Below are 288358 nucleotides of genomic sequence, written 5' to 3'. Positions count from 1 at the left end.
CCAAAATTCAGAATTTTTGGAGCACATTTGTATTTTCCATGAATATTTTATGAATTTTCATAAAAAAATATTTCTGAGAGAAAATGAGAGAATTTTTTGGATTTTCTTACTTTTTGGGAAATCTCTTAGAATTATACATGGGATTTGTTCTTTGTGATTTTAATTTTGATGCAAAATATTTCCTAAAAAATTGGATTTTTAAAAATTAGAGTTTTTCATTATTTTGATCAAATCTCACAAAAGGCTTTAATTTTTGGCATAAAATTATTTTGGTAGGTCAAGAAAATTATCAGAGGTGCTCAATAAAAATATCATATTTTTTGGAGCATATTTGAATTTTCTATGAATTTTTTATGCATTTTTATTAAAAAATTATTTTGAGAGAAGATGAGTGTATTTTTTGGATTTTATTACATTTTTGGAAAAATCTCAAAATTATACATAGGATCTGTTCTTTGTGATGTTAATTTTGAAGCAAAATAATTCCTATAGAATCGGTTCTTTAAAAATTAGGGTTTTGCATTATTTTGATCATATTGCACAAACTGCTTGGAATTTTTGTAGGAATTTTTTTATGCAAGTTTGGAAGGCTATCAGGAGTGTCCAGTAAAAAGTTCAGATTTTTTGGATCAATTGTGCATTTTATATGAATTCTTTTATGATTTTTCATTAAAAACTAATTTTTGGAGCAAATTAGCAAATTTTTTGGATTTTCTTACATTTCTGAAAATCTCTTGAAATTTTATAGGTTCTCTATTTTTTTATGATGCAAAATAACTCATGAAAAATTAGATCTTTGAATTTGTCAAAAAACGCATTGTTGAAGGCCCCCTATTTCACAAAGTATTTTGGATCTAAAATTTACCTAACTTGTGTGCTTGCAGGAGGGGTATTATTGAAAAACTACTAACAAAACTTTGTTGCAGAATTTTGGCAAGGGTTTTTGAACTTTATTGTGTGCCTTGTTTTCATAGATTACCAAACACTTCAATTGGTGCACTAAAATTGAACTAGTGTCTTTTGTGTCTTGGGCAATAAGCTCTTTTTGTTTAATCTCTAGAGGGCCTGTCTCCCTGTGTGGTTATTAGGACTACTAGTGAGGAGAGAATGACCCAAGTGGTAGTGAGGAAAACCCACCTCTTATGAACCACTATAAATAATTGTATCCATGGTGAAAGCCATGGGTAACGTGTGCTGAATAGTTCATACCAACACTTTCTCCCCATAAACCCATTTGATCAAATTATTTGATCAGTAGTAGGACGTAACCCCTACCGGCTGGGAGCCTTCTATATTTACAGAGCTTAAAGTGCCGCATGTATGGCCACACGAGCGGATGCCCTTACTAGCACCTTTTTGTTTTAGAAAGCCAAAAATCCTTCTAGTTGTTGGGGCAGGAGGTCGGACCTTTGGAGCAGCCCACACACATACAGTTCTTAGTAGAGATACAAAGTTTGCCACAGGGAGTTATCATGGGGAGTGATGCTTGGCTGCCCTGGAGAAGTGAGTGCTGAGGGTGGAGCCAGTGGGGTCAAGCATTTAAGTATCCACTCTTAATAGCGTAGCCTCGACGGAAACCCCATGTGGGATAAAAAACTATTGTCCTAGCCAACCATAAGAATTGTGCTTGTCTTCTTTTAAACAATCGAACATTCAAGATCAAACATCAAAACATTGTGTCTTTTTTGTCTTCAAGTGTATGTAAAACATTTTTACATCAAAACAACACACTTTTCTTTGAGTCATTTTGAGTCCAAACACTTTCAAACATTGAGTCGTCATCAACATTGTGTCCTCTTGTCACGAAAAACAGTCAAAAATTTAGATTTGATCACAACAAACAACTTTACAAATTGGAGAAATTGCACTCAGATTCTGGAAACGTGCTTGTGTTTGACAGAAATGCATCTGTGTAGGACAGAAATGCGTCTATGTTATCATAAGCAAATTGCATTCACAAAATCTCAGAAATGCATCTGTGCAGTGTCTAGTCATGTATGTGTTGGGAAATTGCATCTGTGAAATATACAGGCACATCTCTGTTCAGTATTAGAAAAAACTTACAGTCCAACAAACAAGAGCAATCAGTTTCAGACTCATTGAGCTTCCTACGTTATTTCTTCGGGTTTTCATCTAGCATTCAACCTATTTCTAGGTCTCACAAAATCCATAATTGCTTTACACCTTGCATTACATTTACATTTGTCTAAACTTGACTCAAAAGGTCACTTGCTTGTCCTCATCTTACTTTTTCAACACACTACATACAACAACATTTTGCTAAGTGGTCCCTCATCAAGGTTTATCACCTTTGGGTATCATTTGGTCTTACTTAGAGTCAAGGTCAACTTACCTCATCAAGAGAAACTATCATCTCTTTGGAAGCCACACCCACTCTACTACATACATACTTGGTCTTACACTTTGGACATTGCAAGTATACCTCAGATTCATTTACATTCCATCCAAACTCTTGGTCTTCCATACTATTTCCATTTTCATCTAGTCTCACACATCTTGGTCAAGATCTAGTTCATGGTTGAAACTCATTCCCAAAAATATAGTAGAGAAGATAAAGAGGCTCAAGAGTCCGCAAACATGAGTAGCTATGAGTACGACAATGATATCTTTTTCAATTCTGATCATATCACATTACTTGATATGGACATCTATAGAAACATTCAGAATGTTAAGAACATGGATAATACAAACAACAATGATACACACAATGACAATGTGGACAACATTTCAGTACATTCAATAGAAGTGGAAGACTCTATTATGGATCCCCATTTTAATAGATTGGTTGAGGAAATCATGAGAAGAGATAGACAATATTTTCTACAAGTAATGGCACAAAGTAGAGCTAAGATACCTCATGATTTTGACATGTCTCAAATAGTGGAAAATCGACCTATGCAAGAAACTCAACTCAACATGGATCAAAGGAGACCTAATAGTGCAGGTACTAGAGGACCACATTTCATGCATGAGTCTCCATCATCTTTGTTTCAAAAACCTGAGGTCCCAAATACATATGGTCAAGCTTATGATAGTCACCTTCGCAGACCATTATGGAAGTCTTATGCAGAAAATATACTCAATCACATGCCAATGCTAAGGATCAACCATCAAAGAGATTGGATATCCAAAGGCATGTTCAAAATTTGGACACAAGGAAACCCTGCATCAAATTTGGGGGCAACACATTAGAACAAACTCATGACATGCCTGTAGAGTATGGTATACATGGACAAAACAGATATTCCATTCCTCATCATGACTCTATACCAAGTGGTCCTTATACGCAACATCATTATAGACCTCCTCCATATGAACATGTGTATGATCAATACCATCCATATATGCAACATGCTCCTCCTCCACTTGGTGGTTCAGGCATGGGGTATCGTCCAAGAAGTTGGTCTCTGCCTAAGAACAATTTAAAGCAGCAAATGAAGGACTCACAAAAGAAAATGAAGGGCATAAATACACCGAAGCCAACTTACACAATGAGAGACATATGTCCCTATCCATTTGACAAAAGCATTCCAATGCCTCCTTTTCCTACACATTTCGTGACACCTAAGTTTGATAAGTATAGAGGCAAAGGAGATCCTAAGGCACATATAAGACATTTTTTCACAGCTTGCATTGAGGTAGCAGCAGAAGAGACATATTTGATGAGATTATTCCCACAAAGCTTAGGTGATCAAGTTATGGAATGGTTCTCCCCACTCCCACCTGGAATTAAGTCTTGGGGTGATCTAGCAAAGGCTTTTATCCAACATTTCTCATACAACATAGAGACAGACATATCAGTCACCACTCTGTGCAACACCAAACAAAAGGATGGAGAATCTTTTTCATCATTTTTACAAAGATGGAGAAATCTAGCCAGCAGATGCTCTTTTGAAATTCCACAAAAACAAATGGTAGAGATGTTCACCCAGAATGTCCATAGAGAAATTGGTTATGATCTAAGAAAAGCTTGTTTGTCCACCTTCAAGGACGTCATTGAAAAAGGCTTAGCAACAGAGAAGGTCCTAATTGAACAAGGAGTAATTAAGATATTCAAAGAAAACAAAGAGGACTTTAAAGGAAAAGATAAGCCAAGATTTTGGAATAAGAACAAGAACACAGTCAATCAGAGATTACTTTAGTGGCGAATATTCGCCAATGGTGAATTTTTCACGTCGGTGACCTGGGAAATGATGAATATTTTATACCATCTAGGGGTGGCCATGTTGCCAAAACATTATCAATTTCCGTCAAAGTCACGGCCCGATCGCCATATGTTTTATGCAATTAAATGTTTCTATGCGATGATTTCGCCAATACAATATATGGCGGATACATGGTAAATTTAATTTTTTTGCCTACACTCTTCGAGGTTGCCTTAATAGACTACCGTAATTCACCTATAGGCATGTGAAGATTTGTTAGCTAGGAGGACCCAATTCACCTGACATTTTGCTGACACGTGTCTCCATTCACCCCAACTTTCGCCAACTATATTGTATTTGCCAATTATTTGGATGACCTATAATCACCTCAAAAATTGCATGTCATATTTGGACGACCTATAATTGCCTCGAAAATTACATAAGTCATGTTATAGTTATGTGGGATTCGCCAAATATTTGTATACCATATAAAATTCCTACGGAATTCACCATAAAAGGATTGGTATAAATACATGCAAAGATCAGATTTATCTCAACACAATCTAGTGGGTTTTAGGGTTTGAATTCTGATCAATAGCAAAGTTTCAAACCAAGGAAAATCATTGTTGTTGACTACATTGGCGACTGCTAGTGACCTAAAGGTGAGCGATCATATTTTTGAAGTGTTATAATATTATTCTAAATTTATCTATATTTTTTTGCATTGTTGAGTTCATTTTTATTTAGTGGTGACCCGTTAGTCCCAAGTAGTCAGGACTCAGGGGGGACATTTAGACCTCAGACATCTAGATTGTAGGTCGTAGGGCCAATGAAACATATATTATACAATATAGTCTATTATTGCTTCTTCAACAAATTGATATTTTTTTGGCAGCCTTTATTTTGTTGGAGATGTTGAATAGGAAGAGGGGTAGGAAACCTGAATGTGGCGAAGGCCATGAGAGGCCAACAAAAAGAAGAACATTGTCTTTGTACTTTAGCATTGGAAAAGATTGTGGTGAAAATAAGGAAGGTACATCATCACAAGTACAAGTACAAAATTCACCACTGCGGTGGCATGTTGAAGACGACGGCGAACCTGATATCTCATATCAGGATGATCTTGAAGAAGATTATCTAGTAGATGCCCAAGTTAGCCAGAATGATATAACCGACTTGGGTAATAATGTCATTGATGATAATGCACGAAATGGGAAAAGAAAAGCCATATGAAAAAAGGGTGAACCACAATCAAAAAGGATCAGGAGTGGGATATGTCAGTGAGGAATTTTCAAATTAATTGGGCATCAAAGTATCCATTCATTGAACCAATGGAGAATCCAATTGCAGGAGAACCTCCAATAGAATGCAGGTGTAAGATTTGCACTTGGAAACATAACAAGGAAATTAGGTTGCAGCTAAAATTTGACACCATAGAAAAGCATATGGGTAAAGTTTATGAAAAACAAATGATAGATGGGGTTGAAAAATCAGTGATAAGATGGAAAACAAAGGAGGAATGTAAGCATGTGAGGAATGTTGAATACTATTATTTTCATGAGAAAATACAAACGAAGCCTGCTGAAGTTAAAGGTTCTATTGAAGCTAGTTTTGGAAAAGCAATGCAAATAGAACAACTAGGAAAAGTTGTTCAGTTAAGTGTTGTTTTTTATATTTTGAGCAAAGGGCGTGCTATGAAATATTTCCCATCAATTAGTGGTTTATTACACTTTTTGAAAGTTCCTAACTATCCTAATAGACACTAGTCAGTAAAAAGTGGATGGGAATGGGCAAGTTGTCTTGTTGAGGTTGAAAAAGAAGATGTAAAGGAAAAAATAAGAGAGTCAAACTTTATTGCATCTTCTTTAGACAAAGTTATGGCATTAGACAATACTTCATGGGTATGCATGCATGTTTATACTATAGAGAATCATACCTGCCAACATCATCTACTATCTATTGCTAAAATGAAGGAGAGTGCGACAACGGAAAATTTATTTCAACTAGTAAAGAGAAGTTTAATTGAATATGGAGGTATGGATGACATGACGGTAGCCAGAAAATTGGTTTGTGTTGGAACAGATGGAGCTTCAGTAATGCAAGGTCACAGGAACGGTCTTTGTACAAAGATTGAAACTTCATTTGCACCGTACATTACTACAATTCACTACATGGCTCACAGAATGAATCTAGCTTTTGAAATTGTGAGCAAGTTTGCTTCGGTTAAAAAAATTGAAATTTTAATCAGAGAGCTCTACTCACACTTTTGTCAAAGTCCCAAGCGATTTATGGAATTTCAACACTTTGTTGATTGAAAAACTGATGGGAACAAGCTTCTCAAGGATAATGATACCAGATGGATCTCTTTGGATGGTCTAGCGTATCGAGTGTTTTCATAATATCCATCCTTGATTGGACTATTTCACACAACTCGCGACGAATCAGATCAACCAAAATTTCTTGACCTTCTTCGGAGGTTAAGTAATTTAGAGACACTCTTAACTTTAGCAGCTCTTATGCCCATGCTAGAGGAAATGAGGAATATTATGAAGGCTGCCCAAAAAAGAGCTCTGTATATTGCAGACTATGCTACGCTGTGTAAGATGACATGCATGGCCCTTGACAATCTCTATCGAAATCAACCAACACTATCTGATGAAAAAATTGTTAAGTGGTGGACACTCATAGATTTGAAAAATCCTGATAACTTTTTCAAATCGGTGCAGACGGGGAGGTATGTGCCAATGTATGGGGAGTTGAGATACCAATGCACTTCTATGCCATGGTCGACCCCGAGGAACCAGGAAAGCACCCCAGGAAGCAACTGGCAAGAGTTGCAAGGGAAGATTTCAACAAGATTGTTGAAACTGTAACTACTTCTGTGAAGAAAATTGCGTATGATCTTTCCTCACAAATTAGAAGTAGATTCCCTCCTGACAACCTACTCGAAGCCATGTCTATTGTGTTTCCTCATTATTGGATCCTCAACATTGCATCTGATATTTGAAGTAAGCTACTATTTTGATAAAATAATTTTGCATATCTAGAGAATTGAATGGAGTAACTATAAATGGAATATTAGACGAAACTCGTCTTCGAGAGCAATCATCTCATTTTGCATACACTATGAGAGAACAATATGGAAAAATGGAGAACCCCCGCGAAGAGGGATCAGTAGCAAGGCTTTGGAAAATTATAGCTAAGAACGCAGCGTTGCGTGATTCAACGCTAAAATATTTGAAGCTTGTCTTACCATGATATTGGGTTTGGTGGAAGATGAGAGAGTTTCCAGTGCTTTGGGGTTTCTAAAATCAAAGCTAAGAAACAAAATAGACAAAAATTTGGAAAATTGCTTGAGGCTCTATACATCTTGTGGTCACACAAATCTGTCTAGTTTAATTAAATGAATATTTTCTATTTATTTAATTAAAAATCCACTAGCCATCAGTTAATTAAATTAATATTTAATTAATTCATCTCCAAACATTCTCCTATTAATTAAATAAATTATTCAATTTATTTTAAATAATTCATTAAACCAAATTCCAATCAATTAAATGAATACAATCTATTTATTTAATTAAATCCCCCTTTTCCTCTTTTAAATAAAACATTTATTTAAATCATTATCCCCCCCACTTGCATTTTCCTACAAAAGCAACTTGCACACATTTATTGAAATAAATGAATTTTTATTTTAATAAAATCCTATTTTCCCTCACCCACCAAATCCAATTGCATTCCTAAATCCCCTTCTAGATTCTTCTAAACCCTTCCTAATTAGCCTAATCCACTCCCTAATTATTGTCACATTCCTAAGCAAAATGGAGTCACTTCTTAAAGACTTCAAAAGTCTTTGAAAAACATTTAATGCTTTGTGTGTTCAACAAATTAACCCCCAAAGTCTTCCAAGACCACTAATGGCTCTTACATGACCATTTATGGCTCTTACATAACCATTTATGGTTATTTCAAACTTGTCTCCACAAACATTTATTGCTTTGACCATGTTTATCCCTTTTTACATTTGCACAAGAGTTTATCCATTGGATAAAAGCTTTATTCTTTGAATAAAGAGTTTATTCATTCAACTAACCTTGACTTTAACTCCCAAGGTCATATCAAGCATTTAATGCTTATTCCCTCTCCTCTCAACCTATCTCACATTGACACTTGTCATCCTGGGATTGGGTTGAAAGCCCTCACATGGATTTGAAATCATTCAATCCTGACCCTTGTTGAGATTGCTCAATCTCAACCATCCATTGCTCCATTTTTCCTATAAATAGAGCCCATTTCTTCATAATCCAGATCCTGAAAACTTGTATGCATTTAACCTATAGGCATTTTAAAGAGCATTTAGTATAGCAAACTAAAATCTTATTATTTTGGTTAAAATCAATCATTTTAATAGCATCTAGTATTTTAACTTTTCATTTTACATTTGGAGCAAAATACCCAAATCTCAATCCTCCATAAGCATCCATAGTGCAAAAAGTTGCTGAGAGCTACACTATTTTGGAACTTGGAGAGGAGAGGAACAAGGGAGAAGGAGCTAAGAGCATGCTAAGAGGCATTTGGAGATGCCTTATTATCTTTGTTTCATTTGTTAGATATATTAGCATGATTTTAGTATCTCTTTTGATATGCATGTTTAGATTAGTTTTTGATTGACTAACACTAACGATTTCTTGTGTCTTGTGTTGTTTGTCATTTGCTAACCTTGTCCATTTAGCAGCGCATCACATCTAGGTATGATGTCCAAACTTTTCCTTACGATAAGGCAATGCAAATCTGGAGGTCCAAATGTGAAAGAAGAGGTTTGGGAAACACTTCAAACCAAAGTGCCAGTGGGACTATTGACTCATGTACTGGACCTACTGTAGCATTGAAATGCAGTTCAACGAAGGTATGTAGATTCAGAGTGAAAAAACCACAGACAAGAATCAAGAAAGCTCTTAATTTGATGAGAATGAATGGCAACTGTAAGAGATTGGTATTTATTAATCTTATTATTGTATCTCATCATTCATATTACAAAAGCATATTACTTTTTGCAATTAGAATTTAATATTGATTTGTAATTGTATTTTTCAACTTTCTATTTCCAGATTTAAAATAGCATAATAAAAGATCATAATGTGTTTATTGATACATAGATGTTTATTGTTTATTTAGACATGTTTGAGTCTCAAATCTGTGTGATACATTTTAGAACCATATGATACAATTCATTCAATAGTAATACAGTATACACATGTCGAGAACTTAGATTTTCATTAATTCTTTCAAAATATAGCCATATGAAACAATTCATTCAATAGTAATACACCAATCTATGTGATTCTCCATGCAAATTGCAAAAGTGAATACAAAGTTTCAGAACCCTTTGCAAATGACCCTGAATTCCCTTTTATAGAAACAAGAGAGCAACAACAGCTCCTGTGTGATTCTCCAATGTCCATGAAAAAGTGAATACAAAGTTTCAGAACCCTTTGCATATGACCCTGCATTCCCTTTTATAGAAACAAGGGAGCAACAACAACTTTAGGTCGAATTGCAAGTTTGCAACATGTGAAAACTCAACATCAAAATCACAAACTCAGCACATATTTATATGGCCATCACATGCCGTATTAGCAATTTAACATCTGCTACATGTCTGGTGTCTCCTGGTCAAAAAATAGAGTTCAAAATTAAATATTAATTCATGCCATGACAAATTAAATATAGATAATAGCAGTGCCTAAAACCTAGTAATCAGAAATAGAGAAATGCATAAATGTTAAAGCAAGGGAGAATTTGAGAATACAAATTTACTGGCTGAAGTTTTGCACTGTGCATCATAGATTCATAGGCTGGATTAGCAAAATAGCAATAGCGAGTGCCAGTTTTTTCCTATTCACGAAACAGAGTTATTTCAAATGATGCCAAATTCCAAATAGAAAAAACATAAAACCTTGAAATTAAGAGTAAAAGAAGAAAATTATGCAATACATACTATGATTCTTAAGATTTTTGCACCAATTTTTGTAGGGTGCTCCACTCTTCATCTGATGGTTTGTAAACTATGGAAAGTCAACTACAACTTCGTCAACATTCCATATTTAGAAGATTGACTTGACATCACTACTTCATCCAATACCGAATTTAGAGTTGAAAATGGTTGGATGAGTTCCAGAAAGCTTTGGGGAGTTGTGTCCTTAGGAAGAAAGTCTAAATCAGACTTCATTTTTATCTCCATGCTTTTTTTGTAAGCTTCTTTTCCAATGAATTTATTTGATGGGTCAACGGTCTTAGGCAAACCAAGTTTAATCAAATTATTTTTCTTTTCTTGTAGCTTCAATATCTTTTTTCCATAATTTTCCATAACTTCTTATGTTTCCCTTAGTTTTTGGCATTGTTGAATGATAGATGATGTCTTAGCTGTGGCATCAATGTGGCTCTTAATTCCCTTGGATGCCAAGTAGCTGTCACTGGTACTGTAGACTACTTGCAAAATCTTTTTTACCATATCCTCTTTTGAATAAACATGTATGCTCTTCTCAAAGTGCCCTTTGATTTTCATATAAATTACTCTCAGATTTTCATTTAATTCAAACCATTCACACAACTTGTCACTCCTCTGCATTATTTTCTGCCAAATATTTTCTTGTATATACTTCGTTGTATTTTTAATATTATCTTTCAATCTATCCTCCAAAGTTTTTATTTTATCATTTGCATTGTGCGGGTCTTCTTTCATTTATGCACATTTTTTTCTTTCTTCAATTACTTCTTCTTGCAAATGTTTTTCTTTTTCCTTCCCACGATCCAATAGGTCCTGTATTTTTCTTATTTCAGTAGCAGCAGACTCATAACTTTTGTATAATTTTTAAAAATTGGCTCTTTCCTCATCAATTTTTTAACTGATTTTAGCCAGTTTTTTTGTCAGGTCCTTCAATTTTGCATCCATCTTCTCTTGCTCTGCAATTTCTACTGCAGAGCCTGAATTTTTTATCCTTTTTTATAAATCATTGCACTTGTTATCTATTGTTTTCCTCCTTGATTTTTCATTTGCCAGGTCTACCTGTAACTTTTCTATTTATTTCTCCAGTTAATTTTTTTCTCTCTCCACCTTTAGCAATGAAGTGTAGACCACTTCGTTAGTCCTTTTTGACACACTAATTTTGTGCACATTATGTACTTTTGAAAAATCCATTTGGAGAGTGCTAACTTGAAATTCAAAGGGATCTATCTGACTGTGTGGTGGATTTTTATCTTTAGTTGGGGTTGGGGGCATAACAACCATGAACTCCATCATATATTTTTGTGGGTCATATGTTGGAAATACCTTGTTCCATGCAGCCTGTTTGTCTAAAACTTCAGTTAGGGCAACCCTATGAAATGCTTTCTTTTTTTCTTTATTTGCTTTTGTTGTATGTTCATATTTTTCATAGTAATCACAAAATTGAAAATCTGGGCTTGTTTGCTGAAGCAATTGAATGTTTGAAAGGTGACATAGGAATACCAGAGGTTGTAGTTCCCCTTATTCCTGTGGTTTTAACTAATGCTTTACTAGGATTACCAACAACAATTCCTGATCTTGTCCCACTCCCACTGACACTTTCATGTGTAGTTTTCATATCTTTTTAGGTGTGTGATATGAAGCTGCAAATGATTGTTTTATAGTGTTAGTGGCACTTGATATAGGATTCTGAATAGTATGAGTATATACCACTAGTGGCCTCTTGTAAGAGATATTTTGTTGTAGCCCTTGTCCAACACCAAGACAACTAGTATCAGTAGTAGTACCCATGCCAACCCCACCAATCATAGTGTCACTTGACTGAACAATAATGGGAATACTACCCCCATATTCTCCACCTGTGGCAGTGGCACTTGATTCACCACCAATGGGAATACCATGATGTGGTGGTGGTTGTGGATTTGAACCTGAAACAAATGTAGGTGGACTCTAAGGGTAATGAATAGTACCTATTCGTGATGAATCTAAAGAATCAAGTCCAATGACTGGTTTAACATGAGCTTTTGATTTTGAATTTGATGGAAGTTGTACCTGAAGTGGATACCAAATGCCCTCTCCTTTGGGACCTAGACCACCACCTTCAAAACCCATTTTTCCGCAATGCTTGCCCCTTCATTGTATTTTTCTTTCATGGACTCATTGACTCCACCTAATATTTTAGGGACTGTAGTAGTTGTTGGAGTGGGCTCAACCTCATACTCATCATCATCTTCACTCTTGTCATATGCTATTGTGGCATGCTCCATATTCCACAATTCTATAAACTCTCCATCCTCGTCGATGGTCTCAAATTCTGCACTGAACTTTGGTTCACCGAGATTCTTCCTCATAGTCCAAAAATCATTTATTTTGGTTTCAGTCCAAAAATTATCTTTACATTCTTGCAAAATTGATTTGAGAATAGATTTGTTAGATTCATTAGCAAATTTTTGATAGAGATTATAGAAACTCCTATTTTGGATGCCCTGGCCCTCCTTTGTTGTCCTTTGTGTGTGTAATGCCATAATTTGTGATGAAATTTCTTTTGTTGAAATGTTATTGTCAGCTGCAATTTTCTCCCTCTTTTTTAACCTCATCCCAGGAGTCCATGTTTCTAAGAAATGGTTTACTTTCATGTTGACATAACGCTGAAGAGTTCCCATTTTTCTTAAGCCTTGCTTGAACTACACCAATTGGATCATACTACTAGAGACCCTCATCACCAAAGTTAAAAATTGTCAAAACATCATGTGCCACATTGAATTCTTTTCTCTCAAACGTGAACCATCCACATGAGAAAGGAAAAGAAGGAAATATGCCTTCTTTTGCTGACTATGGAAGTGCCTATCTGTGCTCTCCAATTGTCATACATAATCCAATGCAAATACCCTCTCTGTCACATGTATTGGAAGTCTATATGGTTTTACTGCCGATCTGTAAAACCTTAACACAGTGAATTCTTCCATGAAGAACCAATCAGCCAATTCTATTTGACTTCCCAGTTGAATGCAATCTCTACAAGACACAGGCAACCTAGGTATTGGAGTGCTTGTAATTTCATTATACATAGGTGCCAAAAAGAAGTCTACAAAATGGTTGTAGTTCTTTCTATTATCATGCATCCTTATCTTTGGTGTCCATTCATATATTGGACACTCTATTTTGTTTCGAGTCTTCTCATCAATCTTATAGTTCACAATTTGAAGATTGTTGGTCTTGAATATTGCACGATACTTGGATAGAAGATAGCACAAGTAGGATGAGAACCTAAATGTCTTACATGAACCTTTTTTGATCATTAGTAATTGTTTTTGCATTGATTGAACAGTGTGCTCAATAAAGTTATATCTTACTGGCTGACCTACACAATGGATATTATAAATCATTTCAAGAAGGCTTGCACCCACTTCCCTATCATTTTCCAATCCCAGGCAAAACGACAGCAAGGAAATAGTATCCCCAACCCATGGAACAAAAATGTTAGAATCATAAGGAGGCTTGTGATTCTGATCCAACATAATACGAGTACCACTCTTTATTAGAGCTTTGATAAATGAATCTCTCTGACTTGGATCGAGACTCTCATAATTCCCTGCCAGTTTTCCAAGGTCAATTTGGACGTTTGAGTTTTGGTCTTCAAATCCTAGGTTCAACAAACGAGAAAATTATCCCTCGTTTATGGATAGAATTTCCTCTTTTGTATTTTATTAACAATTGCTTTTTTATCTTCAACATAATTTTCAGCGCAAACCATGACAAAATCAGGGCAAGGGAATACTTCAGGTAACACCATGCTTCCCAATCCAGCATCCCACGATGCGATTTTATTTGTTCTTCGTTTTAACATTGGGTTGAAAATAGTAAATTTTTCCCTAGATGCATCTACTGCCTTACTAGACAATGCATATGTAATATCTATGATACACTTTTCACCATGGATAGCAGGGTCATAAATATCATGGTATTCATCAGTGAAACCTAGTGTTTTAACCAGTTCGGTTAGGTACATTTTATTTTTCACTTGGCTTCCTATTGAACTACTGCTTCCCGTTTTCCCCATCGTTGTTATTGTTAATAATTCAAAATAATGCTAGATAAAAACTTGAAAATGCTAACCCTCAAATTGGACCACGAGATTAAAAAAAGAAAAAAAGGCGGGATGTAGGTGTTCTAGATTTTACCCGAAATTTCTATTTCACTAGATTGGCGCAAACATTCTCTGTTGCAACTTGCATTCCTCAATCTAGTAGTTGTTTCTAAATCTCCCTCGATTTACTGGTTTGTCCATGAAATGAAATACGATTATGATTTACGAGTCTCTTATTTTGAAAACTCTGAAAAGTACAAAAGTAATACCTAAAGGGCAAAATATCTAGAATGATGCTGTAATTTTATTAATTATTAATAATAATAATAACTATTCGATGTCGAAGGACAAAACATTTATTACTTCAGTATAAATTCTGAGGACATTAAATGTAAAACGTTCAATTCCGAGCGAAGTTCTCACAAATATTTTCACTTCCCGCATTCAGGCCGAAATCCAACCTAAGTCGATGATCTTTGCTCATCCAATGGATGATGGTACCTGTTGTCAAATGTCGTGGGTCCCATGACTTCTGCCATTTTTTGGGCACGTCACCATACTCATGTGACTTTACAGGTTTGTTTTTTAATTCTGTTTAATCATTTTAAAGTTCCACTCGAAAAAGAGCTTTATAGACTTAATTATATTTAATTAAATTTAAAACGTTCAATTCCAGGCGAAGTTCTCACAAATGTGTTCACTTCCCACATTCGGGCCGAAATCCAACCTAAGTAGTTGATCTTTGCTCATCCAACGGATGATGGTACCTGTTATCAAATGTCGTGGGTCCCATGACTTCTGCCATTTTTTGGGCACGTCACCATACTCGTGTGACTTTACGGGTTTGTTTTTTAAGTCTGTTTAATCATTTTTAAACTTTCGCTTGAAAAAGAGCTTTATAGACTTAATTATATTTAATTAAATTTAAAACGTTCAATTCTGGGCGAAGTTCTCACAAATGTGTTCACTTCCCACATTCGGGCCGAAATCCACCCTAAGTCGTTGATCTTTGCTCATCCAACGAATGATGGTACATGTTGTCAGTTGTCGTGGGTCCCATGACTTATGCCAGTTTTTGGGCACGTCACCATACTCATGTCACTTTTCGGGTATGTTTTTTAAGTTTGTTTAATCATTTTAAACTTCCACCCGAAAAAGACCTTTATAGGCTTAATTATATTTAATTATATTTAATTAAATTTAAAACATTCTATTCTGTGCAAAGTTCTCACAAATGTGTTCACTTCCCACATTCGGGCCGAAATCCACCCTAAGTCGTTGATCTTTGCTCATCCAACGGACGATGGTACCTATTGTCAGTTGTCGTGGGCCCCATGACTTCTGCCATTTTTCGAGCATGTCACCATACTCGTGTCACATTTCGAGTCTTTTTAATGATTTTAAACTTTCACCCGAAAAAGAGCTAATTATATTTAATTAAATTTAAAATGTTCAATTCCGGGCGAAGTTCTCACAAATGTGTTCACTTCCCACATTCGGGTTGTCCACCCTAAGCCATTGATCTTTTCTCATCCAATGGACAATGGTACCTATTGTCAGATGTCATGGATCCCATGACTTCTGTCATTTTTCAGACACGTCACCATACTCATGTCACTTTTCGGGTCTGTTTTTTAAGTCTGTTTAATCATTTTAAACTTCCGCTCAAAAAAGAGTTTTATAAACTTAATTATATTTAATTAAATTTAAAATGTTCAATTCCGGGCGAAGTTCTCACAAATGTGTTCACTTCCCACATTTGGGCCGAAATCCACCCTAAGTTGCTGATGTTTGCTCATCCAACAGACGATGGTACCTGTTGTCAGATGTCGTTGGTCCCATAATAAGAGACATTTAAAGATGTGCAATAGTTTGAGATAACTATTAAATATAATGTTAATATTATTTGTAAAAATATAAAATTCAAAAATAGTATAAAACATGAAACTTAGTTTCTAGAATAAAACCAATAGCTAAATAAAAATATAAATTTTGATATACAATTTGAAAGGTAAAAGTTAAATATAAAAAAAGAAAACAGTCAATATTAAATCTAAAATATTAATTTAAAGTTTAACAAAATTCTTTAAACATATGTTTACGATATATAATTTTAAAAAATAGTTTAAAAATATATATAAAAGTTCAACATAAATTTAATGTAATATAAATTTTAATTTAATAAATAAATAAAGACTAAAAATATATATAAAAGTTCAACATAAATTTAGTTTAATATAAATTTAATTTAATATAATTTTATTGATAAATAATGTGGTGAATCTTATTGATAAAACTGCACCTCCTAAGGACCTATGCAAAATGCATTACCTTTGATCCTAGTGAGACTATTGGAAATTGAAATTTGAAACACCTGATGGCCCAGTATAAGTCTATATATCACCTGCAAAGATCAAAGACATACTCTCATGAGGGGTTCTCATTGATGATTGATCCAACATGTATGGTGAATGTGTGAGAGTTGAGAAATACAACACCACAGGAGCCCAAATGATCTATGCAAGCTAAATAACATATTACAAGGAGAAGCAAGGAAGCAAATAACAGAAAAACCAATACACAAAAAATATGCTCAAAAATATGAGAGCTCAATATTCACAAAATGTGTAATGCGATAATAATACAAAGAAAAGAAAATTAACCTCTAATAGGTCAAGAAACCCTAAAAGGGAAAACCTAGGCTTGCACATAATAATTAATAAAATTATTATGCACCTAATGTTAGCTTAAGTATAAAAAGAGATAATAGGAAACTTACAGAATTAAACCAATGTTATTTAATTAATCAAGTAAAGACCTGATTACTCTAACACCCCCCCTTAAAGAATCTAAAACCTAGAACAACTACTAAAAGCACGAAAGATGGGTCCCAGCAACAAGGTCTGATCAGGTACCCAAATACAATGAAATCTCTATGAAATGGAGAAAAAAGGAGAAAACCTAGTGGGGAAAAAATCCTCTCCAAAAAGAGATAAAAGAACACATTGAAAGAAGAAGAAGGAAAGAAGGCCTCATAAAGACCCCCTAAGGACAACTTCCTTCACCCCAAGCATAGAGCACAACAAAAGATAGTGCGGCGATGCAAAAGGTTTCGTGAAGATGTTTGCAACCTGCTCGACAGTGGGAATGTACTCTAGAATGAGAGAACCATCATGAATCAACTGGTGGATAAAATGCATGTAAAGCTTAATGTGCTTCATCCGTTGATGCTCTACCGGGTTGTGGGAAATATGAATAGCACTCTGATTGTCACACCAAAGAACAGTGGGACTATCAGGAGGAAAACCAAACTCAGTCATCAACTATCAAAGCCATAAGATCTCCTGACTGGTGAGCACAATAGCTCGGTACTTAGCCTCTGTAGATGATAATGCATGAGTAGTCTGCTTCTTACAAGACCATGTGATAGGACTAGAGCCAAGGTAGAAAACAAAGCCAAAAGTAGACTTCCAATCAATGACATCACCAGCCCAATTTGAGTCAGTGTAGCCAATAATGTGAGGTTCCCCTGATGTGTAGTGAATGCCATGAGAAATAGAGCCCTGAATGTACCGCAAAATATGTTTGTCAGCTTGTCAATGACTCTCATGAGGATCATGGGAGAATCGAGAGACAAGGCCAACCGCAAAGGAAAGATCGGGACGAGTGTGAGTCAGGTACAACAAACTACCAACCAACTGCTTGTCAAGTGTAGAATCTACTGAAGGAGTGGGACAAGTAGTAATCAAAACAACGCTTGACTGAAAAGGAGTGGGAGCAGGCTTGCAATCAAGCATGTCAAAGCGTTGAAGCATGTCAAGAGCATACTTCTGCTGGTAAATGTAGATCCCATCAGAAGACTGAATTACCTGAAGACCAAGATTTGTCATCTCAAATTGGTCCATCAAAGCTTGCTGAATATGCTGAATCATAGTGGATGAGCTACTTGTGATGAGGAGATCATCAACATAGAGCACAAGAATCAAGATCTCACCCTCAAGAAGCTAAATGTACACTATGTGATCGAAATGACTATGGGTGAAGCTAGTGGAGAGAAAGAAAGAATCCATCTTCTCATACCAAGCCTGAGGGGCTTGTTTGAGACCATATAATGAACGTCAAAGTCTGCAAACCAAAGAACTATCCTACACAAATCCCTGAGGCTGCTCCATATAGATTTCCTCTTGTAGGTCCCCATGCAAGAAGGCACTCTTCACATCCATCCAAAAAAAGGGCCATCCTCGAGAAGCTGCAAGAGACAGTACAAAGTGAATAGAGTTCATCTTGGCGACAGGGGCAAATGTCTCAAAGTAATCAATACCCTCAACCTGCGAGAAACCCTTCGCAACAAGACGTGCTTTGTACTTATCAATCGAACCATCAACAACATACTTAGTGCGATACAACCAGCGACACCTGGCCATCTTTCTGCCCTTAGGAAAAGGACAAAGATCCCAAGTATGATTCCTCCTCAAAGAAGAATACTCCTCCATAGCATGATCCCACTCAAGGTGTCATGTAGCCTTTGAAAACTTCTGAGGATCATCTAAAATCACATGACTCAAAAGACTAGAACCCACAGTATGAGAATGGGTGCGATGAGTATCTAAAGGATCACTAGCCATAGAACCTGTCCCCTCAATAGTAAAGTGAGCCCACTTGGGCATCTGAGGTGGAGCAGGTGGAGGTGGGGATGGTGGATGGTGGATCATCAGCACCATCATCAGAATCATCCTCAAAATAATCCTGAAGAGATGTAGTGGGAAGAGTAGGAAGAGGAATAGACACTAGAAGCAGGGTATCCACTATGGGAAGGCGCTCATCAAACTAAACATCCCGTCAAAACAGGACCTCTCTCGAATCAGGATCAAACAACCTGTACGCCTTAACATCCTCACAGTAGCCAACAAAAATGAGGGGTCGACTCTTCCACTCCATTACTTTCCTCTGAGCATCAGAAATAAAAGTCCATGCCTCACTGCCAAACACTCAGAAAAAAGAAACATCAAGCTTGTCATGAGACCAAGCCTCCTTAGGCATCATATGTCGAATCGCCTTGTGAGGCATCCGATTCTAAATATTGTTGGTACAATTGATTGCCTCAGCCCAAAAAGATGAATCCATGGACCTGGGCTAAATCATACAATTCACCATCTCCCATAAAGTTTTGTTCTTGCGCTTAGTGACACCATTCTGCTGAGGGGTGTAGGGAACAGTAAATTGATGCTACAAACCATGCTCAGTGCAAAAATATCTGAAAGCCTGATTCACATACTCCCCCCCATTATCTATACATATCTGCCGAATAGAACAACCAGATTGTTTCTCTATAAATGTCTTGAAGATTCAAAATGAATCAAAGACATCGGACTTGTACTTAAGAAAGTACACCCATGTGCGTCTGGAGAAGTCATCAATAAAAGTGAGTACATACTTGGCCCCAGAAAAAGAAGGGGTAAGAAATGACATGAGATCACTGTGAATCAACTCCAAGGGTGCCAAAGCATGAGGGGCTCTTGCCTTCGGAAAGGGATCTCTGTGATGCTTGCTAAGCACACAACCATGATAAACATCGTCAGTGTAGGAAATCTGTGGGAGCCCAAGAACAAGTGCCTGTGTACTCATCTATTGAAGATATTTGTAATTGACATGGCCCAACCACTCATGCCAAAGCTTACTCACTAAATCTGCATGTGCTATTAGAGACAAACCTGCACCCGCAGAGGGCTCAAATCCATCAAATCTTTATAGACGAGATGCAGTATCAACACTCCTAGTAGCCACAACCAAATCAGAGTCATGGAGGTCCTGAATAACCACATCATGTGGTGAGAACTCAATTGTCTTACCAGAGCCAGAATGGAAAATCTGATAAATGGACAGGAGGTTCGTCGAGATGTTAGGGACAACCAGAAAATCCTACAAAGTACCCCCATCCAAAGAGATAGAACCTAAACTCAAGACTGAAAGTTGAACTGAGTCACCCACTGCAATCTGTGAAGTACCACAAGAGGCAAGAGAAGTAACCAATTGCTGAATGTGAGTCATATGGTGAGTACCACCAGATTCTAATATCCAAGTGGACCCATAGGTCAAAGCTCGAGTAGTGAGAGCATTACCTTTCCCTGTGGAAGGAGAAGGCGCCTAAGGTGAGGAGATGTGATGCTACTCCATGGCTTCCTCTAAAGCCTCTAAGTGTTTCCAACATCTGGAAACTGGATGTCCTTCCTTGCCACAAAAACTGCAAGTGTCTCTTGATTTCTTCTTAGTCTTGGAGGAAGACTCACCAAACTATGAAGATTTTCCATGTTTCAGATGAAATGATGGTTTAGAATCAGACTTAGGAGGTGGCTTGGAGGAATGCTCACTGCCTACAGAATTCTTCTTTCGCTTTGGTTTATGCTTTTGCTTCTCCTTAGAGGACTGAGCAACCAATGCTTTGTTCTTGGACCCTGAGAGCATGTCCAGCTGAGAAAGATGAGACTGCTCACGAGACAAATGCTCACAAAATACATCAAAGGTAGGCATGGTGAAATGAGCACCCAATCCATCCATGGTGGAGTAGAAAGGAAAGGCAAAAAATTGAAAAATGGCCCCAAAGCTTCGAAAGAATCAAGTGAATGCACTATGTGTCTATCTTGAACTTTCCACATCCTTGGAGAATAGATCTGGTAGTATTGAACTTGATCAAAAAATACTCAATGGTGAGAAAGGAATCAAGTGACAAGGAAACCAATTCTGCCTCAATCTGTAATGCCTGAATCTCATTAACCCTCCCGAAGAGAGATGCAAACTTCAACCACATAGCGCGAGGAGTGAGCAACTCATCAAGGTGAAACAGAAGACTGTCGGAGACATGCAAAGAGAGCAAACCCATGGCCTCATCCATCTTGTTTATGTGCTGAAGAAGCTCATAAGGACGCTACAATAAAGGTTGAACCTCATCCAAACAAGACCACAACCATCATGCCCGGAGAAGCCTCGTGATGCAAGGCTTCTAGGTGTGATAGTTGTGTGATGTCAACAACTCAACTAAAGGATCTGCCATGAAAACTCTGCACTTGCATCTGCTTGTTGGTTTTTTTATTATGTGATCTTTCAGAATAGATAGAAGATGTAGAAGGGTTTGTTTGTTTTGAAAGTTTTGGTGTTCTAGATTTCTGATATAAATGACAGAAAGCGAGAAAAAAACACCCCCCACAATAGATAAACCCAAACCCTAGTGCATACTGATGAGAAGGAAGTAGTGCATAAGCAAAAAAACTTCAAACTAAAATCTCATGTACCTGATGAAAAATATGAGAAACAAGATCACATATTTGAATAGAGCATGCTGAGAGATTTTCAACCTCTATTCATTTTCAAAAAACGGAGTCTGTTTTCCCATTCTACGGCCCCGAAAGTGCAGAAAAGAGACCCGATTTTGACTGGAAAAAAGTACAGTCAAACAGCAAAATCAAGCAAAAAATCAACACCATGAGGTCTGACTTGGTACTAGCTTTCCGACACCTATTGGTTTTCAAAGAAATGACTCTGTATGCTCAAGATATGGCCGAAAAATGAACCCCCCCGTAAAGAGACAAGAGGGTGGAGGTTTGATGGCAGGGCCTGGCAGCGGTGGCGCTTCGGGGAGGAGTGACAGAGTGGCAAAGAGGGAGCGGTGGTGGTAGGGAGAGCCAAGGAAACCGGCGGCAGGGAGGTGGGCTCCAGCGGGCGGAGCGGTGGGCGGTGGTGGTAGGGAGGCAGGAGCAGGAGCTGATGAGAGCAGGAGCAGGCGGCGAGAGAAGGAGTCGATGGCGGGAGCAAGAGTCGGTGGGGGTCGAGGCTGGCGGGAGAAGGAGCTGACGATGGGAGCAGGAGTCAGCGGGGGCCGAGGTTGGTGGGGGATGACAGGGGGCCGGAGGCCGCTGGTGGGGAGGGGCCTGCGCTGACAGGTTCGGTTGACCGGACTGACAGCCGACGGCCGAACTGTCAGGGCTACGGGGTACCCTCTAGAACCCCAAAACTTGACCTTTTTTTTTTTTAAATCAAAAAATTGGCCTAAATGCCATAAAAGGGCAAAAATAAATTTTTTTTGAAAAACAAATTCTCGAGCTGCGTCCCAGGGTCATACGGCCTGGTACTGAAGAAAAATTACCCCCAGATGCTCAAGAGTCAAAACTAGGCAAGTTTTAGATTACTATAGGGGTTTTTGGGCCTCCTAAGCACGATGGTGGGGTCCGTTTAGGCCCAAAGTGCTCAGAAAAAAGGCCTATCCCTAGGTGCATAAAAAACTTCCTGAAACCCCAGATCTGCTTCCAATGCAAAAATTCTCAAAACAAGAAAAAATAGCTGCAGATCTGAAGCTCTAATACCATGTGAGAGTTGAGAAATACAACACCACAAGAGCCCAAATGATCACTGCAAGCTGAATAACCTGTTACAAGGAGAAGTAAGGAAGCAAATAATAGAAAAACCAATACACAGAAAATATGCTCAAAAAGATGAGAGCTCAATATTCACAAAATGTGTAATGTGATAATAATACAAAGAAAAGAAAATTAACCTCTAATAGGTCAAGAAACCCTAAAAGGGAAAACCTCGACTTGAACATAATAAATAATAAAAGAATTAATTATTATGCACCTAATGTTAGCTTAAGTGTAAAAAGAGATAATAGGGAACTTAAAGAATTAAACAAATGTTTAATTAATCAAGTAAAGACCCGATTACTCTAACAGAATGTAATAAGTTAAGAATATCCTTATACTTTACAATTGCATGAAGTAACATATTGATATGATAAATTTGATTTAGTAGTTAAGATCTTAGATGGTTTCTCTTGTCCTATTATAGGTTATATTACTCTTCCAGTTCACGTTAAGGTTGGTACTAAGTGCTTAGATGCCATTTTTTCTATCATTCCTAAATCCTACTTCAGATCAATTTTGTGTGAAGTTGGGACATCCTTGTCATTTGTTCTCTTCCATGGAAGCGATCCCATCTATCGGGAACCCTTCATAAATGTCTCAAATTTCTTCATTATGACAAAATCTGATAAAATCTTAACTATAAGTCATAGCATGTACCCAGTACCAACCCACGCATGCACTAGTCTAAAACTTCAAGTTCAACAACAAGTAAGTTGGAGTTTTAGTTCAAATCTTAACTATATATTTATAAAATTATAATCAACCATAATCAATGTACAAATAATTAATAATGAACTAATTTTTTTTATATATAGATTAAATATAGAGGAAGAAGCATTACATAAAAAAGATCATAGTATTAAATTTATTTCCATTGTTTAACAAATTATTGAAATAACGTAGCTCATATACAAAAAGCATTTGAAAAACTTTAATTAATAAAAATGAAATAGAATTATAGAAAGCATTTTTATATCCATAAGACTGTAAGAGGCAAACTAAAACAAACTGGAATTTGAAAAATTATCATTAATATTTCTGCTTTGGAAATTTACAATTTTTACGTCTGAGACTTGAGTCCCTCAAAAACTTAAAATCCAAAATGAGTGAGCCACTGAGCCTGTTAGGTTTCGAGGACATAGGAAAAAAAAACTACTAGGGGCCTAGGGGGCGGAGCTAGGGCACAGGTAGTGGATGGTTTACAACTTTTCCCTAAGAATCTAGCCCTCCTTCCATGTAGAATTCTTTAAACAGCATAAGATGAGAGAATTATTCAAGCCACATGTAGTTTGGAAAGTCATCCAGGAGCAACCATTTCTAGAGGAAGTCCATGCCAATCCGAGCCATTTCCTATGACGCATCAAGTGCTCCGCATTCAGGTTAAGGAGAAATGATTGTTTGGCCACGGGCACTATTTGGTCAGGGAGGAGAAGCTTGGATAATTCACTCACCCAAGGGATCCCCACCCCTACTTCTGCAAGGATGACAACAGTAATGTCGTCTCCAAGGAAGTCTTCCTTAAAAACCTTCCTCAACAACATCAGCATATCCACCTTGTCTCCTCCCAGGTCTAGAAGAGACGCCAAGAGACGGGATGCAATGTCCATGTTAACACGGTATCTATTTTCATTGTGCAGAAACTCTCTGCCCAACGCCATCCGCACAGCCTCATTGGTGAACGACCCAACCTCCTTGCAGACTGATTGGAGGGTTGGGTCTCTCATGGAGCCCAGAAAGGCCCTCTGGTCCTCTGCAGAAATGCTTCTCAAGCAGATGGGAGTGTCCATCTTGATAAATAAGATTAACAAATTAAACAACTTGAGCATATAAACCTAAACCAGAGGAAGAATTTAAATACCGCGAGCTCTGACGATTTATCTAGCAAATGGCAAAGGCTAATTGAAGATGAAAGAAGCAGAGATCGTATATAAATAATTGAAGCTCTTCATTTTAATAATTACTTCTCTAACCATATTAATTGCTTTAAATTTTTTTAAGTCTTTCGTATCTCTGCAAATCTTTCCCATAAATGCACGAGTGCGCGAAATTGGAAACAACTATAAACTAGTACCAATTTGGCAAGTACCACATTGGAAGTCATGGGGACAGAGTGGATTGCAGTAAGTGAATAGATATATATTAAATGACTGAAATTATCGATCGTGATTCATGACATTTGAAACATGTTTATTGAATCCAATTCCATTCCGGGCACTTTCTGGTGAGCTATGTTCTCTTCATAAAATTGGGCCGAAATAAAACTTCAGCCATTGATCTACGATCATCGAATGATTTAAAATCATTGATGGATTTTAGGTATGTGTCACCCTTCACATGTCAAAGAGGCCACACTTATTGATACATTGTGTAGAGTCAAGACTCAATGTGATGTACTGATGTGATGTGATGTGCCTTGTCTATTAATGGCAATGAATTCATGAAATCGCCAATAAATTATATATTTTTCCATAAATAACAAAATATTCGCCAAAACAAAGTAAATAATTTTCAAGTGGTGGATAAAAATCACCAATACATTTAAATAATTTTTCCTTCAGAGTAAAAATTTTTGCCCATACAATTATATATTTGTTCCTTTTAACAAAAATTATTCGCCTCCTAAAATATATATTTTCCTCATAGAACAAGGTATAATTCGCCATAAATTTATGGAATTTTCGTACCCTAGAAAAAAATCGCCAATACAAAATAATTTTTGGCCCTATTTTGAAAAAAAATTTCGCCATCATTATGAAAATTTCCCCCTGAAAATAATGTCTGATTCGCTAGGATTTTACACAGTTGCCCGAGGGGTGGTTTCTTAAAGTTATCCCTGTAGTCAATTATGGTGTTGTTGATGCTAATACAATAAGACCCAAAATTATTTTTTCTGGATCAAGTTCTACAAATAACCAAGTGAATACTCAAACAACTTCCAAACCACAAAGGAAATACACTCCATTGGGAGAACCACTTGAATCATCTTTCAGGAAGCTAGTGGCAAACAAGATAATAACAATTCCTAACAATCCTCCATACGAACCAAAGGTCAAACCAAATTGGTGGAATGGTGATGAGTATTGTGAATTTCACAAGAGCAAAGGACATAAAATAGGAAATTGTCATCGGCTGAAGAACATTATACAAGATCTTATTGATAGAGGTGACATTGAGATTGAAGGGCATTCATCCAATCAATAACATGAGATGTTTAAGGAACCATTCCCAAAACATGACAAGGGAAAAGCTAAAGCCATAGATGACCAAACCAACTATACCAGAGCATCCTATAACTATGATTCAACTATCAATCACATTTCGATGGACAATTATGTCTCTACCATTATCATAAAGGACAAAACGCCTCAAAATTCTACCCATAGACCTAAAATTGTCCTAAAAGGAATTGGATCTTCTTCTGAACCTACCTCTAAATGTAATGTCACAACTCATCGAGGTAAGGTCACTTTTCAAGGTTCTCTAGCTAAAACAACTACTTCCTCATTGGCCAAACCTAAGTACGACCTAGTAGAACAGTTAGGGAAGACACCCGTGCTTATCTCCATCCTTGATATTTTACGCATATCCCCCGCACATAAAACCATCCTTGATAAAACTTTGAGAGAAACTTTTGTCCCCACTGATCTAAATGTGGACCAATTTCAAGCCATGGTGGGATACCTTTCCATTCCACAGTCTCTTATATTCAACAAAGCTGACGACGACTCTGTAAGCCAACCGCATAATGCACCTTTACATATTGAAGCCTTCTTACATTAACATTGAATAAAGTGAGTCTTGATAGATGGAGGAGCTAGTCTTAATATATGTACATTGAATACTCTTAAGAAATTGGGATATTCTGAAAAAGCTATGAATGCTACAAACAAAATTACCATCAAGGCATATGATGACGAAGAGCGCTCATCCAAAGGCACAGTAACTTTACCTCTCAGATTTGGACCGGTAATGAAGGATGTGGTTTGTCAAGTCCTTGATCTAGATCTCACATACAACATACTCTTGGGATGCCCATGGATTCATGAAATGAGAGTTGTTCCCTCAACATATCATCGATGTGTCAAGTTCCCACATAAAGGAGTTGAAGTGACCGTCAAAGTTGATCCAAACCCATTCATATATTGCAACAATCTGTGACCTAGATCATAAATAACAATCCCAGTCAACAAAGAGGCTATTCCTTCATCAATGTTGCCCCCCTTTTTATTTTTCCACTTATATCCCATCCAAAATAAGGGTCATCATTTTCACAGAGCTTAAGTCTTCATCAATCGAGTTTCGTACTCATCTGTTGAACCTTTTATAAAGTTCAAAATTCGGGTTCAAAGGAAATGCGATCCATTAAGTTCTAAGTCTTCATCAGCATAGTCATTGAACTTGAACTTTGAACCTTTCCAGTTCAAGGTTCAAGGTTCAATCGGTCTTTTGTCTTGTGTTTTGCGGCTGTCTCTTTAGTACTAGTCTTGTGGTCACTTTGAACTTGAACCATTGAACCTTTTTTTGAAATGGTTCAAGGTTCAAGGTTCATTCCCGTGTCATTGAATGTTCCTTTTGTCTCTTTCTACTTGTTTGCAAATGTTGACCTTTTGTCATTGAACTTTCAACCAATGAAATTCTTTTAAAATAGTTCAAGGTTCAAAGCGGTGTTTTCAAATCAGCCCGATGGTGTTTAGGAAGAAAAGGTGGTGCGATCGAAATAGAATTTTCCTTGGTTTTCATGCTTTCAAATTGCAATTATGGAAACAATCATGAGAAGGCATGTCGACTGTTTGGAGTTGATTTCTAATTAATAAGCATGTCAGAACTATATCAAATCACAAGTGATTTTACACGGATGAATGAGCTGGGACGAAGCGTGTGTTGGTTCTTTTCAGTATTTTCCGTCCTTAAATATGATGCTTCTTAGGTAAGACAATTATTGTTGCCATTGTCGAAGAGTGGAGACGCGGAAGGTAATTTAGCTCAGTTATTCTAAGGGTTTCACAGTTTGATGTTGAAGACAGGTGAGTTCAATTGCTTATTTTCCCCTGCTCTGTTTTAGTTCTGAAATTGGAAAAGTGTAATTCTTTGCCTCGGAGTTGAATGTTGTCTAGTTGATGCAATTTGAAGCAAAAATGAGACCGACTCTTCCAAAATTGGGCCGAACATCATGCTTGATTAGTACCCTCCCAGAGTTAGATGATACAGCCTTCATCCAAGATGAGTTAGATAATTTTCTAGAGAGGGCTAAGAACCCAACAGCTAATTCCATGATGGGAAAGATAGTTCACAGTGGTCTTGTTGAGGCCGCCGCATTCCCAATTGCTGCTCCTTGCCCAGAATTAGTATATGCATGCATGAACAGATATGACGCTAGTAATAGGTGTATTAGAGCCAATAGTGGAGACATGCTAGTGCGGATTGACAAAGAAACAGTAATGGCCACAATTGGAATTCCTCACAAAGAGCCGTATGAAGATTGGTCCATAGGAACCTCATACGCACTTTTTCTCTGAGAAGAAAAGTGTTTATTGGAGCGTCATTGCTAGAAACTGGCTCCTTAAAATACAAAAGGGAGGTTCTAGGTTGCCTAAACCCTTGACAAGAGAGCATTTCATTACAGAAGTTAGGGATATCGTGATTTTGTTGAGTAGGCTTAAGGGGAATTCACATGCCTTCTATTGGGAGGACTGGATGTATTTTTACATTCAGGTATTATTAGCTGGTGAAAAATACCTTGACTGGGTGCAAGTAATTGTTGAGAGATCGCACGAAGGTTTGAGTAATTTTGTTGGAACAGCTAATTTTCATATGACTTCATACCCGTTTTATATTTTAGCCTGTATCAGAGAATGGCCAGGATTATATCAAGAACCTTGGGTTAATGGAATGAAGGTCTATGAGTGCTATCCACATTTGCAGATACAGAGGTACACAAAAAACTTCTTGAGATGGAATGATGTTTTTGTGGGAAGATTAACTTTTGAACTGCAGGAGAATTTGAATAATAGAATATCACTTGAGGCATTAAAGTTGGTCAGCACATATGGGAGTTGTTTTATTAAATTTTCCAGATTTACTTATATTAGAATTGGTGGCTTTGAAGATGAACCTTTTAAATTGCCCAGATATGCTCTTGATAGTTATGTACTCTTGGAAGTTTGTAGACAGCTAGCTCATGTTGATAAGAAATTAGGGATGAAAAGTGAGTCTAAAATAATTTTCCCAGTTGAACTCGGATATTATAGTTGCAAAACTATTTCTGATGCATTGAACTTAGAAGTGGAGCTCAAGAAGATGATTTTGCCGCCATATGTTGCTCGGCAAGGGTTTGACAGCAAAGAATATGCAATGAAGCACCTGAATGTTGATGTGAACTTTTCACATATACCCCAGTTAGAAGACTACTGGGAGGATTGTTGTGATGAATTTGAAGTCCAGAGAAGATTATGGTCAAGGTTCACTTTATGGAAAATCATTACTTTGAAATTGCCAATGAACATAGCAGAAATACAAGAAGAGGAAGGTGAAGATGTATTGGACCCGGAGTTCAATGAAAGAGTTCATGAGCAACCTATTCCTGAAATTGACTGGGATAGGAAAGAAGAAGAAAATATTCAATCTAAAACCTTTAATGTTATAAGGAGAACAGAAAAATGGTTAAGAGACCGTAGATCTGAAATAAGACTGACCACTACCTCAGCCGAGAAATCAGTTGAGCAATCTCATGCTGCTATACCAATTTCTTCTTCTAACATTATTGTTGATATTGCAGGTATCACTAATACTCAAGGTGAGAAGGTTCAAACTAGAAGATTTAAAGAACCACTATTTGGCCCCTCAACAGTTCGAGTCACCCGTTCCAGAAGTAAAAAGAAAGGTGCAGAAATTTCAAGAAAAGACACTATCATAGTTCTTGATAGTGAGGAGGCGCAAGTGATTATGGGTGAACTGGAAGCAAACATCCCTGCAACTCAAGATGCAGGTAAAGAAAAGGAGCAAGCTGAGGAAAGCCCCAATCAAGTGACTACTTTGGCTACCATGGATTCATCTGAGTATCAGATGCCGCCAGCAAAAGTATCTCCAAATGTTTCAAGGTGGTTGGGAGCGTCAATTAGTAAGAAACGTAATGTAGTCCCTATCAGTGTACCCATGGAGGATATGGTGAGTAAATGCCTTGGGAAAACACCTAAGTCTAAGAATCTAAAAGCAAAAGCTATGCTGGAAGTGGATGAGAATACAGGGCATTGGGTAGTTGAAGTGGCTAGGCCGATTTCAGACAAAGACCTAGAGAATGCTACTGAGCAGGATTTTGTTGTTGAAAACACTGATTTAGGAACTGCTTCAAGGGCTGCTGATGCAAAACACCTAGAGTCCTCCACTAAAAGAATGTTGTCCAGAACATGGAAGGATGAGAAGGATAAACGAGAGTTGAAACAGATTGTTAAGCAGATGGCAGAGTACATCAATGCCATACATCATCCCAGTCCATAGCCCCTATCATAGATTTCTCAGAGTTTTGATCCTAAATCACCCATGAACCAAAATTTGTTGGATAAGGTTCAGAGAAATCATGTGTTGGCGGAAACCTTCAAGGAGTGGCTTGAATCCATAATTCAGCAAGGAACAGAGTATATCGCCAATCTGATCAGAGTGTATGAGGATGTTGTTACTGTAACTCAAGAGCTTGAAACGGAGGTGTCGGCGTGGGAAAAGGAAAGGAAGAAATGGGCTGCAGTATTGATTCAGATGAAAGATGTGCAAAACTATGGTGTCATGAACTTCCTCACAAAAAAGGTAGTAAATGATTTGGATGACAAGGTACTACATGTGGCCAAGGAAAATATTGAATGGAGAAATTCAATCATAAAGCAAGGTCACGAAGAGTCCAATAAGCTGTTGAAAGAATTGAAAGAAATCATTGTTGTGATGCAGAAAGACTTAAAGTGCATTGATGTACAACTTCTTAAGGAAGATGGACAGACTATTGAGTAGGCAGTAGATATGGTGCAGAGTTTCAAAGGAAAAATAAACTCGGTTAAAGAATCAAAGTCTTTTACCAGAGATGACTTTACTAGGGTAGCTCGAATTGAATCTATGTTAGTTGTCTGTTCAGATCACTTAGAAGTGCACAAAATTAAAGTTATGCAAGTGGGTATGCACAAAGAAGTTTGGAAGCAATGCATCCTGCACATTGGGCTCCCACATTACCAGGTTGTTCACAACTTCTCTGCGGCTCATATGGAGTGGTGAAATATACATGGCACCACGCACACCTCAGAGACAATTTAAGCCATTTTTTGTTCTTATCGTTATAGCTCTATTTACGGCTTGTGGCCATTTAGTTAATTACAGTTATGGACGGTTGTTTATTGAATTTTAGTTTCATTTGTTAAAAAAGACAATTTTAGCCCGGCGGCTATATATATTAGTAATGGATGTTTTGGCGCGAGATATATATAAAAATTTTGTAAAATTTGGAGGAACAGACTAGTCTTACTTGTAATTTCAATGAAATACCCATCTTTGAATGGAATGGAATATATGATACAACTTTAGAAAACCTGTGTGTTTTGAATCTGTAAAAGTTTCTATTGGAATGATTATGTGTTCATGTATCTGATTCCTTTCTCTGATTTTTCATTTGAAGTCTATGAATCAATTTGATAAATGAAATTAGCTGAAAGCATTTGAATATTTCGATTCCCCTTGTCCAGTGAGTCATGAGTGAGTATCAATCAGAGTTCAAATATTTTTGATCATCCTATGAGTTAATCTTCATTTGGAACCTAATGCCTTACTATGAATTTCATTATCTATCATTAAACATTCACGTTGTGTTGACAAGTGAATGTTGAAGCCTTTTGTTTTCTTTCTGGTTAAAAGTGAATTACATGATAAAATTTATTCAAAATTCATTGAATATCATATAGGGAGTTGTGCCTTTATACAGAGGGTAAAATAATAATTATTTACCCAACCGTTAGTTCTCATTGGTTTTCTATTGGGCAACATGAGTATTTATTTATAAATTTTGAGAGATTCAATCTGTTAACCAACAATCAGCATATGTTGACCTGGAATCCTTGAAAGCTTCTACATTCAAACAAGCAGAGATCAAAAAAAACTTCAAGGTTAAGGACATGGGATGTGGTCAGTATATCTTTCATGTTGATCAACTCCCACTATCTCCTAAGATATTTAGTTGACAAGAACAACCTAAAAACAATTTGCAATGCCAATGAATTGGGTGTGAACCACCTAGAGTTATGGCTACTAAGTCTGAATACAAATCTCCTCTAGTGGTGCAAGCATCTCTTGATATCAATAGTCCTAAGAGTGGTTCCAACGAAGAATCTATTGAGCATATTGTCAGCCCTCTTGAGAACTCACATAGCTTTACCATTTCATCTATTTATTTTATTTCCACTCCTCTCCCAGACTTGGATCAACAAGAATTACAAAAGCCCTTACTCATTGGGGATCATAAATCAAACTATAAAAAGAATAATCCAAAAGTCAAAAATAAAGAAAAGTCCTTTAGTAAAAATCAAAATCAAAACCTATTGGACTCTGAAAAAATAAAAGTCAAGGATAAAAATCCTATGAAAGGAAAAGAGAAAGAGATGATCTCCCCTAATATCAAAATAACTAGGGGCAAAAGTTCTACAATTTTAAGTCAAAAGGCATACTTGTTAATCCTAAGTCTCCATCATTTCATGATACTTTCACTTCTTTTCACAATCATAAGCCTTCATAACTCATCCACTTGTTCCACACATCCATTCCCTTTTGGTGATACATCATATCATTGGACCTTTAATGGGGCTTCCTCAAGGGACTTTGTTATCAGGGATGCCCAAACTTCTTTAGGTGACATGCATATGGGCCTACGTAGTCCACACATTAGTAATTATATCTCAGTTCCTTTATAAAGGAAGACAATCACTTGAGCTACACATCATTCAATCAAGGAAAGACGCAACTACAATAATAAGGTCAAGCCTCGCACATTTGAGGTGGGTGACTTAGTTCTCTAAGAAAATCCTAAAAATCAGCAAGATAGAGAGAAGAAGGGCAAGTTCGAACCGAATTGGCTTGGTCCTTACATCATCACAACAGTCTATGGATCCGGTGCATATCCTCTTTTGAAATTAGAGGAAGAACCTTTGGAGGATCCTATCAACAACATGCACCTTTGCAGGTTTTACACATAAATTTCAAAAAATACAAAAAATTCAAAAATACAAAAAAAAATCATAAAAAATAAAAAATCGTTACTTGGTGAAAACCTAGCAAACGGGCGCCTTGTGACACAAAAAATTTGAAAAAAGAAGAGAAATAAATTTGTCCAAAGGTGAAAACCACTTCGGTGGCGCCCTGGGTAAGTACCATGGTGAAAACCGGGTTACCGGCGCCATGTGTAGAGACATTACTCCTCCCTCCTTCAAGATTCAATCTCATCCTTCACTTTGCACACACTCACAGCCTATCCATCCATAATAAAATTACCCATTCCCATCATGGCTTGTTATTGATCTACCCAAGATTGGTTAGCCATTCATAATAAACCTTCCTTTTCACCCCTTTCCATCCATAATAAACTTACCCATTCCCATCATGGCTTGTTATTGATCTACCCAAGATTGGTTAGCCATTCATAATAAAGCTTCCTTTTCACCCCTTTCCATCCATAATAAATCAGCTCCTATTTGTGGCTAAGGCAAATCCTACGTCTAGTGATGGGTGTGGAACTAAGAGCATCACACGTTTCGAGGAGTACAATTTCTTCCATTTTTCTTCAGTCTATCCGTGCACAATCCACAATAAAGCAGCACTTGCATTGCAGATCCGCAATAAAGTTTTGTCTTCTCCGCAATAAAGTATCAGTTTCATGGATTCAGTCAGTTTCAGATGAGACACAACAGCAACAACAGGCTTCAACAAATCAAATCTTTCAACAAACTCAGACAACATTATGGTTCAGTGTTATCTATCCTTTTGTGAATGAAAACATTATGACCACAATCAAATAGACATACAAGTGACAAGAGACACTAAACTTGAGGACTACAGTGGATGTTGATGTCGAGTCTTGGTTTTCTTTTTATTTTATCTTTTTGGTGACATGTCTTTTAGCTTTTTTGGGATGTCTCTGACTAGAGATTTTATCTCCAGGATGTCTTTGAATAGAAAGGCGAGGATGGGGTATCATCACCTATTTTTCTTTGTTGTCTGTGGATTGTCTCTTAGTAATGCTATGACTTGTCCAAGGATATGAGGACATTGTGAGTCTAGTATGAACTGGGGCATTCCTTGTTTGTAACTATCTGATCTCCATGCAAACAGGTACAATAACTTTCTGGGTCGAACATATGCCTCGATTGTCATAACCTATTTTGCCATAATAAATCTCAATGATGATAATATCACAAGAAGCTATTTCACTTCCATATCTTATATCTTCAATCCCCCTTTCTTGATTGACCTCCATCGTCCTTGAGTTTGTGTAGCCTGCTATCACATGACTGAGTATAATGACATGCCAAAAATATTTGCATTTCATGTAGTTTGCACCTGCATTATCACATATTAACATTTCATACATACATATAGATATCACAATTGTATCACATCTTGCAAAAAACTCATGTTAGCACATTTTACATTCTCATCATGTAAATAGTTATTTGCATTATCATGTTCATCTGCATTTCATACATTCCCATTTGCATCATGCATAACATTTTAAAATATAAAAGAACAAAAATATATTGCATTCCATCATGTACATATTTGCATCCATATCATAAGCATCACATAGAAACATGCATCACATAGAAGCAACATCACATAGGTACACATGCATATAACTGTTGCAAGGATGAATCATCTCATATATATATATATCAAAATCATAAGTGTCATGATACAATGATGTCAAAATACATATGGCTACACAATCACTTGAAGGTGTCTACATCGTCATACAAACATGGTACAAAACCTGATACATAGGGAGCCCTCTAAGGCTATGATGAACTCCCTCCTTTGGATCTGGCTAGCCTCGATGGAGTTTGATCTCTGGAAGGACCCGCCTCAAGATCATCTCTCCTGCCCCCTCTATTTGATGGTGGTGGAGGACCCATGACCCCACCACTAGACGTTTGTCTCCTATCTCTCCCTCCAATGGTTGTCGCAGTTCGTGATGGTCTCTAGAAGCTCCTCGCCCGCTAATCTAGTGGCACCACTCCATAGTACAGGTCTCGCTAGTAGGCTATCTCCTCCCCTGCCCGCAGAACATAGGCGTATCCAACTCCTGTGTCCTCTGCCACTTGCCTCCCTGGCCTCAGTGTTGTCTCAGCCTCTATATAGCACTAAATAGCCTAATCCCTCTCCTGCTCAGTGTCCCTCAACTGTCTCCAGTGTCCTTTCCCATCCCATAGCCAACCCTCGTGTCTCCCTATTGGGATAGAGGAACCCACTGATAACTCCTGCCAACACCGCCGGTAGCGCCAATCCTGTAGCTGTCATAGTATCCCAAGCCACATGTCCTACCCTCATCTCTAGTCCTGGATCCTGGAACACTCATCTCAGTGCATCCCTGTCTCCCTCTCGATCATAAGGAACTAACTCCCCAATGATCGGTATCCTTAGTATCCTATACACATCCTCTAAGGTGACTATCATCTCATCCATCGATCAATGAAAAGTGCATGTCTCTGAGTGCCATCTCTCAGCTAATGCAGTCAGCAATCCCATGTTTGCCTGAAACTTAGGCACATACATAATATATCACAAGCCCATAGCCTCCACTACTTCTCTATCCTTGAATGTCAGCTCTGCTCGCAAACTCTGAGTCGAAGGGAATCTCTCCCGTGACTCCAGCATAGGTAGGTCCTCTTGCAGTCAAGAAAATCAACTGTGTCAATCCTAGTGGAATTCCCTGTTCATCACAAAGTGATGCTTTTTATCCTAGTGCTTATATCTATTATATGGCACTCTATCCTAGTGCTACTCCTTGTTCATCACAAAGTGTTGTTTTTTATCCTAGTAGTACTCCTTGTTCATCACAAAGTGCTGCTCTGTTATCCTAGTGGTACTCCTTGTTCATCACAAAGTGCTTCTTTTATCCTATCTTTTAGGGCACCTACTTGAGTGTATCCTCTTGAGTAGCTTATCCAATTGACAACGTATGTTCTATCATAGAATTGTCAATTTTAGCCTAATCCAATCGAAAACGTATGTTCTATCACAAAATTGTCAATCTCTATGGTACTCCCTGTTCATCACAAAGTGCCTCGATCTATCCTATCCTAGGGCCTCTTCTTGAGTGTATCCTCTTGAGTAGTTTCCTGATTGGCACCGTATGTTCTATCACAAAATTGTAAATCCTAGCCCTATCTGCTATCCTAGTCTTCCCTAGAGGACCTTCTTGAGTGTATCCTCTCAGTAGCTTATCCAATCGACAGCGTATGTTTATCACAGAACTGTCAATTCGATCTCGAAATACATAGACACACTCGCATCTGACAGAGACGCTATTACAATCATAGACGTGCCTGGCACCAATGCAAATGCACCTAGCCTACCCAGACGCACCTGGCACCAACGCAAACACGTCTTAACATTTTTCCACCCACTTGACATTTTTTTTAAACATACCTAAAGTGCATTTATTACCCTACCTAACATGCATTTATGACAATAATTAATGCAACAAGGTACAAGGAGGTTTTGTGGTACTCACCGACTCTCCTGCATCTGCTGGCCTCTGATATCGGCGAACGCAATCAAATCTGTGCACCAATGCCACCGCTGCTGACTACTAACTGCTCTCTACTCTATCTTCACTCTAATATCTTAGGTGTGTGGATGACAGTGAGGATGTTTTCCCTCGTATTCTATCTTATAGACTGCCCTAGCCCTAGTCTCCCAAGTCAGTCTTCTTTATCTCGTGACTCTGTCACTCTAGCCTATCTTGTCAATCATTTCTAGCCTTTCTTTCTTATCGAGAGATTGTCTATGATCTTTTCAGACATATTCATCCAATCTCTCGAGGGGGCATATCATTCCCATCTTGGGGCAACTTTGTATCAGTTCATCTTATCTTCTTTGAAACAACGCGACAATTTGCATTGTCTCAAAGAGGGGCAAAATGTAGACACCTAAAATTGTCATGTCTAATTAAATAAATATCTTTATTTATTTAATTATTTAAGCCTAATTCTTCTATTAATTAAATAAATCTTTATTTATTTAATTAATTAATTTATCCTCTTCTAAGCCTTTTCTCATTTAAATAAATACTTTTATTTATTTAAATTGTCATTTTCCTAAATTAAATAATTATCTTATTTATTTAATTGATCCCACTTCCTCTATTAATTAAATATATCTTTATTTATTTAATTAATTCATTATCCTTTTCTACCCATGACACATGTCATTCATCTCTTAATTCCTACACTACCTACCCTCTCATTATTTTCTTATTTCCTCTACCTACCCTCTAATCCTACCCGACCATTTATCTTTTAAACCTCTCAATCTTATCCCTCCATTTCTTATAGTGTATTCTATATAAGGAGATGATTCCTTCATTATCAACCCTAATTAGCTACTCAATCCTTCAAGCATTCTACCTTTTAAATTTTCATATGCGATCAAGCCTACTTGCAACAACATTTCCGTTCTTTATTGAGCTCTTGTGCACACAGAAAATCTGAGAGCAAATATATCAAGCAAGATCAATGGAGATAGGAAGAATGGAGATTCAAACTCTATTGGACATGTGATGGTATAATCTTTGTGATTTTATTTGATTTTCATTGTCTTAGGTAATCTTCATATGTTATGGTGGATCTTTGTTGTTGTTAGGTTAGGGTTTTGTGGTTGAATTCATTTAGTCTTTCAATATTGGTGTTTCCATTTTTACCATAAACATATATATATATATGTGTGTGTGTGAGGGAGGGGGGGGGGGGCATCGATTTTCTCTGATCTACATGTGATGTGTTATTGATGATGATTGATTTATGATGCGCATTTATTTGATATGATGATACTTATGAGGATGATTAGATGATACTATTAGATACTTAGATAATAATGATGATTTAGATGATACTATGAGGATGATTAGATGTTTGTGATATGCATTGTGTTTACTTTGATATGAGATGTGATGTTATCTAAATGATGTGAGATGTATCTTGAAAATGAGATGTAAATGATAATGATATGATACTAATGCAAGATTAAAATGATATGCAACCTACTGCAATAGTATGCAACTAAATAATCACTTTAATTATGTCATTGTCATTCCTATTAGTCACTTTGTTTGTGCTCCTTTTGTCATAATTGAGCTTTTGATATGTTGAAAGTTAATACAAGCATCATGGTTTAATTGAACCATAACGACCTGAGTATAACTTACATGGATTTTTGATATTACAAGATGATACAAGCGTCGAGGTATAATTGAACCAAGATGACCTGAGTGTTGCTTGCATAAAATAGACAAGAGTTAACCATTTTTATGTGCAAAATGGAAAATGTCTTCAATGATATGTTTCCAATCATGTCTCGAGACAATTTTGCACCATACGAATGATCGCCTCACAAACAATTTGTAGAAGTGAGGCGATAGTGGCCATTGCATCGACAACTCTATTTTCCAATCTTGGAATATGCTCAAAGGTGATGTGCACAAAGTACTTTTTGAAATTATCCACCATTCTCTTGTAAGGCATTAGCTTATCATCTTTCATCTAATAGTCATCGTTGATCTGATTGATAACTAATTGAGAATCCCCATAGACTCTTAATTATGTGATTCTCCATTCTACAACTACCTTGATTTTTGTCACCAGGGCTTCGTATTCAACAATGTTGTTGGTGCATGGAAAAATAAGTCTGTAAGATCTCAGAATTGTGTGCCCCTCTGGAGTGACGAATGGGATGCTGACATCTGATCCATGTTGTGTATAGGATCCATCAAAGTATAGGGCCCATTGCTTGGGGGTGATAGTGAGTACATCCATATCTGGAAATTCCACCTGTAATGGGTGTTGGTCTGGTAGTGGTGCTTCTGCCAGTTGATCTGCAATTACTTGTCCTTTGATAGCTTGTCGTTCTATGTACTGAATATCAAACTCACTTAGGATCATGACCCATTTAGCTAATCTTCCTATGAGAGCGGCCTTGCTGAGTAGATAGTTGAGAGGATCGATCTTTGCTACTAGCTTGATTGTGTGGGATAACATATAGTGGCAAAACTTTTGAGAAGCAAACACCACTGCTAAGCAATCCTTCTTGATGAATGTATAATTGAGTTCATATCTATTCAAAGTCCTGTTGATGTAATAGGTAGCCATTTCTTTGCCTGTTGGATCTTCTTATGCTAGCAGTGCCCCCAATGATACTTATGTTGTTAATATATAGAGGATGAGTGGCTTGCTTGCTATTGGTGGTACCAAAATGGGTGGATTCATTAGATATTGTTTGAGCTGGTGGAATGAGTCTGCACATTTGTTTTCCCATCTAAAAGGTATATTCTTATGAAGCAGATGATTGAATGGAAGATATTTATCTACTAACTAAGCAATGAATCGTTTGATGGATTGTATCTTTCCCTGCAGAGATCGTAGCTAGCTAATGTTTTTAGGAGGTGGCATCTCCATGAAAGCCTGAACCTTTGCTAGATCCACTTCGATGCCTTTTTCTAATACAATGTAGCCTAAAAGTTTGTTGGATGTGACCCTAAAGAGACATCTTAGGGTTTAATCTGACATTGAATTGCTCCAATCGTTGAAAGATTTTATCCAGGATGTCTAGGTGTTCAGCTCTTATGAATGATTTAGCTAGCAAATCATCCACATAATCCTCCATGAAAGTATGCATCATATCATGGAAAATTGTTGTGATGGCTCTTTGATAAGTTGCACCAGCATTTTTCAAGCCAAAATACATGATGTTCTAGCAATATGTTCCCCATGGACATGTGAATGTAGTTTTAATCCTCTAGAGCTATCTTGATTTGGTTATAGCCAGAGAAGCCATCCATGCGAGATAGCATTGTGCACACCCTTTTGTTAGATCGACAATGGTGTCGATGCTTGGCAAAGGAAAGTCATCTTTCAGACATGCCTTATTGAGGTCTCTAAAGTCTTTACAAATCCTTATGCTTTTATCCGGTTTAGAAACTAGTACAATGTTTGAGATCCATTCAGCATAGTCTATAGGTCAGATGAATCTGACATCTAATAACTTCTTCAGTTCTGCTTTGACTAATAATGCCACATGTGGATTCATCTTTCTTAATTTTTGTTTGACATGTGGACAAGTGATGCTTGATTAGATTTGGATCTACCCCTGGCATGTCAGCATAAGACCAAGCAAAATTGATTTGCTTCTCCATGAAGAATTTAACAAAATCTGGTTTTTTTCTTTTTCTATGAGTGATTATGCTACATGTATGGTTTTAGTTGTCACTTCAATGCCAATATTTATTGATTGAGTTGGCTCAATCAAGATTGTTGATCTCTCTTGGTAATGTTCAGGAAGAGTGTCAAGTCTCCCATCTTCAGGTGCCTCAAAAAGGTTTTCACCTTCAAATACATCCTTTATTTTTGCTTTTTTGTTTTTGCGATCTAACACTGCCATTAAATGGTTTTCACCATTAGATCCATTTTTATTTCATTTTTGCGACTAAGAGACTTGGTACTCCCCTGATTATAGATATCGTTATGCGGTTCACTAGTGGAGCATGTTTCCAGGTTGACTAAGCATAGGTATTGGATAGTTGATTCATCGTTTGGGAATATTGGTATATCATGATGTCTAGGTTCTTCCCAGTCTATGAGGTCAGGATATATGAGCGGTAAGGAGTCATTTGGCGGGTTAAGATCATCTGTTGTAAGTGTCATGATGGAGACATCATCATAGTTGTTTGGAATATCGGTGAGGTCTATGATATTCTCGAGGTCTTCGATGGTACTCTCCTCGACATTGCCTTGTTCGTATTGTCGTTGCTCGTTCTCACTAGCCTCACAGATAAAAATGTTGTCCAAATTCAAATGATCGAGATCTTGAGCCTTGTCCCTCATGAAAAATGGGTGTGTATGCATGGATTGTATCCACCTCAATATCTTCAGTAACATCAGAACAATTATCCCAGTCTTACTCATTGGAATCGATTTTAGAATCACTGTCCCAGGTTACCTCACTAAATCTGACAGGTATGTTGTATGGTGAGAAAAGATCACTGATAATTGACACAAGTTTAGTAGCTTGTTCTGATTCGGGATTGACGCTTGCTTGTACTCTTTGAATTTGTTCATATACCATTTCCTTTCTTTGAGTAGAAATTTCCTTAGGTTGTGGCTCATCCTTGGTTTGATCAGGTTCTTGTACATGATGTACTTTCTTATAAGAAGCTTCCTCCCTTTGGATAGCGATTTCTTCTTGTCGCCTTTCATTTTCTTCATGTTTTTTCTCCTTTCTTGTCTTTTATGTTGCTTGGTTCAGTGCTTCTTTCCATGACTATCCATTGTGTTTTTTCTTTTCTTTCCATTGAGGTTTTTGATGGTGATTTTGCTTTTGTATAGGCAAAACATGTTGTCCATACCCAAGTCATGTTTTGTCTTTTACAAATTGTGAACGGGTTTGTATGGGTTCTATGATGCCCTCTTGATGCTTTCTAATAGGTCCTATTCCTTTGTATCCCATTTGTTGCATGATCCAGAACCCATTTCCATATTGTTTTGTTGGTACGACTATTTCTAGGGTAGCAGCTCTGATTTCTTCCTCATCCTTGTATAGCTAGCTAAGGATGTCTTTATCTTCTGATTCTTCAGCCAGTGTGCCCATTTGGATAAATTTCACATCAAACTTTGTGATGGGTTGTGCTTCCTGATGCCTTGATGTGGAAGGTTGTCCATAAGACTTTGGTGAAGTTGGCAACTTAGATAGACACAATGGTTCAAAAGAGTCCTCCCCCATGCCTTGGTCCTTTATTTTCATCTTTTGTTTGAATTTCATGGATAGGGACTTGAGTTATTCTTGATGGTTGGATGATGAGGAAGCTTGGGCCTCCCTGTTGTGTGGAACAAGGCTATCTTGAGCTGCCCCCATAGCATTGCAATACTAAAAAGGGTTAGTATTTGCAGATATTGAAATTTCCTGTCCAATGTAGGGTAACTTGAGACATTGATGGTACATGGAAGGTACTGCTTGCATTTCATGATCCATGGACGACCTAATAGTATATTGTATGTCAAGTTTGTATCCAAGACTTGCACATGGTGTCTCTTTGTATAGAACCTACTTGAATGGGTAGTATCATTGTTCCTTTGGATGATCTTTCTTCATCATCATAGGCTTTGATAGTGATTTTCTTTTTTGGGATCAATAGCTTGCTCAAAGAATCCCAATGCATGGATAAGATTTAGAGTACATATATTGAGACCAACTCCTCCATCTATTAATACTCTTTTTACCCAATGTTTATAGACTAAGAATTTGATATGGAGTGGGGTGTTATGCAGATGATTCAAAGAGACACCATCATGTTTAGAAAAATATATGTTGTGTGGCACCATCATATGGGCCACCATGGCTTGGAATCGATCAATATCCATATCATTTGGAACTATTGTTTTGACAAGAGCTTGCTCCAAGATATCATTGTGTTTTGGTGAAATTTTGAGCAACTCAAGTATAGATATCTAAGCGGGTGTTCTCTATAGTTGATCGACCAAGTTATATTGAGTTTTTGGGGAGAGTTGTTGATGTTGATGCATTCCCCTTCAAAACATATTTCCGAGCTCTTGTTGTCACATTTATTGATGCATGTTCTTGTTTGTCTTTGATTTTTATGATATTCACTTGATTGTCACATGCCGATATGTGATTGATGGTGTTTTCGTATATGTGATTGATACGTGCTCCTTTGGTAATGTTTGACATTGACACTCCTCCCTTGTTGTAATTAGGAAGAGGATTTTTGAAAGATTCATGGTCACCATTGGTTTTATGACCATCGACTATTAAGTCTCCCTTGTCTAGATCATATATTGAACTAGGTTCTTCAACCTCATGCAATCATTTGTACTATGCCCCTTGTTTCGATGATAATCACAATAATGTGAGTCATTCCACCATGGTGGTTTGACTTGGGGTTCAAAGTTGCTTGTGGCTGACAATGTGATGATCTTATTTGTCAATAGTTCTCAAAATGTTGAATCCAAGGTTTTTCCTAATGGTATGTATATTCATCTTGTAAAGCAGAAAAATATCGAACCCTAGTTGTCCTCCCCTCCCCAACTCCAAGGAGAGAAAAGGGAGAGTCACTAGGGTTGATGGTTTTCACTTAGGGGAGACTTTACATTCAAAAGAGGGGTTGAAACCCACAAGATCCAATCCCACGCAATGTAAGATTGGATTCTATATGAGTTTCAAGGGTTGTGATAGCAAGGATACCCTCTTTTGTAAAGAATGTAGATAGAAAGATTGAACTAGGAATGCATAGAAAGTGAGAAAGATTCGCTTATAAACTGAGATAGGGATATAGGATGAAGCTGCGGACCTGGAATTAGCAGTAAAATGTCGAGACGGTGCTGTCCTCCAAATTTGAGCAAAAGTTGACAGGACGATGGCGCCCGGCGTGCACACGGTCCTCCGAAAAATCTGCGAAACGAAGGGGGATCTATTCGTCTCTGCACAAGGATTCCAGATCTTCAATTTCAGCCGCGTCCCTGCAACCTACACACAGAAAAGCGAAGACGATTGGGGGGTTAGGGATTAGGGGTTTGCCCTTAGGTCAAACCCCAGTTTTGGAATTAACCAAGAAACGAGAAATGTTGTAAATGTAAATGTTTGTAATGTAAAACAAGTACTAGTACCTTGTTGTAAGAATGTTTGTATTCTTACATGCGAAGGTGTAGATGTTGTTGTATGTTGTATGTTGTATGTGATATGTGATCTCCTCTTCAATGGTTGAATCCTTGTCTTGAATGCAACACTTAGCCTTGAATGGAGACTTAGAATGATCAATTGCTTGAAGGAAATGCTTGAATGCTTGAATGCTTGAATGCTTGAATATCGTTTCCACGTCTTGTACACATATGTCCTTCCTCCTCAAAATGGGAGAGGAAATGTAGTTTATATACTTGTCAATTAGGGTTAAAAGACTGATTTTTCTGACCTTGGGCCAACCAAGAAGTACTATTTTCCAAATTGCAAACATAAAGACCCGAAGCCCCATAGGAGACCGGGCCCAAAATAGGGCCAAGGACCAGGGCGCTGGGCGCCATGGTCCTGAAGGACCATGGCGCCCAGCGCCCTGGTCCCACCTCCCGGGGCGCTGGGCACCATGGTCCTGGGGGACCAGGGCACTGGGCGCTCTGGTCCCACCTCCCGGGACAGCAGGGTGCAAGGAGGATCAGGCCAGGGTGCGGAAAAATGCAGTTTTTGATGTTGTGGACAAGTTTCGGGGTCTCCATTTAGGTTCAGTGTTGCGCCGCCATCGTGAAGACCCAAATGCGATCGAAATTGCAAGTGTCACAATTTTAGGACGCTACATTTAGCCCCCACTTTAGTGAGAGTATAAGCGTACGCTCATACTTCCGGTAAAGTACAAGGAAACAACATTGAAAAACTTTCACCACGTCAAGGAGGCAAGATACACCAAGCCCCCAGTGGACTAAGGATCTTACAACTTCGATTGACAAAGTAAAAGGGAAGAACACGAGGGAGAACCATGACTGTCAGTAGTAAGGTTCCCTCACTATGAGTCATGCAAGAGAGATATCAAAAAATTTCAAGCCAAAGCTAAATTTGTCAAGAAATTTTCAAGTATCTTGAAAAGATATGAACGGGATGTATGCCCCCCTACGTTAAAGCGATCGCACACGCCTCACCGGGGGTGATTGCTTTAAGGTAGTGATACATATAAGAAATGAGAAAGGAGCACGTTATCACAAGGATTTAGCCCCCAAGTGTGAGATAAACCCAAGGATAATAGACACAAAACACAAAACACAAGGTGACTTCGCTTTCCTCGGGGTCAGTATGTTGTATGATAATTCATGTATATCATATGTATGTATGCATAATTGTTCTTCATTCCCCAATCAAGGAAGGTCACCTAGAAGAAGGGAACACATGTGTCTTTTGAGTCAACATGAGAGAGACCAAAAGAGATCTCAATGTTTTGCATCGTCCTCAAGTAGACAACACTAAGGACAACAAATAGAAGAATGAGAATAACACATAGAAGAAGTAACAAAAGAGAGGAGGAGAGAGTCTGCTATGCTAATGAACTAGTCTAGCACGTCATCTACCCCCCGATCTTGCTGATCAACATTTCGGGAAGGCAGGGAACACGCTAGAGGAGGAACATTCAACACAGCAGATGGAGCTATCACAAGATCCAAACAAGGGCTATGTTCATGTTCCAAGCCACGTTGTTCTTGTCTAGGAGCTAGGATAAGTGCTTTAGAAATTTCATTAGATAAATGGTTATCAATATCAACAAGTTCATATTCACTATCAGAAGCAAGAGAAGTAACATTTTCATCATGAATAACATTTTCATCTATATCATCATCAAGATTTATAAAAATAGGATCTTTAACTCGCACATGATCAAGACCATCATGCATCTTATGTTTAGGAGATTTCGGCTCAATCATCGGCTGAGGAGAAAATGGAATAATATTAGTTGAAGGTGTTTTTGGGGATTGCAAAGTTTGAGAAGCAGCTGCCTAAGCTCTAAGACGACGCTTTCGTCGGCGTTCACGTGCAGAGCGATTTCGTCTAGTCTTAGTAGGAAGTTGCGAAGATTGAGGAGGAGGAATGTTCTCATCCTTAGCACTTGGGTGTTTAGGTTGTGGTCTCTTAGGTTGAAAAATAGGAGAAGAGGAAGGTCTCTTCTCTCCATAAGAGGAAGGAGGAGGAACTGCTCCATATAAAGGAGGAATATTTGGTTTAGGAAGGAGACCAAGTCCATCATGACGAGGAGGGATAGGTCTACTTTTAGGAAGTTTATTAGATATAAGCATAGTCACATCCATAGGAATGGGTTGGGAATCTTCTTGAGGAAAGACATTAGTTTTATCTTTCAAAGGAAGAACTTCCTTCTCAAGAACGATAGGGATGTCAAGTTTGGGTGTTCTAGGTTCACTTAGAGATAGGATCATGTCTTTTTTCCACTTTTGATAAGATTTGAAAAGATGATCACTTTGCGGAGGAAGAGATTGGAATTGTTTAGGCCAAAAATAATCAATAGGAACGCTAGAAGTTCTTTCAACTGGTTTAAAAAGACTATGATTGACAGTAACAACTTCACCATTATGGGGAAATTTCAAACACTTGTGAATAGGAGAAGCAATAGCTTTCATGGAAGATAGCCAAGGATAGCCTAGCTTCACACGAAATTGTTCGGATGATGGAATAATAGCAAAGTCCACATCAAGGGATTTGTTATGGACCTCAATAGGTAATGTAATAGAACCAATTGCAAGAGAAGAAAATGCATCAAATAGTTTCACAACCACATTTGTTTCATCATAGATCACTTGATTCAATTGCAAAGTAAAAAGGAATTCTTCAGTAATGACATTAACCATGCAAGAAGGATCAATAAGCACTCCACGGCAAGGTGTATTCTTAATTTTTGCAACTATATATAAAGGACCATCAGGTGCCTTGATAGTTTCACTGGAATCAAATGTGATGGAAGGTTCTTTAGGGATTTTTTGCTGCTCTACAAAGTTAATCACATTCGGAGTCATGGACACAAGATCATCAGGTGAGACAGAGGAATCAGTAGTATCAATCGCATTAGAGGTATGAGAAGGCAATGGATTAGTAAAAATATGAAGATTTTGGTTAGGAGGAGCTACAGATGTGTTGCCTTTATCATTCACACCAAAAACAGAGATAGTATTATTATCAATCAAATCTTGAATTTTACCCTTTAAAGCAAAACATTTTTCAGTATCATGCCCAGGTTGACGATGAAATTGACAAAAAGATTTGTTATCAAAATAAGGTGAAGTAATCTTTGCAGGATCAATTTGCCTTATAGGAGGAAGAGTAAGCACATTTTGTTCCAATAACTTATTCATAATACTATGCAATGATTCATTCAAAGGAGTAAACTTTCTTTCTTTCTTGAAAAACTTAGAAATAGGAGGCACACCTGATGTTGCATTCACATTGTTGTTGATGATGTTTTCATTGAATTTAATGGACTCTCTATTCAGTTTAAACTTCCCAAATGGTTGTTGACTACTATCACCCTTATCACTCGGAGCCATAGGATGTGATTGTTCCATTTGACTCACAGTCAGTTGATAATTGTGAAGAGTTGCACACAACTGTTGGAAAGAAGTAAACTCAGAAAACAGAAGTTTATCTCGAATATCTTTTTGTAAATTAGAAATAAAGATTCTTTGAATATCATTGTCAGGCACTGGAAAGGAATTTTGAGCATACAAATGCTTATATCTACCAATGAAATCAGTCACTTTTTCTTTAACACCTTGTTTGCAATGCATTAAATCAATCAAAGTAACTTTGGGACTTATATTGTTTTGAAATTGTTGAATGAAAGCATTTGCAAGTTGTTCGAAAGAAGTAATAGAATAAGAAGGCAACGAGCAATACCATTGTAGGGCTTTATCTCTTAATGTTCTAGTAAACAGTTTTGCAAGCAACCTTTGGTCATAAGCAAAATCGGTACATATTGTTTGAAAGGTCTTAACATGTGTTAGAGGATCACCCTTACCATTATAGAGCTCCAAATGCGGAATTTCAACATGTTTAGGGGGAATAGCTCGAACAATGTCAAGAGAAAGTGGGCTCGCAACATCAAATGTGGGCACACTAAACTTAGATTGATTCATAGAGGCAATTTGTTGCTGTAAAGAAGAGACAGTTTGTGCAAGATTGTTAATGGTCGCTTCAGTCGAAGAGTTCATATTAGACGTGTTAGATTGTGATGGAGGTGTTATGTTATTGAAAGAAGGTAGAGAGTAAGGTGGTGGGACACTATGATAGTTAGTCATAGGAGATGATTGGACAGGAGGAACACTACAAGGAGGAATGGAATGATTAAATGAATTGCCCCCTTGTGTCATGTTCATTTGTGGAGATGTAATAGGGACACTCATTGAAGGAATGAATGAAGAAGTTGGATTGAATGAAGGAATAGGGTTAATTGAAGAAGAGGGATTGCCCCCATGACTGGTGATCATAGGAGGAATGTCTTGTATAGAAGTAGTTATTATGTTTGATGTAAAGGTAGGTATGCTAGCAGTAGAAGTTGTCAAAGGAATAGAATGATTGACTTGAGTAGGAGGTTGTGTATAACCCAAAGTTTCAGCACAACTCTTCATAGGCATCACATTCGAATCCACAATGTGTGCAATACCACGCAAAATATCAATTCCATTCTTATCACTTTGAAGCATACGTTTTAGACCCTCAATTAAAGGAAGAGCTTGACTGTCAGGGTAATCTTGAGACATCCACTGTCGAAAATCGTCAAATTGGTTATCCAATTTCGAAATTTGTTCTACAGAAACCTCATGGAGAGCTTCTTCATCATTAAGAGGATTAGAGGAATTACCCATATCCTCGTTAAAAAGGCCATTCAAATTAGGTTCCATCTCCTCGGTAATTACACCTTGGAAAGACTTAATTCTAAGGCTTCGTCTAACGGGAATAGTGTAAGTAGGACTTATTGTTGTAAAACTCATGCACTAAAGAAAGAGAGAAGATTTTGAATTTTAGAGGTAGAAAATTTCAATAAAATCATCCAATCTCCTAGATTTAAGCTGTTAAATGCAATCAGGACAATCTCCCGAAATTTCAGAAAAAATGTCCGGGACCGTGGCGCTCGGGGTGCACGCGGTCCTCGCAACTTTTTTCGAAATTTTCAGGGATGAAAGTTATGATGATTTTAAAGCTAATCTGAAAAAATTGAGTGATTTTATGATCTGTACATAGGCCAAATTAAAGTTGCAATCTCAAAATTGAACCCTACCAAGATTGTTGAAAAATGTAAAATTTTGAATTTTGAAAAAGAGAGGGAAACTGAAATTTTGAATTTTATGATTTTAGAGGGAATACCAAAAGCAATGCAAGTTTAGAATTTTAAAAAATGACTCGATTTCACGCAAGATTCAATTTTGAAAGCGGGAATCAAAGTTATTGTAATTAAGCACTTAATTTCAAAAGTCACAAATTGCAAGAATTTGAATAAAGCACTGAAATTTCGAATGAATGCCAACACACTTTTCAGATTTAGGATAGTAAGAAACACAATTTTGACATGAATTTCAATTTCAACAATTTTTGAATGATTAGAAGCCTCAATCCAAGCAATCGCTAGACCAACTTTGACCGTAATTTTGAAAGTGTTAGAATTGATGAAATCAGCTAAAATTCTGGATTTTAGCAGAAAAATACAGTAAGATCTAGCTCCCGAAATTTCGAAAAAAATGTCGGGGATGATGGCGCTCGGAGTGCACACGGTCCTCGCAACTTTTTTCCAAATTTTCAGGGATGAAAGATATTATGATTTTATTGCGGAATCTAAAGTTACAGCTGATTTGGAGATGTTTTGATCAGTGAAATTGTTGGACAAAGGTTGAATCAAGAGGGTTTCAAAAATTAGGGTTTTGACACTTAACCACTTAATTTTCAAAATTAAAGCACAAATATGAATTGATAATTTGTAATAGAAGGGCAGATCTGAAACAAGCATTAACAATTAAACATTTCACAAGCTCAATTACTAAAAAGAAAATTTAGGGTTTTTATGCAATTAACCTCTAAAATTTTGCAAAAGATCAAACATGGAAATGTAATCAAGGCATCCAATTTTCAGATCTAACCATGAATAATTAGAAAGGATGTTCACGTCGAGTTCACCAAAATGTAAAGCGGAAAAATATCGAACCCTAGTTGTCCTCCCCTCCCCAACTCCAAGGAGAGAGAAGGGAGAGTCACTAGGGTTGATGGTTTTCACTTAGGGGAGACTTTACATTCAAAAGAGGGGTTGAAACCCACAAGATCCAATCCCACGCAATGCAAGATTGGATTCTATATGAGTTTCAAGGGTTGTGATAGCAAGGATACCCTCTTTTGTAAAGAATGTAGATAGAAAGATTGAACTAGGAATGCATAGAAAGTGAGAAAGATTCGCTTATAAACTGAGATAGGGATATAGGATGAAGCTGCGGACCTGGAATTAGCAGTAAAATGTCGAGACGGTGATGTCCTGCAAATTTGAGCAAAAATTGACGGGATGATGGCGCCCGACGTGCACACGGTCCTCTGAAAAATCCGCGAAACGAAGGGGGATTTGTTCGTCTTTGCACAAGGATTCCAGATCTTCAATTTCAGCCGCATACCTGCAACCTACACATAGAAAAGAGAAGACGATTGGGGGGTTAGGGATTAGGGGTTTGCCCTTAGGTCAAACCCCGGTTTTGGAATTAACCAAGAAATGAGAAATGCTGTAAATGTAAATGTTTGTAATGTAAAACAAGTACTAGTACCTTGTTGTAAGAATGTTTGTATTCTTACATGCGAAGGTGTAGATGTTGTTGTATGTTGTATGTTGTATGTTGTATGTGATATGTGATCTCCTCTTCAATGGTTGAATCCTTGTCTTGAATGCAACACTTAGCCTTGAATGGAGACTTAGAATGATCAATTGCTTGAAGGAAATGCTTGAATGCTTGAATATCGTTTCCACGTCTTGTACACATATGTCCTTCCTCCTCAAAATGGGAGAGGAAATGTAGTTTATATACTTGTCAATTAGGGTTAAAAGACTGATTTTTCCGACCTTGGGCCGACCAAGAAGTACTATTTTCCAAATTGCAAACATAAAGGCCCGAAGCCCCATAGGAGACCGGGCCCAAAATAGGGCCAGGGACCAGGGCGCTGGGTGCCATGGTCCTGGGGGACCAGGGCACTGGGCGCTCTGGTCCCACCTCCCGGGATAGCAGGGTGCAAGGAGGATCAGGCCAGGGTGCGGAAAAATGCAGTTTTTGATGTTGTGGACAAGTTTCGAGGTCTCCATTCAGGTTCAGTGTTGCGCCGCCATCGTGAAGACCCAAATGCGGTCGAAATTGCAAGTGTCGCAATTTTAGGACGCTACACATCTATACAGGAAAGTATTAGCATTGCCTCTTTGGTTTGTGTTGTTCCCTAGGTTGTTGTTGTTGTTGCCTTGGTGATTGTTGTTGTTGTTGTTTCACTTTGAAGCTCCTTGGTTGGTATTTAGTTGATAAGTGTTAGTGCCTTGATTAGCACTTCTTTAATTATTATTGGATGGTGGGTTGCCTTAAATTCAAAATGGGTTGTTTAGACATTACATTGTTGGCATCGACTACCCCATCATTAACAAAGTTTTTGTTTCTTGTCCAAAATATAGACTTGTCTGAGTTGTTGTTATTGTTTTGATTGTTAAAGGTGTTATTGTTCAATGAATTAACACCTTCCTTAAAGAACTTCAAGGTTCCTTTCTTGATGGAAGCTTCCTCTACTTGGATACCATTTTCTATTAATTTTGCAAAAGATGGTATACACTATAGTTTAAGATGATAACTCATTTCACTATTCAGATTATCTATGAAGATTTCCATATTTTCCTTTTCAGGTACATCTCATGGGTACTTTGCGACCATGCATCTTCATATGTTGGATTCAGTACCGGTTCAGTTTTGATATGTCTTCACAAAACCTTCCTTATACCTTCAAATGATGTCTGTGTGTATAGCTTTGCTTATTCTCGCATATACCTTATTACAATCCTTTTCGCATTCACTTCTCTTCTTCTTTTTTTTGATCAAATAAGATCTTACATATATACCGAAGCCTAGGACCAAAATGTATAGGTTGACTTTACAAAAGATATTACAATAAAAACAATTTGCAAGTAAAACAATAAATGATGCAATATCTGATTCAACATGTCGGCTTAATGCATTTACAACAATAATAAATCATCTCCATAGCGTGTCGTGCTGATCTGGAATAGATAAGCCTGTTGGTGCTTATCCTAGACTTATTTGTCGATAACAACAAATATGCAAACACGAATATACCAATGAACAAATCTTCAAGACAAAGTGTCCAAATGATGTCTTCGACATAACCAAGTGTTTTCCATGTCATTCCAAGTGCCGATGAACAATATATCCTACAGGTGAACAAGATACCGGTGATTGTGCATAAGTCACTAGCTTGCTGGTGAACATTGCCAATTCTCCAAGTGCCAGATTTGATAAGTGTTGACATCAATGACAAAACCATATCAACATATCCAAAATACCAACAAGAACAGATAGTGGTGCATTGGTCATTCAATGGGGAATTTCCCTTCATTCATTAAGATTGTCCCAATTGTGGGTATTGTCTTGTTTGTGAGTGTTATCTTGTTCATGGGTGTGATCTCAGTTGCATATATTTTCTTGATCATGTGTTTCCTCTCCTCTTAGGTGTTCTTGATTGTAAGCATAGTTCCTTGCCCTTATTCATGAAATTCTCTCATCCGTATTCCTTAAGTATTTTGTGTCAAAATCTTCAGGAATATTGACTCCTTTACTATTTAGCATGAGGAGATATTTTTGTTTATTCATTTCTTTGAGTCTTTCTATGAGTTTTTGGAAAACGTCATTCTCTTGACATTCTTGGAGAAGCTCTTCGGTGATCATTGTTTCTTCCATATTTGCATATTCATCAAAAGGATTGTTCTCCCTATGACTCATGCTTGGTTCTGGTTGTGATTCCTTCTCTTTGTTTCTTTGAGATTGAGTGACAACGGGCATCAATATATCTCTATAGTAGTGAATTATTCTTCTTTTATTGGGTTCTTGGTGGAGTTGGTGGCTTAGGTCGAGCTTCATTGTAAGTAATAAGAAACTTTGGAAACAAGGTGGGATTAATCCTTCCTCCCTTATTAAGGCATTGGTTGAATGTTGCTTTCTGAACGTAAGCCCTACTTCTTAAAGGTTCTTTGTCAAATTTGTTGGTTTTTTCTTGGATATACAATCACATATGACGCAAGAATGCATGATGTGATTTAAATAGTTGACAGTTGATATAGAAAAATTTACTCCTCTTGATAAGTGCCTTAGAACTAGGTTGTCTCTTATTCAACTTAGTCTTTTGATGAAGACTTCTTCTTCTCAAAATATGGGGAGTGGTCATACACAAATGATCAATGTTGATTGTTGATGTTGGATATGGATACTTTGTTTTGGATACTCAAATCCACTTGTCAAGTAAAGGTTTAGTTTGATTCGCCCTTATGACAAAGTGTGCCAAATGATATGAATCAAGTTTCACGATGTAGAAACCTAATTTGACAACTTGAGATCTTAACTAGGTATTGTTTTGATAGAATTCGTTGGATGGTGGAACCTTTGATCACTATTCTAATACTCCTTAATCTTGTTGTATGAAATCTAATTTTCAAGATAGTTGAAGATTTGATATCTCTTTGTAAGGGTGCATAGTTGGATTTGGAAATTTATCACGTATGATCCTTTTTTTCAATTTTTTCCTTTTTGTGTTGGATTTGTTAGAGGACCTAAAAGGGTATTTGAAACTGTTGATGAAAATTTCACAAGGTGACTGGTTTCCTCTCTGTTTTTCGCTAATTTTGATCATGCGCTAAAACAAAGACCTGATGCACTAAAGGATGCCCCCAAAGCACTACAAAATGATCCAGATGCACTATGTTGCTTCTCAAATGCGCTATTTTCCACTTTTTGATAACACAATTGTTGAATTGGTTATGCGCTAATATGCCGCTTCGAGGTGCTAATCTTTGGTGCAAATGTGCTATAATATGTTCCAGATGCACTAGGCTAATGCTTCTATGCGCTACAAAGATGTTGTTAAGTTCTATCTAAATTTTCAGCAATATGATAGTGATCATGCACTAAGTTGAGTGATGGAAGTGCTAATTGTTGGTTGGAATGCGCTATCTGATGGTCTAGATGTGCTAGGATGTTTCTCCTAAGTGCTAACTATCCTGACAACTTTGTTTTGATGATTTTGCTAAGATGTTGAGAAATAAATTTTGTGCTTTGATGGATGATTTTCTAATAAATGATTTGAAAACATAGCAGATAGAAGTAATAACAGTTTTGTCTATGCTAAACAAATAGTGTATATATTTTTTAGGATGTTTTCGAATCTCTGATGTTTTCACTAGCTTGAATTACAAAGAAGATACATCAAGCAGACTCTTTATTCAAAGGTCATTAACAATATCATAGCCCACTAGTCTCGATACTTTGTCAGCTCAAACAACCTTCTCACCCCCTAGGGGGCGGCCATTTTTTTTTGTCTTTGTCCAAAACTTAACCCAAAGTGAATTGCTTCACAATTGAGTAGTTATCTTGGGAGATATATGGTGAGTGATCTTGGGGGTGGATTCTTCCCCACCCTTGCACTATTATATTGCCAATGTTTGGTAACTAACTCAACTCAAAGTTTTTAATGCTAAGTTTTGTAATCAGGCTTCCATTCGGTCTTCAGTGATAAACTCCCTCGGGAGGCTTCCCAACCTTTAGAACAAAGGCTTTACGTATCTTAAAGATACTGGGGGAAGGCTAATAATTGAGAAAAACCATTGGAGGGGATTTTCATTAGCCTCCACATTTGATTATAGTGGGTTGAAATACTTGGTGATAAAGTTGTTTCCCACTTAGGTCGTTCCCCTCTCACTGACCTTAATGGCGCCCTAAGGGAAACTCGAGAGGGCAGGCCTTCTAAAGGTGTTAATGCATGAAACTAAAAGAAAGCATAAAAGAGATGGTTCTGGCTTTTTGATCACCCTTTGAAGGTGAGAGAATATACCTATCACCTCGCAAACACAAAAGACAAGGATTCTTTTTAAACCTTCATTGCAAAATTGTCTAAGCTAGATGGAGATGTTGCTCCAAGATGACATGATGTTCTTTTTATCCGAATATAGCAATGTGTGAAGATAGAAAAATTTTTGAACTTAAAGAAATCCTGGTCAACCAATGTAAATTCGTCAAACGAATAACAAGGATTTTTGCAATCTTGAAAGCTCTTTTGAAATGAAGTGAAGTTTCTTTTTAAACTCCCAAATGAAAAATGAGGTTCATTTTAATCAACACCAAAAGAAAATGATCAATTTTAACCCTTTGCAGAAATGGGAAATTTTGTTTTGTTCTTTTTAGAGCCCAAAGAAAGATGATCCTATATTCCATAAAAGAAAAGATTTGATTTTGTTGTTCTTTTTAATCATGCAAGAAAGAAAGATGAAGTCTATTTTAGGCACCAAAAAGAAATGATGAAGTTATTTTTTAAGCATCCAAAAGAAAGGTGAAATTCATTTTAAGCCTTTGCAATAAAAAAGTGAGTTCTTTTTACCAATTTATAAAAGAAATTAAATAAAACTAATTAACACCTCCCTTTCCTGCACTGAAAAATTGAAAGAACCTGCACAGAGTTAGTCAAAAATTAAATCCTGATGGTGGGCTTCACAAGCCTAATTTTTTTTGACTCTATTACAATTTTTTCTCTTTGTCAGAGCCACGTGCTAAACTTTCGCATAGATGCACTAAAGTATGGTGTGGAAGCGCTAAAAGAGAGCACCTACGTGCTATTCTGTTGCCTGAATGCACTAAAACAATGCTCCTATGCATTTGAACAAGCAGAAAAGGGTATGTGCCAGAAAGATAACAAGATGCACTAAGTTATGGTCCTGATGCGCTAAATAGTGTCATGCATGCACTAAAGTTTGCCATAGATGTGCTAAAGAAAGTCCTGGACACGCTAGTTTACAATTCTAACATGATTGTTGTCTCCTACCTACACACAAAATGATGTTATTTTTGGGGACATGCCCTAGGGTGGCCGCCAGAAATGTACGCAGGAAAAGGTGGTGATCAAAATAAATAAATCGAGATCAGATGATCTACATACCAATGAGACTCTCAATGCAAGTATATAAACTAATTTGAACTAGTTTAACTTCCCAAGGGGTGTCCCATTGTTCTCTATCTCACATAATCCCTAAAGCCAATGTTTTGCTCTCAGATCATTGAGAAAATGACTTAGGAATGAAAACTCCAAGAACGCGTGATATTGTGATCTATATGCATGAATGCACTCTAAGATCTATATGATGTGTTAAAACTATGATGATTAAGCTAGTATGAAGATAGTGATATGATAAAGATATTGCTAAATTATCCTAATCATGATATACTAGTATGGATATACTATTGATATGAAAATGAAATGCTTCTAAATGTTGATGATGATATTTTAACAAAGAGAGGCTAAAATGCTTAGTAATTCAGACTATAATGTAGATGCATGAAACTTGGATCCTTTTTTTTTGAAGAATGAGAGCTCTATTTATAGGAAAAATAGGGCAATGGATGGTTAAGATTGAATAATATCAACAAGGGTTAGGATTGAAAGTTACTCAATCCATGTTTATAATTTTTACCAATGAAATGGTGACGATTGTCAACAATAGATTGCTTGAGAGGAGATGCAAGAGGCATTAATGCTTGAGGAGACATGAAGGTTACCTTATGAGGTAAGGTTAAGGTTAGGTTAGGGTCATCCATTGGATAAAGCTTTTACCCAAGGGGTAAACTCTTGTGCAAGGGTTAATAGGATAACTATGGTCAAAGCCATAAGTTCTTGATGAGACCCTTGGATCAAAAAGATGGTTAAGTTAGAGGAAAATCTAACCAAAGTTCAAAGGTGAGTTAACCATAAATGGTTATGTAAGAGCCTTTAATGGTTTGGAAGACTTTAGAGGTTAACCATTTGAAGACATAAAGCCTTTTATGGTTATTGAAGACTTTGGAGGCAATTTTGAGAAGTGACTCATCTTAAAGATTGTGCAAATGATTAGGATAGGATTAGGATAAATTTGAAGTGATTAGAAGAATCTAGAAGGGATTTAGGAGACAAGTGGGAGATGTAGGAAAATGCAAGTGGATGAGGGAAAATAATTTTAATTAAAATAAAATATTTTATTTCAACTAAAATAGATGCAACTTGCATAAATACAAGTGGGGGGATTTTTATAAATAAATTAGATTTATTTATATGCAAGGGTTAATTTAATTAAATGTAAATTTAATTAAAAGGAAGAAAGGGGAATTAATTAAATAAAGTGATTAATTTAATTAAAGGCTAGAAAAGGTTTAGGTGAATTTAATTAAATAAATTGAATAATTTTTTTAATCAAATAGATGTAAATGAAGAAATTAATTACATAAGATTTAATTAATAGGGGGATAGTGTTAAAATAAATATTAAATATTTATTTAAGAAAGTGGTCAGATCTATACATCTACAATAGGAAAAACATTTTCTTTCATTTTTTGTTCTCTCCATTATCCCTCGAGTCTTTTTTATCTTTATCATCATCCTACGGGGCCAAGGGGAAAGAATTTCCCTTATTTTCAACTTCCCCTCCATCCTACAACATCACATATCTTTTATTTTTCTTCATGGGGCCACAGAAAGATTGCTTCCTTTGTTACTTTGTTCTTTCCCCTCCATCCCGCAACATCTTTTGGACCATGTGGAAGACCACTCGAGGGTGAGGCGAACATTTTTATCATAATACAAAAGTATTTCTCCACTGCCCCTCGCGGTTTATTTCACCATTTAGATATCCCTACAGGGTAGAGGGGTGAACACATTTTGAATCGAACAAGCTTATCCCTCCTCCCTGCAACATTGTTCTTATCATTGAAATAATAGCACGTGAGTGAGGGGAATCATATAATACATAACCACAAACATTTCCCCTCTGCCTTGCAACATATTTTTGTTCTTAAATAGACCATGTGGGTGGAGGGAAAAATACAACTTAAGTATGATAATTTTTCACGTGGTTGCTTAGACTTGAGGGTCATGGGGCCATGGGGACTTTAAGCGCTAGGACATTTGAGACTTAGGATAAAATACTAGGCGACCTTTGAGCAAAATTTATTCAGTAAATATATTCAATTCCTAATGCGTGGTGTCGGTAAACAAAAGTTTTTAAACCCTTAATGCCATGATTAAAGATATCGTCAACTGATTTAACCAATCAACATTGAATTAGAAAAAGGAAGTCAATATTATGTATTTTTAAGTACAATTCTATTTATATGCGATTAAGTATTATTAAATTTAAAATTATTAATCAAATCACTACAATATTTTTCAAGCTTACAATTAATTCTAATATTATAAAAAAAAATTATAATATTGAAAATTCATAAAATATTTACTGTCCAATACAAATAAGTTAAATTAAATAATAAATCAACAATGACTAATAATAATTTTAGAATAAGTTAAATTGTTAAAGACAAAAATTATTATTTTTGTATGCAAATCATTTAAGCAAAAGGTCGAAGGTGTAATAGTATAAAGTTTTACATAATTTGCAAAATGGTCAAACTAGTCCCTGGCCATCTATCCATAGTAGTATAGTGCATTGATACCAAAATTGTCCTTATGGCATAACAACTGCCCATACCCAAAAACCTAGATAATTACACAAAATATTTTTGAACTAACTCCTAGACAACTTAGCAAAATTTCCATGGGGGTAAGACGACATGGAGACCAAACCAAACTATAAATAAGTGAAAAAGTGGAATAGTCGATGAGTCACTATGGTGTTGCTAGTTACCCAGAGATAATGTTTTTCCCTTTGACATCCAAGTTAGAAGGAGTTTGGCTCCTTCTACCTTGAGTGTTGGGACCTAGATCTCCTTCTTTCATAATGTCCTCCAGACCCTCTAGACTCATGGCTTCCATATCCTCTTCATCAATGGTGTTTGTTCCATCTGCCCGCATGTAACCACAGATCCATTCACCCCCTTGGTTTTGCATGATACATAAAAGTTTCAATAGGAAGCAAGCATTTAGCATAATACAAAATTTTCTAGTTTGGAATACCTTCACATCCTCAATAACCAGAACTAGAAGCCGAGGCACTGGTTTCCCATCCCTAATGATGATGTTGTAGTCTTCAGGGTATGGGATAGTGAGGTCCTCATAAATGTTTTCCATAACCTTTTCACGTTCCCTCAAAAAATCTTCCTTGAACAATTTCTGACACAACATCACAATGTTGTTCTCGAGGACATCTACATGTAGAAAGGTGACCATAAAAAACCGCTAATATCTCTGTATTCAATCTGTATATATTATTTGTGAAGATGAACTCCTCTATGAGTATCCTTCGTATTGCCCTAATGATTAGACAATGGGAATAATTTAGAACCTCTAAGGGCCTTCTATCCATAATTTCTCCTAAGAATGTCATATGCCTCTTGATGGCAATAAGGCGCATTGGGGACTCCATGCCAACCAACACCTGACTCCTATTCTTCTCAATTGATATAATTTCTCTTCACAAATGTTTTGTAAATCCCCTATCCGCCTTTTATAGAAGTTAATGTATCTTGTTCAATTTTTCAGATATACTATCACATGGGGTTGGTTGCCACAATGTTGTGACACACATAAGTCATTACTTGAGTGACTAAAAATCACCTCCAAGGAGTTGGCTCTACAAATATTTTGTAGACTATGAATCACGTCCACCATCACATCAACAAATATCAACAACGGAGGTTCAATTTTGAGCCTAATCTCTAATAGAACAAATTTTGTACAAAGAATGACCAAAATTGAAACAAGTGTCACTTTTCTATTGTATCACGAATGTCATAGAAATGAATTATTATGAGCTGAGCAAGGGTTTAATGCTAATAAACCAAACACTTATGGAAGTAAATGAATTCATTGTGTCACACATGCGACATGAGGGGAATGAGGTCGTTGATGCCCTGTCTAAGTGGCCATTGTCCTTTAATGATGACAATGAGTTACAGCTCAAGGTCCCAAGGATTTTTGTAATCTCCAGGTGGATTTTGATGAAACTTGGCATGCCGAAGTTGACGTCATGATGGATGCCATCGTATTTTTCTTTGCTTTATGGCATGGCAGATTGTTAATTGCAAGGGGAAAGGTGGCATATGCATTATGAGATGAGTTTAAAACATGAGTACTTCAACTTGGTGGATTTAGAATCAAGGATTTTGCATTAATGAATTTTACTTCAATTTGATGTGAGGTTAGGTGGAGAAGTTTAAATAGACCAAAAGGTAGCTCATTTGTTTCCTGAGGTGACTCATTTGTTTACCAAGGTGGCACTATGTATGGCAAATTTTAGACAATAAACAGTGATAGGGAGAAGTTTGTGGTGTGTATACCAAGCAGGGATGGAAGAAAATTTCTCACTCCATTCCATTAAATAACATCAAGCATTCTTCAGAAAGGTGTTCGAGAGGAGATTGGGTGACATCTTCAAGTTTGATTACCCTTACTTTTTTGCAAATAATGGAGGTGTTGTTGGGGGAGGACTATCTCCAATTTGAATTTCGTTATTGGACTAATGCAAACATTATCTCCATGGTGGTTTCTTGGGGTTTGACATTTGGAACAAAGGAGGAGTTCTCTAGGTGGCCAAAGCTTGTGTACCTAATTATTCCCTTTTTGGACTGACTTCCTTGTTGGCAAGAGTGGTGGCGGGCAAGGGTTTGAGACATCCCTTTGGTGAAGAGATCATGCCGAAAAGTGGAGATGTGGATGTGGAGGTGAAACCGTTTATTTTATGGAATGATGGGGTGGACTGAGTTGCAAGGACAGAGGAGGCGAGGCTCGAATGGGAAAATTTGAAGGATTATGTCAGAGAAAGAGAAGTGAAGATGTGGATGGCAAGGGCAAAAAAGAAGAAGGATGAATCAAAGAAGGCGGATTTTGACCATGAGGACTTCTAGGTGAACGGGTCGGTTAGAAAGAAAATGAAAATTTTAAAAAAATGAGTTTTTTTATGTTTGATGATAATTTTTGTACATTGAATGTTTATGTTGGTCATGTATATAGTACTAAATGGTAGATGCCAAATTTTGGGGTGGCGGGGTACTATAGTATTAGTTGTTAATGCATGATAGCTTTGGTAAGATAAATGATTGAATGAGAGATAAAATGAAGTCTCTCATTCAATCATTTATCATATTGAAAACTATGATAAAACCTTCAAGCAATTAATTCCTCTTTGATGGCCATTCTACATTTGCATATAAACAACATATTGATAATCATACTATGTATTTTGGTTATGTTCATTGATCTAATAAATCTTGTATTTAGATGTATATCGATTAACATAAATAATGATAAATAAATGATTAATGAAAACACCGATTAATATATATCAGGCTGCATATAATATATCGGGTTGCATATAATATATCGGGTTGCATATGATATATCGGGTGGCAATATAACAAAGATCACCGATAGTTATTGGTGTGTTAGTCTACACCGATAGTTATCGGTTGTTAAGGCTAACACACCGATAACTATCAGTTGTTAGCATTAAGCCAACACCGATAGACATCGATTGTAATACTACTCCCACACCGATTGGCATTAACATTGAACATGCATTTGTTTAGTATAAACAAAGAGGCACGATCAAGTAATGTCTTGATCGTTCATGACCGATTAAGGCATTGCTTGACCGTGCCCCATTTGTTACATACTTATATTGAGTGGCATTTGTGAGATAGGACATAGAAAATATTAATGCTCCTCTCACCTGCCACAAACAAGAAGATAGTCAGATATATACATTAAGGCAATATTAAAATTAGTTAATAGAATATAACTTGCATATTGAATGTAAATTGAACATCATTTATATTAGTAATAAGTATTTAGTCTTTCCTCTATGGGTGGTGTAATGTGGGTTTGGTGGAACTATGCGATAGGGACTGATTTAGGAGTACCTCTTTTTTTATTTATTGGAAATTCTTTTTGTATAAACTCTTTTAATATTAATATAAATATAGAAATTACTGATTAAAAAAACTAAAAAACTTCTTTAATTTTGAAGCAGATAAATAAGTATTAAAGATTTGAAAAACTAAATTAAATTAATATCACATACTTTGTTTCCTCATGAGTGCTTCTAAAGTTCTTTATTTTTTATTTGAATTTTATTTATGTATTTATAATTTTTTTTACTTGTTAATTATGAAAAGTGATTACTATTTAATATAACTAATCTAAAAATTGTTTAACATTCAACTAATTTTTTTTTTTACAATTTTTAATCTAAAAAGTGATTTATTACAATTTATGTTAAAAAAATTATTTGTTGCTAAATGATTTAAAAATTTCACACTATTAATATTTTATAAAGAATTCATGCAATCATGCAAAAAAAAATTCTAAAACTTCTATTTTTTTACATGCAAAACATTTCATATTCTAAATAGGACTAAATTATTTTAGCATTTTATATTATTTTTTATTATCAATAAACTATTACATGGAGAGATTATATATTATAGTATCAAACACAAAAATATTATATTTTATAATATAAAAAATGTATAGTAAGTAAAAAATTGCTCTTATTAGAGAATTGTAGCCATGACAAAGACTGCTATTGACCCAAACCAAAGATAGTCCCTATTTTACAATCCCACCAACCAAAAACCTTGTCACCAGACTACAAGTTATTGTTCATACAATAACAAAATAGACCAAGACATTACATAAAAATATTAGAAAAAACCCAAAAGCCTGACCATATATAACAGGCTACACATATATATAGCCAAGCCCAACCACAAAGGAGAGGGAGAAATCATACACCATCACCAAACCAAAAAAACTATGTCCCGTACAAGCTTTGAGAAACGAAAAAGCTAGTCGAAGTTGTCCACTACCTCCAGTGCTTTGATCCTCCGAAGAAAGTCATGTCCCGCCATTGCCCAGTGTCAATGACAACCCAGAGCCTTGTTATTAAGGCCCAAGATAAACAAATGACAAATTTTTGGCTCGAACCCCTCGTATAGCTTGTGAATGTTCATCGGCCCAGGGAATGCCAATTCCAATTTCTACCCACAACACAATATCCAAGTCATCAACCAGGAAGTCTTCGTTAAACACCTCTCGAAGCAGAAGAAGGATATAAAACTTCCTACCTCCCAAATCCAACGGGGAAGCCAAAAATCTAGATGAAATATCCATGTTGACACGGTAACAATTTCCATTAACCATAAAATCTCAACCGAGCACCATCTTGATGGCTTCTAATTTCAGTTGCTGGATAAATGGAAATCGATGGCCCTTGGTGATACATTTTCATCTAACGTCTAAATTCTTCCCAAGAAGGCCATTTTCCGCCTCTTGCATCACAATCTAATGGGGTTATCCATGACATGCATTCTCCAAATTCACATCGAGGCTAAAAACTCCATCGATAAGAATGAATTCAATGTCAACGTGCCATAGAATTTTAAAAAACTCCACACGAGTTGCCATCTCCCCAACATAATGACATCTAAGCTCAATATACAAAACCTCTGTTCTGTTAGAGTCACACCATCCTTACCATATTCCGCATTTATGATGCCTAGGCCAACTAACAATATGACACAAGAAAGCCAAGGCTTGAGTAATAAATACAGGTCTTCATAGTGCATTGTGTAGAATTAATGCACAACTTGTAAATGGTACTTGCAAAGCCATCTACCACCATTATTAATAATTTTTGGGCTTACTAATTTAATTCGCTAGTAAATTTTTATTTTATTTTTATCAAAGTTTAATTCACCAAGTTAAACTTTATAGTTTTATATATTTCAAAAATTTCTCCTGTAAAAATTATTTTTTGTTTTATATCAAATGTTTGATTCGCCAAAAAATTATTTCATATGAAAAAAAAGATAAATATTTGTCAACATTTTCTATTGATTTTTGCCAATTTCAAGAAATTTGCCAACCAAATTTATATTTTGTTCCAATGAAAATTGAAAAAATCACCAATAAAATTAAATTTTTCAAGCTCTGAGTAACAAAAATTTCACCAATATTTTACACCATTTCGAGAGGGGGATTTCTTAAAGCTTTCACTATCTCCATCTCCCCCACTCACATTATCTCCCTCTTTCTATCTCTATTTACCTGCATCCCTTTTACTATCCCCTTTAAACATCTCTCTATTTCTCTCTATCAACACTATTGGCATGAACTTGACACATAGTGTCCCTTGTTATATTTTTGATTCTATAATGTTTCTAAAATTTAATTAGTTATATAGATTATAATTATGTTAAAAGTATCTTTTCATATTTATAAATTATATATCAATATAGTAACAAAATATTTTTTTTTTTAATATCTATTTGTAGCCTTTACATTCAATTCTCAATTTTATAATATTTCTACAATTTAATTACTTAAAACAAATTCAGATTATTAACCAAATCAAAACCTAACCTAAACCAAATTGACCTCTACCCCTAACACTAAAATAAAATAAATCTTAACCAGAAACTAAATTGAACCCTATGAATAAATAAAAAAAGTAATTAATAAGAATAAAGATGTTTTTTTACTTTCAATTCTACAATGTTTCTAAAATTTAAGTACTTAAATAATTGAGACTATGTCAAAAGTATTTTTTCATATTTATAAATGTTAATATAGTAACAAAATTGTTATTTTTAAATATCTATTACTGGCTTTTACATTCAATTCTCAATTCCATGATGTTTCTATAATTTAATTAGTACAAATAAATTAAGATTATATTAAAATTATTTTTCCATATCTATAAATATTTATATAGTAAAAAATTTATTATTTTGAAAAAAAGTATAAAATATTTCTTTCTTCTTATCATATATAATCTTTTATGAGTTCTCTGAAAATGAACTAATATGATTAGCAAAGAAAGTGGACAAACATATCTATTTCTTTCCATAAACAATAAAAATAATACAATAGTGAGGCTTGGCATGTGATGAAGGATGGTGAAATTTCTCTATCTTTGCATATACATAATATAGTCTATCAATAAAAGAAAAATGTATCATGAAAATTTTAGATATATTAATTCATAAACTATCATGTAATTATTATAAAATTCTTTCAAATTTAATTAGGCATGATAGTTTATGAATTAATGTTTCAAATCACACTATAATCTGTAAGAAAGAGAAATAAAAATAGACCAAGAGGTCCCTTGAAGTATTACCCTAAATTAAATTGAACATAAATCGATACTTAACCGTAACACTAAACCAAATTGAACCCTAACCTTAAAACGAATTCAATTGTAATCCTAACCCTCAATTGAATTCTAACCCTAATCTTAATTCAATATGAAACGTAATTAAACTTTAACCCTAACCATCAATCGAAATCTACCATAAACCTAACACTAAACCAAATTGAATCCTAACCCTGAACCTAACTAAACAATAAATCAAATTTAACCCTAACCCTAACCCTAATCCTTATCAAACCAAATTGAACCCTAATACAAAACCACTTTGAACCTTAATCCTAAACCAAATTGAACCCTAACACTAAACAAAATTGAACCCTAACACTAAACAAAATTGAACCCTAAGCCAAATTCTATTTGAAATCAAATTCAAACTTAACTTATATGAAATTGAGCCCAAACCCTAAATCAAATTAAACCCAAATCTTTAAGTCATAGAGAATCATATTGAAGATATAGAAATAATCAACCTTGAAAGCCAAATTAAACATTAAACCAGATTGAACAAAATTAAACTAGATTAAACCAAATTTGGCTTTCAAGGTTGATTATTTTAAAACTAATAGAGTCTAATCCATCATAAATCCTAAACCAAATTAAACCTTAACTGTAACACCAAACCACTTGTCTTTAGACATGTAGTGTTGTAGTTAAAACACTTCATTGGTGAAGCAGCCACCAAGGTTCAAACTCTTGTTGGGCCATTGTGCTCGTAGGCCTTGTGCCTTCGTTGCGCTGTTGAGCTCATGGGTTTGAATAAGTGAAGTGTGGGATATGAGGTCCCCCATTTGTGGCCGCACCAATTCCCATCTCCAGGTCAAAAGCATTTCATGTGGAGTCAGAGGGTGTGTTGTGCCAATGTCACCAGTCATGTTAAAAAATGTTTACGAAGCATTTTAAAAAAATAAAAAATCCTAACACCAAACAAAATTGAACCTTAATGCGAAGCCAAATTGAAGCCTAAATCTAAACCCAAACCTAAATTGCACTCTTACATTTACAAAACCTTAACACAAATTAAACACTAACCTTGAACCCAATTGAACGTTAAGTTGAACTATAACGCTAAATCTTAAAGCCGTCATCATCAAGCTTATGTACTTTGAGGTCTAGAGTATTTGGCTTTCCAAAATCTACTCGCACGTTGGATGAATTTTTAAAGTCATAGTCAGATTCAATTAAGTATATTAAATAAAAAATACAATCATGTTATTGTGTGAGTGAAAAGTGGTAATTTGTAAGCTGTAAGACACAAACACTTCAATAAATCATTGCATGCATGGTTAGACAGATATAATCAATGAATGGAAAAACCATAACAAATCGACCTATTGCCTCCTAAAAGATGCGAGTATAGACTTGCTCTCATATCTGTCTAAGCAATACTAGTAAATAGACTACACCAAGCCAAAGGATTTAATCTATATGAGCACAAAATTAAGCTAAATGGATGCAAGATTAAGATAGATAGATGCAAGCAATCATGATTAAACTAGTATGCAAAAAGCTAAGATGCAATAATCTCAAAGCACAATATTCTCAATGACTCTAGAGCAAAAACAACATAATAACAATAAATCTCTAGGGTCTTTTTATTGAGAGATGAAAGACTGAATTTATAGAGAATCCAAAGAGAGACCAACGATCAAGATCGATTAATGATGAGCGGTTGAGATTCCTCAAGAGAAAGCACAGTCCAGGTGAATTGAAATGATTGGGTGCCTTAATTCAGTTTTAGAGGAGATTAAGATTGAGTTGATCTTGAGATAAATTCAATAAAGCCTGATTTAATGCATTTGGATTATAAGTTTGAGTTTGCATTAGAGATAAAATCAATTGAAGTCATGCACTTGAGATAAAATTAGTTAATTCCATGCATATTTCTTTTATGTGCTCAAGAATTTTATTAGAAAAAGTCATTTTAATGCAACTGAATCCTTTTCCTCTTCGAGTTTAAATTTAGAGAAATGATTTATTCAATTTAATTGCTTTTCTTGTTTTTCTAAGATTTCTCAAGTTATCTCAAATTTAGAAAAAGAAATATCTCAAGTTGATTTATTTTCTCAATTTAATTCCTTTTTGCAAATTAATTCCTTTATTTAAAATTAATTCCTTTTTGATGATTTAATGGAAAATTTATTTATTAATTAAATATGCTAGGATATTTAATTAAATAAATAGGATAATTGATTAAAATGATTTTTTTGGAATGATTAATTAATTAAATAAATATTTAATTAATATAAAATGATTTATTTGCCATGTGACATTGATGATCGAGGAAATAATTAATTAGGTGCTCAAGATTGATTTAATTGCCTTTGGTTAGGACCTTGGTGATGTAGTCGATATTAGGGGCCTATGGTTTAGATGACCATTTTTAGGGTATTACATTTGCCCCTCTTTGAATTGATGTGTGAGAAACGCATTAATTCAAATAATAGTTGGTGTCAAATAGATATCAGTTCTGAACTTGATGGATAAAAAATCGATGAAGAGTGAGATGTTCAGGTTGATTTGAAGTGATGAAACTGAATAGATTGATTAAAGAGATATTGATCCTGAACTTGATTGAACTAGGACCGATGAAGAGCGAGATATCGATCTTAAACTTGATGGATCAAGAAACATGTACCGATCTAGAACTTGATTGAACTAGAATCAATTGAGCAAAGAGATAATACCGATTCTGAACTTGATTGAATAAGAACTGATTAGCGAAACAAAATGTCCAGCTTGAGTTGATGTGATGATTACTGAACACCGATTTGAAGATTGATTTAGATGAGGACAAAAATTGATATGCCCCTAGAGATTGTTTTTATTTGACATCAAAGAATCTCAACTTGATATGATGTGATGTAGTTAAGATGCCCCTAGCAACAAGGTTTTATTTGAATTGATTGATATTCGATTAAAAATATTTTCCGCTCGACTTTAGATGAAGATTTGAAAAACAATTTGTCTTTTTGATGATGTAATCACTGATAATGTTGATATAATCGACTGTGTTTGTTTAGCATTTTGTAATACGCCAATTGAATTGGAGGTACAAAACATTTCATAGAGAAGCGGTCAATTGATCCTTAAGGTCCCTTGGAACATCCAAATTAACACACTTAGTGACTAGAATTTACAAATGGAAACGCAGAAAAATTCCTCATTGGTTCTTGAAACTTTGATCTTTTTTTTCCCCATGTGTGTGCAAATGAGTTAATTCCCGCTCTTGTGTTCACTAAGGATCCTTAGCATCCTATATGACTAGCTACGTGGATTATTCTAACTTCAAAAGAATCCCGAATAGAGCCTCACTACCAACAATCTTTTAGAACTTTGATGAGGTTATAGACTGTAATCTCTTGAATATTGTTCCATTGCCAGTAGGCGTTCATAGCCTTGATAGAGTTACTCGCATGTTCCCATAGTCAAGTTTTGTGTCGCATCTGCATGTGTGATATTTAAGTTATATATCATTGCCCTTTTGCCTTGAGATGAATATTTGGCATAACACTTTTTATTTTTTATTTTTCAGGCCTTGACTTGTAAGTAATGAAACCTACTTGGGTGTGACAATTACAGTGGCGCTGAAGTATAATTTTAGATTTTTCACTAGTCATATGATCAACTAGGTGTCTAGAATGAATTAGAAATTTTGTTAATGTGTTTGAGATATAGCAATTGATAGATTTTGGTTTAACAAGTCTCAAATAGTGAAATCACTACCCAATCATAAGTAAAGCGTTGTCACGGGGTGATGTTGAAAATGAATGACCTTAGGACCTCAAAGACTTCATGTCTGAATATATAAGAAATGATATGACCCTTATTTATCTTGAATGCAAACAAATGATAAACTTGAACAATTGCCTTGTTTTATTAATGTTGTTATATGAAAATGCATAAATTTTGTGAATGTGATGCATTTAAAAAAAAAGAAACTACATGTGATGCAGTGCTTTGAATAAAATGATATTCAATGCAAAAAGAAAAACCTAAACTAACCCAACCCTTAGATATAGTATTGTTTAAGGTGCATGTTATTCATAGGGTTAGGGAGTTTTATGTACATAGTTCATTGGTCTTTGTTTGAAGAGTCTGATAAAGATGTCTTTTCTAATAGGATATAAGGACTCAGCTAAGTGTACATGTTCAACATCTCCAATGTTGATTTCCTTACTTTTTGGATTTTGTGGATCATCAGAGGGAAATCCAACTCTTGGAACCCATGATTGTACCCTTGGAATATGTTTCCCAATAGACCATGGCTATGAAGGTATGCTCAAAGATGTTGGTAGGATGATGAAATGAAACTAGGGTAAAGTGTTATACAAAGGATTGGATAAGGGGGATGGAAGGGTGAAAAAGAGGTGTTGGATAGTGGATTAGATATTGAAAGGTTGGTGCATGAGTGAATGGAAATGTTGGTGGGATCAATGTTGGCACACATCTTGAGGGGTGGAGTGATGGAGGAAAAGTGGATCTCGGATTTTGAGATTTGGATAGAACAACTAGGTGTTTTGGGACATAAGGATCCAAAATAGATGAAGGAGGTGATGGAGGAATAGATTTGGAAGGTTTGGATGGAGGAACAACAATTTTGGATGTCAATTTGGATTTTTCTTTAGACTGTTGTGCTTCAAGGAGCCGCTTAGGGATCCACATGGTTGTTTATTTTTCATGCTATTGTAGTTCCTTGGAATGCATTGCTTCTACAAGTGCCTTAGGAACCCTTATAACTTTTGATTTTTCTTTCTTTTTCTCAGTGGGCCTTTGCGTCCTTTTAGATTTTTCTTCTTCTTTTTAGATCATATTTTGATTTGTTTTGACATGTCGATTAGATGGGACATGTTGATCCTTGAATACATGTGAATTACTTGACTTATGACTTTTATTCTTGGCATCCAAATTGCATGGAGAAGGAAAAGAATGTGTGGATGGATAGGAATGATATGGAGGTATTTTGGATGGATGGAAGGTTCTCGAAGATGTATGCCTTTTTTGATCCTGCATAAGGGATGGAGGGATATAGGGGCCTAAAATGGATGGAAGGGATGAAGGGGAAGGTGTGTATTTGGATTTTGGTTTAGTAGGGATACCAACATCTTGAGGAATGTCACTGAGGCCATGACCCTTAATATTTTCTTTAATATGGAGGGGTTCTTGCTTGTGAAGGTCTACCCCTTTGCCTTTATAAATATTTTGATTTGTAGGATACATTTTTCTTTGGGAAGAAGAGGCGAGTCTATTATGAGGTGGAGGTGGAATGTAGGGAATGATAGGATCATGGGAGGGCTTTGTAGGCATGATGGATCCTTGAGGTGAACATGGAGGATTATGACAAGGAGATGAAGAGATACTTTGATCTTGACATAGAATAGGACCATTGGATAGAGTAGGAAGGGTATTTGACTCTTCATTTTGAATAGGATCATTTGAAATGGTGGAAGAGGCATCATGATCTTTCTTAGGAAGTGGATTAGGAATGGGATTTGGAAGGATGATTTTCTCTTGAGATAGAAGGGGATCATCTTGAAATAAATGGAAATGTATAGGGGGATCATCATGGGATTCTAGGGAGATAGGATCTTGGTCAACCATTGGATGGGATTGAAAAGCCTTGGTGTCTTGATCTTTTTTTATGATAGGACTTGTTTCTTCATTTTTTAAATTATCCTCTTGACATAGACCCACTTCTAAGGAAGGGATAGTGTTATGCCATACATAACACACACCATCTTTTCGCTTCCCAAGCTGGGGACCCCCTTCTTTTTCACTTTGTCTTTGTCCTATTTTCTTTTCTTTCACAATTCAGAACCTCGGATTCTCGGGATCTCGAAGCGTGTTTTGTTCCTTTTGTTTCTTTTGCTTTGTCTAACCTCAGAATTTTGGACTCCCGAAACTCCGAAGTCTTCGTTGTTTTCCATTTTGACACTTTGAAACTTTGGAATCCCAGAATCCTTAAGTGTCGCTTTGATGTTTGATTTCGGAACTCCAGAACCCCGAAGTCCCGAATTCTTGTGCTTGCTTGTTGGAGCCCCGAGATCCCAGAATTTTGGAATCTTGGATTCTCTCTTCATTTTGTTTGTTCCTTCTTCGAAGTTTCAGAACTCCGAAGATCTGAGTTCGTTCTCCTTTTGACCTCCAAAACCTCGAGATCTTAGAACTTCGAAGTCATTTTCATGTCGTTATGTGTTGTCATCTGTGCATCCTCTTGTTGGTTGGTGTTTTGTCTTCGTCGTGTGTTTGTCTTCTTTTTTATCGTCATTGTTATTGTTGTCATTAGTTGTTTATGTCTTCTGTAGGTTTAAGTTAGCATATGTTGGTAAGAGTTCCGCAAAAAATCCAAAAAAAAGTTGAAAAAGCCAGAACCCCCCCTAAAAGTCGTAAAATCTAAAAAATCCCCCAAAAAATTGAAAAATCGAAAAAATAAATAAATAAAATTGAAAACCCCTTTGAAAATAACAAAAAATCAAGTATTTAAAAAAAAAATGAATTTTGAAATTTATTTCAATTAAAATTAAGTATTAAAATTCATAAAGTTTACATTGATATTTTGGTTACTTTAAAATTGAAGTCTGATTTAGACTTTAACTATGTTAAAGTTTCTGTTGGACTTATCTTTTATTAGCTAATAATTATTTATTTAATTATTAGTCTATTATACTCCATGCTTAAGCTAAACTTAGGAATATTATAATTTTTTAGGGTTTTCACCTTTAGGGTTTCGAGTATCCTCTTATAAGGATTCTCTCTTTGTATTTTCATAACAATTGTAATTATTGAATTGCATTCTTGATGCACAATCAATATGACTCCTCTTTTCTAGATCTCTGAATTCTGACCTCCATAGCTTTTTTACTTCTCTCCTTCTGTGACAGGTTTGCATGCAAGTGATCTTTGGGAGCTGTAGAGTTGATTTTTCCTCAACTCCAATAGTTTCAATCAATTTAAATTTTAAACATATTAAAAATATTAATGTAAGTTTTTATTTGCATTTTAATATTTAAAGTTAATTTCTATAAATTTTAAATAAGCTACAATATATATTAAGTTAATTATAAAGTTAAAGTTTAAATTTAGTTTATTTAATTCATAGTCATCTTGAAATTTAAATTTTGAAATTTCTTATAAATTAAATAAGATTGAATTTAAAAGTTAAAATTATGATTAACTTTTGAAATCAAATAAAATTAAACTTTTTTTCAAGTTTAATAAATAAATTTTAAAACTTTTAAAGTTTCAAAGTCCAAAAATAGCCCTAACCCTGCTTTGGAAGTAAGGAAAATAAAAATGGGAATCCCATAATTCCGGACCCCCAAAGATGGAAAAATTAAAACAATGAATTCCTTCAGAGTTTTGGACTCCGGAGACATGGAAGTTCAAAGTTCCAAAATCCAACACCTTGAAAAATCGAAACCCTGAAATCTAGTGTGATGCAATTCCCAAAATTCAAAATCTCATGATAATGAAAGGCAAAATAGGAGAGCCCGGAACTTCAGACCTTCGGAATCTTGAGGAGGTAAACATTTTGTGAGCTTGGAACCCCGTAGCCCCAAAATCACGAAATTCAAAATGTGAAAAATAATGTAATAGCTTTGGGATTCCTGACTCCGCTGCCCACAAGGATTGAAACATAGAGTAGTCTAAGATCTCAGAGATCCGAAACCCCAGAAGAGTGAATGCAAAAGTGAAAGGCAAAGAAACTAAAGGTGATCTCCGGAACTTCAGACCTCCGGAGTGTTGAAGATGCAACATATTCCAAAACTGGGGACCCCGCAGGCCCAAAACCCCAAAGTTTGAAATGTAACAAAAGGAAAATAGAGAAGTGGTTCGGGATTTTGGACTCCAAAGGTTGAGAGGAATCAAAATTGACATGAGTTTCAAACTTAGAGGAGCTTGAAAACCCGAAGCTCTAGATCCAATTTGAAGAAGTATAATCCCAACAGTGCTTAACGAAGGGATAATGCAATGCAAATAGATGAAACAAGCAACGCATAGCAAGGGCATAGATTGGATAACCCATTGAGAACTCTAAGCAAGAAGGGTACTACGATTTATGACAATGTGATATGACTCATGAGTAGAATTGGTGAATGGATGATGGTTGCAATAATGAAAGCCATAGCTGTGAATAAGGCAACATAAGAGAGGGTGAAAGCACTCCAGAGTTTTGGACTCTGGAGGCTTGGAAGTACAATAATTCCAAAGCCCAACACTCTGTAATCCCGGACTTCTAGGGTGCATGGAGGAAATGGGTCTAAAACTCCAGAGAATATCAAAACCTGAAACCCCAAAGAAGTGGAAGAGCTGAAATACATTGGAGATCCAAATCTTGAAAAAGATTCGAGCTTCAGCAGTCTGAAAGTCTGAACTCCCTTACATTGTCACAGACCCTGAAAGCCAAAGTTAGCCATGGCTCAAAAGTACGAAGTGGCTATGATCTCAAAGCCTGGAGTGAAGCGAAGCTTGAAGTCATTAAGCCTTGAGAGTCCAAAATCGTAATCAAGCTTTTAACACAGACAAAGGAGCCATCATGATTTATAATTGTGCAGGTGATGAAAAGAGGAATAATGACCATCCAGTACATCGGTGAATGAAACGCTCATCCTCGCTAATGGTAGTGCATGAAGTTTGGTGCAAAGGTTTGGTGTATAGTATACGAGATGACATATATAAAGTGATTGGGTACAAAGAATAACGCAATGCACAAACCCGATAAAGAGAAGAATTAAAACATATTCCGAACTAAATTAAGAGTTAAGTCAATGCAATTGCAGTTGAAGGCCGAATGCAGAAGTGCAAAACAAAGGCAAAATTTATTGAACTGCAACCATTGACAGATGGAATTAGTTATTTCCGTCGGTGGAAGGAGCCTCAAATTCGCAAATCTAAGTGTCTTGGAAACATATGATGAAATCAAGAAAGCCGAGAACCCTAATTAGGGTGGATAGAAAAATGTGTATCCCACAATGTATTTTGTAATCCAAACATGTTTTAATGCGATAATGAAATTACTAATGTAGCGTAGAAATTAGGAATCATCACAAGACAAGTAGATCAATCAAAACACAAGATATGATAGCTTAATCAAAGGAATACTCATTGAAATGAACCTAATTCCAAAGCACATTCAATAGAGGTATGAAAATGAAGCATTCAAAAGAAAACATTATGCAAACCAGAGGTAAGATTGAATACTCCTTCCATGCGGCTCCATTGTTGTTCTTTCCTCTTCAATGGTTTTGTGGATCTCACCTACAAGTGCTCTCACAATTGAAAGCAAAAAGCTCAAGAGTACTAGAAACGAAAATTCGATAGTTTGATAGCAATTTGGGGTTCATGAAGCGATTCAAGGGGGTTGAAGGATTCCAAGGGATTGAAGGGTTATTAAGAATTCGAAGGATTAAGGGATTGATTGAAGAAAATCATCCAATTTATAGAGAAATTGGATAAGTGACAAGATTGGCATGATGCAATTCAAATGGAAATTGCAAATCAATATGACAAAATATGACAAATTATGCACTTTCCATGCACAATTTAATTGATTGATGATTGATTAATAAATTATGACACATTCCATGTCAAATTGATTGATTATCAATTATGACAATTTCATGACAAATTGATTGATTATCAATTATGACAATTTCATGACAAATTGAAATGTCACTCCCATAGAATTAGGAGATGAAAAAGGAGGGAAAAGGAATTAGAAATTTGAAAAATTAGGAAATTGAAATTGATGAAAAATTAGAAATTAGGATTTAGTGAATTAATTAATAATTTTTCATTTATTAATCAATTCACAAAGAGGAATAATTAGCCAATTAAATGAATATTTAATTGTAATGAGGAAACTTAGGATTAATAAATAATCTAGTAATCTTAGAGGAAGAAATGACACGTTAGGTTAAATGAATAAATCATAAAACCCTAGAAGACGAATTAGAAATGCGAAAATGACAATTAGGTCTTGATTGAAGATAATTAATGTCATGATTTTGAATTGATAAATGACCAATGCGACAAAATGATTTGATTGATAAATGCACCAATTGACGAGGAACAATGACAAATTGATCCAAATTGACATAATTGAGATAGACAACGATCGATGACAAATCGGTCGCAAAATGACAAGATTGACAAAAGGACAAGAATCGATGACAAAATAGATTGCAAGATGACAAGATTGGAAATGACCACGATTGATGACAAATCGGTCGCAAGATGACAAGATTGAAGGATTGATGATAAATCGACAAGAGGACAAAACCCTAATTAGGATTGACGATGTCCAAAATGATAAGATTGATGATAAAATTGATAAGATTAACAGGAGGACAACGATCGCAAGATTGACAGGATTGATAAGAGGACAAAACCCTAATTAGGATTGACGATGTCCAAATTGATGCGAAATTAGCACGCACATTGATGCAATAAGATAAAATCGATCAAAATCATGACTAGATTATGTTGTCGACAAGACCAAATTTGAGGACGAGGTGACTGAAGAACTGTAGAAGAATGACTCGATGTTCGCAAATGATAAAAATCAAGTGCGTGACATAGGAGAAATGTTAATGCGATGCAAAAACCTAAAATGAGGCAATGCGCAAATGTTAAAGTACGATTCCGCAAGCGTTGACCATTTTTAGGTGTCTACAACTAGAGCTTGATGCCTCGTGTGATGAGGGGTGTATTGATGATGGGCAGTCAAAAGCATTACGTATCATGGTTTAGAGTTTTCAAAGATCATGAGAAGACTAAAATTGACTACCAAAAGACAACTCCAAAAAGAAAGCAAGCAAATGAAAATATTTAAAGCTTTCAATTCCCCATGTTTGCACACTTAAAGGTTTTAAAATGTTTTAGGTGTTTTCTTTTATTCATTAGCCAAAGCAAGATTGAATATATTTCAAATTATGATGGTGTTGTTTTAACAAAACATTTGAAAGCATGTGAATTTAAATCAACTTTTTAAATTTAAAAATGATTATTGATTTAAGTTCATTTATTAATTAATTTGTTTTGTGTGCAGGAAAAAGTGGAAGTGGGATCCACCATGAAAATAAGGATGAAGGGGATATTTCTTTTATTGAATTTTAATTTATTTTTAAAATTTGATAAAGTTCTTTTATAATAGTTTAAATCTTTATGATAATATTATTTTTATTTTATTTAAAAGATTTAAATTATTTTATTTTAAATATACAATTAAAATAACTTTTTATTTTAAATTGTGAATTTATAAAATAGATTGGCATGCATTTTGAAGATAAATTAATTATAATTATTTTATTGTTTTAATGTACAGGTTCTAAATGAATTATATTTGCAAATCATGGAGATAAAGTTGAAATGAAGTAGAGATAAGTTGGAACAAATGTTGAACTGGAGGTTACTTGAAGGACAAACATACAGTTAGAAAAAATAAAATGCATGTTGGAGTAGTGCCACCATCACAACCACTCTAGCTTCAACTGATAATGAATGTCACACTTGCTTTTTGAGCAAATTTTGCATGATTACGAAGTGTTGGTTCATGCAACACCGTTTTTGTAATGCTAACCTAGTCACAGTTTTGTAATAGTTAACTGGAGTCTAAGGCAGAGACTTGCATGTCAGCTGTGACTCCTTGCCCTTTTAGTTCTTAATTTAGATTAGGTTTATTTCCTAGAAAGTAGGACATGAAACTCTATAAATTGGAGATTTTGATTCATTGTTAGGGGTCCGCGAATTCATGATTTGAGGTCCAATTAGAGATTCCATTTAGAGGGTCCACAAATTGATGATTTGAGGCCCACTTAGAGATTTTAGATTATTGTTACGAATTTGAGTAGTTTTGTGATACATTCTTTGGAGTTAATGGAAGAAGCAACTTATAGATTGCCTGATCTATGCATATGTGCTATGAATTTGTTCTTTGCAATTTGGTAATGTCCATTGTTTGAAATCATCAACTTATTTTGGTCTTATGTTTTATTGCTTTATGAATCATATTGTGCACGTACGTGGCGTATGAGAATTAATGTGATAGAACGATATTGTGGTGGTATTCTTTCCATGAATTTGTGAGGTTGCATGACTTTGCATGTGTTATTGGAGGTTTGTTATTGAATGCTGGTTTGAATGATATTGATGAATTTTGGATTGTAGGGCACTAATTGCGTAGTTCATTAAGTTGTTATTGTATTGGTTTCATTGTTATTTTATTGTTCCCCTGATCTATCTTTTGCAATTAATTTCAAAATAGAATCTAAATCTAAAAATACAAAAAAAGTAGGTAATTCGAAGTTGTTTCAACCAACAGGCCCCTTGACAGGTACAATCGCATCAATCACTGAGCTGCCCATCACTGTCGAGACCCGACTATAGAGACCTTGGAGTAGTTAGTTTCTCAAAACTTATTGCTTTCAGGAGAGGTGGTGAGTGTTTGCATAAACTACCTGAGTGTTGATGAGTGTGTCAAAACACTTGTCAACATATTGTATTGTTGATATGCATGGGGGATTCTTGGAAGGTGTTCATGCTTTTGCATGATGGGAAAGCATTTTGGATGGAGCCTTTTGGAGTGGGTATGATTGGAATTGGAGTGCATGATTGCATAGGATCTAAGATATCTGAATCATATAAAGGATTTGTATGAAAAAAAATATTAGCTTAGATTTGTACAGTGGATAGCCCTTGAGGATCAACATGAGAAGTTTCATCATTAGGTTCATTATTTGAGGGATATGGTATGGATTATCCTTGAGAAGCCTTAGGAGATGGAGGCATCATGGTAGAGATGGAGGCTACATGTGGGCCATTGCTAGACACAGGTTCATAATTTTGATCATGCTTGATAATGACATCTAGTTTCTCCTTAGGTGGATTATTAGGATCTTCAATTTCAATAACACCATCATCAAGGAGGTCTTGAATTTTATGTTTTATTTCATACACATTGAAGTCTTATGTTTGTTATGCCTATGATATGCACAATAATTACTCAAAAATTCACATCCCCATGTGGTCTTGTTAGGCAATATGATAAGATTATGCTCAAGAAGCTCTTCCAAAGCTGACCAAATAGATTGCCCCAAAGGTGTAAACTATCTATCTAGGGGATATTTGGAGGAAATGTCTTTTTGTCTTGGTGAAGGTGTCTTGTGATCTTGTATGAGATTTGGCTTTTGATTTTCAATTACTTTTTGTTCCACCTTATATAATTGTTTTAGCATTTCTTGAAGTATGGTGTTCTTGGTATCATGAAATTTTATCTCAAGAGGGGTTATTGAATCTTTTTGTTGGGCTTGAATGTCATATTTCTCTCTTGAGATCTTGAATTTGTTGGGCCAAGGTAGCCATGGAGATTTATGACAGTTTTGATTTGCAAGAATGGATTAGTTGGTAATGAGCAAAACTGCCTCTTACTTTCGTTAGAATTTTTAGAAGAGCTCCTGGTTTGAACAGGAATTTACAATTAATGTGATTGAGAGCTAGAAGTGGTACATATGTCAAGATCAAATCAGAGCTAATTGTTTGCTTGAGGTAATTATTAGATTAAGAGATTGAGACCAAGTCTGGTTTTAGGAACGATCTATCTTGCATAAGACATGATCTAAGTGGATCAAATTGATCAGATTGATGGATGATTGATTGAACTAGCTGGGATATAATTGACAAAATCGTGTAACACAACAAAATGGGTACACTATCAAGATTGCTATCCTTAGAATGAAAAAGACTAGATATATGCTCATTGTGATGTATCATGACTGATTAGGCAACTACGACATATTTGAAAAAGGCACACAAAAACATAGGCTTCTGGACTGATGAAATCAGAGGCTTGTATGATAAAAGATTATGACCTAGACAACAATTCAAGAACTTCTAGACGACAAACTGGAAATATCGTACTAGTTGCTACTTTAAAGTTGTAGAAAATACATAAGCTCGTACGACAGTCTATTTGATACCGGATGACAATTCCCACTGGATAGTACGACAAACTGGCAAAGATGAACCCCTAATATTATGACTCGTACGATAATTTGAGGTTAACCAGACAATAATTATCAGAGACCAACATGACAAACTAGAAGACTCGTATGACACAGGATTGGACAAGGAAGAGTTTCTGACAAGAATAGAGTTTTTGACCACTAAGTTTTGATGTTTTGATTATTTTCTCTAGTTTTGGTGTTTTAGTTTCAGTTTCAAGGACAGAGACACAACAAACACACAAGATGTAAAGTGACTTCAAACACAACATGCTAATTATAAGGAAGTTGGATGAGAGAGAAAACCTTTGCTTGCAAGCTTAGGCACACACCCAATAGCTAATCAGAATACAATCACTGAGTCTCATGCAACGGATTCTCAACGCCATATTAGTCGACTCCAAATGCTAATGAGGGCACGATATGGCAAGTACTTGGGAGAGTTACTATCTCTCTTGCACAAAGATTATCCCCCTTTCGGAGGTGAACCGGGTAGCTTATATCTTAAAATTATTAGTAAGGATTTCCATTCAAAATTACCCCTTGAAGTCGCATAAGCACGATTGAGGCCTATAGCTTGACAAGGTACCAAAACAAGATGTAGTCATGTAAGCATGATTGAGACCATGAGGCCCTACAAAATGCCTGATATGAGAGATCTCAAAGAGAAAACTCAAATAACTCCGTCCTCCGAGACTTTAATCCCAAGAGGCCTATTTATTATAGTGAGTCAGAATGCTTAGGTCTAGTTGTACTCACTTGGGTTGTTCTCACAGGGTGATTACTTTTTCCCACTATGATAGGCCCACTAAAGGAACACAAATCTCAAAACTAGAAAAGCTTCAAGGGTTTAGATTTTTGGTTGTCTATACAGACAAGAGCATACTCTCCTACCTTTTAGACTCTTCTTAAACATGAAAAATAGATTTGTTCATTTACCACATCGCAATTTAAGTGTCTAGAAAACAATTAAGAATACACAAAGTTTTACTTGAATCTCCTTAGGCAACCTGCAAAAACAACGAATCAATAGTCATATTATTTTTTAGCAACATGCATGTTTCTTGGAAAAATGTTCTACAAAAACTTGTTAGGCTGTGAAAATCTCTCAGATGAACAGAAAACAGATCAGGGTTAGCGTTAGTATTACCAAAATCGAATCAGAAAAACCCTAAAATGCAATAGGTTTTTTAATACAAGTAAACAAAATATCGTACAAGTATTCCCACTGTATCATACGATAATTCACAATATACTACTAGTATTCCCACTGCATCATACGATAATTCACAACATACCATACGACAAACCTTAAATTCTCATCCTATACCTTGCAGAAATTCGTATGATCTTTTGCAAGAATTGTATAGACATAATCCGAAAAACAAAATGAGCTGATCTGTAAGGCCGAAAATCGTAATCCTCGGGCCCCACGGTGGGTGCCAAAAATGTGTGTGTGAAAAGTGGTAATCTGTAAGCTGTAAGACACAAACACTTCAATAAATCACTGCATGCATGGTTAGACAGATACAATCAATGAATGTAAAAACTACAACAAATCGACCTATTGCCTCCTAAAAGATGTGAGTATAGACTTGCTCTCGGATTTGTCTAAGAAATACCAGTGATTAGACTACACCAAGACGAAGGATTTAATCTATATGAGCACAAAATTAAGCTAAATGGATGCAAGATTAAGCAAATTAAGCTAGACAAATGCAAGATTAAGCTAGATGGATGTAAGCAATCATGATTAAACTAATATGCAAAAAGTTAAGATGCAATAATCTCAAAGCACAATATTCTCAATGACTCTAGAGTAAAAACAACGTAATAACAATAAATCTCTAGGGTCTTTTTATTGAGAGATGAAAGATTGAATTTATAGAGAATCCAAAGAGAGACCAATGGTCAAGATTGATTAATGATGAACAATTGAGATTCCTTAAGAGAAAGCACAATCTGGGTGAATTGAAATGATTGGGTGCTTTAATTCAGTTTTAGAGGATATTAAGATTGAGTTGATCTTGAGATAAATTTAATAAACCCTGATTTACTGCATTTGGATTATAAGCTCAAGTTTGCATTAGAGATAAAATCAATTGAAGTCATGCACTTGAGATAAAATTAGTTAATTCCATTCATATTTCTTTTATTTGCTCAAGATTTTTATTAGAAAAAGCCATTTTAATGCAATTGAATCCTTTTCCTCTTCGAGTTTAAATTTAGAGAAATGATTTATTCAATTTAATTGCTTTTCTTGTTTTTCTGTGATTTCTCAAGTTATCTCAAAGTCAGAAAAAGAAATATCTCAAGTTGATTTCTTTTCTCAATTTAATTCCTTTTTGCAAATTAATTCCTTTTTGATGATTTAATGGCTAATTTATTTATTAATTAAATATGCTAAGGCATTTAATTAAATAAATAGGATAATTGATTAAAATGATTTACTTGGAATGATTAATTAATTAAATAAATTTTTAATTAATTTAAAATAATTTATTTGCCATGTGACATTGATGATCAAGGAATTAATTAATTAGGTGCTCAAGGTTGATTTAATTGCCTTTGGTTAGGACCTTGGTGATGTAGTCGAGATTAGGGGCCCATGGTTTAGATGACCATTTTTAGGGTATTACATTTGCCCCTCTTTGAATTGATGTGTGAGCAACACATTGGTTCAAAGAATAGTTGATGTCAAATAGATATCAATTCTGAACTTGATGGATCCAAAACTGATGAAGAGCGAGATGTTTAGGTTGATTTGAAGCGATGAAACTGAACATATTGATTAAAGTGATACCGATCCTAAACTTGATTGAACTAGGACCGATGAAGAGCGAGATACTGATCTTGAACTTGATGGATCAAGAAACGGGTATTGATCTAGAACTTGATTGAACTAGAATCGATTGAGCAAAGAGATAATACCGATTCCGAACTTGATTGAATAAGAACAGATTAGTGAAACATAATGTCTAGCTTGAATTGATGTGGTGATTACTAAACACTGATTTGAAGATTGATTCATATGAGGACAAAAACTGATATGCCCCTAGAGATTGTTTTTATTTGACATCGAAGAATCTCAACTTGATATGATGTGATGTAGTAAAGATGCCCCTAGCAACAAGGTTTTATTTGATTTGATTGATATTTGATTAATAAAGATTTTCTGCTCGACTTTAGATGAAGATTTGAAAAATTTCTCGACTTTTTGATGATGTAATCACTGATAATTTTATCCATTTTCTCCTCCTATGCACTCTATTAACTAATTTTTAATTATTTAATGCTAATTATATCTTCAGTTCCACCTCTCAACTAGCACTTGCTATGAGTTTAGCTGACCAATCAATTTGTCTATCTCCATCATGTAATCAATTAACTTTGTAATATAAAATAACAATACAACAATAATAAATTGGTAATATGAAAACAATAATACTTTAAAACATAATAATATAATCATATCTTAATAATAATTTAATATTAGTTACAATATAATAATATAATAATTTTTTTAGTAGAATAGTAAACAAATATGAAATCTTTTGACATACTTTACCTATATTTTTCTCAAAATAAATATACTAGTTTTATACAATACCCTAATTTATTTATAATTTGAAATATCTCATACTTTCACTAATTCATAAAATATCTTATAAAAAGAAGACAAAATTTGAATTTAAAAATCTTTGAAGTTATATCTACCCACCCAAATTTAAACTAAATCATTTTTTTTAGTCCATGTAATCAGTCTAAGATAATAGGTAGATGATAAAAACAAAAAAACAAGTCTATTTTTAAAAATATATGAAAATAGAATCAAATTAATATAAAAATACATCATTTTCTATAAAAAAACAAATAGGTCAAATTGAGTCGAAAACGAAGGGAATGCTATTATTGGAGAATCAGATAACACCAGCCAGTCGCGATAAACAGCTGTCGAGCTGGTGTGATTGTCTACATCGATTAATTTAATTTGCTTACGCATTTCATATAATTCTGTGAAATTTTTTAAGGGCGTTGAAATAGTCTCGGATGGATAATTGCGACAGATTTTAGCGGGCAATAAAATACCACCGTTGATTGCCGCAGTTTTGGATTTCTCCAGACAGATTTAAATCAGTTTGCTTTTTTTTTTTTTTTTTCCTTCTGGAAGACTTATTTGTTTAACGAAATCTCCCGAATCTGCAATATCCGCTACCGCTGAAGCAGAGAAAATAGAGAAGATAGAATGCAGTTGCAGTTATTGTTTTGTTAGGAATGCACCAGAAGAAGTCAGAGGTACAGATTGGTAAAGAAAGCAGAGGAGCTTCTTCTGATTATCGAAGGCCTCCTCTCCTGTCTTTATCCACCGCCGCCCCCGCCGCTGCTAATGGTAGTGGTGTTTGGGCAGATGAAGCGCTGACAACCCCGCACAAGCGGGTGCATCAACAATTACAGCAGGTGAAGATTGATGTCACCAATCAGCCGCCGCCGCCGCCTCCTCAGGTGCCCTTTCCCTGCCTCAAAGAAGCGGCGGCGGCGGCGCTTCTGCGTCACCACAAGCAGCACCCGGCGCCGCCGCCACCGCCATATATAAAGTGGCTGTGGCAGGAAAAGGGGAAGAAGGAGATTATGCTTGGAGGTCGGAGGGTGAGGGTCAGGTTGAGGTTTCGAATCTTGCTGCCGCCGCTGGTCATTGTTTCTATTCCGTGCCTCTGGTTGTATTTCAGGGCGGCCCAGTTGCCAGAACAGACTCAGGTTTTTTAATTTTTGAAATATTATATGAAATGTTTTGCACTTTAAATATTCGTATGGAATAAAATACTTCAAATTTTTACGAGATAGGATATTATCGTGAATTTGAATTTGGGTAAATTAGGACACTGAATTCGTTAGGTGTGGCTTTTATCTCAGTCTATGAGATTGGGTGCGAATGCTCAAGGGAGGAGATGTCTGTGGAGAGTTTAGCGGAAGAGATACCCATCGTCGGGCATTAAACTAAAGTTGCCGAGTAATAAAATCCTTATCTAAATTGCTCAGGGAATTTACCAATAACAAATATAGCTAGATTTGCCAAACAATACAAAAAATCCCCCTAAACTGCTCGAGATGACCTACTATTATTGGTGGGCAATTTACTAATAAGAATAATAATAAAATAAAAATAGATGGCCAAGTTATACAAAATCGTCCGTTAAACTCCTATTACATGGCTCTGATTCTCTGCTCTAAATTCAGATCATGTAGGGGCTATGAAAGTATGTTTAGACTTTTTTAAAAGAATGTTTTAAAGGCTTCTTTTAGTTCCATACCAAATGTTTTTAGTTCCAAATCAACCCCTGGCTGGAGGACAATTCGTTTATGGGTAGTGTAGTAATTCTTGCAGGCAACCAAAAATTACGCCAAAATTTTTCTGAGAATATCTTAAAGTTAATTATCAAGAAAACCTCTCAACCACATACATACATACCCGTACACACATACACACACACACACATAAACATACACACACATACATTTTATTTACCATCTCTATATTTGCAATTCCTGGGAGCATCAGCTTCGAATTTAAATGAGATTAAGGTGGGTAAACCTCTGGCAGCAAATAATTTGTATTTCATATGTTTTATTTGCGATTAAGGTTTGGACCTGATCTCATCTTAAATCCAGTTGAAACTGGTGTCAAATCTGTTTTCCCCATAGATTATCCAGGTTTTATTTCTGTTATTCTTGGGCACTGTTTCAATCTGAAAGTGATCATTTTGTTAATCTGGCTCATCAGCATTCAATGGTCTGATAGGGAATCTGATTAGCAATACCTCATACCCTTGGGCTTATCACTCTGAAGAAAGGGGCTTCTTGGTTGCTAGGGCTTCTGAGATGTCAAGGGGTGTGAGTGGGTGACATGTGGCACCATCTTGTGCTGCTTGGATTCCTTTAACAACTGTAATGAGTTTCTCAAGACCCAATCTAATATTATAGCAGTTTTAACTTTTTGATTATGGCTCCAACTTGAATATTGGACCTTAATTCCAGAATATGGCTTGAATCCTGGGTCATTGTAGTTTGGACCCAAGTATAACTTAAATCTGATTTTACCTTTATTAAGTCCGGTTAAACTGAGAATTTGGCCAATATATAAGGTAAGTGGCTGAACTTGATGACCATTTAACTGCATTAATGCCTTGAATCTGAACTAATCTTGGAACACCTTGGGATGGATTTCGATCATAAGAGGTGTGACACCAAAGCAGGTGTGATCTTGGATTAAATTTTTTATGATCCCACTCTCGTGTCTGGTTCAATTTCTTGATTTTGCGACTACGACTTAAGGGATTATACCTATCTTATCTTTTTACTCCTTAGAAATATGTGGCATTATCTCACCACCCTTTACTTTAGAAGTTCAACTATATTTACCCTAAGGAATCCAAAAAATGACTAAGTCACAAAGCTTAGGTTTTTGGATTCAGTGCATTAAAGTGCTTGGGTCTAATTTTGGGTCTGGAATGGGTTTACGTCATATGACTTAAGGGATTATACCTCTGCTTTGATCCCGTTACTCCTTAAAAATATGTGGCATGATCTCACCATCCTTTACATATTAAGAGTTAAACTATATTTGCCCCGAGGAATCCAAAAAATGACTAAGTTACAAAGCTTAGGCTCTTGGATCCAAATGCATTAAACTGCTTGGGTCTTATTTTGGATTTGGAATGGATTTATGACTTAAGGGAATATGCCAATCTTGATCTCGTTACTCTTTAGAAATATGTGGTATGATCTCACCACCCTTGACTGTTAAGATTTACATTGTTAAACTATCTTTAGCCCCAATAAATCTGAAAAATGACTATGTTACAAAGCTTAGGCATTCAGATCCAAACATTAAACTACTTGGGTTGTATTCTGAATTTGGAATGGGTTTGGAGCAGCTATTAAGAAAATCAAATCACAAGGGGGGTCCAAACACCACTTACACGACGATGACGCCTAGCATGATCTCACAATGCTCTTCTGAACATGTGGCATGATTTCACACTTCTGCCACCTGGGATGAGATGCCACCTGGGATGAGATCAATACTTAACTGGTACTAAAACATCTACAGCAAAGAACTAAGCTGTCAGACCCAAAAGGGTTTTAAAATAGATTATAAGAAAATTTTGGCCTCAGACAACTTGGGTATTTTTCTAAGTTACCGGTACTTCCATTTTTCCTGCAGATTCCAGGTACGATTCGTTTCTGAATCTGAATCTTCCTGGAATCCTTGTGGAATCCTTGTGGGTTCCTTCATTTAGCCCTGGAAACGCATCCACTTTTCCAACCAAGAATCTTGACGAATTTGGAATGATGTAGCGATTTCATCACGTTTTTTTTGACAAATCCATGTCGGACATCAGAACACGAGGGGTTTTTTTCGCTTATTGTGCCAGCCCGACCTTTGGAAAACCTTAAAAACACTTCTATCTCTTGCGGTCTGCACTACAAATAAAACCCTTGCTTTGTTACAGACGAAATCCACTATTGCAAATATAGTATTTAAATTGTCGGCGTTTCGTTTATATTTAATAAAATATAGGAATTGAAAACCAATGTCGGGAATCAAAATAATTAAACGCTCTGTGTTTGTAATGTCTGGAAAAAAATTATGACGGGAATCATAATAAGCGACGCCGGTAGCCCTCCGTGTTTGGTAAGTCTGGGAAAGCCAGTGGTAAATGCACACTCAGTTGATGTGGTATGGTTGGGAAATATTTTCATCTAATCCTATTCGATTGGCGATAATTATAATCCCTCCCCACTCGTAATAGTTTCATTTATACTTATTATATATTTAATATATAGTTTTAAATAGTTTAACAATTGATTATAATTTTATATAATAGTTTTAAAATTTAAATTATTATATACCATATTAACATAGTGTTTATTAAACTATATATTCATAATTATATGGTAAAATTATAAATTGATATAGATAATTTAAAAATTGTAGTTATAGATTTAATATTATACAACATTATTAACTATTTAGTATAAATAAAATAATAATTATTACTATATATTTACAATTTTTTATATTTTTTGTCTAGAAGTACCCAAACGTACCCAAGCCTTCAATTTTTTTTTTGTACCAATGTATCGTACCCATGCATCCGATTCCGATTCCGATTCCGATTCGGCAACTTAGGTATTTTTGGGCAAGAGGGGTCTGAGAAGGTTTTAGAAGCAAAAACTTCATAGAATATGGCTTTAACTGTGATTTTGGATCCAGATTTAAATGTATAATTCCATGGGAAAAGGTATCCATAGGAAGTGTAATGCTTCAGATTGGACACATGTTTCAATCTTCAATTAATTTTCCCATCCATGTGGTGTGATTATGTGCACACTGAGATGATGCTTCATTTGGATTAAATGGGGTCTACTATACAACCATCCATTTCTGGTTTAACATTTGGCACTCCCAGGTTGAAACTGATAAATTTATGCCTGAGATTTATGGATAGATCATTTGATTAAACCAAGGCATAGCTCAATGTTCGATCTGTATTTACTTTGGACTACTCAGGGATGAAATCAAGGGAAAAGAGCACCAAAATAATTATAGGCCTCAAATCTCTTTTCAATCCAATTTTTCAATGCTTGATGTCTGGAAGGGGAAAATAGTTACAAGGCATAAAGCTTAGGCAATTGGACCTGATTCTACTATAACATGGATTAAAATCTGATTTCAGGTTTGTTACTATTTGGAGCACCCAGAAGCAAAAGTTAGGCACAATTTGTGTGAATGATACTTTTTTTGCTATATCATTTGAAATCTGGTTTTCTCTCAATTCTGGGTCTCAAGTAAGGTGGGAAATTGAGATGAATCAGCTGTGTTGAAATCACAAAAATTATCATGAACATGCACAATGGGCAACTTTAATTGCGAACAAAGTTTTAAGCCCAATAACTTCCTTCCAGTGAAGGCATTGAGGGGTTGACACTTGTCATGATCTTGCTCACCTACTTTGGATGCATGGCACACTCGCACACCACAAAAACTTGGAAACAAATTTTGACTGTGGAGTATTTATTAAGGCATGGGTCCATACTTTCAACCTAGTCAAGCTAGAGATACCTTAGGTATACAAGGCCAAGTATCAAACCAGCTAAATGACAAGGATTAAACTATCTGAATCAACACAAAGAGTACTAAAGTGATCTTTCTAGGCTTGTTTGTATTAAAGGTTCAGTTAACTTATTCTCTACACAGGTGTACCGACTAGATATTCATTTAGACAGGGAACCAATAGCAATAACACTTGACAGAAAACTACAGAATCATCAAAAAGTGATCTCTCAAAGCTTCAGCACTTATTTCATCCTTTCAATTGGATCCTCTTATGAAATTCATGCTCAGGTGGTCCCTAAAAAGAAAGATGAAACATCAGGGAACAATTGCTCAATTGGGTTACCTTGTTTATTACAATTAATTAACTAATAGTTGAAAATAACAATAGAGATAAGTAATCCCTTGGTTGATATAATCATATGCCTGATGCATCAAAAGGTCTAATTATGCAATTTTTACAAGGGCGTTGTACATTTTAAACAAAAAATTGAAGATTGTTTGTGCATCTGCAACGCTCCTTCTGCCTACAACTGGTTTTCATCAACGTTGAGATTTTGGATTGCCTCATCTGTGCTCCACCCTGCATGTTAGTATTTACAATTCATCACATGCAACACACATACACAATATGTAACCATACGGAAAGACCATCAGATTGCTTTCAGGGTTTCGAGAATAGGAACACAAACAGTAAAGGACATAAAAACCTGACTCCTTTATTATCGTAACACTCGGCTGTGTCTGCTTGTTTCACTTGGCTCATGACTGGCTATTTTTTCGCTCCAATTTTTATAAAACTCTAATGTTTTTTTAACAAGGGTGTAACATACTGGTTTTCCAACAATCTTCCCCATTTCTCCCTTTTTTTGGTAGACAATTTGCTCTCTTAAAATCATGGTGAAGCACGTTTTCCTATGGTCATCATTCCCAGATTCCTCTGAAGATATAAAACTTGAATTCCTCAGACAATTTTCCTTAAATTCCTGACTCCAGGCATGGCTGTCTGGATTATTCTTAGTTTCTCTAAGGCTCACCTTGCATTCTACTGATTTCTAATTCACTCTTGAAATTCCTTTTGACTTTCAAGCCTTTGAACATGTATCCTCTTAGTTTTTATTATCTAGGTTGCCTTTTCTCTCAGATAAGATCTCCAATATCTTTCCTGTCTTGAGTACATTGTTTATGTGCTATGGTTTTCATCTGCAGTAAATTTCTGCTGGTTGAGTCCATCGACATTTGGCCAATATCTGTGGCCTATACAAAATCTCCACCTGAATGCCTTCACCCACATTGCCATCATTTGCTGGCATCTGTTTGAACTGGAAACCTTGCATATCTACCAAATGGATTGTGGTATCTTGGATAGCTTAAAATGATAAATACATGTAAATCAGAACATATGCTAGATTTCTAGTTCATTTCATTGCCATACATCCTGATCATAAAAAAAGGGTACTTTTTCACGGTCTATGCAAATTTGTATACCTTATAGCAATAAACACACATAAATATATTTATATCAACCAATGCGGTCTCATTAACTTTACATGTTCATCACATGTGATATTGCTTAAAAATTTAATCACCATCAATTATAAAGTCCTTAGTTCCAAAGTCCGTCACCAACTAATCTAAGGCTTTCTAGATTATGCAGTGGCAACGTTGGTGGATTGCTATAGCTAACATAATAAGAAAGACCCAAGTTGTATTCTCAAGTCCGATCCCTTGGATACCTGAAATTATCATTTTCTATATCAGTACATTGCTGATATCATGAATGATTAAGAAAATAAAATAAAAGTAACTTTTAAGAAGGTTCATCTTGTAGTTAACCATTTAGATCATTGTTTTACATTTACAATCATTCTTTTGTTCTAGTTTTTGAAGAGAAGGTTCATCTTTTATATGTTCTCAGTGATTTACCGTATATTGTCTATTTTGTTGGAATATTTTAGAAGGTTCATCTATCAGTTTCACTCTATAGCTTGTGTGTTGTTTCTTATTTAATGAGTTTCTTTTTGACATAGTTTTTATTTTCTTTTACCTGCAAAGATTTATCAGATATTCTTTAAGTAGAGAAAGGTTCCCAGTCCTTTAAAACTTTCCTTACACCTCCAGCCCTTAAATAATTACTTGCTACTTGGTAATAATGGCAGGGGAAAAATGCATCGTAGAACTTAAAAGCACCTTTCGTTTACTTTTTTGTAGATGCAAGGTTATGACGAGGATGAAGAGGCGATGCTCCTTTCTGATTTACAGTCTTCTGAAGCAGCAATAGTATGGAGTTTCTGGTTTGATTTTTTTGCAGCGGTGGTGTTTATGACAGCAGTGGTCATATCATTGAGAATTGCATACCGAAACCTCAAACTATCCCATAGATGGCCCTCCTTTCCCAGAGGCAAACTTGGGGTGCATAAGACATGGGGCTGGCTTGCCTCCAAGCCCCTTGTGGCCTTTTTGATACAAGACAGAGAAAAAAAGAGGGCTTTATTAGCCAAGACCCTGGTCACATGGACAATTGGCTCTGAGAGGACCAGCAAGATAATATCTAGAGAAGCAGTGAGGGTATACACCAATGGTGATATGTACGAGGGGGAATTTCATCAGGGCAAGTGCTCGGGCAGTGGTGTCTATTATTATAATATGAGTGGAAGCTACGAAGGGGATTGGATTGATGGAAAATATGATGGTTATGGGGTTGAGACATGGGCCAGAGGCAGCCGTTATAGAGGACAGTATAGACAGGGTTTCAGGCATGGTTATGGGGTTTACAGGTTTTACACTGGAGATGTGTATTTAGGGGAGTGGTGTAATGGACAGAGCCATGGTTATGGTGTTCACATTTGTGAAGATGGTAGTCGGTATGTGGGGGAGTTCAAGTGGGGCGTCAAGCATGGCCTCGGATACTATCATTTTAGGTACGCATGTTTTTGATAAAATATTATAAACTATTTATGGGAAAGAATTAATTTTAGTGGAATATGATAATAGATGGCGAATTGCTTTTTTTATAAATTAACATCACGAGGATATATATTTTGTGTATATTGAATTTATTTCTTCTGCTGGCTAAATCTTTTAGGTGAGGTTACAGGCTGCCTTTAAAGCCAGGTAGCACAGATAACATCCTTTGGATTTAAGTTTGGGTTTTACTCAGATGCTCCCTATATTTGTTATACTAAAATCTATTCACCTGTTGACTGGGGCTATCATGGATTATTTCCTCGCAATTGCTGTCACCATTACAGCACAACCTGTTGGACAACTTAGAAATTAATATTAATACTTGTCATTTTCAGTAAGTCTAGAACATGGCAACATTTTTCTTTGAAAACTCATTAAGTGCGTGAAATTGATTTTGAGTTCTTTTTGAAAATTTATCCACTTATAAGTAGCTCGTTAAGAATTCACTATTTTCTGAGGTGATGGTTGACAACAGTGTGAGAAATTTTTTAAGAGTTCTAATGAATGAAAATAAATGCACATTTGGAAGGAAAAATATTTTTTAAAAGTATCAGAAATCATGCAGACAAAACCAAAGCAGAAAAAATGATCAGATAAAAAGAAAAGTTTGTGATTTTGTGTAGTCCTGCTATAGAGATCTGCTCTATATTTCTGATATTTTTAGGTTTTGCTTCACACTATTTTTGCCTTCATCCGCCTTCTGTTGTGATTGTGTCATCTGAGCCTATAGATTTTAAGTGATCAACGTAGAATATTAATTTGAAAATGGAAATTTGTATAAATTTTGAACACTTAAGGTAGTGCTGCCCTCTTTTGACCTCAAAAACAAGATCACCATAAATGTTGTCCCATTGCTACATTCTTCATTCTTCCACTACAGGGCATATGAGTAGCCAAATAATCTATTGCTTTGCTATGCTTGCATCCACATTTGATAAATTGTAGCCATCACATGTTTATATATTTTGTTATGCTCAGTGTACAACCAGAGTGAGCCCAAAAGCGAGACGGTGGCAGCTATTTCAAGAATTATGGTCCTACAAATGAATCATACACAAGTAGAATGCTGTAGTTGCCCCTGAATAAGACATCATTTATGTAGCATAGATACATGAATGTGATAATTTTAGTATAGATATGGTTTTAACTTTTACCTTGCTTCCTGGTGCTAATAGATAGGATGGCTAATTTTTTCGTGCATGCCCTTTTCTTTTGGGTATTAAAATGCTACTTAAAATTAGAACACATCCATTCCACTTCACAATTGTTTAGACCTGCATAAATCTCTTCTTTTGTTACCAACATTATTCCATGAACAAGGGTAGACAAGAATTGTAGAATGAAATGCAAAGATCTCATTTGGGAGCCTAAATCTAGGATACCAATTTGTCTGCAAAATTCATATCCATTCTTACTCGACTAAGGTCAGTGGAGGGTGCTAAGATTTTCTTCAGTATTTTCCTTTTTACTTTTAAAAGTTTAGTCATTAAAAATAACTGTCATAAACTTGTATCTTTATACTTTAGAACAGAAGGCATATTTCACCCTTGTAATGAATCTCCAGTTGACAAAGGGACTCATATTTCTCTGCAGAAATGGTGATACCTATGCTGGAGAGTATTTTGCAGACAAAATGCATGGGTTTGGTGTGTACCACTTTGCCAATGGTCATCAATATGAAGGTGCATGGTATGAGGGAAGAAAACAAGGTCTTGGAATGTATACATTTAGAAATGGTGAAAGGCAGTCTGGCCACTGGCATCATGGTGTGTTGGAGACTCCTAGCACACAGAATTCTCAACCAGGATGCCCCATGGCTGTGAACCATTCAAAAGTCTTGAATGCAGTACAGGTACCCTTCAGTGTTCATATATTAGCAATACCATAGTGTTCACAATTGTTGAAGGCTGCTATTAGAAATTCAATTAAATTATTGCATTCTGAACCTTGATTATAAGCACACTAGTGCATCTTTTCTAATTTGGATTGTTTTCTTCCTTATATATTGGGGTTCTAATTGTCTCTTCCAATGGTCTGTAGTTGTTTGGTCGGGAGGATGAGGGGGGATGGTGAATGCATATTATTTTATTTTGGAATGGCTTTCTTCCTTTGTATATTTTGTGTTTGACTATTGCTTCTACTGGGTTTTACTTTTTTTCTTTATTTTATTTGGAGTGGGATGAGAGGCAGACAGGGGATGGGTTTGGGAGTGAAAAGGAGAAAGAAAGAATTATACTTAGCTATTAAGAAATGATGAATTGCAGGTTCATTTTTTAATGTCTTAGGTGCTTGTTTTTCAGGAAGCAAGGTGTGCAGCGCAGAAAGCATTTGAAATTCCTCGAGTTGATGAAAGAGTAAATAAGGCTATTACTGCTGCCAACAGAGCAGCCAACGCAGCAAGGGTTGCTGCAGTGAAAGCTGTTCAGAAAAAAATGCATGGCGATATTACTATTGGAGATGTTTGAGTAGTTGCTCAATATGTATCTAACAAGCTTAGTTGTCGGTCCTCCCTTTATTACTAATATGTACAGAGGAATTTCTGTTCCTTATGCTGCATCGACTTACAGTTGTCATAGCGTATGCAATGGTTTTTTTTGATGATTTGTGTCTTAAATTAGTAAATGGAAAAGATAGGGGCAATAGATGCTATACTCCTTGAGGGTACATGATGTGAGAAAGTAAATTGTGCTGTACCTGACATTGTCTTTCCTGGGAAATTTTCGTGCAATAATCGACATTTCAACTTACAGAGAGGTATGTGGGTAGGGCTGTAATTACATGTAAAAAAAAATGAGCTCAAGTTAGAGCTCTTGCACCTGAGTACTGTAAAGTATATGAGTGTTGTTTTGGGATTGCATTTTATGCTGTCTGACTATAATGGTGGCTAAGGTTATTGCCTGGCACCTGATGGACAATATCATTTTTCGGTAACAGAGGGAAGTTCAAGTATGTATTCAAGAGAAACAATATGAAAATATGGATGGAATAGCCATTAAGAAAAGCAAAGATGCAAGTATAAATTTTCAATATTATATAATTTTCTTGGAAAATAAAATCTTGAATCGGCATAATTGTTTCACCTACATGATACTAGACTGTTGATTGTCATGCTGTTCACTTGCTTGTAGGCATATGAATATATGGATGGAATAGCCATTAAGAAAAGTAAAGATGCAAGTACGAATTTTCAATATTATATAATTTTCTTGGAAAATAAAATCTTGAATTGGCATAATCGTTTCACCTACATGATACTAGACTGTTGATTGTCATGTTGTTCACTTGCTTGTAGGCATACCCTCAAGTTGGCATAAACAACTAGGACTTAAGGTAAAGATTCTTGGTGAGATGAATTTTCAGCATTGGGCCTTGTAGCCTCACTGGCGAACAATTAATTCTCAATGTTCATGTATGTGTTTGTATCCGTGGTCTTTAAACATGTTGAACCATTTAGGAAATATTATTTTTTAACTCAAGTGTATGTTTTATCTTGCTAATGTGGATGAGGAAGTTCAAACCAGCAGACTGTTGATTGAACTGTGCACATCTCCACCTGTTTCACTTACCTGCTGTAGGTCTAAGTAAAATCATCGTGGCATGTTCCATGCACTGGGAGTCTCGTCAATGGTGGATTATCAGTTATATGGTTTTTGTTTTTGTTGTGATAAATTCAAGTTCTCTCCATAGCCCTTTCTTCTCTTCAGGTTGTATGCATGGCACTTTATGTAAATTTTATGTATCTGCCACACCCTTCCTGTCCATTGCTACCCTGAAGATTTTTGGTCATTGTTGCCATGTTGACTAGCACTACAAAACCATTGGCCATAACTGTTTTATCCATGATAAACTTTCTTGACTTTGTGAATATGATTTCTATTATCAAGTCCATGAAATGGGGTCATAACATCCTTGCAATCATTTTTCATCCGGTTGGCCATCTTATGTTGGGTAGTCATAAGATAACATGGCATCCAATTTGAATTACTATCTTTATCCGAAACTGTGCCCTCCACAAGTTCAGCACCCCTTTCTATCATCCTTGTTCGAGCAGCCATCCATTCGCTCATGCAACCATACATTGTGGTGAAATGCACTTACTAAGAATGAAGTCAAGGTCCTTACATAATAGGTGTGGCTTATTGACCCATTTGAGGAGTTAAGGAAATAATGCAGATTTTTGCATGCCTATAATGCCAAATGTTTGTATCTAGTGCGTATCTGTCCCAATGCCTACATTGAATCGGGACATCATCCTGCAAATATTTTAAGCAGTTCTCTTACCTTTTCATATATCCTATCCCTTAGGTTGGAATGCAGCTTACTGATTTGAATAGCAGGGGTCCATTCATTTTATCCATCTCAATTTTGAGCTCAAAATCATGCTTTATTGATATTTTTTTACTCCGCTATCACGAACGGCTTTGTTTTGTAGCTGTGGGGTCTTTTCACGCAGTTCACCGTGTTTTGATCTTGTGTGCAGGAATATAATCAAAATTATTGACTGCTAAATTTAGTGGTGCATTCTTGCACTTTGCTTTGACCTAAGTTTTTTGTAGCCAATAAAATAGAATTGAGATTTCATTAGTTTCTAAACTTCTCCTACTAATAATGAGTGGTGAGTTTTTCAAGGTCAAAGCCTCTATAGCGTTTTCACCAAGATTAGTGGAAAAATTTCATGCAAAAGGAATTTGTTGCACTTCACTTACTCATTAAAGTTGGAGTAAGCTTAGAAGCTGGGCGAGCTGATTGTTGAGGTTGTCTATATGAATCTCTCTTTCATGCAACACATCACCACCTTTGCATTTACATCAAAGGCTGTTTGTGATGAGACGTTACTCGTGATATTATAGGGATTTTATCCTTTTTTGAGTTTTAGGTGCTCCTCTCAGTAACTCCTTATGTATCCCTGGAGTGTTAAGGGACTTTCAAGTTTTATAAAGCGAGTCTATTAATTTTTTGCAATGCTCTTAACCTATTGGACAAATCATGTAGTGGCGTGGCTTACTGCCAGTGCATATAACCTTTGACTCGGCCATTTGCTAGTTCTTAGCTTTCGTAATTATAGTTGTAGATGTCAATTGGGATTAAAGGATCAGGATAGCTTTATGCTTTCTATGCAAGGTAAGTGGTTTGGTGTTTGGATATCATATTGTAAATTTTGTTCCTTGTCATAAGACGTGAGGGTTCCCCTCTTGAAGCTTTGAAAGTAAATAGTTGATATGTGGTCAACATGCTAACTGTTTACATATGATCCTCTACCTTACATAAACAACCAACATGATGATCACAAGATTCTACCTGTTTAGGTTCTTTTCGCCTTAGAGAATCTCAGATTAATACTGACAATTTTGTTTTCATTTCAGCTTATATTTGTGTGAATCTAATCAACATTGCTCTTATTTGCATATTAATTCTCTTAATATGATCCTCTACCATACATAAACAACCAACATGATGATCACAAGATTCTACCTGTTTAGGTTCTTTTCGCCTTAGAGAATCTCAGATTAATACTGACAATTTTGTTTTCATTTCAGCTTATATTTGTGTGAATCTAATCAACATTGCTCTTATTTGCATATTAATTCTCTTATTTTGCTTGGAACTGACTATAGACGTTTGTTCATTATTAGTTTGAGATCCAACTGAAATCCTTTCATCCAGGTGGAGTTTTAAGCTTTTTGTTTCCACTTGGTAGATTGAGGCTGTTGGTGTTCTAATTTGTTCTTTTGGGATGATACGAAAGGAAATATGTAAACTCAACTTATTCAGGATTAGAATGGGAAGCCCTCTTATAACAAGAACTTAAACTAGAACCCTAGAACTCTAAATTGTGGAAATAACTTATCTTTTTGGTACTCTGGTATGGGCCAAGGCTAAACTACTCTTTTACACAACAGATTTATAATTTTTTGACCTGATTTAACACACTTACATTTTGTAGCTAAAGGTAGAAACAAAAAGAATGAGTGCACAGAATAAACTAATATATCTATATTTAAAAAATATAGGTAAATTATGTCGAGAGATATCTTATAATAGAAGGGAATATGAGGATTGCAACAATATTAGTATTATACAAGTGTTTCAAAAATATGGATAATAATAGAGTTGATTTTATTGATTGCTCCCTTTTAAATATTATGGCACTCTTCCACTATCATTTGAATGTAATGGTTTCATATAGTTGGAGACAAGTGGCGAGGGTTCTATTTTATTTGGAGTTATAAAATAACACCTCTACAAAAATCAAAAGATGGCATATTTCATGCATTTACTCGTCATTTGCATGCCAAATTGTTTCAAAATTGAATTTTTGTTTACGGACATTTTGATGTCATTGTAGATGCCTCTCGGCATAATGAATTGGAAATTAGCACAAGATGCTAAGTTAAATATTAGAGATTTACATGTGAAGCTAAAAATAATCAAATTAATAATGATTGCAATACAAAAGTTGCAATAATCTATTCAAACCATAAAATTTACACACAAGTAGCACAATCGTTGCGAGTTTAAAATTATTAGTGGTATACATGGATTTTGTATGTTGATGCAAAACAACTTGTTCAAGATAAATATGTAAAATAAACTAATTAAACTCAATGTTGAAAACAAAACTATTGTACACAACACTCTTTGAAGGCAAAATTATTTGAAATAAAGAGAAACCAGTCCTGCAAAAATATCAGTATCAATAAATAAAAGTAGGTACTCAAAAACCCTGTTTGGTGCAGGGATGTGGCTAAACTGGCTCCAAAAAGTGGCTATAAAACTCGTTTTATTGATTTTTACGAAATTTTTTGAAAAATCAAAGCTGCAGCTAGTTCTGTTGATCATGATCAACGATCTGTAATTTTTGACAAATTTCGTGTCATTGACTTTTTGGTGACTTTTTGGAGCCAATTTAGCCGCGACCTTTGGTGCAGTAGCAATTTATCGAGTACTCTAAACAACTTTGAACTTGTCAATCAATACTTTACATGCCTAGGTCATGTATTTGACCGATCCACTTGTGTGATTCTCCCATAGGAAACTAGCTGATATGATTTCTTTCTCCAACCATGAGTTTTATTTATTAATGGACATTGAATACCTAACTAGGCATATGATGCAATAAGCGGGCAGTCAAATCACGTAGTTCCTTGTTCTTATCTTTAAAGAATACCTTTGTCCTTGCCCTCCTTAAGGATTCTATCTATGATATTCTTTCAAGCAATCTAGAATAATTCCACACCTCTTGCTTCTACATCTAAATCATTATCAAGATGTGCATTATCATTAAGGCTTTTACCTTTTAATTGTGTTTAATTTAGAATTAAATTTTTTAATCAAATTTTAAAATTTTATGAACAAAATCCTTCAAATCAGACTTAGCACATGTACAATCCCTTTCATGATCAAACTCAAGATTACCATAAGTTTTGAAATTAGATAAAGATAAATTATCAACATCACTCAATTAAAACTTGTTATAAGTTTCTCATTCCTACTTATAGTTAAGTTAGAGCAATTGAGAAATCACGACGTCAACTTCAAAACGAAGTAAGTTAATCTCTTGATTTATGAACAAACATTTATTTTTATTATTATGATAAATAAGCACCAACAAATCAAGGAACCCTATGCTCTTTTCTTTATAGTTGGAAGAAAATAACTCTTCATTCAAACATTTCTTAGTTAACTCTTAATTGACAATTTAACAAAGTCCCTAAATCTAGAAGCCACATCTCTTTTTTCTTAGAGGTTGTGTGATTTGACACTAAGATAAATTGAGCCCCCTTCATTATCTTTCTTTGTGTCCTTTATTTTACCTTTAACAACCTTTTCCCAGAAGAATTTTAATAGTGTTTTTAGTGAAATTCAAACTCCCCATGCTAATTTTGATGATATTGTTAACCAACCATTCAATCTTTCCAAACTTACACTTTATTCCCAAAGCTATTTTTAGAGAGCCCATTTTCATTCTATTAATAGGACATGGAATAGGGAGTCCCATACTTATTGTTTATTCACATGGGCTTCACTCCTCCCATTGGTTGTCCCTTTTCCTCATGCACGGTGTTGTTCAATTGCTAGTCAAATAATTCCTTTTGAATTTTGTTTCCTTTCTTCTTGCTTTCCAAGTTCTTAACAACATTTCCTTCCTTGGCAAATTGGTGGTTTTGGTTAATGGTTTTTTTGGGATATTTGGGAGTATCCAATGGCAACATGTGTAGGTTTAATAATTGAAGTAGGTTTTCTAGTTTTTCCTTTTCTAGTAGTTGTGTTAGATAAGGACTTAGAGATAGATTTTGAGGTGGGGGGTCAAAATAGATTGGGTTTCAAGGAAGTCATATAATCAAAATCAGTTAAGATCAAGTTATCACTAGGGTTTTCAGCATATGGAGTCCTAGGTTCTTCACCATCTCTACTTGAGACGAGCACATTTATCTTCTTTTGTATAGGGGTTTCCATTATTTTAAGCTTCTAAAAATAATATTGACAAACCATCTCTTGTCCCTAAGGCTTTGGAGAGTCACCCATTTACCTTTTAGGTATTGGAGGCAATATCATTTTTTTCTTTCATCCAAGAGAGCTTCTTTCTTATCAAAACAACTTTAGGGCCTTTAGTATCAACTTGCAGATTGGCTTTCATCACCCTTAGGGAATGACTTAATTGACAAATAGGGGTGACAACAAGGTTACAATTAGGGTTGTTATATTGTTGGGGGTTGTTCATTGAGTGTTGGACAAACAATGTTGTTACAAACAAAAGATTAAATCCCACCATAGGGGAATGAAGGTTGTGCTTGACAAGACTTCTTTCATAGAGTTTTCTAGTTAGGAGAGAAGGTAATAAGGGAAACTTATCATCCTGTTATGGTGTAAGTGATTGAAGAGGGGAAACGATGTGTAGATGCACTTAAATATACCTTCAGTGTAAAAAAAATTAATTAGAAAGAAGGAGACCTCACCTCAAGGAGATAGAACATCTTCATGCTTGAAACCATTTTGGAATTTTACCAATTGCTTGTCACCCTAGAGAAAGCCATTTATGTTCTTATCATGATGACTCTTGAGACATTTGAATTTCTCTTTCCAATTAAATCCTCTATGCCTTTGAATTAAACTATAATAATATTCATCTTTCCTCAATAGAGAGGGTCAAAGCCTCTCATGGTTTCATAGTTCACTTTGACACCTCCATGTTTGAAGATTTCCCACCTTGCCATTGCCCTACACATATTGACAAGAAATAGGTTTCATTTAAACTCTATCTCCACATTGTATTTGGTGAAAGCAAATAAACTAGAGTTAAGAACCAATGAATCATACACCTCTCATTATGAGTTTGTGGCCTATGTTTATCAAGTCATAATTATATTTGCATAAATCCCATGAACAAATTATTGATCCAAGTGTGAGAGTGAACCCTCCCCTACCACAAACAATGCATTCACTAACTTCTATAAAATTTTATAATCTTCTACCTTTGAGATTATGTCTATCATCACACTTCCTAATGACAATGACAATAGGAAGAGAATAAAGATTATGATTAATTTTGTTGGTTTGTGTCTTCATTATTACTTTCTTGTAAGAATTGCTCCATAATATTGAATGGTAAGTGTAAAGTGGAAAATTGAACCCTAGTGACTCCCCACCCAGGAGAGAGAAATGAAGTCACTAGGATGCTTTTCACTTGGGAGAAACTTTACATTCAAAAGAGGGACTTGAATCCATTAGATCCAAATCTAAGGGAAACAAGGATATGAATTCCAAGTGGATTGCAAGGGTTGGAAAGTGATTTTCCCTCTTTTGTAAATAGATATATTGACTTGTTGACTATGCAAAAAAGGGAGATAAAATGGATGAAACAAGGAGCTACTGGTTCAGGATCGCGCTGTAACTTTAGATCTGAGATATTCAGACTAATGTGGATCTACCTTGCAAATTTGGAGAAAAGTCGTCGGGACTGTGTTGAAAGTGCACACGGTCCTCCGAAAAATCTGTGTGCCAAAAAGGGTTTTTACGTCTTTGTAAATGGAGTCCAAACTAGCAATTACGGTTGCGCACCTGCAACCTACACACAAAAAAGAAGGGAAGAAGGGTTGTGGATAGGGATTTGCCTCAGTCAAACCCCGGTTGAGGAATCAACCTTGAAAGAAAGTAATTGCAAATACTTAAATGTAAATAGAAATGTATACCTTGTAGATCTGCAATTGATTGATGATGATTGCTTTGCTTCTTGAATGTAATCACAAATGTTGTATGCAATGGTATGTAACATGACAAAACCCTAACACACAGACATGCTTGCAAATGAATGTTATAATGTTACTCCGATGGATGAATGAAGAAGACACATGAAGAAGAGAACTTGGTGGATGCTTGAAGACTTGAATGCTTGATGCTTGAATTTTGCCTATCGTGTATGTCATGTAAATCGCCTATCTACAAATGAGAAGACTAACTCCCTTTTATACATGCCTTAGAGAATTAATTCACCTCACCAAGAGCCGACATCGGGGAGGTTTGAAATCTCAAAATGCAGATAGGGCCGAAGGGACCTATCTTGGGGCCACCCTAAGAGGGGGGGACAGGGGCGCCACACCCCTGTCTTGCCCTATCTTGGGGATTGGACAGGTTCTTGAGGCAGTCTCAGGGATGAAATGGGAGGAACTCGAGGTGAAGGTGCAGAGAGGGGTCTCGATTGAGAGAGGAGATGTTGTCGCCTAGGTGAGGACCTAAAATGTGGTTGAAATTGTGGGGGTTGCAATTTCATGACGCTACAGTAGGATATTTCTATTTCTCTAGCATCTCTACCCATTGACATGTTGATCAATGTTAGCTAAGCCATTAGCAAATGTATTCTCATCTTTATAAGTATGTGTTTCTTCAAAGCTATATATATTGGTGGATAAGAAATTTAAATATCTAATGTAGCTTTCCAACTTCCAATCAATGTTCAAATTGTTTTTTAGAGGGTATTATTATTTTGGATTATCCTTCCACATGAATTTCCCCCAAGTGAAGGTTAAGATAGAGTTATAAACCCAATATGTAGTTGTTGCCTTGGCCTCATTACTATATTTGAGGCCAAGGTTTTTAGCATAGGTAAAAACTAGAGGATTCTTTTCATCTCTTAGAGTTCCTCCAAAACTTGACATACTTACAACAAAGGCTTCTATGTTGTTGCTAATTTAGACCTCTGTCTGTTAGTATCTACATTGTTGAGTTCTCTTTATATTCTTTAAACACTAGCAATATGTCTTTCTCTAGAATTGGGAAGGCTTTTGGGTCTTTTTAGAGCTTCCATTTCAATATTTTCCACTATAACATTGTTAAAGTTGTTGATAAATTTTTTGGGATGTTGGAAATTTTATACCTAAAAATTCTATTATTTCTTTATTTCCACATCCTCTAGAACAGATGTGGAGGAGCCAGGAGCCACAATTCCCATAAATAGGTGGGAAAAGCGTGGGGATCAATTGCCCACAAAGGAATTTCTATACATGAGATAACCTAGTTCATCTCAATTTTTATATATATACACTCCCATAAGTGGTGGAAAAATTATCAATGGAATAAAAGATGGTCCACAATTTCCTCATTAGTAGCACATGGAACACTTTTATTAAGGAAGGAGAAACCCTTATTTGAACATTACTTTCAGTAAGGATTTTATTGTGAGTAGCACACCACCCAAAATGGTTAATTTTGGGATGAGGTTTTTGATCTAGATTCTTCTCCACCTCAAGTTAATTGAAAGGTTATTGAGTTGGAGGGAGTAGCTTGAAGCCATTGAATAATAACCCTTAGGGTTTTCATACCAAAATGTAGAGTCATCCAAGGGAGGCAAGGGGATTCTAGTCTCTTTCAATCTGGTATGGATTTAAGAAATGATGAAAAATCCTAGCAACAAATTCCTAAAGATTGATCTATCCAATGATTTGACCTTTCTTAACAATATAGTCTTCAACAAGGTTCCTAAGTTTTAAAATAAGGACTAATTATAAATGCTTCAATTGGGGAATCAATTGGAGAGGTTCCAAGTCAAACTAGGAGTCTTCCCAAAATTTAATCTTATTTCCTTTCTCAATTTTATATTGCATACTTTTAGATAATAAACCTCTCGCTTTGCTTATATTATTCCAAATGAGGAACCCTTTGAAACAAATGTAGAGGAAAAAAAAAGGTTAGGGTCTTGATGTTGAAACTATTTAGCTTCATGATATCATTCCAATATTTGTTCTCCTTCATAAAGCTCCACTCCATTTTAGTTGTAGGAGCTATGTTTAGCTTTTGAATTTTTCTCAAACCAATACAACTACAAGATTTTGGAAGACAAACCTTGTTTCAATTAATTAATTCCAATACACACTTCTCCTTAACTCCGATCCATAAAATATCTTTTGTATTTATTCAATCTTCTTAGGCATGTATTTGGAGATTTAAGAAAGGGAGAAGAAATAAACTAGGTTATTTTAAAAAGAGACCTTTAAAATTTGGAACTTCTTGCCTTGAGAGAGCAAATTACATTTCCATCTAGCCAACTTTCTTTGGATCCTTTCAATGTAATCACATTCTAGTAATGAGATTGAAGCTTTTTGGTCATCAAGGGAAGGCTCAAGTAAGTAGCAAGGAGAATGGCTATGTTATAGGTTAAAGAAGCATCAATTAGGGAATGAAGGTGCTCATGGGTATTACAAAAATAAAGAAAGCTCTTATTTTTGTTAGTAAGGTGCCCTAAAGAAGTAGCATAGTAAGAAATATTGTTTTTCCACCCCAAAACTTATTTTAAGGAATATTTAACATTTAAAGGATTGTTTCATCCATGAACTATTGGTGGGTGAAAGGGAAAGAGGTGGAGGTAGGTTTCAACTCAACCATTGATTAGCTAGTGGCCATTTTTGAGGTATTTCTACCTTAATATTTGGCCAATAAAATGGAAATGTAGGGAAAGATAGGATATCCTTGCTTAAGGCCCTTATTACAATTGAAGAAGCCTTTGAAAAACCATTGGTCGGGATAGAGATTTTGGGGTCGGTAATATAGGAGTGTTTCTTAAAAAAAAACCCTTAAACCAAAATTCTTGAGTACCTAAAAAGAAAGAATGACAAACCTCTATCATAGCCTTTTGAGATGTCAAGCTTAAGTAACATATCGCCTTTTTTTCTTTAATGAGTGTGGGATCTCAATGGGAAAAGATGGCGACATCAAGGATCTAATGTCTAGGAACAAAGCCTTTTGGTGAGACAAGCTTAAGTTTGAGAGTAAGGGTTTCATTCTATTGACCAACAACTTGGAGAAGATGTTATACATAATATTGTACAATATAATAAAAATAGAATTTTCCATGTAAGTGACTTCATTTTTCTTTGGGATAAAAATCAAGAATGTGTTGTTGAGTTTTTTGAAAAGGCACCCAAAACAAGTGAATTCCTAAGAAACATGAAACACATCATTACCCATTATGTGCTAGATGTCTTGGAAGAAAACATGGGGGAAACCATCGAAGCCAAGAGATTTATAAGAAAAAAGGGAGAAAGTAATAAATTTAATATCCCGTTCCATTATCATTTTTGACATAGATCAGTTATCCTCCTAAAAAATGATAGTAGGAATGACTCACAAAATTTTATTGATCAAAGAGTTATTGATATGGGTATTTTCACTAAATAATTGTTCTGATTAATTAAAAAATAGGTTTTCAGGACCCGAAACCTTTACAACATAGCTAGAGAAAAAGCACTGAGAAGAACAGTACAAAAGAGACCGCAAACATAAAGACTAGCCAAAAGACTAGCGAACAGAAAGAACAACTTAACAAAAAAACAGCAAAGAAATAGGGAAGGCGCTACACAACAATTTTCTTTAGCAGATCCTCTGCCTTTGTCACCAGCTCGTCATAGGTGGCCCTGACAGCTTTCAGGTCTTCCAGATCCTTGTTCGGTTTCTTATCCTTCCTCTTGCCTCTGGTGCGGGTTCTGGGACCTTGAGCTTCCCCTGTTCCTTCAGCTTCCAGTTCTAAGTCTTGGATTTCCTTTTCGTCATCCATCTCACTGATGAGGGTGTGGGTGTTTTTGGCCGAGATCTTCAAGATACTTAGGCTCTGTTCAGCAATGTTCTTCAGGCACTCCTCAATTTTATCAACTTTGGTAACAGTGTCCGAGAGGGTTTTTTTGCTAGTGTCCGCCAGGCTTTTTCTGTCCAGCATCTCCTTTTCAATCTTCTCAAACCTGGGGTTGAAAGCATCTCTGATGTCTTCGGCTTTGGAAATGGTGTTTTTCAGGTCCTCAATATAGTCGGCCATTGTGTTCCCCTCCCCTATATTAATGGTTTCTAGAATCAAGACTCTGTTACAGAGTTTCTTGTATTCATCCACAGCTTTCTTGTAACCATTAATGAGCCACTCCATTATTTCCATGAAACCATGCAAGCCCTCAGGAGGAGGACCAGATGAGGGAGCATTTTTTCCAGGGGTAACTTGTTCTTCTTTGGGGATGTGGAGGGCGGAAATTGTGTCGGCAACCCTGAGAGTCTCTTCCATAGTCTCCTTTTCCAGGCTGTGCTCTCCTTGAACAAGCCATTGTATTGTAGATTTTTCCATCTAGAAAATCTCTTTTGTATGGAGATCATGTTTCATTAACCCCTTAGAGTTTTATCTTGATTTCAAGTGTCCACATTAACAACCCCAATAGACATAACCTCTTGGATGGAGATGGAATTTATAGATATAGAATCCTTTTCCTTGTGTATATTTTGAAAACTACATATTTCACCTATTTTTTTAATATTTATGAGCTTTTGCGATAGAATGTTCATTTTAATATCGTTGGGTTTGATATTCCACCTCTAAATGATTTATATTTTAAGCTTAGACTAAGAGGTTCACGAAGGTCCTATTAGGCCTAAGAATTTTAAAGAGGATGGGGTTGTGGTTGGATCCCACTTAAGGAAAGACATTAAAGGATATATTATCAATTATATTCCAAGAAGTAGAATCAAACATTTTCCTAGCCCTGAATAAGTTCCCTACCCAATATTAGACCAAGTGAAAGGAGAGCCTTTCATATCCATATAAAGTAACCTAGAATCAACAATGAATTCTACAATGTTTGTCATGTTGTTTGTGTAATCCTATAGGTTACCCAACTTCTCAGAAGGATATAGTGGGGATTTAAAGTCACCAACCACCATCTCAAGTGAGATGCCTTATATCAAAGCATGGAAAAGGAAATATTAACATAAACCTCCCTTCTAGTAGATCTTGAAATTGGAGCATAAAAAATAGATAAGTTCCAATGAGAATTATTGTAAAAAGGAGGAAACAAAATTCGACACTATACTTTGAGGAGAGAAACAAGCCCTTGATATTTATTGGTTACACATCATAGCTATTTCCCTTGAAGCATACTTTGCCTCATTAAAAAAATACTCATCCCCAAGCCATATTCTACCAATGACTCCTTGAAGGTGGTATGCAAAATTTTCACTTGTTGGAATAAAAGAATATCCAATCGATTATCAACAACATAAATTTCAATAAAATTTATTTTTTAGGACTATTTAGTCCCCTTATATTCCATCAAATAATCCTCATTAACAACCAATCCTAGAGAGAGACATTAATAAGGTATATGCTTTCTAGTAGCGACTTCTCTATTAGTTTATTGATTGGTGGGACACCCTCTATTTTTAGCTCCCACATCTACACTACACCTACTATCCTTTATAAAATTTATTTTTTCCAAATGAGATTTTTTTTGATCTATCCACCATAGGAACTATAGGTTTCTCCATGAATAATGGCTCCTATTTCCCTTCAAAATAGCTTCTAATTTATTTTTCATGCTACCTAGATTTAGTGATATTCTATACCATCTTAATCTAGGGGGGAATCTCCCTAGACGGAGGTAGGAAAGGGTTAACATCCACCTCATTAAAAGGCAATTCTTTGATTGGAAGCAATTTCCCCACCCTAGGAGTCAGCGAGGAAGGCAAAAGCATTATCAATTTGTATGTATCTAATTATCAAACTTTTTTCCTTAGTTAAGACAAAGCTCCCAACAACCAAGATTACTTGGACTAAACCCATACTTAAATGTATATTTTCCTTTAGGGCCAAAGATTCTAGATTATTGTCTTTTGTCTTTGAAGCAATACTCTCACTATCTAATTTTCCTACTTCCCTATTTTTTCTTTTTTTCTTTTTCTTTAATAGGAAAAGGGATCCATCAATAGCATGTGAACCTTCCTTCTCATCATCTTTGAGTAATTATAGTAGATCCCCTTCAAGGAGGTAAGACCCATAAACAAGAGAGGGAGACTTTAAATTTTTACCTTTCACACTTTGTGAGATTTGAGAAGTAGGGTTTAAAGCCTTGGAGATAATATTAGAGAGTTTATCTAATTTTTGGCTGGCCTAATAACAAAGTTTTTAGTTTTTTAAGTGGATGGGTTTCTCCCAATAACCAAATTTAGAAACTAAGGTAATTGAGTTGGGTAGGGTTTTTGCAACCTCCATAGTTATATAAAATCTCTTAGTACAACTTCCTCATCCTAATATTCAAGGGGAAGTCGAGGGAAGAAAACCTAAGTGGGGGAAACAACACAAAGGTTAGATGAGGGATCAAATCCCATCCTTCACTTATTGAGCGATAGATTATTCCAACCATAGAGACATGTGTCTTAAATCATTAATTTAAGAAGATATTATTTTAGTGAGATTAAAAATGAATAAACCATCCAACAAATCACACACTAGTTATTTCCTTTTAAATTCCAAACACTAGATTTGTCCATTTCCTTACCAAATCAATGTTAGGTTTGAAAGAGAAAAAATCACCTACAAGAGAGTTATCCATTTAAGAGACAATCCTTTCCTTACTAGTATTGATTAGCTTCATGATAAAACTATTTACCTTACAACCCAAGATCAAAGTAGCCAGTGTTTTGAGGTCATTCAAGTGCTTAGCAGGAATCCTTGGGGAGTGTAACACCCCCGCTATGAGGCCTAGAGGACTTAAAAAAAAACCAATGAAAATGCGAATAATTTTTTCTAATTAAAATAAACCATACAAATGCATGAAGTAACATGATACTACAAGATAAAGATACGATGTACAAATAATATCTAGCAATAGTCCTCAAGGCCCCACAACGATGTTACTCAAGAATAACATTAACCAAACATACAAGAACATATGAAACCTCATAAAATATGATAACATTGTCTATTACAAAGGATCATGATACATAATACATTGCCATGAAAATATCCATATGAACATCAATTACATTATAGGGTATCCATAAAGATATAATCTCTATGAGTAAAAATAATGGAGTGAATACATAAATCTGGTACATAAAGAAAGTCTTCAATCTTCCCACGAGCCATCATGAACATGATGCAAAATGAACCAAAACCCAATGGGTGTGAATAAAACTCTACCCAACCATGTGGTACCATCAGGTCCACCCCCCATGCTAGGTAGTATCAACCAGACCCAAGAGACGAAAGGAAGTATAAGAGGATACAAATGACTTACACAAGGCTCACAAGACAATTGTCACAAGAGACTCACAAGTGAACCAACCAAATTCCAGAGGCCTCAAACAAACCAAAGAAAGAAAAGTAACCAAAAGAGACCACTAGGTATGCAATAGGGAAGAGTGTCATCATTAGATTGTCATGGATTACCCTGGTGAGTCTTCACTAGGTCTCGACCCCCATCCTGAGTTACCCTGGTGACCTCTACTGACCCCCAACCCCCATACAAACACTAGTGGATCACACCACACTTTTGAAGGGACAAGATTGGTGGATGCCATTCTAGGCCTTCTCTGCTTACCTTAGACCTAAACGAGCACCTGAGAGTAAGAGAGGCAACAGTTAATTTTTTTAATGTGATCTAACTACCCACCCAAGTTCATTATTTAAATTTTCACTTGATTACAAAACCCCCATTGAGTTCCCCCGGCGACCACTTTGGGTCCCGACCCCCAATGAAAGCCACTCCCCCATGACTTTCACCTAGGAATCCAAAATTCAACACAGGGTCTACGACACCCAAAAACCCCTAGAGTCAATAACCCCCCTACCATAGCAAGGATGACTCACTTGCTAGAATAAGATTACAAACATGGAGGTACAATGCAAACAAAGAGTGATTGACTAACATAGAAGTCATACAAGACACTAATCACATTACAATAAAAGACAAAGAGTAACCATACACAATTAGGAACTCAAACATTGTCCTAGCCTCTGGAACCAAAATACATTAAAACAACATATCTAAGTTTCCCACTATGATAGACATGAACCAAAAGAAAATACAAGGTCTCATAATGCCAAACATAAGAGAATCCAATCATAATCAAATTCCAATCATAATCAAATACCAAAGAGACCATAATAACTTCAATACATCAATTAATTCAAATTAAAATTAATTTCAATAACCCAAAATTTAAACCATTATATCTCATTTTATTCGTAATAATTTGCATAATAAACTAACATTTTAATATTCAAAACATTTAAGAAATCATAACTCATTCCCACAATTTTGGTATCATTACCTTGACCAACAACAAATTAAATGAAAGAATCCAAATTTCATACACACACACACACACACACACACACACACACACACACACACACACACACACACACACACACACACACACATTTTTTCATTTTTAATATCCAACTCACATAATAGAAATTCGTATAACACAGAACTCCAACTGGGCCGAAGTTATCAAATAACGATAGAGCAGAGGAGATGTCATGGGAGATTTCCCACGGTTGTGGGTAAGCTTCCCCCATGACTGCGGGAATGCATCCCCACAGTGTGGGTTTTCACACGACTATAGATCGAGCCACCCACAACGTGGGAGGGCTCCCCACAATGTGGCTCACCCCACGGTTGTGGGTCAAGCCACCCACAATGTGGGTGGGCTCCCCACGGCTCCACTCATAGAGCCACGAAAACAAAAAGATAAATAACATAACATAAAAGACATGAATACATGTATTTTTTAAAAATGAATCAAACAAGGATTCTAGTGCAGTCACGGTTAGGAGGGACCTCAATGAGATGTATCTGGACCGTGCAGTAAGAGTAAACACAACAAAATCAAGACAAGATGATGGAGGCAATGTAGAACAAAATGAATTAGATCATGAAAACTGACTACAAAAGACCGATAACATCCAAACTACAAGATCCGACTCAGTGGCCTGCTACATACATGCTCAATTACAAAATTGGTCAACTCCGGACCTCTAAATCTTAAGATACATATTTTATCTTCCTTGGAAATAATTATGATGCTTAATTACATTGATATATATGCTCAAGAGAGATCCGTGTCGGCTCAAGAGGGATCAAATACCGAAGAACAAGATCAAATGTGTAAAACCACCAGGTCGGCCTTCGCCAAAGAGAATCCTCCGAAAAATCCAAAGTAAAAAGTGTGGATTAGAGGGAAGGTCAACCACATGACAAGGAACATTGGAATCAACGAACTGAAACTCCGCAAGATACATAAAAGGATCCACAAGATTCACCAATAGAAAATAGGTCCAAGTGGTTCTGGTGTTCTAAGCTAGAAAACTGTCTCAGAATCCGAAAGCGATAACTTGCATGAAAAAAATCTAATTGGTTCATGAATAAGGAAGATAATCATGTTCACAAGAAAAATCTAGGTCCGCAAGATCCGATGAGAAAATTCAGGAAGAAATGCTAAAACTGCAAAACATAAAACAAACTGAAAATAAATGTTTTTGGTTGATGCAAGATTGCCAAGAACCAGGGATGCTCCTGCATTAGACATCCGGGGTTGTTGAAAAAAGTGAGTCCCCCACTTTTCTGGGGTCAAAGGAAAACCAAGGTGGTCCACCTCTGCCTGACAAATCCAAGATGAATCTTCAACTGGTTTGTCCTTCCATTTCACAAGATACTCCTTATACTGATTGCTTCGGGTGCTACGTTCAATCCTACTGTCCAAAATGTCTTCAATCTGATTTGGTTCCTTCTGGGGCAACTATTTTTCCAAGTTTTTAATATTGTATTCACTGAATTCCGATTCATGATACTGATGTAGATATGAAATATTGAATATAGGTGAAATACTCAAACTATCTGGTAGCTCTACTTCATATGCATTTCCATAACTGAACTTCTTCAAGATCTTGCAAGGTCCAAACTTTCTCATCTACAACTTGTTATAGGTTCCAATTGGAAATATTTCTTTTCTTAGATACACCATCACTTCATCACCAACTTCAAATTCCTTATGTCTTCTCTTCTCATCTTCTTTCTCCTTATATCTGTTGTTCATATCCTCCAATTGTTATTTAACCTGAATATGTAAGGCCTTCATGTGATCTGCAAATTCTTCTGCTTCTACACTCCGCTTGTCTTCATTACTGATATCCCTCAATTCTGATATATCTCTAGTGTGTGCTCTGATAACAATCTCAAAGGTGTTCTTTCGGTACTCCTGTTCACTAAATTATTGTAGGAAAACTCTTCTTGTGCAAGAATCAAATCCCAACTTTCGGTCTTTTCTCCAACTAAGCATCTCAACAAATTTCCCAAGATCTAGTTTACTACCTCTGTCTGTCCATCAGTCTCTGGGTGAAAAGTAGAACTGAATTGCAAATATTTCTTCATCTTCCTCCAAAGTTTTCTCCAAAAATAACCAACAAATTTAGTGTCTTTGTCTGAAACTATGCTCTTAGGTAATCCATGCAATCTCACTACCTCCTTGAAAAATAAGTCAGCTACATGCACTACATCAGATGTCTTCCTACAAGGTATGAAATGAGCCATCTTTGAGAATCTATCCACCACCACAAATATAAAATCATTTCCTCTTTGTGTCTTAGGTAATCTAAGTATGAAATCCATGCTTATGTACTCCCAAGGTCTCTCTGGTATTATCAGAGGCTTATACAATCCCATATTCTGACTACGACCTTTTGCAACCTGACAAACTCTACAACTCTGCACAAATTTCCTGACATCTTTGTGCATCTGAGGCCAAAAGTAATTTTCACTTACTAATGCTAGTGCTTTGTCAACACCAAAGTGTCTGACTAATCCTCCACTATGCTTCTCCTTTATAGAACTCTTAGGTATACACAACTGAACTCCTCTGAATAACATCCCATCTTGAATGAAATAATCCAACCACTTACTTCTTTCTATCATAACCAGTTCTCTACATGCTTTCCAAGGTTCTGCAAAATCCAGGTCATCATCATACAAGGTCTTCAATTCCTCAAATCCTAACATTGTCACTCTCATCTTTGTTAGAAAATTCCTCCTTCTACTCAATGCATCCACAACTTTGTTTGAATTTCCACTCCTACGCTTCAACACAAAGGTGTAACTCTGCAAAAAATCTACCCATCTCATATGTCTCTGATTCAAATTATCATGTCTGTTCAAATACTGCAAGGCTTGATGACCAGTATACAACACAAATTCCTTAGGCAACAAGTAGTCTCTCCACTTCTTCAAGGCTTGAACTATAGCATAAAATTACTGATCATACATTGGATATCTCCTTCTAGCATCATTCAACTTTTCACTGAAATAAGCTGTTGACCTCCCTTCTTGACTCAATATTGCTCTAATTGCGTTCCCACTTTCATCACACTCCACTTGAAATACTTTGTTGAAAACCAAATAAAGCTAACACAAGTTGCTTAGTCACCTTCTGCTTCAACAATTCAAAACTTTTATTTTCTCTGGTGGTCCACTTGAATTCCTTCTCATCTCCTCTCATTGTCTCAGTCATAGGGCTACAAACTGAACTGAAATTTCTGATAAACTTCTGGTAGAAAATAGCCAATCCATGAAATGATATTACCTCTCCAATGCTTTCTAGTGTAGGCCATTCAACAATTTCTCTTACCTTCTCAAGGTCCATCTTCAATCCATTCGCAGATATCACAAATACCAAATAGACTAACTCTTCCTTCATGAAAGTACACTTCTTAAGATTTATCAACAAATTCTCCTCTCTCAACCACTGCAAAACTTGTCTTAAATGCAACAAATGCTCCTCTTTTGTCTTACTGAAAATCAAAATGTCATCCAAATATACAATAACAAACTTACCCAAGAATTTCTTCAATTTCTCGTTCATCAATCTCATGAAAGTACTTGGTGCATTATTCAATCCAAAAGGCATCACCAATGATTCATATAATCCTTCATTTGTCTTGGATGTTGTATTTCAATCATCTCCTTCTCTAATTCTAATCTGATGATATCCACTCTTCAAGTGTATCTTTGTGTAGTATTTGGCTCCACTCAAACAATCCATTATGTCATCCATCCTAGGCAAGTGAAACTGGTACTTCACTGTGATCTTGTTTATTGCTCTATAATCGATACACATCCTCCATTCTCCATTCTTCTTAGGTGCTAACATTGCTGGTACTACACAAGGACTCAAAATTTCTTTGATCAAACCTTTCTTCAACAATTCTTGTACTTGTCTATTCAACTCTTCATTCTCTGTCGGTGTCATCCAATGTGCAACTTTGTTAGGCAAACTAGCTCCGAGAATCAGGTCCATGAAATGACTGATGCTCCTCATAGGTGGTAATTCATCAGGCACATTATCTAAAAATGATATCTTCATACTCTGTCAGCAATTATTTGATCTCCTTCAGTTGTTCTTCATCATGCTCTGAGTTCTCAGTCTTCTTCCACCAAATAGATTCTAGCATTCCTACAGACTTCACTCTTCAAGGGCTCCTCCAAGGGTAACAAGGTTTGCATCATCCCATTCGCCACAATAGTGTATATGTTCTTTCTCCTATCATGTATTTCCTGTCTATCAAACTGCCAAGGTCTGCCCAACAAAATGTGATAAATATCCATAGGCATAATATCACACAAAAAATCATCATGATAATTTGCAAATTTCAGTTTCACCATGCATTTCTCACTTACTAACAACTTATGATCATCCCGAATCCATGCTATCTGATAAGTCTTAGGGTGTCCCAATCTTTCCAACTTCAATTTATTCACCATTTCTTCTGAAACAAGATTATCTGAACTACCACTATCAATAACTACTTTACAACACTTACTGGATACCTTACATCTGGTCTTGAACAAATTTCTCCTCTGCAAGGGCTCTTCATCCTCTCCGGTATGACAAAAATCTCTCCTCCTCATCAACAGTTCTCCATCTTCCAGTTTGTTAGCTGATCTGGTGGGGCTTTTGTCTAGCAATGTTGTTCTCCCAGTGTTCTCTGCCTTCTTACATTCAAAATCCTGATGTCCTTATCCTCCACACTTAAAGAAAGTTCCTCTAAACACTCTCTTATCTTGTCTTCTGTCATCTTTTCCAAAACCTTCATTCCGGTAACCATCATGTTCTCTTCTCCAGTAGAAATTTATGTCATCCTTCTATTATGAACTACCATCCTTGCTTTCTTCCTTGTCTTTGTTTTGATCTTTAGAGGTTCCTCTTCCTCCTTGAACTCTTCCTTTGGATAAACTTCCACCTCTAGATTTCTGTCTCTACTCATGTCTTTTGTTCAACTTCTCTTCTGCTTTCAAGGCATATTAGTAAGCTTCTTCAACACTCTGCAACTTGATCAAACTGAGTTCATCCTATATGGACTTCCACAATCCATTTAAATATCTTGCAACTTATTCAATATCATCATCAACATGTCTGGATCTGATATTCAACTTGTAGAATACTTCAATGTACTCCTTCACACTTGATTCTTTCTGCTTCAAGTTATGCAACTTCCTAGACAAATTTACTTGGTAATCAACTAGCATAAACTTTTATTTCAACTTGGCAACCATCCGCTCCCATGATTTGATATTCTCTTTACCTCTTCTCTATCTATCAACATGCAAATATTCCCACCAAAGAGATGCATGTCCTTTCAACCGGGTACAAACATATTTCACCTTACTTTCTTTCGTGGTGTTCTCAAAATCAAAGTACTTCTCCATCTCCGAGATCCAATCCATTAATTCATCTGAATCCAACTTACCATCATACTCTGGTGGGGTAAAATATGGTTTAGTATTCGCCCTACTCAAAACCCTCAAGAACCTCTCTTCATACAGATCGATCGTCGATGGGTTTGCTACTTGTTCTGTCGGTGTTTCTTCTTCTTCATCTTCATTCACATCTTCAATATGTCAACCTCTTCTCTGGGTTGTCTCAACATCTCCATCACAACAGGGTTTGCATCCCATGTCCTCTCCATGCCATCTTCACACCAATCGTCTGCAGCTACAGGTCGAATCCACAATCCACCACCCAACAACAAAATCTTCAGGACAACGCAATCTGTGGAATGAAATCTCTCTTTGATACCACTCAGTGCAGTCATGGTTAGGAGGGACCTCAATGAGATCTATCCATACCATGCACCAAGAGTAAACACAATTAAATAAGACAATATGATGGAGGCAATGTAGAATGGAATGAATTTGATCATTAAAATTGATTACAAAAGACTGACAAAATCCAGACTACAAGATTTGGGTCATTGCCCTGCTACATACATGCTCAATTAAATAATTGGTCAACTCTGGACCTCTAAATCTTTAGATACATATTCTATCTTCTTTAGAATAAATTACGATGCTTAATTACATTGATATATATGCTCAAGAGAGATCCGTGTCGGCCCAAGAGGGATCAAATGTCGAAGAACAAGATCAAATGTGTAAAACCACCAGGTTGGCCTCTGCCAAAGAGAATCCTTCCAAAAATCCAAAGGAAAAAGTGCGGATTAGAGGGAAGATCGTCCACATGCCAAGGAACATTGAAATCAATGAACTGAAGCTCCACAAGCTATGGAAAGGATCTGCAAGATTTACCAATAGAAAATAGGTCCAAGTGGTTCCAGTGTTCTAAGCCAAAAAATTATCTCAAAATCCGGAAGTGATAACTTGCCTAAAAAAGATCCAATTGTCCCGCGATTTAGGAATAAGGAAGATAATCGTGTTCATAAGCAAAATCCATCTCTTCAAGATCTGGTGAACAAATACAAGACAATGTAGGAAGAAATGCTAAAACTGCAAAACATAAAACAAACTCAAAATAAATGTTTTTGGTTGATGCAAGATTGCCAAGAACCGGGGATGCTCCTGCATCAGATTCTTAAGGAAATTATCAAGTAAGGAAAATATAACTACGTTGATCCAAGAATCAAAATGCACAAAGTCTCAAATTGAATTTGGTTTAACCCAGAATTTCATTTCAAAACAATTTAAAACCTACAAAACAAAGGCCTTAGATGAAATCATTTCCTGATATCAATTTTAGACTCAGAATTTAAATTCGAGAATCTATAAACCCAAAAGTCCCATTAACTAGACAATTCCATTTGATTTTCTCATTACAGTAAAACAAACAAACTGATTTTCATTTAAATTAAGAAGAAATTTTCACATAAAAGAGAAAAGAATCTGAAACCCTACCTCTTTACGCTATCTTGGAATCAAACACAGAGGTAGAAGCAATAATCCCTAAAGAAATCCATGACTTTTCCAATCACGATATGCAAGACACAAATCCAAAATGATTCAATCCAGAAAGTTTCAAGAAAAATATTCCAAAACCTTTTCCTCTGTATTCTATTATCAAATTTTCCCAATTTCTTCTTTTCAAAACCATAATTTCCCCAAATCCATTTTCAAAATCCCATATCTAGAAATTTACATGCACAAAAATTTCTTCACGGGAAAAAAAACCCTTTCTCCCCCCTTCAATTTACCAAAAAATAAAAGATATGCTTTTTTCCAAAAAGTAACTCCCCATACAAAACGCATGCAAGATTCCTCTAATTAATTCCAATAATTAATTTATTTTTTTGTAACTCCCCCACACATTCTAATTTTGAATTTTGAAACAAATAAATATAATCTTCCACGAGCACAATAAAATCCTATAATAAATATCTAATTCCCTAATAAATAATTATTTTCAAAAAGGGTAGAATAAATTAAATCACTTAGCTAATGCAATTAACAATATAATATTGCACCATTTTCAATTTTATAAATTAATTAATCATTAAAACTCAATTACTTTTAATATATTAATATTAATACTTTCTTGCTAATAACATAGGATAAACATTAAACTAAACACAAGAGTAACAAATTGAGACTAACAAACACGAAGGGCCAACAAGACTAACACTGACATGATCGGGCAATCAAAGTACAAGTATACATGACCAGGATCCCGTTCTCATAGGAACGAAGGTCACATCAAGGGTCTGATTGATAAATCCAGTTTTTCACTTTAACATTGGGTCATAGAGCATGCTTAGACCTTAAGGTTTAGGTGGAGTCGATGCTCGGTACTTGTAGCTGCATAAACAAACCGTCGAACATGTACACATAAACCATATAATTGTAATGGTGTGAAAATGATGAGTGATAGATCAAGAGGAAAACTAACCCTTTCCCTCAAAGAGAGATGAGAGTTTCACTATTGATTATCCTTCAAGCACTTTTCACCATTACATTAGGAAGATAGGGGATAATTCACTAGATTCAATCTCTACACAAAGATGATAGATTGAATTCTGAATGAATTAAGAATGTTAGGAGGATACCTTCTTCCTTTGTTTGATTTGGAAAGGAATTGACTAGATTATGTAGTGCAAAAGTGACAAAGAATCAATTATAACTTGAGATCAGAATATGGGATGAAGTTGTGCACCTAGATTCGACAGTAAAATGTCGAGACGAAGTCGCCCTATAAATTTGATGAAAAGTTGTCCAGACCGTGGCGAGAATGTACACGGTCCTCCGAAAAATCCATGAAACGAAAAAGGTTTTTCCGCCTCTGCAAATGAAGCCCGAATCCAAAAGTACAGTTGCGCACCTACAACCTACACACAAAAAAAAGAGGAAAAGGGGTTGGGATTGAGGGTTTGCCTTTAGGTCAAACCGCAGTTTTGGAATTAACCAAGTAATGAAAGAAAGTACTTGCAAGTAGATGTAAATGAAAGATTGAATCGTAAGTCACCTCAAGGGAGGTTGTAGTAGCAATGTTGATAGAAATGCTTGTGTGGAATTGTATGTTGGAATCAATCTCCTCTTCAATGGTTGGATCCTTGACTTGAATGCAATACCTAGCCTTGAAGGGAGATTTGAGAATACTCAATGCTCGAAAAGAATGCTTGAATGCTCTTGAATGCTTGATCACTTATGCAACATGAACTTATCAAAATTCCACTTATGCAAATGAGAGGACGAATGCCCCTTAAATACATGTTGGTGGATTTGAATTTCATCACAGGCCGACATCGGGGAGGTTTCCTACTCGAGGCACAACCCACAAGACATGCTCCAGGAAGGGTCCTGCCCTAAAATAGGGTAGGGACAGGGGCACCATGCCCCTGTCCAAGGGGGGACAGTGGCACCATGCCCTTTTCCTACCCCTTTCTCCAGGGCAGAATGCAGTTGGGGTGATGTAGAGGCCAAGGAAGAAGCTATTTTTGCAAGTCGAGCACTCTCGGTCTCCAATCAGGCTAGAGGATTCAAGCTCGCATGCATGAGGACCCTAATGTAGTCATAAATTGCTAGGGTCACAATTTTATGACACTGCGATAATATCATACTATGAAAAGGGAATGTAAGCAACATAGCTTGCTCATAAAGAGTAGTGCGACAATTTTCCCTTTCACCCAAGCATATCAAAGATAAAAAACAAAGTATGTCAGAACAACTAAACATTGATAAATATATTGATGGAGTGTCATAAAATTGATACCATAGCAATTTTTTACTACATTAGGGTCCTCACGCATGTGAGTTCAAATCCTCTAGCCTGATCTGAGACCAGAGATTGCTCAGCCTTCAGAAATAGGTTCTTCCTTGGCCTCTACATCATCCCATCCGCACTCTGCCCTAGAGAGAGGGGTAGGACAAGAGAATGGAACCACTATACCCCCTGGATAGGGATGTGACACCCTTGTCCTCCCAGGATAGGGGCGTGGCACCCCTATCTTTGCCCTATTTTGGGGTAGGATCCTTCCTAGGGTTGCATTGTTGGTTGTGCATCTGGCGAGAAACTCCCCCGATGTCGGCTTGTGACAAAAATGAAATCTACTAACATGTATTCAAGGGTCATTCTTCCTCTCATTTTCATAAGTTGAAGTTCAATAAGCTGGATGAGTGGGAAATTCACAAGCGATCAAGCATTCAAGAGCATTATTTTCCAGCATTGAGCATTCTCAAGTCTCCCTTCAAGGATAGGTGTTGCATTCAACTCAAGGATTCAACCATTGAAGAGGAGATTGATTTCAACATTCAATTCCACAGAAGCATTTATATCAACATTGCTACTACAACCTCCCTTAAGGTGATTTACAATTCAGTCTTTCATTTACAGCTACTTGCAAGTACTTTCTTTCATTACTTGGTTAATTCCAAAATTGGGGTTTGACCTAAAGACAAACCCCCAATCCCAACCCATTTTCCTCTCTTTTCTATATGTAGGTTGTAGGTGCATAACTATACTTTCGGATTCAGGCTTCATTTGCAGAGGCGGAAAAACCCTTTTCGTTTCACAGATTTTTCAGAGAACCGTGTACATTTCTACCACGGTCCGAACAAATTTTCTTCAAATTCGCAAGGCGACTTTGTTTCGACATATTACTGCCAGATCTAGGTGCACAAATTCATCCCATATTTCAATCTCCAGTTATAATCAATTCTTTGTCACTTTTGCACTACATAATTCAATCAATTCCTTTCCATTTCAAACAAGGAAGAGGGGATCAACTTAACATTCCCAATTCATTCAGAATTCAATCTACCATCTTCATGTGGAGAGATTGAATCTAATGAATTATCCTCTCCTCTTTCTAATGTAACATGGTGAAAAGTGTTTGAAGGATAATCAATAGTGAAACTCTCATCTCTCTTTGAGGGAAAGGGTAGTTTTCCTCTTGATCTATCATTCACCATTTTCCCACCATTACAACTGATTAAATCCTAACATTACATATATAATCCATCTCAATAATCATCTGACTATCAGAGCATAAATAACATCATTTAATCACAACATAGTCAACAATATGAAAACCATCATTATGCCAACTATCTATAGAGCATAGAGTGTGAATATCACATATGAATCCAAAAGACATAGACAAGCATCCTATGCAAATCAAAACCAACCAACACCAAAAGGGGTCAAAGCCACACAAAAACTCAACCACAAAGTCTCACAAGCCAAAAAGAGCGTGGGCATTACAGGGAGAGAATCATATTTAACTAGCTTCTTAGGAGATATCAACTACTAGTAGCAACATGGAGAAGAACATGTTGAGGAACAACACTTGGGGATAGGGAGGCCCCATGTGAGCCTTGGGAAAAATATTCTTTCCCAAACCAATTCAAAATGGAAACTAAGGTTACAAAGGGCACATGAGGAGAAAATAAATAAATTTAATTATTTTCCTTGTATGATTGAAATTCATCATCAAACTAAGGTTAAAATTAATCTAACAACATATGCTAATAATATAAAATATGAAAAGGGAAAATAAAGGGGAACAAAAAAATAAAACAAAAAACTAAACCCAAGTTTTTTCTTGCTTATGCTCCATTTAGCAAATGGATGAGCTTGACAAAAACTAATCTCTATTAGATCTAGTAAGGGAGATGGAATGGGTAATGAAATGGAGAAGGATAAGGATTCATGCAAAGTATTGGATTAAAGGATGATTATTGTAACATGCCCATTGTTCCACTATTTAGATTTACTTAGTTTTAACCCACAAGTGAAAGAAATACATTGCCAAAATACAAGTAATAAATTTTTTCTTTTCCTTTTCAATTCAAGACAATCATAAACATATGAATGCATTTACATTATCCCTCCCTTTCAAACTTCCATTTTCTTGAGGAATATTTGAATAAACATAAAGATTCTACCGAGCTTAAAGAGTACATAATTAATACAAAATGATCCAGATGTCCTTCCTAGCATACATCCTTAAATATCAACCACCAACTGCATGAGGAAGAGAATCACTCAAGCACTTTTCCAACCAACCAAGACTTAACAGTCCCCCATGCCTCTTCTAACTGAAGTGACCTGGCCCTTTGACAAAGAATTTGGTTTGGTAACCTCACAATATTATAGCCTTATGAGCATAGTGTTGTCTCCTACACAACTAGAGCTACCATACATAGGCTACAACCTACATGTATGACGTTCCCTGTCTAGTATGTAAACCTAGATCACAATGAACTGACAATGTAGACATAGGCAACCAACATTACTTTGGTCAAAGAATTCATCACCTATTACTTCAAGTGAGAGTCGTATGTCCACCCACTTCATTGCTCTATTTGGTAAACTAACCATTTAACTAAACTCATATTCATCCCATGAGTTAATAAGAGGAAATAGTTTAGGTTATTCCCAACCCTATATTACCAACTCATTCATTCCTATATTCAAAGATTCACTTCATAGCATAATTATAGCTTATCATTCTCATACATGAATCTAATCATAAGATTTCAAGTTCTATCACACAAGAATACAAGTACTTCAAATAACACAATCTCTTTGATTGTTTCCATTGAGCCTATGCAACATCATAAAATAACATATTAATAAGTAAGAAATAAATAATTCCCCATGCCTTTAATAAAGCTATTACACAATACCAACTCATTCCTCCAAAGACGCTAGCTTCAACACTATTCTAGTAGCTTATAACATCCAAGCCTTCTACAATACTATCTATCCTATCCTCTCACACAATAACACTATTTACTTCTCTCAACAATGAAAATATGAGCACTAAGCAAAATAACAAAATGAGACAAAATGAAATGGAATGGATCATCTATGCTCCAAGAGAGCTCATATATTTATACAAAAATACGAGAGACTTAAGACTATAATTAAGCTCTCAGAATTGCCACAACTCTCTTACTCATCGCCATCACTAAGAATATGTGGCTACTCACTAACTCTATGCTCAAAACATAACAATTTACCAAAATAATACTATGAATCATCTTTTACTAAGTCAAATATGATGATTAATCAATCTCAACACTTACCTAAACAAATACAATTCTATCTCTAAATACCTATTAATATATAAGTATCAATAACTAGGTTGTTGACTAGTTAACTATCTTACATTCTTATTCCCTTATTATAGAGTAACTTAAATACTTAATTCGCTCCCCATTAGAATGGATCAAGTGATCACCCCTTAACACTATGCATCGCTTGAAATAGGGGGGTCGATTAAACACTTGGAATATAATAACATAACACTTTACTATAAAGTAGCGCTTCCCTTAGACTTGGTCTGCGCCATGCATAGTCACTCCCGACATAGGGCGGTGGAGTCCTATGCAATCACTCCCTTTGTTAATGGAGTGCGCCACCTTTATGGTGGTCGCCCTCCCAAATAAATTGACCACCTTGAAACTATGACGTGACTGATAAAATAAAATAAGCCGACAATATATATATATATATATATATATATATATATATATATATAGCTCAATTAATCAAAATAAAAAATCTTAATAACAAATTATGTGTGTGTGTATATCCAAAATACTCATATAAATATATATTTCATATTCAAAATATAAGAATGATTGCACATTCATTCAGCCGATTCCTAATCAAGACAAATATATTCAAAGCATATTCATGTGCTTAAAGTATTTTAACTAAAACAAGTAACAGTAAATAGTAACATCACAATGGGGTATAACAATGATGAAGAATGAATATTGGATGATGGAAGAGTTGTGGATAAGTGGATGGAAATGTTGGCAAGATCAACATTGGCATACATCTTGAAGGGTGATGGAAGTTTGGAGAAATGGATTTTGAATTAGATTGAGGGGTGGATTGTGAAACATAGGGACCCAGATAGATTTTGAGGATGAGATAATTGCAGATGGATGATTGGAAGACTTAGGAATGAAGGAAGCTATTGGATTAGCAAGTTTGGATGCCGATTTTGTTGGATATTAGAGTTGTTGGAATCTGTTGTTGTCATTGATGTCAACATATTCCTGTGTTGCAGAGAATTGGTTTGTTGTAGAGAGTTGGTTTGGGTAATTTGTTGCAGATGTGCTAATGATGATTAATGGGTTTGGAGATACTTATCTCTAGTTGATACAGTGTGATTTTTAGTGTTTTGGAAGGTGATTTGGTCAAGTAATGTTATTTGATGTGATGGTTGGTTTTTCTATTGGTTATGTGTTGCACAGTTATGGTATTTGATCCATATTGCTCTGGAATGATTATATCTTGAGTTGCAGATTTTGGAGAGTGTTTGGGACATTCACGTGTGTCCTTAGTTTAGGTGGTTCATGATTTAGAATTTTGCAAGCATATCTTTTAGTTTGTCAGTTGGTGTTCTTCAAAACTAGTGATAAAATAATGATGAATCTTGTTATCCGAGTTGTTGCAGTTATTGCAATGGAATTCATGTTGCTTGTTGATGCTCTCTGATCGTGTTCTATGTGTTTTGGTGGTCTACGTTGATCGTGGTGCACATTATTAAAGATTTTATTGGTCTGGTGGTATTTTTCGTGTTATGCAACATATTCGGTGGTTTAGCGTGTTGTAGATGATCTTGGTGAATTATTTGGTGGTGTTGCGTGTTCGAGGATTTGATTTGGGTCCATGTTATGTCCTTGCCAACATTATATTGGTTTGTTTATGGATTTATGTATCGTGTGATGTAATTACATAATTAGGTTTTATGTGTTGAGCTGACCTTAAGGTTAAGGTTGATGATTTGTATAAATAAGTGTTGTAATCATGTGAGATGTGTGTCTGCGAGTTTCTACGGTTGGATCTATGATATGTTAGAGTATTGTATGTGCGGAAAAGCGAATTTATCTTTCGGTAGTGGTGAAGAGCAGAGAAGTGTTGTTGTGAAGACAACGTGCTTAATCAAAATTGTAATCAGGCATTTGGAGATGCTATTCTTTCAATTCACGTAATCTGGAGTATTGTCCAATCTTTGTAAGACAGTGAGCCTTCCTCAGGGTTGTAGCCCTTCTTGTATTTAAGCAGTGAAATCTAGGTAGTGTGCCTGAATGCATGTGCATTCCCCATTGTAATATTTACACATACTACTGTAGAGTATCATCATATTGTGGGCAGGTTCCCACCGTGGTTTTCCCATAATTGGGTTTTTCACAAAAAATCCATGTGTTATGTGTGTTTTTGATGTGGTGTTTATCTTTTCTATTTTTGTTATTAATCAGATCTAAAGTTGAGGTTAATTTGTTTGAGTTTGGTGAAAACCGATTCACCCCCCCTCCCCCCCCACATCTCAGTTTTCCTACATTGTTGTTACCTTGTTGCCAACAATTGGTATTAGAGCTAGATCCTCTAGAAGGATCTTGACTGCTTGGGGAGATCCAGGATGACAACTGTTGCTTTCAAGAAGGAGAGTCTGAGATTTGATGGAACTAATTACTCTATATGGAAGAACCAGATGGAAATTTACTTGAACTGTCTTGGAGAAGATTATTGGAAGATTACAAAGAATGCATACATTGTTCCTTTGAAAGGTCATGTTACTGCAGCTGAGATCAAAGATGTTGAACATAATATAAGAGCTAAGGAAGCATTGCTGAGTGCCTTGACTGATGCAGAGATGACTAATGTGATGTGATTATAGACTACCTTTGAGATTTGGGAGAAGCTAGAAACCTTGTATGAAGGAGATAAACATGTGAAAGTTGCTAAATTATAGAGCTTGAAAGGAAAGTATGAGTTGCTGAGAATGGGAGAAGATGAGAATATTTCATCCTTTATAGTTAAAGTTAATGATCTTGTGTTGAACATCAAGTGTGCCGGTGGATTCCTTGAAGAAGATGAGATTGTGGTTAAAGTGTCGAGATCCTTGCCTCCTTATAAACACAAAGTTGCTGCTATTGATGAGATCTAGACTATGAAAACTGTGACAAGAGATATGTTGGTTGGTAAGATTTCTTGTTTTGAATTGAGCGAACTTGGTGAATCGTATGGTAAGACTAAGACTGCATTTAAAGCTATTGTATCTGGGAAGAAGTATGACCCGAGAGAAAGTTCAACTAGGGTGTCTAGATATGAAAAGGAAATGAGAGAGATGGAAGAACAAGAAAGAGAATTGGAAGAGCTTGAAGCACTTATTGCCAGAAGATTTCCTAAGGGAGCCGATATGTACAAAGGGAAGTTACTTTTGAAATGTTTTTCATGCAATAAAATTGGTCATTTTTCTTTTATGTGTCCTGAAAGAGCTGAAAGATTGTCAAAGTATGATAAGCCTTACAAGCCTAACCAAAAGTATAGATATCAGAAGAAGTTTTATTATGTTGCTGATGAAGGTGTGATAGATGATGAGTCCGAGAAAGGGAATTCATAGGATGAATATGTGTTCATTTCTATCAAGGAAGATGATCCAATATTTGTTGATTCTACAAGTTATATTGTTGAAGAGAAAGCTTTGGCTGCTAAGATTGAAGAGAAAGATGAATGGGTGATTGATAGTGGTTGTTCACATCATATAACAGGTGATAAAGGTAAACTTGCAAATATGGAGAAGTATGATGTTGATATAGTGAGATTTGGAGACAACAAAGCTTGTATAATTTGTGGTAGAGGTTCTATTTATCTTGATGGTAAGAGTAATACTGATGATGTTGTATATGTTGAAGGTTTGAAGCATAATATTTTGAGTGTTGGATAGATGGTTGATAAGGGATATGATTTACAATTCAAGAATGGGAATTGTAAGATCTTGACTACCTCCAGTATAGAGATTGCATCAAGATCTAAAACTAAAGGTAATATCTTTCATTTGAATGCTGGTGAGAAAAGTTGTTTGATTGCTTAGATTGATGAGAGTTGATTGTGGCATAGAGGATGTGTCATGTTAATTTTGACTGCATGATTAAGTTTAGTTCTACTCAAGCTGTTAGAGATCTGCCGAAGGTAGTGAAGCCTACTAATCTAGTATGTAAAGAATGTCAATTGGAAAGCAAACAAGAATTTCATTCAAGAGCAAACTGTATTCATCTAATGGGTTATTATATCTTGTGCATACTGATTTATGTGGACCTTCTAGGGTGAGAAGCTTGCAGGGAGACATATACTTTATGTTGTTGATTGATTACTATTCCAAGATGATGTGGGTCACTTTTCTAAGGGAGAAATCTGAAGGACTAGAGAAATTAAAAATATTCAAATGGGTATATGCACGAAGTTGTGGTACCAAAAAGGTGCCACACTTAAAAAAAATGAAAAATGCTCATAAGGCGCACACACTATAAGGCACGCGCCTTATAGGCTTGGTGTGCCAAGCCTAAGGCTTGGTACACCAATCCTATAAGGCACACACCGTATAGTGCGTGCACCTTATGAGAGAATGTGGGCTTGGATAACGGGTCAAGGGTCCCATATAACTGTTTTTTAGTGCAGCTCATTTGGCTAGCGCCATATTTGGCACTAGCCAAATGACTTCCATTCAAAAATTTTAACCTTTGATAAATTTATACTCTATGCCCTATAATATATACTTTATACCCTATAGTTTGATAGCCACAACCATAAAAATTAAACCATTTCAAACCTATAACAAATACCCTAGATTGTATGACCAAATATGCTAAATCCTCGACCCTATACAATAACCATAGACCCTATAACCCAATACGCTAAACCATATGAGGTCGTTATGGGTCGTATGGTGTCCTAAGGGGTCATATGGTGTCCTATGACCCCTTAGGACACAATGTGAACCCTAACGATGCGTAAGGGGTTATATGGTATCCTAAGGGGTCATAGGACACTATATGACCCGTTGGGAGACCATATGACCCCTTAGGACACCATATGACCCATAATGACACTATATGGTGTTCTAAGGGGTCATATGTTATCCTAAGCAGTCATATGGTGTCCTATGACCCCTTAGGACACCATATGACCCATAACAACACTATATGATGTTCTAAGGGGTCACATGGTATCGTAAGGGGTCATATGGTATCCTAAAGGGTCATAGGACACTATATGACCCGTTACGACACCATATGACCCCTTAGGACACCATATGACCCCTTAGGACACAATATGGTGTCGTTATGGGTCGTATGGTGTCCTAAGGGGTCATAACGACACCATATTGTGTCCTAAGGGGTCATATGGTGTCCTAAGGGGTCATATGGTGTTGTAACGGGTCATATAGTGTCCTATGACCCCTCAGGATACCATATAACCCCTTACGTGTTGTTAGGGTTCACATTGTGTCCTAAGGGGTCATATGGTGTACTATGACCCCTTAGGACACTATATGACCCCTTAGGACATAATGTGAACCCTAACGACACGCAAGGGGTTATATGGTATCCTAAGGGGTCATAGGACACTATATGACCCGTTATGACACCATATGACCCCTTAGGACACAATATGGTGTCGTTATGGGTCATATAGTGTCGTAAGGGGTCATATGGTATCCTATGACCCCTTAGCACATCATATGACCCCTTAGGAGACAATATGGTGTCGTTATGGGTCGTATGGTGTCCTAAGTGGTCATATGGTGTCCTATGACCCCTTAGGACACCATATGACCCCTTAGGACACAATATGGTGTTGTTATGGGTCGTATGGTGTCCTAAGGGGTCATATGGTGTCCTATGGGGCCATAGGACACCATATGACCCCTTAGGTGTTGTTAGGGATCATATTGTGTCTTAACTGGTCATATGGTGTGTTATGACCCCTTAAAACACCATACGAACCCTTAGGACACCATACGACCCATAATGACACCATATGGTGTCCTAAGGGGTCATGTAGTGTCCTAAGGGGTCATAGGACACCATATGACCCCTTAGGACACAATGTGAACCCTAACAACACGTAAGGGGTTATATGGTATCCTAAGGGGTCATAGGACACTATATGACCCGTTATGACACCATATGACCCCTTAGGACACCATATGACCCCTTAGGACACAATATGGTGTCGTTATGGGTTGTATGATATTCTAAGGGGCCATATGGTGTCCTATGATCCCTTAGGACACCATATGACCCCTTAGGACACCATATGACCCCTTAGGTGTCGTTAGGGATCATATTGTGTCTTAACAAGTCATATGGTGTGTTATGACCCCTTAAGACACCATATGACCCCTTAGGACACTATACAACCCATAATGACACCATATGGTGTCCTAAGGGGTCATATAGTGTCCTAAGGAGTCATAGGACACCATATGACCCCTTAGGACACAATGAGAACCCTAACGACACATAAGGGGTTATATGGTATCCTAAGGGGTCATAGTACAGTATATGACCCGTTAGGACACCATATGACCCATAACGACACTATATGGTGTTCTAAGGGGTCACATGGTGTCGTCAGGGGTCATATGGTATCCTATGACCCCTTAGAACACCATATGACCCCTTAGGACACAATATGGTGTCGTTATGGGTTGTATGGTTTCCTATGACCCCTTAAGACACCATATGACCCCTTAGGACACAATATGGTGTCGTTATTGGTCATATGGTGTCCTAAGGGGTCATATGGTGTCCTATGATCCCTTAGGACACCATATGACCCCTTAGGACACCACATGGTGTCATTATGGGTCGTATGGTGTCCTAAGGGGTCATATGGTGTCCTATGGGGCCAAAGGACACCATATGACCCCTTAGGTGTTGTTAGAGATCATATTATGTCTTAACGGGTCATATAGTGTGCTATGACCCCTTAAGACACCATATGACCCCTTAGGACACCATACAACCCATAATGATACCATATGGTGTCCTAAGGGGTCATATAGTGTCCTAAGGGGTCATAGGATACCATATGACCCCTTAGGACACAATGTGAATCCTAACGCCATGTAAGGGGTTATATGGTATCCTAAGAGGTCATAGGACACTATATGACTCATTAGGACACCATATGACCCCTCAGGACACCATATGACCCATAACAACACTATATGGTGTTGTAAGGGGTCACATGGTGTCGTAAGGGATCATATGATGTCCTATGACCTGTTAAGACACCATATGACCCCTTAGGACACAACATTGTGTCGTTATTGGTCGTATGGTGTCCTAAGGGGTCATATGGTGTCCTATGGGGTCATAGGACACCATATGACCCCTTAGGTGTTGTTAGGGATCATATTGTGTCTTAATGGGTCATATGGTGTGCTATGACCCCTTAAGACACCATATGACCCCTTAGGACACTATATGACCTATAATAACACCATATGGTGTCCTAAGGGGTCATAGGACACCATATGACCCCTTAGGACACAATGTTAACCCTAACGACATGTAAGGGGTTATATGGTATTCTAAGGGGTCATAGGACACTATATGACCCGTTAGGACACCATATGATCCCTTAGGACACCATATGACCCATAGAGACACTATATGGTGTTCTAAGGTGTCACATGGTGTCATAAGGGGTAATATGGTGTCCTATGACCCCTTAGGACACCATATGACCCCTTAGGACACAATATGGTGTCGTTATGGGTTGAATGGTGTCCTAAGGGGTCATATGGTGTCCTATGGAGTCATATGACACGATATGACCCCTTAGGTGTTGTTAGGGATCATATTGTGTCTTAATTGGTCATATGGTGTGTTATGACCCCTTAAGACACACTATGACCCCTTAGGACACCTTATGTTGTCATTATGGGTCATATGGTGTCCTATGGGATCATAAGACACCTAATGACCACTTAGGACACCATAAAACCCATAATGACACCATATGGCGTCGTAAGGGGTCATATAGTGTCCTAAGGGGTCATAGGACACCATATGACCCCTTAGGACACAATGTGAATCCTAATGACACGTAAGGAGTTATGTGGTATCCTAGGGAGTCGTAGGATACTATATGATCCCTTAGGACACCATATGACCCCTTAGGACACTATATGGTGTTCTAAGGGGTCACATGGTGTCCTAAGGGGCCATCTAGTGTCCTATGACCCCTTAAGACACCATATGACCCCTTAGGACGTAATATGGTGTTGTTATGGGTTGTATGGTGTCGTAAGGGGTCATATGGTGTCCTATGACTGCTTAGGACACCATATGACCCTTTAGGACACAATATGGTGTTTTTATGGGTCATATGGTGTCCTAAGGGGTCATATGGTGTCCTATGGGGTCATAAGACACCATATGACCCCTTAGGTGTCATTAGGGATCATATTGTATCTTAACGGGTCATATGGTGTGTTATGACCCCTTAAGACACCATACGAACCCTTAGGACACCTTATGTTGTCATTATGGGTCGTATGGTGTCCTAAGGGGTCATATGGTGTCCTAAGGGATCATCGCACACCATAAGACCATAATGACCCCATATGGTATACTAGGGGCTCATATGGTGTCCTAAGGGGTCATAGGACACTATACGAACCATACTGACACCATTTGGTGTACTAAGGGATTGTTTGGTGTCCTAAGGGGTCATAGGACACCATATAACCCCTTAGGACACAATATGACCCCTAATGACACCTAAGTGGTCATATGGTGTCCTATGACCCATTAAGACACCATATGGTGTCGTTATGGGTTGTATGGTGTCCTAAGGGGTCATATGGTGTCCTATGACCACTTAGGACATAATATGGTGTCATTATGAGTCCTATGGTAACCTAATAGGTCATATGGTGTCCTATGACCCCTTAGGACACCATATGACCCCTTAGGTGTTGTTAGGGGTCATATTGTGTCCTAAGGGGTCATATGGTGTTCTATGACCCCTTAGGACCTAGAGAGAGGAGGGAGTGAGGAAGAAATTGAGGGAAAGAGGTGAGAGAGGGAATTAGATGGGTGTAAGGATGAAGAGGGAGATAGCTCGAGGGATAGGAGAATAAGGGAATTGTGAGAGCTAGAGAGGGGAGGGACAAAGAAGAGTATGTATCTATAAGAATGAAGAGCCCGAGAAGAGGTAAGGGGAGAGAAAGAATATGAGATCTAGTTCATAGAGAGAGATGGAACTACGAGGGAAGGTAGATAAAGAAGGGAGAGGTGAGAAGGGGGTTTCTATGTACACATTTAGCGCTCTCCCTATTTGGTATGTGCCAAATGTAGAATATGGACCACATTTGGCATGCACCAAATGGAAAAATCCATTCATCACATTTGGCGCATGCCAACTAGGGTGAGTGCCATATTTGGCATGCGCCAAATGGCCCGCTTTGGGAAACACCAAACCTATGGGTTGGATTTTCCTTGGGCATCCAACCCAAAGGTTTGGAGGACCATTTCAGGTTAGAGATGTGTTTTAATCAGAACATTGAAAATTTTGACATATTTTTGGTCGTGCTCTCCGTTAGGTTTGCACGTGTTTCAATGAAGTTAAAAAAAATACCGTGGTAAACTTGAGCTCCCTCTTAGCTATCCAACAATGTAATTTATTTCAAATTTTGATTTCGTTAAGTCTTTCATCTATTATTTCTTTTGTCAGTGTGTCCGTTTTTTGTCAAAAACCAACATGCACTATTTTGGGTATAGATTTTTACATGTTCATCAGATTTTGAAAAAACTTACATTTTTAGAAACTAGACTCCATTCTACACAATTTAAATTTTTTTTTTTTGATTTTTGATTAGTTTTGAATGATTTTAGGGGGGAGCATGCTCAAATTTCCGTTTTTCAAGATGTGTCCACTTTGAAAATTAGTAAAAAATCATATACTCATTAAAAAATTAGCTGAAAAATCTGGCATAAACTACAAGGTGTTAGCTAACTTCTCACTAAAGCGATTTTAAAAATTCAAAAAAAAAGTTAACATTTTAGGGGGCCCACAACAGACGCTATGTTATGTTTTTTGCATAAAAACATTCCCACTTTTTGTGGCCCCCCTTTTTGAAGCTCTTAATCTCCACCATTTGAAAAAAATATTAGTAGTTTATAAAGTAGACTCGAAGCACTTTGACTCTTGTTCTTGTTGCATCTTCAAATTTGGAGTGTAACTATCTTGAATTTGTCGTTGAAGTTCAGACTTTGCTGATTTCAAAAAAAAAGTGGTATCTTAAGACCCACTTTTGGTACCACAACTTGGTGCACATACCCAAATCTAGAGTGGAGAAAAAGACAAGATTGAAGCTCAAATGTCTAAGGTCTAACAGAGGAGGAGAATTTACCTCCAGTGAGTTTAATTCTTTTTGTGAAGAGAATGAAACCAGGAGACAATTATCTTCTCTGAGAACCCCTCAACAAAATGGAGTTGTTGAAAGGAAGAACAAAATTATTTTGGATGCTGCTATAACTATAATGATTGAAGGAAATGTTCCACATATCTATTAGAGAGAAGCTGTTAGCAATGTTGTATACACACTCAATTGGTGCATATAAAAGGTGATTTTAGTAAGACTCCTTATGAGTTATGGTTGGGTTATGTTTCTACAATTAGATATTTCAGAATCTTTGGAAGCAAATGTTATATCAAAAGAGATGAGGATATAGGAAAATTGGATGCAAGATGTGTTGGAATCAATGAAAACTGAGAGGTGGGGGTGAATCAGTGTACTACAATTTACAAAGTTATTAAACTAATTCTTTAACCACCAGATGTATAAGAATGAAAGCAAAATGCAAAAACATAAACCAATCAACCAAAAAACCATAACACCAAGATTTTTATGTGGAAACCTAGAAAGGGAAAAACCACGGTGGGATTTGAACCCACAATATTATTATACTTTGATCAGGAGTATGATAATATTACAAAAAGGGGAATGCACTTATATTCAGGAACACTGCCTAGAGCTCATTGCTCAAATACAAAAGAGGGATACAACCCAGAGGAAGGATATTTTCCTTACAAATGATTAAAATTGATTACAATGATGAATTAACTAAATAATAGTATCTACTAATTCCAAATAGCAGTTTTGGTTAAGCTCAATTAGCCTTTTGTAACTGTTATGTCTTCTTTCTCTATTATGCTACTCAATAATATACCAAAGTACTAAAACCTTCAATCACATTCACCAAACTTCGCACATTCTCTCATACAAACTTCTCACACTCATACCCTCTTCAAAAATTCTCAACCAAATCGATCTTATATATCCCCACCACCAAAATAAATCAATTTTCATGTCGGCTTCCAAACGACTGCATAACACGCAACATGAAACGTATACCAACATGTCGACTCAATCTGTCCACAAATCTATATGCAGAACTAAACAAGATGATAAAAATATTCACATATGCCGACCTAATCTCCTCGAACTCGAAACCAATCACCAAAATCATCCCAAGGATTCCGGATCACATGTTACACCAAAATAGCTCTATTCTACTTGAATTACCACATACCAGACCTTCAATCTCGCTCATGAATCAACATCGGATATCAAGATTAAAGAATAATCTGCCTCAAACCTCAAATCATCTGGCTCTACTACCACAACCAAGATTATGCAACCAAAGTCAAGATATGCACACTGTACTCATACTCTACTGGTTACTGTATTCCTCCTTCCAGACTTATGCCTCATGAACAATGCAACTTTTGGTAAATCAAATTTATGTACACTAGATGTGATTTTTGAACTGAGTTTCCATTAATGAAAACTCCTAAGAATTTATCATGCATCAAATTTCATAGGAACATTGTCTCTTGGCAACAATCTCCTCCTTTGGCATTGATGGCAACACTGTGAAAAATGAACTGTACACTCAAGATTGCAAAACTTCAAGAATCTCCAAAACTCAACAAGACTCAACAAGCTCAATAAGCCTCCCTTGAGGATTTTCACCATTTTTCACTATGCTCTCTTTCTCCCTTTGAAAACAATGCCAAAGATATGAATCTGTCAAAATTTATATACATGGATATATACAGTTACTTACAAAAATTGTCTTTAGGCTCAACAAGTGGTTATCCCAGCCATTATTCAGACTCTCCAAAATATTGATCATCCCACTAAAAAGATAGGTGTGCATATTTTCTCCTCTTCTATCTACCAAAACACTCTTGCTTAGAGCGTCCTTTGCATCTTGCATGTTGCTGATCAATGAATCTATCTGGGGAGTGATAAGGCTTCTTACTTCTCCCACTTTGCACAAAATTCTATCCTTTTCCTAGTTTAAACTCTTAATCCTATTCAATATACTCATAACTTGACCTTCAAAATTGCTATCCAGAACTGATTTAGGTGCATAAGACTGAGATTTGCTAGCAAGATGGCCTTCACATTTTCTTATTTTCTTATCAATGTCCATAGTAAACTTAGGCAAAATTAGACATGACTTGTATATTTGGCCTCTTTCATCTAATGCATCTTGTACACTCTTCATGGAAGTTATCAAGCTTACCCTATCTCCTTCAATCATCTTCAAAAATGTTTTTAGTCTTATAGCATTAAACTGAGTTAAAACTCTAGCATCTGGAGCTTTCTCCAAAGACACAAAATGAGATTCTATTACATTTAGCATGCTCCTAAGCTTACCGAAGGGAGTATCAGATGTATTTGGTTTAAAGGATGGCAAAATTTTCTCCAATACATCTACCACTAAAGTTATCAACTCTTTGTATGCGGTGTGGGACTTGAGTAAGTCCTCACTTGGTTTTGCTCGTGCAAGAGTTGCAAGATTTAATGCTTGAATACGAGATATAGAACTAAGATCAATGGGTCCTTGAGTGAAATCATTAGAGTCCATGACAACCTATTTATCCTTGTCAGCTACAATGTCTCATGCCACTGTCATCGGAGCCTGATCATCCTTCTCTTCTCCTTTCTCCTTCTTTGTCACCTCTACACTTGCAAATTTTATAGAATCTTTACCCTTCTCCGCATCAAATTCTCCCTTTCCTTCATCAACTTTACTAGTCTCCTCAACTGCTTTCTCTAAATCAATCTCTATCACGGGAGGATCTTATTCAACATCACCAGATTTATTATCCTTAGCAGTATCAGGATTATCTGCAATTATGGTTTTATCATTTGACTACATTGTCAGACTGGCTTTCTCAGTTGTTTGATCTTTTTGCACATGAGGAACAACTACATTCACTTCTATAATGGATGTATCCTATGACTACTCTTCCAATTGGGTGTCATCATGTGTCATATTAACATCATATTTATGTTCTTTCAAAAATTATTTCAAAACTACTTCGGTTTTTTTAACCACTTCATCTATTTTACTAAGCATGATTTTATTAACTCTCTTCTTGATTCTGATTCTATCCTTTGCAATCTTGAGCAATCTATTAACTTCGGCCTTAGAGATTACATAGCTCAAATTTACTAATACATATTCATTTATTCTTTCATCTTCCAAACTAGTTGTATGTCTCCTTGCATCCAAAATATCATATAGGCTCTTGGGTATCATAGATGATAATTCTATTAATACTTTACTATAAACATTCATATATTGTACAATTGCTTCCTCTATAGCTCTCTGATCATTATCATCATAGTTTTCATAATATACAAACACATTCTTCAAGTTACCTTCCTTAAGCACTTCATCAATTATTTCATTTAAAGTCATTGGGGGCACAACATCATAAGTACCTTCTACCTTGCTAGACTTCAGAGCTTCATCCAATTCAAACTTTTGTTTCTTGCTTTCTCTAGCTCTATTGGATGGCTCAACTTCTATCATTGGCTTCTTGGTTGGTTGGGCTCCACCAGATTGAGGTTTCTTCACTACCTTGGCATAGGTAGCTATCTTTTTCACCTCTTTCACTGCTTCATCAGATTTTGTTTCTACATCTTCAACAGTGGCTGGAACATACTCCCTTTGTGGTTTCTCCTTCTTCTTCTTATTTTCTCCATCGGCTGAATGGGATTTTCTTGTCTTGGATTCCTTGGGAGGAGTGGAGACTGGTTTTGTCTTCTTAGGATTTACCATGTCCTCCTCCTCCAGTTAATTATGTTCCCTAGCTCTTTGAACAACTTCTTTTGTTATTCCCATTTGTTCTGCAAGCTCTTAAACCTCTTTTCTGACCTTCCTCTTCCTTGCAGGCTCAGTGGATTTCTTATGTAGGTCTAGATCCTTCTCCTTGTAGGCACCAAACCTCTCTTCCTTCTCATCTACCGATTTACTCAACAGGTGTTGAGCATATGAATCAAGTGTGTTTCCATCCACCTCATACCCCATGGGCATAATCCAAAATGATGTAGGTTTTTCTGCCTCCATTTGGCATTGATCTTTGTCTACCATGAAACAGATGGTATTTTCATATTTTTCAACAATGTCTTTTTATCCTCTGAAAACCTAACTTTAAGTTTTAATAAATGCACAACCCTAAAGGCCTTCCAGATACCTTGTTTCTTCAAGAATTTATCACCGGATACTCAGATAGGCATGTAAACTTCCAGATATCAATTGCACAACTAATCTCCATCATCTGCAACCTTCTTCTGCTAGTTATAGATTTCTGAAAGGGGGTTTTAAGGATTTACATGAAAAGATTCCCCTAAGGCCAAAATGCCTTAGTTATCAGATGAGGTTCCAATACCAGAATCAAGTGTGGAGCCATTCTGAACATTTGAATCTTTCTTCTTAACCCTCATCTTCTTATGCTTCTTTATGACTTTTCAACATTCTCTTTGCCTTTCTCATCTGATTTGTTCTTGTCTACCAAAGCATTCTTGCTCATATTCTTGCTTCTACAATATTTTGCAATGTGACTAGATTTGTTGCATGCATAGAAAACAACACTTCCTTGCATAGGCCTGAAGTTCATCTGATTTTGTCTTATTCTGAATTAGTTAGAAATGTTTCCAAACATTCTACAAGCATAGCATCTCTTATTTTGAATATTATTCATCACTGCTCCGCCCATGTTTGACTTATGACCAAAGTTGTTGCATTTGAAACATTGATCGGTGAAGGTAGGACCATTATTCATCATTCTATTTTTGCATTGACTTTCCATATGACCAAATTTATTGCAAACAAAATATTTACCATTGAATTTATAAGCATTAGGCTATCTTACCAGAGGTCTCTTGTTGTTTTGATGATTTCTTTATCCAGAACTGGAGGATTCGCCTTTCTCATATCCATGACCTCACATGTCTTTTCCACTTCTTTGACTTTCTAGCATCTCATCTAGCCTGATTGAGCTAACTTTGAATTTTTCTTTGTATTCATTAGCAGCGGAAATTTCATCTCTCATAATTATGATCTGCCTTTCAATTTCTTGCCCATCATTCTTGGATTGCGCCAATTCAAGTCTCAACTGATCATTCTCATAGTTCAATATGCAACATTCTTTAGATCTATCCTTCAATGATTGAGTCAGATTTTCCTCAATCTTATTTTTGTCTTCAATCTCCTTTGTCAGCTTCATCACAATGGATTACATCTCACTCTTCAGGACTGCATTCTCTCTAGCAAGCTTTTCACATTCATCTGTCTTGTCTTGTAGGGCTTGATTGTCAATACTTTGTTCTTCTTTCTCCTCGAGTTTTTCCATCAGTTCCTTTCTCTTCTCTTTGGATGTATTCACCCATTCTTTGAGAGATTCAATGAAATTTTCAGCTGCTTCCAGACTTCTCCTCAAGCTACTTTTCCCTTTCATAGCTACATCAAGATCTTCAAGTACCACAATGAGTTGCTTCTGCAAACCGGAGTCCATTGATTCAATCTTCCAGATATTCCACAAGCTGTTAGGCTCCTTCTAAGGAACTAGGCTCCGATACCAATTGTTGGAATCAATGAACACTGAGAGGGGGGTGAATCAGTGTTCTACAATTTACAAAGATATTAAACCGATTCTTTAACTACCAGATGCATAAGAATGAAAGAAAAATGCAAAAACATAAACCAATCAACCACAAAACCATAACACCAATATTTTTATGTGGAAACCTGGAAAGGAAAAAACCACAGTGAGATTTGAACCCACAATATTATTATACTTTGATCAGGAGTATGATAATATTACAAAAAGGGGAATGCACTTTCATTTAGACACATTGCCTAGAGCTCACTGCTCGAATACAAAAGAGGGCTACAACCCGGAGGAAGGATCACTACCTTAAAAATGATTATAATTGGTTACAATGATGAATTAACTAAAGAATAACATCTACTAATTCCAAATAGCAGTTTCAGTTAAGCTCAATTAGCATTCTGCAACTGTTTTGTCTTCCTGCTATGTTCTGCTGCTATGTCATATACTGAAGTACTAAAACCTTCAATCAAATTCACCAAACTTCGCACATTCATTCATATAGACTTATCACACTCATATCATCTTCCAAAATTCTCAACCAAATCGATCTTATATATCTGCACCAAAATAAATCAATTTTCATGTTGGCTTCCAAATGACCACATAACACACAACATGAAACGTGTACCAACATGTCAGCTCAATCCATCGACAAATCCATATATGGACCTAAACAAGATGATAAAAAGCTTCACATATGTCGACCCAATCTCCTCAAACTCTAAACCAATCACCGAAATCATCCCAAGGATTTTGGATCACACATTACACCAAAATAGCTATGTTCTACCTTAATTACCGCATACCAGACCTTCAATGTCACTCATGAATCAACACCAAATATTAGGATTAAAGAATCATCTTCCTCGACTACCACAACCAAGATTATGCAATCAAAGTCAAGTTATGCACATGGGACTCATACTTTACCGGTTACTATATTCCACCACCCAGACTTATGCCTCATGAACAATGCAACATTTGGTAAATCAAATTTATGTACACTGGATGTGATTTCTGAACTGATTTGCCATCAATGACAACTCCAAAGCATTTCTCATGCATCAACTTTCACCGTAAGAGTGTCTCTTGCCAACAAGATGTGATGAAGGAATCTTTTTGGGATATTTTATTAAGAGAAAAGCTAACCGATGTTACAACAAAAGACTAAGAAAGATAGTGGAAAGTGGAAATGTGAAGGTTGATGAGAATCATGAGAAGCAAATTAGAGCATGTAGATATAAGTTTGATGATTAGGATGCTACTACAAAGAAAGTGCAGGCTCCAAATATGAAGCAGAGTGTGTTGGGATAACCAGTGGACAACTGAGAGGGGGGGGTGAATCAGTTGTCAACAGATTATATTAATCAAACCACTTTATAACCTTTAACCGGAGCACATAAACATTGAATATCAGAATAACAGAAATAGATACCGGTAAGCAATAAAACTTAAATGAAACAAAGAATTAACACAATGCAACCATACCACATAACACCATGATTTGTACGTGAAAAACCCGGTAAAGGGAAAAACCACGGTGGGAAGCTTACCCATAGTCAGATGATACTTCTGCAGAAAGTATGTGATACAATATAGGGCCTACACATGTAGGAAGGCACACTGCCTAGAGTGTACTACTCATTACAAAGGAGTCTCACTGACTACAGAGAAGTTATAACCACCACAAGATAATTGGACAACAATCCTGAAGAATGAACTACCAGAGATAGCATCTACCATGCCTGATTACAGTCCTAGTTAAGCTCAATACCGGAGGCCTTTGACCTCTTACATAAACCCAATTCGATCTTCAATGATCGACCAAATCTCCTTCACATATGATATTTCATTCCACGACCACGACATTACATTTCCATTCCCATACCTATATCACGATCTACAATGAGATCTTACATCAATTTATACAAACCCTAAGGCCTAAACCAATTAGGTCGGCCACCTAAAAGATATTACAATAAGATAATTACATACATCCATATTATAATGATATGCCATGTTGGCTTTAGACCAAAAAAACATTAACCAATCCCTAAAACATCTCGGTAACGTGTAGAGAACATGTTAATATGATACCGGTCCATAACCTAGATAGGTACTAGACCTAATCTGGGTCCACCACGCCAAAGCGACGTCTCCAACCAGTCGAGGCACAAACAAGGATCACCTTCTGCATCTTGAATTCCATCTAGAAGCCGCACCAACACCACTTATGCATCTTGTCAAAGATTCTCAGTAAAAACTCTGCTGGTAAAACCTTAAACCCTTACCGGTATATGCTTACTAGAGTGTATGATAGCATCTGATCACCAAGTCAATACCAACTGACCAAAACATGCTCCAAAAACATGTAACACATAAAACCAAACATACTCCATTGATCCAAACATGCCGGAAGTGTCCAACAGATAGTCCCTTCTACCGGTAACCAAAACTTGTCTGTCGGTAACCAACCATAATAGCTAGTGTTGACATCAATGACAAAACATCAATGCAACACATAATCAATTCCTCTATATTGCCAACAATATCCCCATTTGGCATTGATGGCAACACTCGATGTGAAAAAGAAAACATCTAAGTGCCAAGAAATGCCAAACATTTCTCATAGAAGATATAACAATGAAAAACTGAAAAATCCTAGCAACTCCCCTTGAGGAGTGCAGTCCAATCTAAAACTAATCTGAATCACTCCCATAAACATTATTTTTTACATATAACTCTCCCCCTTTGACATCAATGCCAAAGATATGATATAGATATCAAAATTAAGTGAATCTCAAAGATGACTACTGCCCCTGAGTAGTAGCACCACTACATCAACCCGAAGCAAAGGATAAAGTTGATGATGCATACTAGAATGATGCCAACCTGCATCGCTTAAGTCTCTGCCGGAGGGGTAGATACCCCTAGCATGTCTCTCAAATATTCAAATGATTCCTTAGACAATGATTTAGTGAATATATTTGCAATGTGCTCTTTAGTGCTCACATAAACCAATTTGACTTCCTTTTCTTCCACCTTGTCCTTCAGAAAGTTATATTTTATTGATATGTGCTTAGTCTTAGAGTGAAATACTGGATTCTTAGACATGTCAATAGCTGTAGAGTTATCACAATAGATAACTATCAATTCACTACAATTTACCTTGATGTCCTTCAACATTTGCTTCATCCACAAGACTTGTATACAATTAGTTGTTGCTGCAACATATTCAACCTCTGTAGTAGATAAAGAAATGCATGACTATTTTTTGCTAATCCATGAAACCAATTTCTTTCCAAGAAAGAAAGCTCCACCATAAGTGCTCTTTTTGTCATCAGTATCTCTTGCCTAATCTGAATCTGTATATGCACATAAAGTGAAGTTATCATCTCTAGAATACCATAAGCCATATTTTGTTGTTCCTTGCAAATACCAGAATATCCTCTTTACTGCACATTCATGATTTGCTTTAGGATTACTTTGATATCTTGAAACAATACTTATCGCATTCATAATATCTAGTCTAGTTTGATTCAGATATAACAAGCCACCAATCATAGACTAATACCTTGTTGAATTTACTAGTGTAGATGTGTCTTTGATAGATAATTTCTCACTTGTCACCATAGGAGTACTTACCGGTTTGGAATTATCCATACCAAACTTTTTCAACAATTCCCTTAGATACTTAGTTTGACAGATAAAGATGCCTTTGCTAGTTTGATTAATCTGCAAACCTAAGAAAAATCTCATGTCACCAATCATGGACATTTCAAACTTATTATTCATATTATTAGAAAATTCCATGCACAATTTATTTTCACCTCCAAAAATGATATCCTCAACAAATACTTCAATAATCAGAATATCATCATCAGTGATCTTATAATTTAAATTACTTTCAGCATTGCCTTTAGTAAAACCAAGCTTCAAAAGATATTTATCCAACCTTGCATACCAAGCTCTAGCAGGTTGTTTCAATCCATATAATGCTTTCCTTAACCTGCAAACCATATCTTTGTCATCTTCCATAGCCTTTAGCCAATGTTTATCTTTACAAGCTTCAATAACAGATGTCGGTTCAACTTGAGAAATAAGACACACCTCTTCATTTTCCAGTCTTCTTCTTTTCATAACACCCTTGTTCCTATCTCCAATGATTTGATCTTCAGAATGATTTAACCTTACATACCTTGGTGTCTTCTGAACTTCAGGTTCACTATTCTGATCATCAGTCACAGTTGAATTTTTTGCTTGTACTTGTGTAACTGTTTCAGTGTCTTGTACCAGTTGAGGCATTGCCAGTTTAGTTATGACCATTTCCACTACCGATTCCCTGTCATATGATATAGATTGATCTTTGTATTGCTCATCCACTTTCACATTTGCGCTCTCCACAATTTTCTGTAATCTTTTGTTATAACATCTATATGCTTTGCTCTGAATTGAATATCTAAGAAATATTCCTTCATCACATCTAGGATCAAACTTCCCAATTGAATCATCCCTTTTGATATAATTTATATTTCCAAAAATTATGAAATATTTAACAATAGGTGTATGTCCAAACCATAATTCATAAGGAGTCTTACCAGTTTCACCTTTGATATGAACTTTATTGAATGTGTAGACTGTTGTACTCATTGCTTCTCTCCAGTAGATGTGAGGCAATTTGGCTTCCATAATCATGGTTCTTGCTGCATCCAAAATGGTTCTATTCTTCCTTTCCACTACTCCATTCTACTGAGGAGTCCAGGGTGGAGATAACTATCTCCTAATTCCATTTGTCTCACAATAACTATTAAATTCATGAGAAGTGAACTCACCGCCTTGATCTGATCTCAAACATTTGATTTTCAATCCAGTTTCCGTTTCCACCTTTGATTTAAAGATCTTGAATTTCTCAAAGGCTTCAGGCTTCTCCCTTAGAAAAGTCACCCACATCATTCTAGAATAGTCATCAATTATCAGCATGAAATACCTATCACCTTGAAAGCTTCTGGTCCTTGCTAGACCACATAACTCAGTGTGAATCAAATCAAGCACACCATTAGATTTATCATGTACACTCTTAAAAGAAGTTCTAACTTTCTTTCCCAATTGACATTCCTTAAATACCGGATTATGAGGCTTTATAATCTTAGGTATATCTCTAATTGCCTTTGTTGAATTGATCTTAACAATAAAATCAAAATTTGTTGGTATTTTGGTATGGTTTTGTCATTGATGTCAACACCTGCTAAATACACCTACTTCGGAGATCCAACAACATTCAATGGCAATCAGTAAACCGTTCAAACAATCACCGGTATATGGTTAACCGACAGGATATAATGTTCACCGGTACTTGCAATGACATGGAAGACACTTGGTAATGTCAAAGACATCATGTGGACACTTTTTCTTGAAGTAATATCATTGGTATATTCTTATTTGCATATTTTCTTTTATCGGCAAATAGGTCCAGATTATCTAGGGTTACACCGACAGGTTTATCTTTTCCAGATCAGCATGGCACGCTATGGAGATGATTTATTATTGTTATAAAAGCTTTAAGCTGACATGTTCAATCGGTTATTGCATCGGATATTGTATTATTTGTAAAATGTTTTATTGTAATATCTTGTAGAGGCGACCTACTAAAATTGGTCTTAGGGTATGGTATAAATGTAAGATCTTATTTGTAAGATCAAGTGTGGAATGCGAAAAGAATTGTAAGAAGGTATATGCAAGATTGAGAAGGGGTATACACGAAGACATCATTTGAAGGTGAAGCTAGGTTTTTGTAGAAGCATATCAGCATTACACTGGTACTGAATCCAGCATATGGAGATGCTATTTTGTGCAGTACATTCTCATTGGATTTAACCATCCAACTGTAGTCAGTGTGACTCCCATTTGTGTTTGAGCAGTGAGCTCTAGGTTGTTGGCCTTTCTGCATGTGCAAACCCCTCTTTGTACACTTACTATCTGCAGTAGTATCATCTGATTGTGGGTAAGGTTTCCCACCATGGTTTTTCCCCTTACAGGGTTTCCACATACAAATATTTGTGTCATGTGTTGTGGTTGACTTTGTGCTTATGTTTCATGCATTAATTCTTACCGGTACAACATTTCCTGTTAACACTGTTTACCGACACATTTAACTGTCTTATCAGTATTAAGCATTAAGTTGGTTAATAAGATTTTGGTTTGAATTTATTAGACAACTGATTCACCCCCCCCCCCCCCCTCTCAGTTGTCACTGGGACCTACAATTGGTATCAGAGCCTAGTCCTTTTTTTTAAGTTTAACAACTTGAGGAGATCCAATGTCTACTAATTATTTCAGAAAGGATAGTCCTAAACTTGATGGAACCAACTATGGAATATGGAAAATCAGAATGGAGACACATCTGAATTGCATTGGTAAAGACATCTGGGAAGTTACTAAGAATGGTTATACTGCTCCCATAGCTGGTCAGCCTGCTCCTATTACTTTAGGTAAAGATGAAGAAAATGATTGCAAAGCAAGAGAAGCACTTTTAAGCGTATTATCAGATCAACAAATCATGGGATTATTAGATAGATCTACTAAAAAAGCTATTTGGGATCATTTGGAAACACTGAATGAAGGAGATTCCATAGTCAAAATTGCAAAACTTGAAAGCTTCCGAGTCAGGTATGAACATCTGAAAATGGAAGAAGATGAAAGAATTTTTTCTTTTATGGAAAGAGTAAATGAAATTGTCTTAGGTATCAAATGTTGTGGAGGAACCTTGAGTGAAGATGAGATTGTTTCAAAAATCTTAAGAGGTTTGCCACCGGCATATAAAATGAAGGTTACTGCTATTAATGAGTTGAGAACAATGCCTAATACATCAGTAACTAGGGATACATTGATTGTAAAACTTTTAGCTTTTGAAATTGAGGAATTTGGTCCTATTGCTACTATAAAAACTGATTTGGCCTTCAAAGCATCAACATCATCTGCTCCATCTTTTGACAAATCAGACTGGAGAGCCTTTTATGCAAGAGAACTTGAAGAAACCAGGAAGGAGAATGAAGAACTTGAAGAACTTGAAGCACTATTTGCAAGAAAAATGCCAAAAGGTCCAATTGGAAGTAAGTATGAAGGTAAAGCACCCTTTAAATGTTTCAACTACAATAAGATTGGTCATATGGCTTCAAGATGCCCTGATAGACATGCTAGACTAAGAGAAGAAGCTAGAAGGACATACAAACCTAATCCTGAATATCAGAGATACAGATTTAAGAAAAACAAAGATAAATCTTGTTACATTGCTGATGAAGGTGTGACTGATGATTCTGATGAGGATCCAGCAGACAACAGATGGGTCTTTTTTGCTATAACAGAAGATCAACCGGCACCTATTGCTCAACCGGTAGAACAAGCCCTAGCAGCTAAAGTTGAATCAAAGGATGAATGGATTATTGACTCAGGATGCTCACATCACATGACTGGAGACAAAGGCAAATTCTTGAACTTTCAAGAATACAATGGAGGTTTAGTAAGATTTGGAGATGACAAAGCCTGTTCAATCAAAGGTAAGGGTTCAATATCTCTTGATGGTAAACATAACACTGACAATGTTTACCATGTTGAAGGATTAAAAAATAATCTTTTAAGTGTTGGTCAATTAGTTGAGAAAGGTTTTCAGTTACAATTTAAAAATGGAAAATGCAAAATCATGAATAGAACTGGGTTGGAAATTGCAACCGGTAATCAGACTAGAGGTAATATCTTTCATTTGAATAACAGTGAAAAGGCATGCTTAATTGCACATATAGATGAAAGTTGGCTATGGCATAAAAGACTATGTCATGTAAATTTTGATTGCATGGTAAAAATCAGTACTTCTAAGGCAGTTAGAGATCTACCTAAAATTATGAAACCTCAGAATACAATTTGCAAAGAATGTCAATTTGGAAAACAAGTTAGAACTAGTTTCAAAAGTATTCTAGAAAAATCCAATAATGCTCTTGATTTAATTCACACTGATTTATGTGGTCCGGCTAGAACTAAAAGCTTACAAGGTGATAGATATTTCATGCTAATCATTGATGATTATTCTAGAATGTGTTGGGTTACTTTTCTCAGGGAAAAATCAGAAGCACTTGGGAAGTTCAAACTATTCAAAGCAATGGTTGAAAATGAAACCGGTAAGAAAATTAAATGTTTAAGATCAGATCAAGGAGGAGAATTCACATCTAGAGATTTTAATACATTCTATGAAGTAAATGGAATCAAAAGATAGTTATCAACACCTCGGACACCACAACAAAATGGAGTTGTTGAAAGGAAAAATAGAACTATTTTGGATGCAGCAAGAAGTATGTTATCAGAAGCAAATCTACCACACGTGTACTGGAGAGAGGCAGTAAGCACTGCTGTCTATACATTCAACAAAGTTCACATCAAAGGTGAAACCGGTAAGACCCCTCATGAACTATGGTTTGGTAATACTCCTACTCTTAAGTATTTCAGAATTTTTGGAAGTAAATGTTATATTAGAAGAGATGAGTATATTGGCAAGTTTGATCCTAGAAGTGATGAAGGAATATTTCTTGGTTATTCATCTAAGAGTAAAGCTTATAGATGTTTTAATAAAAGATTACAGAAAATTGTTGAGAGTACAAATGTAAAGATTGACGAACAATTCAGAGGAACTTCAAGGTATATAGACTCTGAACCGGTAACATAAATTATGACAAATGAACCAACAGTAAATCCACCGATATAGAATGATGATCCAGTTACTCCGGTATCATCAGAGGATACCATAGTAATTGAAGAACAACAACATACTAAGACACCTCGGTATGTAAGACTGAATCATTCTGAAGATCAGATAATTGGAAGCAAATTTAAAGGAGTCATGACAAGAGGAAGATTGGCAAATGAATAGGTATGTCTTATTTCTCAAATTGAACCATTATCTATCAATGAGGCATGTGAAGATAAATTTTGGATTAAAGCTATGGAAGAAGAATTAGGACAAATTGAGAAAAATAATACTTGGACATTAGTTCCCTGGCCTGTAAATAAAAATGTAATTGGAACCAAATGGGTATTTAGAAACAAACTCAATGAAGATGGTAAGGTTGTCAGGAATAAAGCAAGACTAGTGTGTAAGGGATATTCTCAGAAAGAAGGAGTTGATTACAATGAAACCTTTGCACCGGTAGCCAGAATTGAGGCAGTTAGATTATTCTTGGCCTTTGCAGCTCACAAGGATTACAAAGTTTATCAAATGGATATTAAATGTGCATTTTTGAATGGAGATCTTGAAGAGGAAGTCTATATTGAACAACCTGATGGATTTTCTTTGACAGATAACAATGATATGGTCTGTAGATTAAGAAAAGCTCTGTATGGACTAAAACAAGCTCCAAGAGCTTGGTATGGAAGATTGGATAAGTATCTTTTAAAAATTGGTTTTACTAAAGGAAATGCAGATAGAAATTTATATTACAAAGTAACTAATGATGGCATTTTGATTATGGAAGTATTTGTTGATGATATAATCTTTGGAGGATGTTAGAGTAAAGTAATTAATTAACTTTGCTCTCCTCTTAAGATTTCCCTTTATGCACATATTAGTCATTTAATAATTAATATTTAATTATTAAATGCTCACACCTTAGGGTTAGGTTTTCCTTTTGGTGTTGATCTCCTTTATAAGGATTGATCTCTTGTATTATTCATATTCTTGATTCATTTTTCTCTGACAATACATCTTTTCTCTTTGTCAGAGTCAAAACCCTTGTATTCGTTCTCTCTCTTTCTCTGTGACAGGTTTCTTGCATGCAGGTTTCTTTTGGGTTCTGTGGATTTGTATTTCTCAAATCCTACATGGTATCAGAGCTGGATCTGCTGCAGCTTGTTCAGACTTTTGAAAGATTTTGAGATCCAGGTTTTGGTTGCATCAGATCTGTGTTTGTCTTCTGTTTTTTATTTTGGAATAGGGGGTATTTTTTTTCGGTGCACTTTGAGCCCAAACGGACCTCACTGTTGAGCTCGTAGCGCCCAAAAACCCCTATTTCCATATAAAATTCGTCCGATTTGGACACAGTTGCACCAGGAGGCAAATTTTTTTTGGCCCCAAGGCCGTACGACCCTAGGGCACGAAAACCGAGGCGGAAAAAAAAAAAAAATATATATAAAAAACGCAGGTTTTTTTATCTAAAAACGCGCAGCCCAGCCGGTGCGCTTCCACGCGGCCCCCCGCCCGGCCACCGCACTTCACACGCTGTCATTCCGATCACACAGTCTATATTCAGCGTCAGGAGGGTGATCTTTTGATTCTCGTGCTATATGTAGATGATCTCATCATTACAGGTAGCTCATCCTCCATGATTCAGAGTGTTCAGAGAGCTTTGATGGAGTAGTTTGAGATGACCAATCTTGGTCTCTTGCACTTCTTTCTGGGTCTACAGGTTATTCAGTCTTCGGATGGGATTTCCATTTTTCAGGAGAAGTATGCTCTTGATATGCTTCAGCGATTTGGCATGCTTGATTGCAAGTCTGCCCCCACTCCATTTCAGTCAGGTGTTGTTTTTTCTTCCACTTGCTCTACTCCTTCAGTAGACCCCACTTTATACAGGCAGTTGGTTGGCAGTCTGTTGTACCTGACACATTCTCGTCCTGATCTTTCCTTTGCGGTTGGCCTTGTCTCTCGGTTCTCCCATGATCCTCATGAGAGCCATTGGCAAGCAGCCAAACGTATTTTGAGATATATTTGGGGCACCACACATTATGGCATTCACTACTCTTCAGGATCCCCTCACATCATTGGCTTCACTGACTCCGATTGGGCTGGTGATGTCAATGATCGGAAGTCTACTTCTGGCTTCGTTTTTTGCCTTGGTTCTGGTCCTATCACATGGTCTTGCAAGAAGCAATCTGCTATTGCATTATCATCTACAGAGGCTGAGTACCGTGCAGCAGTGTTAGCCAGTCAGGAGGTTTTATGGCTTCGGCAATCGATGACAGAGTTTGGGTTTCCTCCAGATTGTCCCACTATTCTTTGGTGTGACAACTAGAGCGCCATTCACATTTCTCGCAACCCAGTGGAGCATCAGCGGACAAAGCATATTGAAATCCACATGCACTTCATCAGACAGTTGATTCAGGATGGTTCTCTCATCTTGGAGTATATTCCTACAGAGGAGCAGGTTGCAGACATCTTCACTAAACCCTTGGCATCTCCGCGCTATCTTCAGTTGCGCTCAATGCTTGGGGTGAAGGAAGTTGTCCTTGGGGGGTCTCAGTGAGGCCTTCCTTCCTTCATGTTTTCTTTTCAGCATGATTCTTTATCTCTTTTTGGAGAGGAGTTTTTTCCCACTGGGTTTTCTCCTTTACTCCGCTTTATAGAGATTTTCTTGTATTCGGGTACCTCATCAGGCCTTGTTGCCGGGACCCTCTTTTGCATTGTAGTTCCTTTGCTTTTTTCTGCATTGTTTGTATCTGCATTGTAGCTCATCTTAAGGGGGGGTGTTAGAGTAAAGTAATTAATTAACTTTGCTCTCCTCTTAAGATTTCCCTTTATGCACATATTAGTCATTTAATAATTAATATTTAATTATTAAATGCTCACACCTTAGGGTTAGGTTTTCCTTTTGGTGTTGATCTCCTTTATAAGGATTGATCTCTTGTATTATTCATATTCTTGATTCATTTTTCTCTGACAATACATCTTTTCTCTTTGTCAGAGTCAAAACCCTTGTATTCGTTCTCTCTCTTTCTCTGTGACAGGTTTCTTGCATGCAGGTTTCTTTTGGGTTCTGTGGATTTGTATTTCTCAAATCCTACAGAGGAGAAGATGGATTATGCAAAGAATTTTCTCTTAAAATGCAGCATGTATTTGAAATGTCTATGATTGGAGAAATAAAATTCTTTTTAGGATTGCAGATTTTACAGACTGATAAAGGCATATTTTTGAGTCAATCTAAGTACTTGAAAGAACTACTCAAGAAATTTGGGATGGAGAACTCTAAACCGGTAAGCACACCTATGACTACAAATGACAAATTATCTCAAAGGGATGAATCTACACCTGTTAATCCAACTAGATACAAATCTATGATAGGAGGTTTACTGTATTTGACACAAACCAGACCTGATATTATGAATGCAGTATGTATAGTTTCTAGATTTCAGAGTAATCCCAAGGAAAATCATGAATCAACAGTAAAAAGGATTTTCCGATACTTACAAGGCACAACAAATCTTGGATTATGGTATCCTAAAGATGAAAATTTTGATCTATATGCATACACAGATGCAAATTGGGCAGGAGATGTGGATGATAGAAAGAGCACCACTGGAGGAGCATTCTTTCTTGGAAAGAGATTAGTTTCTTGTTTAAGTAAGAAACAAAGTTGTACATCTTTATCAACTGCAGAATCAGAATATGTTGCAGCAGCAACAAACTGTACACAGGTACTTTGGCTTGAGCAAATGTTGAAAGACATAAAGGTAAAATGCAAGGAACCTATTACTATATATTGTGATAACACTGCAAGAATTGATATATCTAAGAATCTAGTATTACTTTCTAAAACAAAACATGTTTCTATCAAACTGAATTTTCTAAGGGAAAAAGTTGAAGAAAAGGAAATAAAACTGGTTTATGTGAATACTAAAGAACAACTTGCAGATATTTTTACAAAACCTTTGCCTAAGGAAACTTTTGAGTATCTCAGAGATCAGCTCGGAGTCTTACCTCCACCGGTAGAGACTTAGATAGTTGATGATTGTCATCAACCGACAGAATTAAATGGACAAATCTTTTATTCTGGTATTTGATGAGGAAGCTACTTCTCAGGGGGAGTAGTTGGTATATTGAATTGGTTGGTATTTTGTATGAACTTGACCTTTTTGTGACTTTGGCATTTGATGTCAAAGGGGGAGAGATATATGGAAAAACATTAAGGAAAAATATATGAAAAATGCATTATCTTTTTGAGGAGAGATTGGTATTGTAAATAAACACATATTACTCCTAGGGGGAGAATTGGTTTTTGTACTTGGCATTTCTATTTTGGCACTTTGATGGATTTTCCATCTTGTGTTGCCATCAATGCCAAAGGGGGAGATTGTTGGTATTTTGGTATGTTTTTGTCATTGATGTCAACACCTGCTAAATACACCTACTTCGGAGATCCAACAACATTCACTGGCAATCAGTAAACTGTTCAAACAATCACCGGTATATGGTTAACCGCCAGGATATAATGTTCACCAGTACCTACAATGACATGGAAGACACTTGGTAATGTCGAAGACATCATGTGGACACTTTTTCTTGAAGTAATATCATTGGTATATTCTTATTTGCATATTTGCTTTTATCGGCAAATAGGTCCAGATTATCTAGGGTTACACCGACAGATTTATCTTTTCCAGATCAGCATGGCACGCTATGGAGATGATTTATTATTGTTATAAAAGCTTTAAGATGACATGTTCAATCGGTTATTGCATCAGATATTGTATTATTTGTAAAATGTTTTATTGTAATATCTTGTAGAGCCGACCTACTAAAATTGGTCTTAGGGTATGGTATAAATGTAAGATCTTATTTGTAAGATCAATTGTGGAATGCGAAAAAGAATTGTAAGAAGGTATATGGAAGATTAAGCAGGGGTATACACGAAGACATCATTTGAAGGTGAAGCTAGGTTTTTGTAGAAGCATATCAGCATTACACCGGTACTGAATCCAGCATATGGAGATGCTATTTTGTGTAGTACATTCTCATTGGATTTAACCATCCAACTGTAGTCAGTGTGACTCCCATTTGTGTTTGAGCAGTGAGCTCTAGGCTGTTGGCCTTTTTGCATGTGCAGACCCCTCTTTGTACACTTACTATCTGCAGTAGTATCATCTGATTGTGGGTAAGGTTTCCCACCGTGGTTTTTCCCCTTACAGGGTTTCCACGTACACATATTTGTGTCATGTGTTGTGGTTGACTTTGTGCTTATGTTTCATGCATTAATTCTTACTGGTACAACATTTCCTGTTAACACTATTTACCAGCACATTTAACTATCTTATCGGTATTAAGCATTAAGTTGGTTAATAAGATTTTGGTTTGAATTTATTAGACAACTGATTCACCCCCACCCCCCCCTCTCCATTGTCCCCGGGACCTAGAAAATTAACATGACACAACCTCTTATGCCATAACCAACTCTCATCAATATGAGCAATCAAACATGTCTTATTACCAATGTTCAAGTGAAAGATATTACCTTCAATTTGAGTACCGGTTGCAATCTCCAAGCCAGTTTTGTTAATGATTTTGCATTTTCTATCTTTGAATTGAAGTTGGAATCTCTTGTCCACCAATTGACCAACAATTAAAAGATTATTCTTTAAACCTTCTACATAATAGACATTATCAATATTATGCTTACCATCCAGAGAAATAGTACCTCTACCTTTGATCATACATGCTTTGTCATCCCCAAATCTGACTTGACCACCATTGTATTCTTGCAGGGACAAATTTTTTCTATTATCTCTAGTTATATGATGTGAACATCCACTATAAATTACCCATTCATCCTTATCTTCAACTTTTGCTGCCAGGGCCTTTCCTTCATTCTTGATAGCTGGTTCCAGTTTATCTTCCTTTAAAGCATAGAATACCCATTCCTTTCCATTGTCGGATCCACTAGCAGAGTTTGTTGTCGGTTCATCCTTTGAATCATCACTTACTCCTTCCTCATCCGCTATGTAGCATTGTTTGTTTTTCTTGAATCTATATTTGTTCTGATTAGGCTTAAATGATTTCTTAACTCTTTTTTCAAATCTTGCATTCCTTTTAGGACATCTAGATGCAAAATGACCAATATTATTACATGCAAAACATTCAAAAGGTGCTTTTACTTCACACTTACTTCCTGTCGGTCCTTTAGGTAATATTGTAGCAAATAAGGCTTCAAGTTGCTCAAATTCTTCACCCTCTTTCCTCATATCTTCCAATTCTTTTGCATATAGGGCTTTCCAATCACTCTTGCCAGTAGATGATGATGATGATGATTCATGAAAAGAAGGTTCACACTTTGCAGCTCCAGAAGGTCCAAATTCTTCAAGCTGAAAAGCAGATAATTTCCCAATCAGAATGTCTCTGTTAACTGAGGTGTTTGCCATTCTTCTCAATTCATTAATTGCATTCGCTTTAATCTTGTAAGCCAGTGGAAGGGCTCTAAAGACTTTGGAAACTATTTAATCTTCACTCAGAGATCCTCCACAACACTAAATTCCCATGACAAGTAGCAATTCTTTCATTATCTTCCATCTTCAAGTTCTCATATGTTACCTAGTAACCATCAAGTTTAGCAATTTTGACAGTAGGGTCACTATAATTTGTAGATCAATGAGTGTACACAAGAGGGCTTCTCTGGCTCTGCAATCATTTTCAATAATTTTATCCATCTGCAGGAGCAGGATGATGAATACTAAGAGGGGGGGTGAATTAGTATACCAAAAAATACTGTACTTAAACACTTTAATAGTCTAGCAGTAAACCGGTAAAACAGTTTAGCAAACAAACCGGTTAACACACATGCAAACCAAATAGAAAATAATGCATTCACCCACAGAAGCACAACCACCATAACACAAGAGATTTTGATGTGGAAACCCAAATGGGAAAAACCACGTTGAGATGAAACTCACAAGTAACTATCTGCAGAATAGTAACCAGACCGGTTAAGGTCATACAATTTTCTTTACCAGAATAGATCCTGTTAGGAATCTCAATCTCTGTTAGGAGATAAGTCCGACTAAAGACTACCTTGTGAGAGGATTTCAGATCCACATATGTGAACCACCTTGTTATAGGATTTACAAAGGCTTTTTTGGGCCTACCCGGTTAAGGGTTTCTAACTTGTCAAAGATGTGAGTAATCAACAAGTGAATGATCTAGCAAATGGCACAGTCTACTTGATTAGATCCATTGTAGCTCATAGCTAATGCATTTCAGCATTACTTTAGTTTTTAGTAACTCCTTACACTATTACAAATCACAAACTTGATCTTCTCAGTTAAGATCGTACATTCAAGAGGTTTCACAAACCTAATAGCTATACTCGCATACTCTCTCTTACTCAAAACCCTAGACATGATGTCCTTAAAAGGAATCTGATTTCATGTCGGTCCAATAGGATTTCATTACAAGTTCCTAGGTTCATTGTATTTAGACACATTTGATAACACGACACAAAATCACCGTCAAAGTGTCGGTGGATGGTAACTCATCACAGAGTATTACCAGTTTGTCCAGTTTTCTGGTTACCAATTGGTGACTCAGAGTAATACCAGTTCAAACTAATTTCTGGTTGACAAAACTTGAAGACTGGAAAAAGATAACTCCCACTTGTGGCTCCTTTGCATCGCTCCGCTTGAGATCCTTAAACCGCTTGATCTCTCTATGCCACTTGGGTCTTTATATCGCTTGAGATCAGTAAACACTTTCTGCATAACAACAGTAGTCTAAAGACTACAACATGATACCGGTTTGGAACAATTACCAGTTGAGCATAATTCATACATTCTCAAAGTGATCTCATAGAAAGTGTGTGTCCATCAATGACAATCACAACATAATCATCAAAATGCCAACAGTCTCCCCCTTTGGCATTGATGGCAACATTTAGGAAAATTTTTGACATCTAAGTGTTTTACAACAAAATTATGCCATAAGCAAAATTACTCCCCCTAAGCATATACACTATCCCTTTTGCAGACAATATAATGTATACTACTTCCTTATAGATACAGACATGAAAGTATACATAGCATGCATCAAAATTTAAATACAGATACTACTCCCCATCAAAATTTTAATTCAAGTATACTACTCCCCCTTTGCCAACAATGACAAAGTACAGCTGAATAACCCCTGTTCTATTAGCATTAACAAAATAAGAGTTTATGACAATAGAGAGTGAAATTTGTCAAAAATGGATTTAAAGTCCTGCATAAATGTCTTCATGGATAAATACCATGATTCAAGCAATGAGGTAGCAACCTCATTCTCCATTTGCATATGATAAACTTGCTCCTCCATGGCATCCATGCTACTCATCTCTTGAGTAACTGTTAGAGCATCTATATTGAGGTAGCATTTCAGGAGATTTTGCAGTCTTGGCAGTAGGATCAGTTGAAGTTCCTGCAAATTACGTGTCCAATTGCTTATCTCTGCCTCTATTCTTGCAGACTAAAGTTGAAACCGGTGAGTAGTTTGTCCATATGTAGAGAAGGAATCATATGGCATCTTGAAGGTTCTAATAAATGACTGCATATCAGATTGTAGTTTGTCCTTCTGAATGAGCACATCATCACAGAATAAATGAGGTTGACAAATCTTGCTGAGTAGTAGATTGCCCTCATCCAGTGCATCTGTGATGTCCTTTTGTGCCTTCTGAAGTTTTGACCAAAGCTCATTCAACTTCTTCACCAAGGCAATGTTCAGAGCCTTTTCATGCTCCTTTTTGGCATTTATTTCTGCAACTTCTTCCAAGCTTTGGACCTGGTCTTCCACAACTATACATAGAAGCTTTAATTGGGCAAGTGAGGAATCGGTACTGGGGAGGTTTGTACCAGGTATCAAATTAGTGAGTGTTTCCACTACAGTTTGGATAACATCTTCCTCCTTTTTCCTCCTTAGAGCATCCAATCACTCTTAAGCAAGCTTAATGCTCTGTAGCAGCTCCAATTCATTTGCAGACTAGAGGTCAATAGGACTGGTAATGTCAGCCGGTTTGGCTTGACTACCAGTTGCCTTTGGAGTCTCCATCTGAGTGCTCTATGCCGCTTCTTCTTTTTCTTTGGCTCTTTTCTTGTCCTCTTCTGCCTTCTTTTTCTCTACTTCTTTCTGCTTCTCTTCCTCTTCATCCTTCTTCTTCTTCTTCTCTTCTTCCTGCTTTTTCTTCTCTTGCTCCTTTCTCTTCTCCTCTTCCTTTCTCTTCTTTTCCTCTTCTATTTTCCTCTTCTCTTCTTCCTTTTTCTTTTCTTCCTCTTGTTTCTCCTCTTCTGCTTTTTTCTTCTTCTTTTCTTCCTCTTTCTTTTTCTTCTCGTCCTCTTTCTTCTTTTCCTATTCTACCTATTTTGTCTTGTCTTCTATCTCCTGTTTCTTCTTCTCTTCCTCTTCCTATTTTCTCTTGTCTTCCTCTTGTTTCTCCTAACCTTCTATTTCTACTGGTGCATCTGGAGTAACATTTTCACTCTTTAAGGCATCAACATCAATTGGTTCCATTTGAGTAGTGACTGGTTCTCCTTCACTGTCATATACTTCATCTGGTTGAGTGATTTTCGGTTCTTGCTTAGCTTTCCTGTTTGCTTCAGCCACTTCATGCAGTCTTAAAAGCTGATTTAGCAGGGGAGTGGGTATCTTTGACCACTTCTGGAACTTTTCCTTCCAATAATAGGAGTCTTCTTCTTCTCATGAAGAAGAGGCCCTTATATCTCTCCACCACTTCATACAATTATGTTTTAGGCACATCAAGAAAGTATTGTGCAAATACTTCATCTCTTATTTCTTGCTCTTTTTCTATGGCAATGCGCCATTTGTTATCTAAAGAGTTATATAAATAGTCAGGTGTCTCAGACTTAATTTTTGATGGCCACCGGTCATTAATACATAAATAATTGATAACTTCCTGTTCAACTTCTTTCTTTTCATCATCATTAAAATCATCAAAGCACTCTTTCAAATCACCAAGTACTTTTCTTCTAATATTCTTAATTGTTCTTTGACAATGTGTCAAATGTTTGTAAGAGGAAATATCAATATTTACCAGTGCAGATGTTGCCGGTACATTCTTTGTCTTTTTCCTCGTTTGCCTAGTCTTTTTAGGCTGTTCTTTAGAGATAGTGTCCTCTGAGTCTGGTGAATTTCTTTTTGTCTTCCACTTCCTCTCAAAGACTTTGGTAGGTGCCGCTTTTGGTTTCTTCTTTACTGGTGACCGCTTGGTCACTTTGGGACTTGCTGGAGTAACCGGTGCCGATGCTCAAGGCACTGCCTTTCCCTTCTTTGCTGAGGGTTCTTCAACCAGTGTAACCCTTTCTAGATAGGTGCCGGTTCTCTTTTCCTTTGGATCAAGGGGCGAGGCGATTAGGGTAGAGGCATACCTATCTAACATGTCATACATTACCTCATATCCCATTGGTTCCACTTCCTCCCTGTCTAGGCTCAACTACCTCCATTATGCATGCATCAACTTTGATGGTGAAACAAATGTCTTCCTCATACTTTTTGACTATATCATTGGATATTCTTACCCTTTGGTTCATTTTGCATCTGAAATCATCAAAGTATTTGTTTAGCACTTTTGGATAATTGGTTCCAACCGCTTGTAGGCTTTCCTTGATTTGCTTTGTCACCGGTTGGTCAACAGACCACTGAATATCACCTACTCCTAGAAAGTAGCCTTGGAAGTAAAAGAACAACCCAACCAGTAGTTGTCCGAACTTAAATCTTAGTGCATTGTCCTGTTTGATCGACTTGAGATTCAACAAGTGCACAGATCAAATGATGCATCTTCCTTGATCATCCTATAGGTGGCATTTACCGCTGCAACAGAGACAAAGTTGATTCTGCTGGCATGGAACATCCGGTATCCTATCACCATACATGCATATTTGACCAGATCATCCTTGATTGAATTGACAGTCATTCCCCATGAATCGCTCATAGAACCGGTGAGCTTAGTCATTACTGTCTTGCTAATCTTTCTTAGGGCTGGCACTTCACCGACATTGCAGAAATCGATGATGACATGAATCGCTTCTGGTGTGATATCATGCATTTTCTCTAAGTACATGTTATCACCATGTACTCTACTCAGAATAATTTGAATGCGATTATCCAAAAATTCTTCAAGAAAATAGGCTGCATTGTGAAGTTTCTTCTTTTCTAGGATGCTGAATTCCGGTTTAATCTTCTTATCCTTTCTGCAAAATAGACTCAAATGGGAATGGATCATTAGAGATCCTAGGTCTTCAATCTTGCAGTCAATGAAATCTAAAATGCCTTCTTCCACTATGACACCAATGAGTATTTGAGATAGGGCATTGTATTTTGCCTTCCATTGAATGAAGTCTATAGAATCATCAGGTGCAGTAGAGCTATCATGTGATGCCGAAGCTATGAAAAACAAGGAATTTTGAAAAATACCTTCGTAGATCAAAATTTAGGGCTTCACAATTTGAACTTCACTACACACTCCTTCGGTTACTGAAATACCGCTTTGCGTTCTACACTTCTCCAACAGATGTTTGCTTCAGATTCTTCTTTAGGATTTTGATAAATTCTTTGAATCGCAATGGAAATCACTTTTCTTCGCTCTACACTTGAAAACTTCTTTGCTCGAAAAAATGATAGTGAGAAATGATTTGAAATTCCTTTTAAACAGATTCTCCACCTACCATAATAAATGCTCCACTATTAGGGCATAAACCCTAATTTTGCCTTATACCATTTCCGGTCTTCTGCCAATCTGACAGGTATCTCATACCGGTTAAGGTCTTTTACCTGTGTCAACTGGGGGTTCAAGATATTCACCGTTTGCTCCCCCTAAGCTTTTCTGATGCTTAGTTTACTGGTTCAGCGACTTTCACACTGGGTGCAAAAACTGGTTCTTCTTGAATCACTTCTTCTGGCTTCTTCTTCCAGGTTTTCTTCATATCTACTTGAACAATTTTAACATCAATTTTTCCTTCCAGAGTGACTGGTATATCATCCGATATACTTTTTCTTGCTCTGCAGAATCTTGCTATATGACCCGATTTGTTGTAGTGATAGCAAACCATTCCAGGTGCTCTCCAAGGTCCATTATTCATGTTTCCATTCTTCCTTCTACATGTTGCAATAGTGTGACCATGACCATGGAAAATCTGATAGATTGCTTTCCATCCGGTTGCCGCTTGATAGCCACCATTGCCTGACTGATGACTATAGGTATTAAACCGGTTTGGGTTCCAGTTCCCAAAGGGTCCAGGAAAAACTCCTTGATTCCTTTGAGGATACCTTCTGGTATTGTGCATGACAGTCCTGCATTCAAATGCTCTATGCCCAAACTTGTTGCACGCATAACAATTACCATTGAATCTATTGGATCTAGGCTTATCGTTTAGAAAATAAGGAAAATTATTGTAAGCCTTATTTCTACATATATTAACAGTGTGTCCTTCCTTGAGACAGTTAAAGCAAATAGGTTTGAACTTTTGCTTACCTTTATCCTTTGATGCTCCATCTTTTGTTCCAGAGGTCTCACCTTCCTCATAATCAGAGAAACCAAGTCCATTGGTATTCTTTACCGGTTTAGCTGATTCAAGCTTTTGCTCTAGCTTGACATAGGTCTTATTGAATTTGGCAAGTATTTCCTTTGATTCAGTGAGTTCTTTGGAAATAGTAGCATTGGATTCCTTCAAGGTTACATTCTTAGAGATAGCCATGTTTAGTTCACCTTGTACTTCTTCTTTTTCCATTTTTCTTTCATGAAGACGAGCGGTAAGTGCACTGATCTCTTGCTTCAGCTTTGAGATCTTATAGTCTTTGTCTTTTACCAGATCTTCAGCTTTCCTCCGGTTCTCAAGCTCTTGACACATTTAGATAGTCAGTCCTTCCAACTCCTTTCTCAGGTTGGAATTGGATTCATTCAGCTTTTCTACTTCTTGAATTAGGGCTTCCATGTCCGCTTCATCAGAAGAACTATTTTCAGTTAGCTCCATCAGTTTTTCAGCATGTTCTCTCCTTTTGGCCTAAGAGGCCTTATATTTAACCATAAGTTCATCATAGGCTTGCTCAGACTAAGTGAGCCGATGAGTAAGTTCCCTCACAATGTATTCCCCCATATCTCTTTCCAAGTGTTTAGACTTATAGAAAGGTTGGCTCTGATACCAATTGATGAATACTAAGAGGGGGGGGTGAATTAGTATACCAAAAAATACTGTACTTAAACACTTTAATAGTCTAGCAGTAAACCGGTAAAACAGTTTAGCAAACAAACCAGTTAACACACATGCAAAACAAATAGAAAATAATGCATTCACCCATATAAGCACAACCACCATAACACAAGAGATTTTGATGTGGAAACCCAAATGAGAAAAACCATGGTGAGATGAAACTCACAAGTAACTATCTGTAGAATAGTAACCAGACCGGTTAAGGTCATACAATGTTCTTTACCAGAACAGATCTTTTAGGAATCTCAATCTCTGTTAGGAGATAAGTCCAATTAAAGACTACCTTGTGAGAGGATTTCAGATCCACAGATGTGAACCACCTTGTTATAGGATTTACAAAGGCTTTTCTGGGCCTACCAGATTAAGGGTTTCTAACTTGTCAAAGATGTGAGTAATCAACAAGTGAATGATCTAGAAAATGGCACAGTCTTCTTGATTAGATCCATTGTAGCTCATAGCTAATGCATTTCAGCATTACTTCAGTCTTCAGTAACTCCTTACACTGTTACAAATCACAGACTTGATCTTCTCAGTTAAGATCGCACATTCAAAAGGTTTCACAAACCTAACAGCTATACTCACATACTCTCTCTTACTCAAAACCCTAGACATGATGTCCTTAAAAGGAATCTGATTTCATGTCGGTCCAATAGGATTTCATTACAAGTTCCTAGGTTCATTGTATCTAGACACGTTTTATAACACGACACAAAATCACCATCAAAGTGTCGATGGATGGTAACTCATCACAAAAATATACCGGTTGGTAACTCATCACAAAGTATTACCAGTTTGTCCAACTTTTTGGTTACCGATTGGTGACTCAGAGTAATACCGGTTCAAACAGATTTCCGGTTGATGAAACTTGAAGACTGGAAAAAGATAATTGCCGCTTGTGGCTCCTTTGCATCACTCCACTTGAGATCCTTAAACCGCTTGATCTCTCTATGCCGCTTGAGATCAGTAAACACTTTCTACACAACAACAGTAGTCTAAAGACTACAACATGATACCGGTTTGGAACAATTACCAGTTCAACATAATTCATACATTCTCAAAGTGATCTCATAGAAAGTGTGTGTCCATCAATGACAATCACAATATAATCATCAAAATACCAACATAGGATTGCCAGATGTCGGATCATAAGGTGTGTATCCTTTCTTAGTGATCTCCCAAATATCCTTGCCAAGACATCTAAGATGAGTCCCCATTCGGATTTTCCATATCCCATAATGTGTTCCATCAAGCTTAGTGATTTATCTTATGAAAATAGTTGCTGGTGGATTTGAAGTATTAGTTGCCATAGGATCTACCTCAAGCGGTTAAGCTTCTGCAAAAGAGGACCAAATCTCTGATACCAATTGTTAGGATAACCGGTGGACAACTGTGAGGTGGGGGGGGGGGGTGAATCAGTTGTCAACAGCTTATATCAATCAAACCATTTTATAACCGTTAACCAGAGCACATAAACATTGAATACCGAAATAGCAGAAATAGATACCGGTAAGCAATAAAACTTAAGAATGAAATAGAGAATTAACACAATGCAACCATACTACATAACACCATGATTTGTACATGGAAAACTCGGTAAAGGGAAAAAAAATAGTGGGAAGCCTACGCATAGTCAGATGATACTTTTGCAGAAAGTATGTGATACAATAAGGGGCATGCACATGTAGGAAGGCACACTACCTAGAGCGTACTTCTCATTACAAAGGAGTCTCATTGACTACAAAGACGTTATAACCACCTTAAGATAATTGGACAACAATCCAGAAGAATGAATTGCCAGAGATAGCATCTACCATACCTGATTACAGTCCTGGTTAAGCTCAATACTGGAGGCCTTTGACCTCTTGCATAAACCCAATTTGATCTTCAATGATTGACCAAATCTCCTTCACATATGATATTTCATTCCACGACCACGACATTACATTTCCATTCCCATACCTATATCATGATCTACAATGAGATCTTACATCAATTTATACAAACCCTAAGGCATAAACCAATTAGGCCGGCCACCTAAAAGATATTACAATAAGATAATTACATACATCCATATTACAATGATATGCCATATAGGATTTAGACCAAAACAACATTAACCAATCCCTAAAACATCCCGGTAACGTGTAGAGAACACGTTAATATGATACTGGTCCATAACCTAGATAGGTACTAGACCTAATTTGGGTCCACCACACCAAATAGATGTCTCCAACTAGTCGAGGCACAAACAAGGATCACCTTCTGCATCCTGAATTCCATTTAGAAGCTGCACCAGTACCACTTATGCATCCTATGAAAGATTCTCAGTAAAAGCTCTGCTGGTAAAACCTTAAACCCTTACCGGTATAGGCTTACTAGAGTGTATGATAGCATCCGATCACCAAGTCAGTAGAAACTAACCAAAACATGCTCCAAAAACATGTAACACATAAAACCAAACATACTCCATTGATCCAAACATGTCGTAAGTGTCCAACAAATATCCCCTTTTGTTGGTAACCAACCATAATAGCTAGTGTTGACATCAATGACAAAACATCAATGCAACACATAATCAATTCCTCCATATTTCCAACAGAGTGATCCAAAAGAGATAGCAATTCAAGATATTGTTACCAGTGAAGAAGTTCAAGAGATTGAGAATCAGAATAATCAGAAGACCCCTAGGTATGTAAGATTAAATCATTCAGAAAACTAGATTATTGGTGATAAGAATAAAGGTGTGATGACTAGGAGAAGAGTTTTTGTGAAGAGACATGTTTGATTTCCAAAATTGAGCATAAATATGTTGCTGAAGCTTGTAAAGATGAAAACTGGGTAAAAGCTAGGGAAGAAGAGTTCGATCAGATTGAGAAGAACAAAACATGGGAACTTGTTCTGCGACCTAAGGACAAGAATGCAATTGGTGCGAAATGGGTGTTTCAGAATAAGCTGAATGAAGATGGAGAAGTTTTTAGAAACAAAGCAAGACTGGCATGTAAGGGATATTCACAAATGGAAGGTATTGATTTTGAGGAGAATTTTGCTTCGGTAACTAGAATTAAAGTTGTTAGACCATTTCTTGCATATGCTGCTCATAAGAAATTCAAGGTATATCAGATGGATGTGAAGCCAAACTTTTTAAATGGTGAATTGGAAGAGGAAGTCTACATTGAACAACCAAATGGATTTTCACTGACAGATGAAAAAGACATGGTATGCTGTATGAAGAAATCATTGTATGGACTTAAACAAGTCCCTAGAGTCTAGTATGCCAGATTGGATAGATATTTGATGAAGTTGGGATTTTGTAAAGGTATTGCTAATAGTAATTTGTCCTTCAAGATCGATAATGATAATATTTTGAATTTTGAAGTATTTGTTGATGACATTATTTTTGGAGGAGATGATGATTTGAGTAAGAAGTGTGTTGATGATATGCACAAATAATTTGAGATCTCTATGATAGGTGAGATGAATTTTTTTTGGGGATTGCAAATTGCATAGATTGACAAAGGCATTTTCATATCTCAATCTATGTATGTGAATGAATTGTTGAAGAAGTTTGGGCTAGATGATTCCAAACCTATTGGAACTCTTATGGTGACTAGATGTAAGATGACAAGAGACGATGAATCTCCGAAGGCTAACCAGACCCTTTATAGATCTATGGTTGGTGGACTGCTATATTTGACTCAGACTAGGACATTAGGAACGTTGTGTGTCTTGTTGCAAGATTCCAAGATGATCCTAAGGAAAGTCATGTTATTGCTGTGAAGAGGATATTCAGATACTTGAAGGGAACAATTGATTATGCTTTGTCATATTCGAAGAATTATGATTTCAATTTAAATGCTTATACTGATGTTGATTGGGTAGGTGATGTTGATGATCGAAAGAGAACTACCTATGGAGCATTTTTTTTGGGAAAGAAGTTGATTTCTTGGGAAAGTAAGAAGCAATATGCTATTTCCTTATCTACTGTAGAAGCTAAATACATTGTTGCTGCTAGCAACTATACTCAGGTACTTTGGATGAAGCAGATGCTAAAGGATATTAGAGTTGTTTATATTGAGCCTATTGTTATATATTGTGATAATTCTAGTGCTATCAATATTTCCAAGAATCTGGTGTTGCATTCTAAGACAAAAATATTATCAATCAAGTTTCATTTCTCGAGATAGAAGGTGAATGACAAGGAAGTCAGATTGGAGTATGTACCTACAAAGGAATTGATTGCAGATATCTTTACAAAGCCTTTTCTTGTAGAAACATTTGTATATCGAAGAGAGAAGTTAGGGGTGATTGCTGCTCCTGTTGTGAACTAGATGTGTTGATTTGTATCGATCCAGTGGACTTCATAGTCTTATCCTAATATCCAGATTGATGAGTATGTGCTGCTGCTCTAGGGGAGTAGTCAGTGTGTGGTTCAATTGTTTAGATTTGTGAGTTTATCCAAAGGGGGAGAGATTGTCTTTTTAAGAGGGAGAGATTATGTGGTAAGGGAGAGAGAATAATGATTTGTATGTTTCTTTGGCATTGTTGTCAAAGGGAGAGAGAAGCATGTGAAAAACCCTGAAGTATTTTGAGTTGTTTGTCAAAGGGGGAGCTGATCCTTGTGATTTTGAGGGAGATTGCTGGAGTTAATTTATTTCTTTGCATTGATTGTTTTTTCACATTCATATGTTTCCATCAATGCCAAAGGGGGAGATTGTTGGATATTAGAGTTGTTGGAATGCGTTATTATCATTGATGTTAACACATTCCTGTGTTGCAGAGAATTGGTTTGTTGCAAAGAGTTGGTTTGGGTGATTTTTTACAGATGTGTTGATGTGGATTAATGGGTTTTGAGATACTTATCTCTATTTGATTCAGTGTGAGTTTTAGTGTTCCGGAAGGTGATTTGGTTGAGTTATGTGATCCGGTGTGATGGTTGGTTTTTCTATTGGTTCTGTGTTGCAGAGTTGTGGTATTTGATCCATATTGCTCTAGAATGATTATATCTTGAGTTGTGGATTTTGGAGAGTGTTTAGGACATTCATGTTGTTGGCATTTTGTGTTTGTTGGTATTTTGCATAGAGATTGCATTAATGATATGTTGTCATTGATGTCAATTAAACTGGTAATGGTATTCATGTTATTGCTGTTATTGTTGTTTTTTATATTGGCTAGTAACCGGTAAGAAGAGCTTTATGGAAGTTTTTGTAAGCCGATATGTAAAGTTTGTGAGTTGAACTTGTGAACTGGTGTAAAGGGTTAAACCTTTCTATGTAATGTAACTGGTAAACCCTATCAGTTGTTAAACCCTAACCGATCAAGTTTGTTGGTTTATTATTTGATAAGCGGTAATGATGGAGACACGTGTGATCATTGTATGAGGATATGTTCAAATTGTTTTGGCACGTTTTGTTTTTTGTCCAGGGAAGGAGAAAAGTGGATTGCATCTAATGCACAACACATGATGAGCTACAAAGTCCGATGAAGCGGTGTTCATGGAACGGTTGGAATTTTCTTGAAGAATGTGAAGAGATTGTCATGATTTCTAACGATCAAGATTGTACCGACTTGTTTGTAATCTCAATGGTGAGAATTAGGTTTTTGTTGTGTTACCAACCTAATTGATTTGTATTTAAGGTCGATGAAGTTGTTTGTAAAGATTGTTGGCAAGATTGTTAGATTGAGTGTGTAGTTGCCTAACCGGTGAACGGATTTGCACTTTGAGTGAAGGCAGATTGAAGCTTAGAAGGATCTAATCAACAAAATGTAGTGCTACTCAGACAGATCAAGAAAACCTGTTGTTTTCTAACAATTACAACAGAAGTGAAATCCCTTATCTGGGTAAGCTCTTACAAGCTTGGTTACTCATTAAATCCTCTAACAAGGTGGTCCATTAGCTTGGATTCTTAAATCCTCTAGCGAGGTTACTCCTAATAGGGTATTGTGCTTTTCATCAAGGCATATTTGTAAATCCCTTAATCAGGTGATTCCTAACCGGAATTAGTTCTTAACAGGACTTATTGTAAATCTTTAACAAGCTTGGCTCCTAATAGGGCGAACTTCGAAAGAGTTTAGATAGCTATCCTTGTGAGTCTCATCTCACCGTGGTTTTTACCTATTTGGGTTTTACACGTATAAACATTTGTGTCAAGTGGTGAATGCTTTTGTGGTTGTGATCTTACTTGTTGATTTGGTTAACTTCTGATAAGGCATGTTAAGTAGAAGCATTGAGAGATGAACATGTTGAGTTATGATTAGTCATTGTTGATGTTTACAAGATTGAAGTTGTTTACTATTATAGTTATCATAACAGTTAAACCGGTTGATGTCAAGTATTCTTATGAATATTTATCTTGATAGAGATATGTTTACTTTATTTGACTGAGTTTGAGTTTGGGAGATTTGTATCAGTTTTTCAATATACTGATTCACCCCCCCCTCTCAGTATTATACTGGATACTTATTATTCCATCATACCATCACATGTGTGTCCTCAATTCAGGTGGTTCATGATTTGGAACTTCACAAACGTATCTTTTAGTTTGTCAGTTGGTGTTCTTGAGCTCCGGTGATGAAATAATGATGAATCTTGTTATCTTAGTTGATGTGGTTATTACAAGAATTCACATTGCTTGTTGATGTTCTCTGATTATGTTCTATGCATTTTGGTGGTCCGCGTTTATTGTGGTGTACATTATTGAAGATTTTATTGATCTGGTGGTATTTTTTTGTGTTATTCAACATATTCGGTGGTTTAGCATATTGCAGATGTTCTTGGCAAATTATTTGGTGGTGTTTCATGTCTGAGGGTTTGATTTGGGTCCATGCTATGTCCTTGTTGATATTATATTGTTTTGGTTATGGATTTATGTATTGTATGATGTAATTTTATAATTAGGTTTTATGTGTTGAGCCCACCTTAAGGTTAAGCTTGATGATTTGTATAAATAAGTGTTGTAATCATGTGAGATGTGTGTCTGCGAGTTTCTAATGTTGGATCTTGTTGGCATTCTACACTCTTATGAGAATAGTTGATGTTGTCATTGATGGAAACCATTTGGAAACCAACTGGCAAGTCACCGACAATTGGTTTCTACATGCCTGACATCAAAAACTTCATACACCAGTAGACATCGACACCAACAGGCACTTCACCGACATTCAGATTACATCGACAACAAAGCATACTAGCACTCCAGCTGACATGGGATAAATTTTTGTTTATATGAATTGTTTTGTAATATAATTATCTTTTTTAAGCCGACATGGTATATTGTAAAAAACTCATATATGTATGAGATCTTATAAGTCATTTTGATATAAGGAACGGTAATAGTAAAATGTCTAGGAGAATATTGTATAAGGTGACATAGTTGACAATGAAGGTTTTGGTAATTGACTGAGCTTAAACCGGTACTGAACCTGGCATGAGAGATGCTATTTTGAGTAGTACATTGTATTGGATTTGATAATCCATTTTGTAGTCAGTGTGACTCTTTATTGAGCAGTGAGCTCTAGGCTGTTGGCCTCCCTGCATGTGCAGACCCCTCATTGTAAGTAGTATTTATTTATTGGCCAGTGAGTAAATATTGTGGGTCACAAATCCCACCGAGGTTTTTCCCACACCAAGTTTCCTCGTTAAATATCTTGTGTTATGGTGTGTTTCTATGCTGTCTCTATTATTTATGTTTATTGCATTAATTCTTATTTACCGGTACACTGTTTTGGGATGCAAAGTTATAAATAAGTTTAATTATTCTGCTAACCAGTTAGACACCGATTCACCCCCCCTCTCAGTGTCTTTGAGACTATCATTGAATCTAACAATTGGTATTACAGCTTGGTCCTCTATTTTCAAAATCCTAACAACTTGAGAAAGATTCTAACACTGGTACAGATGGAGAACTTAAGAAAATATTTGGAAGGAGCTCTTGAAGATTTTGATGTAGAAAAAATAAAGAATATCAAACTTGAAGATGATCTGAGGATTGCACAAGAATTAATTAAAGGACTTCAGGAGAACTTTGTTATAGCACAAAATAAAAGAAAAGAACTTCATGAGAAGATGCAGAATGATGATGATGAAAAAGAGACTCTTAGAGACAATGCAAATAAGTTGAGACAAGAGAAGAATAATATGAAGAATGAAATGCAAGATATGACTATGAGGTTATGTAAGGATATTGAAGATAGGAAGAAGAATGAAGAAGACTTGACTAGGAGACTTAATGATGCTGGAAATCAAAATCTGAGACTTGGTCATGAAAATGATATGCTAAAGATAGATTTGATTCACATGCAATATGATAAAGCTAAGCTTGTGAGACAAGTTGGGATTCTAGAAAATGAGTTGGCTACTGCAAACAAACACAAAGACAAATTCAAGAAAAGTTCAGAAGAACTTGATGACATGCTTAAAAGACAGAAACCTGACGAAGATACTAATGGACTTGGATTTGAACATGGAGAAAGTTCCAGTACTGCAAACAATCAAGATCAGAACAAACCAGTAAGACAACCTAATGCTTATAAATTTAATGGGAAATGTTTTAATTGCAACAAGTATGGTCATAGAGAAAATCAGTGTAGATTCAAAAATAATCTTAATACAAACTCACCCACCGGTCAATGTTCCAAATGCAACAAAGTTGGTCATAATTCAAAAAATTGCAGAATGAATGTGAAATGCTATGTTTGTGGAAGATTTGGGCATTTATCTAATCAATCCGATCACAAAGTGGTCAAGTATATGGAAAGGCTATTCAGAGGAATAATGTAACTTGTTATGTTTGTAACAAGATTGGACATATTGCTAAATTCTGTAGAAGCAAGAATGCACCAGCAAACAACAAAGGATCTAGTTTGAAGGGCAAAGAAAAGGTAGATGAAGTAAAACAAGAATTTTCAAAATAATGGATTAAGAAGAGCGACCAGAGAACTGATGAAACCATATCTTCACCAGTAGAACAAAGTAATCCTCCACCGATAGGATATTTTTCATCTAACTTAGGAATAATCCTTAGGGGGTATTGTAGCAATTTGAAGATCATGCATTCTATCCTCAGTTGATGGTGAGAAGATACATTTCTTCTTTACCGGTGGATGTGTTAAGTTTTCACTTAACCGACAAGCATTTAATGTAGTTTTAAGAACCTTTTTGGCTATAAAGCACCGGGAAACCCTCATTTTGAACTCACTGAGCATTCAAATGATCAGAGTGCACGAAATTAAGCAAGGCATTCTAAGGCAAAGTTGCGAAGTGATTTTCAAGCATTCAAAATTTCAATTTAGAGGTATTTATCTTTGAAATGGCTTCCTCATCTTCTATTCCAGAGTTTATTTTGAACCCTACAATTGTGGAAAATGTTAAACACCCTAGACTCGTATTCAAGATTATCCTCGAGATTGCGAAACAAGATGATTCTATAGGATCTTTTTTGAAAATTCCTAAGGGTGTAGCATTTGTAGAAGACCCTAGAATTTACATACATTGCAACATATAAAACTTAGGGACTGAGGAGTTGAAGAAAATGTTTAATGAGGTCATTTTTGATGAAAATGGAGTAATCAAATCCGAACATAAGGTTGTGGAAAATTTAGGTTTTGTAGAGATTTTGAACATTCCTGAATTTCCTAAGGAAGTTGCCAGACTTGTATTAAGCAGAGTCCATGGAGAATTCATGTGGTTAAAGTCAGTTTGTAAGATAACTAGGGAAGCAATTAAGGCAGTTACTGGTTTACCTTCAACCGATAGTAGACCTGATAAAAATTAGAAGATACCTAACAGAGGAGTTATGAATTTAACCAGAGCAACATTTGATAATAGGTCACTTAGAGTGAATGATGTTAAGGACATAAATGTAATATATGTGAGTATGGTACTAGGTTACATAGCTACTCATGCAAATAGACTAAATTCTCTTTCTAGTCTATGTATTCATAGTGCATATGAGATGTTAAACAATAATGTTAAGATTGATGTGTGTGAATGGCTTAAGGATGAATTAATTAACAACGTGAAGAGGATTAAGGGAGACAAGAAAGGTACTTTACATTTTGGAAACCTTCTAGTATGTCTGATGTTGTTCTTTACCAAGGAGATACCCGGCATAGGTCACAAGGATTTTGGTTATGATATTCCGATAGGAAAATAGATACAAGATGCTTTCACTGGTATGGGCACTGATAGTCTTAAGAACATTACAGACTATTTCAAGACATTCCAATCTAAGATGAGAGTAAGAGAGAGACTACCACAAAGCATAGTTGATAAATATGACAAGGAAATCTGCTTTGTCATTAAGAGAGATGAAACTTGGATGGAAGTAGCAAGACCTAGAACTATTTGGGTTACAGAGATGGGTTATGAGGTAGATCTACATGTTCTGGAAACATATGCTAAAGCTCTACTTGATGCACCAAGGGAGTCGTCTGAGGAATTATTTGGTAATGCAGAAACTATTGAAAGTAATGTATCTATGCAGAAAAGGACAAAGAGAAGAGAAAAATTTATCCGAGATGCCTCAAAGAAAGTCAAGGAAATCAAATAAAATGTCATGAACATCAGTGGTATATCAGCCAGTGAGCTTGAAGGACTGCAACCTAAAGCATATGTTTCACTGGTTTTAACATCTTCTGACATTGACAGTGGTAAGGCTATTGAGTTTAAAAGAGTAGAAAGGAAGAGAAAACCCTCACCGGTACCCTCTCCTTCACCTAAGAAAACTAGGACACTAAGGAAGAAACAGTAGGCAGTTAGAGAACCGAAGAAGAAGCTTACACCTAAGAAGAAACAGACACCGGTTACCCCCACATTAGATGATTTACTAAATGAGATAACAGAGGAAGGTAATCTATCTAATGTGAATAAATGGTATAATTATTTTAATGATTCTGATAGAAACACCATTGAGGAAAGCATTGTTTTACACTTAGATATTTACAAGAAAGTTTTGATAGAAGTGATTGATGAGCTACCAAATGATTTATACATGAGATTGGAAGCAAAAGGCTATCAATGATGGAATTGGATAAGAAATTGAAAGTTGAATCCCTCTTGGCTATTCACTTGATAAACTCCAAGGAAGAAATAGATGAACTTATTTATGAAGCTAACCGGTTTGTATTTGTTAGTGGAAACTGACAAGTAAGCCTGATGGCTGGAAGAGTTAAGGAGATTGCAGATAAATGGGATATATTCTTTGTTGAAAAGGAAAAGCAAGAGGAAAAGAGCAAACCTAAAAAGACATTCAAAGTATATCAAAAAGACAAGGACAAGGGTAAAGGCAAAGTTGGTGGTATTCCAAACATAAAGATTACAGATAATCTTCCACTGCCACCTTTGGATACACCACCGGTACACACAAAAGATCCATCGATTACTGATATTGAAGGTATAACACATGATAATACTAATCCAGAGTTTGAGATACTCTTTACAATGAATGTGGATACTTAGGAGGTAAACATTGTTGTGGACAAGGAAACTTCAGAGGTTAAGACATATAATGTTGATAATAGCAAGATTTCAGAGAAACCGACACAAACTGTTGACTCTCAGGAAACTGAGATATCGACTCAAAAAGAGCAATCGACAGAGACTGAAAAACCTACAGAGGACAAAGGTACTAGCACAGGGCCACCAAAATCTGAGAAACCGACAGTAGAACTTTTAGAGAAACAAACTGAGGCAGAGGTTCATGTTGAGATTGAAAAACCGGCAGTTACAAAGACACTGAAACAATCTGAGAAACCATTAAAGGTTGAGGTGCAAACACAGACAGATCCACCAGAGGAAAATAAAAGCAAAATGGATACATCTGATGGAAATAAAGAGGAGATACTGAAGGTGATTGATGAGACATCTGTTGAGATGAAATCTACAGCTGAACCAAGTACATCTACAGGTGAATTCAGACCTACCAATATCACATAGGTACTTTTGGATTCTATAAAGAGGATAACTGATTGCAATGCATTGGCTTCTAAGGCATTTGATAACACTTTACCTATTCTAAAGATGATTGCACCAAATTGTAACATAGATCACATTAAGGATTCTTTAGGTAAATTGGACACATTGTCCAAATTCATTTATGATAATGTTATAACTATAGAAAAGGTGAATGAGGATATCATAAAGGAGAGAGTTGAAAAAGAGAAAAACACATTCTTTGAAAACACCATAAAGAATTGTACCGATCATGTGGATACACTTTTACTGGTACTCAATTCTATAATTTTGGAGTATAAGGAGCTATATAGGGAAGCCTGTAAACCTCACTGTTTGACTGATGACATTGATAAGGAGATCAAGAAGACACATAAAGAAATTGATGACATTGTGGATAATATTATAGGTTCATCTAGACTCATATCATTTTTTGAACAGGAAATGGCAGTTTTTGAGGAGAAATTAGAAAAAATTGAGAAAGAGAAGGCAAGGATAAGGTCTAATGCCTGGGAACTAAAAGATAAACTTGGTCCGAGGCTGGATAATCTGATTACTCAGAGAACTTAATTTTCTAAGGCAACAATACAAGGAGAACGATCATCGGAGCAACAAATGCACTATCTCACCGGTATGATCCAGTAGACTGAGGCAAATTTAGATGAAATCGACAAGTTTATGCGGAGTCTGAATATGATTTTGGCGGACATCTTTCATATTGTAACCAACCGGTTACAAACCTTGAGGTAGCATTTTTTGTACTCTTTTGATTATTTATGACATTCTTTGTCATTGATGTCAAAGGGGGAGTAGTGGAGAGAAAAATGCATGTACAAAGGAGATCACTTGCTTAGGGGGAGCACATATTTTTGGATTTGAGGAGATCACTTGCTCAAGGGGAGCACATCTTTTTGGATTTTAGTTTTTGGATAACAGTTTTGATTTTTCTCATGAGTGTTGCCATCAATGCCAAAGGGGGAGATTGTTGGCATTCTACACTCTTATGAGAATAGTTGATGTTGTCATTGGTGGCAACCATATGGAAACCAACTGGAAAGTCACCGGCAATTGGTTTCTACATGCCCGACATCACAAACTTCATACACTGGCAGACACTGGCACTGACAGGCACTTCACCGGCATTCAGATTACATCGGCAACAAAGCATACCGACACTCTAGCTAACATGAGATAAAGTTTTGTTTATATGAATTGTTTTGTAATATAATTATCTTTTGTAAGCTGGCATGGTATATTATAAAAGACTCATATATGTATGAGATCTTATAAGTGATTTTGATATAAGGAATGGTAATAGTAAAATGTATAGGCAAATATTGTATAAGGTGACATAGTTGACAACAAAGGTTTTGGTAATTGAATGAGCTTAATGTTGGCAAATGCACACTCCAATGAGAAATTGTAGGTGATTGAATGTTTTGTCATTGATGGCAACCTTGCAATCATAGGACACTTGCAAGACAAAGATATCGGCACCGGCACCGACAGACTCTACACTAGCATACAAAACACTGATAGTGAAAGGAAGGATACTGACACCTTGGTTGACTTCAATTTTGTTTAAAATGTATTTTGTAATTAATTGTAAAATCATTGTAAGCTGACATGGCGAGTTGTAATATGACTCATATATGTATGAGATCATTTTGTAATAGGAAGTGTGGGAAATAGGATGCCAAATAAGCAGACCTAATATGCGAAATATTGGTTAAGGGTTTATGTTGTAGCAGAGCTTAAACTGGCATTGAATCTGGCATAGCAGATGCTAATCTGAAGCAGTACAAGACATTGGATTAGTATAATCCATTTTTGTAAGTCAGTGTGACTTCTTTTGTAATTGAGCAGTGAGCTCTAGGCACTTGACCTTCCTGCATGTGTCGGCCCCTATTGTAAGAGTAATATTCCCTTATTGGCCAGTAAGCAAATATTGTGGGTCACAAATCCCACTGAGGTTTTTCCCACACCGGGTTTCCTCGTTAAAATATTGTGTTATGGTGTGCTTCTCATGTTTTTGTTATTATTCTTCGTTACTGCATTATTTCTGGTTTACCGGTACAAATTTAAATATACTTTTCATGTTTTAAGTCAAGTAAATTTATATACCGGTTAGATACTGATTCACCCCCCCTCTCAGTATCTTTGGGAATCCTAACACTTAAACCAGTACTGAACCTGGCATGAGAGATGCTATTTTGAGAAGTACATTGTATTGGATTTGATAATCCATTTTGTAGTTAGTGTGACTCTTTATTGAGCAGTGAGCTCTAGGCTGTTGGCCTCTCTGCATGTGTAGGCCCCTCATTGTAAGTATTATTTTTTCATTGGCCAGTGAGTAAATATCGTGGGTCGCAAATCCCACCGAGGTTTTTCCCACACCAGGTTTCCTCGTTAAATATCTTGTGTTATGGTGTGTTTCTATGCTATCTCTATTATTTCTGTTCAGTGCATTAATTATTATTTACCGATACACTATTTTGGGATGCAAAGTTATAAATAAGTTTAATTATTTCTACTAACCAGTTAGACACTGATTCACCCCCCCCCCCCCCCCAGTGTCTTTGGGACTCTCATTGAATTTTACAGATCTATGATATGTTAGAGTATTGTATGTGTGAACAAGCGAATTTATCTTTCAGTAGTGGTGAAGAGCAAAAAAGTGTGGTTGTGTAAACATTGTGCTTAATTGGAACTGCAATCAGGCATTTGGAGGTGCTATTCATTCAGTTCATGTAATATGGATTGTTGTCTAATCTTTGTAAGGAAGTGAACCTTCCTCAGGGTTGTAGCCCTTCTTATATTTGAGCAGTGAGCTCTAGGCAATGTGCCTGAATGCATGTGTATTCCCCATTGTAATATTTACACATACTACTGTAGAGTATTATCATATTGTGGGTAGGTTCCCATCATGGTTTTTCCCTTAATCATGTTTTCCACATTAAAAAATCCATGTGTTATGTGTGTTGTTGATGTGGTGTTTATCTTTTCTATTTCTGTTATTAATCAGATCTAAAGTTGAGGTTCATTTGTTTGAGTTTGGTGAAAACCGATTCACCCCCCTGCCCCTCTTAGTTTTCCCGCATTGTCGTTACCTTGCTGCCAACAAATTTTAATCATTCTTTTAGGTGGATTGATTATATGAGTAATTTAGGAATACACATTATTTTTTATTTTGGTTTTTGCCTGATGGGATTTTGTGGAATTTTGGATTAATATTTTTTATTTTGGCTCAATTTTTTCTTTTCTTTGGCATGTATTTTTTATGGGATGTGGTGATCATTGGATGCATGTGAATTTTTGGATTTATGCATTTTACATTTGGCATCTAAATTTCTTATAAGTACAATGAAATTGGTAGATGAAGATGGATTATTTAGGTATATTGTGTATGGGTTAGTTTATTTATGATGTTAAAAGGGCTTCAAAGATATGTGCCTTTTTTTATCTTGATGTTTGATAGGAGGAAAATATTTTGACATAGGAAAGATGGGTGATGGAATGTAGAGATTCAATATGGATGGAAGGGATGAAGGACTTGAATTTGAGAAATAGGCACCCGAAATGGATGGAAGGGATGAAGGATTAGGCTTTGAAATATAAGGGCCTAGTATAGGATTAGAAGATGGAGGTTGGGGATGTTTGGATTTGGGATTTGGGATGGATGGAAGGAGTACCAATGTATTGAGAATGAGCTTGATATTCAAGGTAATGGTAATTTGGATTTGATTCGATATAGATGGGTTATATGATTCCTTGTTCATGGATACCTAACCCTTTGACTTGATAATGCATATTTGTTAAATAATTTTTTTAATGGGATACTTGTTATTTTGAAAATAAGATGCAAGTCCATTTGGAGGGGCATGTGATGTGGAAGGAATGATAGGATCATGGAGTAAATTGGATTTGGATGAGAGTGGAGGATCCCATTTGGCAGGCATGAGGTTCATGGATAGCTTGGATAGGGAAATGGGATCTTCTAGAGGATTAGGATCATGGCATGGAGATGAAAGGATAATTTGACTTGAGGAGGGATCAAGAGGGGGATTAAGAGGAATTTTTGTACATATTAAGAGGGATTGAGATCATGACATGTGGATGGAAGGTTCTTTAATATTGACTTCGAATATGATCATGTGGAGGAGTCAAGATATCTTGATATTCATGTGGAATAGTATTTATTATTAAATGGGATGAGAGAGGTATCTTACTCTTGAGGTGGAGGATTATCATTAGATGGGATACAAGTGACATCTTTATCTTAATAAGGAAGGGGATATTGAAATGGGTTTAGATCATGAGATGGGGTTTGAGGGATATATTGATCTTAATTAGTAAGGGGATTAAGAGGGGGATTATTAGTGGAGTGCGAGGGAGGGTTTAATCTTGATTTAGATAGATATCATGAGATGGAGTGTATGGGGTAATTTAATATTTATTTAGAGGGATAATGAGATGGACATGATGGGGTACTTTGATCTTGATTTATAGGGATATCATGAGATAGAGTGGAGGGGATAATTTGATCTTGACATGGAATGGGTTTATTGGATGGACTAGAAACTTTAACTTTTTCTTGAGATGGAAGGGTATCATGTGATGGAGTGGAAATGACACTTTTCACTTGACATGGAGAGGGATCATTGGATAGAGTGAAAGGGATGCCTTGATATTGACATCCAGGTGATTCTATGTTAGCATAATTTGGATTAAGTGATTGACATAGTTTACTTGGTGTGGATGGTTTAGTAGGGGAGGAATGTTGGAGAGAGTCCTTAGATTGGGTGGATGGAAATATAGGAGATTCATGAGTTTAGGTATATTGGGATATGTCTTGATTTAGAGAGGATGGAAGCGAATGCATGATATGGGGAGATTGTGCAACTTTGTTTAGGAGTAGGTGTTAGCAGCAACAAAGAAGGAAAACTGAGAGAGGGGGGGTGAATTAGTTTTCATCGGATTAAACAAATTAAGCACAATCTTAGATCTAATCAACTGCAACAAAAATAAAGATAAACATAATGGCACCAACACATAATACCATGATTTTAACATGGAAAACCTAGTGAAGGGAAAAACCACGGTGGGAACCTACCCACAATAAAATGATACTCTGTAGTAGTATGTGTAAATATTACAATGGGGAATACACATGCATTCAGACACACTGCCTAGAGATCACTGCTCAAAATAAGATGACCCAGAAGGCTCCAACCTTAGGGAAGGTTCACTAACTTACAATAATGATCGGACTACAATCTAGATTACATGAACTATAAATATAGCATCTCCTTATGCTTGATGACAGTTCTAGTTAAGCACATTTGTCTTCCCTGCAACAATCTTTGCTTAATTCACCACACCGAAGGATAAATTCACTTATGCACATATACACCACTCTCTGATAATGTAGACACAACATTGACACTCAAATTACATGACTATACAACCTATTTATACAAATCATCAACCTTGACTACAAGGTCGGCCAAACCCTCAATCCCCAATTACAAAATTACATCACACGATACATAAATCAACCACTAAACCAATATAATGACATAGACAACATATAATGGACCTAAATAAAATCTCCAAACATGCATCACCAATAGAAATCATGCCAAGATCAACTGCAACATGCTACACCACCAGAAATACTACATAACATGAAGAATATCACCGGATCAACAAAATCACCAAGAACACACACAAGGATCAATGCGGACCACCCAAAAAAAATAGGACATGATAAAAAAACACCAACAAGCACGTTAGAACCATCCACACTAGCTACACCAACACCACTTATTCAAATCTTCATCGATCAACATGCTAACTCTTAGGAACACTAACCAACAACAATTCAGACTAGAAAGATGACTTGTGGAGCACCATATCACAAACCATCTAAAATGAAGATACACATGAAAATAAAAAACATTCTCCCAAATCTGCAACCAAAGATATGATCATACCAGAGCTCATTGGATCAAATACCAAATTCTGCCAACCACCGAACAAAAAGACTGAACTTCAAACTGAATCAAATGATATGATCAAGTAAACTTTTGGATCACTGAAACCAATAAGGAATGAAGTATTCCAGCATCCCAAATAGATAAACCAACTGGATCCACTCAATGGAATCACCAGAACACCAAACAACTCTCTGCAACACAAGAACATAGGAATATGTTGACATCAATGACAACAACATATCCTAGCAGCAACAATATCCAAAAATACCCCCTTTTGGCATTGATGGCAACATATGAATGTGAAAAACAATCAATACAAAGGAAATAGATTAACACCAACAAACTCCCCCTAAGATCATGCAAACAAAGATCCAAAGATAAAGAAGTTTTTCACATGCCTCTCTCCCCCTTTGATAGCAATGCCAAAGACAGAATATAGGTTATTCTCTCTCCCCCAATAACTTATCTTCTAAGAAGGAAAATCTCCCCCTTAGGATAGACTCACAACTCAATCCATTGATCACATACAGACTACTCCAGCTGAGTAGCAAAACCAACTCATCAACTCAGACAAAAAGATAAAGATCTGAAGTCCACCTGATTGATGCAACTGCATGCATCTAGTTCTCATCAGGACGAGTAGAGACCCCTAACTTGTCTCTCAAATAGACAAATATATCTACAGGAAAAGGCTTGGTGAAAATGTCTACAATCTGATCCTTTGTAGATACATATTCCAATCTGACTTCCTCATCACTAAATTTCTCCCTCAAGAAATGATATTTTATAGGTCCACATGCTTCGTTTTAGAATGCAACACCAGATAATTTGAAATATTGATAGCACTTGAATTATCATAATAAATAACAGTAGGCTCATCATAAATCATTCTGATATCTTTCAACATCTGCTTCATCTAGACTACCTAAGTGTAGTTACTTACAACAACAATATATTCAGCTTCAACAGTAGATAAAGATACAATATCATGCATCTTATTGGACCATGAAATCAACTTCTTTCCCAAGAAGAATGCTCCACCAGTAGTGATTTTCTGGTCATCAACATCACCAACCCAATTAGCATCAATGTAGGCACATAGCAAGAAATCATCATTCTTCGGATACCACAAGCCATAGTCAACAATCCCCTTCAAGTATTTGAAAATCCTCTTTACAATAGTAATATGAGTCTCTTTAGGATCAACTTCAAATCTAGCGCAAAGACAAACAACATGCATAATATCTGGTCTAGTCTGAGTTAAGTACAATAATCCACCAACCATAGATCTATACAAAGTCTAATTAACTTTCTGAGATTCACCATTCTTAGACAACTTGCATCCAGTCACCATAGGAGTTCCAACAGGTTTAGAATCAGTTAATCCAAACTTTTTCAACAATTCCTTCACATAGATTGAGAAATGAAAATAACTTTACTGGTCTGAGTAATGTGTAATCCTAAAAAGAATTTAATCTCACCTATCATAGACATCTCAAATTCCTTATGCATGTCATCAAAAAATTTCATAATCAAATCATCATCATTGCAAAAAATGATATCATGAAAAAAGACTTCAAAAATCAAAATGTTATCATTCTCAACTTTGAAGTATAAATTACTATCAACAGTACCTTTACAGAATCCCAACTTCAACAAATACTTATCCAATCTTGCATACTAGGCTCTAGGGGCTTGTTTCAATCCATACAAAGATTTCTTCAATTTGCATACCATATCTCCTTCATATAATAAAGAAAATCCATCTGGTTGCTCAATGTAGACTTCCTCCTCAAGATCACCATTCAAAAAGGCTGACTTGACATCCATCTGATATACCTTGAATTTATTGTAAGCAACATATGCAAGCAACAATCTAACAACTTCAATTCTAGCTACAGGGGCACAAGTTTCTTCATAATCAATACCTTCCATCTGAGAGCACCCTTTACATACCAATCTTGCTTTGTTTCTGACAACTTCACCGACTTCATTCAGTTTATTCTGGAACACCCATTTATTACCAATCACATTCTTGTCTTTAGGTCTCAGAACAAGCTCCCAAGTGTTATTCTTCTCAATTTGATTCAACTCTTCTTCCATTTCTCTTTTCCAATTCTCATCCTTACATTCTTTTGCAACATGTTTAGGTTCATCCTTTGAAATCAAACATATCTCTTTAGCAACAATCCTTTTCCTAGTCATCACACCTTTATTCTTGTCACCAATAACCTTTTTTTTTGAATGATTCAATCTTACATACCTCCGAGTCTTCTAATTATTCTGATTGTCAGGCTCTTGCACTTTTTCACCAACAGTAGCAATATCTAGATTAACTGTCTCCACTAGATCAATCTGTTTTAGGATCTCAGTTTGCACAGGCTTAGGAATAACATCTTCATCATCAAAATCATATCCACATGCTCTGATCTTCTTTCCAAGACATTCATCCACCTTCACATTTTCACTCTCAACTATCTTATTCAGTCTTTTATTATAGCACCAGTAGGTCTTTCTCTTAGTAGAATATCCCAAGAAGATTCCTTCATAACATCTTGCATCAAACTTTCCTATATCATCATCTCTCTTGATATATTTACTTCCAAACAGTCTGAAATATCTAACTGTAGGAACATGACCAAATCATAGCTCATAAGGAGTCTTACCAGAATCACCTTTAATATGCACCCGATTGAATGTGTAAAAAAAAGTGCTAACATATTCTCTCCAAAAGGTCTGTGCAACATTTCCTTCATCAACATAGTTCTTGCAACATCCAAGATAGTTTTTTTCTTCCTTTCAACAACTCCATTCTACTGAGGGGTTCTAGGAGCAGATAATTGTCTTCTAATTCCATTTCTCTTACAGAATGTATCAAATTATCCTCCTCCATCCGATCTCAGACACTTCAGCTTCAATCTTGTCTTAGTCTCCACTCTAGCTTTGAATATCTTGGGATTCTCCAATGCTTCTGATTTCTCCCTTAGAAAAGTAACCCACATAATCCTTGAATAGTCATCAATCAACAACATGAAATATCTATCACCCTGCATGCTTCTTACTCTAGTAGGACCACATAAGTTAGTATGAACAAGATCTAGCAATCCATTAGATGATTACAACTTAGTTTTAAATAAATTTCTTGTTTTCTTTCCCATCTGACATTCCTTACATCCCGGATTAGCAGGCTTCACAATCTTAGGAAAATCTCTAACAACTTTAGTAGAACTTATCCTTATCATGCAGTCAAAATTAACATAACACATTCTCCTATGCCACAACCAACTTTCATCAATTTGAGAAATCAAACAACTTTTCTCACCAGCATTCAAGTGAAAGATATTACCTTTAGTCTTAGTTCCAGATGCAATCTTTATATCGGAGGCATTTAGGATCTTGCATTTACCATTCTTGAATTGCAAATCATATCCCTTTTCAACCATCTATCCATCACTCAAAAGATTATGCTTCAAACCTTCAACATACAAGACATCATTAGTATTATGCTTACCATTGAAAGATATAAAACCTCTACCACGAATCACACAAGCTTTGTCATCTCCAAATCTCAATATACCACCATCATACCTTTTCATACTCACAAATTTTCTTTTATCACCTGTCATATGATGTGAACAACCACTGTCAATCACCCATTCATCTTTCTCCTCAATCTTAGCAGCTAAAGCTTTCTCTTCAACAATGCAGCTTGTAGGATTCACTGATACAGAATCATCTTCCTTGATAGCAATAAATACAAATTCATCTTCTGAATTCCCACTCTGATTCCTCACAGGTCACACCTTCATCGGCAGCATAGTAGCATCTCTTTTGATTTATATACTTCTGGTAGGGCCTATCATTCTTATCATGCTTCTCATATATATCATACTTATTAGATCTATCATGCCTTTCAAATTTATCATGCTTATCATATCTAGACATTCTCTCAGGGCACCTAGAAGCAAAATGTCCTATCTTATTACAAGAGAAACATTTCAAAGGTAACTTTCCATCATACTTACCGGCTCTTTTAGGCAATCTCCGAACAATAAGGGATTAAAGCTTATCCAATTCTCTTTCTTGTTCTTCTATCTCTCTCTTTTCTCTTTCAAATCTGGATACCCAACATAAACTTTCTCCCGGATCATACTTCTGCTTCCCGGATACAAAAGCTTTGAATGCAGTCTCAAATTTTCCATGTGATTCTCCAAATTCACTCAACTCAAATGCAACAAGCTTTCCAACCAACATGTCTCTAGTCATAGTAGTCACACTCCGGATCTCATAAATAGCGGCTACTTTATGTTTGTAAGCAGGAGTTAATGATCTTAGCACCTTAGCAACAATCTCATCTTCTTCCAGGGTTCAACCGACACATCTCATATTTATGAAAAGCTCATTGACCTTAGCCATAAAGGTTGTTATATTTTCATCTTCTCCCATATTCAATTCTTCAAACTTTCCTTTAAAACTTTGCAACTTAGCAACTTTAACTTGCACATCTCCTTCATACAAGGTTTCCAGCTTCTTCCAAATTTCATGTGCAGTCTGCAAACCCATCACAATAGTCATCTCTGAATCAATCAAGGCACTAAGAAAAGATTCCTTAGCTCTTATGTTATGTTCAACATCCTTGATCTCAGTAGCAGTAACCGATCCATTCTGAGGAACATTGTAGACATTCTTTATAATCTTCCAATACTCATCTCCAAGACATTTCAAGTGAACTTCCATCCAGTGCTTCCAAATAGTATAATTGCTTCCATCAAATCTAGGAATCTCCTTATTGAATACATAAGTTTCCATCCCGGATCTCCTCAAGCGGTTAAGATTCTTGCAGAGGATCTAGCTCTAATACCAATTGTTAGCAACAACAAAGAAGGAAAATTGAGAGGGGGGTTGAATCAGTTTTCATCGGATTAAACAAATTAAGCACAATCTCAGATCTAATCAACTACATCAAGAATAAAGATAAACACAATGGCACCAACACACATAACACCAAGATTTTGACGTGAAAAACCTGGTCAAGGGAAAAACCATGGTGGGAACTTGTTAGCAACAATCAAGAAGGAAGATTGAGAGGGGGGGGGGGGGGGGTGAATTGGTCTTCACTGGATACACAATAAACTAAACTTGCAAAACATTAACTGATAAACCATAGTAATAACAGATAAGAAAATTAACAACACAACACACAAGACCAAGATTTTGACCTCCCCACAATAAGATGATACTCTATAGTAGTATGTGTAAATATTACAATGGGGAATGCACATGCATTCAGGCACATTGCCTAGAGCTCACTGCTCAAAATACAATGACCCAGAAGGCTCCAATCCTCAGGGAAGTTTCGTTACCTTACAATAATGATCAGACTACAATCCGGATTACATGAACTACAAATATAGCATCTCCTTATGCCTAATGACAGTTCCAGTTAAGCACATTTGTCTGCCCTACAACAATCTTTTCTCAATTCACCACATCAAAGAATAAATTCGCTTATGCACACATACACCACTCTCTGATAATGCAAACACAACATCGACACTCAAATTACATGACTATACCAGCTATTTATACAAATCATCAACCTTAACTACAAGGTCGGCCAAACCCTCAATCCTCAATTACAAAATTACATCACACGATACATAAATCAACCACTAGACTGATATAATGACATAGAAGACATAACATGGACCTAAATCAAATATCCAAACATGCATCACCACTGGAAATCACGCCAAGATCAACCACACCATGCTACATCACCAGAAATACCGTATAACACAAAGAATATCACCGGATCAACAAAATCACCAAGAATGTGCACAAGGATCAATGCAGACCACAAAAAAATAGCACACAATCAAGAAACACCAACAAGAACATTATAACCATCTGCAATAGCTACACCAACACCACTTATTCAAATCTTCATCGATCAACATGTTAACTCTTAGGAACACTAAACAACAATAATTCAGACTAGAAAGATGACTTAGGGAGCACCAAATCATGAACCATCTGAAATAAAGATACACATGAACATCCAAAACATTCTCCCAAATCTGCAACCAAAGTTATGATCATACCAGAGCTCACCCGATCAAATACCACATTTTGCCAACCGCCGAACATAAAGATTGAACTTCAAAATGGATCAAATGATATGATCAAGTAAACTTCCAGATCACTGAAACCAATAAGGATTGAATTATTCCAGCATCCCAAAAAGATAAACCAACCAAATCCACTCAATGCAATCACCGAAACACCAAACAACTCTTTGCAACACAAGAACACAGGAATATGTTGACATCAATGACAGAAACATATCCTAGCAACTCATAAATATCCAAAAGTAGGTATTTAATATCTTTTGCTAATGGTCCTTGGAAATTTTCATGAACAAAGGACTTTTAGGATGGGGATGGTGTGGATTTATAGGATTTAGAATGAAGGATTTAAGATTTTGGAGGACTAGGATTATATGGAGGTTTAGGAATATGGCTTGGAATATTAGGATTGGGGATTGGAGGATTAGGATTATGGATTGGGGGACTAGGATTATGGATTGGATGGTTAGGATTATGGATTGGGGAATTAGGATTAAGGAATGAGATATTAAGTGGATGATTATGATTATAGCTTGAAGGATTGTAAGATAAGGGATTTATATTATGGGTGGAGGTGATGGAGGGGTTATGCAAGGTTGGATATGGAGGTATAGGTGTTGGATGAGATGTGCATGTAGGTGAAGGATAAGAGGGAGAGATGGATGAGGGACATGATATGTTTTCATTGTCAAAGGTAGGGTAAGTGTGACCAATAGGTATGTGTTAGGTTGTAATAGGATATTTTATGTTAGTAATTGCTAGACAAAAAGGAATTTGATTATGTATGGGGGATATTTGAGAAATTTATTAAAAATAATGGAACAAAAGTCCATAAGACTCTCATTATCATCATATATCATATTTGGGCTGGTCAACAAGACTATCATCATCCTCTTGATGTGATTAATGTTTCCTTTAATCATAATTTTTGGTCTTGTTGGGTTAGGATACGGATTCATCTTGTTCAATTGGGTGGCAGTGGATGAAATGGGATTTAAATAGATTGGATTAGATGGTATGGTTTGGGGAATGGGGTTTGACATATCTTCTTTAACTTCCATAACAATTTTATCAAACCAATTCATGATATTTTTATATGAGTTTTAGATTAGGATTATATGATGCCTTGGGTGGGGATTGAGATTGGATATGGATGTGATTAAAAATATTAAATATGATGGATGCTTTGGGATAAAATATTAAGACCTTAAGATAATTTGATTTGATTAGGGATGATTCTCCATACTAAAGATAGACTAGATCGTTCTTAAGCAAGAGTTGATTGGGTTTTATTTCTACTTAAGATATAAAAGTTCTTAAGCAGGGATCAATGGGAATTGATAATTGTACTTAAGATAGACTAACATTCTCTAGAATTTTTGGGTTAGGGATGTGATCACTTTAAGGTCTAATTTTTTAACTGGAAGGTTTAATTTAAAATGGATGACAACGGATTAGGACAAGGATCTATGGTGAAGGATTTTGATGATGATGAAAGAATATGGGGCTATGAAGGAGATTAGGTCGTTATTCAAAATTTGATGTTCAAATGATGATTATTTATTAAGGCTTGGGGATTGGATGCTTGGTTCAGATAGATGGAATGTGGGTGATTGTTTTTTGATGAAGTTTAGATGGATAAGTGATGCAGGGACTTCGTGGGGTCATAACTTTTGACCCGATTGTCCGATTGGGCTAAAATTTGACATGGAGGTGTATCATGAGAAGTTCTTTAGAATTTAAATAGAGCCTAGTTTGGTTGGAACTCAGATCGATCAAATTTTCAGGGCCTGATTCCTTCGTTTGAGGCTTCAAAAAGAGCTTTTTTTAGTTTTTTCGGGTTTTTAGAAAGTTTTTTAATTTTTTTTGAACTCATAATCTTTATGGGTTTAGAAAGTTGGCAATTTGTGTCGTAATAATGTTTTTTTCGATTTATAGAATATTTCATGATTTTTGGGATCGACTTGAAAATTTCCATAAATGGCAAATTTTGAATTTTGTAAAAATTTGCCCAAAAAAGAAATTTTTAGTTTGCTGTTAAAATAGGCTCTTTTTTCATTGTAAGGAAAAAATGGTTGGATTTTGCAGAGAAATAATATTGAAGAAATTTTTATCTAAACTTGTATCAATTTGTATGTTTTCGTTAATGGTATTGTTTGTGTTTTAACTGGCTACATCAATTAGATAAGGATTTGCTTGGAAAGGGTCTATGTTGACAAGATGATTAGATTAAGATGAGATGAAGGATTGGAATTAAGAATGATAATGGATAAGGGATGATTAGGATAATGATAAATGATGAAATTGTATTAAGAGCAATCAATTTTGATGTGGGTTAGATGAACTAGATTAGAATTTACTTGAAAGTGACCTATTTTGAAAAGGGAATTAGATTAAGATGATGATAAATGATGGGGATTAAGGATGATAATGAATAGAGAATAATTAAGATACTGATAAATTATGAATTGGATTTAGAGTAGTGAATTTTGATGTGGATTGTGGAGGATGATTAGGATGAGGATTAGGACCTTGATTGAATTAGGAAAATAGATTATGATTAGGGTCCTAAATGATGGAATATGGATCGATTAGGGAATATTAGGATAAGAGGAATTATTGGAATGATTAGGAATATTACAGATTAGTTGGATGAGATTATTAGAATGATTAGGATGATTAAGGGGATAATTGTAATGACTATGGATGACTAGGATAGGAATGATGATGTGGATTGGGAGGTATAAAAGTTGGTTAGATGAGAAAATAGGTTGATGGAAGAATGCTAAGAGAGAATAGACTATATGTGACTTAGTGGTTATGTCAAGATGACAAGAATTGATAAGATATTAGGTTGACAAGTCATGGATATGGATGTAAGATGTGGATGATGAATGGGATGGGGTTGATTGGATGAAAATATTGACTTGCAAAACACATAGAATTAAGAAAACAAAGATAAAAGATTTGTTTGATTTTTGGAATTTTTTTGTTTTAAATTTTTCTTTTGGATTTTATTTTTATTTTTTTTGGATTTTTGAAAATTTGTATTTTTTGTTTGAAATTTTTGATTAAAATTAAAAATACACAATGAGTGCAAAATGAAAAAAATCCTCTACATCAATTTGGATAAGTTTCCCCTTTTGACTTCAAGTGAGGAAGGTGATCTAAACATTCAAACATGCAAGACACATGGACAAGCCTAACTCAAGTGGGTTTATTAATCCTTTTAGGCATAAGACACCACACAAAAATATGGCTAAAAAGTCTCAACTAGGATTCACAAGCTCAACTAGGGGCATATTCTATATACCACAAGGGTATGTAAGGGGCCTAATTCATAGATGAAAGGGAGTATTGTAAAACGTTTGAGGAGAGAGGGTAACCCACTCCCAACATTTACTTCTCTGAGGTGTAAATTTCTTTGAGGCTTAGCTCAAATTGAGAATATTCCACATGCCTTTGATTAATTGCCTACTCTTTATACTCTATCAAAAAATGAGACTTGAGGTTGTCCCCTAGTGTGATGAAATCCTTGGAAAGCCCCCCTAATGAGAAAACAAGATTACTTATTTACGATCCTCAAGATCGCTCTAAGGTACAAGAGGAGAACATATGTAATTTTATCTTGGGGATTTAAAGAAACTTGTGTCATGGGAAGAATCTATATGGTGCATTAATTTTTTATTGCATGCAAATGACATAATTGAAATATGCATAAAATCTAGCATGTTCGAACCAAGCAAACCTCAAAAAGATCAAATGATATGTGTTGATTTATTGATAGATTGGATGTGGTTTCTCATAAATCCAACAAGATGACATCATGATCAAGATGATTGAGTGATACAATAGAAAACATAATAGAATGATAAAGCAAGATATGCAAATGGGATGAGAAGCCTCTATTTAATAGAATTCCCAAAAGCGAAAATCAAGAGTTAGGATAAATTGATGATGGATGACTAGGATTGAATGAGTATTAGGATTAGGATAAAAAGTGTAGTCACATGGAAAGTGTCACATGATTGATATGGGATAGGGTTAGGAGGTGCATTAGGGAAACATTTTTGTTTGAATGTATGAGATTAAGAGTTGAGGTGTGCAACAAATGGATGAGATGAAAAGTTAGTTTGACTTTTGGAAAGTCTCTAGGTTCAATGAACGTGGATAAGGCTTAGTTAGACATGTGAAAGGGAAAATTGTCACATGATGGAAATTTTAGATTGTGATACATGTGAATGAATGTAATGGGGGTTAAATGAGAAAGGATGAAGAGATAAAGGTGAATTATTAAATTAATTAAATATATAATAAGTATTTGTTTAATTAATAATATTAAGTAAGTGGTATTGTAATGAAATAAATAATAAATATTTATTTAATTAAATGTTAGGATAGGATTGAGGTAAAATTAAGTGTGGTTGATTATGCATAGATTTAGGTGTCTACAAATTCTATTGCTTCTAATGTAGGTTTTAATCTACACTTTTTTGTGTCTACATATTTTGGTGGATCCAAGTTTGAGATCTATGATTTTTGTAGTTTACTTTGTATGATGTTGTAGGGGTCATATTTATATAAAATACATGTTGCATAGATTACTTGGGAGTAGATTTGTGGAGTCTTGATGGTGTTATGCTTGTAGTAAGGTGATCCATCATCATAGTGGTGATAGAGAGTTTCTACTCTCATTAGTATCTTAGTTATTTGTTATAGACTATTTGGATGCAATGGAGTTGTACTAGATTAAATTTTGATGGACTTAGATCCTCATGGATCATTTTCATGTTAAGTAGTAGAGAGGTATGCAGATGGACAATTGAGTGTATTTTGAAGGCTGTACAAGTACAAGGAAGAGTTATCTTTTGGTTTTGAGAATTTGAGATATATTTTCATGAGAGGATCTAGGTCATAGTTTGGGGAGATATTTCATTCAAGTACATTGTTGTGATAGATTATCTTCTAGGATAGAAATGATGACTATGATGCCATACAAAATTTTGAGTATTCAATGGGTATTTAAACAGGACATAGTTGTGTTTATGAATATATCAATGATATTTTTTCACAGTAGTAGTTGTAGAATTCTATCAATGGGATTTTTTAGATTGATGATGATTTATCAATTTGAGATATGGTCTCCTAGAGTTGATGAGAGGTATTATTTTGCCATGGTGGACTCTAGATTATATGTTTTTTTGCATGACACAACTACTTTTGAGTGGATTTGTTTATTGGAGAAATATGATTTTCTAACATGAATATGCAAATCATAATAAACCGACAAGGATTTTATAGAGTCCACACTAATCATGTATTTGGAGCATTTTAATAGCTATGATTTAGTGATAGTATTATAGCATTGAATCCAATAAGTATTTTTTCTTAGGAGTGAAACTCTTGGATATTGTGGTGATATAGCTTGAAGTTAGGTAGGTAGTAGATGATTAGATAAGTAATTTTTATTTCTAAAAAAAATAAGACGAGTTTGGAGATCTCCTGATTGTTGGAGATAAAATGTTGGAATGAGATACACCACTTGATAGGTTTGAACAAGAATATCAAGGAGCCCACACTTGGGTTTTGACATGAGTTCAACATGGAATTGATGAAGATGTTTCTCAATGAGATTAAGTCCAAGTGACTCAAAGAACTATTGGAAGATTGACAAGTACAGTTCACTTTTTTTATGGATGCATTCTAATTTTTCTTTGCCTTCTATTTCTCTCGAACAATAGAGTCAATATCTAAGGATGATTTTGAGAAGTATAGGGCATGGTTAGTGCTAAGGGTTGGTTCCATATATTTTGGAATGGATGTTGGTGAGATATTTTTTATCAAGATGCTTACATATTTAAAATTTATCATGTTGTTGTATGTTTGATCTTGGGGTTGAAATATTATATATATAGAGAGAGATTTCCTAGATAGGGATTTGGCTATGGGGATCTATAGTGCACAAATAAAGCTCTTTGTTGGTTTAGAAGGACATTGTTTGCAGTGTTATTTTACACCTAGTGATATAGAGGATATGAGACATCATTTATATGAGTGCAGTTGCAATAATCTACTATTATTTTCACCAAACTGGATATTCCTCAAGATATGGAACTCCTAAGGAGGTATATGTGTCCATTTTGGATAAGAAACTATATTTGATTATAATGTAGAGGATATTTTGCTATCTTTGAAACATGTCAATGTGTTTGATTTATGACCAATGAGGATCAAAATTGAGTGGGGAAATCCATATACAAGGATACATGGGTTATATGGGTTAAGAGATGTGGATAGTGGAAGGTCTACATGTGGGTGTGTGGTTACCCTTTTTTATAGTTTGTCTGGTTGGATAAGTGATGGATAGGTTGTGATTTTTTTTCAACAATACTTTTGAAGCTATGGTATATGACAACTACTTAAACCTATTAGTAGGATATTTAACTCTAGCAATCACATTAAGATATGAGGCTAGAAAGAAGATTTAATATGATGGTCAAAGTGTCACTAGCATGGTAATGTACCCTACTTTTCATTTGCAATTGGAGGACATTGAGTTGTTGTTCTGGATGTTGTAGTTGCTTTGGTGAATTCCATGAGCACAAACAAGCATGATGGTGCAAGATGGTTATGGGGATATTTTACATTTATGATGAGATTGTCTATGGTTTCTTCTTTACAAGTTTGGTCCCTTATGTAATGTGTACAATAAAGGGGAGAATTTTGGGATAAGGTGGTGAAAACCATGCATATAAATATTATATATTTTCTAAATTTGTGGTCCATGTCTATGTGGGACAATATACTTTAGAATAGGCCAATTTTTTCTTAGGGGAGTTTATATATGACAAAACAAATGCTTTAAATTCCAATGGCATAGGTGGGAATTGCATTTAATGTTTGGGAGGTCAAATTAATAGGCAAATGATTTATTGGGTTCACTAAAGGAATGAATTTCATGATCGTGGATAATTTTAAACTAAGTTCAATATTGCACTTTAAATATTAAAATCTTGGGGTACATTTGGTAAGCCACATTATTTAAGGGAGCAAATAAGTTGCTTTGAAGTATGTGCAAACTTGGGCTGCACCTTACTTGGAGATACTTGACACATTGAAAATTTGTGCTTTAGTGCATTAAATAATGCTGACAAGAAAACTTAGTAAGTTTTCTTCACTTGTTACTCACTTTCCTATAAATAGGAGGTTTGACATAGAGGTTATATCTCTTATACTTTCTCATTGTAAGTAGAGCTTGATATAAACACTTAGAAGCTTCAATTGCCTATGAAGGAGATCTTTAGAAGCATAGAATGGGACATGTGGTTCTCATTTATTCTTAGATCAATCTCATGGAGATATCAATAATGGTTGTTCATTGCTATTAAAGGTGGTCACATCTTGCACAATTTCCTCCTTGGTTGAGGGTGTAGGTCTTCATATTAAGGTTCAAACCCTATTATTGTATTGTAACTATTTGTTGTTGGCAATACATTATGTTTAATGCTTCAGAGACAAGGTTTTAGAAAGAGTTTTCCTAGCCCATATTGGTATTTCTTTCTTGTGTCTTATTCTCTTTTTTTTTTTTCATTCTTGTTATGTGTAGTTTATGCTCAAATATTTTTGAGATTGCATATATCAGATAGAGCAACATCTCTTTTTATATGGTTAATTTAGGAATCTTTCTATATATCCTTACATATTGCATATAACATTGTAACAAAAGAAGTGAACACCAATCCATTAGGAGGGAATAACAATAAACTTGATTTTGAGTTATTAGTTGCTATGGATGCAACGATGATGTTAACCTTTGTTCTATAGATAGAACTAGGAGTTGTAAATGAAGATCAATGATATTTTTAGAGTATAAAATACACAAACCTAGGAGTTCCCACAAGACCCATTGACATATGTAATGGTGGTGTTTTACAATAGTTTGTAATTTTATTTGAATATACATCTCCATATATAGTTTCAATTACACCTATACAAAGGTGGGGTATAACCCAACAATCCTTTTAATTAACATAGGCATTAACAATAAACATACCATGCGGCTTAACTCAAGTAGTGAAGCAACAATTGATATAAGACAAGGAGAAACCTGATAAGGTTAACATTTGTGGCCATCTCTCATGTTAAAGTCATTTTAAACTTAGAATTTTGTTACGACTTTAATACAACTTGGATGAAAAGAGCAAAAAAGGAAAACAACTTTCCAAACATAAAGCTAAGGAAGATAGACTTAATTTTTTAGAATTGCAATAGTGTTCATTTAGAACTGCAATAGTATCAACTTCAAAAATAAGGAACCCATTTTTATTTCTTCTATCAAATAATCTCAAGCTCTAATATAATGAATATAAACAAGCTCATTAACTATCGCTCAATGTGATGTATATTACCTATTCTTAAGAATATGAAATGTTTCATTAATTCTTATTATTTTATATTTTTAATTTTTTTTAATTATTATTTTTTGATGTGATATATAATATATATTTGAATGTGAATATGATATGTTTCATTTTGTTGAATGAATATTTTTTGCACAATTTAAATAATTAAACTTAGATGTGAAATTAACAATTTAGTATTATTAACATGACCATTTGAAAGTCATCAAGATATATTACCCTTAAAGCAACTTTAAGAATGATGTCTTTTAACATAGTTTAAATACTAGGAATGGTTGTCAACGCTCATCTTCTTAGAAGTGGTAAGTGTGATGGTTTTTGCTTAGAAAAGGATCTTTCATAATTGATTTGATAAAATTTATTGCATTTTAAATTGTTATGTTAACAAGGGTAGCATCATCATATACGAATACGAATATCTACAGCTCTACGAATACGTACAGTTTGTGGATTCTTCCGACTCAAAATAAGATAGGTACCAAATCTGGTCTATGCGAAAGGGAGAAAGTCAGATATTGAATAATAAATTTGTTAAATTTGGTGGTATATTCTTAAATGATACGATACGTGTCATTACAACAATTGTTTTCAAATTATAAATTATTGTATGTAATAATAAAAAAATTGATGCTCTTAGAATATTTGATTTATTTTTTAACTTATTCCTTGAAAGTTATATTCTTTTATTAGGGTATCTATGTTTTCTTAAATATCTAAAATAAGTTAAAAATATCTTTGTCTAAGGCATCTATTTTATATATGACAAATTAAGTAAAAAAATAGACACTTTAGGAATAATATTTTTTTATATAAAAATATTTTTCATATTTGTCATATTTTGGACAAATACTATTCAAAAGTAATTAAGTTGTTCACTATTATTTTTGAATTCAATTATCTTGAATTTTTATCAACTTTTGTTTTGGATCATGGGGATAGGAGAGAGCTAGAGAAGAAAAATGATGAACAATGTTATGGATTGTGAAAACTTGATATCATTGCGTAATTATGCTATCTTTTAAAACCTCTAAGATTGGTCTAAGGAAATAGACATCCAAAACCAAAAATGATTCTATCTTTGAGTTTTTATTTACAAGAAAACTTGATGGTGACTTAGAGTGCTCTATACATAATAATTATGTTTATTGTGAGGATGAATTGACTTTTAATTTAAAAACTTTAGTTAAAATGGTGATTATTTGTTTACAAGATTGTTTGTATCACCATTTATTTTAGAATAACAAAATTTGGTTACATTGTTTTGGTTTTAAATTTTATGAGTTAGGTTCTGACATTTTTTAGTGTGATGTCTTTATTTAATTTTATCGAATTATTATATATAAAGTGTATTACACATTAAAATATGGTTACTTGTGTTTAATATTTCTATATTGTGAATTTGTTTTGGGATTGTCCATTTATGATATAATTATTTAACTAGTGTGAATTAATTATTGCATTGGTAATATGATTTTATTTTCTTAAGAGTGTTTATCTTATATAAGTAGGTGAGATGTTCTAGTCTTAACTTGATACTATTTTTTTATATTTCTCTATAAATTTGGTAAATGTGATTGATTTGTTTTAACATGTCATTTTCAATTGTCCAAGAAAAATAGATTATTACTGAATTACACTTCAAAAATACTTATTCAATTAATTGTATGATTCAATCTTTTTTAACAATACATAATTATTGAATAATAAATAAATGTATCCTCAATAATTTTAATAAACTTTTATATATAGAATATGTGACAATTTAATTTCACTTTTATAGAGAAGTAAACCTCCCTTCCCAAAAAAATAGCATAAATTTTATTGCCCTTAGGAAAAATAAGGATAGCAAATTAGATTTAATTTTACATTGTTTTCTAAGATATGTTTATTTTTTTATCATCAATTTCAAAATGTTGTAAGGTCCTAGACAAGGCAAGGTACTAGACTAGGTAATAGTGATTTCTCTCTTTTTTTTATTAATATTAATCAATCAAACTTTTTTGAAGAATTGTGAAATTTAGAAATAACAAAATTTTGGATTACACTTTGTGGTCTTTCATCATAATAAGAAGTTTATTATAGGTAATTTTATGTGAGACCACATCTTAGTGATACTTTTATCTATTATTGTAGCATCCTAAATTCCACTCCCTTGCAATTCAATCCACATTTGGGGCCCTTATCTTAGTGTTTGTACCCCAATTCTTAATTAAGACCTAATTATACTTTTATCATATAAAGCGAGCCTTATTTTCACCTTACACCTTGCATGGCCCTTTGGTCCTGGTCCTAAAATAGGGTAGGACCACAGTGTGGCACCATGGTCCTCATTGGGACCAGGGCATGGCACCTTGGTCCTCCCAAATAGGACCCCAATTTGGCCCCTGACAATGGTTATAATGAGTTGGAGGGAATGTGATCTCCATGTCAGCCCTTGTTGGAAAATTAAGATTTTTTTCCAATAGGCAAGTATATAAGGAGGACATCCTCTCTCATTTTGAAAAAAAGAACGACAAAATAATAATCACAAAGAATTTAAGCATTCAAGTGTTGAAGTATTAATCATCAAGCATTTCTAGAGGTCTTTAAGGCTGCATATTCTTCATTCATCAATTGTGGATCACCATTACATAATTCATATGCAAACGTGTGTGTGTGTGTGTGATTAGGGTTTTGTCATGTTCATGCCATTTCATACAACTTATGTGATTACATTCAAGAAGCAAAGAATCATTATCAGTTATTGCATATCTAAGGTATATCTTTCCATTATTTATTTCAATATTTGCACCATTTCATTCAAGGTTGATTCCTCAACCACGATTTGACTTAGGCAAACCCCTATTCCAACCTATTTCCATTTTTTCTGTGTATATGAAACATGTACAAAGCTGCGATCTTCAAAATAAGTATTATTTACAATGAGGAATCAATCCCCCTTTGGTGTGCAAAAAGTGTGGAGGACCAGGGCAACCACCACCACGGTCCCGACATTTTAGGAGCTCCTTCAAGGATCAGATCTGAGTTTGCTTATATTTCTCAAATACTGGTGCATGGCTCAATCTGATGACTATAGCTTATTGTTTCTATTTTTTCATTCTCATTTCCAACACTTCACCCTAATTTCAACAATTCAAGTTGCAAAAGAGGTTAAACAAATTCACACTTTGAATCCAATCGGTATTTTTAGTCCTTATCCTTGCTGGTTTGTGACTAAATCTATTGGATTCAACCTCTCTTTTGAATGTAAAGGTCCCTAAGTAAAAATTTGTGGTTTTACTACATCTTGTGGTGGAAACCCTATTTTTTCACCATTACAATTATGAAGATATTTATATTTTTAATAATTAAATATCTAATATTTTAATTTTTTAAATTGATAACTAGAATTAAATTTAGATTAAATATTATTTAAATTTATATATCATATATTAAATTAGCCAAATACTTGTTGATTTCATAATTATAATAATTCACTTTATTTATTATATTCAAATTTTAATTATAGGTAAATAGAATAAAAGCCAAATGTTAAATTATAGCTATTTAAAAGATAATTGTTGGAAACAAAATTAGATAGCATTTAATTACTATAATTATTTTATTTTGAGATTGTGCATTAGTTGGAATATATAATTTAATTACAAATATGAATAAAGCTCTTAGATTTTGTATAATTAGAATACATAGGCATAAGGATTGAATTGCTATAGAACATATGAAATTGAAGAAAGAAAAACACAAAGAGATTATGACATGAATTGAATTATGAAGAGATTTAAAAAACTTAATTTGCATTTAAAAAAAAAGTTTTTTAAAGAAACAATTTTTTTCATTTTACTTCAACCATGATCCCCAATTAAGTAAAATGAATTAGATTGCATTACATTTGTGTTTTATTAATATGCGTTGTTTAAAAGTTTTGGAGAGAGAAAATTAGGGTTTGATAAGTTGAAACCTAGGGAAAGACAGTGAGTTTGATTGGTGTAGTGCCTTTCCATGATTCATCCTTTATGATGCTTATGATAGATACTTATGGACTTGTTTGTGTTCATGATACTCTTTGCTTCTTGTTTGACTCTTTATATTGACATACTCTCTGATATTGGTGGATTCATTATGATTGTACTATGATGATGTTGATTCTATACTCTAGATTAATTATTGATGTTAGGGTTATGATTAGCTTTGTGATTATTCACTATTTAGGAGATGTGGTTCATGTTTATCGCTTATTATGATTTATCGTATGCTAACCCTAATTCAGTGTTTACATTAAATGGCAAATGACCGGAGGTGACACTAAGGCCCCACTACATCTTAACCCTGGTTAGTCTCCTATGTGAGTTCCAGTGTTCTTGGTCTTGAGTTGTCCTATTAGGATTTTAGTGGTTTTACGCATGTTGTATTTTATTTAATTTTATTGATGGTTTGATATTATATGGCTGTGGTAAATAATAAATAAATTATAATGTGTAGTCCTAAGTGTGAATGATCAATTATGTGGGATATATTGTGGGTCTCATATTATAATATTTATATTATTTTGTGGATTATATTATTATAGCATTTATGTTATATGTTGGATTTAATTATTTATTTATATTTTATATTTAATGTGGGGGTTGTATTTGGTAATGAATTTTAACTACTATTCATTTTAATTGTTTATTTTGGGAGTGATCAAATGTTCAAATTGGGGTTGCTAAATTGGTCCTCAGTGCAAGAGGAAAGTGTTGTTTTGGTTTTCAAATGTATTTTGGTAATTTTGGAAGAATGGATTTTTGGGGGAGGATTGTGGTGGTTTTTGTGGATGCTTTTTTTGAAAATTTGGATTGTGGAGAAGAAATTGGATCATGTGTATGGAGTGAATTTTGATGAGTATTTGAAGGGAATTCGTGAAGATTGTAAGGGGGTTTTGTGGAAAATTTTTCGAAGGCTTGGATTTCATGTGGAATTTCATTTTGGAGGCTTTTTGATTTGTGATGGATTGTTGTTTGTGTGAAGGTTGTTCGACTTTGTCTTCATAGTCATATTCTTCATTTTCCAGGTTGGAGTTTTCTTGATTTACTCTAGTTTTATGTACTTTGGTTTTTAGAAATGAAAAAAAGTGTTTATTTTGTATTTGTATGATGTTTTGAAAGTTCTAAAAAATATTTGGTTTCGTGCTTTTTTATTTTGTTGAATGGTTGTTTTGGGTGCTCTCATTTCACTCTTTTAAAGGGTTGTTTTTGGGATTTGATGTCTTGTGATGTTATTTTTGGTTCTAAGGTCTGTAGAATTACTTTACCAAGTAGGAAATCACCCATATCAAATGGGTTTGTGTTATTTTTGCATTTTTGGTCATCTGGGTGTCAGGATTTGAGCCCTAAGTCAACCCAAGGTCATAGTCCTGATTCTGTTACAAAAGCACTAAAATAGAGGGTATATATGATAAAAGACTTGTCATATGCACCATTTCATGAGTCATATGCACCATTTCATGAATCATATGCGCTATTCCATAATTGTTCCCTCTGGATCAGTCTTTGGGGTCTATGTCTTGCTTCTATCATAATTCGCTAAAATAGAGTGTGTATGCACCACTTTATGTTGTATATGTGCCATTTCATGTTTTATATGTGCCACTTTATGATTTATATGTGCCATTTCATTTTTAAAATGCACTAATTCATAGTTTTATTTTTTGGATTAAGGTTTTGGGGTCCATGCCAGTCCAAGTCAGACCAAAGGCTTGGTATTGGGTTTGTAACTCTCTCTATTATGTTTTTCCAAAGGTTGAATGATATTTTGTGATGGATTAATGTGTTTCCTTTAATTTGCATGTGATAATTCATTATGATCTATTGAATTTTTCATTCATGATGATGCTTGAGAGAAATTGGGATAAAGTATTGAGTTGTGGATCAGATATGATGCTATGGTTCAAATTGTGTTATGGAACCAATGATTTATGATTCTATGATGGTTTCTTGATTTAAAGAATGTTTTATTTCATTGTATGAACCCTAGGTTTTAGAAGAATATTAAGGGGGATGGCTTGCAAGTGGGTGTCGAGGTCCTAAGTGGCTTCCAGGGAATCTCATTGGAAGTTTCCATAATCAAGTGATAATCTTAATAAATTAATTTAGGGGTTGGGTAGTTCTTACATTAGCAAGATAAGTATGTTTTCTTGCTCACGACCTAGGGTGCTATTTTAGGCTCGAGATGAGTTTGGGAAGGCTTATTGACATGATCACTTATCTTCATGAAAGGATAAGTCAGTTTTGCATGGGTGTCACTTGGGTGCCAAGGTCTAGTGAGATACTAACATGTAAATCCTTGTTGATGGCATGTGATGACACTCTTCCCTATGTGTTTCCTAGGACCTTAACTTGTGTTGTGTGGAATTCTCTGGTGATTTTGTCTTATGTTGAGCCTATGTCTTGTGTTGTTTTAGTCTTTCAGTATATTTTTTTGTCTTTGTGAATATTTATGTCCCCTTGGTTGTATAGGTTTTTCCCTAGGTCTAGTGATGTGTGTGGGGCCTTATGTCATTCTCTATAGGACAGGGGGTGGACCTTTTTGGTTCCACATGGTCAGGTGGTTGATGCCTTCTTCCATTGGGATACCAAGTAGTTTGTTTGTAATCTTAATGGATGATTCTTCTTCTCTTTAGTTCTAGTGCTATGGTTTAAGATGCATATGTATTCTCCGATGTATGTAAAGTATCCATCTATGTGCTTGTAATTAGATATCATTGGTATGAGTAATGTATCATGATACTCTCATTGGAAAGATTGATGTAAATCTTTAATGAAACTATGCATAATATGTAAGATGTAATGTAATAATGTTATCATATGTTTAATCAATGTGATGTTGGTACAATCTATATTTTAGGAATGGATAGACCCATTATGATTGCAAGTTTTAATAGCATAGGAACATTTGATTTTGGTGTTTAAAATGAATGTAGTATCATAGAAGGGTTTAATATGTTATATCTCATGGTTATCTTTCTATGTTTAAAGTGATTACTTTCCTATGCTATGTTTAATGATAAGTCCTTAGTTTAATGGGGAATGTTTCATGTATCTATATAGTAGTTACATTGTTAGTAATGACGCTAGGGTACCTTATAGGATGTAAGTTATATGTTATGAGTTTGTTTCCACTTGTGCATTAGCGTTATGTAATTATGTTAATTTGAATGTATGAATTTACTTTAAGTTTAATGTGATGTTGTATCTCTTTTAAAAAAATTATCTCTAAGATGTCTAGTTAGGTTGTTAGTCAACTTTGTTCTCTAGGGTTTCTTGGGGGGCATTACAATTGGAGTAAATTAGAATTATCAAAGAAGTCAAAGGGAATAAATTGAAAATCTACCTAGTTTAAAATTTTGTGATTTAAATTTGAAAGTATGAATTTAAAAACCAAAACCATGGGATTCATATTATAGAAAAATTAATACAAAACTCTAGTATTGAATCTATGAACTTGGGAGTGAGAGTATAATCAAAATAGAACTTAGAATTGATTAAAAAATATTTTTATGTTTTTATAAACTGTGTATTACTATTATGGAAAGTGTGTATAAGTTTTATTTCAAGAATGAATGGGGCTCTTCAGAAATTATTAAACTAGCTTTGATACAATAATTGAGTTTTTTTTGTATTGAATTTTATATGAGTATTGTTGAGTCTATTTAAGGATAGTAGGAATGTTTGGTAAAATTTTGGTTTTTCTAAAAAAATCTTAGAGCGCATTTTTTTATTGGCATATGCATCTTATTTTACTTGTATTTATAAATTCACAAGTCAAATTAGAAAACCATCATCAAGAAACTATTGTGTAAACCAAATAGCTTCATAGTAAGGAATTAGTTTTATAAAGTCTTTGATTTAGGATACTTTTGCATTTTAAAGTCTCCAGAGTAGTTGTGAGATAGTATCCTTGTCAAGTTTTGGTAAATAAACATGTATATACTAAAAGAATTAAGACCAAAATATTGTTGTGTAAACCCTTGATATGCCTTTAACCTATAGCATGTATGAGGATATGTGTACCCCAGCTTGTGGCTAGAATAACTTTAATTAGGTTATATATCATTTATATAGTTTTGATATGGTTGGAAATGAGATCCTAGGCCTATGGATGCAAACTAAGATCTCAAATCTCCATAGCATATCAGTAGGAACATGAATAGGTTAAACTACAATCCTAAATAGGAAAGTTAAACACTTTGGTATTCTTTGTTCCTTGTATTAAAGTGAATATATGTATGATCTAGGTTTAATGATAGAAATTTGACATCTTTCAACAATAACAATACATTATAGAACAAAAAACAAACATAGTAAGCTAGATTTTTGAATAAGACATAGAAAGGAACTCGAGTCTACAAATTGAGGCTGAAAGTTTTGGACTTGTAAGGAAGTTAAGTAGTGGAACAACTTCCTACACTAACTTTGACAAGAGGGTAATGCAACTCTTTTACTGATCTTTTCAATAGTTACAAAAATAAACATAAATAGCATGCATATCACAACACATTGATTTACGTAGAGAAAACCATTTCGGGAGAAAAACCCCACACTTTAAAATCCACCTAATATATTATTTAGAGTTCAACAATAGATCATAATATACATGCAAAGAAAGCTTCTTACAGGAGTATCACCAACTAAGATCTAAAGGAAACTCAATAGCTATTAGACTCTGATAATACATCACATTACATAGTTATAATACAGTGCCCTTATAATATAGAGTTTCCTTCTAAGGAAAACAATGTGTTCAAAATATCTACCATTATATCTATGAACTAATGATAAACGGTCAAGATTTAAAATTGATAAATAATCAATGAAATTTTGTTTCAGGGACCGTGCTGCCCCCTAACCCCTTGCTAGTCACAGGTTTGGGGCTAGTAAGGAGGGAACCCATTTCAACCCCCAAGTTAGGGGAACTATCCCTAAAGCCCCAATAGTTGAGGGAAAGCCTCGAACCCCTGTTGCTCACATATAAATAATAAGATTTTTATTATTTGAAGGTTGAGACTGCTGACAATTGGCACTCATTTGATTGGTTTCAATATGTTGTCTGTGATGGCAACATGTTCTGGCTTTTGTATTTTAGTTTGGTTGTTTACCGACAGACACTTCACCAACACTGACACCGACACCGACACCGACATGTATCTTCACCGATAGGAGGAATTCTTTGGGTACCGACATGATTTCATCAGGTTACATGTATTGGAGGATGACACCATTTGGGAGATCCGATAATGTGAGGCCTCACCTCGACTCAGTCCAACATTTCAGTGAATTTTATATTGAGACTATTATGGATACTTTATTTTGATGCATTTTGAAACTTAGAACTTATATGATTTTAGGATTTGGATAACATTGCTATAAATTGATGATTTATTATACGCTTTACGAGATAGAACACTACATGATTTTTGAATAAGATGAAATTGCAGTGATAAATGTCGTTATTGATTTTGCAGGACTTTACTATGATAATAGAATTATGATGTATGTTTAAGTTTATGAGAATTAGGATGAATTGCTTATGTGAAATTGCCTAGATAAAAGATGTATTTAATTTGTTCAGTTGTAAATTGTATGCAAGTGATGACGTGTATTATTATTCCTTGGAATTATATTATATGTGGATATTTGAAAGTACTAATATGTAAATTGAGATGTGCAGGAAATTAACCATGTGACCATGAAAAATTTACGGAGAACCAAACCTAGACTTATGTATGTTCGTAAGCCAGGGGTTGTCTATTTGGAGAGAGAACACCCCGTTTGTGTTGTATTTTATTTGTAACAAGTATATGCTGCATGTGTGTTAAGTGTTATTTGAATTTATTGTGTAAAATCCACAAGAGATGATTTCATGTTTTAAATTGTAAAAGTGTTTTATTTGTGTCACTTGACACATGTGTGGATTTAAGTTTAAATGTTTTATTTTTGTCTCTTGGTGGGAAAGTGTTCAACTATATCTTTTTCAATTAATGTAACGTGATGTCATAAATACCTTGGGAAAAGAATCTTTGGAGAGGTCAACATATGTTTGACCCGAAAATAAACTTTAGAGGGGTTTAAAATGGGTTAAATGAACACCTAGGGGTAGTTTAATAGGGTTTCCTAAAGCCCATAAGGTATACCTAAGGGTTAGGGGTAATTTTAGGCAAGTTTCTACTCCTAAGTGACCTTTTTGACACTCTAAAATTTGACTTTTCTGAGTTGTGCGAAAATTGAAATTAGAAGTTTGGACCTAGTTGTAAACTTTCCTTTTCGAATGAGAGTTCTCTTTCCCATTCTGTCTTACCTTCCTCTTTAGTTTTTAGAAACTTGTGAGAACTGGGAGAATGAGCTTCTTAAGCAAGAATTTAAAAATTTGAGGGTAATCACCCACTCTCCATTTTTGGAGACAAGAGAATTTTTGAAAAAGAATAGAATAGATTTGAATAGTAAAATTTGGCTAAGGGTAGAAGAAGAAGATTTGTGGAATTGGGCAACTCTTCCTCAAATACTATCCTACCTTTGGGCAGATTAAGGTTGGTTACATTCTTCTTTAAATGACTTCTATTTGCATGTGTTTTGGAGGTATGTTGGTGTAAGAACTCTGTTTTCTTGTATGTCCTTTTTGGGAATTTCATTTGGTATTTTGTATTATGTTTTGGTATGTGTTTTGGGAGTTTTTCAAGATCTCTTTCTCTTGGGAGAGAGGAGGATCTTGTGGGTGGTAGCAGTGACAACCCTCGGGTGAGAGACTCTCATTTTGGGAGTGATCACAAGGGATTTTTGTGTGACCCTTGCTGCATGGCCTATTTGTGCAATGGGGGTCATAAGGAGGGATATAAGGCTAGAATGCCTTGGGGGGCATAAGGAATAAGGGGGTGAAATTCTTGATGTATTTGTTGTGCCATGAGGTGGCTACATGTTTTCCATACTTGCAGTTCTCCTCAGGGTATTGGTCCACTACCACCCTTAAAAAATTCATCACCAAAGTGTGGTGCAGTGTAGCCGGGATGGGAGTGTGTCTGAAATCTGTGTGTATTTTTGTCTTCTATGTGTTTGCATGTTTGTATCCCATCTAGGGCTTGGTTCTCCGAGCTCGAGGGTGGCTACCAGTTAGCCTAGGCTAGGAGGTGAGCACTCCATGGTCATATTTGTGATATATTATGCAGGATTGTCGGGAGAAAAGAATAGGACAAGTGAAAAGTTGCAGGAGATGATTGTTGCAGAAATTTAATTGCAATTGTATTTATTAGTTTTAAAAGGAGAAATACACCCTCATTCGTTGGAATGAGAGGCTAATTGTAAATTCGAAGTATAGACATGAGATTAGTTATTGTGTTTAAATAAAGAAACATCTTGTAAACTTTGCAGAATATCTTTAATATTGTAAAAAGCTAGATATATTCCTATATTCTATTTGAAAAGAATTACTTTTGAATTGCATGCAATAGTCATTGAAATATGAAAATCAGTTTTATTTGATTCTGTGTTTTTCTTTTTATCTGTGAATTTGTCTTCATTTTAATTGCAGAAAATATGAGTGGTAGTTGTTGTTAGATTTTAATAAAAATATCTAGTCAGTTGCTGTAGTAATTACAGAACCAGTAAATGTATTTATTGCAGAAAGAATTTATGTATTCCTAAACTAGTATTCCCTAAGTTTAGAAAAAAAATATATCCGATGTGTTATGATAAATAGTTTAGTAGGAAATTTATTCCATTCTTAGGCATTCAAAAAAAAAATTAAATAGCAAAGGCATAAGTTAGATTTGCATGCATATTGTATATCGAAAAATAAATTTTTTATTTCTGTATTCTGTAAAAGCAATATAGTAGAATGAAGTTTGAAAATCATTAACCCATCTATATCCTCTTCATCTAAATCAAAATACTAGAGTCTATTTATTTTAATTGGATGCCTCAAGCAATTTGTAAATTCATACAAATATAGTATTAAGGCAGTTTGCATGTATATCATTATAACTATGTTTAAAAGAAAATAAAATAAAATAAAATGCGTTGAATATATATATATATTTAAAAAAAAAATACATAAAAATAAAAACATTTATAATTTAAAAAAAAAAGGGTTTCTTTTTTTAGTATTGCCGCGGACCCCACTGTGCGTACACACAGTGGTCGGCCTCGCGGCTTCCACTGTGTGAACACACAGTGTGGGCTGTGGCTTCCACTGTGTGGTCACACAGTGTAGGCCGCTATGGCTCCCACTGTGTGGACACACAGTGTCGGCCGTGGCCACCACTATGTGGACACACAGTGGTGCCGCGCCGCCACTGTGTGGACACACAATGGCGCCCCCGTCGCCCCTTTGACCTGCAAACTTCACCATGGCCGCCACTCGATGGGTTTCGACCCTACACAAAATGCCCGAGCACCCCCCTTGCAAAACATAGGAAATAAAATGGAACCCTAGCCCGGTTAGGGCTAGGGTAAATAAGTGAAGTGTGATGTTTTAATATATATATATATATATATATATATATATATATATATATATATATATATATATATATAAGAATGGTGGAGATACGAATTAGATATTAATTGAAAAAAAAAAGGTGTAGATAGGGTATTTAGTATCGTAATTTAAATATTAGGGTTTGCATGGGGTTTTCTAAGAGTTAAAATATTTGAATGAGAATGAGTACGTTGTATTAATATTTGCTAAGGAAAAATATATCTAATTTAGTTACATATAATAAAGATATTTTAGGATACATTATGTGTATTAATGTTTATTTTATTTTTAAACAATTAATAATAAGGTTGTTTATAGGACGAATGGTAAATCAGCTATTTAATTAAGAGTTGGTTGCCAATCATGGAACTATAAAAGAAAAGGATTGTATTCTTTTGATTTTAATAAAAATAAACTTATGGGAGACATTTATTAAGAAATTAATTGACACTTTAATCGATTATTTTAATTATTGATTTAAAATGAATTTTAGATAACATGGACTTATTGGAGATTAATAATATCCTCGCCAAATGTTTTAGGGAGTTTTGATTTTAAATAACTATTAACCAACTTGACGAGTTAATAAATATATTCACATGGTATTCCGCAATAAATTTTAAATTAATTTCGTTACTTGATTTAATAACAAAATTAGCTCAAATATAGTTTGGGTAAAATACATTAGTGCATGTCGTGTTAGCAAACTTTATGTTACCTAGTTACTTTTAAAAAAAAAAAATCATTCCATTTTTTTTGCCCTAAATTTTGGGCATGACAGATAATCAACAATTAATTTTGATATTTATGTATATATGTAATTGAGACGACATGTATATTCACTTTGTAATTATCTATGTAAGCTTACATAAGGCATGAAGGATTGTAAGGGTATATAGGTTAGTTGATTAGATCATTTTTGACAGAGGAGAATGTAATATGAGTGAGAGAGATATTTGTAATGAGAGGAATGTTGATTATGTAAGAAGTTATTCTGGTAAGGGTTTAGGGTAGCAGAACTAGAACAAATAGAGCTTGAACCAGAACTCTATCAGGCATAACAGATGTAGTTTATGAGTTTAGTTTTATGTTTTCTTATTCAAAGTAACTGCAGTCAGTGAGACTCTTTTGTGATGAGCAGTGTGCTCTAGGCTGTAAGCCTTCCTACAAGTGCAACCCTCATATTTTGTAATATCTTTTTCATATGGCCAGTGGATTGATATTGTGGGTCACAAATCCCACTGTGGTTTTTCCTCTTTGAGGTTTTCCACATATAATTCTCTATGTTATGGTATTCATTTGTGTGATTGGCTTATTGATTGCTTTACTTCTTTCATTCTTATATGTACCAGTTTATCGGTTTGTGAATGCATGTTTTAATAAGGTTAAAATTGATCATTCTGGTAGAACACTGATTCACCCCCCCCTCTGAGTAGTCTTGAATTCAAACAATTTGTATCAGAGCCTTGTGCCTCAGAGGAAGTTTAACATCTTGAGGAAGATCCTGAATCTGGAATCCATGGATATGAGTTTAGAGAAGCAACTTGAGGTAGCACTTGAAGATTATGATGCTGAAAGGATGAAGAACTTGAAGTTACAAGATGAATTGAATTCTTCTCAGGAATTCATTCTTATCCTACAGGAGAGGTTGTCATCTGTTCAAGCTAGGAGGAAGGAACTTCTGCAAAATCAGGATAATGATGAGAAGGATGCCCTTAATGAAAGATGTCATAAGCTGAGCCAGGAGAACATGGTCATGAGGAATGAAATGCAATGCCTAACTATGAGGATGTCAAAGGAAATTGAAGACCGAAAGATGAATAAAGAAAACCTTGGGAGATCCCTGAAAGATAAATCTGAAGAATGCATCTGGTTGGTTCATGAAAATGATATGTTGATAACTGATTTAGTACAATCCCAAAGTAATGAACAAGAACTTGAGAGACAAATGATAATTATAAGAGATGATCTGACTACTACAAGTGAGTACAACGACAAATTCAAAGTTAGTTCAGCACAACTTGATGAGTTATTAAAATGTCAAAGACAGAATGGAGATTCTAGTGGACTTTGATTTGAACAAGGTTAGAGCTCTAGTACTACTTGTAGACACCTAAAATTGTCATGTCTAATTAAATAAATATTTTATTTATTTAATTATTTTAAGCCTAATTCTTCTATTAATTAAATAAATCTTTATTTATTTAATTAATTCATTTATCCTCTTCTAGCCTTATTTCTCATTTAAATAAATACCTTTATTTATTTAAATTATCCTTTTTCCTAAATTAAATAAATACTTTTATTTTATTTAATTGATCCCACTTCTTCTATTAATTAAATAAATCTTTATTTGTTTAATTAATTCATTATCCTTTTCTACCCATGACACATGTCATTCATCTCTTAATTCCTACACTACCTACCCTCTTATTATTTTCTTATTTCCTCTACCTACCCTCTAATCATAGCTGACCTCTTTTACACCTCTCAATCTTATCCCTCCATTTCTTATAGTGTCTTCTATATAAGGAGATGCTTCCTTCATTATTAAACCCTCACTATGCATTCAACCCCGACTACGCTTTGAACTTTCATATGCAATCAAGCCTACTTGCAACCACATTTCTGTTCTTTGTTGAGCTCTTGTGCACATAAAATTTGAGAGCAAATATATCAAGCAAGATCAATGGAGATAGGAAGAATGGAGATCCAAACCCTATTGGACATGTGATGGTATAATCTTTGTGATTTCATTTGATTTGCATTGTCTTAGGTAATCTTCATATGTTATGGTGGATCTTTGTTGTTGTCAGGCTAGGGTTTTGTGGTTGAATTCATTTAGTCTTTCAATATTGTTGTTTCCAATTTCACCATAAATATTTTGGCATGCCCCATGGGACATGGATTTTTGTTAGATCTGTGTTTTTTGTAGGTTTTCCTAACCATATATTGCTGTTTTGTAAAACAATTTGGAGAATAACCTTGTGCAGCTAGGGTTTCGGACACAAAATCAAGATCTTGGAGAGATTTGATCATATCTCACAAATGTCTTGGACATTTTGCACCAAATTTTTTTGCAAGTTGAAGATAGTATCAAGAGCTCTCAAAGAAAAATTCAGATCTATTGGAGCATATTTTAATTTTCTATGAATTGTTTATGAATTTTCATAAAAAAATAATTTTGAGAGAAAATGAGCGAATTTTTTGGATTTTCTTACATTTTTGGAAATCTCTCATAATTATACACAGGATCTATTCTTTGTGATTTTAATTTTGATGCAAAATATTTTCTAAAAATTTGGATCTTTAAAAATTAGAGTTTTTCATTATTTTGCTTATATCTCACAAACTGCTTGGATTTGTTGCAGGAAATTTTTTATGCAGGTTTGGAAGGTCATCAAGAGTGTCCAGTAAAAATTTCAGATTTTTTGGATCCATTTTTCCTTTTATATGAATTTTTTATGATTTTTCATAAAAAAATAGTTTTTGGAGAGAATTAGCAAATTTTTTGGATTTTCTTACATTTCTGGAAATTTATTGAAATTTTACAGGTGGTCTTTTTTGTGGTAAATTAGATCTTTGAATTGGTCAACAAAATACATTGTTGAAGGCCCCTATTTCACAAAGTCTTTTGGATCTAAAATTTACCTAACTTGTGTGCTTGCAGGAAGGGGTGATCATTTGAAACAATCCAAACTACTAATAGATCTTTGTTGCAGGACCTTGGCAAGGGTTTTTGATCTTTCATTGTGTGCCTTATTTTCATAGACTACCAAACACTTCAATTGGTGCACTAAAATTGAACCATTGTCTTTTGTGTCTTGAGCAATAGGCTCATTTTGTTTAATCTTTAGAGGGCCTGTCTCCCCGTGTGGTCATTAGGACTACTAGTGAGGAGAGAACGACCCAAGTGGTAGCAAAAGAAAAGCCATCTTCTTCCAAACCACTATAAATAACTGTATCCATGGTGAAAACTATGGATAACATGTGCTGATTAGTTCATACCGACACTATGTCTCCCCATAAACCCGTTTGATCAAATTTATTTGATCATTTGTAGGGCGTAACCCCTACTGGCTGGGAGCCTTCTGTATTTACAGAGGTGAAAGTGCCATATGTATGGCCACATGAGCAGATGCCCTTACTAGCACCTTTTTGTTTTATAAGCCAAAATCCTTCTAGTTGTTGGGGCAAGAGGTCGGACCTCTGGTAGTGGCCCACACACATACGGTTCTTAGTAGAGATACAAAGTTTGCCACAAGGAGTTTTCATGGGGACTGATACTTTGCTACCCCGAGAAGTGAGTGCCGAGGGTGGAGCCAGTGGGGTCAAGCATCTAAGTATCCGCTCTGAATAGCGTAGCCTCGGGGGAAACTCCATGTGGGATCAACAACTATTGTCTTGGCCAACCATAATAATTGTGCTTGACTTATTTTGAACAATCAAACATTCAAGACCAAACACCAAAACATTGTGTCTTTTGTGCCTTCAAGTGTATGCAAAACAATTTTACATCAAACAACACACTTTTCTTTGAGTCATTTTGAGTCTAAACACTTGCAAACATTGAGTCTTCATCAACACTGTGTCCTCTTGTCATGAAAAATAGTCAAACATTCAGATTTGGTCACAACAAAACAACTTCACAGATTGAAAAAAATTGCACAAAGTTTGCAGAAATGCATATGTGTCTGACAGAACCATGTCTATGTCATCTAAACACGTTTGTGAAGGATAGAAACGCGTCTGTGTCTTTTGAGAAACATTACAACATATCAAAAATGCGTCTGTGTCTGGCAGAACCACGTCTATGTCATTTAAGCGCGCCTGTGAAGTATACAAGCACGTCTGTGTTTAGGATTGTAAACTTTCATAATTCAACAAACAAGAATAGTCAGTTTCAGACTTATTGAGCTTCCTAGGTTATCTCTCTGGGTTTTCCATCTAGCATTCAACCTGTCTTTGGGTCTCACAAAGTCCATCATTGCTTTACACCTTACATTACATTCACATTTGTCTAAACTTGAGTCAAAATGTCACTTGCTTGTCTTCGTCATACTTTGTCAACACACTACATACAACAATATTTTGCTAAGTGGTCCCTCATCAAGGTCTATCACCTTTGGGTCTCATTTGGTCTTACTTAGAGTCAAGGTCAACTTACCTCATCAAGAGAAACTATCATCTCTTTGGAAATCACACCTACTCTAATACATACATACTTGGTCTTACACTTTGGACATTGCAAGTACACCTCAAATTCATTTACATTCCATCCAACTCTTGGTCTTCCATACTCTTTCCATATTCATCTAGTCTCACACATCTTGGTCAATACCTAGTTCATGGTTGAAACCCGTTCCCAAAAATCTAGGAGAGAAACTAAAGAGGCTCAAGAGTCTGCAAACATGAGTTCCTATGAATATGACAATGATATCTTTTTCAATTCTGATCATAACACATTACCTGACATGGATGCCTATAGAAACATTCCAAATGTTGAGAACATGGACACTACAAATAACAATGATATACACAATGACAATATGGACAAATTTTCCATACATTCAATAGAAGTGGAAGACACCATTATGAATCCCCATTTCAATTGATTGGTTGAGGAAATAATGAGGAGAGATAGACAATACTTTCTACAAGTGATGGCACAAAGTGGAGCCAAGATCCTTCATGATTTTGACATGTCTCAAATAATGGAAAATCGACCTTTGCAACAATCTCACTCCAACATGGATCAAAGGAGGCCTAATAGTGGAGGCAATAGAGGACCACATCTTGTATCTGAATCACCATCATCTTTGTTTCAAAAACCCGAGGTCCCATACACACATGGTCAAGCATATGATACTCACCTTCGCAGACCATTATGGAAGTCTTATGTAGAAAAATATGCCCAATCACATACCAATGCTAAGGATCAACCACCAAGGCAATTGGATATTCAAAGGCATGCTCAGAATTTGGACACAAGGAAACCCCATGTCAAATTTGGGGGCAACACATTAGAACAAACTCATGACATGCCTGTAGAGTATGGTATACATGAACAAAGTAGATATTCCATTCCTCATCACAACTCTATACCAAGTGGTCCATATAGGCAACATTATTGTAGACCTCCTCCATATGAACATGTGTATGATCAATATCATCAATATATACATGCTCCTCCTCCACCTAGTGGTTTAGGAATGGGATATGGTCCAAGAAGTCGATCTCCACCTAAGAACAATTTGGAACAGCAAATCAAAGATTTACAAAAGAAAATGGAGGACATAAATATATCGAAGCCAACTTACACAATGAGAGACATATGTCCCTATCCATTTGAAAAAATCATTCCAATGCCTCCATTTCCTACACACTTTGTGACACCTAAGTTTGATAAGTATAGAGGAAAAGGGGATCTTAAGGCACACATAAGACAATTTTTCACAGCTTGCATTGAGGTAGCAGCAGAAGAGACATATTTGATGAGATTATTCCCACAAAGCTTAGGTGATCAAGCTATGGAATGGTTCTCCCAACTTCCACCTAGAATCAAGTCTTGGGGTGATCTAGTAGAGGCATTTATCCAACATTTCTCATACAACATAGAGACAGACATATCAATCACCACTTTGTGCAACACCAAGCAAAAGGATGGAGAGTCTTTTTCATCATTTTTACAAAGATGGAGGAATCTAGCCAGTAGATGCTCTTGTGAAATTCTAGAAAAACAAATGGTAGAGATGTTCACCCAGAATGTCAACAAAGACATTGGTTATGACCTAAGAAAAGCTTGTTTGTCCACCTTCAAGGATGTCATTGAAAAAGGCTTAGCAATAGAGAAGGTCCTAATTGAACAAGGAGTCATTAAGATATTCAAGGAAAACAAAGATGACTTTAAAGGAAAAGATAAGCCAAGATTTTGGAAAAAAAACAAGAACACAGTCCATGATGGTGTTGTGGATGCCAATACAGTGCGACCTAAAATCATTTTTTCTAGATCAAGCACTACAAACAATCAAGTGAATACTCAAACAACTTCAAAGTCACAAAGGAAGTACACTCCATTGGGAGAACCACTTGAGTCAGTTTTCAAGAAGCTAGTGGCAAACAAGGTAATCATAGTTCCAGATTTTCCTCCATATGAACCAAAGGTCAAACCAAATTGGTGGAATGATGATGAGTATTGTGAATTTCATAAGAGCAAGGGTCATAAGACAAGAAATTTACACCAATTGAAGAACATCATACAAGATCTCATTGATAGAGGTGACATTGAGGCCATTTGAACTAGATTTGAAGAAATTATTATGAAATTAGGTTTTAACAAATTTGATTCCAAGGCTACAAAACAAGCAACTTGGAATTTTTTGAAGAAAGCTAAGGTTGACTTAGGTAAGTTATAATACATTCTTTTAGCTTATCTTGATTTTTTGAGAAAAAAAATTTGTGGCATCAAGGACAAGGCTTCAATAAGAGGTAAATCAAAGGATCTAGTAACACCTAATAAAACCATACACAAGGATAATTCAATACTTAAAGAGATGAATCCCATAAATGTCAATTTTACTATAGACAAAGATATTGTCAAGGCTAAAGAGCATATTTTTTAGTAATAGAGGAGATGAAAGGGACTAGTACGAAATAATGTAGTAAGATTATTATCAAAGAGTTAGCTTCTCTTAAGAGCTCTATTAGACATGAAGATTCACATTATAAGATTTTTATGATACCTGAAGATTCACACCACAAAAAAAATTGACTTCTCAAAGACATGAATATCCTTGATTTGGTCGGTCTAAAGTAGGACCATCACCCAAATAGTTAATTATACATCTTAAGGGTGGAAGGAGGCTTCCTTGTTTCTTGTCGTCATCCATTTATGTACCCCAAGAGTGGTAGTGTTGTGTTGCAAAATTCCCCTTGAGGTGTGGTTATCAAATCTATCTCTAGAAACTTTCTCGACATATAAATTGTGTTATGATAATCTAGTATAGCACAACTTGCTAGTTTGATCTTTGCTTGCACTCCTTGAATTTTTTATGGTCTATGAATCACCCATCATAAAACATCTTTCAATTTAGTGACATCCATATGAATCATCCTAATCATCTAGCATAACACAATTTGTTGGCTTGATCCTTTGTTGAGCATGTTTAGATTATTATTTATTTATGAATGAGGATTATTGAAAAGGTATGACTAAAGAAGTCACCTTTCCTCCTATATTTAAGGAGGTTCTATCTCATTTGAGAGGTGTGTGAACATGGATATTATAGTGAGTTGTCTCACTATGCACAAGAGGTATTATTAGCCATGTTAACTTTATGTTTGTATGATTCTTAATTTATTTATTTTATATCTTGTTTATAATGATTAGTATTCTAAGATCTCGATTTCTAACATGGTATTAGAGCAAGTTAGGCTAGTACTAATCATTTTTATAAGTTATGTTAGAAGATATATAGAACCTGATGGAAAAACTCTATATGCCAATTCCTACAATCCATGCCACAAATATTAAGGCAAATATTTGATATTTTTCATGAGAAGAATAGACAAACAGTGAGAAAAAATGTTTACTTTCCTGTATCGATTTTGGAAATGTTGAATATGGAAAGTCAAGTTGTCTCATTCAAGTATACAAATATAATTTTGCATTGAAATATAAGGTTATTTAAATTTAATAGCTTAAAAAAAAATATCTTTCTTAGAATATAATTTAATTGTTTTCAAGTAATTATTTTTTCACTTTAAAGTTATGTATTACATTTAAGTGACTCTTTTTCACTATAAAGAAGTATTATTGTTAAGTGATTTTTCACTATACTTGCAAGTAATTCTTTTTTCATTATAATGTTAATATTTATTTCAAGTGATTCTTTTTTCATCATAAAGTTAAATATTATTTTAAAGTGATTTATTACAAACTTCTCGAATCCAAATGTACTTCTATCTTATATTTTATTTACTCATCTGATACTAACATTATCTAAATTTTCACTATGTCTAGTGCACTTCTCTGTGGTGTCCTCCCTTGCACACACACTATCAGAGGTTTGAAATGAACATGATAGATTCAATAATTCAGACAATACGAGGGACCACAATACTCAACATACAAAATGATTACAAAAGACAACAACAACATAAAAGAAAGTCCAAAAAGAAAAGGTCATCAAAATGAACATTAGATCACAAAAATTGCTAGTGAAATTAGTCAAGAAGCAAAGTGTTACAAGTGCCACCACATCAAAAATAGATGAAAGAAAAATTTAAAAATCCCAAAATCAAATTACCTTCAACGATGCTAGCACAAATCACAAAATAACTCAAGGAAAAATAGCCAACTTATCCAAATCTACATCATGAGGTGAGCAATTTTAGTCACACCAAAGGGAGTAACCGCTATACAACACCCGAGGGTACAATACCTTGAATGTGTTAGAGAGTGCATGCCAGACTTTTAAAACCATATTTTTATTAGTATATCTATATTCATTTTATCATTTTAATGCAATACAATCTTTACAAAAGTTTAAAAAAATATTCTTCATGAAAGGAGACATATGGAAGGAGGAAATAAAGTGTTTCATACACACACAAGGAATATACTAATGACATGATAAATATTGAAGATATCCTATCTAAGAAATTGCCACATTTATCGAGTTACAACATAAATAGATATCAAAATCTCCACTAATCGCTCGATGATGTACTACAATATTCACCATTTCCCCTTATTGCACAATAAAAAGCATATAGATGATAACAATAGTCTAAATGGTGTCATTGATCAATTTAATCAATCATATATTCACACAAGTAATATTACTCATAAGAAATGGATCTCATTACTTAATCTCCAAATGAAATTTAATATCAAACTTTGATTACTCCTACTCCTATCTCCTATGATCATTTCCTTAACACACCATTAACTAGATAATTTACCTATATTACATAAAACTAAAGATCATAGCCTTACTTGCGACCACTTATTTCATTTACATTTAATTTCTCATAAATTCAAATACATTCATACATACATTATTCTATTCAACTCATCTCTCATTATCCCTTGACTATATTCTTTTGTACACTAAATATTCTGAGTAATTCAAGGAAAATTGTCATTAAGGAACATATTGCAACGTCGTACAATCCATTATCAATCCATCCTACTTGATTTCATTGAGAGAGCTCTTCCCTAAAATTTGAATAGGGTAAGGAGGTATCATCTTTCCTTCATCTATCCATTCAATCAAGCAATACATTTCATCAAAACCACACAACTCCTTCACAAATATAAGAATTTTATCTTACCAAACCAAGTAAAGACATAATGATATAATTTCCAAATTTTCCTATACTATACATGCAATGCACCAATTCTACTTCATTCAACATGTATACTATAACATGGTCCCTTAGCGTACTATTTCATTAAACTTTCGATATTATTCATGCAAGAGATATTCTATTTAACTAACTCTTATTTTAAATAAAAATCATGGATGCAATGCATAAATCTCAATCTTCAAAGGAAATTTTATTCCATCCAAACTTTTCTTTTTAAGGTGTACAAAATCATACTCATCTATGATTATCCAAAAATTTCTATTTAGAATCAATAGAATTCTTAAGCACCTTGAATCATATACTCAAATGGAGGGAGAAGAGGGAGAAAATTATTGTCAAACAATAAATATATGCACACAAGAATTATGAAAGGAAAGTTTGAATTTCCTAAATATGCTATAATTATCGTACCATACAACTATTTACATCATTTTCTAATTATGCAAATTCAACCTCCCATATGGTCTCCTAACATTACAAATGCAACTAGAAATCTCAAGTCCTTATTGAAAGACATGGTTTACTCAAACAACATTTTCTTAAATGAAGAATCACACACATATGCAAACACCAGATAGTTCTATTTGGTACCCATACTTCACTAGTTAACTTCCTTAAATTTTACATAGGAGAATAAATGAAAGAGAAGGGCATTATTAAGCTACTATTTTCTTATATATAGGTGCATCCCATACAATTTATTCAATTTTGAATCATGATCTTCACTAAATCATTAGATTATATAAATAATACAAATATTTCATCTTACTATTCATAAGAAAATAAACATAACAAGCTAATTAGCTAAGAGAACACACACAATTTTCTCTCATTCTATAGTATAATCATTTATATAGGGAAAACAACTTGTAATATTAAGTTAAGGACTAGAACTTACAAAGCAAGCAAGACCACATAGAATCATATAGACATCACTCACAATTAGGAGGCATGCATAAGAAATGAATACAAAAGTATATTTTCTAGAAAGGATTAGGGAGAAAACACAAAGCATAGGCATATAAGATCTCCAACGTTCCAATGACATTTTCCAACACAAATCTCAAAGAATCAACTCAAGTCAAAGAGAACATTATAGCACACCATACAAGACTAGGAGCAACAACCTTAACCAGAGATCCCAGTGTTTGCAACACGGGCTCTAATACTAGATGTAATGTCCGCCAAAATACCCTAGAGAAATAAACCAAAATCTAATAACAATAGGAGATAAAAAATTATTTCTTTAAGGTAACTATCACTTCTATGCTATTTCTAATATTCCATTAATGCAACATTACTACCAATATTCATCAATGCACCATTAACAATTTACATGAATGCATAAATCAACATGAACATATCCATAGAATCATATTACACGAGCATAATGAACATTTAATCATTAACAAAATCTCTATATAAACTCATACAATGCAAATCCATTCCCCAGGGTATCTCACTGTCATTACTTGACAAAATCCTAACACATCATATATCCATCTTAGAATATCATATTCTATTATCCATCTATCCATTTACTTTCCATACAACTATAATAAATCCTTAACACATTTGTATAACTTAGTCACTTAGCATACTCTTTAGATTCTTTTAGAAACTACCAAATCAATACTTCTAATATCCATTCTTTCAAAGAATCATAGTTTGTATAACCATTATCTTCTATAGGACTAGATTATTCTTTCAAGTTTCATTTCATATCTCTAAGATAACTAGCTCATTTACCTAAGTAACATAATCCATTTCATCTAGATAATTTTCATTTCTTAAACAAGATCTATAATAGCAACTACTATTATTCCAACTTAATTTCCATAATATTATACATACAATCCCATCTTACAATTTCAATACAATACAAATGCATACACACTAACTCTTTCTTATCCACATAGAACTCATAATCTAACATTACATGATGAATATTCAATACTTCAATGATGAATTTAGTTTGGGCTTGTGTAAGTCTCAATTTTTGTCTTGTCAAAGTTTTTCTTGAACTCGAACTTGCCGATTGAACCTCTTCAAAGTTCAAGGTTCAAGTTCAAGCAGAGTATGTAGTATTGTGACTTATCTTTCAAAGAGTCGAGGTCTTTATAATAACTGTCATTGAACTTGAACTATTGAACCTTTTCAAAGTTCAAAGTTCAAGGTTCAAAGTTTCGAAAGTCAAATCTTGTTTGTGCCTTGTTCTTGTAATATGTGAGCTGTGGCATTTTGGTGTCTTTGTCTTGGTTTGTCCTTTTCTGTTCTTTTGAAATTGAAATTTTCAACCACTTTTCGGGGAGCTCAAAGTTCAAGGTTCAAGGTTCAATGGATTGATGGCTTTGGAGATGAAGAAGCGCCACATCAACAAAAACCATATAAAGAATATTCCATATTTAAAAGGTGAACCTTGAGGGAATGAGTCGCGATGAGGAGCCGTACTTGAGCATAATCATTTAAAAGAAAGTTGTGGAGGAAAAAGACTTGTAATTAATGAATTGTCAAAATTAAGCCATTTCAGAGTAATTTGGCACAGATAAGTATGCAGTTACAAATCATAGAAAATCATGTGACCGCTTTTCAATCCTATCCTCAAGATTTGTTTTGTTTAAAAAAAAAAATAATTACTTGCCTTCTTCATTTTCCCAATTTGGTAAGTAAAGGATTTGCACAAGCGATATTTTTTGTTCATGACCCTTTGAATTCAAAGCTCTACATGAAAGGTGAGTTAAAAATCTTCCTTCCATTCCCGTGATTTCATATTTGAAAGCTTTATTTGGTAGTTCTATTTGTTCAGTTTGTCTCCCCTATTGTGTTTTTCCTGTTTGTAAATCCAAAATGAGACCAAAATTGCCTAAGACAGACCAAAAGTCATGGTTAGTTTGTTCCCTGCCTGAGTTAGGGGATACTTTCCCGTCATCAGTAGATTTAGATGAATTTCATGAAAGGGCACAAAATTCTTCTAGTTCTCCCCTAATGCAGAAGATTCTTGGTTTGCAGATGTTGTGTTTTACCTAACCTATGGAGAATTTCCTAAGCTGGTTTTGGAGTGCATGAATAGATATGACCCTGTTCAGAGATGTATAAAAGGTGCGTATGGTGAGGTTCTACTCAAGATTAGTCGGGAGTTCATTATTGTTGTGATAAAAATTCCTGAGAAAGAGAAGTATAAGGATTCAATAGTTTGTAAGTCTCAAGAGCTTTTCTCTGACAAGAAATCATTCTATAAAAGTCTCATTGCAAGAAACTGGTTGTCAAAATTTAAAAGGGGAGGTTCTTGTATGCTAAGTACATTAACACGAGAACACTTAATAAAAGAGGTAAAGGATATAGTAATCATGTTACATAGAGTAAGGGGAAACCAAAATAATTTCTATTGGGAAGATTGGATATACTTCTTCATTCAGGTCATCCTTGGTAATAATAAATATATTGATTGGGCAGAATTGACTGCAGACAGGCTACATGAGGATTTGAGTTGCTTTGGTAATAAGAACTTCTATATGACGTCATACCTCCTGTATTGATTGGCATGTGTTAGTTCATGGTATGGTTTACATCATGAAACATGGATTGATGGTATGAAAATATATGAATATCACCCACATCTACAACAACATAGGTCTTCTGAAAATGATCATAAGTTGCATGATATATTTCTAGGCAGGATGGTGTTTGAACTAAGGAGGAGTATTCTTAAAAGGTTGTCAGATGAATCCATGTAGTTGATAAGCACTTATGGTAGCTACTTCATACAATTTCCCAGGTTCACTTACCTATGGGTAGGAGGTTCTGAAGGATAACCTTATAAGCTTCCTAGGTATGCCTTCGATAGGTAGATTATGATAGAAATATGTATGCACCTAGCTTACATTGATATGACATATAGAGGTAAACATCAGTCAGGTGTCTTCTTTCCTATTGAATTGACATATTTCATCTGCAATAGAGTCTCTAATGCTTTAAAATTAGAATTAGAGTTTAAGAAGTTGAATTTTTCAGTTGTATAGACCTCAAGTTAATTTTGATGCCTAGGGATTTGTTGTTGCACATCTAATATTGAGAAAATATTTCACTCATGTGCCAAATATTGAGGACTTTTGGACTGATTGTTGTGATGAATTTGAAATCAAGAAGAGAGCACATCAAAGGTTCACTTTACAACAGGTCAGGGTTTATGATCTAAAAATGAATGTTGCTAATGTTGAAGATGATGACAGTGAATTGATTGATCCCCAGTTTATAGATAGTAAACAAAAAGGAATGATTCTAGAGGTGGATTGGGATAAAGATTAAGAGGATCAGATCCAAGCAAGGAAATTTCCAGTCATTAGAAGGACTAAAAAAATGGTTAAGAGGACGAAGAATGAGGAGAATTTCAAGAAAAAGCTCAACTTCACCCTCTGAGGTTCCAATAGCTAACTCTCTTGTCACACCTTGTGTTGCAGGTTCCTAAAAAATATAGGTTAAGAATAAATAGGCAGCAAGGCCAGTGAGGGTCAATAAGGAATCAACTCCTACCAGGATCACTTGGTCTAAAACAAAAAACAAGGTAAAGCAATCATCTCTAGATTTGGTAGTAGCTGATTTGGATGCTCCTCCTGACATGGACAACACTTGAGCCCATCCAGACTCAGAGGTACAAAACATTGATAATGTAAGTGATAATCAACATGTGGGTGTTGTGATAAACACTACTACCACATTGGTGGTAAAGAAAGGAAAGGAATTAGAATCTAGTTCTAATAAAGCTCTTGTGCACACTGGACCTCTGTGGTTAGAAAACACTCTAAGTAATTAGAAAAGGAACATGGTACCTCCTTCAATTCCATTGGAAGACATGATAAGTAAATGTCTAGGAAAGACTCCCAAGGCCAAGAAGCTAAAAAAAATGTCTAAAATTGATTTTGATGACAACACAGTAATTGGACCGTAGAAATTGCTCGCCCAAATACAGATGAAGTTGTTGCTAGCCCTACTGTAAAGGGTTTCACAATTGAAAAACTAAATCTTGGTGCTGGAATTCAAGAAGATGATGCCTATCATCTTGAAACATCGACCAAGAAAATACTCAATAGAATATGGAAGGATGAAAGGGATAAGCATGAGATGAAGGAAATTCTAAGGAGGATGGTAGAGTATATCGAAGCCATTAATAATCCAAATCCTCAACCTCTGTCGCAACTTCCAATGTCCTTTGACCCTAAATCACCTACTAATCAAAAGACTTTGGAACAAATACAGAAATGAAGGCTTGTTACAAAAAATATGATGGTGTGGTTAGAAGGAATTTGTAAATCTGGCACAGAGTATTTTATCATCTTGAGCAGAGTTTATGATGGGGCATTAATGGTAATGAAGGAATTGGAAGCTGAAATCATGAATTGGAAAAAAGAAGAAGCTAAATGGGTAGCAAAAGCAGCATAGATGCAAGAAGTGCAAATCTATGAGGTAATGAAGTTTCTCACTGAAAAACCTGTAGCTGGCTTAGATGACAGTATTCTATATGTTTGCCAGAGGAACATTGAATGGAGGAATTCCTTAATAAAGAAAGCTTATGAGGAATCAACAAAACTAGTGGATCAAATCGCACAATTAGTTGCATCAATGTGAAATGAACTTGTGTGCATCAGAAGCAAGTGTCTAAAAGATGATGGTAAGACCCTCAAAGCTGCAGAGGTTATAACAGAATCATTTGAAACTAAAATTAATTATGTCAAAGAGGTAAAGGACTTAGTTCTAGACAATTTGTCGACCATTGCAAAGATTGAATCTCTTCTGTTTTTATGCATCAGACACCTGGACAATCATTCCAACAAATTCGCACTGGTTCATAGGGAAAAAGAGGTCTGGAAGAAGAGGATGATACATGTAAGACTCCCTTATGGTGCGTCAATTTAGGATTTATTCGTTGCTTACATTGGATGGAAGAATGCAGTAACTATCACAACTACGGAGCACAATCAGAATGATTCATAGTTATTTTCTTATCATTAGTTTTGGCAAATTCAATTTTTAATTTTAAGTAAACTTCTCAAAAACTTCGAGCCGAAAATCTTGAATTTCCGTATTTCCCTCTTTAAACTGTTAGCCGGGTTGTGGCTATAAAAACTATTTTTTGATACTCTGAAAAGGTCCAAGAATTTTTGTTAGTGTGTGGAAATAAACTCTTGGTACTTTATCTATTTTTGAAGATATGAGGAAAGATATTCATCTGCGAATCGAATATATGAAATCAATTTCATAGTTTGAATCTGTGTGTTTGAATCTTAGGAATTTATTTCTCTGTGAATGAGTTTTTGTTCAAATTGATCTCATTCCTCATATTGAAAATATTTACAAAGTTAGGAGTTAAAATTTTTTCTTTCTTTTCTGTGCATTAAGTTGGATCAGTTAAGATAGTCAGTGAGCTACTTTCTTAAATTGGTATATGAGTATTTTGCATCTTCATAACATGTTGATGTATGGAGATGAATGCCTTTAATACTTTCGGGCTAAAAGTGTACATGAACTCATAGATTAAATTAATTCATTGAAGATCTTTGAAGGGAGTTGTACCTTAATTAAGAGGAGAATGAATTATTTTTCATTTATCCAACTGTGTGGTTGCAAATTTGTCTTTAAAGGGTAACAGAGGTTAAGTGAAGAATTGAGATCTTGACAAAGGACAAATCTGTTAACCAACAAATTTTTGGCTACTCTGTTGGGGACTCGGATAATAAGACTGGATGTGTAATCATAAGATAAACAGGGCTGTCTTAATCTCCTTCTTGTTTGAAGTTTCTAGTGCTTTATAAACAAGCTGGAGTGAAGAAGATATACTAGGTCCCAGAGGTGTTAAGGGGTGATTGATTCTATTTTTTAGGAACTCCAAGGCTTAAAATTTTCAACTTCCTTTACACCTCGAAGAAGAGCCAAGAGTAGACCTCCTATTATTTCTTTTGTATCTCTTGTATCTCCTATATGTCAAGCCCTAACATTACATGGTGATTCTTTTCCTAGTGTAATCAACCCTACACCTTTAAATATCATTTTGCCCATGCCTGTAAATAACCCTTGGGGCCCTGCCATAGGACCACTTGCTCTTGGTGAAAATCTTAATCCTTTACCTAAAGGAGATAGGGATCATTTGCCTAAATTTAGAGGTGATGGAAAGGTCTCTATAGATGAGCATTTGAATGCATTTAATGTTACTTGTGGTGTTCTGGCTATTCAACAAGAAGATATGGCTGTGAGATTGTTTGTACAAACATTGAATGAGGTAGAAATAGATTGGTTTTGTCATTTAGCAAATGGTGCAATTACTAATTGGAAAGATCTTAAAACTAGGTTCGAGGCTAGGTTCAAATTAGCTAAAGATGAACATTCTCTTCTAGCCCAATTAGCCCAGTTAAAGAAAGAAATCTCTGAATCCATGAGAGATTTTTAGCCTAAGTTTGACAAAACTGGCCATAAGATTCTAGCAAACCAAAGGCCTTCTGATGATAATTTGAAATGCTTTTTCATTAATTTTATGCCCTCTGAGATTGGTTTCCTGATCTGTAGTAAAAGAGTAGAAGTCCTAGCTGATGTGAAAACATTGGTCATAGAATTAGAAGATAATTTAATCATTGTAGGAAAGTGGAAGAGGGGAGTTAAAACCTCCATGGCACAAGAATCAAATTCATCTAATCCTCTAATTCAACGACTAATGAATGATATGATAATTCTAAAGAGGCAATTACCCAAAATGAACACTTCTTATCCGTATCCTTACCAAGACATTTCAAGTAAATTCCCTAACCAGTCAACAAGAATCAGAAGTAGAGTTTTATAATTGCCTCCTATGCAACATAGGTTAGCAATTGAGGCACTCCCACCTAAATCCAACATGTGTATCTTTCATCTTACTGATGTTTATGATGGAAATTCTTGCCCGGAGATGTTACGTTATGCTCAACTGATTGGTTCAAAGGAGGCATTGCTAGAGTCAAGTGAAGAAGAATCCCCCAGGCAGCCTCGCGACTTTGGAATCCACTTCCTGAAGTATGAGTTTGATTCAAAAAGAGGAGGTGATATTTTGGTTACCTTGGAGGATCCTTCCTATGCCGTGTTGACTAGAAACCAACAGAATGTCAAACCTCAAAGTGCTTCTTCATCCTCTTTTGTGAACCCCAAAGGTAAGGAAATCATTTCCCAGTTTCATAATAATGATTTGAGAGATCAAGAACCTCAGTCATTGAAGTCTATAGACACTGAGAGTTCATTTGATATTGTTAAATTTTGTAAATCCTCTTGTATTCAAATTACGCCAACTGAATATCTTAAATTGAACCCTAAGGAACTTGATAGGTTGGTTAAGTTTGTGAAAGGAAATAATGCATATTTACAACTTGATATGATACAACAATGAGCTAATGCCACTTTGTCCTCCAAAGAAGATGTGTCAACTTGTCTTGCTACTCATGAAGCTTCCCCTGAAATAGTTGCCCATCAAGTTGATGACACATTGTTTGTCCTTGAATTGAAACCTAAGCCTTTTTATATATCCTTGTTCATAAATGGACATAAACTGAATAATTATATTATAGACTCTAGTGCCTTAGATAACATCATGCCATCTGTTGTAGCCAAGGCTTTGGGATTATCCCTAACTAAAACCTTTGCTAGATGTTACCCCATGGACTCCAAACAAATACCCTTGTCAGGATAGATTAAAGATGCTCAAGTAGCCCTTGCCGCTCATCTTGATAAAAGAGTTAGGTTAACTATTCTAATAGTTGATATTCCTGCAAGTTATGGCATGTTTCTTAGTCATACATTTTGTAGAGACCTAGGAGGCAAAATTAAAATGGATTGGTCTCAGGCCACTATTCCCATAGGGAAAAAATAGGTCATTTTACAACCAAAGGCTAAATCCAAGTTCACTGTTTTTCCTTTTGATGATCCAAAGGCACAAATATTGTACCATCAATGTGAATTTGAGAATTATATGATCTTATCTGATAATGAAGTTGCAGGAAATTTATCTCAGCCTAAGGCACTTGAGGAGCCATGGATAATGGAATTTGATGGAAGTTGCTCAGCATCTGGCTCTGGAGCAAGAGTAGTTCTTATTCCTCCCCTTTGGAAAACATGTTCCTTTCTCTTTCCAGTTGGAGTTTAAGAACACAAATAATACTGCTGAATATGAGGCCCTGTTGTTGGGAATAGTTGAAGTAAAGAAATTGGGAGTGAGACTATTACGGGTAAAAGGAGATGCCGAGTTGATTGTAAAACAAGTGAGAGGGTCATTCACTATAAATAATGAAAGATTAAAGAACTACCGGAACACGGTATGGGGTGAAATTGAAGGCTTTGATGGTTTTTGTATTGAAGCCATCCCACGTGAATTCAATTCTAAAGCTGATTCTTTGGTAGTGTCGGCTTCTCTCTTGATTCCTCATCCTAAGTTCATAGTAGATACTTACTGGGTGGAGTTAATATATAGGCCAAGTGTCCCTAATAACTCAAAATTTTGGCAAGTCTTTGAAAATGATAAGCACATAAAATTTTTTCTACATTGTGCTGAAATGTTCATGACTATATTCTTTGAAGGATCTGAAACTAAGTGTAAGGAATTCTCCCTCGATCCAGGAGAGGGACCACAAGATGAAATTATCCAGTTGAAAGGAAATAAGATTCCTAGAGGGTTAGTGTCTTTAGAGAACCTTTTTGATCATCAATATGCTTTCTGTAATGCCCCGCCAGGAACCCTAAAGGATAGCAACACAACAAGGCAACTAAAAGGCGCAATAGATTTTTTTTTTTTTTTTAAAGATTAAGGGAAATAATCATAACCTTGCTCAATAATTAACATAAGCGGAAGACTAACATTACATCCTAAAGGGTTACCAACGAAGATTACTTCAAAATAAAAACCACATCACAATATTAATCCAATCTTCCATTTAAATTTAGGAAAGCCAATAACGATTAAATAATTCATTTTCATAAAATGATCTTCAAAAGATAGGCTTACAGAATTACAACATACATACTTCCAAAGATTCATTTATACAAATAGGAAAGATAACTGAAACAATATACATCCCATGACTTAAATTACAATATTCCATAAAATTACATGGCTTCCATAGAACAATAAATTACAATTTTTTTTTTACAAGTTGTTGATACAATGACCACACAGCCTCAAAGTACAAAATCAAGAATATAAGTGCTACAAGAAGCACGAACCAAGATGCACCGGCGAAGCCAATCCTCGCGTGAAGGTAGGAACAAGGCATCCGATGGGAAGTGGCACTACCACCCGACCATGTGATCCCAAAATGGAACCACCCCACCGTGCTAGGAGATAGCAGACGACCCTCAAACAAGCAAGAAAAGAACAACAGTACACACGACTCCGCAGTACACAAGTGACTCGACTCACGAAACACTAGCGACCCTAGAGAGAGAGTGTCATCACATGGCTTAACATGGTTACCCTAGGAAGGTCTCCATAGGTCCCGACCCCCATCATGGGTTATCCTGGTAACCTCTCCCGAACCCCCGGCTCCATCTAAGCATCATGCGGACCCTACCATCCTTTCGTGAAGACAAGGTGGTAGGTTTGCCATTCCAGGCCTTCCCAAACACCTTGAGCCTATACAAGCACTCAACCGTGTACGGGGTGCATTATCTTAATTAAATTAATAACTACCCACCCCCTAAACAAATTATTAGGTTATCACTTAATAGCTGACTTTCGAGGGGTTATCCTGCCATCCACTTTGGGTGCGGCCCCCGCCCGAAAGCCACTCTCTCTACTAGGTCACTAACTGGATAAGACTATCTATGAGAACTCTATGGTGGACTGACAACCATAAATTATCCATACATAACACAGGTGTAGGACTCACAGCCACAAACCCAGAGTTAACCATAAGGGACATAACACATAAAAGCCCACTTCCTCAAGGTTTGAACAACGACACCTGACCAAGGGCAAACATCGACAACATAATGACCATTTTAAACATAATGCGACGACATTAAAACGACTAGACTGCAATGATAAAAACACTACAAACAATCTTTCTTTGAGCAGTCAACATTTAAATCAAATTGAACAAATGTATACAAGCTATTATAAAATAATTCCAAAATAACATCTATTTGACGAATACAATCCTCATACAACTATTTTATAATACTTGGATAACAAACACCAATATTAAATTTAATCCGACTTTCCTTAATCCCAACATTACTACTAACCTCTAAATCATTTGATTTATTTTTCACGATACCAAGCAATTAATCCCCATTACTAAATCAAAAGAATTACTCATTAATCTTAACATCATCGTAAACTATATTTAACACATTATTATTATTTAATATTAAATAATAACATATTGTTATTATTGTTAAAATAACAATATATTATTGCTTAATACTAAAACGAATAACGCGCATAGAATTTATTAAAAACCTTTAACATAATATTGTTATTTAATATTACATGATAACATATTATTATTTTTTAATAAAACAACAATATCTTATCATATAGTATTAAATATACCATAACACTAATCATCTTACTTACCACTAACTTAATAATTATCATTTTCGTTTTTTTTTAAAACTAACAAAAAAAAACATTAAAAAAAAAAAGCAATTTTAAACCCCCGTGGGCCCCCACGCACCCACAGGCAGCAAGCGCTGCCTTTCCCAAACTGGGAAATGCAGTGAGCTGCATTCCCAGCTTGGGGAAAGCAGCGCTGCTGCTACCCACGCTGGGGATGCAGCGAACACAGGAAAAAGGGAAGGGAAAGGGGGGTGCGTGGCTGGGTCGAGCCCAGCTCCCCGCCACCGCCCCCAACACAGTTAAATTTAAATTTAATCAATCTAATTTTATTTAATTTAATAGTTTAAAACTTGATTTAAATAAAAACGACAGAGGCTAAAATTAACAAAAACTCATGACACAGACAGAGGTGAAAACCTCTGTCAAACACAATTAAAAATTAATCTCCCAGCCATCGAATTTTATCAACATACAAACAAACAAAATTAATTTAAAAGGAGTCACAATTTTACCAGCAATAACCAATCTTCTGAGACAAAACAGGGGCATTAATATTTCATTCAAATCAGCCCAGTTTGCTTTAAAAGTTTAATTAAATGGGAATAGACTAAATCCCCAAACCCCAATTGAAACTATTTGCTTCCAATCAAGCATGAACAAGGAATTTTAACTCATAACTATCATTTTTAAAACTGGAAATTTCTAGGGAGAGATATTTTATGAATGCTTGGCAAAATTTTGCCAGCATAACACTACCAAAACCCATCAAAATTCCTAATTACAAACAGCATGATAAACCAAGAAATTTCTTGCATAGCAAAGATGAAACAATATGAATTCAGTTAAGGAAACTACATGGGAAGAAATTAAGTTTAAATTTGATAATCCAAATAGTAGAATTCTTCCTCCATAACCCATAACAACCAAACACTTCAAGATTTTAAACAATTAACAGCAAGTGGAAGGAAAACAATGATTTTTTTGTTGCAATAAGCAAGGATTCAACCAACCTTTTGATTTCCAAGCAAGAATCCCAACTGGTTCACACCCAAATCCACCCTTCAAGCAAATTTTCCAAAATTTCTTTCTCCTCCTCCAAAATAAGCATAACCCCCAAAATCTCCTCCAAAATGGTTTAGTAAGAAAAATCTCTTAACCTAATTTTCTAGGTTGCCCAAAATTTCTATTAAAAAAACATTAAAATTCCCCATTGACTTTCTTTTCTTTTTCTATTTTTCCTTTTTCATATTTCTCAAAACAATAAATGAAAAATTCCCTCTTTTTAAAAATTACATTTTCATAAGTAGCAATTCAATCAATTTTTCTACTAAATAGGAAAGCAATGAGTTAACTTAATTTGCATATATTTCAAAGCAATTAACTAATCTATTCCATTCCTTTCGTTGGATCTAAACACGATTTCTTTTCCAAATAAGCAACTAACAGTTAAAATTTAATAACTAATCAATTACGCTTGATTCAAAACATAAGGCATAATAAGGAATGAATCGCTCAAGTCAACAATAATGACAACTTAAACTTAAATAATTAACCGAACCACCAAGACACGCAAATCGAGGAAAAGTAAAAAGACTCGAAATTCAGACAAAAGGGATGAACGACCGACTGACGGCACTCACAATAACAGACTGAGGTAAGGACTAGGGTCAAAAGCTATCTCCTCCACTCCCATCGGACATATAAGGCACGCTCAGACCTGTGAAGCCAGGTGGAGACGATACCCCGTACCTACCCGGTACTTGTACCTGCAATATCCTGCATCACTGAAGCACACATACATGCATATAGATATAGAATACACGACACGCACACCGATGAAGGAGAATCGCGACGTTCCCTGTCTCATCGAAACGAGTGAAGGAAAATCGTCCCCTTGCATCCAATACAATAGCAAACACGCAACATATATATGACACATCACCTAGATAAATTAAGATGTCAGTACGAGCAATAATCCATGAAACACTAGAAATCACCAATACTGAAGTACTGAAACTAACTCATGCATCCAATATCCAGATAAACATGATATAATATCAAATATGTCTGCAAAATGACGAGCAATCAAGTGCCAACTGAAAAGTAAACTGAAACACAAAATCAGTCTAATAAGTCCGATCAAAACGGGGTACTACATTCTCCCCCACAAAACTAGGCTTACTCCTGGAAGCCTAAAACAGATAAGGATAGAGCTCTCTCATCTTCGCTGCATCCTCCCATGTCGCCGAGGTCTCATCATTTGGGTCCCATAGGACCCTTACCTGGTCGATGGTGCGTCCCCTGAGGGTCAAATCCCGACGCTGAAGAATGCGCACGGGCTCCATAGAAAGCTGCCCGTCCTCGACCTGCAAAGCGTTCCAATCAAGAACATGAGTCACATCTGGGTGATAAGGCCGAAGAATTGAAACATGAAAGACATCGTGGATGCGGGATAGACTCGGTGGCAAAGCAAGACGGTAGGCAACAGGTCCTATCCTCTCAAGGATCTCAAACGGGCCAACAAAACGAGGCGCCAACTTAGAACCCTTTCCATAATGGATCGGACTCTTACGCGGACGCACTCTCAAGAATACACAGTCGCCAACAGAAAACTGACGATCTACCCTGTGAGCATCTGCATACTTCTTCTGCCTATCCTGTGCAGCTACCAAATGCTCACGAATCCGCTCTACCTGCTGCTCCATCTCTCGAAGGATATCCGGGCCTATGAGCACCCTGTCCTCTAACCGATCCCAACTCAACGGAGTACGGCAAGGACGGCCATACAAAGCCTGAAAGGGAGACATACCTATGGAGCTATGATATCCGTTGTTATAAGCAAACTCCACAAGATAAATATAATCCTCCCAACGCGACTGCTGGTCCATAACATACATGCGAAGCATGTCCTCTAAAACCTGATTCACACGCTCAGTCTGACCATCCGTCTCTGGGTGATAAGCTGAACTGAAGTTCAACTGAGTTCCCAAAGCATGCTGAAGTGAGGTCCACAATGCTGAGGTAAAGACTGGATCTCTATCAGAGATTATCCGCCTCGGAATCCCATGCAATCTCACCACATCTTCCAAGAAGACACGAGCCACCACTGCTGCTGTATAGGAAGCTCGGATAGGAACAAAATGAGCAACCTTCGTCAACCTGTCAACAATGACCATGATGGCATCATGACGACGTGAAGAAACAGGCAACCCAACAATGAAATCCATGGAAATGATGTCCCATTTCCAATCCGGTACTAAATTAGGCTGTAAAAGCCCTGCTGGGTGCTGATGCTCCGCCTTCACTCGCTGACATTCCAAACACTTCGACACAAAATCGGCAATGTCCCGCTTCATACCAGCCCAATGATAAATCTGTCTAAGATCTGCATGCATCTTCTTGACACCTGGATGTGCCGAATAAGGTGCACGATGGGCCTCAGTCATGATCAAAGTGCGAAGACCCTCCAAAGGAGGTACATAGATCCGACCACGATGACGTAGAATGCCATCCGCCTCAAGACTATACCCAGCGAATCTACCCTCTAAGGGCCTTCCGGACTCCAACACGGCTCTAACATCCTGATACCAAGAGTCCTGAGGAAGAACTCCAAGAATTCTCTGTCTCAAGTCCACTCCAAGGGACAAAGCTGAAACTTCATGCCGCCTACGACTCAAGGCATCAGCCACTACATTCTCCTTCCCCTGAATATATCGAACCTCAAAATCATACTCGCAGAGGAATTCCATCCACCTTCGCTGTCGAGCATTCAAGTTCGGCTGCGTGAAGATATATTGCAAACTGCGGTGATCACTATGCAGCTCAAACCGACGCCCTAACAGAAAGTGACGCCACCTAACCAACGCATGCACTACAGCTGCCAACTCCAAATCATGAACTGGATAGTTCAACTCGTGGTCCTTGATTTTGCGAGACTCATAGGCAACCACACATCCATCCTGCATAAGCACCGCACCTATACCTTCTAAAGAGGCATCTGTGCATACCATAAACTCTCTGGATGGATCAGGGACTGCCAAAATCGGAGCACTGACAAGGAGTTCCTTCAAGGCACGAAACGCTGACTCACACTGTTCTGACCAAACAAACTTCTTCCCTTTCCTCTGAAGAGAAGTAATCGGGTGACCTATACAGGAAAAATCCTTAACAAAGCGGCGGTAATATCCGGCCAATCCCATAAAGCTCCGAACCTCTGAAACATTGGTCGGCGCTGGCCAATCCACTATGGCTTGGATCTTCGAAGGATCCACAGATACACCCTCTTTTGAAACCACATGACCAAGATATTTCACCTCCGTCTAGAAGAAATCACACTTCGCCAAATTGGCATAAAGCTGATTCTCCCTCAAACACTGCAAAACTAGACGCAGGTGACCCTCATGCTCTTCCATGGATCTGGAATAAATCAATATATCATCCAAGAACACAAGGACAAAATGATCCAGGTATGCACGGAAAACCCCATTCATGAGGCACATGAAAACTGAAGGCGCGTTTGTCAACCCAAATGGTACTACTGTGAACTCATAGTGACCATAACGAGTGCGAAACGCTGTCTTATGAATGTCTGCATCATGAATGCGCAACTGATGGTACCCGGATTTCAGATCAATCTTAGAGAACACCATGGCTCCCTTCACCTGATCGAAAAGATCATCAATACGAGGCAATGGATATCGATTCCGGATGGTTACCTTATTCAGCTGTCGGTAATCAATGCATAACCGAAGAGAACCATCTTTCTTCTTTACGAAGATAACAGGCGCACCCCAAGGAGAGACACTAGGACGAATGAATCCCTTGGCCAACAATTCTTCCACCTGCAACTTCAACTCACTCAACTCCTGAGTAGTCATCCGATATGGAGCTCTCGAAATAGGTTCTGCACCAGGAACCAAATCAATACGGAAATCTATGTCTCGCTTCGGAGGCATACCAGGAATCTCCAAAGGAAACACATCAGCAAACTCTCGAAGAATAGGGTGACCATCAAGAGCGATTTCTCGACTCTCTCCCTCATCCATATCCTCAAGAGTTACTGCAAAAAGCTGACATCCTCTACGCATACACCGCTTAAGTTGCATAGCGGAAATCATACGTAAGGATATCGATCTCTGAACTCCAACGATCCCCACTTTCCTGCCATGGTCATCTAAACACTCTACTGTCTTCTGACGACAGTCCACATGAGCACTGTGAGATGATAACCAATCCATCCCCAACACTACTCCATAGGATCTCAAAGGAATGACACGAAGGTCAATAGAAGTCACAAAGGGACCTAGATCCAACTCACAACTAGGAATAAAGGCATCTACGACCACGCGCACCCCGGTAGCCAACTCTACCTGCCACCTATCCGCCTGCTTAGCAGATGTGAGTCCACACCGCTCCACAATGGACGAAGAAATAAAAGAATCCGATGCACCGGAGTCAAAAAGCACTGAGATAGGGATACCACACAACACACCTGCGGCCTCAATAACTGTCCCCTGATGCTCAGCCTGGCGGTTATCAACCGCTGCAAACACTCTGTGGGTCCTACCGGCATCCCCTACTGTAGGCTCTGATGCAACTGGCCCCTGATTCCCTGTCTGGTGGATACGCTGAGGACACTGCACGGCTATATGACCATACTGCCCACAAGAGTAGCAAGCTCCTCTACCAGGTCCTCTACCTCCAGTCGGTCCACTGGACTGCTGAAAGCTTCCCCTACTAGGGGCCTGTGATGCACTCTGAGAAGACTGACCTGGAAAACCCTGTTTGCTCCTCCGCCAGTTCCTGTTTCTTCTATGAGGAGGGTTGCCACCCTGCTGGCCCTGAGACTGTTTCGGTTTCTGCTGCTGCGGTTGCTGTTGCGGCTGCTGCTGCTGTCCACCCTTAGCGGGTGCCTGAGGAGTCCTGAATGGTGCCGCTGACTGGGACTGATTCCCACGAGCTCTGTTCCCACTGGAAGGAACACTCCCTATCTGAACTCCTGCCTGTCCACCATGCGCACGGATGAGGTTTTGCTCAACCAATCTGGCTTTCGCCACCGCTGCCTCCACTGAAACTGGCTCAAAAACTCTAACCCCTCCACTAATGCGGTCGTTGAGACCTCTCAAGAAATGCTGTACGAGCATAGTCTCATCGTTGCCAATCCCGGCATACTGCTTCAGCTCATAGAATCTATGCTCGAACTGGTCAACTGACATACCAAACTGTCGCAATGAATAGAACTCATCTGCCCGAGTCTGTCTCCACTGCGGTGAGAGAAACCGTGCTCTGAACCTCTCTAAGAAGATCTCCCAAGAAATAGTATTGATATTCAGACCAATCTTCTCCTCCTCTAACTTCCACCATATAGAAGCAAAATCATCGAGACGCATGATCGCACATCTCGCTCGGGTGTTGCTACTATATGGGAACATAGCGAAACACCTATCCAAACTAATCAACCAAGTCTCTGCCTCGAGACCTGTGCCTCGACCATCGAAGAAAGGAGGGTTGGTCCTCAAAAGATCCTTGATGTGACTCGAGGGAGCTGAATCATGACCAACTGGAACCTCTCTCCTCCTAGGAGACCTCTCTCTCTCTCTCTCTCCTCTGAAACATGCTGATACGAATCCCCAACCTGAGCATGGATGGGCTGCTCACCTTCAGGCCTGGGGCCTAGCCTAGCTAGAACTTCCTGAAACATCTGCCTCAGCTCTTCCCTTTCAGGAACCGGCTCTTCTACATGCGGTAACTCCTGATGCACTGACTGATCCTGATCCACACTCACATGCACGGGAGGTGGTGAAGGACTATGGCGGTCTGAACCTCGGCCCCGTCTCCCACCTCTACCTCTATTGCGGCCACCGACACGGCCAACACCCCTAGCTTTCCTAACCATGACCAAAACTGCAAAAAAAAGAAAACGGTTCAGATCAATGACAAGGATATAGCAAGGGAAATCCAAACACTAAGATCTACACACAAGGTCAAACTGAATGGGCTCACTACAATCCCAGAGTACCCAATGTTGAAACATGGGCTCTGATACCAAATGTAATGCCCCGCCAGGAACCCTAAAGGATAGCAACACAACAAGGCAACTAAAAGGCGCAATAAATTTTTTTTTTTTTTTTAAAGATTGAGGGAAATAATCATAACCTTGCTCAATAATTAACATAAGCGGAAGACTAACATTACATCCTAAAGGGTTACCAACGAAGATTACTTCAAAATAAAAACCACATCACAATATTAATCCAATCTTCCATTTAAATTTAGGAAAGCCAATAACGATTAAATAATTCATTTTCATAAAATGATCTTCAAAAGATAGGCTTACAGAATTACAACATACATACTTCCAAAGATTCATTTATACAAATAGGAAAAATAACTGAAACAATATACATCCCATGACTTAAATTACAATATTCCATAAAATTACATGGCTTCCATAGAACAATAAATTACAATTTTTTTTTACAAGTTGTTGATACAATGACCACACGGCCTCAAAGTACAAAATCAAGAATATAAGTGCTACAAGAAGCACGAACCAAGATGCACCGGCGAAGCCAATCCTCGCGTGAAGGTAGGAACAAGGCATCCGATGGGAAGTGGCACTACCACCCGACCATGTGATCCCAAAATGGAACCACCCCACCGTGCTAGGAGATAGCAGACGACCCTCAAACAAGCAAGAAAAGAACAACAGTACACACGACTCCGCAGTACACAAGTGACTCGACTCATGAAACACTAGCGACCCTAGAGAGAGAGTGTCATCACATGGCTTAACATGGTTACCCTAGGAAGGTCTCCATAGGTCCCGGCCCCCATCATGGGTTATCCTGGTAACCTCTCCCGAACCCCCGGCTCCATCTAAGCATCATGCGGACCCTACCATCCTTTCGTGAAGACAAGGTGGTAGGTTTGCCATTCCAGGCCTTCCCAAACACCTTGAGCCTATACAAGCACTCAACCGTGTACGGGGTGCATTATCTTAATTAAATTAATAACTACCCACCCCCTAAACAAATTATTAGGTTATCACTTAATAGCTGACTTTCGAGGGGTTATCCTGCCATCCACTTTGGGTGCGGCCCCCGCCCGAAAGCCACTCTCTCTACTAGGTCACTAACTGGATAAGACTATCTATGAGAACTCTATGGTGGACTGACAACCATAAATTATCCAGACATAACACAGGTGTAGGACTCACAGCCACAAACCCAGAGTTAACCATAAGGGACATAACACATAAAAGCCCACTTCCTCAAGGTTTGAACAACGACACCTGACCAAGGGCAAACATCGACAACATAATGACCATTTTAAACATAATGCGACGACATTAAAACGACTAGACTGCAATGATAAAAACACTACAAACAATCTTTCTTTGAGCAGTCAACATTTAAATCAAATTGAACAAATGTATACAAGCTATTATAAAATAATTCCAAAATAACATCTATTTGACGAATACAATCCTCATACAACTATTTTATAATACTTGGATAACAAACACCAATATTAAATTTAATCCGACTTTCCTTAATCCCAACATTACTACTAACCTCTAAATCATTTGATTTATTTTTCACGATACCAAGCAATTAATCCCCATTACTAAATCAAAAGAATTACTCATTAATCTTAACATCATCGTAAACTATATTTAACACATTATTATTATTTAATATTAAATAATAACATATTGTTATTATTGTTAAAATAACAATATATTATTGCTTAATACTAAAACGAATAACGCGCATAGAATTTATTAAAAACCTTTAACATAATATTGTTATTTAATATTACATGATAACATATTATTATTTTTTAATAAAATAACAATATCTTATCATATAGTATTAAATATACCATAACACTAATCATCTTACTTACCACTAACTTAATAATTATCATTTTCGTTTTTTTTTAAAACTAACAAAAAAAAACATTAAAAAAAAAAAGCAATTTTAAACCCCCGTGGGCCCCCACGCACCCACAGGCAGCAAGCTCTGCCTTTCCCAAACTGGGAAATGCAGTGAGCTGCATTCCCAGCTTGGGGAAAGCAGCGCTGCTGCTACCCACGCTGGGGATGCAGCGAACACAGGAAAAAGGGAAGGGAAAGGGGGGTGCGTGGCTGGGTCGAGCCCAGCTCCCCGCCACCGCCCCCAACACAGTTAAATTTAAATTTAATCAATCTAATTTTATTTAATTTAATAGTTTAAAACTTGATTTAAATAAAAACGACAGAGGCTAAAATTAACAAAAACTCATGACACAGACAGAGGTGAAAACCTCTGTCAAACACAATTAAAAATTAATCTCCCAGCCATCGAATTTTATCAACATACAAACAAACAAAATTAATTTAAAAGGAGTCACAATTTTACCAGCAATAACCAATCTTCTGAGACAAAACAGGGGCATTAATATTTCATTCAAATCAGCCCAGTTTGCTTTAAAAGTTTAATTAAATGGGAATAGACTAAATCCCCAAACCCCAATTGAAACTATTTGCTTCCAATCAAGCATGAACAAGGAATTTTAACTCATAACTATCATTTTTAAAACTGGAAATTTCTAGGGAGAGATATTTTATGAATGCTTGGCAAAATTTTGCCAGCATAACACTACCAAAACCCATCAAAATTCCTAATTACAAACAGCATGATAAACCAAGAAATTTCTTGCATAGCAAAGATGAAACAATATGAATTCAGTTAAGGAAACTACATGGGAAGAAATTAAGTTTAAATTTGATAATCCAAATAGTAGAATTCTTCCTCCATAACCCATAACAACCAAACACTTCAAGATTTTAAACAATTAACAGCAAGTGGAAGGAAAACAATGATTTTTTTGTTGCAATAAGCAAGGATTCAACCAACCTTTTGATTTCCAAGCAAGAATCCCAACTGGTTCACACCCAAATCCACCCTTCAAGCAAATTTTCCAAAATTTCTTTCTCCTCCTCCAAAATAAGCATAACCCCCAAAATCTCCTCCAAAATGGTTTAGTAAGAAAAATCTCTTAACCTAATTTTCTAGGTTGCCCAAAATTTCTATTAAAAAAACATTAAAATTCCCCATTGACTTTCTTTTCTTTTTCTATTTTTCCTTTTTCATATTTCTCAAAACAATAAATGAAAAATTCCCTCTTTTTAAAAATTACATTTTCATAAGTAGCAATTCAATCAATTTTTCTACTAAATAGGAAAGCAATGAGTTAACTTAATTTGCATATATTTCAAAGCAATTAACTAATCTATTCCATTCCTTTCGTTGGATCTAAACACGATTTCTTTTCCAAATAAGCAACTAACAGTTAAAATTTAATAACTAATCAATTACGCTTGATTCAAAACATAAGGCATAATAAGGAATGAATCGCTCAAGTCAACAATAATGACAACTTAAACTTAAATAATTAACCGAACCACCAAGACACGCAAATCGAGGAAAAGTAAAAAGACTCGAAATTCAGACAAAAGGGATGAACGACCGACTGATGGCACTCACAATAACAAACTGAGGTAAGGACTAGGGTCAAAAGCTATCTCCTCCACTCCCATCGGACATATAAGGCACGCTCAGACCTGTGAAGCCAGGTGGAGACGATACCCCGTACCTACCCGGTACTTGTACCTGCAATATCCTGCATCACTGAAGCACACATACATGCATATAGATATAGAATACACGACACGCACACCGATGAAGGAGAATCGCGACGTTCCCTGTCTCATCGAAACGAGTGAAGGAAAATCGTCCCCTTGCATCCAATACAATAGCAAACACGCAACATATATATGACACATCACCTAGATAAATTAAGATGTCAGTACGAGCAATAATCCATGAAACACTAGAAATCACCAATACTGAAGTACTGAAACTAACTCATGCATCCAATATCCAGATAAACATGATATAATATCAAATATGTCTGCAAAATGACGAGCAATCAAGTGCCAACTGAAAAGTAAACTGAAACACAAAATCAGTCTAATAAGTCCGATCAAAACGGGGTACTACATTCTCCCCCACAAAACTAGGCTTACTCCTGGAAGCCTAAAACAGATAAGGATAGAGCTCTCTCATCTTCGCTGCATCCTCCCATGTCGCCGAGGTCTCATCATTTGGGTCCCATAGGACCCTTACCTGGTCGATGGTGCGTCCCCTGAGGGTCAAATCCCGACGCTGAAGAATGCGCACGGGCTCCATAGAAAGCTGCCCGTCCTCGACCTGCAAAGCGTTCCAATCAAGAACATGAGTCACATCTGGGTGATAAGGCCGAAGAATTGAAACATGAAAGACATCGTGGATGCGGGATAGACTCGGTGGCAAAGCAAGACGGTAGGCAACAGGTCCTATCCTCTCAAGGATCTCAAACGGGCCAACAAAACGAGGCGCCAACTTAGAACCCTTTCCATAATGGATCGGACTCTTACGCGGACGCACTCTCAAGAATACACAGTCGCCAACAGAAAACTGACGATCTACCCTGTGAGCATCTGCATACTTCTTCTGCCTATCCTGTGCAGCTACCAAATGCTCACGAATCCGCTCTACCTGCTGCTCCATCTCTCGAAGGATATCCGGGCCTATGAGCACCCTGTCCTCTAACCGATCCCAACTCAACGGAGTACGGCAAGGACGGCCATACAAAGCCTGAAAGGGAGACATACCTATGGAGCTATGATATCCGTTGTTATAAGCAAACTCCACAAGATAAATATAATCCTCCCAACGCGACTGCTGGTCCATAACATACATGCGAAGCATGTCCTCTAAAACCTGATTCACACGCTCAGTCTGACCATCCGTCTCTGGGTGATAAGCTGAACTGAAGTTCAACTGAGTTCCCAAAGCATGCTGAAGTGAGGTCCACAATGCTGAGGTAAAGACTGGATCTCTATCAGAGATTATCCGCCTCGGAATCCCATGCAATCTCACCACATCTTCCAAGAAGACACGAGCCACCACTGCTGCTGTATAGGAAGCTCGGATAGGAACAAAATGAGCAACCTTCGTCAACCTGTCAACAATGACCATGATGGCATCATGACGACGTGAAGAAACAGGCAACCCAACAATGAAATCCATGGAAATGATGTCCCATTTCCAATCCGGTACTAAATTAGGCTGTAAAAGCCCTGCTGGGTGCTGATGCTCCGCCTTCACTCGCTGACATTCCAAACACTTCGACACAAAATCGGCAATGTCCCGCTTCATACCAGCCCAATGATAAATCTGTCTAAGATCTGCATGCATCTTCTTGACACCTGGATGTGCCGAATAAGGTGCACGATGGGCCTCAGTCATGATCAAAGTGCGAAGACCCTCCAAAGGAGGTACATAGATCCGACCACGATGACGTAGAATGCCATCCGCCTCAAGACTATACCCAGCGAATCTACCCTCTAAGGGCCTTCCGGACTCCAACACGGCTCTAACATCCTGATACCAAGAGTCCTGAGGAAGAACTCCAAGAATTCTCTGTCTCAAGTCCACTCCAAGGGACAAAGCTGAAACTTCATGCCGCCTACGACTCAAGGCATCAGCCACTACATTCTCCTTCCCCTGAATATATCGAACCTCAAAATCATACTCGCAGAGGAATTCCATCCACCTTCGCTGTCGAGCATTCAAGTTCGGCTGCGTGAAGATATATTGCAAACTGCGGTGATCACTATGCAGCTCAAACCGACGCCCTAACAGAAAGTGACGCCACCTAACCAACGCATGCACTACAGCTGCCAACTCCAAATCATGAACTGGATAGTTCAACTCGTGGTCCTTGATTTTGCGAGACTCATAGGCAACCACACGTCCATCCTGCATAAGCACCGCACCTATACCTTCTAAAGAGGCATCTGTGCATACCATAAACTCTCTGGATGGATCAGGGACTGCCAAAATCGGAGCACTGACAAGGAGTTCCTTCAAGGCACGAAACGCTGACTCACACTGTTCTGACCAAACAAACTTCTTCCCTTTCCTCTGAAGAGAAGTAATCGGGTGACCTATACAGGAAAAATCCTTAACAAAGCGGCGGTAATATCCGGCCAATCCCATAAAGCTCCGAACCTCTGAAACATTGGTCGGCGCTGGCCAATCCACTATGGCTTGGATCTTCGAAGGATCCACAGATACACCCTCTTTTGAAACCACATGACCAAGATATTTCACCTCCGTCTGGAAGAAATCACACTTCGCCAAATTGGCATAAAGCTGATTCTCCCTCAAACACTGCAAAACTAGACGCAGGTGACCCTCATGCTCTTCCATGGATCTGGAATAAATCAATATATCATCCAAGAACACAAGGACAAAATGATCCAGGTATGCACGGAAAACCCCATTCATGAGGCACATGAAAACTGAAGGCGCGTTTGTCAACCCAAATGGTACTACTGTGAACTCATAGTGACCATAACGAGTGCGAAACGCTGTCTTATGAATGTCTGCATCATGAATGCGCAACTGATGGTACCTGGATTTCAGATCAATCTTAGAGAACACCATGGCTCCCTTCACCTGATCGAAAAGATCGTCAATACGAGGCAATGGATATCGATTCCGGATGGTTACCTTATTCAGCTGTCGGTAATCAATGCATAACCGAAGAGAACCATCTTTCTTCTTTACGAAGATAACAGGCGCACCCCAAGGAGAGACACTAGGACGAATGAATCCCTTGGCCAACAATTCTTCCACCTGCAACTTCAACTCACTCAACTCCTGAGTAGTCATCCGATATGGAGCTCTCGAAATAGGTTCTGCACCAGGAACCAAATCAATGCGGAAATCTATGTCTCGCTTCGGAGGCATACCAGGAATCTCCAAAGGAAACACATCAGCAAACTCTCGAAGAATAGGGTGACCATCAAGAGCGATTTCTCGACTCTCTCCCTCATCCATATCCTCAAGAGTTACTGCAAAAAGCTGACATCCTCTACGCATACACCGCTTAAGTTGCATAGCGGAAATCATACGTAAGGATATCGATCTCTGAACTCCAACGATCCCCACTTTCCTGCCATGGTCATCTAAACACTCTACTGTCTTCTGACGACAGTCCACATGAGCACTGTGAGATGATAACCAATCCATCCCCAACACTACTCCATAGGATCTCAAAGGAATGACACGAAGGTCAATAGAAGTCACAAAGGGACCTAGATCCAACTCACAACTAGGAATAAAGGCATCTACGACCACGCGCACCCCGGTAGCCAACTCTACCTGCCACCTATCCGCTTGCTTAGCAGACGTGAGTCCACACCGCTCCACAATGGACGAAGAAATAAAAGAATCCGATGCACCGGAGTCAAAACGTACTGAGATAGGGATACCACACAACACACCTGCGGCCTCAATAACTGTCCCCTGATGCTCAGCCTGGCGGTTATCAACCGCTGCAAACACTCTGTGGGTCCTACCGGCATCCCCTACTTTAGGCTCTGATGCAACTGGCCCCTGATTCCCTGTCTGGTGGATACGCTGAGGACACTGCACGGCTATATGACCATACTGCCCACAAGAGTAGCAAGCTCCTCTACCAGGTCCTCTACCTCCAGTCGGTCCACTGGACTGCTGAAAGCTTCCCCTACTAGGGGCCTGTGATGCACTCTGAGAAGACTGACCTGGAAAACCCTGTTTGCTCCTCCGCCAGTTCCTGTTTCTTCTATGAGGAGGGTTGCCACCCTGCTGGCCCTGAGACTGTTTCGGTTTCTGCTGCTGCGGTTGCTGTTGCGGCTGCTGCTGCTGTCCACCCTTAGCGGGTGCCTGAGGAGTCCTGAATGGTGCCGCTGACTGGGACTGATTCCCACGAGCTCTGTTCCCACTGGAAGGAACACTCCCTATCTGAACTCCTGCCTGTCCACCATGCGCACGGATGAGGTTCTGCTCAACCAATCTGGCTTTCGCCACCGCTGCCTCCACTGAAACTGGCTCAAAAACTCTAACCCCTCCACTAATGCGGTCGTTGAGACCTCTCAAGAAATGCTGTACGAGCATAGTCTCATCGTTGCCAATCCCGGCATACTGCTTCAGCTCATAGAATCTATGCTCGAACTGGTCAACTGACATACCAAACTGTCGCAATGAATAGAACTCATCTGCCCGAGTCTGTCTCCACTGCGGTGAGAGAAACCGTGCTCTGAACCTCTCTAAGAAGATCTCCCAAGAAATAGTATTGATATTCAGACCAATCTTCTCCTCCTCTAACTTCCACCATATAGAAGCAAAATCATCGAGACGCATGATCGCACATCTCGCTCGGGTGTTGCTACTATATGGGAACATAGCGAAACACCTATCCAAACTAATCAACCAAGTCTCTGCCTCGAGACCTGTGCCTCGACCATCGAAGAAAGGAGGGTTGGTCCTCAAAAGATCCTTGATGTGACTCGAGGGAGCTGAATCATGACCAACTGGAACCTCTCTCCTCCTAGGAGACCTCTCTCTCTCTCTCTCCTCTGAAACATGCTGATACGAATCCCCAACCTGAGCATGGATGGGCTGCTCACCTTCAGGCCTGGGGCCTAGCCTAGCTAGAACTTCCTGAAACATCTGCCTCAGCTCTTCCCTTTCAGGAACCGGCTCTTCTACATGCGGTAACTCCTGATGCACTGACTGATCCTGATCCACACTCACATGCACGGGAGGTGGTGAAGGACTATGGCGGTCTGAACCTCGGCCCCGTCTCCCACCTCTACCTCTATTGCGGCCACCGACACGGCCAACACCCCTAGCTTTCCTAACCATGACCAAAACTGCAAAAAAAAGAAAACGGTTCAGATCAATGACAAGGATATAGCAAGGGAAATCCAAACACTAAGATCTACACACAAGGTCAAACTGAATGGGCTCACTACAATCCCAGAGTACCCAATGTTGAAACATGGGCTCTGATACCAAATGTAATGCCCCGCCAGGAACCCTAAAGGATAGCAACACAACAAGGCAACTAAAAGGCGCAATAAATTTTTTTTTTTTTTTTAAAGATTGAGGGAAATAATCATAACCTTGCTCAATAATTAACATAAGCGGAAGACTAACATTACATCCTAAAGGGTTACCAACGAAGATTACTTCAAAATAAAAACCACATCACAATATTAATCCAATCTTCCATTTAAATTTAGGAAAGCCAATAACGATTAAATAATTCATTTTCATAAAATGATCTTCAAAAGATAGGCTTACAGAATTACAACATACATACTTCCAAAGATTCATTTATACAAATAGGAAAAATAACTGAAACAATATACATCCCATGACTTAAATTACAATATTCCATAAAATTACATGGCTTCCATAGAACAATAAATTACAATTTTTTTTTACAAGTTGTTGATACAATGACCACACGGCCTCAAAGTACAAAATCAAGAATATAAGTGCTACAAGAAGCACGAACCAAGATGCACCGGCGAAGCCAATCCTCGCGTGAAGGTAGGAACAAGGCATCCGATGGGAAGTGGCACTACCACCCGACCATGTGATCCCAAAATGGAACCACCCCACCGTGCTAGGAGATAGCAGACGACCCTCAAACAAGCAAGAAAAGAACAACAGTACACACGACTCCGCAGTACACAAGTGACTCGACTCATGAAACACTAGCGACCCTAGAGAGAGAGTGTCATCACATGGCTTAACATGGTTACCCTAGGAAGGTCTCCATAGGTCCCGGCCCCCATCATGGGTTATCCTGGTAACCTCTCCCGAACCCCCGGCTCCATCTAAGCATCATGCGGACCCTACCATCCTTTCGTGAAGACAAGGTGGTAGGTTTGCCATTCCAGGCCTTCCCAAACACCTTGAGCCTATACAAGCACTCAACCGTGTACGGGGTGCATTATCTTAATTAAATTAATAACTACCCACCCCCTAAACAAATTATTAGGTTATCACTTAATAGCTGACTTTCGAGGGGTTATCCTGCCATCCACTTTGGGTGCGGCCCCCGCCCGAAAGCCACTCTCTCTACTAGGTCACTAACTGGATAAGACTATCTATGAGAACTCTATGGTGGACTGACAACCATAAATTATCCAGACATAACACAGGTGTAGGACTCACAGCCACAAACCCAGAGTTAACCATAAGGGACATAACACATAAAAGCCCACTTCCTCAAGGTTTGAACAACGACACCTGACCAAGGGCAAACATCGACAACATAATGACCATTTTAAACATAATGCGACGACATTAAAACGACTAGACTGCAATGATAAAAACACTACAAACAATCTTTCTTTGAGCAGTCAACATTTAAATCAAATTGAACAAATGTATACAAGCTATTATAAAATAATTCCAAAATAACATCTATTTGACGAATACAATCCTCATACAACTATTTTATAATACTTGGATAACAAACACCAATATTAAATTTAATCCGACTTTCCTTAATCCCAACATTACTACTAACCTCTAAATCATTTGATTTATTTTTCACGATACCAAGCAATTAATCCCCATTACTAAATCAAAAGAATTACTCATTAATCTTAACATCATCGTAAACTATATTTAACACATTATTATTATTTAATATTAAATAATAACATATTGTTATTATTGTTAAAATAACAATATATTATTGCTTAATACTAAAACGAATAACGCGCATAGAATTTATTAAAAACCTTTAACATAATATTGTTATTTAATATTACATGATAACATATTATTATTTTTTAATAAAATAACAATATCTTATCATATAGTATTAAATATACCATAACACTAATCATCTTACTTACCACTAACTTAATAATTATCATTTTCGTTTTTTTTTAAAACTAACAAAAAAACACATTAAAAAAAAAAAGCAATTTTAAACCCCCGTGGGCCCCCACGCACCCACAGGCAGCAAGCGCTGCCTTTCCCAAACTGGGAAATGCAGCGAGCTGCATTCCCAGCTTGGGGAAAGCAGCGCTGCTGCTACCCACGCTGGGGATGCAGCGAACACAGGAAAAAGGGAAGGGAAAGGGGGGTGCGTGGCTGGGTCGAGCCCAGCTCCCCGCCACCGCCCCCAACACAGTTAAATTTAAATTTAATCAATCTAATTTTATTTAATTTAACAGTTTAAAACTTGATTTAAATAAAAACGACAGAGGCTAAAATTAACAAAAACTCATGACACAGACAGAGGTGAAAACCTCTGTCAAACACAATTAAAAATTAATCTCCCAGCCATCGAATTTTATCAACATACAAACAAACAAAATTAATTTAAAAGGAGTCACAATTTTACCAACAATAACCAATCTTCTGAGACAAAATAGGGGCATTAATATTTCATTCAAATCAGCCCAGTTTGCTTTAAAAGTTTAATTAAATGGGAATAGACTAAATCCCCAAACCCCAATTGAAACTATTTGCTTCCAATCAAGCATGAACAAGGAATTTTAACTCATAACTATCATTTTTAAAACTGGAAATTTCTAGGGAGAGATATTTTATGAATGCTTGGCAAAATTTTGCCAGCATAACACTACCAAAACCCATCAAAATTCCTAATTACAAACAGCATGATAAACCAAGAAATTTCTTGCATAGCAAAGATGAAACAATATGAATTCAGTTAAGGAAACTACATGGGAAGAAATTAAGTTTAAATTTGATAATCCAAATAGTAGAATTCTTCCTCCATAACCCATAACAACCAAACACTTCAAGATTTTAAACAATTAACAGCAAGTGGAAGGAAAACAATGATTTTTTTGTTGCAATAAGCAAGGATTCAACCAACCTTTTGATTTCCAAGCAAAAATCCCAACTGGTTCACACCCAAATCCACCCTTCAAGCAAATTTTCCAAAATTTCTTTCTCCTCCTCCAAAATAAGCATAACCCCCAAAATCTCCTCCAAAATGGTTTAGTAAGAAAAATCTCTTAACCTAATTTTCTAGGTTGCCCAAAATTTCTATTAAAAAAACATTAAAATTCCCCATTGACTTTCTTTTCTTTTTCTATTTTTCCTTTTTCATATTTCTCAAAACAATAAATGAAAAATTCCCTCTTTTTAAAAATTACATTTTCATAAGTAGCAATTCAATCAATTTTTCTACTAAATAGGAAAGCAATGAGTTAACTTAATTTGCATATATTTCAAAGCAATTAACTAATCTATTCCATTCCTTTCGTTGGATCTAAACACAATTTCTTTTCCAAATAAGCAACTAACAGTTAAAATTTAATAACTAATCAATTACGCTTGATTCAAAACATAAGGCATAATAAGGAATGAATCGCTCAAGTCAACAATAATGACAACTTAAACTTAAATAATTAACCGAACCACCAAGACACGCAAATCGAGGAAAAGTAAAAAGACTCAAAATTCAGACAAAAGGGATGAACGACCGACTGACGGCACTCACAATAACAGACTGAGGTAAGGACTAGGGTCAAAAGCTATCTCCTCCACTCCCATCGGACATATAAGGCACGCTCAGACCTGTGAAGCCAGGTGGAGACGATACCCCGTACCTACCCGGTACTTGTACCTGCAATATCCTGCATCACCGAAGCACACATACATGCATATAGATATAGAATACACGGCACGCACACCGATGAAGGAGAATCGCGACGTTCCCTGTCTCATCGAAACGAGTGAAGGAAAATCGTCCCCTTGCATCCAATACAATAGCAAACATGCAACATATATATGACACATCACCTAGATAAATTAAGATGTCAGTACGAGCAATAATCCATGAAACACTAGAAATCACCAATACTAAAGTACTGAAAGTAACTCATGCATCCAATATCCAGATAAACATGATATAATATCAAATACGTCTGCAAAATGACGAGCAATCAAGTGCCAACTGAAAAGTAAACTGAAACACAAAATCAGTCTAATAAGTCCGATCAAAACGGGGTACTACACTTTCATCAAGAGGAAGGACAAACAATTACCAGCAACTCATGATTCTAGTGATTATGAGAGGATTGATATTGATGACAAAGAGGATCCTAAGTTTATCAATTTGGGAAAGTGTTGTACCCCCAAAAAGAAGAGAAGATTCATTGGTCTATTAATATAATATAGGGATGTGTTTGCCTAGTGTTACGACGATCTAAAAAATTTCAGGGATGGGCAGTTTCAACATCATATTCCTATGAAACCAGGAACAAGTCCATTTAGGCAGAAATTGAGAAATTTTAATCCCAAGGTTGCAGAGGCCATCTTTAAGGAGGTGGATAAAATGTTCAAGGAAAAAATTATATATCCTATTCATCATTCCACTTGGATAGCTAATATACTTCCAGTTCACAAAAATAATGGAGAGATAAGGATTTGTGTGGACTTTAGAAATTTGAATCAAGCTAGTCTGAAGGATAATCACCCACTGCTCGCTATAGATCATATTTTGTAAATAGTATCGGGTTCTAAAATGATGTCGATGTTAGATGGGTTTTCAAGCTACAATCAAATTAGTGTCTCAGAAAAGCATAAACACAAAACAACTTTCATCACTTCTTGGGGTACCTTTGCATATAATAGGATGTCATTTGGTCCAATAAATGCTAGAGCAACCTTCCAGAGGGCTATGGACTTGTCTTTTGGTCACCTGAAAGATAAAATAATTGTTGTATACCTTGATGATTTAACTATTTTCTCGAAAAGGAGAAAACATCACTTGAGAGACTTAAGATAATTTTTGCAAAGGTGCAGGGATTATGGAGTGTCTTTGAATCTGAAGAAGTTGGTGTTCTGTGTTACTGAAGATAAACTGCTTGGTCACATCTTTTCCAAAGAAGGCGTCAAGGTAGATTTGGAGATGGTGAAGGCAATCCAACAACTAAGCTTACCATCTAATAGAAATGGAGTTAAATCCTTCTTTGGTCAAGTGAATTTTTTGAGAAGGTTTGTCCCTGATTTTGCATAAATTACCCAATACATAGTGAATTTGATGAGTGAAAAACATATGTTCAAATGGAATGACAAGGGGAAAAAAGCATTTGAGGTGGTAAAAGAAGCTATAGTATAGGCTCTTGCGCTCATCAATCCAGGTTTTAAGAAGGATTTCATCATCGACTACTATGCCTCTGAGCATACCATGTTAGGATTTTTATTGCAAAAAAGTGAGGAAAATGAGGAAGTTCCAATTGCCTTCATGAGTGTACCACTTAAGAAGCATGAACTAAAATATTCATTGATGGAGAAGCAATCATTTGCGGTGGTAAAAGTTGTTAAATATTTTAGGTATTACATTCTTCATTCTCATACAATAGTGTATGTGTCGTACTCAGCTGTTAAAAGTATTTTGACATAGCAAGATATTGGAATAAATAGCAGAGCTACTTGGGTATTAAAAATATAGGAGTTCAATCTGGATATTAAACAAACTAAATTAGTGAGGGGACAAGGCTTATGTAAATTGATTGCAGAGAGTAAGAACGAAGTGCATGAAGAAATACCTCTGGTTTTGTTTGTGGGTCTTCAAGATACTTGGTTTGCAGATGTTGCATTTTACCTAATTGTAGCATCCTAAAATTGTGACACTTGCAATTTCGACTGCATTTGGGTCTTCACGATGGTGACGCAACGTTGAACCTAAATGGAGACCCCGAAACCTGCTTGTGACACCAAAAACTGCATTTTTTTTGCACCTTGGCATGATCCCTCCTTGCACCCTGCTGTCCCGGGAGGTGGGACCATGGCGCCTAGCGCCCTGGTCCTTCAGGACCATGGCGCCCAGCACCCTGGTCCCCCAGGACCATGGTGCCCAGCGCCCTGGTCCCCCAGGACCATGGTGCCCAGCGCCCTGGTCCCTGGCCCTATTTTGGGCCCGGTCTCTTGTTGGGCATCGGGTCTTAAAGTTTGCAAATTGGAAAATAATGTTTCTAGGTCAGCCTAAGGTCGGGAAAATCAGTCTGTTAGCCCTAATTGACAAGTATATAAACTACATTTCCCCTCTCAAAAAGGGAGGAGGACATATGTGTGAAAAAGGCAGAAGCGATATTCAAACATTCAAGCATTCAAGCATTCCTTCAAGTAATTGAACATTCTAAGTCTCCATTCAAGGCTAAGTGTTGCATTCAAGACAAGGATTCAACCATTGAAGAGGAGATCACTTACAACACATTACATACAACATACATTACACCTTCGCATGTAAGAATACAAACATTCTTACAACAAGGTATCAGTACTTGTTTACATTACAAACATTTACATTTACAGCATTCTCATTTCTTGGTTAATTCCAAAACTGGGGTTTGACCTAAAGGCAAACCCCTAATCCCTAACCCCCCAATCGTCCTCTCTTTTCTATGTGTAGGTTGCAGGTACGTGGCTGTAATTGAAGATCTGGAATCCTTGTGCAGAGACGAACAGATCCCCCTTCATTTCGCGGATTTTTCGGAGGACCGTGTGCACGCCGGGCGCCATCGTCCCGTCAACTTTTGTTCAAATTTGCAGAACAGCACCATCTCGACATTTTACTGCTAATTCCAGGTCCGCAGCCTCATCCCGTATCCCTATCTCTGTTTATAAGTGAATCTTTCTTTACATGCATTCCTAGTTCAATCATTCTATCTACATTTCTTTACAAAAGAGGGTATCCTTGATGTCTTAACCCTTGAAACTCATTTAAAATCCAGTCTTGCATTGCATGGGATTGGATCTTGTGGGTTTCAACCCCTCTTTTGAATGTAAAGTCTTTCCTAAGTGAAAACCATCAACCCTAGTGACCTCCCTTCTCTCTCCTTGGAGTTGGGGAGGGGGGAACAACTAGGGTTCGATTTTTCCGCTTTACATTTTGGTGAACCTGATGTGAACATCCTCATTCTGATTATTCATGGTTAGATCTGAAAAATTTGCTTCCTTAATTACATTTCCATGTTTGATCTTTTGCAAATTTTAAGAGGATAATTGCATAAAAACCCTAAAATTTTCTTTTTAGTAATTAAGCTTGTGAAATGTTTAATTGTTAATGCTTGTTTCAGATCTACCCTCCTATTGCAAATTGTCAATTCATATTTGTGCTTTAATTCTGAAAATTAAGTGGTTAAGTGTCAAAACCCTAATTTTTAAAACCCTCTTGATTCAACCTTTGACTAATAATTTCACTGATCAAAACACCTCCAAATCGGCTGTAACTTTGGATTCCCCAACAAAATCACAATATCTTTCATCCCTGAAAATTTGGAAAAAAGTTTTGAGGACCGTGTGCACCCCGAGCGCCATCGTCCTCGACATTTTTTCCAAAATTTCGGGAGCTAGATCTTACTGTATTTTTCTGCTAAAATCCAGAATTTTGGCTGATTTTATCAATTCTAATACTTTCAAAATTAAAGTTTCTAATCATTCAAAAATTGTTGAAATTAAAATTCCTATCAAAATTGTGTTTCTTACAGTCCTAAATCTGAAAAGTGTGTTGGCATTCATTCAAAATTTCAGTGCTTTATTCAAATTTTTACAATTTGTGACTTTTGAAATTAAGTGTTTAATTGCAACAACTCTGATTTCCGCTTTCAAATTTGAATTTTGCATGAAATTGAGTCAACTTTTAAATTTCAAAGCCTGCATTGCTTTCAGTATTCCCTCTAAAATCATAAAATTCAAAATTTCAGTTTCCCTCTCTTTTTTTCAAAATTCGAATTTTGCATTTTTCAACAATCTTGGTAGGGTTCAATTTTGAGATTGCAACTTTAATTTGGCCTATCTACAGATCGTAAAATCACTCAATTTTTTCAGATTAGCTTTAAAATCATCATAACTTTCATCCCTGAAAATTTTGAAAAAAAGTTGCGAGGACCGTGTGCACTCCATTCGCCACGGTCCCTGACATTTTTTCTGAAATTTTGGGAGATTGTCCTGATTGTATTTAACAGCTTAAATCTAGGAGATTGGCTGATTTTATTGAAATTTGCTACCTATAAAATTCAAAATCTTCTCTCTCTCTTTAGTGCATGAGTTTTACAACAATAAGCCCTACTTACACTATTCCTGTTAGACGAAGCCTTAGAATTAAGTCTTTCCAAGGTTTAATTACTGAGGAGATGGAACCTAATTTGAATGGCCTTTTTAACGAGGACATGGGTAATTCCTCTAATCCTCTTAATGATGAAGAAGCTCTCCATGAGGTTTCTGTAGAACAACTTTCAAAATTGGATAACCAATTTGATGATTTTCGACAATGGATGTCTCAAGAATACCCTGATAGTGAAGCTCTCTCCTTAATTAAGGGTCTAAAACGTATGGTTCAAAGTGATAAGAATGGAATTGATATTTTGCGTGGTATTTCACACATTGTGGATTCAAATGTGATGCCGATGAAAAGTTGTGCCGAAACCTTAGGTTATATACAACCTCCTACTCAAGTTAATCATTCTATTCCTTTGACAACTCCTATTGCTAGTATACCTACTTTTACATCAAACATAATGACTACTTCAATACAAGACATTCCTCCTATGATTACTAGTCATGGGGGCAATCCTTCTTCTTCAATCAACCCTCTTCCTTCATTTAATCCAACTTCTTCATTCATTCCTTCAATGAGTGTTCCTATTATATCACCACAAATGAACATGATGCAAGGGGGTAATTCGTTTAACCATTTCATTCCTCCTTGTAGTGTTCCTCCTTTCCAATCATCTCCTATGACTAACTATCATACTATCCTACCACCTTACTCTCAATCAATACCTTCTTTCAACAACATAATACCTCCATCACAATCTAACACGTCTAATATGAACTCTTCGACTGAAGCAACCATTAACAATCTTGCACAAACTGTCTCTTCTTTACAGCAACAAATTGCCTCTATGAATCAATCTAAGTTTAGTGTGCCCACATTTGATGTTGCGAGCCCACTTTCTATTGACATTGTTCGAGCTATCCCCCCTAAACATGTTGAAATTCTGCATTTGGAGCTTTATAATGGTAAGGGTGATCCTCTAACACATGTTAAGACATTTCAAACAATATGTACCAATTTTGCTTATGACCAAAGGTTGCTTGCAAAACTGTTTACTAGAACATTAAGAGATAAAGCCCTATAATGGTATTGCTCATTGCCTTCTTATTATATTTCTTCTTTCGAACAACTTGCCAATGCTTTTATTCAACAATTTCAAAACAATATAAGTCCTAAAGTTACTTTGATTGATTTAATGCATTGTAAACAAGGCGTTAAAGAAAAAGTGACTGATTTCATTGGTAGATATAAGAATTTGTATGCTCAAATTTCTTTTCCAGTGCCTGACAATGATATTCAAAGAATCTTTATTTCTAATTTACAAAAAGATATTAGAGAAAAACTTCTATTTTCTGAGTTTACTTCTTTCCAACAGTTGTGCGCAACTCTTCACAATTATCAACTGACTGTGAGTCAAATGGAACAAGCAAATCCTATGGCTCCGAGTGATAAGGGTGATAGTAGTCAACAACCATTTGGGAAGTTTAAACCGAACAGAGAGTCAATTAAATTCAATGAAAACATCATCAACCACAATGTGAATGCAGCATCAGGTGTGCCTCCCATTTCTAAGTTTTTCAAGAAAGAAAGAAAGTTTACTCCTTTGAATGAATCATTGCATAGTATTATGAATAAGTTATTGGAACAAAATGTGCTTACTCTCCCTCCTATAAGGCAAATAGATCCTGCAAAGATTAATTCACCCTATTTTGATAACAAATCTTTTTGTCAATTTCATCGTCAACCTGGGCATGATACTGAAAAATGTTTTGCTTTAAAGGGTAAAATTCAAGATTTGATTGATAATAATACTATCTCTGTTTCTGGTGTGAATGATAAAGGCAACACATCTGTAGCTCCTCCTAACCAAAATCTTAAGATTTTCACTGATCCATTACCTTCTCATACCTCTAATGTGATTGATACTAATGATTCCTCTGTCTCACCTAATGATCTTGTGTCTATGACTCTGAATGTGATTAACTTTGTGGAGCAGCAGAAAATCCCTAAAGAACCTTCCATCACATTTGATTCCAGTGAAACTATTAGGGCACCTGATGATCCTTTATATATAGTTGCAAAAGTCAAGAATACACCTTGCCGTGGAGTGCTTATTGATCCTTCTTGTATGGTTAATGTCATTACTGAAGAATTTCTTTTTACTTTGCAATTGAATCAAGTGATATATGACGAAACAAATGTGATTGTGAAACTATTTGATGCATTTTCTTCTCCTGCAATTGGTTCTATTACATTACCTATTGAGGTCCATAACAAATCCCTTAATGTGAACTTTGCTATTATTCCATCATCCGAACAATTTCATGTGAAGCTAGGCTATCCTTGGCTATCTTCCATGAAAGCTATTGCTTCTCCTATTCACAAGTGCTTGAAATTTCCCCATAATGGTGAAGTTGTTACTGTCAATCATAGTCTCTTTAAACTAGCTGAAAGAACTTCTAGCATTCCGATTGATTACTTTTGGCCTAAACAATTCCAATCTCTTCCACCGCGAAGTGATCATCTTTTCAAATCTTATCAAAAGTGGAAAAAAGATATGATCCTATCTCTAAGTGAACCTAGAACACCCAAACTTGATATTCCTATCGTTCTTGAGAAGGAAGTTCTTCCTTTGAAAGATAAAACTAATGTCTTTCCTCAAGAAGATTCCCAACCCATCCCTATGAATGTGACTATGCCTATGTCTAATAAACTTTCTAAAGGTAGACCTATACCTCCTCGTCATGATGGACTTGGTCTCCTTCCTAAACCAAATATTCCTCCCTTATATGGAGCAGTTCCTCCTCCTTCCTCTTATGGAGAGAAGAGACTTTCCTCTTCTCCTATTGTCCAACCCAAGAGACCACAACCTAAACACCCAAGTGATAAGGATGAGAATATTCCTCCTCCTCAATCTTCTCAACTTCCAACTAAGACTAGACAAAATCGTTCTGCACGTGAACGTCGACGAAAGCATCGTCTTAGAGCTCATGTAGCTGCTTCTCAAACTTTGCAATCCCCAAAAACACCTTCAGCTAGTATTATTCCATTTTCTCCTCAGCCGAAGATTGAGCCAAAATCTCCTAAACATAAGATGCATGATGGTCTTGATCCTGTGTGAGTTAAAGATCCTATTTTTATAAATCTTGATGATGATATAGATGAAAATGTTATTCATGATGAAAATGTTACTCCTGTTCATTCTGATAGTGAATATGAATATGTTGATGTTGATAACCATTTATCTAACGAATTTTCTAAAGCACTTATCCTAGCTCCTAGACAAGAACAACGTGGCTCGGAACATGAACATAGCCCTTGTTTGGATCTTGTGATAGCTCCATCTGTTGTGTTGGATGTTCCTCCTCTAGCGTGTTTCCTACCTTCCCGAAATATTGATCAACAAGATCGGGGGGTAGATGACGTGCTAGACTAGTTTCATTAGCATAGCAGACTCTCTCCTCCTCTCTTGATCTCTTTTGTTACTTCTACTATGTGTTATTCTCATTCTTCTATTTGTTGTCCTTAGTTTTGTCTACTTGAGGACGATGCAAAACATTGAGATCTCTTTTGGTCTCTCTCATGTTGACTCAAAAGACACATGTGTTCCCTTCTTCTAGGTGACCTTCCTTGATTGGGGAATGAAGAACAATTATGCATACATACATATGATATAAATGAATTATCATACAACATACTGACCCTGAGGAAAGCGAAGTCACCTTGTGCTTCGTGTTTTGTGTCTATTATCCTTGGGCTTATCTCACACTTGGGGGCTAAATCCTTGTGATAATGTGCTCCTTTCCTTTCTCATTTCTTATATGTATCACTACCTTAAAGCAATCACCCCCGGTGAGGCATGTGCAATCGCTTTAACATAGGGGGGCATACATCTCGTTCATATCTTTTCAAGATACTTGAAAATTTCTTGACAAATTTAGCTTTGCCTTGAAAATTTTGATATCTTTCTTGCATGACTCATAGTGAGGGAACCTTACTATTGACAGTCATGGTTCTCCCTCGTGATCTTCCCTTTTACTTTTTCAATCGAAGTCGTAAGATCCTTAGTCCACTGGGGGCTTGGTGTATCTTGCCTCCTTGACATGGTGAAAGTTTTTCAATGTTGTTTCCTTGTACTTTACCGAAAGTATTGGCATACGCTTATACTCCCGCTAAAGTGGGGGCTAAATGTAGCATCCTAAAATTGCGACACTTGCAATTTCGACTGCATTTGGGTCTTCACGATGGCGACGCAATGTTGAACCTGAATGGAGACCCTGAAACCTGCTTGTGACACCAAAAACTGCATTTTTTTTGCACCTTGGCATGATCCCTCCTTGCACCCTGCTGTCCCGGGAGGTGGGACCATGGTGCCCAGCGCCCTGGTCCCTGGCCCTATTTTGGGCCCGGTCTCTTGTTGGGCATCGGGTCTTGAAGTTTGCAAATTGGAAAATAATGTTTCTAGGACGGCCTAAGGTCAGGAAAATCAGTCTATCAGCCCTAATTGACAAGTATATAAACTACATTTCCCCTCTCAAAAAGGGAGGAGGACATATGTGTGAAAAAGGTGGAAGCGATATTCAAACATTCAAGCATTCAAGCATTCCTTCAAGTAATTGAACATTCTAAGTCTCCATTCAAGGCTAAGTGTTGCATTCAAGACAAGGATTCAACCATTGAAGAGGAGATCACTTACAACACATTACATACAACATACATTACACCTTTGCATGTAAGAATACAAACATTCTTACAACAAGGTATCAGTACTTGTTTACATTACAAACATTTACATTTACAGCATTCTCATTTCTTGGTTAATTCCAAAACTGGGGTTTGACCTAAAGGCAAACCCCTAATCCCTAACCCCCCAATCGTCCTCTCTTTTTTGTGTGTAGGTTGCAAGTACGTGGCTGTAATTGAAGATCTGGAATCCCTGTGCAGAGATGAACAGATCCCCCTTCATTTCGCGGATTTTTCGGAGGACCGTGTGCACGCTGGGCGCCATCGTCCAGTCAACTTTGTTCAAATTTGCAGAACAACACCGTCTCGACATTTTACTGCTAATTCCAGGTCCGCAGCCTCATCCCATATCCCTATCTCTGTTTATAAGTGAATTTTTCTTTACATGCATTCCTAGTTCAATCATTCTATCTACATTTCTTTACAAAAGAGGGTATCCTTGATGTCTTAACCCTTGAAACTCATTTAAAATCTAGTCTTGCATTGCATGGGATTGGATCTTTTGGGTTTCAACCCCTCTTTTGAATGTAAAGCCTTTCCTAAGTGAAAACCATCAACCCTAGTGACCTCCCTTCTCTCTCCTTGGAGTTGGGGAGGGGGGAACAACTAGGGTTCGATTTTTTCGCTTTACACTAATCTATGGAGAATGTCCTAGGCATTTGTCACCTAAGGAGAAACACAATTTGAGATTGAAAGCTGCTAAGTATGTCATCTTTGGTGATGTTTTGTACAAGAAGGGATTAGATGACACTTTCTTACATTGTGTGGATAAGGAACAACAAGAGACTCTTCTAAAAACATTTCATAATGAAGCTTGCGGTGAAAATTTTCTTCAACAGTGACTGCTTATAAAATTTTGAGAAATTGTTATGATTGGCCAGGCATGTTCAAAGATGCTTACACCTGGGTGGCAAATTGTAAAAAATGTAAGTTATTCACAGGAAAGCCACAACTTGTGACATTACCCCTTATACCTATTGTTATTGATGAACCATTCAAGCAGTGGGGGCTGGATTTCATAGGTCCATTGTCACCTACCTCAATTGTTGGACATACACACATACTTACTGTAATGGATTATTTTACCAAATGGGTAGAAGTTGTTCTTATACGAAAGACTACATCTAAAGTGGTTTGTGATTTCTTAAAAGAAAACATTCTAGTTCGCTTTGGAGTCCCTCAGAAGGTAGTGACTTATAATGCTATGAATTATTCCTCTGCAAAAATCTCTATGTTTTGTTATGATCATGGAATTTCTCTTTCCCACTCATTAGATTACTATCTACAAGGCAATGGTCAAGTAGAGTCCAACAATAAGAACTTGATAAACATTATGAAAAAGTTGGTAAGTGAGAATTCAAAGGACTGGCACAAGAAACTATATGAGGCTCTCTAGGCAGATAGGACGTCTCCTAAAAGGGCAATAGGAATGTCTCCTTTTGAATTAGTGTATGGTGTGGGAGTACAATTATCTTTACCTCTAGAACTAGCAACTTCAAAATTACAAACAATCGTTGAGGATGCATATTTTCAAGATTCCTTAGAGAAAAGAAGCATGCATTTGGTGAAAATAGAAGAATAAAGGGATAAACTCATTGATCGGATCACTGAACATCAACTACATGTCAAGAAATTTCTGGCAAAAGAGCCAGACCTAGAAAATTTATGCAGGGAGATCAGGTCTTACTTTGGGACAGAAGAAGGGAACCTAAAGGAGCACATAGTAAATTTGAATCACTATGGAAAGGTCTATTTTTTATTCATGAGGTTAAAGGGCCCAATTCTTTCAAGCTTGCCTATGTTGATGGTATCGTTCTTCCCCTGTCTTATAATGGACATGATCTCAAGCTCTATAAGTTGTAAAGCAGGAGTCCCCTACATGTTTTGTAGGTTAGTTTTGTTTTCTGTTTGGTTGTGTTGGTTTTGGTGTGTGTTTTGTTGGTCTCGGTCTTATTTTCTGTCTTTTGTCCAAAACCAGAGATTCAAAATTCCTCCCTAGTCCTTTACAATCCTAGTCCCCAGTCAGAGCCAATGTTACCCTCCTCATTTTCATGAAGCATTTTGTTCTCACATCATTAAGGTAAGGAGTATTTTATTTAGTCTGGGCTTGTGTAAGTCTCATTTTTTGTCTTGTTGAAGTTTTGCTTGAACTCAAACCTGTCGGTTGAACCTCTTCAAAGTTCAAGGTTCAAGTTCAAGCGGAGTATGTAGTATTGTGACTTAGCTTTCAAAGAGTCAAGGTCTTTGTAATAACTATCATTGAACTTGAACTATTGAACCTTTTCAAAATATTTTCAAAGTTCAAAGTTTAAGGTTCAAAGTTTTGAAAGTTGAGTCTTGTTTGTGTCTTGTTCTTGTAATATGTGAGCCATGACATTTTGGTGTCTTTGTCTTGGTTTGTCCTTTTCTATTCTTTTGAATTTGAACTTTTGAACCACTTTTCGGGGAGCTCAAAGTTCAAGGTTCAAGGTTCGATGGATTGATGCCTTTGGAGATGAAGAAGTACAACATAAACAACAATTATACAAAGAATATTCTAGATTAAAAAGGTGAACCTCAAGGGAATGAGTCACGATGAGGAGCCGTACCTGAGAATAATCATTTAAGAGAAAGACATGGAGGGAAAATACTTGGAATTAATAAATTGTCAGAATTAAGTCATTTTAGAGTAATTGGCATGGATAAGTATGCAGTTACAAATCATAGCAAATTGTGTGAAGCCATGCAGTTGATAAGAACTTATGACAACTACTTCATACAATTTCCTAGGTTCACTTACCTAAGGGTAGGAGGTTTTGAAGGAGAACCTTATAAGCTGCCTAGGTATACCTTCGATAGGCACATTCTGATAGAAATATGTTGACAACTAGCTTACATTGATATGACATATAGAGATAAACATAAGTCAGGTGTCTCCTTTCCTATTGAATTGACATATTTCATCTGTAATAGAGTCTCTGATGCTTTAAATTTAGAATTAGAGTTTAAGAAGTTGAATTTTCAGTTGTATAGACCTCAAGTTAATTTTGATGCCAAGGGATTTGTTGCTGTACATATAACATTGAGAAAAAATTTCCCTCATGTGCCAAATATTGAGGACTTTTGGGTTGATTGTTGTAATGAATTTGAAATCAGGAAGAGGGCACATCAAAGGTTCACTTTACAGCAGGTCAGGGTTTATGATCTTAAAATGAATGTTGCTAATGTTGAAGATGATGATAGTGAATTGATTGATCCCCAGTTTATAGATAGCAGACAAAAAGGAGCGATTTTAGAGGTGGACTGGGATAAAGATGAAGAGGATTAGATCCAAACAAGGACATTTCTAGTCATTAGAAGGACTGAAAAAAGGTTAAGAGGACAAAGAATGGGGAGAATTTCAAGAAATATCTCAACTTCACCCTCTAAGGTTCCCTTAGCTAACTCTCTTGTCACACCATGTGTTGCAGGTTCCTAAAAAATACAGGTTAAGACTGAACATATAGCAAGGCCAGTGAGGGTGAAGAAGGAATCGTCTCCTACTAGGATCACTCAGTCTTAAACCAAAAACAAGATAAAACAATCATCTATGGATTTGGTAGTAGTTAATTTGGATGCCCCTCTTGACATGGACAACACTCCTACCCATCCAGACTCAGAGGTACAGAACATTGATAATGTAAGTGATAATCAACAGGTGGGTGATGTGATAAACACTGCTACCACATTGGTGGTAAAGAAAGGAAAGAAATTTGAATCTATTTCTAATAAATCTCTTGTGCACACTGGACCTCTGTGGTTAGAAAACACTCTAAGTAATAAGAAAAGGAACATGGTCCCTACTTCAATTCCATTAGAAGATATGATAAGTAAATGTCTGGGAAAGACTCCCAAGGCCAAGAAGCTAAAAACAATCTCCAAAATTGATTTTGATGACAACATAAGTTATTGGACTGTAGAAATTGCTCACTGAATATGGATGGAGTTGTTGCCAACCCTATTGTAAAGGGTTTCACAGTTAAAAAAGTAAATCTTTGAGCCAAAACTCAAGTAGTTGATGCCTATCATCTTGAAACATCGACCAAGAAAATACTCAATAGAACATGGAAGGATGAAAGGGATAAGCATGAGATGAAGGAAATTCTAAGGAGGATGGTAGAGTATATCAAAGCCATTAATAATCCAAATCCTCAACCTCTGTCGCAACTTCCAACGTCCTTTGACCCTAAATCACCTACTACTCCAAAGACTCTGGAACAAATATAGAAATGCAGGCTCGTTACAGAAAATGTGATGGTGTGGTTAGAAGGAATTTGGGAATCAGGCACAAAGTGTTTTATCAACTTTAGTAGAGTTTATGATGGGGCATTAATGGTAATGAAGGAATTGGAAGCTGAAATCATGAATTGGAAAAAAGAAGAAGCTAAATGGGCAGTGAAAGAAGCACAAATGCAAGAAGTGCAAATCTATGGGGTAATGAAGTTTCTTGCTGAAAAAACTGTAGTTGGCTTAGATGATAGTATTTTGTATGTTTTCCAGAGGAACATTGAATGGAGGAATTCCTTAATAAAGCAAGCTTATGAGGAATCAACAAAACTAGTGGATCTGATCGCAAAATTAGTTGCATCAATGCAAAATGAACTTGTGTGCATCGGAAGCAAGTGTCTAAAAGATGATGGTAAGACCCTCAAAGCTGTAGAGGTTATAACAGAATCATTTGAAAGCAAAATTAATTATCTCAAAGAGGCAAAGGACTTAGTTCCAGACAATTTGTCCACCATTGCAAATATTGAATCTCTTCTGTTTTTATGCATCAGACACCTATACAGTCATTCCAACAAAGTCACACAGGTTCATAGGGAAAAAGAGGTCTAGAAGCAGAGGATGATACATGTGGGACTCCCTCATGGTGCCTCAATTTGGGATTTCTCTGTTGCTTACACTAGATGGAAGAATGCAGCACTATCACAACTATGAAGCCCAATTAGAATGATTCATAACTATTTTCTTATCATTAGTTTTGGCAAATTCAGTTTTTAATTTTAAGTATACTTCTCAAAAACTTCGAGGCGAAAATCTTGAATTTCCATGTTTCCCTATTTAAACTGTTAGCCAGGTTGGGGCTATAAAAACTATTTTTTGATACTCTAAAAAGGTCCGAGAATTTTTGTTAGTCTGTGGAAATAAACTTGATACTTTATCTATTTTTGAAGATATGATGAAAGATATTCATCTATGAATGAAATATATAAAATCGATTTTAACAGTTTGAATCTGATAAATTTATTTATGTGTGAATTAATTTTTGTTCAAATTGATCTCATTCCTCATATTGAAAATAGTTACAAAGTTAGGAGTTAATAATTCTTCTTTCTTTTCTATGCATTAAGTTGGATCAGTTAAGATAGTCAGTGAGCTAATTTCTTAAATTGATATATGAGTATTCTGCATCTTTATAACATGTTGATGTATGGAGATGAATGCCTTTAATACTTTTAGGTTAAAAGTGTACATGAAATCATAGATTAAATTAATTCATTGAAGATCTTTGAAGAGAGTTGTACCCTAATTCAGAGGTGAACGAATTATTTTTCGTTTATCCAGCTGTGCGGTTGCAAATTTGTCTTTAAAGGGTAACAAAGTTAAGTGAAGAATTGAGATCTTGACAAAGGACAAATCTGTTAACCAACACATAGAAAAGAAAATAGCAATAAAATTCACATATCAGAATACCCATTTCCTTCACCACACAAAATTAGAATTCCAAATTCAAATGCAATCTTTTCTAATTTATTTCTTTTCAATCAAACCAATAATAAATAACTGAAATCACTCCCAAAATTTTCCCCAAAATAATATTTTAGCAGTCACAAAGAAAACAACTCTTTTCAAAGATCAAAATGCAAGAATGGAAAATGATCTCCTACCTAGAAGTTGTAATGCCCCGCCAGGAAACCCCTAAGGGTTTAAGTTAAAAACACTCAATAGAGTGTAAATATTTTTTTTTTATAATAATACTAAGAGTAGTTAATTATAAGTTTCAACATTAAGATAATTGCAGTTATCTGAAACTTAGATAACACAACAGAAGGCTAAATGATCCTAAGAGGTTTCCCAACGCGATTACATAACCTTACACCTAACTCAACTTGCGTCAAATGATACATAAATCTGGATGTCTTAATTGTGGGGTAATGCTTAAGACATGATTATATATATGTTCGATGATATGATATCTTAGAATTTTAGGAAGCGTTCATTTACTTTGGGTGGTTGGGAGGCCATCGAGAGGTTATTTTCTCAATGCACTTTAATTCATAATTTCACTAGGAGGCCTCCCAATAGGTTCAAGCGTTTAATATAACGAAGTTCATTCATTGGGTTTAGGGTATCCATTCACAATTGATATCATCCTTTAATATTAAAAGTAGGGCTAATAAGACGAGATACATTCATTAAGGAATAAACTACAATTAATAGAGTGAGGTCCCTTCATTAGATTTCATGCATAGCCAACTAATGAGTTGTAGTTCTTTTATGAAAGATAAATTGTGAGTAGCCATAGAATTCATTGAAGTTTTATTAATACTAATAGATGGGCTAAATTCGTTAAGAGGAAAATGTATTAGGAACACATGAGTTCATCCTTTAATTTAAAATATAGTTAGCAAGATGATATTCATCATTACAGGATTAAAAATATAAGTTCATAGTGACGTTCTTACATTAGGATCAAAATACAATTATCTTATTGCATATCACTCTTTTTGGTTATATGAAGTTAATATGAAAAGGTACATTTACTAAGATTTAGATATAAACAACTATACAATTACTTCCCATTTTAGTTCAATTTTAGCATTCATAAGGAATTCTTTTTATAAGGGTTATAATATGGATATCTAGTTGAGTTCACCCAATTATCAAATTAATCTGGTAAGGATTATTTGTTAAGATTAAAACATAAATAACTAAACAAATTTGTCCAATGTAGTGAAACATAATTTAACATGGCGTTACTCATTTACTAAGGTAAAAAGGTAAATATCTATATGAGGTTCATCCTCTAAATTTCAACTTAGAATTTTAAAACATTAATTCAAACTTTGTATTCCCATTCACATTCGATCAATTTACATGGTTAATAACAAGTTAATCCAATGATGTAACCCAACAAGATTCTATTCACTATTACTACTTTTAATTCACATTTTCAAAATACTTTTCCATAATCTCATTTACAATCTTTCATGAACCTAATTACTACATTTGTCAAGATGAATAATCTGATGCACTTGATTTAAATTCATTAAATTCACACCATGCACTTATACAAGAGATCCACCATACATGATAACTTAAAGCATGAAACAAATGAAGCTAAAACATCGCGTAACACAAATATGATCTTGGAGTTCACCCCTAAGGGCTACATCTCCGGGTCTGCTCAACTGCAAGACCCCTCTGGCATTTAATATAGTTAGGAATTTACATTAACACATGTCTTTTACATCTTTGCCACTTAGGCGAACACAACCAATATACAAATGACCACCGTGGCCCGTAAATACATCTCTACAAGTCATCCAACCAAGTTCACGTAAATGAAAGCATCACTCGCCAGATATGTTACTTAATCCTTAGATAAACATCTTTGACTTGCTGGTCTAGAACTATACACTAGTACCCCTCTCTAGTAGCACAACTATACCCTATTCAAAAGAGACTATACTTTGAAAGGAGACTTGGAAATGAAAGAAAACGCTCCCCATTGATTTATAAATTTCTTGCGTATATATATGAAGCATGTATACGTAAATCTCAATTTATTTTTAACCAATTAGAATTAACACCCATATTTATCCATAATTAATAATTAATAATGCTATATTTATAAATCAGAATGTAGCAAAAAAACAAATCAATATATGAGTAATACAATATATTACTATATGAGTTATCTAAATATCAATTATCTATATCCCAAATATTATTTAATACACAAATTAAATAATATTAAAGGAATAAAAAAAAACAACTAAATTTAAATAATTAAAAACTCCATTTAAAATTATTATTTATTTATTTTATTTTTTTATTTACTTACTATTATATCGACAGTTTTATTGTTTTTATTTTTATTTTTTTATTTTAAAAACAATAATAAAAATAAATATTAAAAAAAAATGCAAGTTTGGGGTTACCCACATGGACCCCACGTGGGCCCCCTTGGTAGCCCACGCTACCATTGGTAGCGCTGCTACCAAATGGTAGCAGGCCGCTACCTTTGGTAGCGCTGCTACCAACTGGTAGCAGTTGCTACCCGTGGCAGCCCTTTTCCTCCCAGCGATGGGGGGAAACATTCACATAATTTTTTTTTTTCTTATTCGATATTATTTAAAAAAAAAAAAAGCAGAATATCAATAAAATAAATAAATAAAACACCAAAACAACTCACACAATCTGAAAACACAGACTTAGAACATTTCCAGCAAACCCCCATTTTAAAAAAAAAAAAAAAAACCAATCATAGTTGCATAAAATTTCCAGATTTCTCAAAACCAACAACCAACTGGGGAACTATTTTTTTTTTTTTGAAATAAACATGAATGAAACAGCAATCCCCCATTTTGAAAGAAAATCACAGTCGCATACACATTTATTTTCTTTTTTTTCCAGAATGTTATGGATTTCAAAAAAAATAGAAGAGTCTTGAAGAATAACCACCAAATCCAAAACAATGTTTGCAATCCATTTTCCACACAAAGATTCAACAAATGTTAAGCTCTACCAATTTTTCTACAATGGAAAATCTGAAAACCAATGTTGCAAGAAAGAAAAATACAAAACCCCTTTTTTTTTGTAACCATTTTAATCAAGCTGATGATCAGATTCTTACCTCAAAACGCATTCCGGGAAGAATATTTTTGAAGGAGAGCTCCCAAATCTGCTGCTCTAAAACTCCATCCCTCTCCAAAACCTCCAATCTCCCTTCCAAATCACCATCTCCCCTTTTTTTTTCTCCCCAAAAACCAAAAACAAGACCAAAAGAAAAGAACCCCCAAAAACATTTCCAAACTAGGTTAAAATGAGAAACCCTATTTTTGCCCTAATTTTCAATTTCGAAATTAGGCATTTATTTTTTTCAAAATTAAAGGAAACATGAAAAATGGAAACCATTCTTTTCCACTGCTCAATAAATCTAACTTGTTTTATTGTAATTAGAATTAACATGCTTCTATTTCTTATTTAATCCTAATTTTAATCTCTCAATATCAATTTAGGCCTACATTTATATTTTGAACTGTTAACAAGGGTGAGATATTTAAATTAATTTAAATCTCAAAAATCAATCCTTTATACTATATCAATTTGCAAGTAAAAAGAGTAATTTCCTTTTAAATAATAAAATTTACCCCTTTCTCTCCCAACATGCGAAAATGATTAATTTATTTCTATTTCTCAATGACTTTTAAATCTTTCCTTTCTAAAACGCATAGCTCATTAAATTCGTTATTATTAAATTTAACTATTAAATTGACTCGCTATAACCTAATAAAGCGACCTTTTTAAATAAATGAATAATCTAATGCAAGAGTCTTATTTATTCTAATTTCTCAACTACAAATGCGTAAATGAGCACACTAATCCAAGTTAAATACCTTAAGCTTGCTACAATAATGATTAAAGCGATCTCTTTAAATTAACGATTAATCATATAAAAGAAAACTACCTATTTTAAATTTCCTACATTACTAATGCGTACATCCACACATTAAATTGAATTGAATATTTAGGTTAACAAACTCCACTTACCCAGCGCAAGGCACGCAAATCGAGGAAGTCCACCAAATCACATGACACGCAATCCAATGAAAAGAAAGCCCCATGAATCCACACACGATGCTCACCTGACCATGGCTAAGGCAAGACGAGAGTTTAATGACCACCAAATCTGAATTCTAAGGATGAAGGAAGCATACTCGACCTTGCAAATCCCAAAGGAGATGAACCTCGCCCTAAGCGGTGTTGTACCTGAAATCTCCTGCACCCATGAATTCATACAAGCATACATATACATACACATATTTAATGAGGGCGTTAGCTCAAGATTTATCACAAGAGTTAGGAAACAATTACATTTACACAAGAATCGATGCAAAAGCACAATAATAAATATGCACAATTATTTACATTATCTAAACTACACATTGCATCACGGTTAACCTACCATTCAAGAATGCCACATAGGAAGTCAACCAAGGTCAAACGGGTTTTACAAGTCCAACTAGGGTAGGGGCATTACAGAAGTAGAGTGATGGTAATGCAATCATAAAAGAGCAAAAATCCAAACCAGAAAGCTTTCCATTATCCAGTCCAACCAAGCAATTCTCACTTCAAGAAATTTGAAAGTCCAAAAGTCACAGAAAGATATCCATAAGCACACACACAAAAAAACAAACTCACCAAGCCAATAAATAAAATCTCATTCAAAACTATTAAAGAATATTCACCAATCAAAATATTCCAATAAAATATATTCTATACCAATCCCCCTTCCAAAAATCAAGGTAAGAATATAAAATAATATTATTTACTTACCCTCAAATCTCAACCAATAAAATAATAGGGTAGGTATAAACATAATATTTAATTACTCAATTAGTAACAAGATAATGTAATAATAATATAATAAATAATAATAAATGAAAGCCCAATAAAATAAATCAAAGGTATTATAAATAAATGTTCCAATTAAATATAAACCATGAATAATATAAATAAATAAACAAACAATTAAATAATAATATCCTCACAATCACAACTCCCAAGAAGGCCAATCATAATAAGGGGTAGGTACATAAATAGTAACAAATAAATAAATAATCAAAACAATAAATAAGTTAAATAAATGAATAAGCAAAATGGATAATGAATAAGTAAATGTACGGACAAGCATAAATGCTTCAACCAGTAATTAAACAATAAATAAATAAATGTACAGATAGGCATAAATACTCAAACAATATTTAATAAATAAATAAATAATAATAATTCAACAAATCAAAAGCTCATATAATAAATATTCAATTAAATATAAGATCATAAAATAATAATAATATAAAATCATCAAGTAAATACAAATTCATGAAATAAACATAAATAAATAAAAAATCTCTAATAATAATAATAATTCACACATTAATATCAAACATTAATAGCATCTATTAATTTAATTTAATACTAAATAAACTATTTAAACTGATTAATTATTAATTAATAAATAATCGCAAATTCACAGGGCAACCTGACATAAGGTTGAACAACATACAACATGACACAGACCAACAACTCAAGCCAAGACACTAATTGACAAGGGTATCAACTTAAGCCTAAAGTATGAGAAGGAAACACATGCCATCTCTGACAACTTGCCATTGGGATAAGACATGCTCAAACCTGTGAAACCAGATGGATTCGATGTCTCGTACCTGCAATCCTGCATCCACCATTAAAACACAATACAACATATGTATGATACATATACATCATAAATGATCAGACAAGTGATAGAGAATCACAATGTCATATCATGATCGCAATGAGTGGTATGGCATCATCCCTATTGCGAAGACACTAGAAGACAATCGCAATCATCAACTCAATCATCATCATAATTATGGAATAGGGTTAGCATAATCAAGATAACATCACAACCTCATAAGCAATATAATCCATACATGAATAGTTAGTGCATAAGCCTGATCAACATATTAGTCCAGCTTCATCCACATAAATCATAATGAATCCACTAATATCAAAGAGACTATCAAAGCACAAATCTAAAAGTGTTTATCACATTATCTCATAAAGGATGAGTCAAGGAGGGGCACTACATTAACCTTCCACTTGTAAAAGCATTGTATTAAGTCCTATAGGCACTATGTAATGAACCTAGGGAGAGACTAATTTGATGAGATCGTGAGTCCGATAGAATGTTTAGCATGACCTCGTAACATCATTTTTAAAACATTAGGACTATAAGTTATGACAATATGACCTTTGTGTAGTATGGAATGCATGATCTTCATGTTGGCATATTTGTCATTCTTTATCACTATCAAAAAAATACCTACGCTAACGGGGTACTTCAATTTTTCTTTTATGAAAATGGACATGTGATACCCACTATTAACATTAAGGGGGAGTGTTAGAACGTACTGTTATTAGGGGTCATAACCTATTATATGCTTCATAAGCGTATCCCATTTGAAATAATTATAATCTAATAACTATTAAATTATTAATTATTTATGAATGGGGGTTATTGAAAAGATGTGACTAGTGAAGTCACCCTTCGTCCTATATTTAAGGAGGTTCTCTCTCATTTGAGAGGTTGTGAATTTGGAGATTTATAGTGAGTTGTCTCACTATGTAGGAGAGTTATTATTGGTCATGTTGAAGTATATGGAGGAGTATCCCAAGGTTCAAGTCTATTTTGTTATAGACTATATTTTGTAAGTGTTTTAATAAAATGATGCTTTATAGAATTTTTCACTAAAAGGGTTTTTCCCATGTATATCTTGTGTAATGTGTTAACTTAATGTGTGTATGATTCTTAATTTATTTATTTTATATCTTGTTTATATGATTACTATCCTAAGATCCTGATTTCTAACAAGTTCTCATCCTTATTTATAGGTTTAACTATGTAGGCACGTACTCCTTCATCCTAGTTAAGAGGGATTAGTGTATTAAATAATATTTATATTAAGGTTAAGCCATGTATGCTTAAAAACTCATTCACCTAGCACAGAAGGAGAGAATTTTGACATTTTACTAGATACGTCATGTATGCATATGATAAAAAGGACAATAATTTTTCTCATATATAAAAGAAGATAAGATGGGTGTGGATAATTTATTAGAATATTGAAATTAATGGAGATGTGGCCCATAGTAAAAAAGTTCAATTTAATTCCTCAAATTTGATGATGCTTGTTTGAGAAGCCAAAAAATTTGAAACTCTAAACTATATTTTATTCCTCACAATTAAGGCCGACAAGAAACTATAGCTTATTAGTTTCTTCTAATCAAGATTGCAACATGTGAAAAAGTGATTCACCTAAAATTGGTATCTAGAATCTACACCTTATAGTAATTTTTTATTGAGCTCAAAGGTGAGAAATTTAGTGCTTTATGCCATCTTGAGATTATTTTAAATATCTTTGGACTTTGTAATAATCTATAGTTTATATCAACATTCTTTTAGTTAAGTGAAAAAAAAGAGTTTATCTTTTCTCATGTATCATATTATCTTTGGTAAAGTTTATTCATCTTTTTCTTATTTAGAATTTATTTTTATATATCGATTTTGAATATGTTGTCAAAGGACATTTGATTTAATGACAAAATCCATGTTATAAGTATTTAGATAGTATTGAGTTCAAATCTTAAAAAAAAAAAATGAAATATTGAATATGTTATAATATAATTGTAAAGTATGGATTGAAGAAAGAAGAGTAGTCTAAAGTTTTGTTTCTAGTTAGATTTGACTTATATGAGAAGTCATGCTTTCCTTTCTTATTATAATACATGATTTTAAATTATTAGAAATTGTCAAATTAAAGTATTAAGAAGGTGTATGAGAAGATTATTTTTCCTTATTCAATGTCATATGAAATTTAAGTTATTTTCATTTTTAGTATTATTTTAAAAATTTATCTTTTCATTATTATGATTTTGCGTTTGAAATATAGATCTAAGGGATTTATTAAATAGATAATGGACAAATAAATTATTATTTTTTAAATAGATTTGTAAGATTGTTATGCATTTATGAATGTTTTTATTATAAATAGATGTAAATATTTTTATTTTTACATTGAAGCCTTGTATGAATGGGTTAGCTTAGTATGTTGAACATAATCTTTGTTTTCACTTCATGAAGGATCTTTTAATTGTTGATTAAATATCATGATTATGTAGCTTTCATAACTTGCATATTGAAAATTTTCGTGTCTTATTCTTTCAAGTATTAATGAGTCATATGTAATCTTACTTTGGTGAAGATGTCTTGTTAAAACTAATGCATTCAATTGAATGGTTATATTATATCAAAGTTTTTCACTTTGAAAGTATTTTTAAAAGAGTGTGACCTATTTGTATATTCTTTAATATTGATTTGGATATGAAGTATGTCAAAACTAGGCCACATATTTTTGTGTGTTAAAGTTTTGTTACTATACATACCACTACTACTTCTAAGGTTCTTAAATCAATTCTTCATCAAGTTATTCTACGCATTATCATATATTGTCTTCGAAAACATGAGTGAAGTAATGTTATCATTGTATAGATAATACTAGATATTTAAGGGAACCTTTTGTTAAATTTGAATGATCTTGTAAGTATAGATGAATGATAGCGTTTTTCTTTTATATTTGGTCATGATTTGGAGGATAGTATGTTTCATTTGAACCATTAGTATTTATTAAAGATTAACTTTAAGTAAGGTGAAATAATACATTAGAGATATTTGATTTATTGAATAGATAAGATATTTGCATCTATTTTACTTAAAATCATCATGATCATGTTTGATAAGTTGCATTAAATTTATTTATGTGATGATAAAATGGTTGTTGTTTACCAAATGTGAATGAATACATGACTAAATAATGTAGTCATGTGACTTTTAGCGTCGAATTGAGAGTGTGCTCTTTCACTACCCTTAACTCTTGGTGTAGAATAAATGTAGAATGAACCCCACTCATTAATTATTTCATTATTATTGTCTAGATTTTATTTTTAAGTTAATTTAATTTTTTGATTTATATGGATGTAATATTTAAATGACTATTAAATTTTTTTTTAAAGACATTTGACTTCATGAACCACTTATATCATATTATTATACAATAACTTTTAAAAATAATTTTATAAAATGATGTTTTTAGTCACTTTATCATAAAGTAGCTTTTATTTTATAGCTTAAAATATAAATAAATATAAATATTTAAGTTGAGTTGATAAACTTTTCAAAACCTAACTACTTAAACAACTTGACAAAGTTTTTATTGTAAAATAAAATAAATAGAGGACATCATTAACAAAAAGAGATAATATATAGGTACCATTGCAATTCATTATCATTCCAAGATATGTCTATGTGAGTTGGATTATTTTTAGATTAGACATGCCTATGCAAGGGTTATGAAAACATTACATCCAATAGTTAAGTGTCTAGTCTTGTTAATCAATTAAATCTACTTATTTATTTATTAAATCAATTCAATTATTTATTTGTTGATTTTATAATGATATGGTTCTATATTGTAATAATGATGTTCTTTTCTATCCTATTAAAATATCCTCATACTTAGAATTCGACAACTTATTTTTCTTTCTTATATTCTACTTTATATGCATAAATTTGATATATATTTTAATGTTTTTTTGTTGAATTGTAAACCTTTTATTAATTTCTCAATAAAATTTAGTTATTCTCTTTTTGTCACAATAAATTATTTATACTTTGGGATAGCTTTACTTTGCACTTTATTTACTAGATTTTTTTTTTCTTTTTCCTTTTAATTTCTTCTTGTACTTTAACTTTTTAAGTTAGTTTATTCTTTGAAGCAACATTCATATAAATAAAGGCTTGTTAATGGGTTGGAAAGGGTTTATCCTTTGAAACACGATGGTAGTCCAATAACATGGTTATCACTAGAGTAGGGATGGATCAAGGTGAATTTTTATGATGCTATTAGAGGAAATCCTAGCCCATCAAGTGTCGGGTGTGTGAAAAGAAAAATTAACTATATGTTATCAATGATTAGGAGTGAGAACTAATAATGAAATTGAGGCCAATGCAACCCTTTTAGCAATCCAAATAGCAAGCAAGATGGGGTTGGTGAATCTTCACCTCAAGGGAGATTCTCAAATTATAGTGCATGCTATACTAAGAGGTAAGGCTGAGAAATAGAAGCTTGATAAAGATATATTCATAGTATTAAAAGGCTCTTTTCCTCATTCCAAAGATATAAGGTATCACATGTTTTAAGAGATGGCAACAAAGAAGCAGACACTCTAGCAAATTTGGCTTTTGATCTCCAAGAAGGGGAGATTAAGCTTTGTGTAGATCACCCAATCGGTTAGAATGATGGAGATGATCGAAAGACACGGTGGATGAGTTACAATCTTTTGGGGGATGAGGTGGAATTTTTTGTAGGTTGATAATGGTAAGATTTAAATGAAGGCGAAGTCGAGCAGAGGACATTCGTAATCTTTTGGGTGAAGATTGAGATACACTCTACAAGGGAAGCCATTGTGGAGCGGAAATGGAAGCAAATTTTTCCTTATAGGCCTCCAAACCAATGGTAACATTTTGGGGGTGCATTTTAGGCAAACACCTATCACATGTGTTCAAGTTTGGTGACTGAGAAATCTTGGATAAAGTCAAGATTGAATTGGGAGATGAATATATGAATGCAAAATTCTACTACCAAACAAATGTAGACATTTCCATAATGTTTTTGGCATGGTGTTTTGAATTGGAGGCTAAGGAATCAATGAACTAGTTGATAAGCAACAATGTTAAAGAGGAATAGTGCAGGGGTTGGGAGAGATTTGTAGGGATGGTGATGAATGGTGGACTATTTTTGTGCCCTGGCAAAAACTGGTTTCATGTGAGTGAGGCCCTTCCTCCTCTAGAGTGCCAACTACAACAAGGAAGTGTGCAGGGCATCTGCTCAAATTGGCATGAATGGAGTTAAAGACTTCTTGAAGACAAGAAACACGTAGGTCATCTGGGAAGAGCTTGCAAAATGGGGGTCATATGCCATGCACTCACCAACAATGGTTGAAGCTTCTCCAAAGCATAAACAAGGGAGACTGGTGAGGTTGATGAAGATGAAGTCGATTCGCACTATGATGACTAGTGAGTCCTCATGCCACAAAGATGATACAGAAAGGATTGAACACATGGATTCTCGATAAAAAGTACTATTGTTTGAATCTAGGGGAAAGCCCTTTTGTATTTTGTAAGCTGGATGGGTCGATGTAGGATGGGTCAAATATTTTGGCTAATGTCATAGGATTGTGTAGTGCCCCTCCCTGATTCATACTTTATGATGGTTGTGATAGATACTGATGGACTCTTGTTATGTGTGACACTCCTTGTTTCATACTTTGCCTTTTCATGTTTTGAGGTACATCTACATATCAGTAGATACATTATGATATTTTATGATGATGATGTTATGATCAAGGTTACTTGATGATGTTAGGATTTACCATGTGATGGATTTTTGTGATAATGCATTTATTAGATGATAAGGTTTATGGTTATTCATATGATGTTATATTTGGTGCTAACCCTATTTCTATTAATCTCATTGAATGGTGTTTGTTTGATTATGCTATATCTAGGACTATGATGTTTTAGTGTTTGCTAGTGTGTAAGGGGTTGATTGGGAGAGAGATTATTGAAGTTTTAAGAGAGTTTTTGTTTGGTTTGCTAGAGTTTTCTGTTGTGGATAGGCGAGTTGGAATGCTAGCTTGATTGGATTGGATTTCTATTCGTAAAGAATTGATTTTCCAAGAGTCTTCCTCCTTCTACTTTCTCCATTTTTAGCGTCTACCATGTTGGAATTCATGTGCCAATTGACTTTCATGGTTTTTAATGAATTTTTGTCTTGAATTTTTTTTTTCTCTATGCTTGATATGCTATGGTTGTATTCTGAAAGTAATATGCGTTCATTGTTAGTTGTTCATTCAAATAATGCAATAGATGTGTTCTATGTGGTGTTTTTCTTAACTATTTTTAGGGTTTGGGTTCTTCTGAATTCAATTTTTTTCTTGGGAATGTGAAAATGGTATTTCTAGAAAGGGGATTCACCCCACCTAAATAGGACTTTGTCATATTTTGAAATTTGATTGGTCTATTGGTTGTTTTTTGAGCCTAAAGTTAACCTTGGCCTTCAAATTTCCTTGCTATTGTAAATCGACTAGAATAGGTTGCAAAAGTGCTAAAATAACTTCCAAATGTGCTAAAGACTATGTAAAAGTTCCATAATAAGTGGTAAATGTGCCACTTCAGGGAGTTTTGGGCAAAAATCTTATTTGGGCCTCTCGGATTGGGTTTTTGGGACTCATGTCAATCTAGATCAGTTTAGGGGCATGTCTTTGGGTGTGTAACTTCTGTTATACTTTTACCAGAGGTTGATTGTGTGTGGATTCATGTTTCTTCTTTCCATTCTATGCTTTCAGTGATTAGGATTTTCTTATTCTACATTTATATTGATGCCATGGATGCATATGATCAAGAGAATGTTATGCTGATCTAAAAACAAGATGTCGATCAGATTTTAATATGGATTCAATGTGATGTGATTTATGTTATGATTTTTATGATCATGTATACCTTTGTTTCATGTTATGAACCATAAGTTACAGATGTTTAGTAACATGTTAGGGGGAGTGGCTTCCAAGTGGGTGCAAAGGCCCTAAGTGGCTACAAGGAGATCCCATTGGGAGTTTTTTTTAACAAAATGATAACTTAATTAAATGAATTAGGGTATGCTATATTTATCATTGAAAAAGATAATGATAATTCCCCAAATAATGGCCTTGAGTTCTTATATAGGCTCAAGATGAGATTAGGAAGGCCTATTGGTAAACCGTACCTCCTTGTCCTCATGAAAGGTGGATTTGATTCTGCATGGGTACCACATGGGTGCCAGGGCCAAGAGGGTTACTGGGATAACTCATGGCTCATGGTGGTGGCATTTGATGACACTCTTCCCTAAGTGTATCCTATGACCCTTCCCTATGTGTTGTGCAGTAGCCTCTAGTATTTAGTGTTATGTTTGTTTCTAGTCCTTATATTTGTTGCATGGTTGTGTTAGCATCAACCTTAGTGGTGTATTTTGTGTGTAGGGTCTTATGTCATTCTTCAAAGCATGAGGGGTGGACATTTTGGTTCCACATGGTTGGGTGGTTGATGCTTTCTTCCATTGGGATATTTGGTGTTATGTTTGTGAACATCATGGATGGACCATGTCTTCTTCAATCGCTAAAGCTTTGGATTCAGGATGCATTAGCGATATCCTATGTAATTTTTTATTCATATTCATAAAATAGATTTCTATTTGTGTTTATTATGTAATAAGGATACTCTCATTGAGAGGAATAAGTAATGTTTAATTAATGAAATGATTTTAGTTAGACGAATGTGTTACAAGTTTAGATAGTACAGTGTTGGTACCGTCTATCCTATAAGGGTGTTTGGATTTTTTTATAAGTAAGATGTAAGTTGCAATTGCATTATATGTTGTTTCATGCGCATTATATTATTTATTAAGATTATTTGTTATGGCTATATGAAAATGTAGAAAGTGATATTAGGAACATTTAGATTTGGGTTTTAAAATGAACATAGTTCCTAGAAATAATAATGTTGCTTAGCTCTTATATGATATCATTTCTAAGTTAAGTATCATTTATTTATGTTTAAGAATTATGTTATGCTATGGTTAGAATAGCTTTGATTCTTATACTTTAGTAGGTGACAGTGTTTCCTTGTAGCAATGTTAGGGAACCTTAGAGGTCTAAGGTTATTGTTTAAAATGTTTATGCTTGTGCTTAGTTAATATGTTCTCATTTCATGTTATTCTTTATCATAGTTTAATGGATTGATGTATTTCTCTTAAGAAAAAAATATTTTTTCCTTCTTGAGGTTTGTAGTTTTAGTGTTGTCATATGGGGTTACTTAGCGGGGAATTACATCTAGTATCAGAGCCCAAGTTCCTACATTGGGAACTTTGGTCTTTATGTGCCCATTATGTTATTGTAGGATAGGTATCTTTGAATCATGTTCACTGATTCCTATGTCTATGTGTCCTTTGTTTTAGTTGCCTCTAGACACTTTTCCTTATGGTTGTTCTTATCCATGTGTTTAAGAAATTGTTTGCTAGGGGTAGGGGCCAAGGATGTGGTAACCATCAAGGTACCCAAGCAAACCCATATCAAAATAATTACCAGGAGTTTCATCAGGAAGACTCTGAAGATAAATTTTAAGAACAATAGTGACCACTAGAGTGATCAGATGAGAGCTGACCAAAATAAATTTTAGGATGATGGATTAGGTAGCCCTTGGGTTCTTCACCTTCTATAGGAGATCATTGCCCATTTAGGACCTAGGTAGGAGGGTGCTCAATAGGAAGAGTCCCACCACTCTCATCATTGGGAGAGGGAGAGGACTCATTCTCATTCTTCTAGGAAGACTTTAGTTAGAGAGGAGGATACCATTTTAACTAGTGACATGAGGGACCTTATGAGGTCTTGGGCTCCTACTTTTGATGGTTCCAGTATTATATTGGAGGGAGAGACATGGTTTATAGATATGGATAGGTATTTTGCCATGCATCCGTATAGTAGTAACACCAAATCTAGGTGTGCCATTATTCATCTATGTGGGTTTTCTTCCAGTCGGTGGAGATTGGAGGAGTAGAAGCTCCACTTAGATATTTCTTTAGTTTCATGGGAGGTGTTCTTGGAGAGGTTCTATGCTTGTTTCTTGTCAAAATAATGCAGACAGAGGAAGGCAGATGAGTTTCATGACTTGCATCAATTGGCCATGTCCGTTGAGCAATATGGGCATAAGTTCTTCGAACTTAAGCAATATGCGGGGATAGTAGATTATGAGACTATTCTTGTGTAGCACTTTGTTAGGGGCCTTAATGCTCATTTTACTGGTAGAGTTCAGGTCTTTAAGCCCAAGGCTATGGAGATGGCCATGGAGAAAGCCCATTTAGTAGAGGAGAATTTGGCTATGGCCCTTGGTAGATAGACTAGTGTATAGATTGGTAGTTCTCCAACATCAAGTACTAGTGTGAGAGGGAATAAGTCCCATGCAGTAGGTTTCTCTAGGAACCAACCTCCCTCATTCAAGGGTGGTCAAAATTAGTCGAACAAGAATCCACAGGGACAATAGCATTCCCAAGCTAGTGGATCCCAGGTAGGGAAGGACCATAGCTAGCACCGCACTGGGAACTTTCATACTAGCCAGCCTATGCAGAGTTCTTAGCAGATGTCTAGTAGGGGCAGCTACCATCAATCCAGTGCTCCTTCGATAGGCAAAGGTTTTGGTAGAGGGTTATTCTTTAATTGTGCATAGAATGGTCACATAGTAGTCCAGTGTCTACAAAGACTAACTCAGATATCTTCTTAGAGATAGTCACCTTACAAGTCTATAGTGGGAGATGCTAGTAGGTCCCATCAAGTATTTGTGGCGGTTGACAATCCTCAAATAGAGCACTAAGACATAGTGGTTGAGTCTACAAGTGTGTTAGGATGTATCTCTATATTTTTGTTATTTGATTTAGGAGATTTAGATTCATCTCTCCTTCCCTAGTAGAGCGATGTGGGCTTTCAGCTACAAAGCAAGCTGATAGGTGGTAGGTCTCGAGTTGGTTATCAGTTCTAAGGTGGTCTTGGATTCTCTTGTTTGCAGAAGTGTATTGGACTTAGGAGCCTTCACCATTGCTGTAGATCTTCGTATCATTCCCTTAGGGTCTTATAGTGTTTTTTTGGGCATGGATTGTCTTGATGCTCATCGAGCATGTATAGATTGTTGTCACAAGATGGTTCAGTGTGTGGTTGACTCTTGTGAGAAGGTGGAGATGGTGTTTAGAGACCTATTTCCCTACATATGATTTTCGCTATGTGGTTGAAGCAGTGCATGCGATAGGGATGCCAATTATTTATTATGTTTGTGAAAGATTTGGATGAAGGGGAGAGTAAGGAGATTTCCCTTGATAGTAATTGTATTCTCCAAGAGTATGCAAATGTTTTCCCTAGTGAGATTCTGGGTATGCCTCCCAAGAGAGACATTGATTTCCGAATTGACCTAGTTCTCGAAGCCAAGCCTATCTCAAGAGCACCTTACCAGATGACCACTCAGGAGTTGAGTGAGCTCAAGTTGTAGTTGGAGGAGTTGTTCACTAAGGGGTTTATTCATCTTAGTGTCTCTTTGTATGGAGCACCAATAATATTTGTTAAGGATAGATCCCTACACCTATGCATAAATTATCAATAGCTGAATAAGGAGATGGTGAAGAACCGTTATCCCCTACAGAGGATAGATGATCTTTTTGACTAAATGAAGGGTGATAAGGTCTTCTCTAAGACAGATCTTAAGTTAGGATATCATTAGCTTCAAATTAAAAAAGAGGACATTCATTGGACAACGTTTCACATGAGATATGGACACTGAGTTTATAGTGGTTCTATTTGGGATTACTAATGTGCCCTCAGTATTTGAGTCTGATGAATGGGGTGTTTATGAACTATCTTGATATATTTTTCTTGGTCTTCTTGGATGACATTTTGATCTATTCGAGGACAGTAGAGGAGCATGAGGAGCATCTGAGGCAGGTTCTGTAATGCCTTCGAGAGAACAAGTTGTATGGAAATTTGGCAAAGTGTCATTTCTTCTAGACCAAGGTGAAATATTTGGGAAATGTTATTTTCAATGAAGGTATCACTATGGATCCCTCCAAAATTTAGGTGATCATAGATTGGCTGACACCTACGAATATAGTTGAGGTTCGTAGCTTCATGGTCCTTGCAGGGTATGTTTATGCAAGGATTCTCGAGGATAGCCCATCCCATTACTACCCTTCAGAAGAAAGGGAAGAAGTTTGTGTGGACAAATTAGTGTCAGGTAGCATTTCAAACCCTTAAGGAGCATCTTACCAGCTCACCCATTCTAGTAGTGCCATATCTAGTGGGAGACTATGTTGTGTGTATAGATGCTCCTATAGAGGGTTTGGGGGAAGTCCTCCTGCAGGATGGTCGTGTGATAGCCTATGAGTCTCACAAACTCAAGGATCATGAAATGAATTACCCCTCTCGTGACTTGGAGTGGGAAGCAGTAGTGCATGCTTTGGTGAGGTGGAGACATTTTATTCTTGGCCATTGGTTCAAGTTGCATAGTGACCATTGGAGTTTGCAGTACATCTTTACATAGTTGAACCTGAATGTTAGAATGTGGTGATGGATGTAGTTCCTTTGTGAGTACAACTTAGAGGTATAATATATTCATAGAAAGGAGAATATCATAGAAGATGCCTTGAGTCACAAGTGACATGAGTTGTCAATAGTATTTTTGGGTGTAGATTTGAGGAGTCACATACTCAGATCTCTTCCTTCAAATGTTTGGTACTAGGAGGTGAGAGTGGAGATTGACTCGGGGAGAGTACTGGAGGGGAGGTTTGTAGGATTTTCCTTGGAGGCAAATAGACTTCTTCACCCATTTGTGCTGCATTTATTTTTTTCAATCTAAGGGAATTTGCACATTGATCTTGACAGAAGCACATTGTGCACCCTACTCGACACACCCAGGTGTCAAGAAGATGCACACAAATTTGAGATGGATATACCACTGGTTTGATATGAGGTGTGATATTGTATATTTTGTATCTAGATGTCTAAGTGTCAAAGAGTTAAAGTAGAGCATCAACATCTAGCAGGGAAACTCTAATCAAACCTTGTTCTGGAGTGGAAGTGGGATGTTGTTTTGATGGACTTCATTATTGATTTGCTAGTTTCTTCTCCCAGACACGATGCTATCATGGCCACTATTGACAGATTGACCAAGGTGGCACACTTTTCTCCATTGCAATCTTCCTACACAATAGTTGTAGTGGCTTGAGTCTTCATGGAGGATATTGTGAGGTTACATGGGATTCTTGTCAAATCATATCAGATAGAGATCCTGTCGTTACATTAGCCTTGTGGACAACACTTCAGCATGCCTTGGGGACCCAACTGAACTTCATTTTAGCCTACCATTCATAGATAGATGGGCAGATAGAGAGAGTTAACCAAGTCCTAGAGGATATGCTTCAGATGTACGTTATGGACCAACAATCTTGATGGGAGGATTATCTGTATTTGGTGGAGTTTACCTACAATAATAGATATCATAGCTCTATCAGGATGTCTCAATTTGAGGCATTGTATAGATGACCTTCTCATACCCCATTAAGTTGGGACCAATTGGAGGATCAGGTTTTGTTAAGGCTAAAGATGCTTCAGGAGATGGAGTTGCAGGTGAGTCAGATTCATGAGCATTTGGTGGTAGCACAAGATAGGCATAAAAAATGTGTAGATGTTCACCATGTGGATCGACAGTTCACAGTAGGAGATAGCATGTTTTTGAGAGTGCACCCATGAAAGAATCCAATCCATTAAGGAAAGGGCTCTAAGTTGGCAAATTATTTTGTAGGAACATTCGAGATCTTGAAGAGGATTGGTCTCGTGGCTTATCAAATTACTACACTACCTAGTTTATCCCATATCCATGATGTGTTCCATGTTTCAATGCTTAGACCCTATTTCTCTAATGTGACACATGCTGGATTGGAATGCCTTGCAAGTAGAGGACGAAAATATTTCTTTGGAACCCATATGCATAGTTCAACATCAGAGATTGACCCTCAAGGGTCGTGACATAGAGAAGGTGATGGTCCAATGGGATCCTGATGATGAGACTTTTGCAACATGGGAGGACGTAGCGTGTGTAGTGTCCCTCCTAGACTCACATTTTGATTTATGCATCGAAAGACATATATGGATTCTTATGTGATGTTTTGATTCATGGTTATGACTCTATTTCTATCTCTTATGATATTGATGATGCTAGATACCTTATGTGGACATATAATATTTGATGACTTATGTGGATGATTGCACATTGATTATGGACCTATATTTGATGGTTTATATGTGCTCATTATTTATGATGGATCATATTGCTTATGGGATTTTGATGATGTTGTGATTACACTAACGCTACTCTATGATTATGATGACTGAGTTGATGTTACGATGATTATGATTGTCTTCTAGTGTCTTCATGATAGAGATGATGGCATACCACTCAATGTGAGCACGATATGATGTTGCGATTCTTTAAAACTTTCTTGATCATTTATGATATATATGTGTAGTATATATGTTGTATCGTGTTTCGTAAAGGATGCAAGATTGCAGGTTCTAGATATTGACTCCACCTAGTCTTACATGTCTGAGCATGTTTTATCCCAATGGAAAGTTGTTGGAGATGGCATGTGTTTCCCTCTTCATACTATAGACTTAAGTTGTCAACCTTGTCAGTATGTGTTGTGGTGCAAGTTGATGGTTAAAGTCTTGTGTCGATGTTTTACCCTATGCCGAGTTGCTTGAGGTGTTGTGAGCATGTGGTTATTATTTAATTAATAACTGGGTAATATAATTTATGAATTTTTAAATTAATTTATTATATAGTATTGATATTATTATTTGATTCTTTAATATTTATTTATATTGGCTTGATTAATATTTTTGAGTTTGATTTATTTGATTTATTGATTTATTATTTGAATTGATTATTTATTAATTACTTATTGTTAATGTTATTTTTCCTATGTTGGTTTGATTTTATATTTAATTGTATTTTAATTGTGTTGGCTTTTATTTATTTAATTATTATTGGGTTTGATTTACTATTTGCTTATTAGTGTTTATAATATTACCATCTTGTTACTATATGGTTAATTGATATATTATAATTGTTACCTACCATTTTATCTGATTGGTTGATTTTGTGGGAGTAAGTAAATAAATAATATTATTAAATAATACTTCCCTCGGTATTGTACATGGTAGGTATAATATATAGTTTTATAAAATATTTTGATTGGCCACTGCATTCTTATAGTTTCTGTTTAATTTTTCTATTTATTGGTTTTTTTCATGCATTGTCGGGGTTGGCATCTCTACAAATTTTGATTGAAGCTTAGATTTTTAATATTTTTTGATTGAATATAAAGATTGTGTGGTTGGATTTATGGGATTTTGTTTGCTCTTCATCAAGCTGATTTCTTGCCTTGGTTGCAATTTTGAGGTTGGAGCTTTGGTTTCTCCCTCTACATTCTAATCTAAAAAGATTACTTCCAATGTGTTTGTTGAAATATTATTTATGGGGAAGATTTTAGTGCTTTAATATTTCATTCTTGGGTTGGGGAAATGATTAATGCAAATATAAATATGTATGTGAGTGCTATTGGTAATTCTAGAAGGCAATTATGGAAATAGAGTGTTATCGAGAATATATATGTCTGCAATCTTTGTTTATGAATTTGAGTTTCCCCTTCCCTGTGGTCTTGTTGGCCTTTAGAATTCCCTTGCATTGTTTTCTTTTACATCTCCCTGAGTTTTTGTGTGAGTATGGAGTAATTTTGTGCAGTTTGTGATTGGTTTTGTGAATGAAGTGCAAGGAATTGATGTTAAATCCTATATGTGTGATCTTATTGTTATTTTTGTTTTGTTTTTTTAACCTTATATTGTCCTCCTGCACCTTTTGGGAGCATTATGTGATCATTTTATGAGCCCATATGCAAGATTGAGCGTAATCATCACTTTATACCTTCTATTTATGTCATTTTTGCTCTATGAACTAAATGCGCTAAATTTTTCCATGGATGTACTAATATTTACTCCAGATGTGCTAATCTAGCCTATGGATGTGCCAAACTGGTCCTTTGATGCACTAATCTACCTTGTTTGTCAGTTTTGTTAGTATTTGCTCAATTTGGTTATTTTTTCGGATATGGGGCTTGTACCAGAGGCTTCTGTGCTTATTTTGATGTTCTCAAAGTTGGTTTTAATTTTATATTGATCCTTTCATGGCTTTTTATGGCTCCTGTAGGATGATTTGTGCCTTACCATTGAGGTTGTGCATATGTGATGTTTATCTCCAGCAAGAGGATGAAAGCCTTGCTATTGAGGGATATATTTTGTTGCCTCCAGTGAGAGGATTGTGCCTGAATGTTGATAATTTTTTTGGCTATGTTTGAGTAAGAGGAATGAATACCTTACTTGTGTTCATTGATTTTTTTTTGTTGGTGAAGGATCTTGTTTCATATGTTAGCTTAAAGGTTCATTTTGTGCTCAGTTTGTATCAATGATACTATGATGTTGTTTTCAATTCATGATGAGCCTTCATGATGTAGCTTGAGATATTTTCATCGAGTTTATGTTTCACCCAAAGGTTTTGGTCCATGGATAGGGAGAGTGGACTCTTGCATGTGTAGGACCAAGATCATGAGCAATAGACCTCTAGGAGGGGGTCTAGACCGAATGGAAGCACATGAAGAGTTTTTCCTTTGTAAATGCAAGTGATAGCTTTAATAAATTGATTAGTGGGATGGGTAATTAGGATTCACTTAATCAAGACAATGAATTTGAGTTTGTGTGCCAATGAAGAGTCCCAGGGAGGTTGTTTTGGTATCTAAGATTGGGAAGACCATTGGTGTGGTAAATCAATCTCCCTTGTTTGGCTCCAAGGTTGAGACGGATTCCACATGAGACTAACATGTGAAGAAACTCTTCCCTACATGTGTCCATTATCCTTATGCATTGATTTTTTATTATGCCTCTGGGAATTTACTGCTTTTGTGTCAGCCTTGTGTTGTGTTTTGGTTATTCTATTCTTGATTGTTGTCTTATGGATGTCATGTTGTTTCCCTTGGTTGTTAGGTGTCAGCCTAGGTCTTGAGTGTGGGTTAGAACCCTATGTCATCTCTGAGCATGGGGGTGGTTCCTTTTTGGTTCTACATGGTCGGGTGGTTTGACGCCTTCTTCCATTGGAATTTTATTCATTGGATGTTTGTGTGCACGGATATAGATTCTATGATTCTTCATTATGCATATAGTTATGGAGTTGATTTCTATGTATTTGAAATAGTATATTTGTTGGCAACAACAATGAAGGAAGACTGAGAGGGGGAGGGGGTGAATCAGTCTTCACTAGATCTACAAACTTAATCACAAATACAGATCTAATAAACTACAACAATAATAAAGATAAGAAAATTGAAAGCATAACACGCAACATCAAGATTTTGATGTGGAAAATACGATTAAGGGAAAAACCATGGTGGTAACCTACCCACAATAAGATGATACTATGTAGTAGTATGTGAGAATATTATAATGGGGAATGCACATGCATTCAGGCACACTGCCTAGAGCTCACTGGTAAAAAGATAATGACCCAGAAGGCTACAACCCTTAAGGAAGTCTCACTAACTTGTAACAAGATTCAGACTACAATCCGGAAGGAATGAATTGAAAGAATAGAATCTCCAAATGCCTGATTACAGTTCCGATTAACCACAAATGTTTGCTCTGCAACACCAATCTCTGCTCAATCATAATACCAAAGGATGACTCCTTGATCACACATATACCACTCTCTGATCATGTAGAAACAACATCTATATTTAAATTACATGGCAATATCGCCTATATATACAAATCATCAACCTTGACAACAAGACCAACTAAACCCTCAACTCATAATTACAAAATTACATTACATGATACAAAGATCGACCATTGGAAAAGTATAATGATTTAAATGACATAACATGGACCTAATTCAAATTCCCAAATGCTCAATTCCACCAAAAATCGTGCCAAGATCAACCGCAACACGCTACACCACCAGAAAAATTGCATAACACAAAGAACATCACCGGTTCATGAAAACCACCAAAAACTCACACAATGATCAATACAGATCATAAAAAAAAAAAGGAAATAATTAGGAAACACCAGCAAACATGTTAGAATCATTAGTAACAGCTGCACCAACACCACTTATCAAATCTTCATCGATCAACATCTGAAACTCAAGAACACAACCAATTAGCAACCATCATGAAGAAAGATAACTTGTAGAGCACAAAATCACGATCCATCTAAAATGAAGATACACAAGACCATCCCAAAAAATATCCCAAAATCTCAGCTCAATATCTGATCACACCAGAATATACTGGAGGAAATACTGAACTCTGCAGAACATTGATCAGATAAACAAACTGCAAAACCGGATCACATGATCTTCCCAATTTGCAACCATTGAAGAAAATCACAGGAATATGTTGACATCAATGACAACAACATATCCTAGAAGAAGCAATGTCCAACAATCTCCACAATATTGTATCATGATGATATTGTAAATACAAGAGATTATGTACTCTTATGCTTTATATTCCTATGTAATAGGACATGATGATGTAGAGACTATGATCTTGTGATGGAATAAGATGTTGTAATCTGTAGTGTCCCTCCTAGACTTACATTTTGATTCATGGTTCAGTATACTTATCTAGACTTATGATGATGGTTATGATTTATTCCTATACAGTAGACATTTATGATGCTATATGGACATATGATATATTGATGACTTTTGATGATCTATGTGATGGGTGACTTGTTATGATTACTCGATGGATGATATTTCTTGATGGCTAATATGTATTCAAGATTCTTATGAGATTTATATGATTTCAAGATATATGATGATGATACTAACCCTACTTCATGATGATGATTTTATGAGATGTGTTTGTATTGGGTGATTGTCTTCGTGAAAGGGACGACGCCTTATCACTCATTGTGAGCATGATAAGGTGTTGCGATTCTCTTTCACTTGCCTGCTACTATGATGTTGTATATATATATATATATATATATATATATATATATATATATATATATATGCTTTGTTGTGTTTATCAGTGGATGCAGGGTTGTAGGTATCGAACATCGACTCCACCTGGTCTCACAGGTCTAAGGGTGTCCTAATCCCAATGGCAGTTGTTGGAGATGACTTGGTTTTCCCTCACCTACTCATGGTCTATTATGTTCACCTTGTCAGTCTTGTCGAGTATAAGTGTTGTCCAGTCTTGAGTTGGTATCTCTTTCTATCTTTGTACATTTGGTTATGTGTGTGTATGGTTTATCTTGGATTGGATTAATAAATTTATAATTAATTAATTAATTAATAGAGATTTGATTTATTATTATTGAATTTATTAATGTTTGATTTACTAATTAATTATTTTACTTTGGATTTAATTCATTGATTATTTATTTCATTGATTTATTGGCTATTGTTTTATTTAATTATTTTTATTTTTTGGTTTATTGATGATTGATTAATTTTTATTCATTTTAGACATTGTTATAAAGATGATTTTATTATTAATAATAATAAAGGTATAGGCCTATTTCTTTTCTTACACTCCTAAAATAATAACAATATCATTATTATTGCTTTTACTATGTAGGGACATGTAAAAATAAAATAGATTTGTTTTTACCTACCCTCTTACTTGATTGGGTGAAATTGAAATTGTTGGTAGGAAAAATATTAAATATTCTACCTTGGAACTATACAAGGTAGGTAGGAAATATTATTTTTATGAATTTATTTGATTGGTCGAGAGTTTTTGTTGGAGATCTTTTTATTTGGCTTCCTGTAGCTATTTGGGGGTTACCAGTGGGAACTATTTTGGATTTTGGATTCATGTTTTTATTTGGATTCAAGATTTTGGAGTGGTTTTGGATTCAACATTTCTTCCTCTTTGATTCGACTCTTTTGGATTGTGATTGGAGGTCGGTGGATTCTTAATTTTTACATTCTTATTTATAGTGAATGCTTCCTTCCTGTGAAAAATGTGTTTGTCGTGTCTACAACTCAAAGATTGTTTGGGGATTGGTTTATTTTGGTTTGATAAGGGAATGGTTAGATTTGTAGGGAAAGATTGATTCTCTTTTTTGAATCGTTATTGTGGATCTTCTTTGTAAAATTCTCTTGAGTATGTTTTCCGACAATGTTACTTTTCTGAAATGTTGTTAAAATGAAAATGGATCCCATGCATATGAATGCTAATTTTTTTAGTATGTTCTAAGAGTGTTTTGGATACCTGTTTGTGTATTGTTCTCTTGTGAACTCCTGGTTGAGATAGGAGTTGTTTACTATAATTTGAGTGTGTCTGTTGCATTGTAAGAGCTCCTGAAGCTCATAGTGAAGTGTTCATGTCATGTTCAGGCCTTTTTAATATTTTTGTTGGATTATTGGAAGGTTTGGAAATGTTTTGGTTTAGTTCTTTTGGCCTATGCAAAGATTAGGTGCTCTCCTTTGCTATTTGAATCTAAAATGCAGTTTTAGCCAAAATGCTTACCCAATGAGTTGCAAACTCATTTTTGTGAGTTGCATTTGATGCATAAAAATTGTGTACACCCCTTTTTATGCTTATCCAACCTCTTGGTCATGCCCTTGGGGTCATTTTTGCCTTTTGAGTCAATCTGGGCAACTACTTTACCTTCAGGATCCCTCAAACTTGTGATTTTGCATACTTTACCAGAAATGCCACCAAAGCAACCAAAAATGCCATCAAACTAACCAAGAATTCCACCCTATCTACCAGGAATGCTGCTATGCATACTAGAAACACCATTGTTCAAACCCAGAGAGCTGACAAACTAACTAGGAGAGCTAACCTACAGACTGAGAGAGCTAACCTATGGACCTAGAACACTAACCAATGGACCAGAAAAAGTATGAAATAAACCAAAAATTATATGCTAGGTAACAGAAACGTTACCCTACAAACCAAGAATGCCATTGTGCATACCAAGAGAGCTAAACTTCTCCAGAAGGCCCAGAAAGGTCAATTTTAGTATTGTAAAGTCCTAGTATGGATGGTGTGAGTTCCCAGAGGCATGTGAAGTTTGTGTTGAGAAATTTTAATTGGTTCATGATTTTATATTATATTTCATGATTTATCTTATGCTCTAGTAAGTGGTATCATGCCCTACCATTGAGGAATTTTCTTATGCAGAAGTTGCTCCAACAAGAGGTTGTTGCCTTGTTGTTTGAGGGTTGCTTATATGGATCCAGTGGGATTTTTTGTACATCATTGTTGAGGATTTTCGGTAGTTTATAATGTGCTTATGTTTCATGTTCTTGATTTGGTACTATGCCTATGAGGCATTGGTTAAGACCCTATGCTTGTGATGGTTCATATGTATGCTCTATGTGCAGTACGTTCTTAGTGATGTTATGTGATGTTGAAGGCCTTCTTGTGAACATTATTTCATGTGTTATGATTTCATTTTATGTGTTACCCTATGGCTTGGCATATGATTAGGGGGAGTGGGCTTCCTTGTGATGACTGAGGTCGCGTGAGTTAGGTTGCTTGGCACCTAGACCGCTAGGGCACAATGAGAGTTTTACTCTTTGTAATTTAGTGATAACATGCAATAATTGATTGGGTTTGGGTTTCACCTAATAAGATAATTCCATTTGGTTGGGCCATATGAGATGGCAAGTCAATCTCCCTTGTACTCACATAGGTTGAGATGGATCCAGATGTCTGTTAAGGGATTGTTTTCACCCTTCTTTTGTGAGGGTAGCTTGTATGACTATTAAGAGTATGGATTGCTCTTATTTGTGAGGATAGCATACATGTCTACTATGGGTGCATATTTACCTTCTTTTTTATACTAGCACATAGGAGTGTGACTAGTAAGGATGGTAATATTCCCTTCTATATGAGGACAACATGTGACCATGTCCATATGGCATGATTTATTGTACGCCTCTGGAAGATTTTATTGTTGATTTCAGCTTTGATTTGTCATGTGATTATTGTTATGTTGAGTTCATTATGTGCTATATTGAGCCCCATGGTTGTTAGGTGTCATCCCAAGCCTTGAGTGAGTGTTGGAACCCCATGTCATCTCCTAGCATGGGGGGTGGTTCCTATTTGGTTCCACATGGTCGGGTGGTTTGATGCCTTCTTCCATTGGGATGTTCTTCTTTGGATGTTGTGTGGACTTAGATTTATATTATCTCTTCATGTGGATGTAAATTGGAACATAATCTATGTAATTATGATTGTTATCATGCGACATGTAATTCAAAATGATGTAATTGTAAAGGAAGCCATGTGACCAATATTTTGGAATATGTGTAATGAGACTTGTAGAAGATTGATTTTGAAATGAGATATATAGGATAAGATTATTGTAGATG

The 288358-nt window shown here is 36.0% G+C and overlaps 1 protein-coding gene across 1 annotated transcript; it reads left to right on the top strand.

Annotated features, from left to right (window-relative positions):
* The first annotated feature begins 82759 nt into the window (after positions 1-82759).
* LOC131873646 (uncharacterized) lies at positions 82760-94001 on the top strand. The gene is made up of 4 exons (XM_059216668.1): positions 82760-83619; positions 90191-90900; positions 92540-92798; positions 93247-94001. The coding sequence occupies exons 1-4, from the start codon at positions 83140-83142 to the stop codon at positions 93409-93411; spliced, it is 1614 nt and encodes a 537-aa protein (XP_059072651.1). The 5' UTR covers positions 82760-83139; the 3' UTR covers positions 93412-94001.
* Positions 94002-288358: the final 194357 nt, after the last annotated feature.

Source organism: Cryptomeria japonica, chromosome 2 (genome assembly GCF_030272615.1).
Source record: "Cryptomeria japonica chromosome 2, Sugi_1.0, whole genome shotgun sequence".
Lineage (NCBI taxonomy): Eukaryota > Viridiplantae > Streptophyta > Pinopsida > Cupressales > Cupressaceae > Cryptomeria > Cryptomeria japonica.
The sequence above is the reverse complement of the archived record's forward strand: the minus strand, read 5'-3'. Positions and strand labels throughout refer to the sequence as shown.

Bases quoted from the DNA above. Each gene is read 5' to 3' on its own strand.
- LOC131873646 (XM_059216668.1), top strand. From the start codon at position 83,140: ATGCACCAGAAGAAGTCAGAGGTACAGATTGGTAAAGAAAGCAGAGGA. The intron at 83,620-90,190 runs GTTTTTTAATTT...ACTTTTTTGTAG, and splicing joins AGTTGCCAGAACAGACTCAG to ATGCAAGGTTATGACGAGGA. The intron at 90,901-92,539 runs GTACGCATGTTT...ATTTCTCTGCAG, and splicing joins CTCGGATACTATCATTTTAG to AAATGGTGATACCTATGCTG.